General features: G+C 43.1%; 1 protein-coding gene across 1 annotated transcript; it reads right to left on the reverse strand.

Annotated features, from left to right (window-relative positions):
- Nucleotides 1-1,755: 1,755 nt before the first annotated feature.
- On the reverse strand, nt 1,756-189,895 carry ZNF804A (zinc finger protein 804A). The gene is made up of 4 exons (XM_077272572.1): nt 189,638-189,895; nt 37,470-37,613; nt 13,971-14,101; nt 1,756-6,767 (listed from the first exon to the last, which is right to left on the reverse strand). Exons 1-4 carry the CDS (start codon nt 189,740-189,742, stop codon nt 3,893-3,895), a joined length of 3,255 nt encoding a protein of 1,084 aa, XP_077128687.1. The 5' UTR covers nt 189,743-189,895; the 3' UTR covers nt 1,756-3,892.
- Nucleotides 189,896-288,358: the final 98,463 nt, after the last annotated feature.

Raw genomic sequence — 288,358 nt, forward strand, 5'->3', positions numbered from 1 at the left:
TCTGCATTGGCCAAAGTTAGTTTTGTATTCAGAGAGTTCTAATAGAAAAGTGATACTGAAATAAATATACTTTTGTGAGTGAGGGCGTATGATCATTTATAATAAATCTCCTTCTCTAACAAGTGGGGTTAGAAATAGTTAATGGGGTTTTCCACAGCTATAATATTGATGATCATTTCTTTGGATAGGTCATCAGTATCAGAATGGCTGTGGTCCAATTTCTGGAACCCCCCCACTAATCAACGGAGCTGTGGTTTTCCACTCTGTACACTGTTTATATCCAGCTGCTGCAGGAACTGGTAACAGATGATTAAAGGGGAAACTTGGTATCGGACAGCAACCAATCTGATGTTAATGCATATTGATTATCTTTCCTCATAAAAGGTCATCAATATAATAGTAATGGAAAACCCTTTTATTAAGTAAGCAAATATTACTTTTTGAAAGGTTTGGTCCAGCACCTAAACTGTAATTTCTAAATATCTATATTTACACTCTAACCACTTTTGTAATTACCTTTATTATACAATACCCTACACTTCTCCCTATGCAGCTAATACATAAGTGTGTTTTTTTGTACTTCACTTCCTGTGATGTTTTGCTTGAGTGAAGTCTCAAATGGAATGTCACAGGAGGCTCTGGCTGCACTCCCTTCCCTGCTTCTAACTGTAAAAGAAGATGTCATCGGGGTCAGAGATAGAAGCAGTGAGTGACACCAGTGCTGCCACACAGCTTCTAGCATGACCCACAAATGAATCGTCATCAGGGGCGGTGCTAGTAGCACTCAATGTTTCAATCACCTCCTGATGATAATTCATTTGAGGGCAGTGCTAGAAGCTGTGGGGCAGCACTGGTATCAGTCACTGCTTCTCAATCCACCCTCCTGACAATGTCCTGTTGCACAGTTAGAAAATGGGGTGACAAGAGATAGAATCAGAGTGCTGGAGCTGCACTCATACCTCCCACAGCTTCCATCACCCAGGATCCAGGATGTCGTAAGTGGACAGTGAAAAGCAAACTGTAGTAAGAAACTGCAGTGCCACCTCTTGATGGTGTCCTGTTGCAGAAGGGGCAATAGACACTGCAGGGAAGTGAGTGCAGCCCCAGCTTCCTGTGACATCCTGTTTGAGACTCCCTTAAAATGAAATGTAAAAAACACATTTAAGGATTAGCTAGATAGGGCAAAGTGTAGGGTATTGTGTTATAAAGATAATCACAAAAGTGGTTAGGGGGTAAAAATAAATATTTAGAAAGGACATTTTAAGTACTGGACCACCCTTTTAAGTAATATTTAATAATTATGATATTTTAGAACAGATTATTAGCAGACAATATTTCATTAAATGCAATGCAAGCAATATTATTGGAAACATTCCTATGTGAATTTTTTTAATGTATTTTATTAAAAAAAAGTTGCACTATTTGTTTTTTTGCAGGCTCGTTGTTTCTTTTTGCACATTCAACTTTAATATGGTTGTTGGTCGTAAATCAGCAGAGAACTCAAAAAGAGACAAGTAAAATAGTTAAAAACCAGACCATAGTAGCAGGCTGACTCACAACTTCCCAGTTAACTCATTCTTCAGTCAGCCACAGTATAACACAGAGGCTGTAGAAAGCAAATTATGCAAAATATTTAATAAAACCAAATTTCAAAAATGATTTTTAGCCCAAAATACCTGCAGTGAAATAAAAAAAAAACAAAGGTGGACAACCCTTTATTTTTTTTTCAATTAAATGATCATTTTTTTTAGCTTGCCATATCACTATTTATTTATTAAAATAAAATATAAAAATCTTGCAACTTTCACACTCGCTAAAGGGGCTTTTTTAAGCTCATACTTTCTGTTTTTTTGCCTCAATGAACAGACTTTCATGTGCAAAGGTCATTGTGGCAGGATTGTTGAGTCCTGCTGAAAATTCTTCCTGAAAGCGCAGAAAGTTAGAGTCTAAAAAAGCCCCATTGGCCAGTGTGAAGATTGCAAGATTCCAAATGTTATCTATTAGTAAAGATCATTATAAATATATGAAAAAGCACGAAAAATTATTAAAAACACATGTAACACATAAATGTAATATAAACAATAAGCGATTTTCGGATTTTCGCTTCCGTTTGAGATAAAAACAGTGCCACCCCTGACCAAGGGTTAGGCGTAGTATTGGAGCTCAGCTCCATTCATCTCAAAGGGGCAAGGTTGCCATAAAAGTCACAAAACAAGGTTAGACGTGACGTTTCTGAAAGAAATCAGCCATATTTCTCTAATCCTGAACAACCCCTTAGGCTACGTTTCCACAATGAGCTTTTGGTGAGTTTTTGATGTTGCAGATTTTCTGCACTGTTCTGCACCCATTAACTAAAATCAATTACTTGCATTTTTGGGAAACTATGCAGAGTAAAAAAACTCACCAAAAACTCATTGTGGGAACATAGCCATAAAGGGATTATTTAATGACAGATCTTCCTACATATGATTAATGTGCAATAAACATTAAGCAGTCCAAACTGTAAATTGCCATAAGCTTTGTGCAAACACTGAACAAATAGAGGCTTTTAGACTATAAATATAAAAGAAAACAAATACAACTGAATTGTTTGGTTTTGACTATTACACTTTTGACTCTGCAGTTATGGTGCGGTTGTATTGCTGTGTTAGTTATTAAACCTATATATTTATATATGCTCAAAATATTAGTATATTGTTTAAGTTGTTGATTTTTTTTTATTTCACCATCGGATAGGTATCAGTAATATACAGTGGATATAAAAAGTTGATACACCATTATTAAAATGCTAAGTTTTGTAAATTACTTACTGGTTGCAGTCTTCTGCTGTTCCCAGCACCACTCAAATCCTCTTCTTCTCCATGTGACCGGCGTTGTGACTGCCTGGATCACTCCAGTGTTTGCTGGACTCAATGTAAGTCTATAAGACTCAGAATGAGGATCTCATAGAGATACATTAAGAGAGATTGTAACTTTAGCATTGACTTCTGGTCAATCAGAGCAGCGGTCACAAGAGGGACTGGAGAGGCGCTAAAAACAACAAAAGACGGTCACATATAAGTACTTTACTACACACAGGGAACATATGTTACTAATACCTATCCATTGGTGAAAAGAAAAAACCTTGGATAGGTTAATTATTATTATTTATTTATACAGCACCATTAATTCCATGGTCCTGTACATGAGAAGGGGTTCCATACAGGGTTATAGATATCGTTTATAGCAAACAAATTTACAGTGACAGACTGGTACAGAGGGGAGAGGGACCCTGTCCTTGCAGACTTACATTCTACAGGTTAATGCTATTTCCACTTGTTTTCTTAAAGAGGCACAACCATCAAAGTATTTTATCATTTTAATATATTGCAATTATCATATTATATAACACTGTGTACTTACAATTTCCTTTCTTCCTACTCAATGAATTTTCCCCTTTTCTTTGCTTTATGTAGAAACAGGAAGTCTCTTTTCCCTGCATGAGTCCTCTTCCTCTCCAACTCCTGACCAGCTACTGCTCTCTTACCCCCTTCCGGTGACTTTGCAGTGATGTAGAAATGTAGTTCTAATGCTGACTCATGCAAGGAAAAGAGACATCGTTTTTCTACATAGAACTTAGAAGGATATAGCTAGTCTTTTTTTAATCACATGATGTCGTCCACCTAATGGGAAAGAGAAGGATTTACTGGATAGAAAGGCAAAATGAGCAATTGTAAATGTGTAGTGCTATATAATATGATGATTGCAATATTTTAAAAGTATAACAATTTTGATGGGAGTAGTGCTTCTTTAATATTAGCTCTGGTTTCAAAACTTGAACTCCGTGTATCCTTAATTTTGCAAGCTCTATACCCCAAAATTCTATGATTTAGCCTTTAAACATAAGATTTACTTAGAACAGAGAATGTAGAGGAATAAGAGTGGACAAATGTGAGTGCACTGGTGTAAAAACTGTTGTATGTGAAGGCTGTGGGAGAGGCACAGGAAAGTGGCAAAAAACAGTATTTGTTATAAGGGGTACTTGTGGTGAAGAACCAAATGCATCCCTAGTGCATAAACTCGGCTCCATTGTCATTTGGTAATAGGGAGTCCTTGAAATGCTTTGACTTTGTGGACACAAAAATTGCTGCTGAGGACTTATAAGTTTGACGCTGTCAACAGAAGCAGTTGGAAAGGGACCAATTAGATGCTGGGGTAAGGCAGCTAGAGAGGAGGAACACAATGGTGGCTCTAGTGGAACTGGATGCACCGTGGCACAAGTCTGAATTGCTCCAGCTGGAAATATTAATTTAAACCTAGTCGGAAATTGTAAAGGCTGAAGTGTTGTGCCATACCTGGCACACTGATGATATTTAAGTTTCTTAGAGTATGTTTCTGGAAGAAAAGTTTGTTGGTAAGGAATGGTGACATGTGACAAGAGCTGCTCTGTGATACATTTTTTGGTAGTCACAAGTGCTTCATCCATTGCCAATCCTTGACTTTCTTTATTCTCTGGTTTGTCATCACCGGCATTAGTTCTTACACCATTACAAGCTTGTATTGGCCAAGTCGATGTCTGTTCTTGGAACTGTGGTAGATCCTTACCGAAAGTAATGAAGTCTCCATTTAGTTTACTGTCTTTCACTGAAGGTTTGATACTTTTTTCAGCTCCCATACTGACTTCTTTATAGGAAGAGCAAATAGGAGGCTTATTATGTTTGAAAGCAAGCAAATTCTTACATAACTGATCCAGCTTATTTTCCACCACCTTTTTTATTTTTACTATTTTCTTGAGAAACTCCTTCGCTCTAAGGGACTCTTTTGCTAATTTGTAGTAGTTTTCATTAAGAAATTTGTCAGATTCCTGGAAACTGCATTTATGTTTAATTAGTTTGTAGTATCTGTTTCTACTTGTGTTACCTGTCCTTTTGATAATTCCTTCTGCACTTCTTATATGTATAGGTTTATACAAAATTGAAAAGTTTCTCTCGGGGAAGTAGACTTGTTGGGAAGATGAGTCAGATCTGCAAAGTCTGGGTCTCTTAAAGGACAACTGTATTTCATCTATGATAGTTCTGTGAGTTCTTTTGAAAGTATAACTATGGTTTATAAAGGTTTCATGGTTTTCATGATTAGAGAATATTTTGTTAGAACTCCAGCTACAAAATGTGTTAGAATAAGCAATATTTTGAGAGCAATGATCTAGTCGTAAGACTTTTGATTGGTAGTTGAAAGACCTTGTGTTCTTACTAAGTTCATTTTCTATTTCATTGGTGATACCTTTTTTCTGATCTACATTCCAAACCTCACATTTTTCTTTGATCTTTAGCGTTGGTCTTTTTAACAATTCTCTTTCTGTGAGATTACTCTCAGCATGTGGCAGTTGATGAGAAAATGTTAAATTTTTTAATGAGCAAATCGAATCTTTTGATCCAACATGTTGTTTTAAATTTTTAAAGCAATTCTGAGCATCTTCATTTAGATTACATTTTTGGCTATGTCTTATTGTGGGTTCGTTGAATTTACATTTTCGTTTTCTTCCTCTTCGACGTGTATGATAGAATTTTATTTTGCTCTTCCTTTTTCCGAAGTCAAAATCGTTGTCCAGAAGATACTTTGAGATATTGTGCTTTTGATCCTCTTTAATGCTGCAAATTAAACTATAACATTTCAGGTTTGCCGAAGCCTTTGAAATATGGTGACATGTCTTTATGGTATCATTGTTGCCTTCCGAGAGGACTGTTTCACAATTCAGTTTGAGCATGGTATTTGGATCATTGTCAGAGAAAGTGCTGTTGTGGCAAACTGGTTGATCTTTTTGATTTATTGCTTTAGATGAACGAAAGTCAAAATGTAGAGGGTTACAACTGTAGGAGAGCGCCGGCTGTGTGCAGGTATACTGGATCATTTCAGAAGGCCATTGAAGAACTTTTGACCCATCTTTGCTTTGCACCGGATGAAAGGCATCATTTAACCTCTTATTTGGTTTCTCATTTTTTTGTATTTTGTTTTCATCTTCGTTGACTGATACAATGTCCATGGCACATTCCTTAGTATTATTGCTAGTTTTAGTTTCTCCATTTTTTAATACCCCCTGATCATCAAAAATGTTACTGGCTATTTCTGGGCAAGGCATTTCCAATTTCAGGCATTTGATGGCCGGTTCATCAGTATTGTGGTCTCTGACTTTGTGTTTTGAGGGAATTAGAGTATCTGAATTCACACGTTGTGCTTGGACCTCAAATTCTGAAGGCACTTTTATATGACAAACATCCGAGGTTAAAAAACTTGTTAACTCCTTTCCAGGCAATTGTTTTTGATCTGTATCTTGGACAACATCTCCTCTTCTAGATGATGGTTTTTCAGAACTTGACATAGATTCTCCAGCTTCATCACATGACACTGTGTCTAATGGCAGAGATGATTGAACACTGAATGACCCCGGTAAAAACCTGCTTCTTTTCTTCAAACCAGTTGAAATGTCTTCATTGAATTCATAGAAAACTGCAGCTGAAGCCTCAAGCTTAACAGGAGTCTTTTTTGGAAAGGAAAAGGAGAAGCTTATTTTATGTTCCCTGTCTTTTTGAGCCTTGGTACCATTTTCCGAACTCTCTGAACTTGGTAAAAGAATAGAAGCCATATTTGTGCTGTTATGAATATTTGTGATAGATGCAAGCTGCGGCTTTTCTCTTTCTGCAGTGTGGACAATAGTACTTTGAAGACTTCCATGAATGTGATCGTGAACAGTCACTGTTGTTGATTTGAACATTGGACCACTTCCAGGAGCACTATGAACAAAAAAAGAGCCACAGTTATATGTAAATTATTAGTACATTTTAGATTATATCTAATCAAGAAGAATTTAAATGCATATACTGTATATAACAATTATATATTAAGTCTACCTAAACGTATAACACATTTAAACAATTTACATGTACTCAGTCAAATTTTAACTACAAATGCACTAGTTGTTGGAGTTGGTGTGAATCGATTCATACTCCCCTGTCAATCAGCTAGAACAATGGTTTGTGGCCCCTGGCCACGAACAGAGAACCGTCTCTTACCTAATGGCATCTGTGGTTAATTTTTTTAATTAGCCAGACCATCTAATCAAAATGTGAGCAGTGATTGTTAGCTAAAAGGCAAGTCTCCTGCTTCCGTCCAGCATCCACCGACCATTGTTGTATGCAATGGACTACGACGTGCAAATCGATTTGTACCAACTCTACGATTAGTCACTAATGAAAGGATAGCGCTGAAGACAGAAGAGGGTTTTCTTGACTTTGCCATGTAAGGATCACAAGAACTAACTTTTGAGACATGTCAGAACAAATTATTTTTGCAATTGTGAGTCAAAAGCTATAACTTTTAAACCGTTGGACACCAAAGGTATAAATTGCCAGAGAACACTAGACTGGAGTTTCTAAGCACTGCTGTCCACCCTGCATATCAGATCTAATAGTAGAGATACCAGGAGTGCCGAGGTAAGAAGAGGCTGCTCACACTGCCTATCTGATCTAATACTGGAGATACCAGGAGTGCCGAGGTAACAAGAGGCTGCTCACACTGCTATCCTCCCTGCCTATCTGATCTAATACTGGAAATACAAGGAGTGATGAGGTAAGAAGAGGCTGCTCACACTGCTGTCCTCCCTGCCTATCTGATCTAATACTGGAAATACAAGGAGTGATGAGGTAAGAACTAGCTTCTCACATTGCTGTCATCCCTGTCTATCTTATCTAATGCTGGAGATATCAGAGATGCTAAGGTAAGAAGTTGCTCACATTGCTGTCCACCCTGTCTATCTGATCTAATACTAGATCAGGGGTGCTGAGGTAAGAAGAGGCTGCTCATACTTCTGTCCACCCTGTCTTTCTGATATAATATTGGAGATACCAAGGGTGTTGTGGTAATAAAATCTCCCTACATATATAATAAAGGCATTGATGTGCATTTATTCCACAACTATTCTAAACCAGAATGTGGAAAGATCCACTCAACTATATAAAGAAAAATGACAGTTCATGACTACTTTCAGACATGAAGGTCAGTCAGTCTGGAAAATTGCTAGAACCTTAAAGGCATATTCAAGTGCAATCATGAAGGTCATAAATCACTGTGATGAAACTGGCTCTTATGAGGATTATTCCAACAAAGGAAGACCAAGCATTACCTTGGCCGCAGAGGATAAGTTCATTAGAATTCCAGACTCAGAAAATGCAAATTGACAGCAACTCAGATAATAGCCCTCATAAATGGTGCACAGACTTCAAGTATCAGTTTGTATATATTTCAATATTGACTCTGTTGTGTAATAACAGATTCTATCTATCTATCTATCTATCTATCTATCTATCTATCTATCTATCTATCTATCTATCTATCTATCTATCTATACAACTACTGTTTGACCTTTTTTATATATTTATTCACCACATATACTTTTGAGTAATTTTATCTTGCATCATCTCACCCCCTTCTTCTTGGTTGTTATCCAATTGTTATATATATATATATATATATATATATATATATATATATATATATATATATATATATATATATTTTGTGATTGATATGCTTTTTAAAGCATGGTCTTTTTTGATCAATAAAGTAATTAATTGTTGTACAGATATAGTATTAATTATTTACATTTTGTTTGCATTTTTAAATACATTTTTTAAAATTCATCTTAACATTAACTGTAGAAAGGAGATTGTGAGAAATAGGCATTAGTGATGAGCGCATATACTCGTTACTCGAGATTTCCCGAGCACGCTCGGGGGTCCTCCGAGTATTTTTTAGTGCTCGGAGATTTAGTTTTCATCGCCTCAGCTGAATGATTTACAGCGATTAGCCAGCATAAGTACATGTGGAGGTTGCCTGGTTGCTAGGGAATCCCCACATGTAATCAAGCTGGCTAGTAGCTGTAAATGATCCAGCTGAGGCGAAGAAAACTAAATCTCCGAGCACTGAAAAATACTCGGAGGACACCCAAGCGTGCTCGGGAAATCTCGAGTAACGAGTATATTCACTCATCTCTAATGCCTATGGATCGCCCCCAGAGTAGGGCAATGGGGTACTCGGTACCGGGTCCTTTGGTTCGGTGGATGTCACGGTGGCCTGACCCGGTCCGTGGCCCTTTTAGGGGCGTCCAATAAAGGGGAAAGTTTGTATAATGTTCATGACGCCACCTGTGGTATTCGGTCAGGGTGACCGACGCTGCTTAGGGGTCCGCTGGGGTGATGTTATGGCAGCTAGATGGTATACCTTCCCACAGGTGAAGTGTATCCCCAGGGCTTCCCAGAAGTGTAGATGATGATGGTGAGAGGCGCAGTAAAGAATGAAGACACAAGGTTGCAGTCTCTTTACCTTTTACTGAAGGCTTCAGTGTCCACAGTCCAGGGCACCGGATCACAGGGTAGGCAGAGTCCGGCCGGTCTGAAGGCAAATCCAGAGTCTCCTCATTCAGGTGGAATGCAATAGCCTTCCTATGCGCACAGTAACACAGTAGGTCCTCACTTGCTTATGCTCTAATGAAGTCCTCACTGTTATTACTCTTCTCTCTTGTTCCCCGTGGGACAAAAACCGTATGACTGATGGCCTGAGGCTTGTTTATAGGGACCCTAGAGACGCCCCGACCCCCACAATTTGCCACAGTGTCTTCTTAGGTATTTTAGGTCGGGCAGCCAATTTGGAATTGACTGTACTGCCAGTCTCTGAAGCAATGGCGTAGAGCACTTTACTCCCTCGGTATCCTGGCTACCGGAACGCGCACCAGAAGGATGCAGCTCCTCACATCTACTATCCTCTCTGGTATCCACTTGTTGCTATGCCTTCGTTTCTCACTCACTGAAACACGCTTCCTTTCAATGTCTCTTTTTTTGGATGCTGCCGCATGGGGTGCAAGGTGCAGCTCCGTGTGCCTTCGTCTTCCTCAGACCGTAGTCTGGATCTGGCTGGGCCTTGCTCCAACCAGCTCGGTCTGGAGACCTCTCTCTGTGGGTCTCCAGCCAGGAACTTCGTCTGATGCTCACTGGATCGAATCCAGCTCGCTTCTCCCCCGCTTTCTAACCAACCCACCAGTTTTACCTAACTGTGAGGAGTGGCCTACTAGATAAAACCCTTTGCTCCCCCTGGTGGACTGGAGTGTGAAGTGTGTGGTGTGGCTGTGATACCTGAACAGGAGATCTCCTTTATTACCTTCAGACATAATATCACTCCCCCTGGTGGAAGAATGACATTACTGCAACGACCAGGACTCTGGGGCGCTGCACCTACTTCTCACAACCCAATTGAGGTTGTTTAGGATTAGATGCACTGCAGATTTAATGCAAAGAGTAGAGCAAATTCATGAATGCTCAAATGCCATTTCGCGTGACTACCCAATAGATTTGCTTGACCGAATGCCAAGGGTGTATAAAGCTGTCATCACAGTATAAAGGGAGTACATTAAAGAAGCTACGATATTAACACACATTCTGGTTTGTTTCACACTTGTTTATTTGCTCCTTGTTTCCATGTGTGTTTCTTAGTAGTTTTGCTGCTTTCAGTCTAAATCTACAATATGCGCAGCCCAAAAGGTACAAGCAAAATCACTGAATAAACAGGTGTGTCCAACCTTTTCACTGGTATCATATACAGCTCTGGCAAAAATTAAGAGACCACTGCAAAATGTTCAGTTTCTCTGATTTTTCTCTTTATAGGTATATTTTTGTGTAAAATGTAAATTGCTCTTTTAGTCTATAAACTTCTGACAACGTCTCCGAATTTCCAAGCAATACATTTTGTATTCTTTTTCTGACAAAGAAAAATGGTCAAAATTTAAAAAAAACCCAGTGCTTTCAGACCTCAAATAATGGGAAGAAAACAAGTTCATAATCATTTAGGAACAACAATACTAATGTTTTAACTCAGGGAGAGTTCAGAAATCAATATTTTGTGGAATAAACATGATTTTTAATCCCAGCTTTCATGCGTCTTGGCATGCTTTCCACCAGTCTTTCACACTGCTTCTGGCGCAAAAATGTAAGCAGTTCTTCTTTGTTTCATGGCTTGTGACTATCCATCATCATCATCTTGATTACATTCCAGAGGTTTTCAATGGGGTTCAGGTCTGGAGATTGGGCTGCCCATGACAGGGTTTTGATGTGGTGGTCTCTCAACGTTTGACAGAGCTGTAGATGTTGGATTCATGTGGCTCATACATAATGGGTGGAACCTTTCCAAAAGTCTTTCACACATGCTATTATTCTTGTTCTTACTAAAACTGCATTACATGTTTAAATGTTTCTTTATTGATGACTTGTTTTATAATTAGACTGTATAAACTTGAGATTGATCTATCAAACAGCTTAAAATTTTTTGCAGTACATAGTTGTGTCCGCTAGAGGGGGCTCTGCATCTACGAATTACATTACACTTTCATTCTAGTGGTGGGTAATCAAAGTTGTTATTGGTATATAATGCATAATGTATTATGTACAGTTATGATTATTATATTTCCTTGTATGACCATAAAAGAAAAATACTGATTCTTTGCTTGACTTTTGTGTGTCATTGATATGTGGAGTCATATTAGCAACACCTATAATGAAGAACAGATCCTAAAGGCTAACAAAACTCAAATCCAACATTTAAAGGGGTGGTCAGATGTTTGGAATAATAACACCTATACTCACCTGTCATGCTGGCACTGTTCCAGTGGTGTCAGCACTTGCGTTCCATGATACGCCGTGCACCCTGTGCTTCCCACATGAGCCTTGCGCCCAATCACTGTCCCTGGCTTCAGAGAAATCGAATATCTTACGTCCGAAGGTGGGGACAGTGATGCTAGCGCTGATTGACTGCAGGGCTCATGTGACGTAACAACCTCACGTGAACCCCAGAAACGCGAGTGCCGACACCGCTGGAACAGTGTCGGCACGGGAGGTGAGTCTAATAAGTGGTATTTTTTTAACGGGGCCAAATCTAGGAATGAGAAGGGAGTTGTCCACTTCAATATCCAGGTTCTTTAAAGCACTGGATTGCAGTGTTATGTAGGAATGACATGGCAGTTTAATGGGAGCTACAGTATTTGAGAGAGTAATATTTGGATACTGCAAATTATGGGGGTTCTATAGGGCTATGTGTACATATTGAGTATTTGCAGCAGAACATTGTTCTGAAGCAAGATCCAGAGTATTGGCAGTAAAAACGCTGCGTAAAATGCGCGCTTTTGCATGCATTTATTTCCATTCATGTGAATGGGTGAAAAGCAGTGCAAAAATGCTGAAATAATTGAAATTCTGCAAATTTCAGCAAAATGCTTTGATGATTCAAATCCACAAAGAAAAAATGAGCAGAATGTCTACGAGATTTCAAAAATATTGTTGGAAGTATAATAGCTGCGTTTTGCCAGAAAAATGTGTGGAAAAACATGGCAAAAACGGCTGTTTTCTATGTCCGTATGCAGTCCGTTTAAGGACCGCAAATATGGACATGCGCACACCCATTGTATTCAATGGTAGTGCAGACATGTCAGGTTTTTCACATGGGCTGTGTGTCCATGTGAAAAACCCCGAGACATGTCCCTTTTTTAAACGTACCATGGATGAAATGCATACTGCACACAAGCCTATAATTGCTAACCAGCAAAGGCTTAACAAGACACTTGTGGACTGATATTAATAGCTTACGAAGGGGCAATGGATATTGGCCCCCTCTCAAACTAAGAACATCAGCCCTCAGCCGCCCCAGAAATTGCGCATCCATAAGCTGCACCTATTCTGGGGCTTAGCCTCGCTCTTCCCACATGCCCTGGTGTGGTGGCAACTGACCCCTTCCTAGGCTATTAGTATAAGCCTGCAGTTATCTTTCTTAGCCTTTGCTGGATAGTAATTATAGGCGATGCCCCATGTATTTTTTTTTTAAGTCTCTCCTATAATAACCAGTAAAGGCTAAGCAAACAGCTATGAGATGATATTAAAAACCTGGGAACCTTTATGGCTATTGGCTCCACCTCACAGAATACTAACATCAGCCCCCAGCCATTTGCTTTCCCTCAGCTGGCTATGAAAATCAAGGGGAACCCCAAAATGTTTTTTAACTTATAAAAAAAAAAATTAAAAGTACAGAAAAATAAGCATCTTTGACATATTTAATATATAAAACTCTGCTGTATTTCATTCCAAATGTGTCACACTGACAGCACACGGATGGCACACGGATGGCACACGGACACACGGATGTCACACATATTGCATACGGATGTCACACGGACACAGATCACGGATTTCCCCAGTACTGGTTTTTCCAGTACAGGACTCAGTAGGACGTGTGAAGGAGGCATACGGTGGTATTATATTATGGCAGCATTATTGTATTTTAGCACTACATGGCAGTATAATTTAAGGCCTACACTTCTGAGAACAATGTTCTAATTACATGTGTACTTCATGCAAATTTTCTCCAGCAATATATGTGCAGAAAATCTGCTATGTGATACATTCCCAGCTAAGTAGATTAAATTTCAACCAATCTCATCTACACTTTGGGAACGTTTCCTTCATATTTACTGACCTGCTGTGTGGAGATTTTTTAAATCTGCAGCATTGTTAGTTTTTTGTATTTATTCAGCGTTGATTTCACCACTTGCAATGGAAATGTGCACCAAATCCGCAGCAAAATCTGCATATAATGCGCTGATTTTGCTGCAGACTTCATTGCATATAAGAGTTGAAAAAGCTAGTGAAACATCCGCACCAAATATGCAACGTGTGATTTCAGCCTGAAAAGGGCGTCCACAAGGGATCCACATAGAACTGCTGCATGATTTTGCTTATAACCTCATTTTTCTGTTACATTTTTGGCACACTTAATAATAGACAACCATTATCCTTTTTCTTGTATTGGCGCGGTCACACATGTTTATTAGTAGCAAAAGGATCTTCCAATTCTGGGGTTTATCTACCAATTTATAGTTCATCGTTTCATCCTTGGTTACTCACCAACTTGATTCCCTCTTATGTTCAGCCAGCTTGTGGAGCCTTTGAAGATACTTTTTTTGTTTTCTTTCATTTCTTCTTAATTTTGATGCCACATTTCGAGAAAATTCCCTTTGTTTCAGTTCTTTAAGTCTCTGTTGAGAAAGGAACACGCCAAGACATTATATAAGGTACAGCATACATGGTTATTATGTACAGAAATATTTACTGTATATTTTTGCTAAATCAAGTGTTGGTCCAGTAGCATAAATACTTACCATGTATGTGCAGCGCCCCAGAGCCCTGGTCGTTGCAGTACTGTGGTCCCGCCGCTATGGGGAGCCATGGTACGTCTGATGGCACTGAAGGAGTTCATCTGACCAGGTATCACAGACACCAATACATTTCACAGTCGGGCCTCCAGGGGGAGCTAAGGGTGCTATTCATTAGGCCACTCCTCACATACTGGTAAAACTGGGGGTCAGGCAGGAAGTGAGAGAGAAAGCTGACTGGGTTGGAACCAGGCAACACCCTGTGGCAGGGGGTGTTGTGGGGGAAGATTCGGTAGGGTCCCTGTCAGGTTTGGGACCCTGACAGAGGCCTGGCAACGAGAGAGAACGTCACGGGACCGTGCCTGCTCAGCATAGCGGCGGTGCCCTAAGAAAGGATCAGAAGCGAGATATATTGTGCTGAGTGAGAAACGAGATCAAAGCAAGAAGGAGAATACCAGTAGGAGTCGTGCTGTAAGACCGAGGCAACATCCTACTGAGGCGCACAGCCAGCGGCCGGAACGCAAAGGAAGTATTTCTACATATAGCTTCAGGCAATACTTCAAACCAACGGCAGGACAGTCAGTCATAGGCGGGCTGTCTCACCTAAATCACCTAAGAAGACATAGGGGGCAACCTGTGGAGAGGGGCGACTCTAGGGTCCCGGAAGAGCTCCGAGCCTACCCGTCATATGGGTGCGTCCCAACCATAACACCGGGAGGGACGGATTAGCAGAACATCATCTAATCGAGTTGTGAGGGAACACGAGAAACAGACACAACAGTTGTGGGGACTATCCCGTAAGCACAGCAGGGGAGGATCACAACACATAGCGCTAGCAGGAAGGCACAGATTTCCACCTGCAAAGAGAACTCTGGAGGTGCCATCGGACCGGCCGGACTTGCGCAGCCTGGTTAACCGTATTCCGGACTGAGGACCCAGAGATCTTCAGTAAAGAGGTAAAGAGACGGAAACCTGGTGTCCTCGTTATTTACTGCGACCGGCACTTCACAACTACACCACCATTCACCACTCATTCACTGGACTCCCCCTCCGCGCAGGCAGGGCCACGGACCGGGTCTAGCCACCGTGACAACCCCCAGAACAGAGACTCAGAGGCCCGGTGCCGGGTACCCCTCGGCCCTGCGGCGGTGTGGGGCGCTCCATTTTTGGCGTCACGAACAGGATCTACTTAAGCCTGAAGAATCAGGTCATGTGTGCCTTGGAACTGTGATTTATTGTGCTTGGACTGTACTTTATTGAAAAGACTGTGTGCTGTGCCATAAACCGCCAAAACCGCCGCCATTGCAGCGCTGAGGAGAGGCGCAGGAGAAGAAGAGGGGCGTGGAGTGGGCGTAGACAAGCTGAAGAGCGCGAAGGACAATGGCCGCCCAGTCTAAGTATTTCTGTGTCCTGAGGACGTGTCCGTCAGCGGCCGAGGTCCGCCTCCTGATTCTGTTTGGAGGGTGGAGACCATGGAGACGGGGCCGCCCACGAAAGAGACCGCGGGAAGAAGACGCGGGAATAGAGAAAAAGATGGCGATGCCAGGAACACCGCATGGGGATGACCTGCCTCGGTCTAGAGCCGCATCACTGGACACAGCCTCGGAGACGCCATCGTTGAAGGGCCTGACCCTCGCGGAACCACTGATGGGTCGACCCAACTGGCTGCTGTCCGAGGAGTGTGTGGCCGCAGCCGAAGCCCGGCAGATAGCGCGCCGCCTGGAGGCGGATGCCCGGGTGCTCGCGCGGCTAGGCCAACCCACGGAGGTCCACCTGTCGGCAGTGTCCCCCGCTCCCCCCGGCCCGGCCGCGGGTGAAGCTGCGCTGCGGGCGCAGGGCCTGAAGATCATGCCAGAGGCCGAACACCTGCGGCGCTTGATGGCTGCATGGCGGAACCGACCGCAGCCAGCAACCCAGGTCGATCTGACCAGCGTCGCAGAAGTCCCGTCGTCTCACTGGGGTGTAGTGGTCTCCTTCAACCCCCGACATGGAAGGGGAGTAATACAGGAGATCGGGGAGCCATTGCAAGTCCGTGTGGACCGGGAGGAAGTGGAGCCCTGCGGAGGAAGATTCGCCCGCGACCTGGAGCCAGGCGACGCTGTGACCTACACCAGGTGGAGGAGAGAAACCGCTGAGGCGGGCTGGATAGCTCGGGGCATCCAGCGGTGCATCGCAGTCCAAGCCGCAGCCGGAGCATCAGAGGATGAACCTCCTGCTGCAAAAGTCACAGAACCCGTCCCTGCGGAGCAGCGGGGAACCCGGACCCACCATGTACCTCGGGGGCGTGCTGGTTCATCAGTGAGAAGAACATCGCGGCGAGGGATCCTGTCGTTGCTGGGGCAGGACCCGCTCCTTGGATCGGCAGCGCGACCCGTTGGTCTGGTGAGGCCCGGAAGGAAACCACCTTCTGCACCACAACAGTAAGGAAGAACACTGCGTAACTGTAAATAGTTCCTTCTTTAACTGTTTGTTTTCTGCTTTTGCTGCTAAACCCGTCCAGGGTTAATTCTTAAAAGGATCCCTTTATTGACCCGGGATCCCTATTGTTTTTGTTTGTTTTTGCTATTTTTCCCCTGTTATCAAGAACTGCCGCAATCATGAACAATGCATGATACAAACTTCTTGTATATAGTTTACACCTTCTTAAGGGTGTTTCCTACTGGTTTTATTTGGAAAAGAGACTCTTTGCGAAGATACCGCACCGGAGCCTTTGCTGAGTACAGACTGGTAGCTTGCAAGGATACGCTACCTTGTGAAGACTTGGTCCCCTTTTAAAGGGGATGTTTGTTGTTACATTTAAAGGAGTGACGTTGCTTTAAGACTGGTAGAAAGCAATAATGTCATAGGAAAGTGAAAATGATGATGGTGTTTATATGTAAAGTTATATGTATTTGACTAGTTAATTGTAAAAGAAATCCTGATAATGTTCATTGAAAGAAGATGTGAGAGCTAGAAGAAAGGTGCAGTAGGCCCGTGGGGGTAGACAGAGTGTCCTGCATAGTTGGTAGCAAGAAAGTTAAGATGAAAGTTAAAGCTCTAAGAAAATAGTTGATAATGTTGATAGAAAATGGGGATAGAAGGTGAACCCTGAGTCCTTCATAGAAAACTAGTTCATTGTAAAGAAAGAGTTAATAATGTGTTACCGAGGACAGAAAGTGAACCCGTAGGGGTTAGGTAGCGAGTCCTCCTAGGAGCCATATGAAGATGGCTCAGTAGTCCTAAACTGAAAGAATGTTATGTTCTATACTGTGTATAGTAGAGGAAAAGACAGAAGGCTCGGGCTGAAAGGAGCGGTCCTGTAGGAAAGGAGAGGCAGTAGGTCTGGTGCCGTTAGGACAGGCGGTCCTGCAGATTTAAAGAAGGAGAATGTGAAGTTAAAATTGCCTTATAATGTGATTATAAGAAGGTCTTTAACGGATGCTGAGTGTACGTCCTTAAGGGCGATGTTAAATTATTGTTCAAAGAATTGCACTAAGTAGAATACCCGGTTGGGTAACAAAAGTTGTTTATAGCATGTTGCTGTAATATTTAACCATGTTTTGTAACGTTCAAGTGTCCTCACCTCCCATAAAGGGAAGCCTGTTCAAGTATACTTATTGCTATTTGCACTCAACAAAAATTGTATGTCTTTTTACTAAACTGTATTGTCCTGGTCGTTGCAGTACTGTGGTCCCGCCGCTATGGGGAGCCATGGTACGTCTGATGGCACTGAAGGAGTTCATCTGACCAGGTATCACAGACACCAATACATTTCACAGTCGGGCCTCCAGGGGGAGCTAAGGGTGCTATTCATTAGGCCACTCCTCACATACTGGTAAAACTGGGGGTCAGGCAGGAAGTGAGAGAGAAAGCTGACTGGGTTGGAACCAGGCAACACCCTGTGGCAGTGGGTGTTGTGGGGGAAGATTCGGTAGGGTCCCTGTCAGGTTTGGGACCCTGACAGAGGCCTGGCAACGAGAGAGAACGTCACGGGACCGTGCCTGCTCAGCATAGCGGCGGTGCCCTAAGAAAGGATCAGAAGCGAGATATATTGTGCTGAGTGAGAAACGAGATCAAAGCAAGAAGGAGAATACCAGTAGGAGTCGTGCTGTAAGACCGAGGCAACATCCTACTGAGGCGCACAGCCGGCGGCCGGAACGCCGAGGAAGTATTTCTACATATAGCTTCAGGCAATACTTCAAACCAACGGCAGGACAGTCAGTCATAGGCGGGCTGTCTCACCTAAATCACCTAAGAAGACATAGGGGGCAACCTGTGGAGAGGGGCGACTCTAGGGTCCCAGAAGAGCTCCGAGCCTACCCGTCATACGGGTGCGTCCCAACCATAACACCGGGAGGGACGGATTAGCAGAACATCATCTAATCGAGTTGTGAGGGAACACGAGAAACAGACACAACAGTTGTGGGGACTATCCCGTAAGCACAGCAGGGGAGGACCACAACACATAGCGCTAGCAGGAAGGCACAGATTTCCACCTGCAAAGAGAACTCTGGAGGTGCCATCGGACCGGCCGGACTTGCGCAGCCTGGTTAACCGTATTCCGGACTGAGGACCCAGAGATCTTCAGTAAAGAGGTAAAGAGACGGAAACCTGGTGTCCTCGTTATTTACTGCGACCGGCACTTCACAACTACACCACCATTCACCACTCATTCACTGGACTCCCCCTCCGCGCAGGCAGGGCCACGGACCGGGTCTAGCCACCGTGACAACCCCCAGAACAGAGACTCAGAGGCCCGGTGCCGGGTACCCCTCGGCCCTGCGGCGGTGTGGGGCGCTCCATATGTATGTGCTATAGCGCTGTCTGTGTTTATTTGGGGTTTATTAATGGGTGAGCCTAAGGGGTAAACATTTTTTTTACCTGGAGATTCCAAAAATGTAAAGTTCCTGTAATTCTCTCTTTCTTAATAAATTTGGATTTGTGCCTTTGATGTCTGTTGTGTTCTTCCAGCAGTCAGAACTGTACATTATATCCAATATCTAGTCTGACTAGTGTTTTATATAAAAAGAAACGTATGTCTTGGCCATGAGCCTCTAGGTCCTATGTGAGGCATCACATCTTATTTGCCTTTCAAGCAGCTGCTTCATACTGCATACAAAAGTTTCAATTTCCATCTATTGGCCGGTCATTTTCCATTTTACTATATAATGATAAAGGCACAGAAAAACGGCTGTGAAAATGAAACCGAGATCGGAACGCAGCACATGGACCGGCCAGCAGCTCTCCCGACCTGAGCATGGCAGCTTCATGTATTTCAATGCAGCTGTCACGTTCAAGTCAGGAGGGCCACTGGCCAGTCCGCGCACTACTTTCCGATCTCGGTCTGATTTTACGGCCATCTGACTTGCGCCCTAGTGAATTATATTTCACTCATGCTAAACCAATACATTTATGAACAATTTTATTATATTATTTTTATAAAAATGACCGACATTAGAAGTAGTTTTTCAGTAAAGTAGAAGTTTCACACTAGTTATATTGATGGAGGGTGGAGAGCAACAAAATAAGGGTTCATTCAGAAATCTTTTTTTTTATGAATAGAATTTGTACCTATTACAGTCCATGGGAATGTTCACATCAATTTTTTTGGTCAAACTGAGTGGTCAGTGCAAAATTCCGAAGACATGTCCAATTTGATCGCTTTGGGAATATGTTTATGGGAGGAGTGCAGGCTGTTACGGACCACTTGTTGGACAGGGAGAGGTTACTTATTCCCACACAATAAGGTTCACACATGTAACTATTGTGTATATGGTATCTGAGTGGTATGATAGGTTATTTATGGAGACATTGATGTAATACATTGGGGTACGCAACCTAATCGGGCGGTTGTATTTTTGCATTTGTATCTTCATTTTTTTTTTAATTATTTTATTATTTGGTTAATCGTAAATAAAGTGATCTAAATTTTACTAGAGGCATATGCTTCCTTTTTTTCTGCTTGGATTGAATATTGGTATGGGAAGTGCCATTGTTTAAGCCTTGTGCATATAGGTGTACTTTTCTAATTAATTACCACTTCATAGCGACTCTCTCAAATGCATATCATGTATACAGGAGACTACAGTATTGCATGATTTAATTAATTTAACCTCATTAACGCCTTGTATTTCATTCTTGCCAGTCACTGTGAGCAGAGCATCAAAAAGACTTTAAAGTAGATATCCACCAATGACTACTATTTTTGCTTTTTAAGTGACAACTAATAGATCCACATTTTTGTGCCGACTCCATTGTGATATATCCTGAATACTATTTTATACATTACACAGTTTCAAATTCCCTGTGTAGATGGCGTAATATGATAAAATCTGCAGCCACCACTGCAAATGCTTCCATTCAAGTCAATGATAATTGTATATGCAGTAGAACCATCAAACGGTGATTGCAGGCAAAAATAATGTTATATTAAAGAAGGCACATTTATTTCCAAGAAGTCTTTCTCTAAAGCAGCCAAGCATACCCACATGGCTTATTCACATTTACTTTACCTTACTCGCGTGTGATTTTTCTTTGCCAGTCGCCATTAGGCAATGCTGGCAGAGATACTGGTTGGCAGGTAAACAGCGCTCTTGGCCACCTACTTAGGTTGAGGGACTCTGCCCTTTAAAGGTGTCTAGTTGAGCAGCCAATTACAGGGACAGGTCAGTAAGCCAACTAGGAGGAACGACCAATAATGGGAACTGGTAGTGTACAAATTACAGTATGAGTTGGACAACCAATCAACCCCCTTGATGCCCTATATTAGTATTTGGTTTGTTGCACTCTGTGTGAGCTATTATATTTTATTTATTATTACCTGTGTGGTAGAGGGGCTCACTGGGCTGGACACAGATGTATAACTGGAAAACTGTACCTTTAAGAAAAGGCTTGGTTTATTGTAGCAGCATAAACCACGCTGGGAAAATAAACATGGCTCTCTGGGCAAAACAGCAAAGCAAAGAAACAAAAAAAACAGTCATTATCCTAGCGGGGATCAGCACGCTCACAGGCAGCAAAGTCCATGGTTCAGATTGAGCACGCAACTTCCTGGAGTGTTCTCTCTCCAGGCAACCACTGAACACTGGAAGCCCTGGCAGTCAGCCCTTTAAGTCCAGACCATATGACTCCTCCATCCTGTGATTGATCACATGATCTCGACATCACACAGGTCCTGTCAAGACACTGCAGGTGGAGATATGGTGGACCCCCTCCCACATGCTCTATGGAGACCCACTAAATCTAGCCAATAAAATAACTCTTATTTAATCCTTGCAACAAGTAGTGTGCTGGAGGAAGCTACTCTGGTTTCACATCACTGACACCATCATGTGCAGTGACACGTATCTCCCCTCTATCACTTCACCGGTGACTCTGTGACACCTGGTACAATCAATATTCTGTACTGTTGCCTAATGATGTGATTAAGGTGATGCTGTATGTCCCTGGATGCCCACATTTTTCGCTATTTGTTCCCTCAGGTCTCTTTACCAGTGGGCAACTACTCGGATCTTCAGCAGCGAAGTCCAGATTCTTATAGAAACTTGAAAGTTGAAAAGTAGAGAGCTCCTTAGACTCTGCAAAATAGTCGCCTCTTGCCAGCGCCCAACACAGGAAACCAGGTTTGAGTTGACAGTGTCATTACACCAGACCAAAAAGTTCTACAGTCTGGAAAGTTATTTTCACCAGTCACAATAGAATTCTATAACTTTAGTATGAAGGTGGCAAGTGACTGCTTTCAGCACAAAGCCCTTATACTGCACTGTCTTTGCCGACAGCACTTTGAATTTAACATCAAGATTAGCCTTTAATATAGTGCTCATATCTGTGTGCCCCGTGGAGAGGGAATATTTTCACAGGTCATGGATTCAAAAGACTAATATGCTAGCAAATGTTGCTGGCAGGCAAAAAAGAAAGACCTGGGGTTCTACTGACAAGCATATGATTTTTTTTAATCCGAACAATAGATATTAGGAGAATAAAGTTAGATGCTCTTTTACTTTACTTTGAAGTTTAGTTTACTTTACTTAAGGTATGATTGTCAGGGGAAAAAAACAGCTCTGTAATACAGCATTAAAGAGACACAAAAACGCAATGTGCCTTTGTATAGTATCGAAGGCATATGGAGGTAATGAAAGCAGGTTATTACAAATTTTTAATACTCAAATCCATAATATGGTGTTCGGTGCCCTTTTACAGTTTATTTACCCTCAATGGATTACAATATTATGAAAGCAAAGTTAAAGCAGTAGACAAAAATGTAAATTTAATGGCGTTGACTAACAATATCCTATGGATATCCCATAAATGTCTGATAGAAGCAAGGACCTGCACCAATCTCCAAAACAAGGGTTATCTAGTATTAGGGAAAAAGGTACAGCGAGCACCACATGAGCATGCCTGGGAATCAGGAGCCAATTGGTGCCGAATACTGCTGGTGAGGAACAGCAAACATACAAAAAATTGGAGGAAAAATTTAGCCTGACCATCGGAAAAAGAAAATGTCTTTCATTCCAAATCCATTAAAAAGAGTGCATCAGGTAAAAAAATATGTTGCATTTCTGGAGTTGCAAACACCATTTATTATTAAAAAGAGAACATCCTTATGAAATCTGATGCGTTTTTGGCATTGTAAACTCCGTTAGTCGTAGTATGTTTGCATCAGTTTTTTACCTCTTTCATGTGGGTGTACTATTTTTAATGGATTTGGAGCAAAAGACATTTTATTTTTTCTATTAGACATGTCAAGTTTTTCCTCCAACGGCATCTGTCCACCAGTGAGTGGAGCGTTTGTTGTATAGATAGATGTGGGTCCAAGAAGTGGGAATTGCATTTATCAGATATTTATGGAATATCCCAATGATTTGCCATAAATACCTATCAAGAACCCTTTTTTTTATTTTTTTTATAATTAAAATTACACCACTCCAAAACAGTATTATTCATAATCCTATACAGTTTTCAATAATTGAGAAATATTCTTGATTCATCTACTGTGGAAAAAAACATGGTACCATGCATTAATACCAGCATCCCTCATCTATCCATATTACAAATTAGTTATGTAAATTTCTGACCCTACAATTGATAAAAACAATCTGGATATTTGCGATTTGAATGATATATAGTGAATTTTTCCTTACAATATCTTGTTTAACCCCTTACTGACCTCGGACGTACTCTGCCGTCCGAGGTCAGCTCCCCTTCTTTGATGCAGGGCTCCGAGGTGAGCCCGCATCAAAGCCGGGACATGTCAACTGTTTTGAACAGCTGACATGTGCCCGCAATAGCGGCGGGTGAAATCGCGATTCACCCGCCACTATTAACTAGTTAAATGCCGCTGTCAAATGCAGACAGCGGCATTTAACTACCGCATTCGGCCGGGCGGCCGGATATGAGCGCATCGCCGACCCCCGTCACATGATCGGAGGTCGGCGATGCTTCTCCATTGTAACCATAGAGGTCCTTGAGACCTCTATGGTTACCGATCACCGGTAGCTGGGAGCGCCACCCTGTGGTCGGCGCTCATAGCACACCTGATTTTCTACTACGTAGCAGCGAACAGCAGAACGCTGCTATGTAGCAGAGGCGATCGTGCTGTGCCTGCTTCTAGCCTCCCATGGAGGCTATTGAAGCATGGCAAAAGTTAAAAAAAAAAGTTACAAAAAATGTGAAAAAAATAAAAAAATATAAAAGTTTAAATCACCCCCCTTTCGCCCCAATCAAAATAAATCAATAAAAAATAATCAAACCTACACATATTTGGTATCGCCACGATCAGAATCGCCCGATCTATCAATAAAAAAAAGCATTAACCAGATCGCTAAACGGCGTAACGAGAAAAAAAATCGAAACGCCAGAATTACGTTTTTTTGGTCGCCGCGACATTGCATTAAAATGCAATAACGGGCGATCAAAAGAACATATCTGCACCCAATTGGAATAATTAAAAATGCCAGATCGACACGCAAAAAATAAGCCCTCAACCGACCCCAGATCATGAAAAATGGAGACGCTACGAGTATCGGAAAATGGCACAATTTTTTTTTTTTTTTTTTTTTAGCAAAGTTTGGAATTTTTTTTCACCACTTAGGTAAAAAATAACCTAGTCATGTTAGGTGTCTATGAACTCGTAGTGACCTGGAGAATCATAATGGCAGTTCAGTTTTAGCATTTAGTGAACCTAGCAAAAAAGCCAAGCAAAAAACTAGTGTGGGATTGCACTTTTTTTGCAATTTCACCGCACTTGGAATTTTTTTCCCGTTTTCTAGTACACAACATGGTAAAACCAATGATGTCGTTCAAAAGTACAACTTGTCCCACAAAAAATAAGCCCTCACATGGCCAAATTGACGGAAAAATAAAAAAGTTATGGCTCTGGGAAGGAGGGGAGTGAAAAACTAACACGGAAAAACGAAAAATCCCAAGGTCATGAAGGGGTTAAGAAGAATCTACTTGCGAATATATGGCACCATCATGGGTGCATTGTGAACACCGGCATACGCTAAACACTTACATGGATTTTGGGAGAGACAGTGTGAGTGCAATACATTAATGATGGAAAAAAAACTGAAGTTGAATTCTTTTAACTGTTATTATTTCTCCATAAAGCTAACATCTAATTTTGATAAAGGGAAAATTGATTTTCTAGATGTCTCTCTAATCGTAGATGAGAGGGAGTTCATTCAAACAAACGGTTTATAGAACGAGTCCTTTGGTTATGCTTTGTTATCTACAACATCAGAACATATTCTCACTGCTATCTTCACGGGTCTTTTTTTGAACGATAAAATGAACTTCTTTTTCAGAAGAAAGATTTTATTAATAAACTGAAGATTAAATCCAATGTTCAGAGATTGTGGAGACAGTGGGTGGTGTACCAAACAAGGCTATTAAAAAATCTAAAACTGCGATAAGACAAGATCTATGAAAAATAAAACTGGACAAGCACATCTGGTGAAAAGTCACAAATTATAGCTGCCTTTAACCTCTTAATGACTGGGCTATTTTTTTCCATTCCCTTCACAGAGTATTTATTTTTCTATCCACATAGCCGTATGAGGCTTTGTTTTTTGCAGGACGAGTTTTACTTTTGAATGACGCCATTGATTTTATCATGTAATGCACTAGACAGTCAAAAACAAGAATTCCAAATGCGTTAAAATCTAAAAAAAAAAGTGCAATTCCACAATTGTGTTTTTTTTATCTTTTCATTTACTATGTTTACTTTACATTAACATTGACCTGGCAATATGATTCTCCAAGTCAGTGTGATTACACAGATATCAAACGTACATCGTTTTTTTATTTAAGTGGTAAGAAAAAATAGTCAATTTGTAAAAATAATAATAATAATAATTTGCGCCCTCTTATTGCATTTTAGTGCAATGTTACAGCAGCCAAAAAAATTTAATTCTGGTGTTTGGCCATTTACTAATCACATTAATTTATTTTAGATTTTGATAGATCAGACTGTTACAGATGCAGTGATACCAAATATGTGCATTTTTTATTTTTTATTTAATTGTTTATTTTTAATGGGGCAAAAGGGGAGTGAGTTGAACTTTTATATTTTTTTGTTTTGTCATATTTAAGAAATTTTTTTTCCACTTTTTACTGTATTTAAGAGTCCCCTTACTAGGGGACTTCAAGCTGCAATCATCCGATAGCTTGTACTATACATAGCAGTGCTATGTATAGCAAAAATCATTATCTCCTATGAACGCCAGCTAAACGCTGACTTTTACAGGAGAATTGTCATGACAAGCAGGGAGGTCTTCAGCAGACCCCAGACTCCTATGTCCACCCATCGGCACCCTGAGATCACATCACTGGTATGCCGATGGGCACATGGAATGACGCTCTCCCCTTCCGGTGTGTGTTAAATGCTGCTGTCCGAGATTGATAGCGGCATTTAGCATGTTAACAGCTGTGAGCGGATGTTATATATTATATAATATTATGCGCCCTTGTTTTAAAATTACCACACCATTTGGTAGAGCAGAATCTCATCCATGTCTGTATGAAGAAAAATGGAAGTGCAAGGTGAGCTGGTGCTGTCGGGTTTCAGTCTGGATACAAGGTAGTGTTTTAAAAAATATTCTACTTCTTTTGTGCAATGTGTTGCAGGGATGGATCGCCCATCATCAGGCCCCGTATAAATAGAAGCACACACAGAAGAATAAAAATACATAAAGAATAATTTATGGTTGTTCATCTTTCATTAAGTTCCAGCTCAATATGTCCGTTACATTTGTAAGAAGTAGAATAAGAGCCGTTTTCCGATATAAATAAAAATATGCAAATTTCAAGGTATTAGGCATTATGTCAGGATTTATGTGAGCTCGAAAGGGAGATAGTCAGGGTGGCAATTTTATCAGTTTCCTCGTTATCTTAGAAAATTATAGACTTCTTGTTTTAACTGTATATTCTACAAAAAGTAGAAATGAGTGATGTACCGTTCACTGTCTGTTACAAACTTCTCTTCTTTTATGGCTAAATAGAGCTGTAAGGGGCGCAATAAGTGACAAGAAGAAAGCATTTAGAGAACTAAAGGAAGTAGGTGGTAAGGAGGCAATAAATAAATACAGAAAATTAAATATATTCTGTAAAAAGCAAATCAAGGCAGCTAAGATTGAGACAGAGAGACTCATTGCCAGAGAGAGTAAAAATAATCCCAAAATATTCTTTAACTACATAAATAGTAAGAAACTAAAAAATGTTAGTGTTGGCCCCCTTAAAAATAGTCTGGGTGAAATGGTGGATGAGGATGAGGAAAAAGCCAATATGCTAAATGACTTTTTTTTCATCAGTATTTACACAAGAAAATCCTATGGCAGACAATATGATCAGTGATAACAAAAATTCCCAATTAAATGTCACCTGCTTAACCCAGCAGGAAGTATGGCGGCGTCTAAAAAATCATTAAAATTGACAAATCTCCGGGCCCGGATGGGATACACCCCCGAGTACTGCAGGAATTAAGTACAGTCATTGATAGACCATTATTTTTAATCTCTAAAGACTCCATAATAACAGGGTCTGTACCACAGGACTGGCGTATAGCAAATGTGGTGCCAATATTCAAAAAGGGGTCAAAAACTGAACTCGGAAATTATAGGCCAGTAAGCTTAACCTCTACTGTGGGTAAAATCCTGGAGGGCATTCTAAGGGATGCTATACTGGAGTATCTGAAGAGGAAGAACCTCATGACCCAGTATCAGCACGGGTTTACTAGGGACCGTTCATGTCAGACTAATCTGATCAATTTCTATGAAGAGGTAAGTTCCGGACTGGACCAAGGGAGCCCAGTAGATGGAGTGTATATGGACTTTTCAAAAGCTTTTGATACGGTGCCACACAAAAGGTTGATACATAAAATGAGAATAATGGGGATAGGGGAAAATATGTGTAAGTGGGTTAAGAGCTGGCTCAGGAATAGGAAACAAAGGGTGGTTATTAATGGAGCACACTCGGACTGGGTCGTGGTTAGTAGTGGGGTACCACAGGGGTCAGTATTGGGCCTCTTATTTTTAACATATTTATTAATGACCTTGTAGGGGGCATACAGAGTACAATTTCAATATTTGTAGATCTCCACTTTGCACTGACGAGGGGCAGTACCCTGAAACACAGTGTCTGCAAATTGAGATTCTGGTTTGGCTATTATCCTAAGTCATATGACAAGGCTCATTAAAGGGTGGACGTTGACTGTTAGGATTGCTACTTCCAATAGGTGGCACTAGAGTTCTAGTCCTCTTCCTCTCTGAAGAGACAATTTGAATATTTCCCAGAGGAGCATTGCGGCTTTAAGTCTCCTCACTAGTGTTGAGCGATACTGTCCGATACTTGAAAGTATCGGTATCGGAAAGTATCGGCCGATACCGGCAAAGTATCGGATCCAATCCGATACCGATACCCGATACCAATACAAGTCAATGGGACTCAAGTATCGGACGGTATTCCTGATGGTTCCCAGGGTCTGAAGGAGAGGAAACTCTCCTTCAGGCCCTGGGATCCATATAAATGTGTAAAAGAAAGAATTAAAATAAAAAATATCGCTATACTCACCTGTCCGACGCAGCCTGGACCTCAGCGAGGGAACCGGCAGCGTTGTTTGTTTAAAATTCACGCTTTTACTTGGTTACGTGAAGTCCCGGCTTGTGATTGGTCAGGGCGGCCATGTTGCCGGGACGCGGACCAATCACAGCAAGCCGTGACGAAATTACGTCACGGCTTGCTGTGATTGGTCCGCGTCCCGGCAACATGGCCGCCATTAACCAATCACAAGCCGTGACGTCACGGGAGGCTGGACACGCGCGCTTTTTAAAAAGCGCGCGTGTCCAGCCTCCCGTGACGTCACGGCTTGTGATTGGTTAATGGCGGCCATGTTGCCGGGACGCGGACCAATCACAGCAAGCCGTGACGTAATTTCGTCACGGCTTGCTGTGATTGGTCCGCGTCCCGGCAACATGGCCGCCATTAACCAATCACAAGCCGTGACGTCACGGGAGGCTGGACACGCGCGCTTTTTAAAATGGGCGCGTGTCCAGCCTCCCGTGACGTCCCGGCTTGTGATTGGTTGCGCCGCGGTCAACCAATCACAAGCCGGGAGGCTTGTATAATACATCAGCTGAGAGGTGATACATGGGAATGTGAGACACATCCTGCAAATTCGACCAAACTTATTATGCAATAATTGATGTTTTGACAACATTGGCAGTTTCCCCTTGTTTGGTTTAGTTCATCCTCACTCATTTTGTGCGCCGCGGTCAACCAATCACAAGCCGGGAGGCTGGACACGCGCGCATTTTAAAATGCGCGCGTGTCCAGCCTCCCGGCTTGTGATTGGTTGATCGCGGCGCAACCAATCACAAGCCGGGACGTCACGGGAGGCTGGACACGCGCCCATTTTAAAATGCGCGCGTGTCCAGCCTCCCGTGACGTCACGGCTTGTGATTGGTTGCGTCTCCCATGTGACTGCGACACAACCAATCACAAAGCCGGGACGTAATTTTAAAATCCTTAAGGACCTGAAATTACGTCACGGCTTGTGATTGGTTGCGTCTCCCATGTGACTGCGACGCAACCAATCACAAAGCCGGGACGTAATTTTAAAATCCTTAAGGACCTGAAATTACGTCACGGCTTGCTGTGATTGGTTGCGTCGCCCATGTGACTGCGACGCAACCAATCACAACGCCGGAACGTAATTTTAAAATCCTGAAGGACCTGAAATTACGTCACGGCTTGCTGTGATTGGTTGCGTCCCGGTCACATGGGCGGCACGCAACCAATCACAAGCCGGGACTCACGTAAAGGAAAGAAAAGCGCGAATTTTAAACAAAGAACGCTGCCGCTTCCCTCGGTAAGGTGCAGGCTGCGTCGGAGAGGTGAGTATAGCAATATTTTTTATTTTAATTCTCTCTTTTACACATTTTTACATTAATGTTGTTTCGATACCGATACCCGATATCACAAAAATATCGGATCTCGGTATCGGAATTCCGATACAGCAAGTATCGGCCGATACCCGATACTTGCAGTATCGGAATGCTCAACACTACTCCTCACCTCAACATGCTTATCATGTCACTCTCCACAAGGAGAAACGATACTTCTTGGATCCCGGTCAGACGCCTCTCAATCAGCCAAACCAGATCTCCACTTTGCACTGACGAGGGGCAGTACCCCGAAACACAGTGCCTGCAAATTGAGATTCTGGTTTGGCTATTATCCTAAGTCATGTGACAAGGCTCGTTAAAGGGTCGACATTGACTGTAAGGATTGCTACTTCCAATAGGTGGCACTAGAGTTCTAGTCCTCTTCCTCTCTGAAGAGACAATTTGAATATTTGCAGATGACACTAAACTCTGCAGGGTAATCAATACAGAGGAGGACAATTTTATATTACAGGATGATTTAAGTAAACTAGAAGCTTGGGCTGATAAATGGCAAATGAGCTTTAATGGGGATAAATGTAAGGTCATGCACTTGGGTAGAAGTAATAAGATGTATAACTATGTGCTTAATGCTAAAGCTCTGGGCAAAACCGTCAATGAAAAAGACCTGGGTGTATGGGTGGATGACAAACTCACATTTAGTGGCCAGTGTCAGGCAGCTGCTACAAAGGCAAATAAAATAATGGGATGCATTAAAAGAGGCATAGATGCACATGAGGAGAACATAATTTTACCTCTATACAAGTCACTAGTGTGACCACACTTAGAATACTGTGCACAGTTCTGGTCTCCGGTGTATAAGAAAGACATAGCTGAACTGGAGCGGGTGCAGAGAAGAGCGACCAAGGTTATTAGAGGACTGGGGGGTCTGCAATACCAAGATAGGTTATTATACTTGGGGCTATTTAGTTTGGAAAAACGAAGGCTAAGGGGGGATCTTATGTTAATGTATAAATATATGAGGGGACAGTACAAAGCCCTTTCTGATGATCTTTTTAATCATAGACCTGAGACAGGGACAAGGGGGCATCCTCTACGTCTGGAGGAAAAAAGGATTAAGTATAATAACAGATGCGGATTCTTTACTGTAAGAGCAGTCAGACTATGGAACTCTCTGCCGTATGATGTTGTAATGAGTGATTCATTACTAAAATTTAAGAGGGGACTGGATACCTTTCTGGAAAAGTATAATGTTACAGGTTATATATATATATTAGATTCCTTGATAGGGCGTTGATCCAGGGAACTAATCTGATTGCCGTATGTGGAGTCGGGAAGGAATTTTTTTCCCCAATGTGGAGCTTACTCTTAGCCACATGGTTTTTTTTTGCCTTCCTCTGGATCAACATGTTAGGGCATGTTAGGTTAGGCTAATAACTATGTTTATTGGAATAAGCTGCAGAAAAGCAAAATGTAAAAGTCCAGGATGCAAGCTACATACGTGTAGGATATTTCTAATTGCATAACACTTAGATGGTCCTAAGTGTTATGTGTCATCACATTCCTTATAAGCGTGAGAATGTGTGATTGCCATGTAACCACCATTTCTACGTTTTCAATCCTCTATACAAAAAAACGCATCATACACTAATGGGTGGAGGTGGATTATTCCGACAGGGGATATGGGCCATAGTAGGGTTCAGTAATGGAACGACTTATCTCATTTTTACAAGTACTCTCTGAATTGTAAGGTGCTGGGAAATATGTTTCTGCTATAGAAATAAAAAAATATATATTATAATTTTCTCACTTGCTCCCTATGCCTGTTATATTTTTTTTTTGTAACAGATGGCAAGTGCTTCTCATTGCTACTTCTTGGCTCATATTTGCTATGGTCTATGATTGAAGGATAGGACCACTTTGCTGATGCAGCGAAAATTGGTCTCTGTCCTTTACACTAATCCAGAGAAGATGGTAATGGCGCCATAGTAGCAAGCTCCTAATGTTTTTGTTGCATTTCTTCAAAAAGTGTTCAGAGGTCATAATATTATTAGGTAGAGGGAATGCTGCTTTAAGCACCACTCCAGGGTTATTTTTACCACTGGAGTTGAGTCACTAATGTAAGTTCCCTGCCTCAGTCTCATACTTACCAGATGACATCTTCTTCTGTTATCAATGTTCCTCTTCTTTAGGTTGCGAGCTCCCCGATTGCTCCAGTGTTTGCTGGAAGAGCCAGAAGTCACACATCAATGAAAGTCTATGAGGACCAGAACGAGGCAAGAACGAGGCTCTCATAGACTTACACTGAGAGCTTGTGACCGTTACCTCTGACCTCCAGTCAGAAGCTGCAGTCACAAGATGGCGAATTATGACCAGAGTGGTGAGGACAAGAGCTGAAGACAGCTGGTAAGGATAACACTAGGGTCAGGGAATTCAGATTAGTGGCACCACTCCAGCATTGAAATTAAAAAAACAACCTGCTGGAGTGGTGCTTTACCTACAGGAATAAGTGTGCCTGTGCAGCAATGTTTAGGTAGAGGGGGTGAGGAGCACAACTGTGGGGATGCTGAGTATAAAAGGAAATTAAAGAAATTAGACTGGATGGGCTGGCAGTGCACCACTCACCGAGAAGGGTAAATGCAGCCACACTTCACTTTGTCATGTCGGGCATCTTAAAAATCCAAAACATTTCTCTCTAGTTAAAAAAAGAGTAGTTTTGGATTTCAGAATTGTCAGACTGTTTAAGAGTCCTAAATTGCAGCTTGAAAGTTTGAAGGAATAATGAAAAGGTGATGTATATATATATATATATATATATATATATATATATATATATATATTCTGTGTGTGTGTGTATATATATATATATATATATATATATATATCTCAATGTTTCACCTTTGCCGGAGAGGCTTCCGGAATCGTGTTGCCTAGGCAACCTATCCACCTACTCTTCCAGCTGCGTCTCCCACTATTTCTTTTTAACTTCTAGCAAGGGACACAACTGAATCCAAAGTTCTGGAATCAAAAAACACTAAAAAATGTATGAAAACCAGAAGCTCTTGTAGGCTCATATAGTTCTTTCTTAATATACTTATCTAAGGGGAAAGTTAGGTATTATATATTCATGAAATAATATTTTTATTACTACTTCCACTGATGTGGGAACACATAATATTAATGCTTCTCTTCCCTGTGGTACATTACAAACTACACTGCATGTTTGCCATCCATTGTATAATTAGTGACCTTTCACTTTGAGCAAAATTATTACGTGAGCCATTTTTAAAAATTTGGTACAAAAGAGACACTAATGAATACCACAAGGCAAAAAAAAAGAAGAAAAGTGACTGTAAAAAAAATGTAAATGATGAATCAGGCCCGTGTGCCTCAAACCGCAACTTAAAACATGCTCCTTACACTATTTCTCTAACACAGTGCTCTTCACACCATGCTCCTTACTATGTGTCTACACTACACTTTTTAAGCTAACCTTTTTACATTAATCTTCTTGAAAGCTCTCATTAAAAAGGGTTTTCTCATGAAGACAACCCCTGTCTGTATGCCATATAGATGTCATAGAAGAGAGTCCACCCGTAAAACCACCGTCCATGAATCAAAGTGGAAAACTGTTCTGTAGGACTCGAGCTGTCCCTTTATACATGCAAAGTAATTGTTATCAATGACCCAGGGGTGGACATATTATTTGTGCAACGTGTGCAGCCACACAGGGGCCCAAGAGGTAAGTGAGCCACCTTCACCTTCCAATTATCAAGCAAGTCTTGTCACAGACACAAAGAGGGGCACATATTGTTCTTCCACAGGGTCCTTCTTTCATCTGGAGTGACCCCTAAATAATATTGTATTACGCCAACTGCACACACTTCCCTGAACCTGTTAAAAACTGAACTCGTGTTTTCTCCCTCTACTATCCTACCTTTGCCTGACATTGCCATCTCCGTGTGTGGTTCCACCATTACTCCCAAGCAACATGCCCACTGCCTTGGGGTCATACTTGATTCCGAGCTTTCATTCACCCCCCCCACATCCGATCCCTGACTTGCTCTTGTTATCTGCACCTCAAAAACATTTCTAGAATTCGACCTTTTCTTACTTTCGACTCTGCAAAAACTCTTACTGTTTCTCTTATTCATTCTCGTCTGGACTAATGTAACTCTCTACTAATCGGCCTCCCTCTTACCAAACTCTCCCCGCTCCAATCTGTCCTGAATGCTGCAGCCAGGATCATATTCCTCACCAATTGTTATTCTGATGCCTCTACCTTGTGCCAGTCATTACACTGGTTACCCATCCACTCCAGAATCCAGTACAAACGTATTACTCTTATCCACAAAGCACACCATGGCTCAGCACCACCCTACATCTCCTCCCTGGTCTTAGTCTACCACCCTACCCGTGCCCTCCGTTCTGCTAATGACCTGAGGTTAACATGCTCAATAATTAGAACCTCCCACTCCCGTCTCCAAGACTTTACACGTGCTGCGCCGATTCTTTGGAATACACTACCCAGGTTAATATGATTAATCCCCAATCCCCACAGTTTTAAGCGTGCCCTAAAAACTCATTTGTTCAGACTTGCCTACCGCCTCAACGCATTAACCTAACAATCCCTGGGTGGCCTATTCAAAAAACTTAAACCATAATCAGGTTCCTCGTATCATGTTCTCATACACTTTATACAGTTAATAGCCCTCTGTGTCCGCTACATACTTAGGCAGTTAACTGGTTCATACAGCTTTACATGAACACCTGATTCTTACATTATGACTGGTCTGAACAACGAAAGCAATTGTTACCATCCACCTCTCGTGTCTCCCCTTTTCCTCATAGATTGTAAGCTTGCGAGCAGGGACCTCATTCCTCTTGGTATCTGTTTTGATCTGTGTTTATTGTTGATGCTGTAACGTCTATTGTCTGCACAAGTCCCCTCTATAATGTAAAGGGCTGCGGAATATGTTGGCGCTATATAAATAAAAATTATTATTATTTTTCCCTAAGCAAGATCAACTGTTTGCTGAGAATCCGCTTTTATATACAGTATATATATATATATATATATATATATATATATATATATATATATATATATATATAATTCAGCAGTATGCATGAGAAAAAGTAATACCTGCCTAATAATTCCTATAACAGCATGCTTTTGAAGAAATATTTGCAATGATAAACAGTTTAAGCTGAAGGTCATCGTTAGTGTTGAGCATTCCGATACCGCAAGTATCGGGTATCAGCCGATACTTAGCGGTATCGGAATTCCGATACCGAGATCCGATACTTTTGTGGTATCGGGTATCGGTATCGAAACAACATTAATGTGTAAAATACAACATTAATGTGTAAAATAAAGAATTAAAATAAAAAATATTGCTATACTCACCTCTCCGACGCAGCCTGGACCTCACCGAGGGAACCGGCAGCGTTCTGTGCTTAAAATGCGCGCGTTTCCTTCCTTCCGTGATGTCACGGCTTCTGATTGGTCGCGTGCCGCCCATGTGGCCGCGACGCGACCAATCACAGCAAGCCTTGACGTAATTTCAGGTCCTGAATGCAGAAATAGGCATTCAGGACCTGAAATTACGTCACGGCTTGCTGTGATTGGTCGCGTCGCGGCCACATGGGCGGCACGCAACCAATCACAAGCCGTGACGTAATTTTAAAATGCGCGCGTGTCCTGCCTCCCATGACGTCACGGCTTGTGATTGGTCGCGTCGCCCATGTGACCGCGACGCGACCAATCACAAGCCGGAACGTAATTTTAAAATCCTGAATGCCTAGAATTAGGCTTCCAGGACCTCAAAATTACGTCACGGCTTGCTGTGATTGGTCGCGTCGCGGCCACATGGGCGGCACACGACCAATCAGAAGCCGTGACGTCACGGAAGGAAGGAAACGCGCGCATTTTAAGCACAGAACGCTGCCGGTTCCCTCGGTGAGGTCCAGGCTGCGTCGGAGAGGTGAGTATAGCAATATTTTTTATTTTAATTCTTTATTTTACACATTAATATGGTTCCCAGGGCCTGAAGGAGAGTTTCCTCTCCTTCAGACCCTGGGAACCATCAGGAATACCGTCCGATACATGAGTCCCATTGACTTGTATTGGTATCGGGTATCGGTATCGGATTAGATCCGATACTTTGCCGGTATCGGCCGATACTTTCCGATACCGATACTTTCAAGTATCGGACGGTATCGCTCAACACTAGTCATCGTAAGTAATCCTGCTTCACCGGCACTCTGCGATCTCCTGAGATGTCTATTGAAAAACAGATGCTTACGCTGCAGTTGTTCACTCGTGTTGTTCTACATCTCTCTGCACTAGTTGGGAGGATGCCCTGAGCACTTGACTTCAATATTTTGATTCCAATTGTATTAGCAGTGAGCTGGTTTACTTAGCTAAAGGTAAATAAGTAAGGATTCAGCATTACTATATACATTAGGTTCTTTGCTGCCAGTATAAGAATTGTTCTTCTAGAAAAGAAAATTTGGCTTTTCTGTTCCCCACGTGGGAACCGCAAATATTTGATAGAATTAGTGATAATCCCCCACATAGCACTGTTCACAGCCAATACACTCTCAGCTCTATGACTGTCTCTAGAGGGACTTGCATTTTGATTTTCCTCGGCCACACATAGACTAGGGTTAGCGTGATATAAAACCCTGTTTACAAGTGTTTTTGGACTGTAGTCAGGACAGAAATAACCCACAATATGTACCCACTAGGATAAACAGCTGCTACAGGTGCCTGGCAGTGACTTATTTCCTTCTCTAGTCTGAAATAAACATGCATGCTTGGCAGAGCATGCATGCTAATGGTGGAGCTAAATGAAAGCGCTGTCGGCCAAATAAGCGTTTGGCCTCTAGTTATCTAATGTGTATGCTCAACTTTAGATGCATACAAATTCAATACTTTTAGAGAAGAATACCTGTGAATTACAGTATGTGGTAGAACTTGTCACAATATTTTATGAAGAATTCCAGATGATAAGTGAGAAAAAACCCTCTGTGCACCTACATAAAGAAGCACACAAACTCAATTTTTTTTTCTCTAATCCTTTCTAACTGTATATGTGATGTAACGTAGGTCCATTAAAATACTTGCTGGTCCCCACATCGCTTTAGTCCTTTTCTGGATCACGCGAGCGCTCCTCATTTTTCCTAGCTCAAGGACTGCTGTGCGAGCAGTGCTACTTCCACTAACATAAGCCTATGGAGCCTCAAAACAAGCCTCCATAGATTTACATTAGGAAAGTGATTTCCAGTCCACCCATAAATCCCTGTGTGATCTGACCAGTTTGATTTGAAGCCATGTGATCGAGACAAAGAGCGGACCAGCAACGACAACCAGGGAAGACGGAAATCGGTAAACTATTTTAATGCATCTAAACTACATCATACACATATTTAAAAAGGATTAGGCAATACAGTTTTAGCTGGTAGTGCTTCTTTAAGAAGTCAGAAACTCATAAATAGAGTTGAGCGAATTTATTCGGATTCAGTTCTGAATACGATAGGCAGTGAATATTGTTTTTGAAATATTCGTCGAACACAGTCGAACGTCGTTAGAATCAATGGGAGTAGAAATTACCAAATATGTTCGGAACCAATCAACAAACAGACATTCGGCATGAATAGGGTACAAATATGGCACAAATATGGCAAATTCAGATTCGGCAACCGAATACGAACACATTTGCTCAACTCTACTCATAAACCGACAAAATGGGTTCTGACCATTTTATGGGTTCTTTACAATACAGATCAGTAATATAGCTTAGTGCATGTGTCATAATAAAAACATTTTGACATTCTGCAATGTAAGGCAGATGACGAAATCTTACCTGTTTGTGTGCGTGATCATAAGAATTAATATGGTTATCGAATTCCTGGTGTTTATAATATTGCTTATCACATAGCTCACAATAGAAATTTGCTTTCAGCGATTCCAATGCATTTCCTCTTGAATTTTCCTTTTCGGACAAGTCCTTAAAGAAAAGAAGTGAGATAATTATTGATTTGCTTAAGTGAACATTGCAACCCGTTAAGTAATTAAGCCAATGCGCTTAGACTTGTGTTGTTTTTAGCAGCTCCAGCCTAATGGTTTTTGGCCTTTTAGTAGGACCAATCTATAAAAACACAACTTCTGTACTGGTACAAAGCATGGCTGAAAGATTGCTCTGACGTAAAACGCAATCACATTGACTTTGACTGTTTTTGACAGTTTCCTTCAACCCCTACCACCCCCCAAAAATACTACACAGATAATGTGTACACAAGAGCTAATCAAACTCTCAAGCAAATCTCTATTTTTTCTTTATCTGAGAGCTGCTTGATCTTTGCAGAACCCAATTATTTATCATGTTTACTTATATAGCGTCATCATATTCCGTAGCGCTTTACATACATTATTGTCACTGTCCCCAATGGGGTTCACAATCTAAAGGCCCCGTCTCACTAAGCGATTTACCAACGATCACGACCAGCGATACGACCTGGCCGTGATCGTTGGTAAGTCGCTGTGTGGTCGCTGGGGAGCTGTCACACAGACAGCTCTCTCCAGCGACCAACGATCAGGGGAACAACTTCGGCATCGTTGAAACTGTCTTCAACGATGCCGAAGTCCCCCTGCAGCACCCGGGTAACCAGGGTAAACATCGGGTTACTAAGCGCAGGGCCGCGCTTAGTAACCCGATGTTTACCCTGGTTACCAAAAAAAACAAACAGTACATACTCGCCTTTCGGTGTCCAGGTCCCTTGCCGTCTGCTTCCTGCTCTGACTGAGATCCGGCCGTACAGTGAGAGCAGAGCGCAGCGGTGACGTCACTGCTGTGCTCTCACTTCTCACTGTACGGCCGGCAGTCAGTGAGAGCAGGAAGCAGACGGCAAGGGACCTGACGGACATCAGAAGGCGAGTATGTATTGTTTGTTTTTTTTTACATTTACGCTGGTAACCAGGGTAAACATCGGGTTACTAAGCGCGGCCCTGCGCTTAGTAACCCGATGTTTACCCTGGTTACCAGTGAAGACATCGCTGGATCGGTGTCACACACACCGATTCAGCGATGTCAGCGGGACCTCAACGACCGAAAAAAGGTCCAGGCCATTCCGACACGACCAGCGATCTCGCAGCAGGGGCCTGATCGCTGGTACGTGTCACACATAGCGAGATCGCTATGGAGGTCGCTGTTGCGTCACAAAACTTGTGACTCAGCAGCGATCTCGCTAGCGATCTCGCTATGTGAGACGGGGCCTTAAATGACTGTACCTATCAGTATGTCTTTGGAGTGTGGGAGGAAACCGGCGAACCCAGAGGAAACCCACGCAAACACGGGGAGAACATACAAACTCTTTGCAGATGTCGTTGAACGTGGTGATACCAAATATGTGCATTTTTTGTTATTGTTCTCTTTTGAATGGGGAGAAAGAGGGATGATTTGAACATTTATTTTTTTAATTTTTTAAATATTTTTAAAAACATTTTTTCTTTACTTTTTACTTGCTTCAATAGTCTCCATGGGAGACTACTAGCTGTGATCATCCGATCGCCTGTGCTACAGCCCTGCTCTGTGCAGCAGAAATGCTCACTTGCTATGAGCCCTGACTGGTCAACTGCTGCACTAAGTTTCTTTGGCTGACCACTGCATCCATGGTCCTTGATGTGGCCTATTTTTTGCTGTTGCTTCATTAACCCCTTCATGACCTTGGGATTTTCCGTTTTTCCGTGTTCGTTTTTCGCTCCCCTCCTTCCCAGAGCCGTAACTTTTGTATTTTTCCATCAATTTGGCCATGTGAGGGCTTATTTTTTGCGGGACGAGTTGTACTTTTGAATGACATCATTGGTTTTAGCATGTCCTGTACTAGAAAACGGGAAAAAAATTCCAAGTGCGGTGAAATTGCAAAAAAAGTGCAATCCCACACTGGTTCTTTGTTTGGCTTTTTTGCTAGGTTCACTAAATGCTAAAACTGACCTGCCATTATGATTCTCCAGGTCACTATGAGTTCATAGACACCTAACATGACTAGGTTATTTTTTATCTAAGTGGTGAAAAACAATTCCAAAGTTTGCTAAAAAATAAAAAAAAAATTGTGCCATTTTCCGATACTCGTAGCGTCTCCATTTTTCATGATCTGGGGTCAGTTGAGGGCTTATTTTTTGCGTGCCGAGCTGACGTTTTTAATGATAGCATTTTGGTGCAGATACGTTCTTTTGATCGCCCGTTATTGCATTTTAATGCAATGTCGCGGCGACCAAAAAAACGTAATTCTGGCGTTTCGAATTTTTTTCTCGCTACGCCGTTTAGCGATCAGGTTAATGCTTTTTTTATTGATAGATCGGGCGATTCTGAACGCGGCGATACCAAATATGTGTAGGTTTGATTTTTTTATTATTGATTTATTTTGATTGGGGCGAAAAGGGGGTGATTTAAACTTTTATATTTTTTTATTTTTTTCACATTTTTTTTTACTTTTGCCATGCTTCAATAGCCTCCATAGGAGGCTAGAAGCAGGCACAACACGATCGGCTCTGCTACATAGCAGGATCTGATGTTCGCTGCTATGTAGCAGAAATGCAGGTGTGCTGTGAGCGCCGACCACAGGGTGGCGCTCACAGCTGCCGGGAATCAGTAACCATAGAGGTCTCAAGGACCTCTATGTTTACACTGCTGAAGCATCGCCGACCTCCCATCATGTGACGGGGGTCGGCGATGCGGTCATTTCCGGCCACCCGGCCGGAAGCGGTAGTTAAATGCCGCTGTCTGCGTTTGACAGCGGCATTTAACTAGTTAATAAGCGCGGGCACGATTCTGCCCGCGCCTATTACGGGCACATGTCAGCTGTTCAAAACAGCTGACATGTCCCGGCTTTGATGCGGGCTCTCCGCCGGATCCCACATCAAAGCAGGGCTTCTGACCTCGGACGTACTATCCCATCCGAGGTCAGAAAGGGGTTAAAAGAGCTTGAACAGCACATCTTCAAACTCCAGTCTGCTTTGATATCTTTGCTTGGAAGAGACCTTGCTGATGCAATATACGGTAACTACCTTCTGTCTTGTTGCTGTGCTCAGTCTCGCCATAATGTATGACTTGTGACATCAAAGAAGAACAGGGAGTCCTGGAAATGTTGACTTGGCCCCAACAGATCCTTGATCTCAACAACAATGAGTCTGTCCGGGATTACATGAAGAATCAGAAGACTTTGTACAAGTCTAATCCACAGATATGTAATTAGTTTTCTAAGAAGTGAAGGGGTGGTCAAACCAAATGTTGATTTGATTTAGATTTCTCTTTTGCCTGGCTTATATTCCTGACAGTAAGAAATCCTTACCAACCAAATTGAGGTCAAACCGACCTGTTTTTCCAGTGCATGCAGTAAACAAAGACTGACAATGCAATGTGAAAACAGGTTATAATAACCTATGTCAAGATCTAAATTATTATTGTCTCTATCTCCCTATCATAGCGTTTTATATATATTTTAATTATAGCTTTCTAGTATCAATATTTAAATGTACATTTTTACTTTCTCTTTAAGGGCTTGCTCACACGAGCGTATACATCGGGCGAGTGCTATCTGATGTTTTATCGGACAACATTTTGTAATCCAATTGAACACTAAGAAACAAAAAAAAATGACTTTAAAGGGAATCTGTCTCCTCATTTTTTTTGCGTATAAGCTGCGGCCACCACCATTAGGGGCTTATCTGCAGCATTCTGTAATGTAGATAAGCCCCTGATGTAACCTGAAAGATAAGAAAAACAGGTTAGATTATACTCACCCAGGGGCGGTCCGGTCCGATGGGCGTCGAAGGTCCGGGTCCGGCGCCTCCCATCTTCATGCGATGACGTCCTCTTCTTTGCTTCCTTGCTGTTGAGGACAGAGCAAAGTACTGCAGTGCGCAGGTGCCGGGAAAGGTCAGAGAGGTCCAGCGCCAGCGCACTGCAGTACTTTACGCTGCCCTCAACAGGGCAGAGCATTACACCTGCGCTGGAGCCGCGACAGGAAGCAAAGAAGAGGACGTCATCGCATGAAGATGGGAGGCGCCGGACCGCAAATCCCATCGGACCGGACCACAGCGGGACCGCCCCTGGGTGAGTATAATATAACTTGTTTTTCTTATCTTTCAGGTTACATCAAGGGCTTATCTACAGTATTACAGAATGCATAACAGAATGCTGCAGATAAGCCCCTAATGGTGGTGGCCGCAGCTTATTTACTAAAAATGAGGAGACAGATTCCCTTTAATAGTTTCTGCATTGCTGAATTCCATGGTCCTTTTATAGATGTAAAAGTAGTTGTAACTTACTTTCCAGTTTATGCAGCAATTTTCTACCTTGAAGCATGATCTAATATTGAACCTCATCTGGCTATATGCCTGAAATACACTCTGTACTACTCTAAAATTATTCTTTCTTTTTTTCATCTTACCAATTTTGATTACAGAACAGATAACTGGCACTTTGCCTTTATGCCAAAAGGTGTTTTTTTTTTTTTTTTTTTTAAGCCAAAGTCCAAAATCTTTTATTAAATATTGGCAAGTTTCTCAATAAGGTGATTAAATCTATTATTCATCCTGGATTAGTTATGCTTTAGACATTGCAAAGCCAAAGCTATCAATCTATGCATAATAATCCAATTATAAGAATGGAAAGCATAGTGTCGGTGGAATGGTTTATGATTTGACTGCACCATGCTGTGATGGGTGCGACGTTTATAATGAAAAGTGGTTTAAAAGAGACTTAGAGAAATTAGAGGACCACAAATGGTAGATCAATGAAAGCAACTGATAGGGTTAAAGGCAATGTATCATGAGAAAATGACATTCAGTGTTCTCACAAGTTTCAGTATTAATTCTAGAAAACTAATAATGGATACCAAAGCCTAAAAACGTCACGTAAAAAAAAGAAAAATGAAGATTGAAGAAAAATATGCAGATCAGTAATATAAAAAAGCAAGTCCTTACATGTAGAAAGATACAAAGAGCAGCTGGAAGCTGTAAATCACTATCTGAGTTGCGGACAGGAGTTTCTTCAATAGCGTACAAACCATACACAGTTGTAATAAGATCGGCCCTCACCTGGAGCAGCACATGTAAAATTGCAGATTTACCAATAAAATGTCTACTGTATGATGTGTGATTAAATCTTCCAGGCCATCAAACATGCTGCACATCGGGACTGTCTCTGCCATTATATAGCATATTGAAAATATTGTGACCTCTGATACTTGAGGGAGGTGTCAGTGTTTAGTGGGGATTTGTCATATACCAAAAAATTACCGCACACTCAAAATCGATATGATGCAAAAGTGTTCAACAAATTTATTGCCATAACAAAAAAGGTTGCCACAAGGTAATATGAGCAGTACGAGTAGATAGAACCCAACGTTTTGACCCACCAGGGTCTTATTCATGGGGTTACTAAGGAGATAAAGAAACAGTATCAATAACCAGTCATAGTATAGCAACAATTTAAAAAAGAAACAAGTTTACAGTGAAAAAAGGGTCAAAATATACAAGCGTCAAAGTTGAAGGAATAAATACAAATAAAATAAACACACAACAAAAAATACAAATGAAAAAATAAAAATAGTCACACATTATAAGTGCTCACTATAGGATATCTGAGAAAGGAGGATGAGAAATGTAGGAAGCGACAGGTGTAGTATAGGCCGATTACCGTGGTTTCCGGATGTATATATACAAGTGGCAAAAAAGGAGGGCAGGAGGACAATCCCTTTATTATAGATCCTGTCACTGTGATAGATAAGGTAGCATTATTGTAAAGAGTAGATGTAGTGATGGGACGTCTATAAGCGGCCTGTGTCATAGAGTCCCGGGTATAGACAACCATATTGGGATACATTATGGGAGGGCAGAAGGCAAAATCTGTCAGGCAAAGACATCCCTATTGTAAGTAGACGTGTCCCCTAGTAAAGGGTATTAGTTATCTACCTTAGTGTAAGGCGTTGAGAGGACGTAAAAATCCCAATTAGTAATAGACATCCAGGGTTGGTGGCCGTCACATCCGTGATGGGCCTGCAGGTGAATAACCATACATTGTAATGGGATAAAGGGAAACAGTGTTGACGCAGTGTAAGTAGGTGACTGGGACACCTGTAGTGTGTTGGATACCATAAAAAAGCGATGCTCCCGTGCATAGTTTGATGTAGTGTTCTGCGATGTGGGGAGATGGCGGGTTTATGTGCCGCCGGGGGTACCACTGTACCAGAAGTGCTGGGCCTGCAGGTAAATAATAATGGCACGGGAGCGCCACTTTTTTATGGTATCCAAGACACTACAGGTATCCCAGTCACCTACTTACGCAGGAAGTTAGAGTCTAAAATGTATGAAAATTTCAAGATTTCTATTTTATATTTTTAATACACATTTTTTAAAAAATGCTGCTATTTTTTATTTCCTTTTCATAACCTAATTTAAACAATGGGTCATTTTCTGATAATAGCTTTGCATTAAATATAGAGGCATTGCTTAAAATAATACAGAGAATAAAACATGACACAGTGTATTCAGTGATAAACTCCAGACGTTTAAGTTTAGAGATTAAAAGGAGCATTTTGATTTAGAGAATTATAATTTGAATAATTTCTGTGCTAAAAATCAATATGCAATTTGAGCTGAAATGATTACGCAGCATATTGAAACACAGAAGTGTCTGATATAGTGTAGTGTGACATAAACCTAATAAACCTACTGACTTTTCATAATTATTCATAAATCTAAATATCTATCCATTATGGATTGTGTCCAGGCACTTACTGCAACACTGCAGAATGGAAATTAGAGTTGAAGAGAACATTTCATTATGTTCCGACCGATCATTTATTACATCTGCAGAGGGCTTTACTTGAGAATTTTACTTTTTTTGAGCAAGGAAGGAAGACTGCATAATATGTAGTTTATTATTATATCATATATCAAAGGGGTTGTCCGCTACATAAAACGCCCTGTATAAATATATATATTTATAAGTCCCTACCACATTTGTAATCCTTCTATATTATTTCTAAACACTCTTTCCGTGATTACTTTGCATCTCCGTTCATACTGCACACACACACAAATGATACACCATTTGAAAGGTAAACTTGCCCCCTTCAGCAAGAAAATAGCCAAACAAACCACACATCCACGATGTGATCACAAAATACAGTTTAAACATTAATTTTCATAAACCTGCAGTAAGGAATAATGACCTGCAGGTGGCACCACACTACCCCAAAGCACACTACCACAAAGCTGCTTACAGACATCACAAACAAATCCTAAAATTTGTCTTGGGGGCTTTCCAGCTGGCTGAACTCCTTGCCCAGCTGATATCAGGCACATTGGAGGATAGCACAATTCACTGCAGGTGAGTCACATATGCAAACACATTTGTAAACATGCACTGCCCATTCAATTGCACACTTGCTCCATTTATACTCCACCAACACAAAAATATGATACACCATTTCAAAGGTCAAATTACCTGCAGGTGGCATTTGCCTTGGGGTCTTTCCAGCTTGCTGAAGTGCTTGCCCAGCCTATGTCAGGCAAATTTGAGGATTGCACACTTCACTGCAGATGAGTCACATATGCAAACACATTTGTAAACATGCACTGCTTTTTCGATGATTACTTCACCCCACACACACAAATAATACACAATTTGAAAGGTAAACTTGGCCCCTTCAGCAAGAAAAGACACAAACAAGCCACACATTCATGATTTGATCAATAAATACAGTTTAAACATTCATTTTCAGAAACATGCAGAAAAAAACAATTACCTGCAGGTGGCACCACAACCTCAAGACATTTTTTTAGCCTCTACTTATCAAACCAATTTATTGTATTACCAATAGTGTTGAGCATTCCGATACTGCAAGTATCGGGTATCGGCCGATACTTGCTGTATCGGAATTCCGATACCGAGATCCGATATTTTTGTGATATCGGGTATCGGTATCGAAACAACATTAATGTAAAAATGTGTAAAAGAGAGAATTAAAATAAAAAATATTGCTATACTCACCTCTCCGACGCAGCCTGCACCTTACCGAGGGAAGCGGCAGCGTTCTTTGTTTAAAATTCGCGCTTTTCTTTCCTTTACGTGAGTCCCGGCTTGTGATTGGTTGCGTGCCGCCCATGTGACCGGGACGCAACCAATCACAGCAAGCCGTGACGTAATTTCAGGTCCTTCAGGATTTTAAAATTACGTTCCGGCGTTGTGATTGGTTGCGTCGCAGTCACATGGGCGACGCAACCAATCACAGCAAGCCGTGACGTAATTTCAGGTCCTTAAGGATTTTAAAATTACGTCCCGGCTTTGTGATTGGTTGCGTCGCAGTCACATGGGAGACGCAACCAATCACAAGCCGTGACGTCACGGGAGGCTGGACACGCGCGCATTTTAAAATGGGCGCGTGTCCAGCCTCCCGTGACGTCCCGGCTTGTGATTGGTTGCGCCGCGATCAACCAATCACAAGCCGGGAGGCTGGACACGCGCGCATTTTAAAATTTTAAAATGCGCGCGTGTCCAGCCTCCCGGCTTGTGATTGGTTGACCGCGGCGCACAAAATGAGTGAGGATGAACTAAACCAAACAAGGGGAAACTGCCAATGTTGTCAAAACATCAATTATTGCATAATAAGTTTGGTCGAATTTGCAGGATGTGTCTCACATTCCCATGTATCACCTCTCAGCTGATGTATTATACAAGCCTCCCGGCTTGTGATTGGTTGACCGCGGCGCAACCAATCACAAGCCGGGACATCACGGGAGGCTGGACACGCGCCCATTTTAAAAAGCGCGCGTGTCCAGCCTCCCGTGACGTCACGGCTTGCTGTGATTGGTCCGCGTCCCGGCAACATGGCCGCCATTAACCAATCACAGCAAGCCGTGACGTAATTTCGTCACGGCTTGCTGTGATTGGTCCGCGTCCCGGCAACATGGCGCCGTGACCAATCATAAGCCGGGACGTCACTGGAGGCTGGACACGCGCGCTTTTTAAAAAGCGCGCGTGTCCAGCCTCCCGTGACGTCACGGCTTGTGATTGGTTAATGGCGGCCATGTTGCCGGGACGCGGACCAATCACAGCAAGCCGTGACGTAATTTCGTCACGGCTTGCTGTGATTGGTCCGCGTCCCGGCAACATGGCCGCCCTGACCAATCACAAGCCGGGACTTCACGTAACCAAGTAAAAGCGCGAATTTTAAACAAACAACGCTGCCGGTTCCCTCGCTGAGGTCCAGGCTGCGTCGGACAGGTGAGTATAGCGATATTTTTTATTTTAATTCTTTCTTTTACACATTTATATGGATCCCAGGGCCTGAAGGAGAGTTTCCTCTCCTTCAGACCCTGGGAACCATCAGGAATACCGTCCGATACTTGAGTCCCATTGACTTGTATTGGTATCGGGTATCGGTATCGGATTGGATCCGATACTTTGCCGGTATCGGCCGATACTTTCCGATACCGATACTTTCAAGTATCGGACGGTATCGCTCAACACTAATTACCAATCTACATATATAAATATCTCTCTGTGTTCATCATCTCATTAAATACATTAACATTTGACCAGCTTGATTTTCCTGAAATTGCCTGCGCCCCGACAACCAATGTGCGAAAATTTTGCATGGGCCAGCTAGTCTGTTTTATTTGAAAATTCCCTAATTCCTATTTCTTTAACTTTACTTTCTGTAACATTTTTTAAGAGTGGCATCTAAAACAGCATGTCAACATAAGGATAACCTTGCAGTCACATACCATAGTTTCTTTCACTGCCATCCACGGATGATGTTTGGAATCAATTGCTGTGATGGAGGCATAGTGAAGTAACCGCAGCACCACAGCTTCTGTCACTGCTGCCCTGCAGCTTCTATCACCCCCACCATCCTTTTTTTGTCACTGCTGCCCATAACCTATTATCATAGCCACCACCTTTCTTCTATCACTGCCGCCCAGAACCTTCTATCATCACCACCACCCTTCTTCGGTCACTGCCACCCATAACCTTCTATCATTGCCACCACCCTTCTTTGGTAACTGCCACCCATAACCTTCTATCAGCACCACCACCCTTCTGTCACTGCCACCCATAACCTTCTATATAGTTAAATATATTTGAAGAAATTTAAATTAATGTGTTAATGGTCCTCATCCATCATGGCATCCGGCATCTATATTGTGATACCTCCTGATGAACCGTGCTTGTCCAGGGGTGGATTAAGGGTAGCCAGGGCCCCGGGCTGTTCAGACTCTGTTTGCCCCCCGTTCATGTGACGGGGTCATGCGACGGGGTCATCATATACCTGAACCAGATTATTCCATAAAAATAGTTGCTGAGTGAAACTCCACTTCTCACCTATCACACATTAACAGTTCCAATCACCAGATCACACATATAACTGGCAGCTTTTGTTTTGGCCAAAAGATTTTTCAAGCCGCCACCATAACACGGTAGACACTTTTGGCCCGGCCCTACTCTATTGTAACCTATTAAATATTTGTTAAAATATGCAATACAATTTAGGTATATTTTTATTTATTTTTCAATTTTTAAAATGACCAATAATATCACATACAATGAACAAATACAACACCATGACCAGACCACATATTACCACCAGTGACCGAATAATATCACATTAAAAGAACAAATACCACTGCACCATGACCAGACCACATATTACCACCACAAAGTGACCAAATAGCACATACAAGGAACAAATACCACAACACCATGTCCAGACCACATATTACCACCACATAATGACCTAATACTGCAATACTGATCAGTAATAAAAAAAAAAACAATACTATCACCATAAGTGCCATTATACACAGGAGATCTGTACTTAGTATGCAGTGTCTGTGTAGAGGTTATACGGTGATCACTGGTGACATTATACACAGGAGCTCTGTATATAGTATGCAGTGTATAGTGTCAGTGTATAGGTAACACACTGACTCACCAGTGACGTCTCTAAGTGAAGTCCTTCATCTTTCATCCAGCACAGACCACCATCACTTCTTCCAGCCAGGGCTTATCTCTGCACGAAATAACACAGTTATCTCGAGCTCCGCTTGCAGAACACATTACTTAATTTTTCCCAACTTCTACATTACACCACATGAAGAAAAAGAGGCAACATAGTGTTACTCTACGCAGTAAAAGGACCACCCCCCATTTAAAACAGTATACTCAAAAAATAAAATAAAAACATCACTGCAGTAATAATATCCCTAAATTAGTCCCTATGGTAATAATATTCCCCATCCTGGCCCCATGTATCTCATTCCTGGCTTCAGCCATATGTTCTCCCATCCTGCCCTCATGAGTATCCATTCTTCCCCATATGATCTCCCCATCCTGCCCCATCTGTCTCCATCTTATCCATCCTGCCCCAGATCCAATCCTGCACGATCTGTCTCCAATCCTGCCCCCAATGTCTCCAATCCTGCCCTGTATCTCCATTCTGCCCCATATCTCCATTCTGCCCCCTATGTCTCCAGCATTCTGCCCCATGTCTCTAGCATTTCTGCCCCCGTGTCTCCAGCATTTCTGCCCCCAGTGTCTCCAGCATTTCTGCCCCCAGTGTCTCCAGCATTTCTGCCCCCAGTGTCTCCAGCATTTCTGCCCCCAGAGTGTCCAGCATTTCTGCCCTCAGTGTCTCCAGCATTCAGCCCCCAGTGTGTCCAGCATTCAGCCCCCAGTGTGTCCAGCATTTAGCCCCAAGTGTGTCCAGCATTCAGCCCCCATTGTCTCCAGCATTCTGCCCCAGTGTGTCCAGCATTCTGCCCCCAGTGTGTCCAGCATCTCTGCCCCATCTGTGTCCAGCATTCAGCACCCAGAGTGTCCAGCATCTCTGCCCCATCTGTGTCCAGCATCTCTGCCTCATCTGTGTCCAGCATCTCTGCTCCATCTGTGTCCAGCATCTCTGCCCAACTGTGTCCAGCATCTCTGCCCCCATCTGTGTCCAGCATCTCTGCCCCATCTGTGTCCAGCATCTCTGCCCCATCTGTGTCCAGCATCTCTGCCCTCAACTGTGTCCAGCATCTCTGTCCCTAGTGTCTCCAGCATCTCTGCCCTCATCTGTGTCTAGCATCTCTGTCCCCAAGTGTCTCCAGCATTCTGCCCTGGGCCCCCCAGATCGCTGCTCTCAATTAAAAAAAAAAATTCTTCTCACCTGTCCGCACTCCTGTGGTGAAGCTCCCTACACGCAGCTGAAGCGCGCACTCGCCGGCGACTGACAATCACGTCAGATGCCGGCGACGTGCGTGCTGCGGCTGACGTCAGCTGCCAGCCTCTGATTGGCTGGCGGCTGTTAACTATTGACATGCGAGCACAGGCCTGCACGTCAATAGCGTTAAACTGCCGCAGCGCCGGTAGGGGCCTGGTGAGCAGATGAGATGGGGCCTGATGCGGGCCCCCTCTGCCCACCGTGCCCCATACGCCAGTCAGGGCAGTAATGCCCTGATGGCGGCGGATGTCAATCTCTGTGGTAGCCCAGGGCCCCCCTACACCACTGGGCCCTGGGCTACCGCCAAGATGGACCTCATTATAATCCGCCACTGCATGCTACTGATGGGGAAACGCATCGGGGTGCATCTGATTCATGATAAGTATAGTCCTAGCTGTTCTATTATGTTCATTGAATAGTTTTGTGGCTTGATTTGCCAATTTCACATTAATGTTGCTGGTATTATAAATATGTTTATCTAAATTTGATTTTAAGGGAGGTTCAATTAATGTAATTATTTGTCCTCAAAATCACTTGTGATGGTCACCCATTGAGGGGAAGCATCTGAGCTCATTTGTCAAATTCATCATGTGGCAAATTACTATTGTGGAGTTTCAATCATGAAATTGGATGATTTTTTAGTATTTTTGTTGCTTGTTTAGATGCCCGCTGGTAAATTTTAGTGTATAGTCTAAAATTTATTTTCATCTCTGTTCCATTGATAAATTGTTTTCCCACCTATATCTATAGGGTTGGATTAGGGCAGTGAGGGATAGCCCACGGTGAGTGGGGGAGCCAAATCGTTCTTATACGGTGCCAACCTCCACAGTTAGGTAGGGGCAATCTAGGCCTAGTGTAGTTTATCTTGCAGGTCAGCTTATTAATATTAGGTCGCATATTTTTGGTATATACATACCTTTTTTCACTGGGTTGCTGTTTTTTATTGAATTATTAAAGGTTAATTTTTAAAGGAAATATAAGTTCGCCCATAACCTTCTATCATCACCACCACCCTTCTTCGGTCACTGCCACCCATAACCTTCTATCATCGCCACCACCCTTCTTCGGTCATTGCTGCCCATAACCTCCTATCACCACCACCCTTCTTTGGTCATTGCTGCCCAGAGCCTTCTATCATCACCACCACCCTTCTTCTGTCACTGCTGCCCATAACCTTCTATCATTGCCACCACCCTTCTTCTGTCACTGCTGCCCAGAACATTCTATCACCACCACCCTTCTTCTGTCACTGCCGCCCAGAACCTTCTATCATCGCCACCACCCTTCTTCTGTCACTGCCGCCCATAACCTTCTATCATCACCACCACTCTTCTTCTGTCACTGCCGCCCATAACCTTCTATCATCGCCACCACCCTTCTTCGGTCACTGCTGCCCAGAACATTCTATCACCACCACCCTTCTTCTGTCACTGCCGCCCATAACCTTCTATCATCACCACCACCCTTCTTCTGTCACTGCCGCCCATAACCTTCTATCATCGCCACCACCCTTCTTCGGTCACTGCTGCCCAGAAGCTTCTGTGCCACTTTTACTAGAGCGGAGATAGAAGCAGAGTGAGTGACAGCAATGCCAACCCACAGCTTCTTTTACAGCCCTGAAATGAATCGTCATCAAGGGCTTGCCCTGCTCTCACTCACACTGCTTCTATCAATGCTCATCAATCTCATCTCCTTTCAGTAAAAAATGGTGTGGGCCGACAGTGAAAGAGCTGCAGCACTGCTGTCAATTTCCTCTGCCTCTATCACTGCGAGTTGTTCTGGACATTATCAGAGGAGATAGTGGTGAACTTAAGCTGTGGTAAGTGATCATAACAGCATCCTGTTTTGGGGGGTGAAAGAAATTTCTGCATCTCTTTGCAGGAAAAAAGCAGCATAAAATAGGTGTATTTTTGCAGCATATTTTATGCTGTTTTTTTTACATGCATTTTTTTTCTGATTTTTCCCCACTCATTAGTATGGGTGGAATCTGCAGCAAAAACGCTGCAATAATTGACTGTCGTGTCGCACAGGACGCGATATGGCAGTGACCACTAGGTAGCTTGGTGGCTCCGACAGATGAGTCTAAGGAACGCGGATCTGCCGGGGAGCAGGGATGACACTGCAAGCATGCAGCGTGACCCGGCCAGTGAGGAGAGCGCCAATGTCTAGGAACTGAGTAGGAGAAGAGGGCATGCCCAACCAGAACCAAGGCGCCAGAAACCTGCAGGAGTGCATGGCAGCCGAGGGGAAGAGACGGAAGAGAGGTAAGTAACTAGCCAGGGGTCGGGAACAAGCCGGGAGCAGAGATACCAGAGGATGAGGTGGAAAGCAACGTCAAGAGCGAGCAGAGGGTCAGAAGCCGGAGAGGACAGGGAGGTACAAAGTCAGAAGACGGGAAGACAAGTCAATAAACCAAGCAGGGTCATGCATGTGGAAGCCAAGTATAAACAAAGACGTGGGACAGGGGCACAGGGGAAATGGGGCAAACACCACACAGGGAGCAGAGGGGACAGGAGAATTACACGGATAAACCTAGGTCAGCTGCTCAAGCCAAGGGACCGGAACTATCACCGACACCGGACCTAGGCAGAAACAGCACTAAATAGCCGCCCCAGAACCAAAGAGAAGCGGATAGAATTAACTCAGGCCTGACCAGGACGGTAAGGAAGCAAAACCCTGTCCTGGATCATGACACTGACATGCTCTAGATTTAAATCTGCGCCAAATCTGAGAGTAATAAGCAACATAAAAGTGACACTTCAGGATACTCATTCACTTTGCTGGCATCAGGAAACCCTTCAGGTTTTGTGAGTTGTGTGTTGTGAATTCCGCTCTTGGGCTCCCTCCTGTGGTTTTGAGTGGTATAGCTGCTTCTTGGATTTAGCATTAGCAGCTGCTTCCACTGATTGTCTTTCTGGCTCGGCTATTTTAGTCTGGCCTTGCCTTCAATCAATGCCAGTTGTCAATTGTTCCTGCTTGGAGCCACTGCTCTTTTGGATTTCCCTGACACTCTGTCCAGTTCAGCAAAGATAAGTCCTTGCTTGTCCTTTTGCAGTCCATTTGTTGTGGACTTTATTGTTCAGCACATTCTATGTTTTGCTCATTTGTCCAGCTTATCAGTATGGATCTATTTAGCTAAGCTGGAAGCTCTGGGCTGCAGATTTTGCCCTCCACACCTTTAGTCAGGTGTGGAGATTTTTGCATATCTCTGCAGTGGACTTTTTCTAGTTTTAATTACTGACCGCACAGTGTTCTTTCCTTACTATGTATATAGCTAGAAGTGGCCTCCTTTGCTAAATCTTGTTTCATACTACGTATGTCATTTCCTTCTCCTCTCACAGTCAATATTTGTGGGGGGCTATCCTATCCTTTGGGGATTTTCTCTGAGGCAAGATAGCTTTCCTGTTTCTTCCTTTAGGGGTAGCTAGTTCTCCGGCTGTGACGAGGTGTCCAGGGAGTGACAGGAACATCCCACGGCTACTTCTAGTGTTGTGTTAAGATCAGGAACTGCGGTCTGTATAGTTACCACCTGCTCAGAGCTAGTCGCATGTCGCTCCTAAATTACCAGTCCATAACAGTTGTGACAAATCAGAGCAGAACAAAACACAACAAAAATATGACAAATCTGGAGCGTGTGCACAGGCTCTATGTCTCTTGCAGTACAGCATGGTCCCATAGCACAGCAGCAATACAGTAGTGAATGCTTATAGCCTGAAGAAGGCAACAAGATTTCCTTTCTTACAATTTATTCTACGTTTACTTGGGAATAAGGATTTTTTTGTGAATGGAATGCTTTCCTCTTTAATACAGCATTCCTCTGAAGTAAAATTATTTGACAGACGGTGAGAATACCTGGTGAATTTTTGAAACTTCTTAAGGCACGACGATGCGCAAGACTTGATATTATGTATGTGCTACATGAGATAACACCAGGACACTATAAATAAAGTTAAACTGCCTTCTCCTTGGAATGACAATAGATATTAAATTGTATCCTAGCTGTTGTCATTTATCACTTCTAAAGTGATTGTAACTGCATGTTGTTTCCAAGCAGGAAGTCAGGAAAAAGATGATACAGACAACAAGCTCAGCAGGGATTTTATATTTCATTTTTTTCCTATGAATATCTTCTGTGCCTGTGTGATTGGTGTACAACGAAATGATCAAAGGGGGCCTGTGGCCTCATGTCGTGAGAGTTGAAAATACAAACATTTTAGAAATCAATAGGGTTTACGATGTCCTCCCTGTATTTTTATAAAATTGGCCAGATATTCAGAGCTGCTCTCAGATAACTTGTCACTTGTAACCTAAAACCAAAATGATATAGTACAATACATGGACTATATAGTGAACATTATCCCTATTATTGTATATGTGCTTATGATCTTTAAATATAATTTAACAGTAAATGATAGCTGAAAATAAAATTTTTGAATTTCTAGCAAAACTGGCGTAGCTGCCAATAGAGATGAGCAATTTTTTTCTGCACAAATTGATTTTTGCTAAAATTTTTGTTTTAAATCATCCAATTTAGCAAAATCTGAATAATTTGTAATTCTTTTCTGATATCATCTAAAATGGCCACTGTCACATGACAGATAGCATAAGACAGAGATGAGGGATCACATGACCTTGGGCAGCCTGGCTAACTTCCCCCTAATGCCTTGCATTTACCACAACCTTTAGCTGAGCCAATTATGAAGGACTATAGAGGTCGATGATGAAACAGAGCCACTATAAAAGCCCATGCAGGAAGTGTTGCTGGTGAACATGGATAAGAGAGAGAACCTAAGTGCTCAGTCAGAAAGACATGGACAGAATGCAGTATACAGTATATGAGGAGAAGAGAATAAATCTTTTTCCTTATAAGGATTTTCCATGGAGTGGCTGTAGAACGTGCACACTCATGCCTTTCAATTACATGGGGTTGTGAAAACAACAATGCAAATGTTTCCCTAATTTCCCTATATTTGTATGAAGAATTTGAATGCTAGATACAATTTCTTCCTCATCACAGTAAAGCTGGATGGGAAAATCTGGGAACTCCTGTTTCAGAAAATACTGGAATCCCACTTTAATTTTGTAGACCCTATTAAAGGTCATTAGTAGCGATGATCGAACGTTCTCGGATAACGTCTTATCCGATCATGCTCGGGTGTTATCCGAGCATCTGGGCGTGCTCAAATATTATGTTAGAGTCCATGTGGCTTCATGATTTGCAGGTATTAGGCAGTCTCAACATGTGCGGGGATTGCCTGTTTGTTAGGAAATCCCCACATGCGTTGCAACTGTCTGACAGTTGCAAATCATGCAGGTACTCGAAGATAATAAACAAGCATGCCCAGATGCTCAGGTAACACCCGAGCGTGCCCGGATAAGATGTTATCGAGCATGTTCGCTGATCACTAGCCTTTAGTAAACAGTATTGATTGAGCACTAAGATGCTCTACTGCTCAGTGCCATCTTGGTAGAGAAAAAAAAAAGTCTCCTCCAAGATGGTGCTGCCGGCACATGCGCAGTAGCAGCTACCAGATCACCTCTATATACACCGATAGCTGCTACTGCGCAGGCGCAGAGAGTGCCATTTTCAAATCTCAGGATAGCCTCAACCACATTAATTATACACACAGTACACATGCGATTATGCTGGTGCCTGCCTGCAGAAGCTTTTATTTTTTCAGTATGTACATATATTCATTATGTAAACTAGGGGGCAGGTCAGTGAAAGATCAGTGACCTGAAAATGTCTTCATTATGAATACCTAATCAGAGCACCACATGAAGACCCCCAACAGGCTGCCCCAAAGCACGAGCATACCATTAACTCAAAACTGAAAATAAAGATTAAACAACAACCACAAGACAGATTTCATGACCCCAGGTATCATTGTAATCAGTATAACTGTGCTGACCTGACACTGTGTGTAGGTTACTGTGTACAACCCTGCTGACAGATTCCCTTATATAATCATTACTCACCAATCACTGGTCTTAGTAGTCTCTGTGAGGCCAGTGATTGGCTGCAGTGGTCATGTGTTCTGTAAACAAATTTGGAAACAAAGACAGTCATTGAGCAGTGGAGAGGCAGGATCTTCATCAGGCAAGTAATCATTATTTTGCATTCTATAGCATTACCTCCAGATGCAAATCTTTTTATATATTACGTGTCATTTTTCTATTCTTTGTAATTTTTAAGACATTTTAAAACATGTAATAAAATGTATTACTCGCACACGGATAAACCTTCAGTTTATGAGAAAAATCATAAATGTAATGTAGTTCAGTGGAGTTCATAATGTAGTCCATCAAATTAGATGTATTTATCTCCACTGTTAAACCAAAGGAAAGAAGAGTCCCATATTCTCAAGGTAAAAACTTTCCTTCCTGACACCTAATATGGAAATCCATGAATCAGCGACCTATCTCTGCTACTGAATAAAGTTAGGTTTAGTGTTGAGCATTCTGATACTGCAAATATCGGGTATCGACCGATATTCGCTGTATCGGAATTCCGATACCGAGTTCCGATATTTTTGTGATATCGGAAATCGGAATCGGAAGTTCCCAGTGTATAGTTCCCAGGGTCTGGAGGAGAGGAAACTCTCCTTCAGGCCCTGGGATCCATATTCAAGTAAAAAATAAAGAATAAAAATAAAAAATATGGATATACTCACCCCTCCGGCAGACCCTGGACCTTAGCGGTGTAACCGGCAGCCTCCGTTCCTAAGAATGCAGTGAGTGTAGGACCTGCGATGACGTCGTAGCTTGTGATTGGCCGCGTGAGCGGTCACATGAGCGGTCACGCGACCAATCACAAGCCACGACGTCATCGAAGGTCCTTCACTCTGCATTCTTAGGAATGGAGGCTGCCGGTTACACCGCTAAGGTCCAGGGTCCGGCGGAGGGGTGAGTTTCCTCTCCTTCAGACCCTGGGAACCATCCAGGATACCTTCCGATATTTGTGTCCCATTGACTTGTATTGGTATCGGGTATCGGTATTGGCGAGATCCAATGTTTTGCCGGTATCGGCAGATCCAATCCTATACCGATACTTTCGAATATCGGAAGGTATCGCTCAACACTAGTTAGGTTCTTTTCACACCTTCCAAGCTACTTTGCATTATACAGTATTTGGTAGGGGTAAAACCACTTCTTTATCTAAAGCTCTGCTAAAAAGTTGACAGTCCCTCTGATACAGGCAGTCGAGTGTGATGCAGCATACAGTAACATTTAAATAGCAAGTGCGTCTACATTTTTATTCTGGTCCATTCTCACGTAGAGGCTTTCAAAGAGCACAAAAAGCCTCTGATAAAGAAAAAAAAAACCCAGTTCATTCAAAGTCTCCTAGAAGCAAATGAATAAACTGAAAATCGATTACATCAAGATATACTATACCATGAACAAATGTTTTTCATTTCTACAGATAAAACTATTTAGTCATTGGCAATTCATTCTAAACTTCCAGACATTAACACATTCGCCCATTCTAATGTGGATAGCAGAGTCGATGTGAAAAGAAGCTAATATTTTCTCGGAATGTGAAATAAAAAACTCAATTTTCCACTCGCACTTCTCTTAGCAGTTAGACGCCTGGCTTAGAATTTATATGGTTTAGTGGTCTGCGCAGGCAACTTTTTCCACAATTTTTTCGGACCATCTGTTTTATTAGTTGTTACACTCTCCCTATAAAATAGCAATTTTCAAGATTTACTTTCTCTAAAATAGAATTTTAGAAACTTTACTTTTGCATATTGACATGTTTATAGCTGCATGCATTTTCACCACCCAAAACAAATTAATCCAGACCAAAACGAAATAATATTTATTATTCACAGGCACCGTGCTTCAGAGAATACAAAATACAGTTCATACTTTCTTGGCAAAGGAAAAAAATATTTTCCGGTAGGACCTGGCATGACAAGTGTGATAAAGTGGCACATAAAGTAGAAGTCTAATTTGCATTTCTCTGGAAATGTTAAGTCACTGAAATCTCTTCCCTTATTAGAAATAAGTTTTAGGTTGCAGAGTAGATGTTAATGAATTGGTTTGTAAATCTTCAACTCTAGTGTCAACCATTTGTCACTTGTTTCAACAGTTTTTTTATTTTAGCAAGGGACAGAATTCCCCAAACAAACACTCTACCTCTAAATCTAGCGCGTTGTTCACAATATTGAAAATGCAATAAAACAGTCTAGCCAAATCCCAGAATGGTATATTCTACAACATACTAAGATTTGCTAGATGTAAATGGCCAACAGTGTTAGTAAGTTTTCTCTGCCCATCAGAGAATTATCATTGATTCAGCTTCAAGAAAAACCCATGTCCCCTTGATTAATTAACATTACAGAATATCATATATTTTGAACTTCGAGTTTTCCAGGGTTGACAAACTTTTCCAAAATATTTAATTCACAGTTAATTTATTCACCACTAATTGTAATACTGCAAAGCCTCCAGTAGCTGCGAACACATATGTGCCACGCTTTAAATTCTCCTATGATTATATTTAAACCCTTTAACAAAAACACAGCATTGCCAATATGAATGTGACTTCACCATAGGTTATGTTTTTAAAAAATAAATAATGTTCCAAAAATGATCACTCGATCATTTGTGATCACGCAGTCCTTTCTTTGCAGAACACTGACTCAAACTGATGGTGTCGCTGACAGAGACGAAATCACCTTGTTGTGACTGTTACTGGGACAAGTGAATTGCTATAGCTCATAACACCATCTCTTTCCACTTTGCTAATAAGCTTGCTTGAAGCAAAGGAGGACAATTGTGGCCTAGGTTCAGTAATCCTACTGCTAAGATATCAAGTGCCAGTGATAATGGTGGTGGTGCTTCTGCTGCTATTAGTGCCTTCCACATTCTTAGCTATGGCATGTTTCTTTTTTACAATACCTCTTCCAGTGTCATTGACACTTTGTTTTACCATTCATTTTGTACAAGTCTATAATTATCTATTGACAATTTTTTCAACCTGCCAAAAAGGATGTAAGAATAAATGATGGGCAGGTAGGTACATGCATAGAAATCAAAATATGGCAGCAAGCCACCATATAGGTGTGACATGTATGGCTGTCAAAAGATGTGCAAAAACCCCAATGCACAATTAAATGTTTACATTTTGTAAACTTTTTTTATTAACAAAACTAAAAAATTACACAGTAAGAAATACTAGGTGGCTACACATCCAAAAAGCCATCACTCGCAAAAGAGTGTTGTGATGATGTGAACAAATGCAACATTTGAAAAACCTATAAAAACTAGTGATGAGCGAGTGTACTCGTTACTCGAGATTTCCCCAGCACGAGTATTTTTTAGTGCTCGGAGATTTCGTTTTCTTCACCACAGCTGAATGCTTTACAGCTACTAGCCAGCATAAGTACATGTGGGGGTTACCTGGTTACCTGGTTGCTAGGGAATCCCCACCTGTAATCAAGCAGGCTATTACCGTATTTTCCGGCGTATAAGACGACTGGGAGTATAAAACGACCCCCCAACTTTTCCAGTAAAAATATAAAATCTTCTTAAAAGTCGGGGGTCTTCTTATACGCCATATGTCGTCTTATAGGGCAGGTGACTAATGTGCCTTTTGGGGGGGAGTGGTCCCAATGACGAAAAGGGAGCGTCTCACAGGAAAGTGTGAGTGGAGTATCCCCCATTACCTCATCGTAGCTGCAGCGTGGGGTCTCTTTGCTGGGAGCGGCGGCGGCTGCTCCTCTTTGTGCCGCGTGGGTGCGGTGCTGTGCTGTGGGGCGGCGGCTCCTCTTCATGCAGCATCGGGGCTCTGTGCTGTGGGGCAGCGTATCTTCGTGCAGAGTCAGTCGGGGCTCCTCCGGCTTTTCCTCAAAGCCCGGAGGCCCCGGCAGCTCCATTTCTGAGATGCGGTGGCCTCCGGGAAAATGGCCGCTGGGGGCGGTGCATAATCAGATTCAGATCTCGTCTCCCGAGATCTCGGGACGAGATCTGAATCTGAGCATGCACTGCCCCCAGTGGCCATTTTCCCAGAGGCCACCGCATCGCAGCAATGGAGCTGCCGGGGCCTCCGGGCTTTGAGGAAATGCCAGAGGAGCCCCGACTGTCTCTGCACGAAAATACGCCGCCTCACAGCACAGAGCCCTGATGCTGCACTAAGAGGAGCCGCCGCCCCACAGCACAGTACCCACGCGGCACAAAGAGGAGCAGCTGCCGCCGCTCCCAGCACAGAGACCCCACGCTGCAGCTACGATGAGGTAATGGGGGATACTCCACTCACACCTTCCTGTGAGACGCCCCCTCTTCGTCATCGGGACCACTCCCCCCATCCACCATATACACATTGGTGTCTGCACCCGGCGTACAAGACGACACCCGGCGTATAAGACGACCCCCGACTTTTAAGAAGATTTTCAGGGGTTAAAAAGTCATCTTATATGCCAGAAAATATGGTAGATGTAAATCATTCAGCTGCTGCAAGGAAAACTAAATCTCCAAGCACTTACAAATACTCGGAGGTCACCCGAGCGTGCTCAGGAAAACCCGAGCAACGAGTACACTCACTCATCACTAATAAAGACCTGGGGGTTCTGGTCCTATTCCTCCCAGATGTTATTATTGCTCCCTCATTTATTGTTATGTGCCCTATTTATGTTACTTTGTCACTATAGGACATTACTATTATGTACTGTATACTTACCTTTATCCACATTGTGGATGGACTTTCATCCACTTGGTCCTCTGATTATACATATATTTTAAACTTCCATGCATGGAATATTAATCTACCTGGTTCCTGGGCAAAAGAGATGTATGTGTCCTTTTCTCTCTTCATTAGTTTCATCTATTTTATCATGTATGTTTCTTTGTATAATAAAGGTTGTCATTTTATCTTTACCTGGGATTTTCTTGCTCCTATTTTCATTTGGATATTCTGATTATTGGAAGTGTCACCAATTTTTTGGCTCTATATAGGTTTGTATTAAAAAGAACAGTTTTAAAAGACTGTCCAGGAATTTATGGACTGTTGACAACCATGTACGGGGTCAACCCCTGCCAAGAACTGAATTGCACTGTGACTTTAAGAGACAGTGCTCCCCTCTGATTTGCTTTAGTCTTTTCCCATTGCAGCTTGCTGTTTATTGGTTTGAGCAAGAAGCAGGAAGTGTCTGATTCAGAAGAGGAGACAGTGAGAGACTCCTGCCTGTTTTAGGAAAACAGAACAATAAGGGTGTCTGAACAATGAAAAAATGTTAAACGATTTAGCGGCTTAAAGAGAGAAGATAATGCCTGGATACTGCAGGATCGGCTAGCGGAACTGTTTCAGAAGGAAAGGGTCGCATAGCACAGTCAAGACAGTTTTTCACCAAGCACCGTTAACCTTGAGAGAGAAAGCAATGCTGTGGTACCAGTGCCCTTCAGCATTGAAAGTGGGACAAGACTTGCATGAACCCGGAAGAAGATGGAACTGCTAACCTGAAGGAGTGCTTCAAAGCATAGAAGAGAGTATTCTGTAGAAATTGGTTACAGTGTTTGTATTTAACCTTGTATTGCCATAACTGGAGTGTAACATGGGGGACGCATTGCTGTTATCATTACAAAAACTGTTAGTCTCATTTTCCAGCATAAAATCCTCTGACTTTCAATAAAGACGGTATTTTGTTTCTGCTTCTACGTCTACTGCACCGTATTTGAGCCCTGCTCTGTGGTATCTTTATGGCACAGCTTCAATCATATTGTATGATGAAAGACCAATATGTTTCTGTAAATGTTCAGAAGCCTCTCCAGGCACCAAAAACATGTCTATCAAGCATTAAACTGGTAAATACCAAAATGGAAGAAAGAAGAAGCTGCTGCAGTACCTCTTTCTCAGTGTATGAATGTCTTGTTGTAGGTGGGGGAGGTAATCATATGACATTCTCTCTGTCCCAGCCTACTTTGAAAGGGGGGAAGAGGGCTAGAGATGATGGAATATGTTTGGAAAACGGTTGGCAAATTCGAATTTGCCATATTTGTGTCATATTTGTACCATATTCATGCCAGATCTATGTTTGACGATGGTTTCTGAACATATTCGCTCATCTGTACTCCCATTGACTCTAAAGACGTCCGGCTAGGTTCAGCGAATATTGCAAATACGGCAATTGTAATCCGAACTGAATAATGAAATATTCGCTCATCTCTACTCCCATTGACTCTAAAGATGGTCGGCTGGGTTTGGCGAATATCGCAAATACGATGATCCTAATCCGAACTGAATATTGAAATATTCGCTCATCTCTACTCCCATTGACTCCAAAGACTTTTGCTACGTTCGGCAAATATTGCAAATACGGCAATTGTAATCCAAATTGAATACTGAAATATTCGTTCATCTCTAAGGAGGGCTAGCAAGGGGAGACATCAGAGAACAGACGACTGCTCTCCAGCATCACCAACTTGTGGATAGGAAACAAGAAAATGAGCAGTTTGGACACCAAAAATGTAGGTTAAATCTATTACATGTTAGATGCCTTAAGGGGAATTAACACTTATTTTTGGAGCAAAAGGAAATGAATTAGCATGTTCTTGGATTTTTTTTCCTTCCATCTAAATGTATAATGTGTCTATTTTTGTGTATTTTCCACTCCAATTAACACTTTTAAATTGCTATCTTTTTTTTCCATGTTTGCACAAATAGGCAAGTGACACCAACAGATCATGGCCTACAAAATAGATACATTTAGAAAATAAATCTAGGAAGTATCAGACGAATACTTAACCTCTTGTGGTCATTATCGTAATTTTTTCGAAGCGTTTCTCTGAAAGTAGTCTTTCTTCACAGACTTCTATGTTTCTTTCTGTCCTTTCTGCTTGTCTATCATTTCATCCGTCCATCTCTGATAATAGTCCTTGTTTAAACTGTCTATGCCATAAAAAATACCATCATCCATAGTGATTTACATATAGCTACTAGTGATGAGCTCAAGTGCTCTTTACTCGAGTTTGCCCAGGGTGCTCGGGTATGCCCTAAGTACAGCGGGTGCTCAATGACATGTTCGAGTAACGAGCACTTGTGTTCCTCACTAATTGCTGCTTTTATTTTATGAGAATGTGATATTCACATATTTTTTATGAATTGTGTCTCTTTTTCTTGTTGGTTTATTTTTCAAATGAATGGATCAGGCAGAGTGAAGGATGATCTGTGTAACTTAAGGTTGATCCATCATCAGAATACACAATAAAATTTGCATATTATTAAATAGATCTCTTAGTCCCGATGAGGCTGGTATATTTACTTTAAAACTTCACATTAGTAAGTCTAAATAATCCCGATATTATCATGGTTTAATGTCAGGCAAGAAAATGTTCAACCTTACTGACATGGCTTTTCACAGTAAGTACACTAGCCTCATCAAGTCTAAGATAACTGTCTCATAATTTATACAGTTTGTACTGTGCAATCTGGTGACAGATCCACTTAAAAAATAAAGAGGAAAACCATAATAATTATGTATCGTAACAAATGTGTAATTATTTGATGCTTTAAAATAACCAAAAAACGTTCAATAGCAGGTCTGATAAGGTTTCAGAAATATGGCTGCATAAAACTGTTAATAGGAGATGACAGTTTCTAACCAAAATCAGGCTGTAATGAACACTAAACCTACAAATAACTGCACAACCCAATCTCTCCGCAGCCATTATTCCACTTCTAAAAATTCTAAAAATAAAAAAACATGGGTTTGTGTCACCTTTTCTGAGATCCATATGTTTTTCATTTCTCTATTGATGGTTCTGTTACGAGGGAATCTTTTTTGGAAGCTAAGTTGCAGTTCTTCTTGATACTATTTTGGAGCACATCTCTCTTTTTGAATGCTTTTTGGTCTAAGAGGAATGCTGAATTACAAACAAACATAAATGCTGGAGTTTTTTTTAGTTTTACGTCATATAACATATTTGATTGATTATTACTTAAAAAAAAGATTTGATCGGCACAATCTATAGTTGGCCTTAGTAAAAAGTGAAACGTAACATACATGTACATCACATTTCTAGGATGTATTAAGAGAAGCATAGAGTCTAGATCACGTGAAGTAATCATCCCCCTCTACTCCTCCTTGGTCACACTCCATCTGGAATACTGAGTTCATTTCTGGGCACCACATTTTAAAAGAGCTACCAGGATGGTGAGCAGACTGCAAAGTATGTCCTACGAGGAACGGTTAAAGTATCCGGGAATGTTTAGCTTGCAAAACATAAGGCTAAGAGAAGACTTAATAGTTGTTTCTACAAATATCTGAGAGGACGTCACAGTGTAGAGGGATCAGCCTTATTCTCATTTGTACATGCAAACACGAGAAGGAATGGAATGAAACTGAAAGGAAGAAGATACAGATTATGTATCAGAAAAAACTTTTTGACAGTGAGGGTGATCAATGAGTGGAACAAGCTGCCACGAGAGGTGGTGAGTTTTCCTTCAATGGAAGTCTTCAAATAGAGGCTGGACAGAGATCTGTCATGGTTTAGTGAATCATGTATTGAGCAGGTGGCTGGACACGATGACCCTGGAGGTCCCACCCAACTCTAACATTCTATGATTCTATGTCGCAAAAGGGATAAACTAAACAAAAAATATTCTTAGTTTATGTGTTACTTATGCTGTTTTGTTAGTGATCAACTGCAGAGTTCACATTCTGTCTGAGTCGGCTTGTTCTGCTAGAATACTTTGAGGTGAAGAAAACAACAGTGGCATTGACCAGTCAGTGGATATAAGGTGTCCAGAGATGAGATCTGCTTACCCAAAGCAGACCAGAGCTGTTGTGCCAGCCAAAAACCACACCGGTCAGAGGTGACATCCTTTAAATGTACCTGATGAAGGAGATGGATCAACTTCAAAACACGTTGTTTCAATAAAACCTCCTTTATACTCTGTCTCTGCACACCTTACACCCACTCGGAGCCCCCGGTAAATGCTGCATTCTTTTTTCTTCACTTCTAGGTTTTTCTGTTGTTACGGTACTCATGAGTCTCAGAACCGGCGGTCAGAAGTGCACAGTGTTGTGCCTGACCTGCACAACTTAAAGTGCTCACATCAAAATTTGTATCCTCTTAATATATTGCAATCACCATATTATATAGCACCGTGTACTTACAATTGCTTATTTTGCCTTTCTACCCAGATAATTCTTCTCTTTTCCATTAGGTCTATAACATCACATGACTAGCTGAATTCCTCTAAGCTCTATGTAGAAACAGGAGGTCAATATTCACTGTATAAGTCATCAGTCACTGTAAAAGTCCATGGCAAGGGGGAAGAGGGAGCATCTGGGTTAGGAGTTTAAGAGGGGGATGACTCATGCAGGGAAAAGAGACTTCCTGTCTCTACATAGACCAGAGAAAAAAGAAGAATTATCTGGGTAGAAAGGCAGAATGAGCAATTGTAAGTACACAGTGCTATATAATATCGTGATTTCAATATATTAAGAGGATAAAAACCTTGATGAGACCAGGAGGGCTTCTTTAACCAGATCAACAGTTCACTGAATACCCTCGCTTATTGAGCCACACATTGATTGCTTTCCCTTTCTTTATAATATATCTTCTGCTAGATTCTGAATGTTGCAGCCGATCAGTAGCCACCATTTGCTTTCAGCACCCTTGTAACGCCCCTGCCAAATGTTGATTCCAGGAGATCAGTAACATGGTGTTTGTCCAGGAGGTTAGTATAGGATTTTTTTTGTTTTTTACATTTTTTCACCTTTGGGTGCACAATAATAAGGGTAGTCGGGGTTGTCAGAGTCAGATATTGCTTTCTATGGCCTGAGCCGAATGAGTGTTTTCACGCTTTATTCTTTTATTGGTATCTGGTTGACAATATCAAACAGTCCTTTCTGTCGGATTCACCCATCAGATGTATACAAAGCACTAAAATGATATTTTCTCTTCCGCTTTTGTATACCCTACGAGAGCCTAAGCAGTTAACTTCTGCAAGGACTGAATTGCAGAGCCCAATACCATTGCAGCCATTCACTTTTCTAAATACCAGAGCTTTTCAGCGCTATTGTTGAAATGAAACTTGTAGTTATTTGCTATTTTCTTGTCAGTAAAAATGTTTTAAATGACTGATGAGAATTGTCGCATGCAAGACTTCTATCTTGGACATATTAACTTGCCATTTTACTTCCAAGCTTGGTAGAATGCGCTCTTAGATTTGATAGAGAGGGCGAGAACGAAGAGGGAATTGGGTAGGCATTTGGAAAAGCTTTTATATTTGCACTGTACGATAAGTGGCAAATGATGCATTGAAATGGAACTAAGACAATATGTCACAGTGTGTTACAGAATGCATCGCACTTTCATTAAATTCCAAACCTGTTTTCTATTTCCAATGCCAATGTCATTGTTGGACAGCGTTTAATGTGTCTGACAAAGATTGCATCGCATTGTTGTTTTGCTACAGATAGATTACAGTGCCGCAAAGTGTATGATTACACGGAGACAAACACCAGATGGAAAATTGGGTGCACATTCGATTTAATAGGGTTTACTGTAGATTTTGGAACCAAATGATTAAATATCAAAGTTAAATTTGCTATCATTTAGACAAAAGAAAAAAATTGAAATTCTATAACAAGGGGATAACCTATCCGTAAAAAAAAAAAGTACTCACGGGAAAATAAAATGTGTACAGTGTACGATGAGAAAATGTATTGGAATTACAATTATTTCTTTAATGATCGTGGGCTTTATTCTAGATGAGACAGCAGTGGGACCAATTTATTGAAGCTTGTTGTCTGCCATGCTTCACTACGTCGGCAGTGAGAAGCAGCTTTGCTGCATTCGCTGATGGATTTTTGTCTGGTCTGTCTGGATGGAAAATTGTCCTGAATGCGCATATATTCTCATACCAATTTATATTACAATGTATATTCAATATGTACACTGTTTGCACAAAAAGAGACATCGGGAATCCACATATTTATGATATTTTGGATCTTTTTTTAAAAAGTGCTGTTTGTTCAAACAAAATGTGGCCACTATTGACATGTGAGATGAGGAAGGACATGCCTGGACCACCCATTCTTAAATGGAACCGTTCATATATCTTTTGAGTCTCCCTCTCTAACATTTGTGGTCATCCGACTCATTCTATTCCCCATATATCGTGAGTTAGGCAGACAGTGTAAGAACCTTTATAGATCAAGTATACACCTAAGCACATGCTTTTGAGTATTGATTGGGTGGATACGTCAGGCTATGATATCTATTCAGCATGATATCTGGATGCTAGTCACATAGTTTATACTAGTCAGTTAAAATCAAGCAGCCATTGCTGTATTTTTTCTCCTTCTGACATAGCCTATATATATAAAGTATTATCTAGCTTATATACACTTCAGTGGTTTAGTGTGTTTGAATCTTACCAAATGCATCGGATCCATTTGGATCCTTTTGTATCTGTCGTTTTCTGAGTTTTCCTTATAGATTTAGGGATTCTTAGGAATTGAAGGGACAGCCGTCATGGAGTGGGGGCACCACATCGCTAAACTAAGATGCCAACCTCCGCTGGTAGGTATGCCGTCAGACTCTATGGCTACCATGGGGAGTGTTAGGTTTACTTTACCACCTCCCAGAGACCGCTGCCTTGATTCCCTTGTTTATCCCTGTAGGGGTGTTTTATAACTATTCTTTAATTTTTTTGTATTTTTTGATATTTAAATACGTTTTTTTTCGAGGGGTTGTTCTCTTTAGGTTTTAGATAAACAAATATCTTTACCTGTCCAGGGTATTCTAGGTTCCGCTTCCTTCCCCTGGGTCCGCTGCCCTCTGTTGTGCTCTATGTTGGGTTTTGAAAGTTGCCCAGAATGGAATAATGATGTCATATCCCTAGACCTATTTAAGGCTTATTGAGACAAACACATGTGTCTTGGGATTGAGACTCTAGTCCTATGTTTGGTATGCTCAACCATTACTTTTAGTGTTTGTTCTTACATTCTTCCCTGCTGGGTATAACTTCATCCATCTTGCTGCTCCTGAGATTATTGTGTGTGACAAGTCCTTGCTGCCCACGTGCCTTCCTGCATCAATACCTGGTGTCCGTGTGCCCACCTGGACCTGAGACTTAGAAAATCCAGCTCACCATTTGAGTTTACCAACTGGATTATTTTTTTGCTTTTCCATTTTCTATACATATAAACTACAGTATAACAAAATATGCAATGATAAACAGCATGGTTTTATCAGTACTTATCTTTATAAACGGAATATAATTTCAGTTTTATATCAGTTGTCGGATGATATGTTCTCTAAAAAATAAATTTCTAAATACAATATAAGCCAATTTTTCCATCCTCTCTAATCTTACTTCCAGTTTATGCTTTCACATGGGATTTACTATAATTCTATAATTACATATTTAAAAGCAAATAAGGTAATGACGGTATGCATGGCTTCTCTTCATAACCTTTCAATTTTCTAAAAACGCAAACATAACACTCCTCGATTATCTTTTACCATTGGAAATACAGACATTAATGACACGGAGCTCACTTTTAATATAAAAATTTACCATGAAAGCTAAATAGTCATTTGTTAGTATTCTCTTTGTAAGCTATGCAACATTAACCGCTGAATCAATGTGAAGAACATTCAGAAATAATATTGCGCTAACTGCTGTCGTGCCTTGTTTCAGTATAACCAGGATTCCTCTCGTTTTGGTGAACGAGGCAACATGTTAATTAATTTAAGATCTTATCAGCAAACAAGACCCTCCAGCCATTATTTCTTCCTAGGTAAACATATTTTTCGTACCAATTACTTTTTGTAACAAATCGGCTCTCCCACTGTGAATGCCACATATACTTAGGTATATATTTTCGGCATGTGCCCTCGCAACTCTAATGTCGGAATTAATATCATGTAAACATGCATTAGCCTTTTTATGTTCTCCAAGGAAGGCCCACGTGAGTTATCCCAAATGTATGAGCCGCACAAAAGGATTTATTTCTTTCTGTATCAAGTTTGGGACTTTTGTAGCAACAGATTCATTTGTATTAAGCATCTGTGTGTTGCCTAAATCCCCACAGTAATTAGTGGAAACCGCAGAGGACATTCTTCACCTTTCTTGCTCATTTAATAAATGCTTTGTTCATTTGAGCATACTGTTTGCCTGTTGTAATTAAAACAAAATGATTACTAGAGAACTATCTTTGTTTTTTTTTGTTTTTTTTACTTATGCAATTTTGTTGATTTTCGCTGCGGAGTTGGATCTCGTCACGTGGCGCATCGTTTAACGACAGCGAGGATGTAGCAGACTGTAAAATGAGATTGTGTTGGCAGATGGTGCCGAGAACATGGTAGACTGAGCATGCTTGCACGTAAGGGCTCGCACACACATAGAATGAGAGGTGGGCACATGATGGCGTAAAATGTATAGTTTGTATTAAAGTTATACGGTTTAGGGAATCGGTTCCAATATACTATCTGGATATAATTCCCTTTATGATGAGCAAAATCTATAACGTCTCAAGAGTTCTCTGCTGTTCTTATAAAACAATTAATCAGATCAGCAGCTTTACAAGACCAAATGTCTTATGCTTAGATCTGTCACCAGATTTCACATTACAAACGAAAACTATTGGACCTGATGAGGCCGGTGTGCTGACTTTGAAAATCCTTTTCAAATTTCAGAATGGCCGTATAATCCTTCATTGAACGTTTCAGCTCCATCTCCGCCCATCTATCTTGATTGACAGTGATTCTGCCCTTCTGCTGCAGAAATTTCACACTGCTCGGTACAAGCTGTAGCTGTCAGTCTGGCGAAGAAGATTGAATATACCTGGACTCATCAGTTCTCTTATTCTTTAGCTATTCTGATTTTAAGGCCGGGGTCACACAAGCGTAGATTCTCTCCTCTGAGAGAATCAGGCCGATTACGGTAATGACACTACCCTGATCCGAGTGTCGGCATATTGTGAGCCACCAGAGAATCACAGCAAAGGTGCGGAGAAGATGGAGAACAACATTTCTCCATCTTCTACATTCAGATGTCTTCCAGGTTCAGTCCGATGTTTTCCGCACACCCATAGACTTGATTGGCTGAGCGGCATCTGATTCGTGGAGCAACTCGCAGCATGCAGCAATTATGATCAGCACTTCCCCATAGAATATCCTTAGTCCGAGGGCTATCCGATAAAACTTTACATAGCCCTCGTCCGATATATACGCTCGTATGAGCGAGCCCTTATATTGAGGTTATGCAGCTATTCTGAGGTGGATTTTAAGTAACTACACCATCCTCATCAGGTATAAGAGATCTATTTAATAATAAAAGCGCTGCGGAATATGTTGGCGCTATATAAATAAAATTATTATTATTATTATAATGTATGCAGTTTGTATTTTGAAATTTGGCAACAGATCCTCTTGAATGAAAATCTCATGAAAAAATATAAGTTTCCCATTGTTTTGATTCATTAGGCAGTTTTTTAAGCATATTTGATAAGTGTGAGACCCCCTTCCTTTATTAACTTCTCTGCAACAGTCAATATGAGGCCACGGTCACACGTTCAGTATTTGGTCAGTGTTTTATATCAGTATTTGTAAGCCAAAACCAGGAGTGGGTGATAAATGCAGAAGTGGTGACGTGTTTCCATTATACTTTTCCTGTGATTGTTCCACTCCTGGTTTTGGCTTACAAATACTGATGTAAAATGCTGACCGAATACTGAGCATGTGAACGTGGCCTTATTATTGTCAAAATTGGATCTACAGCTCCAGTTTTTAGATTTATTTAGAGATTTCCTTAAAAACAGCTTAGTAGATCACTGAAACAAGATGCAATATGTTTCTCAAATTCTAAGAAAAAAGAAAAAGTTAAAAGCTTCTAAGACCTATTCCAATATTATAAAACAGACAGTGCATGGATTACACACTGCTGCTGTCCGTGTGATGTCAGTGATTTTTCATAGACCCCTAGACTTGTACAGGTCATTTTGATAAATGGCTGGGATCAAAAAAGGACATGTCCACAAGAAACACAGGCATGCGAACAGCTCCATAGATTACAACGGGTCTGTATTCTATCTGAAAAAAAAACACATGGTAGAACACATACATGAAAAATGAAGGCATAGTGAAGACTGCTGTGCAACGCAACTTTGTTAGGTGGAGATGTGTGATAAAGTAGCAATCAGGCCGCAAATATCTTTCTGAACTTCCTGTTAATAATTCCATTAAAGTTATCCAAAATCATATTCTCCTTAGCCAGAAATCAATTCTCACAAAGGACAATAGATTAAAGTGAGGATGATCAATGAGAGGAACAGGCGGCCTCGAGAGGTGGTGAGTTCTCCTTCAATGGAAGGCTGGACAGACATCAGTCTGAGATGGGTTAGTGAATCCTGCATTGAGCAGGGGGTTGGGCACGATGACCCAGGAGGTCCCTTCCAACTCTAACATTCTATGATTCTAAAGTTCTGTAGACATCATGTAGTCATAATCAGACTGCCTTTTCCTCAGATGGAAAAAGTTCCAAGCTATAATGTTTTAGGGAATTGCAATATTGTTTCTCTTCCAACTATAACATCTTGATGCTATACTTCAGTGTTATTTCAACGTTGATCTTTGCTCTCAAAACCATTATGTGGCTCCATTGATGTCAAAGGCGTTTATGGAAATCTGTTATCTGAGAGTAACATGATGTGACAGCATAGACCCTTATTCCAGTGATATATCACTTATTTTACTACTTGCTGCAGTTTTGATAAAATATCACTTTACTCTGCAGCAGATCTAGCAGTTCTCTGGATGCCGAACTCCGTATTACCCCGCCCACACCACTGATTGGTAGCTTTATGTGTACCCTGTGCATAGCCAGAAAGCTGCCAATCAGTGAGGTGGGTGTGGCCGGAATACATGGCAGCGGGTTTACTAGTCCTCTAGTGATAATCTCCTGAAAAATCTATGATCAAAACTAGAGAAAGAAGCTGAATAAGTGACAGATCACTGGAATCAAGGTCTCCAATATACTGCTCTCAGATTATTCAGCAACAACCTGGTGCCAGATTCCCTTTAAAACAGCAAGGTTTTCATATATCAGTTACAGCATGTTGGTCTAATGCACTGTATTCGGATACACGGCAATGCTGTTATAGCTGTTTGGCAATGATCCCATGTTAAGGAATATTCAGCAACTAATTTGGCAGACTCAGTGAATATAATAATGCAGTGTATTGACTCTTGCAGCATAGATTGATCTGCTAAACCTATACGAGGATAGACGGGTTATCGATACTAGTCACAATGTTATTTGTTTTCATCTAGATCCATCGATTCCATCTTCCTTTCACCATGTATTTTCATCATTTTAAATGAAACAATGTTCAACATTCTGAATGTAGAAAGGATGGAATGCTATACCCCTGGAGGCAGCTTCCACGCTGGTGAGATCACCCGGTGACTATATACTTATCATCCAAGCAGATTCTGTTATGAGGCCAGGACACTTTAGTGTTTCTGATTGTGATGTGAAAGCTTATTTTCCTCGTATTTGCTCAGTTCAGGTGTATAACCTTCTGTATACACAGCCCTTACATAAACCAATGTGCCTCTATACACAGTTTGCAGCCTGTAATCTGATTACACAGTCATATCTTACTGTATTACTTTTAGTATTATCATTATTAACGGCCTTCAGCTTGATCTCGAGCTATGGCAACTTGATGGATGAGCGATTTGTAGGAACATCGATCTTGTGCAGCCTAGATGGGTCCACCAGGGTCCTCTCTGCCGTTATCTTGATTGTATCAAGCCATCAGGTTGCTGGTCTTCCTCTTCGTCCTGTTCCTTCTATTCTTCCGACCATGATGTCCTTCTTCAGTGATTGCGCTCTTCATATGATGTGTCCAAAGTGGGCAAGTGGTAGCTTGGTGATCCATGCTACGAGTGACATGTCTGGCTTGATTTGTTCCAAAATTGATTTGTTTGTTCTTCTTGACATCCATGGTATGTAGAACCTCCTTCCCCAGAACTACATTTCAAAGGTGTTGATTCTTCTTTTGCTTGTTTCTTTATCGTCCAGGTGCCTTCACTGCCAATTAAATGTTCCTCGATTTGAAGACCTTGTCCAGTGACTTCATTGTTGATTTGCCCATAGATATTCGCCTATTGACTTCCGGTGTCGTCACTGCATCGTAAGTGATCTTTGATCTGATTAGGTTGAAGTCCACTGTCAGTTCGTCTCCATCCATCTCAAATGTGTCCCGGTCGTGCCTGGCAGTAGTCAATATCTTTGTCTTCCTTATCTTTATTATTAGTTTTGCCTCTAGAAATTACTAACCTATAAACTTTAGAAGAAGGGAGGATGTAATAAAAAAATCCATGACTGGAGGAACCGACTACACACAAGGTTTGTCTCTAATCTGTGGCCATGGACACACATAGATCTGCATAGAAGCTGCATACACAACTGTGGAGTATTTTTAATGTAAACTATTTGCAAAGTTTACTTATTTATAGAGTTACACTGAAGCAATAAAACAGTCATGCATTGCTCATGCACATAGGTCTTTTATAAAGATGCCTGCATTTTCAGTTTCCTGAGCATAAAGGGAACCTACTTTGGAAAACGCTATTTTTCTGCAGATAGAATTAACATACAGGAAACTAGATTTACCTAGCCTTGCCACCTTACTGAAAGATCAGCTACCAGGAGAGAATTAACCCTTTTCTTTCTGGGAGCATTCATAACGGTGTACCCTGAGCAGCTACCGTCAGCCCACACTGAGTGGCCCTGTAAGTACACCCTAGCACTTTGATTACTATCTGTTGTGAATTCTGTTTGTGGGCTCCCTCTGGTGGCTACTGGTGGTACTGGCTGACTTCTGTCTTTTATTCCCAGTGCACCTGTTCCCATCAGGAAATGGGAGTTTCCTATATAGTCTGGCTTCTCAGTCATTTACTTGCCGGCTATCAATGTTACCAGAGCTCCTCTGTTACTTGCTACCTGCTCCAAGTCTGCTGATTCAGATAAGTTGGATCATCTGTACTTTTTGTGAAAGTTTTGTCCAGCGTTCATTTGGATCATTTGTACCTTTTGTCCAGCGTGCATTTATATGAATCTTGCTGCTGGAAGCTCTAGCGAACTGAAATGACCACTTCGGTGTCATGAGTTGATACCGGAGTTTAAAGTCATTTCAGGATGGTATTTTGTAGGGTTTTGAGTTGACCGCGAAGTCCACTTTTGTATTTTCTGCTATCTAGTTAGTGGGCCTCTCTTTGCTAAACCTGTATTCATACTACATATGTGTTTTCTTCTTAACTAACCGTCATTATATGTTGGGGGCTACTATCATTTTGGGGTTTTCTCTGGAGGCAAGCCAGGTCTGTGTTTCCTCTACTAGGGGTAGCTAGATCTCCGGCTGGTGCGAGACGTCTAGGGATAAAACGCAGGCACGTTCCCCGGCTACTGGTAGTTGTGCGTGAGGTTCAGCATCGCGGTCAGCTTAGATTCCATCTTCCTAGAGCTAGTCCTGTTTTTGCCTATGTCCCTGCCATTGGGAACCATGACAGTATAGCCGGCCCGAAAATGTGTTAAAAGTATTGGCTGAAGAAAGAGGGAAAAGAAGTTCTGACACCTTTTTTTTTTTTTTTACTCTGAAGTCTGTCTAGCCATAATTGCAGTCTGCTGCTTTTCCCTCCTCTTAATCCCTGAATGGCTCAGATCTCAGCTGCTGACAAATGGATATCCAGAGTTTAGCTTCAAATCTGAATAATCTTGCTTCTAAGGTTCAAAATATACAAGATTTTGTCATACATGCTCCTATGTCTGAACCTAAAATTCCTATACCAGAGTTTTTTTCTGGAGATAGATCTCGTTTTTTGAATTTTAAGCACAATTGTAAATTGTATCTTTCTCTGAGATCTCACTCCGCTGGAAACCCCGCTCAGCAGGTTAAGATTGTTATTTCCTTGCTGCGGGGTGACCCCCAGAATTGGGCATTTGCATTGGCGCCAGGGGATCCTGCGCTGCTCAATGTGGATGCGTTTTTTCTGGCACTGGGGTTGCTCTATGAGGAACCTAATTTGGAGATTCAGGCTGAAAAAGCTTTGATAGCCCTCTCTCAAGGGCATGATGAAGCTGAAATATATTGTCAAAAATTTCGAAAGTGGTCTGTGCTTACTCAGTGGAATGAGTGCGCCCTGGCGGCGAATTTCAGAGAGGGCCTCTCTGACGCCGTTAAAGATGTCATGGTGGGGTTTCCTGCGCCCACAGGTCTGAATGAGTCCATGACAATGGCTATTCAGATTGACCGGCGTTTACGGGAGCGCAAACCTGTGCACCATTTGGCGGTGTCTTCTGAGCAGGCACCGGAGAATATGCAATGTGATAGAATTCTGTCCAGAAGTGAATGGCAGAATTATAGGCGTAAAAATGGGTTGTGCTTCTATTGTGGCGATTCTGCTCATGTTATATCAGCATGCTCTAAACGCACAAAAAAGGTTGATAAGTCTTTTGCAGTTAGCACTTTGCAGTCTAAGTTTATTTTGTCTGTGACTTTGATTTGTTCGTTATCATCTATTACCGTGAATGCTTATGTGGACTCTGGCGCCGCCCTGAGTCTTATGGATTGGTCCTTTGCCAGGCGCTGTGGGTTTAGTCTTGAGTCTCTGGAAGTCCCCATCCCTTTGAAGGTTATTGACTCCACACCATTGGCTAGGAATAAACCTCAATACTGGACACAAGTGACTATGTGTATGACTCCAGACCATCAGGAGGTGATTTGATTCCTTGTGTTGCATAACTTGCATGATGTGTTAGTACTTGGATTGCCATGGTTACAAACTCATAACCCAGTTCTTGACTGGAAAACAATGTCCGTATTAAGCTGGGGATGTCAGGGGGCTCATGGGGAAGTACCTTTGGTTTCCATTGCTTCATCTACTCCCTCTGAGGTTCCGGCATTTTTGTCTGACTACTGTGATGTTTTTGAGGAGCCTAAACTTAGCTCGCTCCCTCCTCACAGGGATTGCGATTGCGCTATAGATTTGATTCCTGGCAGCAAATTTCCTAAGGGTCGTTTGTTCAATCTGTCTGTGCCAGAGCATGCTGCTATGCGAGAGTATATTAAGGAGTCCTTGGAAAAGGGACATATCCGTCCATCCTCATCCCCTTTAGGAGCAGGTTTTTTTTTCGTGGGTAAAAAAGATGGTTCCCTGAGGCCTTGTATTGATTATCGGCTGTTGAATAAGATTACAGTCAAATATCAGTATCCTTTGCCACTGTTGACTGATTTGTTTGCTCGTATTAATGGGGCAAGGTGGTTCTCCAAGATTGATCTTCGGGGTGCGTATAATTTGGTGCGGATAAAGCAGGGAGATGAGTGGAAAACTGCATTTAATACGCCCGAGGGCCATTTTGAGTATTTGGTAATGCTTTTTGGTCTTTCTAATGCCCCTTCAGTCTTTCAGTCCTTTATGCACAATATTTTCCGTGAATATCTGGATAAATTTATGATTGTGTATTTGGATGATATTTTGATTTTTTCTGATGACTGGGAGTCGCATGTTCAACAGGTCAGGAAGGTTTTTCAGGTTTTGCGGGCCAATTCTTTGTTTGAAAAGGGTTCAAAGTGTATTTTTGGGGTTCAGAAGATCTCTTTTTTGGGGTACATTTTTTCCCCTTCTTCTATTGAGATGGATCCTGTCAAGGTTCGGGCTATTTGTGATTGGACGCAACCCACTTCTCTTAAGAGTCTTCAGAAGTTCTTGGGCTTTGCTAATTTCTATCGTCGATTTATAACTGTTTTTTCAAGTGTTGTTAAGCCTCTAACGGATTTGACTAAGAATGATGCTGATTTTGCCAATTGGTCCTCGGCTGCTGTGGAGGCCTTTCGGGAGCTTAAGCGCCGCTTTTCTTCTGCCCCTGTGTTGTGCCAGCCTGATGTTTCACTTCCTTTTCAGGTCGAAGTTGATGCTTCCGAGATCGGAGCGGGGGCGGTTTTGTCGCAGAGAAGTTCTGATTGCTCGGTGATGAGACCATGTGCGTTCTTTTCTCGAAAATTTTCGCCCGCCGAGCGAAATTATGATGTTGGTAATCGGGAGCTCTTGGCTATGAAGTGGGCCTTTGAGGAGTGGCATCATTGGCTTGAGGGTGCTAGGCATCAGGTGGTGGTCTTGACTGATCACAAGAATCTGATTTACCTTGAGTCTGCCAGGCATCTGAATCCTAGACAGGCGCGCTGGTCGTTGTTTTTCTCTCGGTTTAATTTTGTGGTCTCATATCTGCCAGGTTCAAAAAATGTAAAGGCAGATGCCCTTTCTAGGAGTTTTGAGCCTGACTCCCCTGGTGATTCTGAGCCTACGGGTATCCTTAAGGATGGGGTGATATTGTCTGCTGTCTCTCCAGACTTGCGACGTGCTTTGCAGGAGTTTCAGGCGGATAGGCCTGATCGTTGTCCGCCTGGGAGACTGTTTGTTCCAGATGAGTGGACCAGTAGAGTCATCTTGGAAGTTCATTCTTCTGCGTTGGCAGGCCACCCTGGAATCTTTGGTACCAGAGATTTGGTGGCCAGGTCCTTCTGGTGGCCTTCCCTGTCTCGGGATGTGTGTACTTTTGTACAGTCTTGTGATGTTTGTGCTCGGGCCAAGCCTTGCTGTTCTCGGGCTAGTGGATTGTTGTTGCCCTTGCCTATTCCGAAGAGGCCTTGGACGCACATCTCTATGGACTTTATTTCGGATCTCCCGGTTTCTCAGAAAATGTCCGTCATCTGGGTGGTGTGTGACCGTTTTTCTAAAATGGTTCATTTGGTACCCTTGCCCAAGTTGCCTTCTTCATCTGAGTTGGTCCCTCTGTTTTTTCAGAATGTGGTTCGTTTACATGGTATTCCGGAAAACATCGTTTCTGACAGGGGATCCCAATTTGTGTCTAGATTTTGGCGGGCATTCTGTGCCAGGATGGGCATTGATTTGTCTTTTTCGTCTGCATTCCACCCTCAGACGAATGGCCAGACAGAGCGAACTAATCAGACCTTGGAGACTTATTTGAGGTGTTTTGTGTCTGCTGATCAGGATGACTGGGTCGCCTTTTTGCCGTTGGCAGAGTTTGCCCTCAATAATCGGGCTAGTTCTGCCACTCTGGCTTCTCCTTTCTTTTGCAATTCGGGGTTTCACCCTCGTTTTTCATCTGGCCAGGTGGAATCTTCAGATTGCCCTGGAGTGGACACGATGGTGGATAGACTGCACTGGATTTGGAGTCATGTGGTGGAGAACTTGAAGTTGTCCCAGGAGAAGACTCAGCAGTTTGCTAATCGTCGTCATCGTGTTGGTCATCGTCTTCGTGTTGGGGACTTGGTGTGGTTATCTTCTCGTTTTGTTCCTATGAAGGTCTCTTCTCCTAAGTTTAAACCTCGGTTCATAGGTCCTTATAAGATTTTGGAGATTCTTAATCCTGTATCGTTTCGTTTGGACCTACCAGCATCTTTCACTATTCATAATGTCTTCCATCGGTCGTTGTTGCGGAGGTACGAGGTGCCGGTTGTTCCTTCTGTTGAGCCTCCTGCTCCTGTGCTGGTGCAGGGTGAATTGGAGTATGTTGTGGAGAAGATTTTGGACTCTCGCGTTTCCAGACGGAGACTTCAATATTTGGTTAAATGGAAGGGATACGGTCAGGAAGATAATTCTTGGGTGACTGCCTCTGATGTTCATGCCTCTGATTTGGTTCGCGCCTTTCATAGGGCTCATCCAGATCGCCCTGGTGGTTCTCATGAGGGTTCGGTGCCCCCTCCTCAAGGGGGGGGTACTGTTGTGAATTCTGTTTGTGGGCTCCCTCTGGTGGCTACTGGTGGTACTGGCTGACTTCTGTCTTTTATTCCCAGTGCACCTGTTCCCATCAGGAAATGGGAGTTTCCTATATAGTCTGGCTTCTCAGTCATTTACTTGCCGGCTATCAATGTTACCAGAGCTCCTCTGTTACTTGCTACCTGCTCCAAGTCTGCTGATTCAGATAAGTTGGATCATCTTTACTTTTTGTGAAAGTTTTGTCCAGCGTTCATTTGGATCATTTGTACCTTTTGTCCAGCGTGCATTTATATGAATCTTGCTGCTGGAAGCTCTAGCGAACTGAAATGACCACTTCGGTGTCATGAGTTGATACCGGAGTTTAAAGTCATTTCAGGATGGTATTTTGTAGGGTTTTGAGTTGACCGCGAAGTCCACTTTTGTATTTTCTGCTATCTAGTTAGTGGGCCTCTCTTTGCTGAACCTGTATTCATACTACGTATGTGTTTTCTTCTTAACTAACCGTCATTATATGTTGGGGGCTACTATCACTTTGGGGTTTTCTCTGGAGGCAAGCCAGGTCTGTGTTTCCTCTACTAGGGGTAGCTAGATCTCCGGCTGGTGCGAGACGTCTAGGGATAAAACGCAGGCACGTTCCCCGGCTACTGGTAGTTGTGCGTGAGGTTCAGCATCGCGGTCAGCTTAGATTCCATCTTCCTAGAGCTAGTCCTGTTTTTGCCTATGTCCCTGCCATTGGGAACCATGACACTATCTCGCTCTGCACAGACGTGCTGTAGAGCCGACTGTCAATCAATGTGCCAGGGCATGACTACAGTTACCACTCACAGTATAATAAGCGATGCTGTGAGCGGTAACTGAAGCTGCTGTGTGCATTCCCCATGACAAAAAACTGGTGGCTACTGGGAGGAAATCAATTAATTTTCTCCCTGTAGTCGCACTTTCAGTAACGCAGCATTGCAGCACTTTCTACCTGCAGATTAACCTGATGTTAGGTGTTGAGTTCCTGCCGCTGCACAGGGGGAATCTCGAGCCATGTACATGTCCTCTGCAGTCTCCCATTCTTCTTCAGCCACAGTGGAGTCTGCTCAGCGGAGACGTCGGTCCCAGCGCTTGGCCAGGACAGATACTGCACATTTGGTTACTGCTTCCCTTCCAGGTCCAGCCATTATAACCAGTACTGTTCGGCGGCGAGCAGGTGCTCCTGGGACTAAGTCCTGCTTTTCTCCTCCTGAGCATGCCCAAGGGAAGACCTCTCATTGGAGGTCGGGGGTCACACACTCATGTCCTGTACCAGCTCCTATTGGTCCACAAGGAAGGTCCTGAACTGCTACAGCTATAAAAGGTTTGCATGGCCGCACGGCCATGCGCTAGTGTCATTTGTGTTTGGCAGTTGCCAGTGGATACTCTACCACACTGTATATAAGTGGTGTGAGTCTGTTTAGCCTTGGGGCTGTACACTCAGGCAGACAGCTAGTGTCAGAGGGGGCAATTAGCCTTGGCTTAGCATCTGGTTCCTTCATGTGTGCGGTTAGCACAAAAGAGTTCCAGAGAAAGCGCAACTTTTAGTTAGGATTTTAGTCCCTGTGTACAGCGCGAGGCAGAAGAGCTTGCTTTCATTTCAGACGGGGTGAAGTTTAACCCACGTGTGAGCTCAGTGTCCATCCACCGTTACTTGCAGCAGGTATCTCTGCACGGTGGACCCCGGGCTGCGAACGCACATCGTATCTATCACCCTATTACTTGGCGCGTTCCGCTAGCCCTAACACCTTATATCTGCAGGTAAATTGCATTTTCAGAGGTGGAACTTTCTTTTTAACTGCTTCATATACAGCTCTGGCAAAAATTAACAGACCACTGCAAAATGTTCAGTTTGTCTGATTTTTCTCTTAATAGGTATATTTTTGAGTAAAATGTAAATTGTTCTTTTACTCTATAAACAACTGACAACGTCTCCAAATTTCCAAGGGATGCATTTTGTATTTTTTTCTGCCAAAGAAAAATGGTCAAAATAAAAAAAAACAACCCAGTGCTTTCAGACCTCAAATAACTCAAAGAAAACAAGTTCATAATCATTTAGAAACAACAATGCTAATGTTTTAACTCAGGAAGAGTTCAGAAATCAATATTTTGTGTAATAACCATGATTTTTAATCACAGCTTTCATGCGTCTTGTCATGCTTTCCACCAGTCTTTCACACTGCTTCTGGCGCAATAATGTAAGCAGTTCTTCTTTGTTTGATTCTTGTGACTTTCCATCATCCTCCTGATTATATTCCAGAGGTTTTCATTGGGGTTCAGGTCTGGAGATTGGGCTGCCCATGACAGGGTTTTGATGTGGTGGTCTCTTAATTTTTGACTGAGTTGTATATGAAAATTCTGCAAGCCTGAGGAAGCACAGTGAAGGTGACTTTATTAAACGTATATTAAAGGGATTATTCAATCTAAACGAATAAGGACAACAGCAAATGTTATGTATAACAATAACAAACTATATCTTCTTTCAGTCCAGTGAAGATGCTCAGGTGGACTTCTAGTCTTTGTTTAAATGCCGCTGGCACTTCTGCCATAACCACTCAATAATTGGAATAATTGGAGCTATTTGCCAAGATTATGAAATGTGATGGCAGAGGCCAGTGATTGGTGCAGAGATCATAAAAAAGAAATGTTGTAAACAAAAACCAGGAACACAGCATAACCTTCTGCATTGGAAAATATGGGATTGGAGAGATGTGTATTACTTTGGCGTTATTTTCTTTATTATTATTATTATTGTTATTATTATGAAATTTGCCATTTTTTACAATGGTTGGATAACCCTTTAGTGTCAGCGTACTCTAAGGAGGATTTAATCCACTGAAAGTTGGAGCAATTGCAGCAGTATGAAATCTTATACTGATTTGTTCTAAATGACAAATAGCAAATAGTTCCGCAGATAAACTTGGGAGAGAACACGCCAGAAGATGGGTCAGGACTCAGGAAACAACTTTGTCCTCCAACCTCAATTATTTAAAGCTAACACAGCACATAGTTCATTGAGTTTAGAAGACTTCCCTGACACCACACATTCACCCTCTTTCTATTTGTAATTTAATTCACCCATGGCCTGATATGCCAGGCCACTCTGACTCACTTTATTGCTCCAGCTCTTTGCTGTACATGACCTGCTCCTTGGATCTGACACAGCTCGTTCCCCTGATTCATTTTTTATTCGGCTACGAGGCTATTTTGCTCTCTTTGTATTTTTCTTGTAATTTGTTCTTTTGACTTTTACTTTGGGCATTTCCAATCTTGACAGCTGTTATCTTTAAGCTGATAAATAATACTATTTTAGTACTGGAGTATTTGAGTAAATATTTGGTTATATAAATGATATCAACATTTTTATCAGAATGCTTTGCTACTAAAACTTACACATTCTAAAATGTTAAAGGGGCATTCTGTTAATAAATTGCTTAAGTTAGTTTTACAACATGAAATTAAGCAAGTGTGCAGTAGACTTGCTTTTTTCTAAACCAAAACCATGGGCCAGGATCCCTGTTAGTAAAAGTGCAATATTTACAGTAGATGCAAATTCACACTGTGGCCAATAACAGACAAAACCCAGAATAAAGACAACAAATAGATATTTGTATTACTGCTACTTATTTACTTATTGTAGGGTATCTATGCATTGTTTTTATTCAAGGTTTTTACATGATTTTTTATTCTCCTGCTGTTTACAGTTCGGTGTCAATAAGATCCACCAAGAGAGTCTGGCAGAGCATGTGCAGTAGTTACGTTCCAGGAGAGGAGTAAACTCCTGAAATACCAGCCACCTCTCTCCAGTTGATTCATTTGTATACAGCAGTTAGCTGCTCATCTCCCCCTCCCTGTCTTCTCCTGACCAAGCTGCTGCTATCAGTCCTGCAAAATCACTAGTCCAATATGACCATCAATGGTAGTTTCCAGAGCAGGCTCTCATTTTCCTGAGCTATGTGCTTGATGAAAGCCCCTATTCCCTCTATATATAAATATGCAGATAAGTGCACATTTCAGAGCACTGGGGGCCTGGTGTGGGCGGGGTTAGCTTTCTCAGCTCTGCTGCATTGCTAAATCTAAAAACTTTGATTGTGTCAGAACTGCTGCACCCAGTAAACTAAGCAATATATTGCTGGATTCAGGGTCTCTTTGCCTACATCATGCTGCTCTCAGATGATGTAGCAAAAACCTACTGATAGATTCCCTTTAAGATAAAGACATGCAATTGATATCAGTACACTAAATCAGTTCTATAATTCGAACTAAATGTCAAGTTTCAAAATGCAAAATGCCTTGCAGGATGAACGTTTTGCAAACCAATCCCTGTATATTCTTGACTTGAAGGATGCCATATATCTATTGTTCTCTTGTATCAACCCCATGCATGTCACAAAATTTTTTATATATTTTAGAAAGAAACTATTTTTTTCTATTGAAAACACTAAACTTTAGACTGCCGGAGGTGCATCTCACATGTTGTAAAGAGCAAGCAATATGTTATGGAATAGTACATAACACGTGGTATTACAATCAAGGTATGAATATATTTGGAAAGACGACTGAGTGTGAATAGACATAATGGGGGCAATTCACCAAAGCTTTTCCACTAGATTTCTGTAAAAAAAAAAAGCTTTGAAAAGTCACTTTTTTTGCTCAGCCATGAGACTTTAGGCATTCTCACGCCATTCTTGCGTGGGACATGGTGTGATGAAGCGTGGCAACCCAAGCTTCTCTTAAGTAGTACCTCTCGTCGGTGGTATTTGTAAGATCATTTCTTTCATTCTTTGAGAGAGAGAATTAACAAACTTTCTCCATTTGAAGCATTGCTTCTGCACGTCTTTTTAAGGAGAGCCAATACTTAGGGGGTGGGAGGAAAGGAGATCTTCCAATTATTGGTTGTAGGCAAAGAGAAAACCTCAACATAGCTTAAGGTCCATTTACACTACCAGGTTGTCATGAACGAGCGCTTCTAGGAATACTTGCTTTGCCATAACCTTTCAGTGTAAACAGGCTGCAGATTACCTTCTCTGCTCTATGTAGAAACTGGAAGTTTCTTGTCCCTGCATTTATCCTCCCCGTCATAAACTCCTGACTCAGCTGCTCCTTCCTTCCTCCTGCCAGGGGACTTTTGCAGTGACTCATGACTCATACAAGGAAAACTGATCTCCTGTTTCTACATAAAGTTTAGAAGGATTCAGCTAGTCAGTTTGTAATCACGTGATGCCATAGACGTAATGGAAAAGAGAAGAATTATCAGGGCAGAAAGGCAATGTGAGCAATTGTAAGTACACAGTGCTGTATAATGTGATGACTGCAATATATTAAGAAGATAACAACTTTGATGGGAGGAGGAGGAGGGCGTCTTTAAAAACAACTGACGTTTGGAACACAAACAGAGGAATTTATAAGGTTAAAAAAGGCACACAGTTACATATAGTCCAGGATTTTTTGGCATGATGGTAAGTCTATACTGCTAACTAGAAATAGCTGGCCATAGCTACAACGCAGAAGATTGTGTTCTTTTGATTTAATTTCTCTTTTTCCCGTAGATATAATTGTCTGGTATTGTCGGGATGATGAGAGATGCATTGTTATTAGACTTCTATGAACAGTTCTATTGTGGATAAATGATCCTAATGCGGGGTATAGTAGTAACTCACAAGCTGTGATGTTTTGCACATGAAAACAACTGTTATTTTCACATATCAAACGAACGCTTTTCAGGCTGACACAGTAAATTGTCTTCATTAACATAAGCCATTTCATTTGCATATACCATTTCCTTTGCAATTCTCTTTAAATGTTCAAATTAAGTGCAATTTAAATAATTGAAAATAAAATGTTGTTATATCTAATAAAAGATGCATTAGAAAAGAAAAGCTTTTAACATGGAATTGATAAGCTAAAAAGTTCTTAATTACCGCTGAAGTGCCATACTTCTTGTTCTTATTAGTAGCTGACTATCCGAGTAATTTTGTTTTTAAGGTTTTTTTTTCAGACTAATTAAGCCAAAGAAAATCAGTAATTGCGAAGTACCATCATGCTTACAACCAAAGACATGGGACAAGTTTTCAAACTTTTTCAGCAGCATTAACTGATAATCCTCTGATATATCAGATTGCATTCGATCAGCCAATCATTCATTGTTACCACAGTGTATTTGGCTTTCAGAGCTTCTCATGTCTTAAACTACTCATCATAAATACTACAATAAATCCCGAATTATTGCTCCAATAACAGCCAGTGAGTTGATTGTAGAAATGCTGATAAAAATACAAAGTGCATATATTAAATAATCTTTACAAAAACTGTTTTCTAAAATTTTCCAAATTGCCCCAAACCTTGAATATCTTAATGGGAACATGATAGCACTTATGTACATATGTGGTATTCCTGAGCAGATCTCAGTTGCAAAGTAAAAATGATACCTTTATTGTAAAGGTCCGATATGTCAGTGATGAGAAATGTAGAAAAGGTGTATGCAGATCAGGCTGGATGTGCACTGGGGGTGTGTCAATGCACCTGGGCTGCTTCTTCTAAGTGCATTGACACACCCCCAGCCTGATTTGCATATTGCTTCTGTGCTACATTTCTCATCATTGTCATGTCAGATCTCTACAATAAAGGTATCATTTTTGGGGGGACCTATACAGCCCTAACATGTCATTAGCAAAAAGGTTCTGGCAGGTTCTATTTGAATCAAACAAATAATAAATGAAGTGGCAACTTAGTCTCATAAAATATACAGCTTATTGAAAATATTACACGCCCCTTGATGAACCTTGGGTGAAACGCGCGTTGAGGCTGGGGGTATCACACTATACTTTATCCAGTATGGTGCATTACTTGATGTAAGTGCTATACCTGCCCTGTGTATACTTTTTTGTTATCAGTACATACCACTCTGTTTGGTTATAGTTGAAAGCTTTAGGCCGAGACATTGCTGTCTGCGTACTTCGTATAGGTCCTTTATCATCAGTATATATTTATGTATATTGGTTACCCCCATTTTTGGCACTCTGCATTTATTTCATATCATTATTTATCGTGTATTGTTTTAATATTTTCAATAAACTGTAACTACTGAATGAGACTACGTTGGCACTTCATTCATTTCTGTTGATACTTTCTTCTATTTGAATTGATTCTCCTTCATTCTTCTGCCTTTTTCTTCCTACTTATGTATAATAACTACTGCATATTCACTGGGTAAGAGAAATTGGCTCAGTGGCACTACAGGTTTGTGATTGGAATGATCTAGTCATATGGACTAATGGCACGTTTTGGGGGTCCCCAAGCTTCAATGCAAACTCTGCACCCATCATAGATATGTCTGTTTGATAGTCCCAATGTAGAAATCTCAACTATGTCTTCATATTCATAAAAAAATATATTTCTGCTACAGTGATTTCACTACAGATGACAATGAAGTGGGCAGTGCAGCCAGTGACGCGTCAGCACGCTTCTGTGTACAACTATTACAACCATGGCATCCGTCGAGCCAGTATTTTTAAAGTATAGCTAAATTTTCTCTTTTTTTAATAGTTAGCAGGTACCTGCAGATTGGTAGGGACCAAATCCTGAGACCCGCACCAATTGCACAGAAGACCCCCGAGAAGTGCAGAGCTCAGCAGACAGGATGGCACATCTCCAGTCTGAGTACACCCGCAGAGTGCGGTATGGATTGAATAGAATGCATATCCATCATTGCTTTCTTATACAGCTATAGTCTGGGAAGTCTATGTGCTCAGACTGGAACTGTGCGCTTCTGTCTGCTGAACTCTGCATTTCTTGGGGGTCTATTGTGCGATTGGTGGCCGTTCAGCCACCACAACCTCTATAGCTCCATCTGGATGTCCCTGCTGCACTGACGTCAACTGTCCATGTTGAAAGCCACTGCTCATCCACCTACGAGGATCCACGTTGCCACCTGAGCAATAACAGTATCATGAAATATCTTTTTTTTATGCTTTGCTTTTACAAATAACTCGGTGGGTTCTGAGATCATGATGTTAAGAGCCACTAAACAGTTGATCATCGGGTTCCCTTGACAGTGGCGGCAAATATCGGTGGCGGCAACGTGTTATTTTTGCATAAGATATATTACACTTACCTTGTTCCCCAGGAAAGCCCTATAAGTATTGGGTTTTATTTCCTTTTCTTCGTTTTGCTTACTATTTAGCACTAACAGATTTTGTGTGCTAGACACAAACTGCATATTCACTTATGTAAGTCCTTTTTAAATGACTACTATAGGCATACATATACAGTGGGGCAAAAAAGTATTTAGTCAGTCAGCAATAGTGCAAGTTCCACCACTTAAAAAGATGAGAGGCGTCTGTAATTTACATCATAGGTAGACCTCAACTATGGGAGACAAACTGAGAAAAAAAAATCCAGAAAATCACATTTTCTGTTTTTTTTATCATTTTATTTGCATATTATGGTGGAAAAAAAGTATTTGGTCAGAAAAAAACAATCAAGATTTCTGGCTCTCACAGACCTGTAACTTCTTCTTTAAGAGTCTCCTCTTTCCTCCACTCATTACCTGTAGTAATGGCACCTGTTTAAACTTGTTATCAGTATAAAAAGACACCTGTGCACATCCTCAAACAGTCTGACTCCAAACTCCACTATGGTGAAGACCAAAGAGCTGTCAAAGGACACCAGAAACAAAATTGTAGCCCTGCACCAGGCTGGGAAGACTGAATCTGCAATAGCCAACCAGCTTGGAGTGAAGAAATCAACAGTGGGAGCAATAATTAGAAAATGGAAGACATTCAAGACCACTGATAATCTCCCTCGATCTGGGGCTCCACGCAAAATCCCACCCCGTGGGGTCAGAATGATCACAAGAACGGTGAGCAAAAATCCCAGAACCACGCGGGGGGACCTAGTGAATGAACTGCAGAGAGCTGGGACCAATGTAACAAGGCCTACCATAAGTAACACGCTACGCCACCATGGACTCAGATCCTGCAGTGCCAGACGTGTCCCAATGCTTAAGCCAGTACATGTTCGGGCCCGTCTGAAGTTTGCTAGAGAGCATTTGGATGATCCAGAGGAGTTTTGGGAGAATGTCCTATGGTCTGATGAAACCAAACTGGAACTGTTTGGTAGAAACACAACTTGTCGTGTTTGGAGGAAAAAGAATACTGAGTTGCATCCATCAAACACCATACCTACTGTAAAGCATGGTGGTGGAAACATCATGCTTTGGGGCTGTTTCTCTGCAAAGGGGCCAGGATGACTGATCCGGGTACATGAAAGAATGAATGGGCCCATGTATCGTGAGATTTTGAGTGCAAACCTCCTTCCATCAGCAAGGGCATTGAAGATGAAACGTGGCTCGGTCTTTCAACATGACAATGATCCAAAGCACACCGCCAGGGCAACGAAGGAGTGGCTTCGTAAGAAGCATTTCAAGGTCCTGGAGTGGCCTAGCCAGTCTCCAGATCTCAACCCTATAGAAAACCTTTGGAGGGAGTTGAAAGTCCATGTTGCCAAGCGAATAGCCAAAAACATCACTGCTCTAGAGGAAATCTGAATGGAGGAATGGGCCAACATACCAACAACAGTGTATGGCAACCTTGTGAAGACTTACAGAAAACGTTTGACCTCTGTCATTGCCAACAAAGGATATATTACAAAGTATTGAGATGAAATTTTGTTTCTGACCAAATACTTATTTTCCACCATAATATGCAAATAAAATGATAAAAAAACAGAAAATGTGATTTTCTGGATTTTTTTTTCTCAGTTTGTCTCCCATAGTTGAGGTCTACCTATGATGTAAAATACAGACGCCTCTCATCTTTTTAAGTGGTGGAACTTGCACTATTGCTGACTGACTAAATACTTTTTTGCCCCACTGTATATTATGTAGTCAAATGCAAACTCAGGACCATAGTTCTATTAGGCTAAAAGGCTTTTTTAAATCAAATAATTGCTAATTACCTTTAACAACTTCATTGTATTGATTGCTCTATTTATTTAGATCTGCCTGGATTTTCTGCTCCTTACTCAAGGCCAGAACCCATTATACTTTAGAAGGTCTAGTTATTGTCTTTTTTAACCACAGTAGGCGAAAACTCTAGAGGACTTGTAAATCCATCATCAGTCATAAGACTATTGGGCTTTTTAGCCCTTTTACAGCCTGTGTATTGCTGACAGAATTGAAGGATGCTTTCATTCAGCTCTGCTTGTAGTCTATAGAAATTTGAACTCTTTAAAGGGAATGTGTCATCAGAAAACGAGCTACTCATTAAATCAGATTTTATGTTAAATGTATTGTTTTTGAAACATTTTTGTTAATTGTTTTCTTTCATGGCACAATCTGCATTGTTAAATTAGAAACAATGCAATTTTCACACTTGTGATTACGATTATTCTAGGGCTACCTTTCACAAATCTCACATGTACATTAACAGCTATAAACTCCCTATCTTTTGTATTGAAGCATCTAATGAGCATGTGCAAAGGTCATTGTGAAGGGAGCTTTGGTATCACCTATTGTGATTGCTGGATTCTGTGTTGTCAGCCCTGTTTTAAAGTTTTACCCGTCATTGTAATCCTGCCTAGGATGATAATGAGTCGGCTGTAAAATAATCTATACAGGACAAAAATGTATAAGTTTAATATAGCTCCAATGGCAAGTGTAAAATTGTGAGATTTTTTATTTTTATTTTTTTAAATACAGATTGTGATATGAAAAGAAACTTTGCCAAAAATGTTTAAAAATACTTTCAGCACAAAACCTTGATTTAAGCTATAGGTAATTTTGTGATGATACATTTCCTTTAAGCAAACGTCAGAAAATTGTGAATTTCTCTTTAAGCAAATTCTTGATGTATTATATATCAAGTGGCTCCAAATAATAGAACTTTATGTTAAAGGAGAATTCTGGATTTTACTATTTTATGAGAAATAAGTTTAAAAATATATAAGTTGATTGCATAATATTCTGCTGTTGAGACCCCATCAATCAGATGTAGTATGGAGGGGATCCAGCAGCAAGTGCTCAATTCTTACTTAGCGCCACCACTGAGAAAAGAAGCATTGCATGTTGCCAACTGAAATCTTTGGCCACCCATGCGAGGTCCTTCAGGGAGGAAGCGATGTTCTTTGTAGTTGCTTTCTGCTCTTACTCCTAGATGAAAATCCATTTACCGTATATACTCGAGTATAAGCTGACCCAAGTATAAGCCGACCCCCTAATTTTGCAACAAAAAACTGGGAAAACTTAATGACTCGAGTATAAGCCTAGGGTGGGTAATGCAGCAGCTACCGGTAAATGTCAAAAATAAAAATAGATACCAATAAAAGTAAAATTAATTGAGACATCAGTAGGTTAAGTGTTTTTGAATATCCATATGGAATCAGGAGCCCCATATAATGCACCATAAAGGTTAATGATGGCCCCATAAGATGCCCTATAGAATATTATGCCCCATATGCTGCTGCTGCTGGGATTAAAAAAAAAATTGACATACTCACCTCTCGTCGCTGGGCGCCAGGTGCAGGAGTCGCTGCTGGCTCAGGCCCCGGCACTTGCGATATTCACCTGTCCCCATTCCACTGCCGTGCACCACTGTGTCTTATGGGTCCCTGCAGTGACTGTTCAGGAAGATGGCGCGCACTAACCACGTCATCGTGGCCTCTGCCTGAACGTCACAGCCAGAGGACGCGGAAGACAGAGCCCGGCAGTGGAACGGGGCAGGTGAATATCGCATGGCTCACCCTCCTCCATCATACTCACCCTCTCCTGGCACGGTCTGCACGTCCCTGCTTCTCCGATAGACTCCAGCGTGTGCTGCGTCGGCAGCTTATTCCTGTTTTCAGTGGTCACATGGTACCGCTCATTAAACTAATGAATATGTGCTCCACCTATAGGAGTGGAGTTGCATCCATATTCATTACTTTAATGAGCGGTACCACTTGACTGCTGAACACAGGAAGAGCTGCCAGCACCGGAGACCATCTGAGAAGCAGGGACGTGCAGAGACCGCACCGGGAAGAGGTGAGTATGATGTGACAGCCGCCACTTCTGCCGCTCCCCATCCCTGGCTGCCCCTCTGGGACAATGACTCGAGTGTGAGCCGAGAGGGGCACTTTCAGCCTAAAACAATGGGCTGCAAATCTCGGCTTATACTCCAGTATATACGGTATTTCATTAAAAATTCCCTAAATATTGAAGGTCCATTAATAAAATACTTTGCCTCTGTGACTACCTTTATTAAAATTATGCTATCTGTGACTACTAATATATTTCGTGAAGAAAATGGGAAAATCCAGCAACCGCAAAAGTCATAAAACTTCACATTTATTAGTAGATTCAAAACATGAAAGAGAAAAATTAAAAAAAACATGATAACGGTCAACGTGTTTCGAGCTACACTAGCACTTAATTATGATCATGTCATGATTAAGAGCTATTGTAGCTCGAAACGCATTGACTTTTGCGGTTGCTGGATGTTCCCATTTTCTTCACGGTTTATTTACTCAAGAAACCAGCCTGAAGTCTCCGTGCACCACACCCCTATTCCAGAAAATTCTCAACCCGATGAGCGGATGGTTGCTCCATTGTGTTTTGCTACTAGTATATGCATGAGTCATGTAGGCAAAGATACAACATGATTATGATAATTAACATAATTTATATTTGCTTGTTATAACATATTACCGCAAACATTAACCCCTTTCTGACCTCGGACGGGATAGTATGTCCGAGGTCAGAACCCCCGCTTTGATGCAGGGCTCCGGCCCTTAGCCCGCATCAAAGCCGGGACATGTTAGCTGTTTTGAACAGCTGACATGTGCCCGCAATAACGGCAGGTGAAATCGCGATTCACCCGCCGCTATTAACTAGTTAAATGCCGCTGTCAAACGCAGACAGCGGCATTTAACCGGCTCTTTCGGCCGGGCGGCCGGAAATGAGCGCATCACTGACCCGTCACATGATCGGGGGTCAGCGATGCTTCTGCAGAGTAACCGTAGAGGTCCTTGAGACCTCTATGGTTACTGATCGCAGGTAGCTGTGAGCGCCACCCTGTGGTCGGCGCTCATAGTACACCTGCATTTTTGCTACATAGCAGCGATCTGATGATGATGATGTAGCAGAGGCAATCGAGTTGTGCCAGCTTCTAGCCTCCCATGGAGGCTATTGAAGCATGGCAAAAGTAAAAAACAAGTAAAAAAAATTTGAAAAAAATAAAAAAAATATATAAATGTTTAAATCACCCCCCTTTCGCCCCATTCAAAATAAATGAATAAAAAAAAATCAAACCTACACATATTTGGTATTACCGCGTTCAGAATCGCCCGATCTATCAATAAAAAAACCCATTAACCTGATCGCTAAATGGCGTAGCAAGAAAAAAATTTGAAACGCCAGAATTATGTTTTTTTGGTTGCCACGACATTGCATTAAAATGCAATAACGGGCGATCAAAAGAACGTATCTGCACTGAAATGGTATCATTAAAAATGTCAGCTCGGCACGCAAAAAATAAGCCCTCAACCGACCCCGGATCATGGAAAATGGAGACGCTACGAGTATCAGAAAATGGCGCAATTTTTTTTTTTAGCAAAGTTTTGAATTTTTTTTCACCACTTAGATAAAAAAATAACCTACTCATGTTTGGTGTCTCGTACTGACCTGGAGAATAATAATGGCAGGTCATTTTTAGCATTTAGTGAACCTAGCAAAAAAGCCAAACAAAAAACAAGTGTGGGACTGCACTTTTTTTGCAATTTCACCGCACTTGGAATTTTTTTCCCGTTTTCTAGTACACGACATGATAAAACCAATGATGTCGTTCAAAAGTACAACTTGTTTCGCAAAAAATAAGGATTCATTGACTCATGATTAGTGCAGCGCCCCAGAGTCCTGGTCGTTGCAGTACTGTGGCTCCGCCGCTAAGGGGGGCTATGGTACGTCTGATGGCACTGAAGGAGTTCATCTGACCAGGTATCACATACACCAATACATTTCACAGTCGGGCCTCCAGGGGGAGCTAAGGGTACTATTCATTAGGCCACTCCTCACATACTGGTAAAACTGGGGGTCAGGCAGGAAGTTAGGGAGAAAGCTGACTGGGTTGGAACCAGGCAACACCTTGTGCCATTGGACCGGCCGGACTTGCGCAGCCTGGTGAACCGTATTCCGGACTGAGGACCCAGAGACCTTCAGTAAAGAGGTAAAGAGACTGCAACCTGGTGTCCTCGTTATTTACTGCGACCGGCACTTTAACATCACCACTACCTTCACCATCCTATCATTTATTTGGAGCGCCCCTCGGCAGGGTCACGGACCGGGCCTAGCCGCCATGACAATCCCAGAGCAGAGACTCAGAGGCCCGGTACCGGGTACCCCTCGGCCCTGCGGCGGTGGGGGCGCTGCAAAAACTTGGCGTCACGAACAGGATCTACTTAAGCCTGAAGAATCGGGTCATGTGTGCCTTGGAACTGTGATTTACTGTGCTTGGACTGTACTTTATTGCAAAGACTGTGTGCTGCCATTTACCGCCAAAAAGTTCCCGCCAAAAGTCGCCGCCATTGCAGCGCCACAGGGAGCGCAGAGGAAGAAGAAGGGCGTGCCATGGGAGGAGACTACCAAAGCGGCGCCAGAAGTAGCGACCGCCCCCTCCGACTCCTGCTGCGAGAGGACGACCTACCCAGCAGCAGAGGAGAACCGCCCCCTGATTTGCAACGGCGGGAACGAGGTGAAGAGGGAGCTCGACCTCAGAGAAATGGCGGAGCCAGGTGCATGCGTTGCCGCCGAATGCCAGACAGCGACAGTGAGCAGCAAGTGCCCGAGCAACGGCGAGGTGATCCCGGCTTGCCCTCACCCATCAGAGGCGGACTCGCGTCCACCGCCGGTGAAGGACCTGAACTCCTTGGAGCCGCCAGTGGAGGAGCCGAGCCTACCTATCCCAGCCACGGAGCCATGGAGGGCGGAGCCACAACAAGAGTCCACTCCGGAAGAGCCGCAGTCTGGGCTGCAGCCGATTCCAGTGTCCTCGTCAACGGAACAGATCAACATCGGTGGAATCACATCAGGCGCAGGTATGGACGGCACCCCTACTCCCCCGGCCGATTCTGCTCTCCTGACCGATCCGGCTCCTGTGACCGCTCCTCACCCCAGCAACAATAACCGCGCCTTTACGGTGGAACGGGTGGTCCTCACCCCCGATGTGATGGGGAAGCTGTTACCTCCCCTACCGACCAAGATGGGGGAACCCATAGATGTGGGCCCAGATGGGGTGATCCTCCGGTGGGACACCCCCTGGAACGAGCCATATGGAGCTCCGGGGGAGAGCCTCACCCTTGCTGTGCTCACTTGGGAACAGTATAAACAATGTCTGATCCAACACTGGAAAAACCGAGACGAAACAGAGCAATCTGATATGCCGAAGACGCAACGCAGGAAGCCTGCGCACAATAGGAACGACGTGGTAAAGTGGGGGACTGTGCTAGCCTTCCACCCGAAGAGGGGTTGGGGCTCCATACAGGAACCGGGACTACCAACTGATGTCTTCGTTACTAGTTACAACGTAAAAACTCCCTGCTGCAGTCGAGATGGTGACTCATTGCAAAGGGGGGATCAGGTGACCTACACTCGCCGCCGGAATGCACAAGGATGGTGCGCTCGAAACGTTCACCGGTGTGAGCCTGAGGGAGCGTCACCTGTTGCCGCAACCCCGATTGATCCAGATTTGACAGATCTCGTTACTATCACCACTGTCCACTTTGTAGCAGCCGCCGAGCTTGCAAGCAGGGTTAGCCTTCAAATCCAGACACCGGCTGATCTGATGGCACCGGAGAGACCAACTACCAGCACAGGTGCTGCATCGGCCAGGGACAGAAGACCACCCCCTACACTACAAGACTGAGTAAGCAAAAATGCTTTAATGACTGTAAATAAGTTAATTGTTTTCACCGTTTTGCTGCTAAAACCCATTTAGGGTTACTCTTAAAGGGATCCCTTTGTTGACCCGGGATCCCTATTGTTTTTGTTTGTTTTCTACTTTTTTTGCACAAGTTATCCAGAACTGCTGAATCATGAACAATGCATGATACAAACTCCTTGTATATAGTTTGCACCTTCTTAAAGGTGCTCCCTACTGGTTTTACATAAAAGATGGACTCTTTGCGAAGAAACTGTTCCTGGAAACAGCATTGGAGTCCTTACAGCGAACGGACTTGCAGCTTGAAAAGTTGCACTACCTCATAGAGACTTGGTCCCCTCTTAAAGGGGATGTTCACATGTTGCAATTAAGAAAAGTATTGCCTTAAGACAGTTAGATGGTGATAATGTCTTAAAAGAGAAAGTAATGATGCTAATGTGAAGAAGTTATATGTAACCAACGAGTTAATTGTGAGAAATGTTTGATAATGTTGATAGAAGAATGAGGACAGAGAAGTGAACCCGTACGGGGTTAGTTAGTGAGTCCTCCCAGGAGCCATACAGAGATGGCTCAGTGATCTCGAACTGAAAGAAAAACATGTTCTATACTGTGTATAGTAGTGGAAGGACAGTAGGCCCGGGCAGAATGGGGCGGTCCTGTAACAGAAAGGAGAGGCAGTAGGTCTGGAGCAGTTAGGACAGGCGGTCCTGCAGACGTAAAGTAGGGGAATGTAGCACAGTTGCTTATGCCTTATAATGTGTTATAAGAAGGTCTTTAGTGGATTCAGAGTGTACATCCTTAAAGGCAATGTTAAATGATTGTTCAAAAATTTTGCACTTAGTAGAATACCCGGTTGGGTAAGAAAAGTTATTTATAGTAAGTTATTTAAAAATAAGTAACCATGTTTGTAACGTTCAAGTGTCCTCACCTCCCATAAAGGGAAGCTCTGTTCAAATAAGCTTATTGTTATTGCACTCACAAAAATTGTATGTCTTTTTGCTGACATGTATTGTTGTTTTCTTTCCAGTCCAGGAGTACTGGATTTAACCGGGGGGAGTGCAGCGCCCCAGAGTCCTGGTCGTTGCAGTACTGTGGCTCCGCCGCTAAGGGGGGCTATGGTACGTCTGATGGCACTGAAGGAGTTCATCTGACCAGGTATCACATACACCAATACATTTCACAGTCGGGCCTCCAGGGGGAGCTAAGGGTACTATTCATTAGACCACTCCTCACATACTGGTAAAACTGGGGGTCAGGCAGGAAGTTAGGGAGAAAGCTGACTGGGTTGGAACCAGGCAACACCTTGTGGCAGAGGGTGTTGTGGGGGAAGATTCGGTAGGGTCCCTGTCAGGGGTGGGATCCTGACAGAGGCCTGGCAACGAGAAAGAACGTCAACGGGACCGTGCCTGCTCAGGATAGCGGCGGTGCCCCAAGAAAGGATAAGAAGCGAGATTTATTGTGCTGAGTGAGAAACGAGATCAAAGCAAGAAGGAGAATACCAGTAGGAGTCGTGCTGTAAGATCGAGGCAACGTCCTACTGAGGCGCAAACAACCGGCGGCCGGAACGGCGAGGAAGTACAGAGCTCTAAGCCATACTTCAAACCAACGGCAGGACAGTCAGTCACAGGCGGGCTGTCTCACCTAAATCACCTACGCAGACATAGGGGGCAACCTGTGGAGAGGGGCGACTCTAGGGTCCCGGAAGAGCTCCGAGCCTACCCGTCATACGGGTGCGTCCCAACCATAACATCAGGGAGGGACGGTGGATTAGCAGAACATCATCTAATCGAGTTGTGAGGGAACCCGAGAAACAGACACAACAGTTGTGGGGACTATCCCGTAAGCACAGCAGGGGAGGACCACAACACATAGCGCTAGCAGGAAGGCACAGATTTCCACCTGCAAAGAGAACTCTGGAGGTGCCATTGGACCGGCCAGACTTGCGCAGCCTGGTGAACTGTATTCCGGACTGAGGACCCAGAGACCTTCAGTAAAGAGGTAAAGAGACTGCAACCTGGTGTCCTCGTTATTTACTGCGACCGGCACTTTAACATCACCACTACCTTCACCATCCTATCATTTATTTGGAGCGCCCCTCGGCAGGGTCACGGAACGGGCCTAGCCACCATGACAATCCCAGAGCAGAGACTCAGAGGCCCGGTACCAGGTACCCCCCGGCCCTGCGGCAGTGGGGGCGCTGCAATTAGCACTACAAAGAAGCATATGTGGGATAGAGTGTTGGATGCCTATGTTTGCAGCTCTCACTCTTCTATTTCAAGGGAATTGTGAAATGCAGCCAGCTATTATAACACCCATAATGTCCAATGGAGGTAGTTACAGGTATGCAGGGTCTCCTCCTCTCTACAATCCTTACTGGGGGAAAAAAAGCATCACCTGTCTCGGGAATACCATGGCGGCGTCTGGTTTCATGAACTCCTGCACTTGTTAGAAGTACTTCACCATTTTATTAAACAGTGCAAGATTTTTTCTTGCTTTCAGAGCAATGGTCAATCTGTTCAGTTGAAGCTACTGGAACTTTCCAACATAGATTGTCTCAGCTGTTCAGTGTTGGACCCTCCCCTATGCTATGTATGCTCGCCTCTGTCACTCAGGAATTGCTAGTGTTAGTTCTTACTGCCTGGTTTGGAGTTGGAGTTGTAGTTCATGGTTGGAGTTGGCATTTGGGGTATTTGTTCAGGGGACTGTTGCTTGCAGTTTTGCCTGTGTACACATCCTCATCCTCTCCTATTTAGTATCTCATTCCTTTAACTCCCCTGTGTTCCACTCTATTGTTTGGTGAGTGTATTTTGTATGATTGTTCTTTTCGTTTATCCCTGTCTGTCTTCCCTTGTTTGTCTGGTTATAGTTAAAGGTACCTTCACACGAAGCGACGCTGCAGCGATAGCGACAACAATGCCGATCGCTGCAGCGTCGCTGTTTGATCGCTGGGGAGCTGTCACACAGACCGCTCTCCAGCGACCAACGATGCCGAGGTCCCCGGGTAACCAGGGTAAACATCGGGTTACTTAGCGCAGGGCCGCGCTTAGTAACCCGATGTTTACCCTGGTTACCAGCGTAAAAGTAAAAAAAACAAACAGTACATGCTCACCTGCGCGTCCCCCAGCGTCTGCTTCCTGACACTGACTGAGCTCCGGCCCTAACAGCACAGCGGTGACGCCACCGCTGTGCTTTCACTTTCACTTTAGGGCCGGCGCTCAGTCAGTGTCAGGAAGCAGACGCTGGGGGACGCGCAGGTGAGCATGTACTGTTTGTTTTTTTTACTTTTACGCTGGTAACCAGGGTAAACATCGGGTTACTAAGCGCGGCCCTGCGCTTGGTAACCCGATGTTTACCCTGGTTACCAGTGTAAAATATCGATGGTATCGTTGCTTTTGCTTTCAAACACAACGATACATGGCGATCGGACGACCAAATAAAGTTCTGGACTTTATTCAGCGACCAGCGACATCACAGCAGGATCCTGATCGCTGCTGCGTGTCAAATGAAACGATATCGCTAGCGAGGACGCTGCAACGTCACGGATCGCTAGCGATGTCGTTTCGTGTGAAGGTACCTTAACCTATACACATCAGCTTCCCACCCCCCTGGGTGGGGGAGGGGACAGATAAGGGTTAATATAGAACAATAGCAAGACATGTGAACCCGGCATCTCCACCTTCAAGAGTAATCTGGGGGACAGGGATAGATTAGGGCACCCCTAGTTCTAGGAACCTGGTTAGCACCCATAGTCCCAAGGCCAGGGCCGGACTGGGACTAAAATTCAGCCCTGGCATTTGAAGTTACACAGGCCCACTTGTCACATGGTGACTGTATAATATCTTTGTACACTTGTAGGCAGGGCCGGTTTTAGGCAAAGTGGGGCCCTAGGCAAAGTTTAAAATGGGTCCCCAAATGCTAACATATTGCACATCACACAGAAGCCTTTCTGTTGTATTTACGTGCGCTGAGTTCAGGCCGCTAAACGAGTTTGATCGACAATACTGAAGTTGTTCAACGCTTGTTTCCCGGCCTCTTTCCACCAGCTGAGGAATAATGATGAGACAGAACGATCACTAATAGATCACCATACAGTATCATGTTTTCAGCAGCACATCTACAGTTTACACTGGCAATGTGCTGCTGACAACAAGGCTTTTTGTTCCAGCAAAAACAATCCGAATATGCAGCATTTTACTTGTTTAGTAAAATACACCCCATAGTCCTCCATATATTATAATGTGCTCCATAGTCCTCCATATAGTATAATACACTCCCTATAGTCCTCCATATATTAAAATACACTGCTCAGTCCTCCACATAGTATAATACACTCCTCATAGTCCTCCATATAGCATAATACAATCCTCATAGTCCTCCATATAGCATAATACAATCCTCATAGTGCTCCATATAGTATAATGCACCGCCACAGTCATCCATGTAGTACAATTCACTTCCCATAGTATAATGCACCCCATAGTTCTTCATATAGTATAACGTATTCCCCATAGTCCTCGATACAGTATAATGCAGCCACCCCAGAGTATAATTCAGCCACCCCAGAGTATAATGCAGCCACCCCAGAGTATAATGCAGCCACCCCAGAGTATAATGCAGCCACCCCACAGAGTATAATGCAGCCACCCCAGAGTATGTAACCCCCATAGAATATAATACAGCCCACCTCCCCATAATATATAATGTAGCCCCCCATAGAATATAATGCAGCCCCCCATAGTATATAACGCAGCCTCCCCCATAGAATATAATATACCCCCACAATAGTATATAACACAGCCACATAGTACATAACATGGCCTCCCCCATAGAATATAATATACTCCCCATAGTATATAGCAAAGCCCGCATATTATATAGCACAAACCGCATAGTATACAGCACAGCCTGCATACTATAGCACAGCTCGCGTAGTAGATAACACAGCCCACACAGCAGTATTCAGCACAGACCACACACAGTAGTATACAGCACAGACCACACAGTAGTATACAGCACAGCCCACGTAGAAGTATACAGCACAGTCCACACAGTAGTATACAGCACAGTCCAGAGTAATATATACAGCACAGCCCACAAAGTAATATATACAGCACAGCCCACAAAGTAATATATACAGCACAGCCCACAGAGAACTATATACAGCACAGCCCACAGAGAACTATATACAGCACAGCCCACAGAGAACTATATAAAGCACAGCCCACAGAGAACTATATAAAGCACAGCCCAGAGTACTATATACAGCACAGCCCACAGAGAACTATATACAGCACAGCCCACAGAGAACTATATACAGCACAGCCCAGAGTACTATATAAAGCACAGCCCAGAGAGTACTATATACAGCACAGCCCAGAGAGTACTATATACAGCACAGCCCACAGAGTACTATATACAGCACAGCCCAGAGAGTACTATATACAGAACAGCCTACAGAGTACTATACACAGCACAGCCCACAGAGTACTATACACAGCACAGCCCACAGAGTACTATACACAGCACAGCCCACAGAGTACTATACACAGCACAGCCCACAGAGTACTATATACAGCACAGCCCAGAGTACTATATACAGCACAGCCCACAGAGTACTATATACAGCACAGCCCACAGAGAACTATATACAGCACACAGTAGTCTACAGCACAGAGCACAGCCCACAGAGAACTATATACAGCCCACAGCAGTATACAGCACAGAGCACAGCCCACAGAGAACTATATACAGCCCACAGTAGTATACAGCAGAGCACAGCCCACAGAGTACTATATATAGCACACAGCCCACGGTAGTATACAGCACAGAGCACAGCCCACAGAGTACTATATATAGCACAGAGCACACAGTAGTATACAGCACAGAGCACAGCCCACAGAGTACTATATATAGCACAGAGCACACAGTAGTATACAGCACAGAGCACAGCCCACAGAGAACTATATACAGCCCACAGCAGTATACAGCACAGAGCACAGCCCACAGAGAACTATATACAGCCCACAGCAGTATACAGCACAGAGCACAGCCCACAGAGAACTATATACAGCCCACAGTAGTATATAGCACAGAGCACAGCCCACAGAGAACTATATACAGCCCACAGCAGTATACAGCACAGCCCACAGAGAACTATATACAGCCCACAGCAGTATACAGCACAGAGCACAGCCCACAGAGAACTATATACAGCCCACAGCAGTATACAGCACAGAGCACAGCCCACAGAGAACTATATACAGCCCACAGCAGTATACAGCAGAGCACAGTCCACAGAGAACTATATACAGCCCACAGCAGTATACAGCACAGAGAACAGCCCACAGAGAACTATATACAGCCCACAGTAGTATACAGCACAGAGCACAGCCCACAGAGAACTATATACAGCACACAGTAGTATACAGCAAAGAGCACAGCCCACAGAGAGCTATATACAGCCCACAGTAGTATACAGCACAGAGCACAGCCCACAGAGAACTATATACAGCCCACAGTAGTATACAGCACAGAGCACAGCCCACAGAGAACTATATACAGCCCACAGTAGTATACAGCACAGAGCACAGCCCACAGAGAACTATATACAGCCCACAGCAGTATACAGCACAGAGCACAGCCCACAGAGAGCTATATACAGCACACAGTAGTATACAGCACAGAGCACAGCCCACAGAGAACTATATACAGCCCACAGCAGTATACAGCACAGAGCACAGCCCACAGAGAGCTATATACAGCCCACAGCAGTATACAGCACAGAGCACAGCCCACAGAGAACTATATACAGCCCACAGCAGTATACAGCACAGAGCACAGCCCACAGAGAACTATATACAGCCCACAGCAGTATACAGCACAGAGCATAGCCCACAGAGAACTATATACAGCCCACAGTAGTATACAGCACAGAGCACAGCCCACAGAGAGCTATATACAGCCCACAGTAGTATACAGCACAGAGCACAGCCCACAGAGAGCTATATACAGCCCACAGCAGTATACAGCACAGAGCACAGCCCACAGAGTACTATATATAGCACAGAGCACACAGTAGTATACAGCACAGAGCACAGCCCACAGAGTACTATATATAGCACAGAGCACACAGTAGTATACAGCACAGAGCACAGCCCACAGAGAACTATATACAGCCCACAGCAGTATACAGCACAGAGCACAGCCCACAGAGAACTATATACAGCCCACAGCAGTATACAGCACAGAGCACAGCCCACAGAGAACTATATACAGCCCACAGTAGTATATAGCACAGAGCACAGCCCACAGAGAACTATATACAGCCCACAGCAGTATACAGCACAGCCCACAGAGAACTATATACAGCCCACAGCAGTATACAGCACAGAGCACAGCCCACAGAGTACTATATACAGCCCACAGCAGTATACAGCACAGAGCACAGCCCACAGAGAACTATATACAGCCCACAGCAGTATACAGCACAGAGCACAGCCCACAGAGAACTATATACAGCCCACAGTAGTATACAGCACAGAGCACAGCCCACAGAGAACTATATACAGCACAGAGCACAGCCCACAGAGAACTATATACAGCCCACAGCAGTATACAGCACAGAGCACAGCCCACAGAGAACTATATACAGCCCACAGCAGTATACAGCAGAGCACAGTCCACAGAGAACTATATACAGCCCACAGCAGTATACAGCACAGAGAACAGCCCACAGAGAACTATATACAGCCCACAGTAGTATACAGCACAGAGCACAGCCCACAGAGAACTATATACAGCACACAGTAGTATACAGCACAGAGCACAGCCCACAGAGAGCTATATACAGCCCACAGTAGTATACAGCACAGAGCACAGCCCACAGAGAACTATATACAGCCCACAGTAGTATACAGCACAGAGCACAGCCCACAGAGAACTATATACAGCCCACAGCAGTATACAGCACAGAGCACAGCCCACAGAGAGCTATATACAGCCCACAGCAGTATACAGCACAGAGCACAGCCCACAGAGAACTATATACAGCCCACAGCAGTATACAGCACAGAGCACAGCCCACAGAGAACTATATACAGCCCACATCTCTTCTCTTCCTCCCCTCACCTCCTCCGAGAATGGCCCCACAGTCCAGAAAAAAAAAAAAACTCTCCTCACCTCTCCTCGTGCCCAGCGTTGCTTCCTGGTTCCTGCTCCTGTCTCCGCAGCTGCAGTCTGCCCGGGACACAGCAGGTGCGCGGTGATATGACGTCATCGCGCACCCGCAGTGTCAGAGGCAGAGCGGGGAATGATGGGAGAGGAGCGTCTGTAGACGCTCTCCTCCATCATTGCATTCAACTGTACCGGCGTCTATACGCCGGTATAGTTGAATGCGACGGCGGGTGCGGCGGATTGAGCGGCCCACCACTGGCACCGGCCCTTCTGGCATTTGCCAGAAGTGCCCTATGGCCAGTCCGGCCCTGCCCAAGGCAATGTTTGACATGACCATTTTCCAAATATGTCAGAGTCCTGGTAGTGGTACCTGCATCTCTTAGACATTTATGCCTTTACATTTGATATATCATGAACCTCTCAAAAGGTAATACCTGCTTAAGCTTTACTGCAGCTCTTGGTAGTCATTCAAAATATATCAATGTAGCCCTTGGAGCATAAAAGTTTGAGCACCCCTGTCCCACAGAAATGAATGGAAAAAGTTGGCACATGAGCTGCCACTTCTCCATTCACTAGTAGCGGGAGACTGGAATCAGCATTAGTCAGACATTTATAGCATGGCATGGCATAAATGTCATCATGAGAAAACCCCTTTAAGATTATACTTTTAGGCTGAGGAATTAATTTTTTATATTTTATATTGTGTTCTAACATCGGACAAAAGTGCGAATAAAAACGATTTGTGGATATTAATGAAAATATGGCTTAAGCAACAAATGCAAGTCAGTTGCTACCAAGGACACAAAAGTATAAGATTCATTAAAAGAGGCTTATATTCCAAAATGACAGTCTTGGTGAATTGGAAATAAAAATACTAAATGGGAAGAACCTTTAAAGTAATAACCAAACTGTATTTCTTTTTAAGACATTTTAAGACACAATCACATCACAGACTCTAGATATTCCACGTCTATGAAAGGGAATTTTTCTTAATATCCTTCACTAAGAACCTTAATGAGGGTCAACTTCTTTTCTATGTAGTGGTGAAACAGGGTGTAGGATACCTACAAAAGAAAAATAATACACATTCCAATATTCTCGTACAGTTTCGTCACTGCAGTTTGCTTGGTCCTTCACTCACATTGGATAAAGATTGACTTGCAGGGTTGTTTCGTATGTAATTTTTATGGATAATAAGTCATCTCATTGACATGCACAAAGAATAGAAAAACAAACACAACAGAGTCGCCTGAGAAAGGTACAAATAAAGAAAATAAAATATATTGGCAACTTTGCTATTTGACTATTGTTTGCCCCAGGAAAACCCCATAAAAGTGTATCTCCCATGGTACATAGAATTTGAAATGAATGATCGTCCTTCTTTCTTTGCTGCATAAGTTTCTTTTTCTCTTTAGTTTACATATTGTAGGGGTTTCACTCACTCAGGTGCGATGGCTGACACTTCAGGAGGCACGTTCCTTTAAAAAGTTTATAGGTTTATTACATCATAAACCATGTGGCAAAATAACAGCAAACAAATAGCCTTTAGTTCAGGTAAAGGAAAAACAAAGTGTCCAGTCCACCAGGCTCAGACCTGGAACTTTAACACACTCAGGAGGCTAGCAGCTCCACACATATCCACTGTGTTAAGTATTAGGCTTTCTTTTATAGGTCTAACCACACCCAGAACCCATCACATGATCAGGCATGTGGTTGTGACATCACCACAGGTTCTGACAGACATATAGGTAGCTATGGCTACATCACAGCGGCAAGCCATCTATGCGACACATATCTCCCGTCGATTAGACACCCTTTAGCCACGCTACATACCTCCCCCCTCTGCCTAAAGCCGTGGGGCTTGGCACTTTCCCCCACTAGACAAGGGATTCTTGACAGGGCATCAGCATTACCGTGCAGCTTTCCGGCCCTATGTTCCACATGGAAACAGAAATCCTGCAGGGCTAAGAACCAACGGGTGACCCTAGCATTTCTACCCTTCATTTCCCTCATCCACCTAAGTGGGGCATGGTCGAATATCAATCTAAATTTACGTCCCAGCAGATAGTACCGTAATGTGTCCACCGCCCATTTTATGGCCAAGCACTCCTTCTCAACGACTGAGTAGTTCTTTTCAGACGAGGACAACTTCCTACTCAGATAGAGGACAGGATGCTCCTCCCCATGTAGCTCCTGGGAAAGGACTGCTCCAACCCCGACATCTGAGGCATCTGTCTGAAGAATAAACTCTTTTTTGAAGTTTGGGGCCATCAGAACGGGTTGCTTACACAAAGCCTCTTTCATTCCTTGGAAGGCTGACTCTGTTTCTTCGGACCACTTAACCATTACTGATTTTGTCCCTTTTAGCAGGTCAGTCAGAGGCGCAGCCATCGTGGCGAAGTTTGGGATGAACCTCCTGTAATATCCCACGATACCCAGGAAGGCTTTAACTTGCTTCTTGGAAACTGGTTTTGGCCATGTTTGAATTGCCTCCACTTTACTGATTTGGGGTTTTATTTCTCCACGACCCACTATGTATCCAAGGTACTTAGCTTCTTCTTTACCCAAGGCACACTTCTTTGGGTTTATTGTAAAACCGGCCTCTCTTATAGCATCAAACACCGCTTGGACCTTTTCCAGATGACTCTCCCAATCCGGGCTAAAGATTACGATATCATCCAGGTACGCAGCAGCGTATGCCTTATGGGGTGCAAGGATTCTATCCATAGCCCTCTGGAAGGTCACCGGAGCTCCCTGTAGGCCAAACGGCATCCGGACATACTGGAAACATCCATCTGGTGTAGAAAACGCCATCTTCTCCTTGGCTTCCTGTGCCATGGGGATCTGCCAATACCCCTTCGTCAAATCCAAGGTGGTTATGTACCTGGCAGGTCCAAGCCTTTCGATGAGCTCATCAACGCGGGGCATGGGATAAGCGTCAAACTTGGAGACCTCATTCAACTTCCGATAGTCGTTGCAAAACCTCCACTCTCCATCAGGTTTTGGGACCAGGACAATTGGGCTCGACCAACCACTCTTGGATTCCTCAATGACTCCAAGCTTCAACATACGCTCCACTTCCTTGGAGATAACTTCTCGTGGAGCCTCAGGAATACGATAGGGCTTCACGTTCACCCGCACATGTGGCTCTGTTAGGACCTCGTGCGCTATGACCTTCGTGTGTCCTGGCAACTCTGAAAACAGGTCCCTGTTTTTCTGGAGTAACTCCCGGCACTGTTGTTTCTGGGTCTTCGATAGCGTCTCCGCTATAGTAACCGCTCCAACCTCACCTTCTGGGTTGCTTAACAACGATGGAGTTACTGTCGGCTCTCTATCTTGCCACGGCTTGATGAGGTTGACATGGTATACTTGGAATGGTTTCCGTCTTCCTGGTTGGTGAATTTTATAATTTACTTCACCAAGTTTCTCGACAACCTCATATGGCCCTTGCCATTTGGCCAAGAACTTGCTTTCCACCGTCGGAACTAACACAAGAACTCGGTCTCCCGGATTGAACTGCCTCACTCTTGCAGACCGGTTGTAGATTCTGGCCTGAGCTTCTTGTGCCTGGAGGAGGTGTTCTTTCATGATAGGCATCACCTTTGCAATCCTCTGCTGCATCAGGGCCACATGCTCAATGACGCTTCTGTGGGGCGTGGCTTCGGCTTCCCAGGTTTCCTTGGCTACATCCAGGAGTCCTCGCGGATGTCGGCCATATAGAAAAACGGTGAGAACCCTGTGGAGGCCTGTGGAACTTCATGAATGGAAAACATCAGATAGGGTAAGAGACAATCCCAGTCTCTACCGTCTTTCTCTATAGCCTTTCTCAGCATGCTCTTCAGTGTCTTGTTAAATCTCTCAACAAGACCATCTGACTGGGGATGGTACACCGAGGTCCTCAACTGGGAGATTTTCAGGGCTTTGCATAACTCCCTCATCACCTTGCTCATGAAAGGTGTCCCCTGGTCAGTCAGGATCTCTTTTGGCAGACCTGTCCGGGAAAAGACATGGACCAACTCGCGGGCTATACTCTTCGAGGAAGAATTTCTCAAGGGAATTGCCTCAGGATAGCGTGTGGCATAGTCCAGGATGACTAATATATACTGATGGCCCCGGGCTGATTTAACTTAGGGACCAACCAAGTCCATGGCAATTCTCTCGAACGGTACCTCAATAATGGGCAGTGGCACAAGGGGGTTCCGGAAATGAGGAGTGGGAGCAGTTTGCTGACATGTAGGGCAGGACCTGCAATAGTTCACTATTTCTCGGTGACACCCAGGCCAATAGAATCTCTGCACAACCCGTTCCTGTGTTTTTTCCACCCCTAGGTGTCCACCCAAGATGTGTGAATGGGCCATGTCCAACACCTTCCGTCTATATGGACCCGGTACTACCAACTGCTCTACCAACTCCTCCCTTATTTTCGTGACCCAGTACAACAACTCCCCACTCATCAGAAAATGGGGAAACCTTGTGTCTGCCCCCGGCTCCTGTACCACCCCGTCAATAACTGTGACATTATTAAAGGCTTCCCTCAGAGTGGGGTCCCTATGTTGGGCAGTCCCAAAATTTTCACCGGTTACCTCTAACTCCATAGTGTCAGATGCAGGGAACACTTCCTCCTCATCCCCAACCAGCACACAAAAAGGAAACCTGTCTGTCTCTGGGTGTGGTGACACCCTTCCAGGGTTCACTGGTTCCCTACTCTTGCTAGGGAGCTCAGAACCTTTTCCTCACAAATCCCAAAACAAACAGAAATCCCGGCCAATTATAGGGTGCAACAAGTCCTGCATGACGCTGACTATGTGGGACTCAGTGCCACATGCCGTTTCAATGTCCACCCTAGCCACAGGGTAGTCCTTTGCATCACCATGGATGCACCGCACTCCGACCTTCTTTCCCGGGAGTAGGTGGAGAGGAAAAGTGGCCCTCACCAGGGTCACTAGGCTCCCCGAGTCTAACAGTGCCGTTACTGCTCGACTGTTCACCTTTACGGGACACGCTTGAGGACCCTCGTTGGGCAGAGAGTTCACACTGCAGGCTGGATACGCATAGTATGTACAACGGCGTCCCATGCTGCAGTCCATCTGCTCAGTGGTCTGGGAACAACAGGCAGCTATATGTCCTGGCCCGTGGCACCTCCAACAAATAATATCACCCGTAGGGACCTTGGGCACCACCTCCCCCGCCCTTTGTGACCTTGGACGCACCACCCCTTTTTGGGACTCCGCTCTCTTCTGGGACCCCCAGTACGGCATGGGTTGTCTCCCGGAGGAGCCTTCCAACCCTTGGTATCTCTCGACCAGTCCGATCAGTTCGTCGGCATTCTGGGGATCACCCTGGGCAACCCAAGTCTGTATGGACCTCGGGAGGGAATGCACAAACCGATCCATCATCACTCGTTCTACCATCTGTGCAGACGTAGAGGACTCTGGCTGCAGCCATTTCTGGACCAGGTGCAACAGGTCAAACATTTGGGAGCGAGGCGGTTTGTCCCGGTGATAAGCCCAGGAGTGAACTCGCTGTGCCCTAACAGTCATTGTCACCCCCAAACGTGCGAGAACCTCGGCTTTCAATTTGTCTTACTCCTTGGCATCCTGCAAGGTAAAATCATAGTATGCCTTCTGAGGTTCCCCCGTCAGGTAAGGTGCCAACACCTCTGCCCACTGCTCTGGCGGAAGTTTTTCCCTCTCAGCGACCCTCTCAAACACTGTCAGGAAGGCCTCAACATCATCCCCGGGAGTCATTTTCTGTAATGCGCGTCTTACCGTCTTCCGGACGTGGGTGTCATCAGCCAAACCTGGGGTTGGGGCGCTCGTCTTGCCCTGGATGGCGGTTGCCAGAAGCTGCATCTGCTGCCGTTGCTCCTGCTGGCTCTGCCGTTGCTCCTGCTAGCTCTGTTGTATCTGCTGCATCAACAGCCTGTTGGTCTCTTGCTGCTGTGACTGCAACAGCCTGTTGGTCTCTTGCTGTACCTGCTGCCGTTGCTCCTGCTGTGACTGCAACTGGACCAAGTGTTTCAGCAGTTCCTCCATTTTCCCCGGCTGGCTTACAACAGACTTGACCCAGGACATTCAATAACAGACTTTTCGTCTCCGCTGGGAACGCTGCCCGCACGTCTACCACCAATTGTAGGGGTTTAGATGCCCTTAGAAATGCATCAGGATTCGCTTTACATACAGTTATTTCATTATAATGAACATTACTCAGAGTTTCACCAGATTGTTGGGCTGCTTTGCTTTCAAAGATCCCATTTGTTTTATCCACCGAAAATTAATACAACACAAAGCAAGATGTGAGCGGCATTAATCCAAATTTCTGTAACGCCGCTTGTAATTTCGACAGCCTTTGCTTTCAATTTTAGGTCTCCTATTTGAGCTGACATTCTTTACGTTTGAAGTTGGAGGGAGACAGAGAAACGGTAGAAGATTGCAAACCAAAAAGATTTACTGCAAATAAACTGGAAAACACTGACCAATAAGGTCAATTAGGAGACAGACTGTGCTGCAGACTGGTAATTGTTTTTTGGTCTAATGGTTAGCTTGGCCCGGGGTTCTTCAGACCAGATGTGCTACAATAATCAGGACGTTCTGTGGCAGGAAACAACTAGAATTTCTGAATTAGAAAATCTCTTTGGAGGGAGGACATCTGTAGTATAAAATATTCACAGCATGTAAAATGATCTCTAATACAGTACATATCTACTACCTGTTTCTTTTCTTTGTATCTATATATCATGAAGAATGCTTTACTCCAATATACACTACACTGACAAGCTGTAAATTTGTTATATTGAAAATATGTTTTCTTCAGTGAAAACATTTACAGGTCCTAAAAATTACATCTACTTCTAAATAAGCATTTGTAGTCCTAAAAATGTTATTATCATTTTATATTCCACCATATGTATGCCATAACACAAATATTTTCTGTAAGGGTTTGTGCCGACGATCCGGAACTGGCAGCACTTCGCACATAGAGCATGTTCACTGCGTCCAAAGTGCTGCCGTCTATTGAACGCAAGTGAATCCGCAAGTGTTCACTGAGCTGTGTGGATTCACCGCGTCCAATGCATTGTATGGATGAAATGTATTTCTCTTGCGGAGACTAGTGTTTCTGCAAGAGATATTGACATGCTGTGGTCTGAAGAGATGCGCTGAATGTCCGTCCCCGCGGGTGAGCAGCGGGCGTCTCTGGATGCATAGCGGGCATGGGATTTCTTGACATCCCACCCACTATGCTGTAACATCTGGGCACAGCACAAGTACGCAGCGTCCAACCCGCAGCGTTTACTGACCGTGTGCACCTACCCTTATAATGACCAGTTGTAAGCCATCTCTATACTTGAAAATCCATATACAGTATATGTAATTGACACTACAGTAGGTCCTGCATGACAAGCTACGGGAATCATTTCCTCTGTTCACATACCAATTTGTATCCAGGCCTTTTAAAAATGGCCTCTTTTTTGGTTTAGGCATACTCCCAATCGGATCTGAAATCAAAGGAGAGACCCAACTGTATGTTAACGCTATGTTAATAATTGCAATGTATCCATAAAACTCAAATGTTATACAGATGATCCCTATGGGATCAGATTTCTTTTGTGCACCCATAGACATATACACTTGTCTTATCCAAGATATAAAAGAGAATAGTGCACACTTTAATTTTTTCTTTTAGGCCGGGGTCACACTTGCGAGTGTGATGCGAGAAACTCACGCGAGTCTCTCTCATCAATACCCGACACAGCCGCCGGCACTTGGGACCGGAGTGTGCGGCTGCATGTATTTCTATGCAGCTTAATGCTCCGGTCCAGAGTGCCGGCGGCAGTTCCGGGTATTGAGGCGAGAGACTCACGTGAGTTTCTCACATCACACTCGCATGTGTGACCCCGGCCTTACACAGATAATCAATGCATGTGGAAAACTGTCATCTGAACAGTCCTACTGAATTATATTGGTCAGTGTGCTGTCCGATTTTTGTTTGGACAGTATACATCCATATATTACAGTCTGAATGAGCCCTACTTAGTGCTAATCAACCCCACTTAAAAGCTAGCTATATCGCAGACATTTCTTCAGTGCTGTACAGCTTCACCTCTTCTGTCTACATTGTCCTTATTGTCTGCATGTATCTATCCTCTACTGGCAGAGGCATACATATAAATCATGGGACCGCATAGAATAAGTCTGAATTGGACCCCACCCTCCAAGTAATATAATACTCAATTGAAGTATAATCGTTGAAATATAATCTAATATATAAAGCTGAATGTGTGTGTGTGTGTATGTATGTACAGTGCCTACAAGTAGTATTCAACCCTCTGCAGATTTAGCAGGTTTAATAAGATGCAAATAAGTTAGAGCCTTCAAACTTCAAACAAGAGCAGGATTTATTAACAGATGCATAAATCTTACAAACCAAAAAGTTTTGTTGCTCAGTTAAATTTTTATAAATTTTAAACATAAAAGTGTGGGTCAATTATTATTCAACCCCTAGGTTTAATATTTTGTGGAATAACCTTTGTTTGCAATTACAGCTAATAATCGTCTTTTATAAGACCTGATCAGGCCGGCACAGGTCTCTGGAGTTATCTTGGCCCACTCCTCCATGCAGATCTTCTCCAAGTTATCTAGGTTCTTTGGGTGTCTCATGTGGACTTTAATCTTGAGCTCCTTCCACAAGTTTTCAATTGGGTTAAGGTCAGGAGACTGACTAGGCCACTGCAACACCTTGATTTTTTGCCTCTTGAACCAGGCCTTGGTTTTCTTGGCTGTGTGCTTTGGGTCGTTGTCTTGTTGGAAGATGAAATGACGACCCATCTTAAGATCCTTGATGGAGGAGCGGAGGTTCTTGGCCAAAATCTCCAGGTAGGCCGTGCTATCCATCTTCCCATGGATGCGGACCAGATGGCCAGGCCCCTTGGCTGAGAAACAGCCCCACAGCATGATGCTGCCACCACCATGCTTGACTGTAGGGATGGTATTCTTGGGGTCGAATGCAGTGCCATCCAGTCTCCAAACGTCACGTGTGTGGTTGGCACCAAAGATCTCGATCTTGGTCTCATTAGACCAGAGAACCTTGAACCAGTCAGTCTCAGAGTCCTCCAAGTGATCATGAGCAAACTGTAGACAAGCCTTGACATGACGCTTTGAAAGTAAAAGTACCTTACGGGCTCGTCTGGAACGGAGACCATTGCGGTGGAGTACGTTACTTATGGTATTGACTGAAACCAATGTCCCCACTGCCATGAGATCTTCCCGGAGCTCCTTCCTTGTTGTCCTTGGGTTAGCCTTGACTCTTCGGACAAGCCTGGCCTCGGCACGGGAGGAAACTTTCAAAGGCTGTCCAGGCCGGCGAAGGCTAACAGTAGTTCCATAAGCCTTCCCCTTCCAGATGATGCTCCCAACAGTGGAGACAGGTAGGCCCAACTCCTTGGAAAGGGTTTTGTACCCCTTGCCAGCCTTGTGACCCTCCACGATCTTGTCTCTGATGGCCTTGGAATGCTCCTTTGTCTTCCCCATGTTGACCATGTATGAGTGCTGTTCACAAGTTTGGGGAGGGTCTTTAATAGTCAGAAAAGGCTGGAAAAAGAGATAATTAATCCAAACATGTGAAGCTCATTGTTCTTTGTGCCTGAACTACTTCTTAATACTTTAGGGGAACCAAACAGAATTCTGGTGGGTTGAGGGGTTGAATAATAAATGACCCTCTGAAAAAACTTTTCCCAATTTAAAAAAAAAATAAACAAAGAAATAACATTCTTTTTTGCTGCAGTGCATTGCACACTTCCAGGCTGATCTACAGTCCAAATGTCACAATGCCAAGTTAATTCCAAATGTGTAAACCTGCTAAATCTGCAGGGGGTTGAATTCTACTTGTAGGCACTGTATGTCCGGGATTGGCATCTGAACCGTCGCAGCTACAGCCACAAAATTTTGCACAGTCACACGTCTGGACCCCGAGAGCGTCATAGGCTATGTTGTGAGGTGAAATTTTAACCCCGCGCTTTCCAATTCACCAAACAATTTTGCCCCTATCGACATAATGGGGAAAAAGTGAAAGGAAAAGTGTTGGAGGCGTCGCAGCTACAGGCACAAAATTTTGCACAGTCACACGTCTGGACCCTGAGAGCATCAAAGCTATGTTGTGAGGTGAAATTTTAACCCCGCGCTTTCCAATTCACCAAACAATTTTGCCCCTATCTACATAATGGGGAAAAAATGAAAGGAAAAGTGTTGGAGGCAAATTAACAGCTGCCAGATGTGAACAAGGGGGACTTAAAGAATGACAGCGATGGCGCCAAAGAGTATATACTGTACAGTTGCTAAGGTGGGGCCCCAACATGGGATAATCACCACACCACCACGGGGATATGAACACACACACAAAATGCGCCACATACTACCACGTGCTCGAACACATATACCACCCTCAGCGCACATTTCACCACACATACACCAACCTCGCCACATAAAAGTAGAAACACAAAAGTCGCCGCTCAAAACTCGCCACGCGCAAAACTCTCTACATGCAAAACTCGCCACACGTGCAAAACTCACCTCATGGAAAACTCGCCACACGCAAAACTTGCACACGCAGAAAAATTGCCACACGCAGAAAAATTGCCACATGCACAAAAGTTGCAACACATGCAAAAGTTGCCTCACACAAAACTTGCACATACTCAAAAGGCACCACACATAAAACTCGCCACGCGCAAAACTCGCCATGCGCAAAACTTGCTGCACACAACGCTAACCTGTCACATGCAACTCGACACACAAAAAGTTGCTACACGCATGTCGCCACACAAAACTCATCTCACAAAAGTCCCTACATGCATGTCGCCACACGCAACTCAACACACACAACTTGACACACGAAACTCGCCCTAAAACACACACAAGTCTGGTATTATCCTTCAAAAATAAAAATCTGATTAATAAGCAGACAAACTACAAGAGCAACAAATGTACCATATAGGAATCCGGCAGCTGTCAGTCACATGACCAGTCTATTATGTGTATGTGTGAGCTAATATATACTGCCAGGGGGTGGGCTTACTGTTGGCTGGGGATTTATCAGGCTGCCATTTTAGCTTACAAATACTGAGGTAAAAATACTGACCAAATAACGTGTGAACGAGGTCTAATACAGGAGGAGATGACATACAGATATATACTATATACAGGAGGAGATGACACACAGGTATATACTATTTACAGGGGAGATGACACACAGGTATATACTATATACAGGAGGAGATGACACACAGATATATACTATATACAGGAGAGATGACACACAGGTATATACTATATAGAGGAGGAGATGACATACAGGTACATACTACATACAGGACGAGATGACATACAGGTATATACTATATACAGGAGGAGATGACACACAGGTATATACTATATACAGGAGCAGATTACCTACAGGTATATAGTATATACAGGAGGAGATGACATACAGGTATATGCTATGTATAGGAGGAGATGACATACAGGTATATACTATATACAGGAGGAGATGACACACAGATATATACTATATATAGGCGAGATGACACACAGGTATATACTATATACAGGAGATTACATACAGGTATATCTAATATATAAAGCTGAATGTGTGTATGTATGTATGTGTGTATGTCCGGGATTGGCATCTGCACCGTCGCAGCTACAGCCACAAAATTTTGCACAGTCACACGTCTGGACCCCGAGAGCGTCATAGGCTATGTTGTGAGGTGAAATTTTAACCCCGCGCGTTCCAATTCACCAAACAATTTTGCCCCTATCTACATAATGGGGAAAAAGTGAAGGGAAAAGTGTTGGAGGAAAATTGACAGCTGCCAGATGTGAACAATGAGGACTTAAAGAATGAGAGCGATGGCGCCAAAGGGTATATACCGTACAGTTGCTAAGGTGGGGCCCCGACATGGGATACTCACCACACACGGGGATATGAACACAAACACAAAATGCGCCACACACTACCACGTGCTTGAACACATATACGACCCTCAGCACACATTTCACCACACACACACCAACCTCGCCACATAAAAGTCGAAACACAAAAGTCACCACTCAAAACTCGCAACGCGCAAAACTCGCTACATGCAAAACTCGCCATATGCAAAACTAGGCTCACGCAAAACTCGCCACACGTGCAAAACTCACCTCATGGAAAACTCACCTCATGCAAAACTTGCACACACAGAAAAATTGCCACATGTACAAAAGTTGCACCACATGCAAAAGTTGCCTCACACAAAACTTGCACATACTCAAAACGCACCACACATAAAACTCGCCACGCGCAAAACTCGCCATGCACAAATCTTGCTGCACACAACTTGCTACACTAACCTGTCACATGCAACTCGACACACAAAATGTTGCTACACGCATGTCGCCACACAAAACTCATCTCACAAAAGTCCCTACATGCATGTCGCCACACGCAACTCAACACACACAACTTGACACATGAAACTCGCCCTAAAACACACACAAGTCTGGTATTATCCTTCAAAAATAAAAATCTGATTAATAAGCAGACAAACTACAAGAGCAACAAATGTACCATATAGGAAATACGGCAGCTGTCAGTCACATGACCTGTCTATTATGTGTATGTGTAAGCTAATATATACTGCCAGGGGGTGGGCTTCCTGTTGGCTGGGGATTTATCAGGCTGCCAATAGCAACCAATCACAGCTCAGCTTCTATTTTGCTACAGTTAATTAACCTGAGCTCTGATTGGTTAATATAGGCAACAAAGACATTCTCAGTATAACAAAGCTAATATATGTTGTGAAATGCTTCTATTAGCTTAGTTTTTGCCTTTTAATAATTACATTTCTATCTATTTGTTTTGTGGTTTTTGTGTGCAGAATACATTTTTGTTAACACATTCTATTTTGCTAACAGCAGTCATTAACCCGGGCGAAGCCGGGTAGTACAGCTAGTATAATATAACAATTGAAGTTTAATCGCTGTCGTATAGTAAATCAAAGTCCATATACACATAATGTTATAAAGTCACTGTGAAGGGAGGGCGATCAGGGTCAGAGGTTACATCACCTTTTGTGATTGGTAGATCCTGTGTCATCAGCTGTGTATAGAGATATTACCTCTCAATATAATCCTGCCTCTAGTTATAAGAAAACTCCAGTGAACATTTACTGAAAAGACAGGATGTAAGAATTGAAAAAAAAAACCCCAGTGGCTAGTGTGATTATTGACACATTACAATTTTTTTTAAATAAAGATCATAATTTTTTAAAAATATATATTGCCAAGTTTAAAAAAAATACATGCAACACAAAAACCTTATTTAAAGAATAGGGCATTCTCTGATTTTGGATTACCTATAACCCCTTTATCAGTTATGACGTATAGGTACGTTATAGGTCTTGGCTCGGCATTTGATGGAGGCGACGGTGCTGAGTTCGTATCTTTTCTGGCACATGACAGCTAACAGCCAAGGGGGAATCGCAATCCACCCGCAACTGTTACATGTTAAATGTCGTTGTCAATCTCTGACAGAGGCATTTAACTTGTGCTTACAGGAAGTGCATCACAAACCCCATCCATCGGTGCCTCTGTCACATGATCGCGGGAGCCGATGGGTTGGCATGACAATCAGAGGTCTGCAGAAGACCCCTGTGCTTGTCATTGCAGATCTCCTATAAATGCCGGACCGTGGCCATCGTTCATAGAAGTTGATGATTTTTGCTATACAAAGCTGGTATGTGTAGCACAAGCGATCAGAAGAAGAAGGAGACTACTGAAGCCAGGAAAAAGTTGAAAAATATTTTAAAAATATATAAAAGTTCAAATAACCCCCCCTTTGCCCTAATCAAACTAAAACAATAAAAAAACAAAACAACACATATTTGGCATCGTCGTGTTCAGAATCGTCCGATCGATCAAAACATAAACTAAATTAAGCCGATTGGTAAATGGCATAACGAGAAAAAAAAGCCAGGTTTACGTTTTTTTGGTAGCCACAACAACAGGCGATCAAAACATTGTATCTACCCAAAATGGTATCAATAAAAAAAGTCAGCTTGGAAAATGGTGTCATTTTTCTTCCAGTTTTCCAGTAGAGTATATGGTAAAATCAATTGTGACGTTCAAAAGTACAACTCGTCTTGCAAAAAACAAACCCTCATATGGCCAAATTGATGGAAAAATAAAAAAGTTATGGCCTTGGGAAGAAAGGGAGCAAAAAATGAATGTGCAAAAATGGAAAATCCCAGGGTCATGAAGGGGTTAAGGGCACATTTACTTACAAATAGGGACTGTCATGAACTTGTAAATCAATGAACACTAGCGGAGCACAGCCAAACTATTTATTGGACATCTTATAATAGGTACGTAACCTTAAATGAGCAGAACATGTAAAGACATGAGACTAAATTAGCAATTCCTGATATTGAGAATTCTTTTGGAGTATTTTCATTATATAGTAATGTAGGATCCAACTGTAATGAATGTGCAGTAATCTTTGCAATATACAAGAAAATCTTCTGTGTTTCTGTCTTATCTGAGGAAACTTTAAGAATCAGTAATGTCAATTTCTGGTGCGACTCTGACCACTGTAGTTGAAAGAATATAGCAATCAAGATTTCTGAATGTGTAATAACGGAGAGTGACCTTTATTATTCGTTCTTCAAATTTTATTATTGCACCTCATCTTTAGCAAAAATGAAACTTGATCTTAAAGGGGCTGTCCACTATTAGGACAACCCCTTCCTGATCAAATTGTTTGGCCCCCATAAAATAATAAAGCCTATACTCACCTCCTGTGCTGGTGCGGTTCCAGCGGTGTCGCGGTGTCGAAAGTTGCTCTCCCCAGGGCTCTCATGCGGTGTTGTGACACATGATACCGGCATCCAATCAGCGCTGGCGTCACTGTCCCACCTTCAGACAAATCGATCATGAAGAGGAAGTCCAGGCCGCAACTGATCCCGGACTTCCTCTTCATGTTCGATTTGTCTGAAGTGGGGACAGTGACGCCAGCGCTGATTGGGAGCTGGCGTCACATGTCACTCACAACACCACAGGAGAGCCTCAGGGAGAGCGAGTGCCGACACTGTGGGAACGGCTCTGGCATGAAAGGTGAGTATAAGCTTTATTATTTTATGGGGGCCAAACGAGGGTTATGAGAAGAAGTTGTCCAAGTAGTGGACAACTTCTTTAAGGTGATTCTTTTAAGGTGATGTTTTATCCATATTTGGATTTTAAGTTTAAAATGTATTAAATTTCTTAATATATCTTAAAACTGCTGGAGCTCCATTTGTCTGATCCACAACTCCAGCTCCAATGAAAGATTTTACAATACCATTAAGGGCTCGCTCACAATAGCACATAACATGGCGGAGTGATGTCCGATGTTTTATCAGGCAGCACTCAGCCCAACCAATGTTATACTATGGGGCAGTGCAGTGTTGTGAATTCTGTTTTTGGCTCCCTCTGGTGGCTACTGGTGGTACTGGTTGACTTTGGTCTTGTGTTTCCAGTGCACCTGTTTTCGTCAGGAAATTGGGAGTTTCCTATTCAGTCTGGCTTCTCAGTCACTCTGGTGCCAGCAATCAATGTTACCAGAGCATCTCTGTTGCTTGCTACCTGCTCCAAGTCTGCAATTCAGCTAAGTTGAAATCTTTGGCTTTTTGTGTTTGTTTTGTCCAGCATGCATTTATATTTCTCGTGCTGCTGGAAGCTCTAGTGATCTGAAATTACTACTCCGGTGTCATGAGTTGATAACGGAGTTAAGGTGGTTTCAGGATGGCTGCTTAGGGTTTTGAGGTAACCGCGAAGTCCTCTTTTGTATTTTCATCTATCTAGTCAGAGGGCCTCACTTTGCTGAATCTATATTCATACTGCGTTTGTGTTTTCCTCTTACCTAACCGTTATTACATGTGGGGGGCTACTATAACTTTTGGGGTTTCCCTGGAGGCAAGCCAGGTCTGTGTATTCCTCTTATAGGGGTAGTTAGCTCTCCGGCTGGCGCAAGGTGTCTAGGGATACAACGTAGGCACACCCCCTGGCTATTTTTATTTGCGTGTTAGGTTCAGCATCGCGGTTACCTGAGATACCATCTTCCTAGAGCTAGTCCGTTTTTGCCCATGTCCCTGCCATTGGGAATCATGACAGTATTGCCGGCCGTAATGTATTAAAGGTATTGGCTAAAGTAGGAGTGAAAAAAGAAGTTTCTGACACTTTTTTTTTTTTTTACTCAGAGGTTCTGTCTAGCCATAATTGCAATCTGCTGTTTTTTTTTTTTCCTCTCCTCTTAACCCCTGAATGGCTCAGATCTCTGCTGTTGAGAAATGGATATCCAGAGTTTAGCTTCTAATCTTAATACTCTTGCCTCTAAGGTTCAAAATATCCAAGACTATGTGATACATGCTCCTATGTCTGAACCCAAGATCCCTATACCTGAGTTCTTTTCTGGAGATAGATCTCGCTTTTTGAATTTTAAGCACAATTGTAAATTGTATCTTTCTCTGAGATCTCGTTCCGCTGGAGACCCCGCTCAGCAGGTTAAAATTGTTATTGCCTTGTTGCGGGGTGACCCCCAGAACTTTTGGGGTTTCCCTGGAGGCAAGCCAGGTCTGTGTATTCCTCTTATAGGGGTAGTTAGCTCTCCGGCTGGCGCGAGGTGTCTAGGGATACAACGTAGGCACACCCCCTGGCTATTTTTATTTGCGTGTTAGGTTCAGCATCGCGGTTACCTGAGATACCATCTTCCTAGAGCTAGTCCGTTTTTGCCCATGTCCCTGCCATTGGGAATCATGACAGTGCAGATCAACAATTTTTTTTCTCATGATAATTCAGCATGAGAAAACAATCGTAGCATGCTGCGAGTGGCTCTGCAATTCGGACCACATGCACCCATACAAGCCTATGGGTTCATGTAAAACATCTGAGTGCCGTCCGATGTACAAGCACAGAGACAATGGAGAATTTTGAAAAATTAAATTCCCTGTCTTCTCCACAACTGTGCTCTGATTCTCACATGGGAGAGAATTGGATCACGCTAACATGACACTCGGCTGAAACTCAGACAGAGTTTGAACTGAATGTCAATAACATAATCGGCGCCGGTTTTCTCGCATGAGAGAATATACAGCAGTGTGAGCAAGCCCTAAGGCTGTCCAGAACTACTGCTTTGGTATGAGGTTTTAGATACTTCCAATTACTGCATTTTTAAGTTAGCGTAATGCATAAGGTTACAGAGTTGTTGTCATGGTGTGAAGGGCTTCAGTGAGGAAGAGGGACCTCAAACTGTCCCTGGAGCTGGGACCCTAACTATATCTGTCCCGGGGGTATTCTTAAAGGTAGAGAGGCCCAGGTCTCTGAAAAGCACAATAGGCAGGAGGATATAGACAGGGAGGAATAAACTAAATGGGAAAAGGGACCAGGAGATAAACACACATGTACAACAACAAACCACGGACCTCCACAACTCCAACTCCAAATTTCAACTACTCAGCTTTAGCACACAGCACAGGAAGACAAATCTCCAATGGTAGCAAAGAACTCCTATTCAGCACAGCATCTCCTGAGAGCAAGGAAGCAGAGCTTTCACCGACAGGACAGAGAGAGTCTGGCCAGGTTTTATAGGAAGAGTTAACAATCAGAAGCAGCTGAAATGAAGCTGCATATTTCTGACCAGCATAGAAAGGGTCATTAACCTCTTCAGCACCAAAGGAAACCAAATTAATTTAATATGGGATCCAAATACACAGGCTAAATAGAGGATCTGGGATTCACAATACGCAGTGATGTTCTACTCCCAGATCTCCCAAGTTGGCATGACACACTCATGATAGTTGTAACCAATGGTAGAGAGTGAGGAGACTTGGTTCATAGGAAAGGTTTTGACTGATCACAGGTAGTGGGTGAGGCGACCCAGCGAGTTCCGGTCAGTGTGCCTATTCAGCAGCACAGCTATGGAAAGTGTGGTGCACGGCACCAAACACAGTTGGAAAAATTAGCCAAATGGTGAGAGATTACAGAAACATAAGTGAAACCAGTAAGTGTTTTGGGCATATCACTGCCCCTGAGCTGGGAACCCTGAGAGTAAGTCTCATCACCCTCAGATCAACCAGGTATTCAAAGTGGGTCAGAGAGCAGGAGCGTGCAAGAACAAGCAGATAGTGCTGGGAACAGCAAGGACACAGAGGAACTGTAAAAGCGACTTCCGGCTCACACATAGACCTCGGTGTGATCAGGAGGGTCGAAAAAAAAGTCACGTTAGTGAAAGGAGGAATGTATCGGTGCTGTAAATTAGCAAAGATGGCGATAGGTGAATATATTGCTGCACTTACACTACACTACTTATACATTTAGACAGGTTAGGAAATAAAAGGTTTTATGGGAGTACTTCTTTAAGAAGTAAACTGTAGATGAGCAGCACTGGTTTTATCTCCCCAACTATTGTAACTATTGTCCAATTCTATCTATGGGGAAAATTTTTCGGAGAAACCAAACTCTAGAATAAAACTAAGAAATCTACAAAAGGATTATCTACCCCCAATTCACAATATTGTTTAATGGCAAGCCAAATTAATCAAAATAAAGGTTAGGGGGTTGGACAATTGCACAGATCATCTACAAATTTGTATGAAAGCAAATAAAACGGGATCAGGTGTTGGGGGCCATAGTACGGGCAGATACATTATTTTTAAAGAATACCCAACAGGATACACATAGTAAACACATGGGACATGAATAAAAAGAAATGTAATATACGGAATTTTTGTGAATTAATTGCAATGTGGGGCAGTCCAATATTTGTTGAATTCTTAAATTTAAAAGGGTTTGAAATCTGGAAAAGAAAAGGTATAACTGTCTGTAAAGCTCTAGCATATAGTAGTGCTATACAAGCACGCAAAATAAAAAAATAATAAACACTTTATCGCACTTGATACAGGAGGATTGGTTTAACCATTACTGGAGAATATGTTAGATGTATGACATTTGCAACATTTCCAATTTTTGCAAAGAAGATCGGCTTTGGAAGTTTAGGAGATGTGGCTTCATAAAAAAAGAGAAATATAAGTTGGAGTCCTTAGACTGTATTTCGAAAACATCAAAAGTAATGAATGGAATGACCAAGAAAAAAAAAAAAAAATATATATATATATATATATATATATATATATATATATATATATATATATATATATATATATGTATTAGTAAATGAAGAATCATGAACAAATAGCATCATGGGAAAATAAATAGGCATAATAAAATAGTATGTTACAAAGCATTCATGAAGCTCATTATACACCAGTTAAGATAGAGAACATGGGATATAACCTAATGTTCTAAATGTAAGCTCATCATCATTTAAAAGGAAAAGTTGAGTAATTATGTAAATTACAGGATCGATAGATATGCTAATGATATGCAAATTATGAAAAATGGAAACAAAAGTTTCAAAACCTCTCAACTTATTGACTATTGAGTATGAGCGCTGCATGCAGAAATCCCCACACTTACTCGGCTTGACATGTTATCAATGAGGTTATTAAGAGTTGTTTAAGGAATGTTCTGCTTTGCACTTGGGCATCAAGGTCCACTGCTGGCAGCTCCCTTTGCAATTGCCAACCAATGAATCCCAGATGTGCTTGATGGGAGACAAGTTCGGAGATGTTGTAGGCCATGACAGCATATTACGCCATTATGTGGAAGGGTAAGATGATTATGTTTCTACTGAGTAATAGCTCTAAGATCCAGTGTCTGGGGACTTTTTTAATTACATTACATATTAAAATAGATATTTTTGAATTCATGGGATCTAATGAAATGGTACCTGTTATGTCCGTTATCCTTCCACTATTGGGGGCAATTTGGGATGCATATAGGTCTTGAAAGGTTCGATTTTAATAACATAGAATGGCAAAATAGGCTTATGTAGAAGTACCACTCTTGTCCGTAGGCTTACAACTCGTCATCACTATTCAAATGAATGGGACTATACTACAATATTGGCCAAAGCTTTTTCAATAAAAAAAAAATGGAGGACATTTTTTTTTCTAGCTGCAGTCAATCCCTTAAAAATATTTGTTGATCTATACTATTGATAGATGGTATGAAATGACTGCTTCCAGAATATGACACATGAGCACTAAGATGCCTAATAAACAGCATCATTTACTGGCAGGAAAGCTTTGAATACCATGGTCTCTATCTGCTTTATTTTGGCCCATTTAAATATTGCCTCCGTTGTCCCTTTCAGACATATTTAGAAATATCATTAACAGAATGTGAAGAGTCAGTAATTTTATCCATTAAATCTGGCGATTCGAAATATTTATGAGCAAAAAGTAAAAAGCTGTTGAACCAGGTCAAGCATCCTAATGATTTAAGTCAGTTTAAATGTCAAACTCTTACTTACTGTGCAGGGAATTTTTATTCCTTCCTCCATCGAATGAATTAGTTATGATGCACAGTAAAACCTAAAACTGTAAAGATGGATGTAATCTAAACATTTCTCTACATTGGTACTCATCAGTGGCAAAGAGCTGGAATAACTACAGGCTGATTTATACAGGGACGCCAACTATATACTTTGCTAAAGAAAGTTTCATTAATTGAGTTTGATTTATTTTATTATATATAATTAATATAATATACCGGTAAGTAAAATATTATAAATAGCGAAAGTATTTAACATGCTATTTAACCCCACTGCACTAATAAAATACATCTCTATGGTTACTTTTCATCCTAGGCACAATGAAAACTTCTGCAACTTGTAAGTCCCTGAAAATGCACATATACTGTAGATTTAATGCAAACTATTACACTAAAGAGATAATAAATGCATTGATGTCACACTATAGGCATAACACGTACAATGATGTCATAGTGGAGGGATATTAAACACAGTGATGTCACAATGTAGGTGTAATAAATAATATAGTGATGTAACTGTATGGGGATAGCACATAGGTAGTGACCATAGTGATGTCACAACACAAGTATAATAATAATTATTATTATTATTAATATCACATTTGTGAACAGTGATAACAAAGATAGCTGTCACAATACATAGCTAGCAAACAAACGAAGTGACAGCACATATATAACGTTCATGGTGTCACATTATAGGGTTATGGTGCATCATATTCGCACTGTATTACTGTGGAGCAAGGTAACATCTATGAGCAGGGACCATATGTGTTTCCCAATGCCATTCTGTACAGCCAACAGCCATCATTGGCACCCCCATATTTTGTATTTTTCTAGGTTCAATACTACAGAGGGGAAAACATGGTTGTGCCTAGACATTGCTCTTTCTCTCTTATAGCAGCTCTTACGTTTGTGTAACATTTGTGCCGACTTCTGCTTCGCCCGCTAGGAGGTGGTACGCTTTTGTTGCGGGTGATGCTTGATAGCATCAGTCCTGTTTTATTCCTGGGACTTTTGGTGCCATGAAATCAGGAAACTATGGGGCTAACTGTCTGTTTTTGATTACTCTTTTTTGAGAGTCCTGAGCGGAGTTCTCTGCTATTTAAACCCCTGGGTCTCTGATTTCCACTGCCAGTCAATTCGTTTCGCTACATGACTTGTGTTGCTGTCATTGCTTGGGTGTTCTCCTGATTCCTCATGTTTTCTGACCTCAGAGTAAATTTTGACAATCTTCTTGTTTTGGGATTCTGTTCTCGATGTGACTTCTTGGCTTTGACCCTGCTTGGCAACCCTTCCTGCTTCTGGTCCGCTTTTCTGGACTGTTGCCCTTGCGTTAAAGGGTGATGGTTGGGTTTTCTTTGGAATCTGCCAGACAGAGTGGCTTGTGCCAAATCTGTCTGAGGTAGCCTTTTAGAACCTGTGGCCTTTGACAGACATGACTGTATGGACATCTTGGCTCCCTCTCCCTGGAGTTTCAAATAAACAGTGGACTCCAAATATCTGGATAAATATAAGTCTCCAGAATGGACCGTTGTACTATTATGGTACAGACTGTCAGATTGGATTAACCTGTCAAGTTTCGATGCAGCTCGAGGGAGTGTTACAATATGGCTCTTGGACCAAAAGAGAATATGTACCCTTGTTATAAAGTGATAATTACATAAGTGATGTCAAAAACCATATATAACAAATGTACTGATATCATAGTACTTGAATAGTGAATACTTCAGGGAACACAATGCAATCACTTTTTGGACAAAGTTATGATTTTTAAAATAACTGGAACATATAGATAAAGGTTTTGTGGAACATTTCTGAATAAATATATTTTGGACTATTGTTAGGGACAAGTAACGCATTGCCATGTTAATTCATGTCAGTGCTCTTCTGTTAATTTCCAGCAGCAAACATATCTGGACAGATGGACGATCTAGTCAGTCAACTAATTTCACTTTGGGCACAATCCAGATTTTTTAGGTTGAGTGATGTTTAACCCTTATTACTAATCCAAACATTAAATCCGCATAATCTCTTCCAGTACTGGGAAAATTCATGCATCTGTTTCGTACAGGCTTTTTCATTAACATAATATTTGTGCCAAATGCTTCAATTCAGTAAGCACAGCTTTGCTTTTGGCTCACCCCCAAATATTTAGAACATCAATTCAAAATGTCTACATTAAAAATTCTTAAAAATATAAAGTTGACAAAACAAAAGTAAGTATTTTACGGAATATAAATTTCACCTAACTGTTTATTGTAAAGGTTCTTGAAAAAAAAATAATTATTAGCATTGTACTGAATTATTAGAACTATAAGATTATTTGCCATAATTCAAAGTTATTGTAAACTCATGATAGTTAGACTTTATATCACATGAAAATGATTTTATACTACATAATGTAATAGATATCATAGAACTCTATGCCGTAATAGAAACTGTGCAATTTGCGTCTGTCCTAAGTAACTCTAATTTTCCATTCAAGTATTGCAAACTCCTTGTTTGATGAGGATATAATAAAACCTCAAGAATTAATGTTCAATCTTAGTTACATTGCAAATTCTGCTGTTTTTGTTGCACAAAGTAGGAATTCTAAAATATTTATGAAAAAATGGAACAAAACAAAATTGCCCATCAGCAAATGACCATTTGTAAAGTGAGTTGTCTATGCTAATCCTTGTGGGTTCTTTTGTTTTACAGACTAGGTCTGCCTAACAATCCTCCTGACCTATTGTGGACTGATTCAACCAGGTGGAAAATCTTAGCCACTTCCAAATGTATTCTCTATCGTAGGCCACGTTCACACTAGCAGTATTTGGTCAGTATTTTATATCAGTATTTGTAAGCCAAAACCAGGAGTGGGTGATAAATACAGAAGTGGTGACGTGTTTCCATTATACTTTTCCTCTGATTGTTCCACTCCTGGTTTTGGCTTACTGATGTAAAATACTTGTCAAATAATGAACATGGGAACATGGCCTTAGTGTCAACTGAAAAATTTGTTGCATTTGTCATCCTAATCAGACCTTGGGTTAAGTCCCTGGACTACCTAAAAGAACACTTAATTGATAAATGAATTTGAAACTGACTTAGACCTAGTTCATCTACTGACGAGTTCTTAATTTCGAAGAGTTTTTTTCCTTGAAAAAGCGATATTTCAAGTTTTTTAGAATAAGGCTCTTACTTATATTGCACTGAATGGAGAGGTGGCCACTAGTAATGAGGTTTTATCCGAGCATGCTCGGGTGTTATCAGAGTGTCTTCGTTTTGCTCGGATAATATGTTCGAGTCCCTGCAGTTGCATGTTTTACACAGTCGCAGCACATAAGGGAATTATCCATTTGTTAGGGAATCCCCACATATGTTTAACAGCTGCAAAACATGCAACTGCAGGGACTCGAACATATTATCCGAGCACGCCCAACATACTTGGACAACACCGGAGCATGCTCGAATAACATCTTATCCAAGTACGTTCACTCATCACATGCCCATCTCACTCTATTCATTTTAAGGGGAGATGAAGAGTGTCCAAAAATAGCTTAACTTGTCCACTTTACAAAACTTAAAGACATTAATGAAGAGAGCTGAGCAGCATTGTCGCCTCTCCGCTCACGGGATGGGGTCATGCTCGGAAAAGAGATAGATGGCATTTTCATCTATGAGATATTCATGGCATATCCTGTCAGAGATGGGAATACCGCTATCAAAACTAATTACAAAATCTGCTACAAATTTCACATTACTTTGTATCAGTTTTTCAATTCTTCTGCCGCAGCTGTCCTTTGAGAAACAAGAAAAACAGATGAGGTCTGAGTCTGTGAAACACTTCTGTTGCTCTAATAAATTTATAATAAACAGGTTAAGCAAACATATCTCCGTGGTCACAGTGTATAAAAAAATGTGTGAATGCCAATCAAAATGCAACGTTGCTGACATTGCACTTTTCTGCATTTCCTTGGTACTGCCAACAATGTGCCAATATAAACTGATACAGATACAATGAAAGACCTATGGACTGCTTGATAATGTCACTACAGATGCTCGGCTTCCAATTGGTGTTAATGGGTTCTAGAGATCCATGGACACAGTCAAGATTAGCCAGTAAGAAGATGAGCATATCTGGGGTACCGGGAGCAAGACTACAAACTGAGCATGTGTGTTGTGAATTCTGCTCTTGGGCTCCCTCCGGTGGTTGTAAGTGGTAGCGCTGCTGTCTCTGAATCACAGCATTTATCAGGTGTTTTCACTTTTTGCAATTTGGACAGGGCTATTTAGTCTTGCTTCACCCTTTAGTCAGTGCCAGTTGTCCATTGTTCCTGGAGGATTCACATGCCTGCCTGGTCTCTTCTGCTTTGCAGTTCTTTTCAACAAAGATAAGTTCTGGCCTTGATTTTGCTGTCCACATGATGTGGTCTTATTGTTCAGTTACTTTCCATGTTTTGTCTTGTCCAGCTTGGTTTGTATAAGGATTTGTTTAGCCAAGCTGGTATCTCTGGAGATGCAGATATACCCTCCATGTCTTTAGTTAGCTGTGGAGTTTTTGTATTTTCTGCGGTGGATATTTTCTAGTGTTTTAATACTGACCGCATAGTACTCTGTCCAGTCCTTTCTATTTAGCTAGAAGTGGCCTCCTTTGCTAAATTCTCATTTCAGTCTGTTTATGTTTTTTCCCTCTCCTCTCACAGTCAATATTTGTGGGGGGCTGCCTGTTCTTTGGGGATTTTCTCTGAGGCAATATAGTTTTCCCTTTTCTGTCTCTAGGGGTAATTAGTCCTCCGGCTGTGTCGAGATGTCTAGGGAGCGCTAGGTACATTCCACGGCTACTTCTAGTTGCGGTGTTAGGTTCAGGGTCTGCGGTCAGTACAGGTACCACCTTCTCCAGAGTACGTCCCATGCTGCTCTTAGGCCACCAGATCATAACACATGTGCCAAGCACATGAATGGTTGTTTGTTACTTCATGTCTAAACACCCCTTCATCCCAGGACAGGTGGCCCCAGAGTAAGTAGTCACTGTTACACTCACTTTTACATAACAGAATAGGAATGAATTAGCATGCATTTTTCTCTTGAACTTGTGGTTTAGCAAGGGAGGAGCACTATGCTGGCTCACACCCTACAGAAAAAGGATGGTCCAAGAGCTGCTAAGCTGGACCGCCGTTTCTAATGTGTCTCATAGCATCTTTATGACAAATGTCATATTCAGGATCCTTGGATCCACTAGTGGATTTTATGCTGAGAATACATCCTCTAGCTATATCGAACATGTGTGCATTCATTTCTTTGTTTTTTGAATTAAGTCTAATAGATTATTTTTGAATCAAGTCATTAGAAATAGGCTTTTATGGTTTGTGATTGTTTCCAAATTTCAGTTTCAAATAAGACCATTTTCTGATGGCCTTCTTTGTGCTCTGCTGTATTAGACCACCATTGTTGTGTCATAGCTTGGGTCCACCAGAGGTTTCTCCGATACTGTGATGGCCCAGTCTAAACCCTGTTTGTGAAAAATCTACAGCTCTGGCAAAAATTAAGAGACCACCACATCAAAACCCTGTCATGGGCGGCCCGATCTCCAGACCTGAACCCCATTGAAAACCTCTGGAATGTAATCAAGAGGATGATGGACAGTCACAGGTCATCAAACAAAGAAGAACTGCTTACATTTTTGTGCCAGAAGCAGTGTGAAAGACTGGTGGAAAGCATGCCAAGACGCATGAAAGCTGTGATTAAAAATCATGGTTATTCTACAAAATATTGATTTCTGAACTCTTCCTGAGTTAAATCATTAGTATTGTTGTTTCTAAATGATTATGAACTTGTTTTCTTTGCATTATTTCAGGTCTAAAAGCACTGTTTTTTTACCATTTTGACCATTTCTCCTTTTCATAAAAAAAAATACAAAAATTATTGCTTGGAAATTCGGAGAAATGTTGTCAGAAGTTTATAGACTAAAAGAACAATTTATATTTTACTCCAAAATATACCTATAAAGAGAAAAATCAGACAAACATTTTGCCGTGGTCTCTTAATTTTTGCCAGAGCTGTACATGATATTCCCAGCTTTGACTTTTTAGAATAACTAGAAAAAAATGACAGTGAATTTGATGGTAGTTACCTTAAAAATACAGTATATGTAGGGTAATAACAATATCGCTTAATAGTTAAAATTATATTGAGAGAGATCGTATCCACATAAAAGCCACCGTCTGCATATCCATATGTATCAATAGACAGTAACTAAAAATAAGTCAGTCTAATGAATGCCACCATTCTGTGCAATGCAATACAGTAAAGAAGTAAGCTTAGTACTTTTCAGCTTGTTTCAGATCTAATTCCAATATTTTGTCTTAAAGGAATTTTCACAGGAATAAAGTATATTCTAACTAATAGAGCTTGGGATAATAATAATTTCCACTATTGGATGTGTTGGAAAAAAATGTTCCTGTGCTGAGATAATCTTATAAATGTGCCCCTGCCTGCTATGTCCTGTGTAATGGCTGTGTCTCAGCGTACAGGAACGTGGTCTGATCATACCACAGCTCCTGGGCAGGAATGGGAAGCAAAAGAGTATACAGACATTACAGCATGGGATCGCAGACCCGTCAAAGTCAGCGGGTTTCACCACTATTCATCTAGTTATTTGGCCACATTAGACATCATTTACTCCTAGGCAGATTTCCTTTAGTTTATCCTTACCTAAATCAAGTGTGGGAATGGGTTTAGCCGCCAGTGTGATACATGTTTATCTGACAATCTGACTTTAGGAACAATTTAACGCAAGTTCCTTGTAGCCCCTCTTTACTAATTGGCCACCGGTAATCGCTTGATCACCTCTGATATTTCATCAGGAAATGTAGTTTCTCCTTAAAGAGAACCTATCAGCACAATTTTGTAACGATAAGAAAATACATGACTGTGATAGCGCTGTAATGTTGATTATGGTACACTGATATGCTTTGTGATGAAATCCACTTAGTTGTTCTTCTGTAATCAAAATTTGAAGTTCTCCACTAATTAGGTTTTGTCCTCCCTGTCTGTGATCCCCCGACACCTCCGCTGCCTACAGACTTTGAGTGGCATGTCTCTGCTGAGATTTCGAACAGAGGAGGAAGTTCATTCATAGACCAGAGGTAGCGAGGATGCGGGAAATCACAGAGTGGGAGGACTCAGGGTACAGTCCGGCCCGTGCGCACCAAAATCTATTTAGCAGAAAATTTCAAATGGTGATTAAAGATCAACCACAAAGCAGCAGTCACCAAAAGTATCAATTTAATCTGTGTTATAGCACCATTACAGCTATACCTTTACTTTAAATCGCAAAATTGTTCTGACAGGTTCTCTTTAACCTCTTTATGCCCCAAGTCTGTTTTCACCTTCATGACCTGGCCAAGTTTTACAGTTCTGCTAAGTGTCACTTTATGTGGAAATAACTGGAACATTTCAGCGGATCCCACTGATTCCGAGAATGTTTTTTCATGACATATTGCACTTCATGACAGTGATGATATACCTCACATTTATTTGTGAAAAAATTAGAAATTTGCTGAACACTTGAAAAATGTAGCAATTTAGCTCAAAAGCCACCGAGGGTCACAGCGAGTTCAATCACCAGTTTAGTGGGGGTGATTCATAGGGATCCCACTAGCATCTTTCAGCGGCACCCTGTGTCTGCTAACAGGGTGCAGCGTATATTTGGCGACTCTGTGAAGCAACAGAGTTCGCTTCCATTCACTCTGGGTGAGGTCTAAACCCACGTGTGAGCAAGCGTCCATCCTCCATTACTCAGCAGCAGGTTCCATCTCTGCACGGTGGACCCCGGGCTGCGAACGCACCTCTTATCTCCCTTTATATTATTTGCTGCGTTCCGCTAGCCCTAACAATGTCTATTTAACATCAGCACAATTTTTAAAACATAATTTTTTGTTAGGAAGTTAGAGAGGTTAAAAGTTGACCAGTAATTTTTCACTTTACCAAAGTTCCTCCATCTGCCTCATTATAGGGAATCTTCCTCCAGGGGTTCCGTCTGAATCACGTATTTCAGAGATTTACACAGAAGCCCCGGTGTAAGTGCTCATCGTAGAGCACAGGAAAATGTGAGTTGAGCCTTACTGTGGTCTTTGGGAGACAGAATGAACAAATCAACAGCAGGTGAAGAATTGGTTTTATTTATTTTTTAGGTCGTCCTTTGCACAGTATAAGTGATTAGATGCCTTTATTCTTCAGGTCGGTTCAATTACAGTGATAACAGGATTATATCGGGTTTTCATGTTTGGCTACTGTCACATACTAAAAAATGCTTTTTATTGCAAAAACTAGTTTTTGAATCGCCATATTTTGAGAACTATAATTTTACCATATTTGGGCATACAGAGTCATGTGAGGGTTTGTTTTTTTCTGGGGGAGTTGATGTTTTTATTGGTATCATTTTCAGGGCCACAACATTTTTTGATCACTTTCTATTCCAATTTTGGGAGACAGAATGAACATAAAACAGCAATTTAGGATTTTTTTTTTTCCTTTTTTGCCGTTCTGCATTTGGTAAAATTGATAGGGCAGCTTTATTCTTCGGTGAGTATGATTACAGCGATAATCCCTCCTTTAACAGCAGTGAGAGCACAGTGTCCATGTCCACCCTGTGCAGCAAGGATGGTGCAGTCACACATGTTCTGCGTCACTGCACAGTAATAAGAGGATACTCGCTATAGAGCAGTATTTCCCAAACTCCAGTCCTCACGGCTCCCAACAGGTCATGTTTTCAGGATTTCCATAGTGCTGCACAAGTGAGAGAACTCCTGATACTTCCATCACCTGTGCAAAACTAAGGAAATCCTGAAAACATGACCTGTTGGGGTCCGGGAGGACTGGAGTTTGGGAAACACTGCTATAGAGGAATAGTTGGTACCTACTGAGCATGTGTGACCTGTCAGGAAAGAAATGCAGGACGTATCTATGGGCAACCAGGTAGACAAAAGCATCTAATGTGCAAGTGTTCAGGGGTCGATATCCGGAATAGCGAGCACTTTAGGAAATTTATTTAATTTGACAACTTTATTTATTTATGGTTTTTAAGCCACTAATCTATGACTGACGATGTTCATTCCTGATTATCGGCCAGTATAAATACAGCTGAAGTCACAAAACAGACACAGACAATGTAGCCAAGCTGATAACACACAACCATTTACTGTGCGTATCACTGCTACATGTGAGAAAGACGGATATCGCACGTTGAAGTGAGGCAATTAGTCATTTAATCGCCGTAGTTAATGACTGCTAAATAAAAGCCAGCAAAACAAGTTTATAGTGATGGTGTCAGACTACTTCCTATTTAAGAAGCTGAGCATCTGCTTTGATTTAATTGCTGAACTAACAAAAACAATTTACCGTACTTTGCTGTCTGGAACAGTAGACCCTAATTATTGTCGAAGGCATTTTAAGTAAATGTACAGTGATCTTTTTCATTTCCTGGAAAACTATGTGACATTTTGCTGCCCGTTAGACGACACCAAGGTCACAATAGGAGTGCTCCTTCCTGACCACTAATGTCATTTTTATATTATACATGGAGATAAGTGATGTCAATTAATTTTTGCTTAGTTCGTTAATCAACAGCCAAAAATATATTTACTTGTAAAATGTATATCCCTTTGACACCCAATCACTAATGAAATAAGCATGATTGGCCAATTCATTAAGATTAGCTATGGATGCGAATACCAGTCCTTAATGAAGGGGCTCGCTGGAATTACAGTATATTTTATTCATTAAGAGGTGCACGCTGACTAATTAGATGCATCTGTTACCCAGTGTGCACTGCTACGTGAAATGTACTCTGAGGAATGGAGTACCCTTGTAGAGTAAAGTGGCTTAATGTATCATGAATTTGACAGGCGGTTATAACCATGGCCCATTTCACCCATGTCCTACTCATGCTATGCTCATACTTCCGAACTGACCAGAAATATTGCACTTATTAAGGTGTTTTATGCCACAATTCTGGCATAAACCCCTTAATGAATAGCCCACAAAATAGTTTCTGCACACTCTTCTTCCCCTGAATTGTCATTATGGTGCCATAGTCATGAGATCATTTAGCATAGTGAAGCACTGCAGGGCATATGCCCAGGGTACTGGATTCCAACAAACCTTTGCCTTGACCAGAGTATTAAGATATAGGCTGTACATAGGAAACTGAATGTTTGCCTCAGCTTAGCAAAAGCCAATCTTCTTTACGATTCTGCACCAGTTTTCTTGTAATGGCAAAAAAAGAACTAGAGTCATACAATTGTAAAATGCCCAAGCAAGGTAGTTGTGGTCGAGCTGCTGCTCCCACTCTCTCCGACACTCTACAAACAACACGTGTCCCTGTCCCGGTGTGCTGCTGTGTGTGGGGTGCATCACACTTACTTCTTGCCCACAAGCCTTGGATGGCTCCAGGTTTTCTTCTTCTGGAACCCTGGCATTAATCAATCCAGGAGACACAGAATTCATAAAAACAATCAAACTCTTACTGGACAAAAGTCAATCTTTACAACCAGGCATAAAGTATAAGGCCCAACAGGTTGTCATCTTTCTGGTACCGGATGCAACTTCATCCCTGTTTCTCGGTATGGGCAGAGTATCCTTCCTGCTAACTTTTCTAACACTAGGAATTCTTCTCCACCACTAACAGTGCACCTGGATTGCATCACCTCCCGCCTCTTAGAGTTTGAGTCCATCTTTCAATGTAGCTTCACAGGCTGAGTGTGCCCAAGGGTCCCGACGTACATCTTGAGGTTTCCAAGCCAGCAGAAAAATTCACACGGAAAGTTTCTTTGGTAATCCACTGCTCCGAGCATTAGGCCCACGTTGTCCCTAGCAGCCTATTGCCTGCGGCTCCTGCTGTCAATTCTCACACTTTCCCCCCACTAAACACTACTTCCTGTTCATCACACTAACCAAATATTCTCCTCTCCACAATGGGCTGGCCTTAAATCTTGCACTGTCTCTGTGTCTGCTGTGTTGCTGTCAGACTTCACCTTTCACCTACATTCTAGACAGTGACATCTTGTGACCGTGAGTTAGTACTGCAGCCTCCAAGGCAATTAACAATTGTTATCTCATGGAAACATATCAGGAATAAAACATTATTCACATTCTATACCAGCATTGATGTCTTCAGTGGGAACACGGCAGCTGGTCCATCTCCCTACACACCTGCCAGGACCACCATCAGGACTGAACAGTACAGGGGCCCAGTAAACTAAGTGACCCATGAAGCCATTTGCTATCATACATGGAAGACATGTTAAATTTAACACTAAAAAGAGGAGACTTAGCTGGATGCTTTCAAGTTTGTTTGAATTGAGATAATTTAGCTTCCAAATGCTAGACTTTCACAATAGGTATAGTTATTCCTGTTCATTTTAAGTTGTGTGGATATTATTAGGGTAAATTGAATGATGGTTAATATTGAGCTGGAATGAGAGTCGTAAAAATGACCATATACATAGAAGTTAGAAGTAGATTTACAGTTGAATAACTATTGAACAGACTATCATTTGGTGAAAAATTATTTTGCCAATGCATCCATACCCATTGTAGTCCATGATGTCTGTTATAGTTATTCACACTGGCCACACATGTTTAATTAGACTGGTTAAAGAATTACAGTAAGGCTAAGTTCATACTAGGCATTTTTACAGTGCTTTTAATGTGTTTTTTAATGGAAATTTATGTTTTACAGTCCCAGCAGAGTCTATTAGAGTTCACAAATCTTTTGAAATTCAAATTTGCCAGTTTTGACGAATTTTTCCCTATACTTTGATTTGTAGCAAATAAATGAACACAAAACTCAATACTGTAAAGCTTGTAATGGGGAGAGGAGAGAGAGAACTCCACTGACCATAAGACCTTGCACTCTATAGCAGTGGGGACTGATGACCATAAGAGCTTACACTCTACCAAAGGAAGAAACAGAGAGAGAGTTGACACAGACAACCATAAGAGCTTACATTCTATTTGAGTGAAAACCATTCTGATCATAAGAGCTTACACACTACAGAAGAGAGAGAGAACTCCGCTGACCATAAGAGATTACACTTTACAGCAGAGAAAGACTTACCTAGTGACTATGGAGATGGAAAATATATCTGCAGTACAAGCTGTTCTTCACTGGAAATTGCTGATCTGTGATGGTCCAGGTACTGACCATTGATGTACAAGGCAAGATAATCCCCTAGATGTCATAGCTGTAGGACATTATAGAGAAGCCTACATGACCCCACAAAATTATGGTAGAACACTGTCTGATGCTTCAGTCGTGTAGGAAATGGTGCCAGGCTATTTTGTTTTGTTGTGGGGGAGGGGAGGAATGCCAAATAGACTCTTAAAGTGTTCGAATTTGCATGAAAACGATTAGTTTCAGGAAATGTAACGTGAACTCAATCCTTTACCGAATGATCCACTCATGTCTACCTACAATTATTCGGTATGGTTGAAATAATCCATTTTAATAAAATTTCATTTAAAGAATGACTTCCAAAATTTGAAATTTTCCCCATTCCTTCACATAATCACTAGGTGTCTGATGAGATCCTCGGTAATCTAGATAACAGGGCTTTGGAACCCAATTTACTGCAGACCCATAAACAATTAATGGAGTGGAGATTATGTGCACCACCATTCAAAACACTTTCTTCATGTTCCATCACTGCCAGGAGAATTTTAAAGATAGGTGATGAATGATGACTTCCTATTTTTGGAATAATTCTTTCATTTCTATAAGCACCTTAAGAACCTGTGTTGTAATAGAACAACAGTATATCACAGTATGCTAAAGAAATCATTATAAATGTTTTTGAGGGTAAGCTGCAGTTTTGTTTGAATAAAAAACATCATTAGAAACTAAACAAGTTTAGTCAGTAAATTAAATTCAACTTTGTAATAAAGTATGCGACAGCTTAGACCCTGAGGAGGTAAGTATTTGCAAACTGTATTATGTAACTTCTCTTTCAATGCTTAAATTAAGATTTAAGCTGATGATCTGATGATGCATAGATACATACGTAGCTATAGGTCAACTTTACCGACTCATGCTCCATATGTTACGAGATGCCATATTTGCATGTTATATTTATAAACTTATTTGCATATCAAATACCATTTCAAAGTGGATTTATTGATTTCCAAAGGTTATCCTCACAAAGGGATATTGCTGCAATAGTCCGATGTAGCTTTTCATTATACAGAGAAATTAATTTATAGTCCGTGTGCAATATCTGTGTTGCTGACAAGGTTAAAAATGGCATATGTTCACCTTTGAAAATCATTTCACACATTACATATAGGTTTAATCTACATTATAAGTTGGGGAAAGTTTGATACATTGCTTTACTCATCCTGTCCCTTCTCACCTATAACAAGTCTGCAAAAATCTCCCAGCTTCCCCAGCTGGCTGACAGTCTGTACATAGTCCAGTCTGGGTATTTTTTAATAAATTACTGTGATGATAAAAAAGTACAAGAAGAATACATCACCACTTGTAGTGATACTACGGTAAGTCTCTTTGAAGCTCAATGGGCACCAAAATAATGAAATCCAAAAAAACAATGGTGAAATTGCAGGGATATTGGGGGGTCACCGCTTAACCCACCTAGGATTTTTTTCCTCCATCTTATTTTTCAGTAAATTCTATGCTAAAATGAATGATGCCATTAAAAACTATAACTTATCCTGCAATAAACAAGCCTGACTTAGTAATCAGTACACAACTGCCATCATTTAAAGAGATTCTGATTAATTATTATGTAAAGTTTAGCTACTCTAGTAGGATTTTCCTGAAATTTTCTTAGTTGCATTTTGAAGTAAAAATCATGGCCCCTAAACAGCTTACAATGCATCAAAGGTGTCTTGTTGCTGAAAGTTATCAGTCAGGAGAAGGGTACAAAAAATGTTCCAAGCCATTAGATATACCATGGAACACAGTAGTGATTGACATCAAGAAGTGGTTTAAATCTGGCACAATAGTGACATTATTAGAACTGGATGTTAAGCTGTTCTAGAATTTTCCTGACATTTTCTTAACTGATTTTCATAACCAATGACATAGTCTTACAACACAGCAAAGGGATCTCATTCTTGGATGACGCTGCAAAAAAATTTCCAAGACATTTGATTATACCATAGAACACTGTAAAGATGGTCACCAAGAAGCGACTTAAATGTGGCACAACAGTGACTTTATCTAGAACTAGACATCTCTAAAAAATTGATGAAAGGATAAGAAAAAACTTGAAGCTGCTAAGAGACCTATAACAGCATTAAAGAAGCTGCAGGAATTTCTAGCAAGTACTGGTTGTGTACTGTATGTAACAACAATCTCTCGTATCCTTCATATGTCATAGTCTGAGACTAAGGTTTAACTTTTTTGCTATGCTTCCAAAATGTATGTTTGGTTCAAACCAACAAAAGAAAACCATACCTTCAGTGAAGCATGGTGGAGGCAGCATTATGCTTTGTGACTGTTTTTTGGCAGTTGAAACTGGGACTTTAGACAAGGTAGAAAGGATTATGAACAGTTCCAAATATCAGTCAATTTTGCATCAAACTGACTGCTAAAATGCTGAAGAAAAAAAAGGAATTTAACCTTTCAGTATAACAACATCCCTAAGCATACCTCCAAACCAACGAAAAATGGCTTTTCCAGAAGAAGATCAAAATTTTGGAATGGCCTAGCCAGATTACAGACCTACATGTAAATCCAATTGAAAATCTGTAGGTGACCTGCATATGGCGCAGTAAACAGGAGATGACCAACACAATCATAAATTCAAAGGGTACTTCTACAAAGTATTAATTTAAGGGAGTGCATATTTATGCAACCACAATATTTTAGTTCTTTATTTTTATTTTTGCACCTGAAAAGATTTTAGATTATTTTTTAACTGAATGGTACAGATTATGGGTGACATTAAAAGTGGAAATAGTTTTGAAATGATTCTCCTTAGTATTATTGCCTTACATGACACAAAAACCTGGCATTTCAACAGGGTGTGTACATTTTCTCCATCCACATATACAGCGAATAGAAACTACCTAACAAGTCAAAGAGAAATAATGAACCCAGTGTCTAAACACACTGGAGATGCCAGTTATAATACCTTGCCCCAACACTGCCAGTCAACACCAACTACAGAAAGTCCAAGGGGTTTTCTAAGAGGTTTTTGTATTTGCAACATGGAGCCTCCACATTGGTCAAATAGCGGGGAAAAGTGCAGGAAAATACCGCCATTTCTTTGGGTTATTCTTCTATTTGTATGTCATTCACCTGAGGCACAGTTCAAAATTCTTTCTCTGAATCTGGCCATAGACACGAGGTTTCTGTTCGTGTATCAGACAGGTTGTATTTCAACTCTTCTAATCCTATTGTTTTCCCCAAGCTAAGCAGCATTAGAAATGTCTGGCAGTCTTTTATCTTGACTACCATTTACCCCAGCTTCTGCCATGGAGATTTCCTGCTCAGTTTTGCATATAAAGCTCCTTCTGAACCTGTTTACAAGGTTTCACTGTTTTCTGCTTCACTTCACCTCTAGGACTCCTTCCATACTTCTTTCCTTTTCAGTTTGCAGATTTTTTGTTTGTTATTTTCTTTACTATTACTACTGATCAGTTTACATTAGTTTTTTTTTCAATCTTTATCTTGATTACGTCAATAAAACACATAAAAAACAGGTTATAATGACAGATCACTTAAAACATGGAACTCACGATGATTGACTCATCCATCAACTGATGCAGAAGAATCAGATCTTTCTCGTTCCAAACCACAAAAAGAGCAGCATCTTGATCCCAGCATTTATTTGTCAGTTTGACACTGATACCAATGTTACACTTTCTCTTTAGACAGACCTTTATGTGGAATCAGTTCACTTAATGTTGTCGGTTACAAAAATCAAATTACATTACAGAGAAAAACAACTTTTTGAACAAAGTACAATCCATTAAGAAATGGATAGTCTCCAAGCGTATAAATGTTTTCTGAAAGGGCATCTTTCCAATTAGAAAGGCTGGAGATGGTCCAAGTTCATAGCCTATTTGCAAATTGATTTACTTACTTGACCAATAGTGTTTCCATTAATGACTACACAGTGCTTTACAATGCACACAACATTAGCATAACGGAAGTTTTAATATAAACTCAGTTATGTTGTCATCTGGAATGGGGATGCAATCGGTATCATCAATAGAAAAATTGGGGTGAGAAAGAAACAAACAAAAATATTTAATCAAGGCCTTTACATCTCAATAGATTCCAATATATTTAAAATTTAAAAAAAAAATTACAGAGGATAGAAACTACCTAACCAGTCAAGGAGAAATAATGAAACCAGTGTCTAAACACAGTGAAGATGCCAGTTATAATGCCTTGTCCCAGCACTGCTAGTCAACACCGACAACAGAAAGTCTAAAGCATGGATCCTTATTATCACCAACATTAGGTTGTACATTGGCTGAATGCCTTCCATCGTGTGATGGCATCGATATGGAGTGTCCAGAAAAATTGTTTCCCTATACAGATTCTATATGCCGTAAACAATGTCGTATTTCTACTTTACCACCAGAGAGGTTTTCTACTTCCAACATGGAACCTCCATATTGGTCAAATAGCTTGTATTAAATATTACAATGGACCCATATCCAGCAACCTGCTTAGTGGGATCCTCACATTACCTCTCATTTTAAAACATAACCCACCATCACCACACGGCAATTAATTTAAATTTTATCGGATACAGAAGTTGAGGTTAATCCCAATGACCCTTTCAAAATTCATGCAAAAAAGAATCAGATAGTAGGGGAGGCAAATGACCAAAACCGACCTGATGTCCCCTTGAGGCTAGTTTCACACACATAAAGTGCTCTCCAGTGCGCACTGGGTTGGGGTTTCGGTAAGAATCCCTGAAAAAAAGTATTCCAATGAAAACTCTGACAAAGCACCAATGTAGACATTCACTATTATGAGGACAACTGAGTCACTTCAAAAACGATCTGGTTTCCGTCCTGGCAGTGTTTGTCTTTTTCATACATGAAGAAAGCATGGCAGATGAACCTTGCTGGGAAGGAGGCCAGACAATGTCCAAAATGACTATCGGTCTCATATTAGTGAATGGCTTCATTGAGGCTCTGTCGGGATTTCCATAGAGTGTGGCAGAAACGTCAACCCAGTGCTCAGTGGAGAGCAAAATAATGACCAATCTTCCCATGAAAAATGCAAAAACAACTATAAAAATATCTTTCAAACTGTCAAAACAGGATGTTCGCAGACCTCTATCTATTCAACACATGTTGACAATATGGAACTACAGATCAATGTGATTTATGTGTTACCAAGAACTGTATCTCATCAGTGTAACTATTTGCCTTTTGAAGGTGCTTAACTTTAAATTATTACACTAGTAGGCACAGGTCTTTTCTCTTTTTGTCTCCTCTGATTAAAGTCTGGACAGTTGTGACCTGCAGCTCATTGTGAATGTTAATAATTGAGACAGCACCTTCCAGCACTGGTTACCTTTCTTTGCTTATTTTATACACACAGACTTTTTTTTTAACAGATTTGCTCATGTTGGTGAGGAGTTCACGAGCTAAGATTTTTTAGTATCGCAGTATTATATATATATATATATATATATATATATATATATATATATATAAAATATATATATATATATATATACATAAAAAATAAATAAATAATGGATCTATCACTGGCTGTAGTTTATTTCACGTGTTTAAGAAGTATGCTGAAAAAGTGTGTAAATATAGTCTATAACAGACTGAAAGTGATGATATGGCCCCCAGAGAGCCCTGATCTCAACATCATTGAGTCTGTCTGGGATTACATGAAGAGACAGAATGATTTGCATAAGCCAACATTCACTGAAGATTTGGGGTTAGTTCCTCAATATGTCTGAAACAACCTCCTTGCCGAGTTCCTTTAAAAACTGTGAGTAAGTGTAACAAGAGAAATTGATGCTTTAACCCCTTAATGACAGCCAATACGTCTTTTAACTGACCTGAGATATATGAGAATAGCCTCCCCATACAGGTGACAATCTAGCAGCTGTCGGCTGTACACTATAGCTGACAACTTGCTGCATCAGCCACGATCAGTGTTTGCACCTTGCATATCTGTTTAACCCCTTAGATGCTGCTGTCAATAGTGACTACATCATTATAAATGGTTAACAGAGTGTGGGGGCTTCCTCTTTATCCCAATTGGTGCCCTCAGATCATGATCGTGTGGTCCTGATGTTTGCGATGGCTATTCATGACCAATTTGCGGCCTTAGAGTCTAACGGCTGTAGTAATCTGTTCAGAAGTTAGAGGCTTTAAGGTGGTAAAAATACACATTTTCATTCCTGTCATGCCACCTTGCATTAATTCCTGTAAAGCACCTGAAGAGTTAATAAACTACCTGACAGCAGTTTTCAATACGTCAGGGGGTGCGGTTTTTAAATTGGTATCACGTTTGGGGGTTTCCCAATATATAGGACCCCTAAAGTCACTTCAAACATGGATAAGTTCCTAAAAAAATAAATTTTGTAAATTTCCTTGAAAAAATGAAAAATTGCTGCTACATTTTAAATCCTCCTAAAATGCTAACAAACTAAAATAACATTTTATAAATGGTGCTGATGTAAAGCCGACATGTGGGAAATGTTATTTATTAATGTTTTGCTGTGGTATGACTTTCTGGATTAAAGGGATAATCATTCAAAGTTTGAAAATTGCTAATTTTTTTACATTTTTCTCAAATTCCTGATATTTTTTATAAATAAACACAAAAGATATTGACTTAAATTTACCATTATCATAAAGTATAACGTGTCACGAAAAAACAATATCAAAATCACTGGGATTTGTTGAAGCGTTCCAGAGTTATTACCACATAAAGTGACACTGGTCAGATTTCAAAAATTTGGCTCCGTCACTAAGGGGTTAAAGAGGTTGTACACTAATTTAGCATTGCAGATCTATGCTTAGAATTGGTCATTAATGTCCGATCAGTCAGAGTCTGACACCCGGCACCTCCACCGATCAGCTGTTATCAACGGCATCCACGAGTCGGAAGCACTTACTTACGGAGCTGGCCATCTTCTGATACTGGCAGCCTCAGGGTACTACACATCCGCCTTCTATTGATTTTAATAGGAGACAAAAGTGAAGTACCAAACCTCTTCCACCACCAGAAGATGGCCAGCTCCTAAGGATAGGTCATCAATGAAAAACTAGTGGACAACCTCTTTAAAGCAGTTTTGAAGTAAATGTTTGGACGCATCAAATATTGATTTTATTTAGATTTCTCTTTTGCTCATTTACATTGCAATTTGTGATATAAGTAAACTGTTAGCATTTCTATTATTGGGAGCATTCTTACTTTGCAGAGTGTATTTGTAAGGGTGTGTTGGGGACAAGTCATTCCCTGCATCACTTCCTAGTAAAATGGGTACATTTTACATGTAAGATGCTTTATTATGTGATGATGTATGTGTAATGTATAGTTATGCATCTTTATAGGACTAGGGATAGAGTTAGGGAATTATAGTACAAGTGTAGCATTTAGTTAGAGTAATAGTAATGGGTAGTATAGGGTTTAGTACAGTGGGGGGCACTGTAGATTAGGAAATTAGATAAGTTTAGTATAGAACTGGTTAAGGAAATAGAGGATTTCCAAGTTGGGAAGGGCAAAAGTAAATATAGTTGGGACACTTCCTAGTTTAGTCTGTCAGAGAGCTGAATGGAGTTTGGTGAGGTTGTTACAGAAACTAATTCAAGGAGAAACCAACAGTTCAGGGCCTTCAGGCTGGAAGTCACATGGGTATGAGGAAACAGAAGTAGCATGAGGACGGCAGTGGCTAGGTTCAGTGGGATATCCAGGAACATCCGAGTACTACAGTCTGGAAAAGGTTTGGAAGAGCCATCCATTATTTTGCCCTCGGACGGGAAAAGGGGCAGGGACCCCCAAGCAAGAACTAGTCTGGCTAGTTGAGAAGCTTCAGTACCAGATGGTATGTTTCAGGAACGAAGATTGCCAGGAGAGCAAGGGACAGCACAGCGGGAAGGATCCGTGATCAGTTAGAATTTCTGTGCGGTGTCTGTGACGGAATTAAACTTATTGAGGAAAGTTGAGTTGTTAAAAACGGTCTCCGGCTCTGTCAGTCAGTGTGTGGTGGCATCTGGAACCGGGACTGTGCAACCTGAGAAGATCTCCAATCCAAAAGTGAGTGACTTGCATTACACACAAATCACACAACAGATGGTACATTATGTTTGCTTTGCGGGGTGCCAGGGTGTGTGACGGAACAGCATCCTCTCGCCATGACTATCACCCTGGCCACCTCACATACTCCACACCTGCCTAAAACTTTTGCACAGATAGATAGATAGATAGATAGATAGATAAATAGGTAGATAGATAGATAGATAGATAGATAGATAGATAGATAGATAGATAGATAGATAGATAGATAGATTAATCTTATTTACTCCTGTTTTTAAAATGTTTCAAAATTATGATATGTTTAGTGATCTGTAAATTATAATGTAAAATGTTTGGCCTTGTTTTATTGCTGTAAAATTTAAAGTGTGCAAATATCTATGCCAAATACATTTGCAAGAATCCAAATATTCAGCGATTCTCCTGCCTCCCTTTACGGGAATAAAAGAAGATTATTTAAGAGCCTTTAAAGATTTGCCAGCATCAGCATATGCTACATTGCACTTGTTATATAATACATTTTCCACAAAGCTTAATTTCATAATTGAGAATCTGGAATGAGAAATGTGTCTATTTTCATTATTTATATTTTAATAAGGCTTTTTTTTTTCGTCCATTCATTTTATGCCATCAACAGAAACAATAATTAGCTCTCCAGTGTGCGCTATACAAATACTATTTGCAATGTTTTATGCTAATGCACTTTGCCTGTAACCATGAAAATGCATCAAACTTCAAAACAGTCTTTGGAAAAAATTTTAGCTTAATTACAAATACACACAAGAATTTTTTTTCTAATAACTGCAAATTATTTTGTAGGGTTTATGTTTTGCTTTTAATAAAGGACCTACTATTTCATTGCATCTTATTTATGGCTTTTAGCAAATTCCCCCCCCCCAAAAAAAAAAAAAAAATTGATGTCACTATCCTGGGTAATGTCCCCTTATTTTGCTACTTAGGTCATACATCGATGAACGACCCTGGACATAGACCATCCATAAAATATCCTGTAATACTTCTTCAATAATAATAACAATAACAATAATAATCTTAATTTATATAGTGCCAACATATTCGACAGTGCTTTACAATTCAACATTTCATACAATACAATAATTAGAGCAAAATAATGACAACCCTGCTCGTAAGAGTTTACAATCTACAATGAGGTGGGGGGAGACACAAAGTACAGGTCCAGCCATCTTGAGGGAATGGGGGATAGATAAAGGCTGCATGAGGTAGTCACCAGCCAGTATTTGTGGTGCTTTTGGGTGCTGTGCAATTTGTTGGAGAGTTATTCTCAGATAACTAGTGAATGACACACACTCACATACACACACACACGCTTCGATTAGGGAACATGATAGGATGCTCTGAACAGATGTGTTTTTAGGGAGTGCCTAAAACTGTGTAAGTTGTGGTTAGTTCTAATTTCCTGGGGTAGAGCATTCCAGAGTATTGGCGCAACTCGGGACAAGTCTTGGAGTCCGGAGTGGGAGGTATGAATTAGTGCAGGGATTAGTCGAAAGTCGCTTGCGGAGTTTAACGAGCGGGTAGGCTGATAAACAGAAATGAGGGAGGAGATGTAGGGGGTGCTAAACAGTGGAGAGCTTTGTGGGTGAGAGCAAGCAGTTTAAATTGGATCCTATAATGAATGAGCAGCCAGTGCAATGACTGACAAAGAGCTGACGCGTCCAAGTACAGATTAGCCAAAAAATGACCCTGGCTGCTGCATGAAGAATGGATTGGAGAGGGGAAAGTTTAGTGAGGGTGAGACCAACTAATAGAGCATTACAGTAGTCAAAGCGGGAGTAGATCAGGGCAACAGTGAGGGTTTTCGTTGCTTCCATGGTGAGAAAGGGGCAGGATTCTAGAGATGTTCTTTAGGTGCAAGTGACAAGAGCAGGCAAGAGATTATATATGGGAGGTGAAGGAAAGATTGATGTCAAACATAACACCCAGACAGACCTAGAAGCTAAACGGAGTAACAAGAGACCACTGGAGAATAAATATACACATATTTATTTTAGGTATGAGGGTGAAGAGAAGTCATAACTGGCCCTGGTCCCCCCTTCAGTAGCATAAGGCTACTTTCACACATCTGTCCCGTGCTGTCAGGCATAATCCGGTGGTGGGACGGATTGTTAGATCCGGTTCAATAAGTGTAAAAACTGATGCGCCGAATCAGCTTTTCTTACGGATCCGGGATAAAGATATAATGTAAAAAATAATAAAAAAAATTAAAAATCGTGATATTCTCACCTTTGGCGGCTCCGGCAGCCTTCCTGCTCCTCGCGATGCTCCCGCCAGCTCCCGTTCTCAGTAATGCCTTGTGGCAATGACCTGTGATGATGTAACGGTCTCGCGAGACCTCTACGTCATCTGGGATTAATGTCGCTGGGCATCACTGGGAACGGGACCATCGTGATGAGCGGGAAGGCTGCCGGGGCCGCCTGAAGGTGAGAATATCACGATTTTTAATTTTTTTATATATTTTTTTACATTATATCTTTTTACTATTGATGCTGCATAGGCAGCATCAATAGTAAAAAGAGAGAGAGAGAATGAGAGAGAGAGAACAGGGCATGCGCAGTTTGGAGGCCGGACTCCGGTGCCGGATATCATCATGTGGCGCATCCAGTGCCCATAGGCGTCCATTATAAGAAAAGCCGGACGGCGCCAATTCCGGAGCCGTCAGGTTTTTCGCCGGAACAAGAAAAGTTCCTCTTTAAGTTTTCTCTGGCCGCCGGACCAGCAAAACAGATGAAACAGAAGGCCATGAGGTGCAATCCGGCGCCAATACAAGTCTATGGGAAAAAACGGATCCGGCGGCATCATTCACCTGATCCGTTTTTTTCCCAATTCACCAGATTGCGCCTGATGGCGAAAATCGGATGTGTGAAAGTAGCCTAAGTCAAAAATGAAAAACACAAAGCTGTAGTCAATGACTATAGGGTGTGTTCTGATGTTTCTTGTATAGTTTATATAAGTTACTAATTCTGTAGATTTGTAGATGTAATGTTAAAGCAATAGGATATTACACCACTCAACATACAGATATACGACAGAATCAAATTTATGTTTCACACAAATACAGTAAATACAGCATCAAGTGCTGGAATTCATAAAATGATGTTCTACCCCCTGAACACAGGAGAATTTCATATCAGATATGTGTATTTTGCCACTGGCAATTTCTGCAATCAATTTACAGGAAAATGGGAAACTTTGCTCCAGACTGGATCATTACAGCCGAGACTCAGACAGGGCCGATGTGTATAGAGGATAATGATCAATGGTTGAATTTCAGGATTTCAACACTGGAAGTCATATAAATTTCTTTAACACCAAGAAATATACAGTGTCTACAGTACTTCAAATTCTCAGGCTCTCTGTGAACATTCCTGAACATCTTGACATTTTTCTCATCTCTTGACATTTCATAGATCATAATATTACAAGTTGCTGGGGCAGCAGATTTACCATCTGGATTTCTGGTGAGAAAATCCTAACCATATTACAGCCATAGCAAGGAGGATGAGATTTTACCAAATTTTAGTCCAAAGTTGTATAAAAGAATCATCCGCAGAATTCAAACTGGGTGAGGATTTTAACATGAATCTGTCACCAGAAAAATATAGGGTTAATCTGCAGGTTAATAGCATCATTAACCTGTCCGATGCCTGCACTTAGCCTAACGCTGCGGGGAAAATACATTTTTATTCCCCGTGCAGCGTTTTGATTTCTGTCATGGGTGAGGCGCTACCATGGGTTCAGAATACAGAGAGGCGGCTGTATCCGTTCCTCCAGCCCTGACTGGCACTTGCTCTGCATTGGGACCGGCTGTAGTCAGTGCCGGGGGCGCAGTTAGAACCACTGATCTGTATACTCAAAAAAGTGACTGAACCCGCGCCGCCCCCATGACTGATATCGGAACGCTGAGGGGGAATACAGTTCACTTTCTCCCTGCAGCATTCAGCTAAGTGCGGACATGGGGCCGGTGAATAGTGCTATTAACCTGCAGATTAACCCCTTCACCACATTGCGATTTTCCATTTTTGCACTTTTGTTTTTTGCCCCCCTTCTTCTCAGATCCATAAGTTTTTTATCTTTCTGTCAAAATAGCCGTATGAGGGCTTCTTTTTGCAGGACAAGTTGTACTTTTGAATGTCACCATTGACTTTACCATATAGCATACTGGAAAACAGGAAAAAAAATTCAAACTGCAAGGAAATTACAAATAAATGCAATTCCACAATTTTATTTTTTATTTACCATGTTCACTAAATGCTAAAACTGACCTGGCGATGTAATTCTCCAGGTTAGTATGAGTACGTAGATACCAAATTTATGTGGTGTGAGGCAGTGACAGGTGTTATATGCGAGGGTCGCTATGTGTCCCCCAGGATGTGCATAGAAGCATAATGAGGCTGCTGAAGTGCATTGCAGTCACAGGCATAGCTGTGATTGCAGTGCAAAATAAAAGTAAGTTTGGTCTTGCACAAGCTATTAGCCCAAGGCAGATTTAAGAAAACCCGGCATGGGCTTTTATTTTTGGAGCGAACTACAGGATGGTAGTTTGCTCCCTCCAGGCCGGGTCTTACAATTGGCCTATGGGCACAGATTTCATTGAAAAACCTTGCAGCAAATGGTTGGGTGTGTCAGTCTTGGTTTGCAAACTGCAGAGCAGGTGGCTCTGCAAGGTTCAGCCTGTGTGAAGCAACACGGAGCCAAGCGAAGCTGAAATGCCTTGCACCCCTCAGCATGACATGGTGGGGCAGTCACCCACAGCAACCAGTCTCAGATACAGACTGCCTTGATTCCTGGCTGAGATCCACAGGATACCATTTGTTTGCGAGTACGTTGGATATTAAAGAGACTTTGTTTTTGAACTTTCCTGTGGTCACTGCCTGTCTGTCGCACTGCACCAACCCCGCTGCATTACAGTGGTGAACAAAAAATCCGAAATTTTTAAGAAAAAAAAATTGCTTATGTTGCCATTTTCCAAGACCGGATGCGTCTGGGATCTAGAGCTGGACGATGGCTTATTTTTTGCACCCTGAGCTGACGTTTTTATTGATACCATTTTGGGGTAGTTACAATGTTTTGATTGCCTGTTATTGCAATGTTGCTGCAGCCAAAAATCTGTGACTCTGGCATTTCAATTTTTTTTCTTGTTACACCATTTACTGATCGGATTAATTTACTTTATATTTTAATAGATCAGACATTTCTGAATTCATCAATACCAAATATTTGCATTTTTTATTTATGTTTGTTTTATTTTCAATGGGCAAAAGGGGGGTGATTTGAACATTTGTGTTTTTTTATTTTTTAAATATTTTTAAAAATTTGTATTGTTTTCTTTCTACAGGTTTCAATAGTCCCCTTAGGAGACTTGAAGCAGCGATTGTTTGATTGCCTGTGCTACACATAGCAGGGCTCCAGCCCTTCTATGTATAGCATGAATCGCGATCTCCTACAAACGCCGGCCAGGGGCCGGGAAAGATGCGGGCTCAGCACCAGAGTCTGCATCAAATGTAAGGACACAACAATGGACGTACTTATTATGTAGGGGTTGACCCCATATCTGCAGGCTAATAGCATTTTTCCTAGTGACAGCTTCCCTTTAAATATGCAATATGTCAATTTATGTGGCTGATTTCTCTTTTTCTAATGCATGGTGTGAAATCCACAGCAAATCCACTTCTAAATCTCAAACAAATTCACATTCTGATTTTTTTTTTTCTACTTTAAAAAACCTAATATTTCTACTTGAAAATTGGCAAGTATGATTGTGTCAAAATACCATAGAGGAGAAGCTGTTTGGTATGAAAAAGAGAACTATGTCAGAATTCCATTTTTCGTATTGCATTTATTTACACACCAAGCTAGAGCTGATACATTACATTACACATATTGCTTGTCATAACGACTGGAACTCCAGACCCAAACCTTCTAAACAAATTTTTTGGGTGCTTCCCGAAGCTAGCTTTTTTTCATATGGCAGGCAGGACCATATGCTACGTAATAGGACAATCAAACTTGGTCACAACATGTATCATCCTAGAAAAACTTTACTCTCCCGAAATGTATCACTTTGGATTTAAAAAGTTCTTTGTGTGTTTGATATAACTTTCACAAGACTTAACAGATGGGGCAATATTGTGTCCATGTGAGATACTGATAAAAAAAGAACTTGTTGAGGAAAGTTCCAGTACATTGAACAGGTTGTGCTATCTCAGTGTAATCTACTGTATGGATTAGAGAGATTATTCTTCTATGACATACAGCAATCTGGCACCCTATGTCACTCCAATAAAGTCTTCAGATTAGTCCTGCATTAGGCAATATGTCTACTATAGACTATAAGTTATTCATTGTTTAAAGATAGATAGATAGATAGATAGATAGATAGATAGATAGATAGATAGATAGATAGATAGATAGATACTGTAGATAGATAGATAGATAGATAGATAGATAGATAGATAGATAGATAGATAGATAGATAGATAGATAGATAGATACTCTGGACAGATAGATAGATAGATAGATAGATAGATAGATAGATAGATAGATAGATAGATAGATAGATAGATAGATAGATACTGTAGATAGATAGATAGATAGATAGATAGATAGATAGATAGATAGATAGATAGATAGATAGATAGATACTGTAGATACTATAGATAGATAGATAGATAGATAGATAGATAGATAGATAGATAGATAGATAGATAGATAGATGGTTCGGTGACGTGAGCAGATAATTATTCCAATGATGAACGATGCGACCATAACTCACAGCTAGCAAGCAATGCAAGCCAAGTGTTTATAGAGAATGAGAATCGGGAATGACATTACTGGATAGCGATTGTTACATTGTGACATAGAATGTCGTGCACTGTGCTCATATAATCTGAAGCGTAGATGTGTTCAACTTTCAAATCCCATAAGTGATATCATTTATTTGGAATAAACCAAAAGAAAAAGAAAAATAGTGCTACAGAATCACAAATATATCAACTTAATTACCAGTCACCAGTTTTGTCATATAACAACTAAAACTATCGCTTATTCAGCACCTGTTCTGCATTCCATAAATGCTTTTATAACCCCCTGACTCCCCTGTATAGCCCACAAAAACCTTTTTAGGTTCTCCCAGACTGTATGGAAATTGGGTAGGTCTGGTGCAATGGGCATGGTTTTGGGCTTCTCCATCCCTACCCTTGGCTGCTGCTCACCGTCCTACTTGTTTAAGTAACATGGATGACGCCTCGCAAAATCATGCGCCTGCACACAGAAATCACGGCTCGCGCCTGCACACTATGCTTTGACCTACTGTGGGCAGAGCCGGAAAGAAAACGCTTTCAATTTGACTTTTCCTCAAAAAAATCCAAATCTGGAAAATTAGAACCTCTGCTTTACTGCAAAAGACCTTCAGAAATATTTATCAGACTCTGTAGTTGTGGTACATTGTTCTACTGTTCAGAGACACATGCACAAGTATGGCCTTCATGGAAGAGTCATCAAAAGAAAACCTCTCCTGCATCAACATAAAATTCAGAGTCAGAAGTATGCAAAAGAACATCTAAACTAGCCTGATGCATTTTGGAAACCAGTCCTTTTGACCGATGAGGTTAAAATGGAACTCTTTGGCCATAATTATCAAAGGTACTGTATATATGGAGAAAAAATGGCACAGACTTTCAGGAAAAGAACATCTTGCCAACCATTAAGCATGGGAGTGGATCAATCATGCTTTGGGGATGTGTTGCAGTCAATGTCAGGGGAACATTTCATGGGTTGAGGGAAGAAAGTTGAAAAGAGGATGGCTTCTACAAATGGACAATGATCCTAAACTCATGTCAAAATCCACAATAGACAACCTGAAAAGGCGCAAGCTGAAGGTTTAATAAATTGCCTTCATAGTCTCCCATTGATGTGAACATCATTAGAAATATGTGGTTAGACCTCAACATAGCAGAGCATGCAAGACGACCCAGGAATCTCACAGAACTGGAAGAATTTTCAGACAACCCCAATGAAAAACACCAATGAAAATTGGGCAAGAACAGTAAATGGGCCCTTTGCAGTCCAAAAGTGTGTCTATGACAGAAGCTGCTTACTGCTCTGGAGACGAAAGTGGGCACCCTTACCTCATGGGCCCCTGTATGTTCCTTCACCTGCTGCTGCGTTTCGCCTACACATAGCATTATATTACCAAAGGAGAATGGATGAAAATCCCTCAAACAAGAATTGAAAGACTCTTGTCTGGCTGCAAAAAGCGTTTACAAGCTGTGCTACTTGCAAAAGGGGGTGCTACTAGGTACTAACCATGCAGGATGCTCAAACTTTTCCATCGGCCCATTACAATATATATTTTTTTTGCCTAAAATGCAAAGTAAATGTGTCATCTTTAACTTTAACCCTTTTAGAGATCATTTCATCTTCAATTTACTTAACTGTTCACAATAATATTAATTTTGACCAGGGGTGCCCAAACTTTTACATGCCACTGTAGATGGTTCCTTCTCCTGCTGCTGCATTTCACCTATGTAAAGCATTATATTACAGAGGTATTCTCTCGTGGAAGTGTTGATATCTCAATATTATGGCATCCGGTGGAACACGGCACAATTTTGAAATCAACAGAATAAACCTTGGCATGCTTCCAGGTCAAATTAGAGGCATTTCGAGGTACAGCAGAGCCCGAATGACTGCTATGGCTTTTGTATTATTGGGCCGAAATTATTTTAAAATAATGTTTTTCCTTCTACAAGAGTGGATAATTTACGTTACTTTGATTTAATACAATTCACTCCAATACATTCTTACCTGGATGACAGCATTTCAATTCAGGCAACTTATTTCTTTGCCAACAGCAATTTATGTCTAGTATTAAACTGCAAACAAAATGTATTTGTGTCGAAAATGAAAAACAAGGTGTAACTGAATAATATTGTAACGCCAAAAGCAATTTTATAGAAAACTAATATTATCCTGACACCTGCTTTATGCTAGGACATGGAGGAGAATATGTAGCCAACCCACGACCGGTCCTTTTCATGCGCATAAGAGACAGTCGCTGGAATCGAGAATCACGGAGTTGACAATGTGTCTGACAGCAGTCTAAGGAAATGCCATGGGCACTGACATTTAGAAACTCTGAAATGTATAAATAATGGAAAGTGTGAGCTGGTATAAGACTTTCAATATTGTATCCTAGAAATAAAGGGATACGATTCACCAGGATTAAGTGTGAATTACTAAATCCTGTGTACAAGTCGGCTGAATTTTTAATAAACAATATTTCCTGTTATGATAAATTAGATTTTTTGGGGCTGTTAAGTGAGAGTAAATAATACATTATTACATATTTTATCTATATAAGATTAGATAAAAAGTAGAAATATATATGACAGTGAGCCATAGCCACTGCAATGCATACAGTTAATAAAATGAATTTGGAGATATGCAGCTTCTTCGTCTGATGTCCGAGCCGTCAAAAAAGGAAAAAGTCACAGGAAACAATTAGATGGAATGTGTGGATGAGGTCTAGGAAAATGTGCAGCAATATGTAAACCTCAGAGATTTTCACAGTCTATTACCTCTCCACTTAACTGCATCTTGATGCTTTTCAATGGATGTGATGCGTTATTGCAGAACCGCTCTTCAGCCCCACAAGTAGATGCAGATCATGCAGTATTACGACTTATTTCAAAGTACTTTTTTTTTCAGGATTTTAAGATGTTTAAAGTAACTGAAACAATTTAAAGGTTTTTAATGGTATTTAGTCACTTTTTTTTACTCTATATTTTTGTAACTTTTTAAAGTCCTGTAGAAAAAGTTTATGGGGGAAAAATGCAAGAAGAAAATTGCTATATTTAGAGCATATTGCATTTTGAAACAACACCTCTGATTCAAAATATAAAACATAAAATGGCAATCAGCAAAATGCTGGGCATGAGGACTTGAAAGTAACTTACAGGTGTGGGGTTTAACCTCCAGACAACCCCAAGAACAGTAACTGGGCCCTTTGCAGTCCAGTGAGTCTGTGACAGAAGTTGCTTGCTATTTTGGAAATGGAAGTGGGCCCTCGTACCTCTTGGACACCTGTATGGCTGCACGCACAGATTGCACCAAGGCATATGTCCACTCCTGTTGAAGGAGCCCTGAGCCCTTAGCCATGCCAAATATCCCTCATTGATGTAGTAAATTTATTTATTTAAAAAAAAAAACATAAGCAAGTTAAAAACTATGTTATAGGGATGACGTTTTAGGGGCAAAGTCACCTTTATGACTGTATAAGTTGTTTAAATTGAGTTTTGGGGTGACAGACTCCCTTTAATATACTGTTTGTATATCCCTAAACGAGCTTGGACTGGTCCACAGGAGAAGAGGGCCCCAATGAAGGAGTAAGCCACTTACCCCAATGTGACCAGTAGTTCCCTCAATACATTTGATCAATTCAACAAATTGCCAAGGTTATTATATAGATGCACAGGTAAATTTGTGAAAGAGGAGATCTGCATGGAGGAATGGGCCAATATACCACCTACCGGGTGTGCCAACCTTGTGAAGACTTAGGGTATGTGCACACGTCCGGATTTCTTGCAGAAATTTCCTGAAGAAAACCGGAAATTTTCTGCAAGAAATCCGCATTTTTTTATTGCGTTTTTTTTCCATTTTTTTCCCGTTTTTTTAGCATTCTGCAAGCGTAATTAGCTTGCAGAATGCTAAAGTTTTCCAAGCGATCTGTAGCATCGCTTGGAAAACTGACTGACAGGTTGGTCACACTTGTCAAACATACTGTTTGACAAGTGTGACCAACTTTTTACTATAGATGCTGCTTTTGCAGCATCTATAGTAAAAGATAGAATGTTTAAAAATAATAAAAAAAATAAAAAAAATGGTTATACTCACCCGCAGACAGCTGATCTCCTCACCGGCGTCCGTTCCGTATAGATGGTGTGCGCGCAGGACCTTCCATGACGTCACGGTCACGTGAGCGGTCACATGACCGGTCTCGACCAATCACAGGACCGTGACGTCATCGGCAGGTCCTTCTCCGCACACCAGCTACAGGAACCGAACGGCAGCATGCAGCGGTGAGGCGGGAACACTGCGGGGGACATCGAGGGTGAGTATAGGACTATTTTTTATTTTAATTCTTTTATTTTTGACCAATTATATGGTGCCCAGTGCGTGGAGGAGAGTCTCCTCTCCTCCACCCTGGGTACCAACCGCATATAATCTGCTTACTTCCCGCATGGTGGGCACAGCCCCGTGCGGGAAGTAAGCAGATCAATGGACTCCTAGGTGTGCGGAATCCCTGCAATTCCGCATTTTTAATGAACATGTTGCATTTTTTTCCGCGATGCGATTTTTTCGCGGAAAAAATCGCAACATTTGCACAAAAAATGCGGAATACACTGTAAATAATAGGAGGCATATGTTAGCGTTTTTTTCGCGTTTTTATTACGTTTTTATAGCGAAAAAACGCGAAAAAAACGCTAAAAATCCTGAACATGTGCACATGGCCTTACAGAAAACGTTTGACCTCTGTCATTGGCAACAAAGGATATATAACAAAATATTGAGATGAACTTTTGTTAATGACCTAATACTTATTTTCCACCATGATTTGCAAAATAAATCTTGCCAAATCAGACAAGGTGATTTTCTGGATTTGTTTTCTCATTTTGACCCTCATAGTTGTGATCTACCTATGATGTCAATTACAGGCCTCTCTCATCTTTTTAAGTGGGAGAATTTGCACAATTGGTCACTGACTAAATACCTTTTTGCCCACTGTATTTGCACGTAGCTGAACATCAGAGTCAGTGTTATTGGTGGGCTCTTGCTACCCCTGTCTGACATTATCCCTATAGGTCACTTGTAAAGTTGATGATTCCAAAGCAGATCTTGGATACATTTGCTCGCTTCATCAATTAGTCATGATTTTGGTCAGTTTATTGTTCATCATCAATTTTTTTTTATTTTGGCTAACCACCATTGTATTCTGTATTTCCCTTCCACTAGGACCTGGGAGAGATAAATTGGTTTTGCCTTTCACAGCAATTGACTAGAGGCCAGTAGTTGCTTCTGGCCAGTTGCTTATTTTTCCTAACTTCTTTTTTATTTTCAATACAATATGAAAAATAATAATCTTAAATGGCCAACTGTTTCAGTTTCAGTTACTCCAAACTTGGGTAAAAAGATTAAAAAGAGTACTGCCTGGGTAAAAAAAGCAGTCCAGGAGCTTTGGCAGCATTTTATTTTTGCTGTAGGTGTTGATGATGATCTTGGCAAAAATTTGTCACAATAATTTTGACAAGTCAAGCTGCAGATCGCTTGCCTTCATGTAAAAAATCAAAATGCAGGGTGACGGGAATGGGGATTCCTTGTCCATATGCATTATATATACCCAAAGCTGCCATCTAATCACCATGGATATTATCTGGATTAACCCCTTCACCCCCGGAGCTTTTTCTGTTTTTTCGTTTTCGTTTTTTTGCTCCCCTCCTTCCCAGAGCCATAACTTTTTTATTTTTCCGTCAATATGGCCATGTGAGGGCTTATTTTTTGCGGGACGAGTTGTACTTTTGAATGATACTATTGGTTTTACCATGCCGTGTAACAGAAAACGGGAAAAAAATTTCAAGTGCGATGAAATTGCAAAAAAAGTGCAATCTCACACTTGTTTTTTGTTTGGCTTATTTGCTAGGTTCACTAAATCCTAAAACTGACCTGCCATTATGATTCTCCAGGTCATTACGAGTTCATAGACACCAAACATGTATAGGTTCTCTTTTATCTCAGTGGTAAAAAAAAAATCCAAAGTTGGCAAAAAAACCAAATTGCGTCATTTTCCGATACCCGTAGCGTCTCCAATTTTCGTGATCTGGGGTCGGGTGAGGGATTATTTTTTGCATGCCAAGCTGACGTTTTTAATGATACCATTTTGGTGCAGATACGTTATTTTGATCGCCCGTTATTGCATTTTAATGCAATGTCGGGGCGATCAAAAAACCGTAATTTTGGCGTTTTGATTTTTTTTCTCGTTACGCCATTTAGCGATCAGGTTAATCCTTTGTTTTTATTGATAGATCAGGCTATTCTGAAAGCGGCAATACCAAATATGTGTAAGTTTGATTTTTTTTTATTGTTTTATTTTGATTGGGGCGAAAGGGGGGGGTGATTTGAACTTTAATATATTTTTTATTTTTTTTATATTTTTAAACACTTTTTTTTTTATTTTGGCATGCTTCAATAGCCTCCATAGGAGGGTAGAAGCATGCACTACACGATCGCCCTGCTACATAGAGGTGAAGCACAGATCACCTCTATGTAGCAGAAATGCTGGGTTGCTTTGAACGCCGACCACAGGGTGGCGCTCAAAGCAATCGGCCATCAACAACCATAGAGGTCTCAAGGAGACCTCTGGTTGTTATGGCAATGCACTGATGACCCCCGATCATGTGACGGGGTCAGCGGTGCGAGCACCTCCAGCTGCGCGGCTGGGAGCGCTAGTTAAATGCCGCTGTCAGCGTTTGACGGTGGCATTTAACTAGTTAATGGGCGTGGGCGGATCGCGATACCGCTCGAGCTCATTGCGCGCACATGTCAGCTGTACAAAACAGCTGACATGTCGCGGCTTTGAGGTGGGCTCACCGCCGGAGCCCACCTCAAAGCAGGGGATCTGCCAGCTGACGTACTATTCCATCAGCTGGCAGAAAGGGGTTAATCACATCATTGAAAAATTGGCATGAAACATTATAATCCCCCAAGCTACCTTCTTGTAAATTTGCTGTTTTCTTAGGTGGACTCTGGAAACCCAATTGATATGCCACTGGTAATATTACCTAAATCTGCAGATGACAATTTCTAAGCTATGCTCCGTAAAGAGCAGCGAATTTGAGCAAAATTAACCTCCCATGAGCAATGGTTTATTGTAACACAATGAAAGGCTTGCTTATACAATTTCAAAACATAATTAAAAAATAGAATTAAAACCTAATTTCATATCGCGTAAATCTTATATATCCTGTATATTAAATCATTTTCATTTCGCTCCAAATGCAACAGAATTATTTTGTTGCCCAGACAAGCAGTCTAACACATAGCAAGTCAAAGGGTCCCAGCTGAAAACTATGTTAATTTAACAAATGGAACACTACCAAGGCTTTGACAAGTGTGAAAATTATAAAAGGCTGAAGTGTGAAAATCATTGTGGAAAATATTCAGGCATATACATAGCTGAATTCTTCGAATTCCACATGTGCATCATCCTAATGTAACTTGTGCGTTAGTTTTATTTTTCTTCCATTATAGCATTATTTGATTCAATGGTGTGATTTGAGCTCATTAAAAAGTCTGGGTTTCCACAATAATTAAAATAAAATCTCATTATGAGTAAATTAATTATGCTAAAAACAGCTGGAAAATCATTTTTCTTACGAAACCACTAAAATGAATTCACATGTCTATATTTTTAGTGTTCATGCAGTAGAGGAGACAGTAAAGCCCGACACTAAGGTGTGATCCAGGAGAGTAAATTGTATGTATTGGTGCTGTCTGGGTTAAAATCGTGATTGACACATACAGCACACCAACCAATGTTATTGAGTAGGGCTGTTCAGATGATACCCGGTCCGTGTGAAAAAAATCACAGCAGGCGATATATTTCGGATGACCCGCATTGTATCCGATTGTAAGTAATTTATTTCCATTCTTAGCATTCGAAATTGTATTTGGTCTTGTAAATTTTATTCACTGCTGATGAATGTACATACAGTACAGACCAAAAGTTTGGACACACCTTCTCATTTAAAGATTTTTCTGTATTTCAATGACTATGAAAATTGTACATTCACACTGAAGGCATCAAAACTATGAATTAACACGTGGAATTATATACTTAACAAAAAAGTGTGAAACAACTGAAATTATGTCTTATATTCTAGGTTCTTCAAAGTAGCCAACTTTTGCTTTGATGACTGCTTTGCATACTCTTGGCATTCTCTTGATGAGCTTCAAGAGGTAGTCACCGGGAATGGTTTTCACTTCACAGGTGTGCCCTGTCAGGTTTAATAAGTGGGATTTATTGCCTTATAAATGGTGTTGGGACCATCAGTTGTGTTGATCAGAAGTCTGGTGGATACACAGCTGATAGTCCTACTGAATAGACTGTTAGAATTTGTATTATGGCAAGAAAAAAGCAGCTAAGTAAAGAAAAACGAGTGGCCATCATTACTTTAAGAAATGAAGGTCAGTCAGTCCGAAAAATTGGGAAAACTTTGAAAGTGTCCCCAAGTGTAGTGGCAAAAACCATCAAATGCTGCAAAGAAACTGGCTCACATGAGGACCGCCCCAGGAAAGGAAGACCAAGAGTCACCTCTGCTTCTGAGGATAAGTTTATCCAAGTCACCAGCCTCAGAAATCGCAGGTTAACAGCAGCTCAGATTAGTGACCAGGTCAATGCCACAGAGTTCTAGCAGCAGACACATCTCTACAACAACTTTTAAGAGGAGACTTTGTGCAGCAGGCCTTCATGGTAAAATAGCTGCTACGAAACCACTGCTAAGGACAGGCAACAAGCAGAAGAGACTTGTGTGGGCTAAAGAACACAAGGAATGGACATTAGACCAGTGGAAATCTGTGCTTCGGTCTGATGAGTCCAAATTTGAGATCTTTGGTTCCAACCACCGTGTCTTTGTGCGACGCAGAAAAGGTGAACGGATGGACTCTACATGCCTGGTTCCCACCGTGAAGCATGGAGGAGGAGGAGGTGTGATGGTGTGGGGGTGCTTTGCTGGTGACACTGTTGGGGATTTATTTAAAATTGAAAGCATACTGAACCAGCATGGCTACCACAGCATCTTGCAGCGGCATGCTATTCCATCCGGTTTGCGCTTAGTTGGACCATCATTTATTTTTCAACAGGACAATGACCCCACACACACCTCCAGGCTGTGTAAGGGCTATTTGACCAAAAAGGAAAGTGATGGGGTGCTACGCCAGATGACCTGGCCTCCACAGTCACCAGACCTGAACCCAGTCAAGATGGTTTGGGGTGAGCTGGACTACAGAGTGAAGGCAAAAGGGCCAACAAGTGCTAAGCATCTCTGGGAACTCCTTCAAGATTGTTGGAAGACCATTCCTGGTTACTACCTCTTGAAGCTCATCAAGAGAATGCTAAGAGTGTACAAAGCAGTCATCAAAGCAAAAGGTGGCTACTTTGAAGAACCTAGAATATAAGACATATTTTCAGTTGTTTTACACTTTTTTGTTAAGTATATAATTTCACATGTGTTAATTCATAGTTTTGATGCCTTCAGTGTGAATTTACAATTTTCATAGTCATGAAAATACAGAAAAATCTTTAAATGAGAAGGTGTGTCCAAACTTTTGGTCTGTACTGTATATATAAAAATGTATGCCATATGGAGGTCGTACAGATGTGGAAAAAGGACAATGAGGTTGAAAATATTCCATGCCCCGCTGACAAACTGCAGGTATGAGGGGCAAATTCTAAAAATGATTACTTCAGCGTTGGCAGGGACCCGAACTAAAAGAGCCACCTTGACAGAATGCAGCATTAGTGCTGCACAAGGTGGCTCTTTTAGTTAAAAACTAGAGATGAGCGAATATACTCGTTACTCGAGATTTGCAGAGCATGCTCGGGTTGTCCTCCGAGTATTTTTTAGTGCTCGGAGATTTAGTTTTCTTGGCCGCAGCTGAATGATTTACATCTGTTAGCCAGCATAAGTACATGTGGGGGTTGCCTTGTTGCTAGGGAATCCCCACATGTAATCAAGCAGGCTAGTAGCTGTAAATAATTCAGCTGCTGCAAGGAAAACGAAATCTCCGAGCACTAAAAAATACTCGGAGGACACCCGAGCGTGCTCGGGAAATCTCAAGTAACGAGTATATTCACTCATCACTATTCAAAACGCCTGGGGGGGTGACAGGTTCCCTTTAAGGGGCTTGATCTTAATGATGCATTCCCTTTAAGGAGCAAGTATTTCTTGAAAACATATGTGTATCTTACTCCAGCACACTTCCATTTGAGACTGGCATTTCATACATTGGTGTACAGATTGAAAACAGAGCTCCCAAATACATATTGTGAGAAAACGAGGTCTGGCGATGAACACGCCAAACAACCCCGGACTCACCAAATCAGCTCTAAACAAACCATACTAAGAGGAGAAAAATCCAGAGCATTGATTTTTTGACACAAATTTTTATTCCATATAAAGTACAAAAAACGTATAAATAATAAATTGCATTAATTAGTGACCGAAACACAGGATGAATGCCCGAAAAATGCTGATACAGCCCCCATCCCCACATGCCCCCAGATGTCACTGCCGATGTATGGGCATACCAAAGACCACTGCACCCACCCCCTATCCCATAAGTATAAGAACCGGGGAGAGCACAGTGGATTACTAAGTAAATGCAAAACAAAGGCCACAGTGTGCCAAGTCTGGAGAAAGACACCTATATATCCAACAGAGATCTCCCAAATGGGATTCTACAATAACGCCATTAAATCTGGTGGTTGGAGAAGGTGCTTACACTTACCAGTAAGGGAGGCAGAGTGGGGAGACTGTTGTGAGCTCTGTTTTTGGGCTCCCTCTAGTGGTCACAAGCGGTACTGTGTAGTGTTGTCTTTCTGCAGGTTGGCAGCATCAGCTGGTTCGTTATCCTTGGTTGGTTTCTTATTCAGCTCACCTGGATACTCAGTTCCTTGCCTGCTCTCAATGTATTCAGTGCTCTTCAGATTCCTTGTGACTACCTTGCTCCCAGTCTCTCCAAGACAAGCTAAGTTTTTGTTTGATCATTTTTTGATTATCAGCATTTATTATGTTTTTAGTCCAGCTCGCTAAAATGTGATTTCCTCGCTTGCTGGTTGCTCTAGGGGACTGAGTTTCTCCCCCCACACCGTTAGTTGGTGCGGGGGTTCTTGAAATCTCAGTGTGGATATTTTGTAAGGGTTTTTTACTGACCGCACAGACCCCTTTGCTATTTTCTGCTATCTAGTATTAGTGGGCCTCATTTGCTAAATCTGTTTTCACCCCTGTGTATGTGCCTTCCTCTTACCTCACCGTTATTATATGTTGGGGGCTTCTATATCTTTGGGAATTATTTCTCTGGAGGCAAGAGAGGTCTTTCTTTCTCTCTAGGGGTAGTTAGTTCCTCAGGCTGGCTCGAGACGTCTAGGATTTTTAGACACGTTCACCGGCTACTTCTAGTGTGTTTGGATAGGTTCAGATTTGCGGTCAGTCCAGTTTGCCACCTCCCTAGAGCTTGTCCTATGTATGTTACTTAGCTGGAGTAATTTGTGATCCTCAACCACTAAGGATCATAACAGGAGACAGTCGGGAGGTGATCCCCAACGCGCGTTTCATGGACACACGGTGCCACTTCCTTGGGGGGATAATCATTCACTGTCCAAAAGGACCTTGAAATAGCCCCTGGCCCCAGTCACATGGTACCCGGCAGCCAATCGCGGTAGCGCTATCGGCGCATGCGCACTGCGTCCGGCAGGTCCTGGCAGTGGAACTTGGCGTCAGGCGAAGTGCGCACGCGCAGGGTAAAGGGATGCCCGGAGCGCGCTAACAAAGCCTGGAGACGCCGATCCACACAAGGACAGGACGGACCGCAGCGCAATATGCACGGCCACCAATGACAAAAGGTATATGGTGCAAGAGGTACAAATACTCCTTCCACAACCTATAACTGCCCCCCACACAGGCAAATCAGGACCCACCAGACATAGAGCCCACAAACATCAGGATCGAAACACAGACAAATAAATATATAAAAATGAAAATAGTCCACTCTCTGTGCATCGGATCCATATTGTAGTGGGGAGGGTCCCTCACTTCCTTAAACCAATGTCCATAATGAAGATGATTTTCACATCTCATCTCATACGGATATCTTGGTGAGTCCACTTTGCCCCAACTGGGGTGGTGTCCATAATAGTTGTAAAATGAGGCCAGAGACATATTCACAAGGCAGACCTTAAGGCATCGAATCGATTGATATCACTAGTAATATAGACAAGACAAAAAAAGGAATTAAAATCACATGCGTAAACATAAAAACAAAATTTAAAAACACCATCCCGACTGATGCAGGGGATGAGGGTGCCAAAGGCGGGAAGGATCATATTATCATACTCAACTTCAAAAAGAGGCAGGAGGTGACGACTATCCTAGACACACCATAGGAACTAATGGGGCATAAAGAATATATAAAATATTCATAAATAGGGAGCAAAACTTAAAGCCTCATTTAGACCCGCTGGTGGCAAAGTGCCAAGTCGCACTATCCACCTAGTTTCTTTTTGTGCTAATAGCTTTTTATTGTCCCCACCCCGTATACCCAAATGTAAAGCATCAATTCCCCTCACCTTTAGTAAATTTGCATTGCATTTATGGTGCAGCCAAAAGTGACGTGGGATTGGTTTAAGATCAGAAATGTCGGACACTGTCCTGGCCGCACCAATGTCCCGCACATGCTCACGAACTCGGACTCTCAAGTCCCGCGTAGAGAGTCCCACATAAATCATGGGACACGGGCATGTCGCGTAATAAATCACGTTGGTTGTGCTACATGAGATCCGTTCTCTGATGTCAAATTCTTTTGTTCTGTCAGTGGAAGTAAAACTAGAGCATCGCAGGACATTGGTGTAGGCAAGACAGTGCCCGCACGGGAAGCACCCCAAATTGGGGCCCCTCGTACCAAATGGATTACTCGGGGTGGGGACATAGTGGCTACGTACCAGCAAGTCATTTAAGTTTTTACACCTCCTAGAGGTCATCTGAGGGTATGGGCCAAGAGAGGCCGCCAGGGAGGGCTCAGTCCCGAGGACTGACCAGTGTCTAGCAAGGATGGAGCGCATCCTATTCCACTCGTGGTTATAAGTAGAAATAAAACGGATGGTACCAGCCCCATCCTCACCAGTCCGCCGGCTCCGTGGGTGTAATAGAGTCTCGCGTGGGGTTTTTCTGGCACGATCATAGCCGTGTTTGACAGATCGCCGGCTATATCCCCGGGCCAGGAAACGGTCTTTAAGATCCGAGGCTTGTGCCTCGAATCTAGACTCAGAGGAACAGATTCGCCGCATCCTCAGGAACTGTCCGATCGGGATGGCCCTAACCGTGGATGGATCATGTGCCGGTGAGGCATGTAACAGTGAGTTTACAGAGGTCGACTTTCTGAAGACATCCGCCTGGATACGTCAATAGTTATCGACCTCAAGACGAATGTCCAGAAAATCGACCGCAACATCACTATAGGCATATGTAAGTCTAATGTTTAGAGCGTTGTTGTTCAAAACACCCATAAACTCCTCGAGCTGCTGGACAGTCCCGCCCCACAAAAAAAGAATATCATCAATGAAGCGATACCAGCACAGCACATGGGAAGTGGCCGGCGGGCCCTTGTCGCCAAAAAGGAATCTCTCCCAGTACCCCAGGAAGAGATTAGCGTACAAGGGCGCACAGGCCGCGCCCATGGCCGTGCCGCGCTTCTGTAAATAAAAAACGTCTTTAAGGACGAAAAAGTTGTGTGTGAGGACAAAGTCCAGCAGCTCGAGGATCAATCCACGTAAAGGGCCGTCCAGATCGGAGGTCCCCAGGAAGAAGCGAACCGCCTCTATCCCACAGGAATGTTCTATACAAGTATACAAACCCTCCACGTCAGCAGTAACGAGGAAGGTTGCATTGTCCACAAGGATGCCATCAACCTGTGCCAGGACATCCGTAGTGTCACGGATATGAGAAGGTAATGTTTGGACTAGGGGTTTCAAGTAAAAGTCAATAAATTGACACACATGATCGCATAAACCCCCAATCCCAGACACAATAGGATGTCCCGGGGGGTTGAGGGCATCCTTGTGGACTTTAGGTAACAAATAAAAAGTGGGAGTCCTGGGGGATCTGACCATCAAACCATCGAAAACCTTTTTGGGGATGATACCCCCCTCAAAAGCTCCAGAAAGGACCTGCTCCAACTCCCGCAAATAGGTAACCATTGGATTGAAAGACAACCTGATTTAAGTGTCGGAATTGCGCAACTGGCGAAATGCCTCTCCCTCATATTTCTCACTTGGCCAGACCACAATGTTCCCCCCCTTGTCCGCAGGCTTAAATACAACATCCCGCAGTGATTGAAGTTGCGAGATAGCCTGACGCTGTTTAGCGGTTAAGTTGTCATGAGTCCGCCTAGTAGACAGTTTTTTAAAATATTCACTAACCAATCTTGTGAATATTTCAACTGCCGGACTCAGGGACAGGGGGGGGGAACTTTGTGGATCTGGGCAAGATAGAGGGCGGAAATCTACTTACATTCGGACATTCCTGTTCCTCAAGTACGGTAAGTCTTCCAAGTCACGAAGTACCTGTGCTTCAACTGCACTCATAGGCTGTACTATGGAATCCTTTCCATGTAGTTTTTTCAAAATCAATTTGCGGGAGAAAAGATGCAGGTCCTTTAAAGCTGTAAAATAATCAAATGAATTCGTTGGAGAGAAAGTCAGACCCCTACTCAGGACATCCAACTGAGACTCAGTGAGTACATATGATGACAAATTTAATACCTGGAGTCCTCCCTGGCGGCCACCCTGGGTCGTAGCTCCCCCAGCTCCCTTGTTCATGGTGTGTTGCCTAGTGGTCATCCTCTTATTACTGAACTCAAAGGTTGGAACCTGTTCCGATTGAGAGGTACTGGACCTTGCATCTTCATCATAGTTAGATCTGCCTGAGAGTGCTGAGGTGGATCTAGACCGAGAATAGGACATATTCCTAGATCTAGGACGGGATGACCCCATGGGTTCCGCCATCTGTATACTCTGGAATGCTGTTTGTCCTGAATATCTCGATTGAATTTTTTAGCTTTAGTTGTTTGAATATCATTAGCCCACTTCTGTAAGTCAGCATCAATTTCTTCATTTAGCTTCTTCAATGCATCACTCGACATATCCCTCTGAAGGCACACCTGTAGGTCATCAATCTCCTTCTCAATTAATTCCAATGATTCCTGGTTCAACTGCTTTAGTAGAACCATGAACCCCTTGGAGCAAGCATTAGTCAGTTCTTCCCAGTCGTCTTTAAATTTATCATCCAAAATAGGAAATGACGGGAAGACCTGGATGCGAAGCCCACGTGGGATAAGATGTCCGACATTTCTGATCTTAAACCAATCCCACGTCACTTTTGGCTGCACCATAAATGCAATGCAAATTTACTAAAGGTGAGGGGAATTGATGCTTTACATTTGGGTATACGGGGTGGGGACAATAAAAAGCTATTAGCACAAAAAGAAACTAGGTGGATAGTGCGACTTGGCACTTTGCCACCAGCGGGTCTAAATGAGGCTTTAAGTTTTGCTCCCTATTTATGAATATTTTATATATTCGTTATGCCCCATTAGTTCCTATGGTGTGTCTAGGATAGTCGTCACCTCCTGCCTCTTTTTGAAGTTGAGTATGATAATATGATCCTTCCCGCCTTTGGCACCCTCATCCCCTGCATCAGTCGGGATGGTGTTTTTAAATTTTGTTTTTATGTTTACGCATGTGATTTTAATTCCTTTTTTTGTCTTGTCTATATTACTAGTGATATCAATCGATTCGATGCCTTAAGGTCTGCCTTGTGAATATGTCTCTGGCCTCATTTTACAACTATTATGGACACCACCCCAGTTGGGGCAAAGTGGACTCACCAAGATATCCGTATGAGATGAGATGTGAAAATTGTCTTCATTATGGACATTGGTTTAAGGAAGTGAGGGACCCTCCCCACTACAATATGGATCCGATGCACAGAGAGTGGACTATTTTCATCTTTATATATTTATTTGTCTGTGTTTCGGTCCTGATGTTTGTGGGCTCTATGTCTGGTGGGTCCTGAATTTGCCTGTGTGGGGGGCAGTTATAGGTTGTGGAAGGAGTATTTGTACCTCTTGCACCATATACCTTTTGTCATTGGTGGCCGTGCGTATCGCGCTGCGGTCCGTCCTGTCCTTGTGTGGATCGGCGTCTCCAGGCTTTGTTAGCGCGCTCCGGGTATCCCTTTACCCTGCGCGTGCGCACTTCGCCTGACGCCGAGTTCCACTGCCAGGACCTGCCGGACGCAGTGCGCATGCGCCGATAGCGCTACCGCGATTGGCTGCCGGGTACCATGTGACTGGGGCCAGGGGCTATTTCGAGGTCCTTTTGGACAGTGAATGATTATCCCCCCGAGGAAGTGGCACCGTGCGGCCACGAAACGCGCGTTGGGGATCACCTCCCGACTGTCTCCCCACTCTGCCTCCCTTACTGGTAAGTGTAAGCATCTTCTCCAACCACCAGATTTAATGGCGTTATTGTAGAATCCCATTTGGGAGATCTCTGTTGGATATATAGGTGTCTTTCTCCAGACTTGGCACACTGTGGCCTTTGTTTTGCATTTACTTAGTAATCCACTGCGCTCTCCCCGGTTCTTATACTTATGGGATAGGGGGTGGGTGCAGTGGTCTTTGGTATGCCCATACATCGGCAGTGACATCTGGGGGCATGTGGGGATGGAGGCTGTATCAGCATTTTTCGGGCATTCATCCTGTGTTTCGGTCACTAATTAATGCAATTTATGATTTATAAGTTTTTTGTACTTTATATGGAATAAAAATTTGTGTCAAAAAATCAATGCTCTGGATTTTTCTCCTCTTAGTATTGGTGTACAGATGTAGTAACTGTTAGGGTGGTGTTAGACACCCATAGGTGTCATACAACATCTGTTCTCGGGCAAGTCGCGCTACCAAAAACATCTGTGAAAAGGTGTCTGTGATCTTGTGATCTGTCGAGTCAGTAGTTTAGAGCTGCCATATGACTGGAAAAACAGTCAAATTGCAGAAATGTTGCAGTCACATGTGACTTGCATTGAAGTCCATGGCAAGCGACTTACATGCGACTTGCAACCAACAACAAAAAATTGGACCATATTTGGAAACGTTTGCAAGTTGAAAGTTGGAACGTGACAACTTTGGAAATTATTAGATGCAAAGTCACAATACAACACTACGACATTTAATGCATTACATTCCAGAATGCTGGAAACCTTAACGTGACATTTTCAATTACATGTGATATATTAAATGTCAAGTTAAGATTTGCTGCATCATGGTGTATGCAGCACATTAAATGTTAAGTGTTTGTTGAAGACCATATGTGGACTCTTGAGTGACAATACCACAGTGGGAAGCAGAACCTGGCAAAGCAATGGGTGCACAATGTTTGATGAATTGACATCAATTCAAATATTTTTTTTTACTTTTTAGTACTTTTACTTCACTTTTACTTTAGTACCTTTCTAAATTGAAATGTTGAAAAATCCTTTAAATAAGCTTTAAATGTCACACAATACTCTTCAATTGTGCAAACAAAATTCGACAGGTTTTGTACTCAGCAAGGGTACTGGTGTACAACTGGGCAAAAATTTTATTTTGCGACATTTGTAAATAGTCACTAATTATGAATTAGGTAAAAACATCTGGATAATTAATACCACACCCAAAACGTAGAACAAAAGGAGAGACAAAAATCAAAATTAACCAACCCAAAAAAAACAAGTAAAATTAATTTAAAATAGCACAAATTAAATTAAAGGGAACCTGTCAGCAGGATTGTGCACAGTAACCTACAGACAGTTTCAGGTCAGCGCTGTTATACTGATTACAATGATACCTTGGTTGATGAAATCCGTCTTGTGGTTGTTGTTTAATCTTTTTTTTTCAGTTTTCAGTTAATTAGATTCTTGGGCTCTGGGGCGGCCTGTGGGTGGAGCTTTGGGCGGGGCTTCATGTGGTTCTCTGCTTACATATGCATCTGTATGGGCTTCTGACAGGTCATTGATCCCTCAGTGACCTGCCCCCTATTTTACATACTGCATAAAATATTGTTTGAAAAAACAACAACTCACATTCATCATTGTTGGCGCCATCTTGATTTTTTTTTCTCTAGCAAAATGGCACTGGCGCAGTAGCATCTATCGGAATGCAATATTTTTTTTTTAACAAAACTATATGTCTAAATAAAATGAAAACATGCATGTTTTCCATCGTATCATGCTACAGCGCCTGTGTCTGCCTGATGAATGTGATTTTTTTTCTTCAAACAATAGTATATTCAGTAAATAAAATAGGGGGCAGGTCTGTGAGGGATCAGTGACCTGTCAAAAGCCCATAAGGATGAATATGTAAGCAGAGCACCACATAAAGCTCCGCCCACAGCCCCTCGAAGCATGAGAATCTCATTAACTGAAAACTGCAAATAAAGATTACACAACAACCACAAGACAGATTTCATCAACCCAGGTATCATTTTAATCAGTATAACGGCGCCGACCTGACACTGTATGTAGTTTGCTGAGCCCATTCCTACTGACAGGTTCCCTTTAAGAAAGAGGTGCAGCAAAATTCTCACTAAAGATCAAGGTTTGCTGAAGAAAAAAGGCAAACAAATTGTTTCATTTTTTCATACATCACTAGTACATGTGAAAATAAGAATTGCGCTAATTTATCTTATCAAACAAATTTGCTTCTTCCCCACTTGGATTAATCTTTCACTTTCAATTCAAAGAAAAATTCATTAAAATGCGTCTTCTCTGAATGCAAATTTTCACATTACTGAGACAGAAGATGGTGCTCGTAAGATTCTATGGAGAGGCAGACACAGACATTCTGCTGCAAGCCTTCCTGAAACGACTGTAGCACTTTAATTTTGAAAAATGTCTGGCAGGTCACAGCTTTCCCCACCAATATTTTTTGGAGGTGCCAACATGAGACTAACTGTTTAAATATATTTTAACACAAAGTAAAATAAATACATTCCTATTTTTAATTATTGGATCATTGAGTTTCTAATGCAAAACTAATAATGAATAGTAAATTGCCTCGAAGCCTCTGCACTGATACACCGTGGCTCAGTGTCACTACGTAGTAGCCGCTGCTGTCCTATTCTAGAAAACCGTTTTCCTGTATATAAACTAGTAAATATTCCTCTGACCTTTCAAACATAATCTATTTTGGAACATGAGGAACATGAGGAATAAAAGAAAATCCCCACAAGGGTGACTATTTTTTGCAATCTTCGCTCTTCTAATATGATCATATGTTGATTTACCTCTGATGTTTTATTTACCATGCTTTCATTGTAGGCTTTAAATCAAATACTTTGCACGGGAATAAACCATTGCTTTATGCTGAATTCCCTGGATATTGGTAAAACTGCGTTAGAGGCACAAATATATAACATGTTGCAGATTGCATTATAACTCATGAACATTCCCTTTGTTCTTAGTCAGCAAACCAAGTTGTTGCCCGTTTCTAATGGTTTGATTCATTCTTAGAATAAACCACTAAATTGGTTGAAATCGTGTTCCTGGATTGACTTTAATTGAGTGAAAGATGTTGGGGGTTGTAATTCCTTTTTGTTTGCTGTATAACATGTGATGTGCATTTAAACTGCTTTCTTTAACCCCTTACCATATACAATAATGCCCTTTTCTACATTTCAAATACTTATTTATGTAAATGAATTTGAATCTTTAAAATCACAGCTATTAAAGGCAATCTGATTTGCTACCTCATCTGAGAGCAACATGATGTTCGAAAAGAGACCCTGATTCTAGCAATGTATCACTTAGTTTACTGAGTGCAGCAGTTGTGACAAGTAGCTGAGCTCAGAAAGGTAACTCCGCCCACACCATAGCTTTATGTGTACATTGTCTATTGACAGTGAGCGGCTTATCAGAGGAGGAGGTGTGGTCGGACAAGGGCTCATGTGAGCTATAGTCCAGGAAGTGGTAATCTCTTGGTGATAAAACATTCATTGTACTGAAACAACAGCACACAGCCTAATAAGTAACAGGCCTCTCTCATCTTTTTAAGTGGGAGAATTTGCACAATTGGTGGCTGACTAAATACCTTTTTCCCCACTGTATTTGCACGCAGATGAACATCAGAGTCAGTGTTATTGGTGGGCTCTTGCTACCCCTGTCTGACATTATCCCTATATGTCACCTGTAAAGTTGATGATTCCAAAGCTGATCTTGGATACATTTGCCCGCTTCATCAATTAGTCATGATTTTGGTCAGTTTATTGTTCACCATCAATTTTTTTTATTTTGCCTAACCACCATTGTATTCTGTATTTCCCTTCCACTAGGACCTGGGAGAGATAAATTGGTTTTACCTTTAACAGCAATTGACTCACTCATGTGAGCTGTAGTCCAGGAAGTGATAATCTCTTGGTGATAAAACATTCATTGTACTGAAACAACAGCACACAGCCTAATAAGTAACACATCTCTGAAATCTGTGTATCAGCCCCTACGTCATGCTGCACTCAGATTATATAGCAAAATCCTGCTGACAAATTCCCTTTCATATATACTTTGAGACTTTTTCTTAAATTTAAAAGTATTATTGACAACTCAGGTCATTAATAGGACTGTTAGCTGTAACTGCGATTCAGGGGTTAGCCTTGTTGCTTTGCAGCATTGGGGTCCTGTGTTGAAGCCCCATAATGACAACATCTGCAAAGAGTTTGTGTGTTTCCCATGGGTTATCTTCCACATCCAAAGACATACTGATAGGAAAATTAGATTGTGATCCACCCTAATGATTACAATGTCAGTAAAGCGCTGCAGAATGTGTTGGTGTTAAATTAATTAAGAAGAGAAGTGAATAAGGCTTTGGGATATTTGCCTAAAACTTGAATGTAATATTTTTGATTAAAAATTGATTAATAATAATGGATAAGGCTACTTTCACACTAGCGTTAACTGCATTCCGTCACAATGCATCGTTTTGCCGAAAAAACGCATCCTGCAAAAGTGTTTGCAGGATGCGTTTTTTCACCATTGATTAACATTAAGCGATGCATTGTGACGGATTGCCACACGTCGCACCCGTCGTGCAACGGATGCGTCGTGCAGTGGCGGACCGTCGGGAGCAAAAAACGCTACATGTAACGTTTTTTGCTCCCGACGGTCCGCTTTTTCCGACCGCGCATGCGCGGCCGGAACTCCGCCCCCACCTCCCCGCACTTCCCCGCACCTCACAATGGGGCAGCGGATGCGCTGGAAAAATGCATCCGCTGCACCCGTTGTGCGGCGGAGACAACGCTAGCGTCGGGGACCTCGGCCCGACGCACTGCGACGGACCGAGCCCGACGCTAGTGTGAAAGAAGCCTAAGTGGTCACTTGTTGTATGCACAAGTATAACATACAAGAAACAGAAAAATGGATGGAAATAGACTACTCAACTTTGAAACTGCAACAATAAGAAGGAAAAGATGTTGAATTATTGAAGTCACTGGATGGATAGTTATGTTAATGATATGAAAATGATGGAAAAATGTAAACACATTTTTCAGAACATCTCGATTTAATCTTTATTAAAGGGAACCTGTCACCCCCCCAGGCGTTTGTAACTAAAAGAGCCATATTGTGCAGCACTAATGCTGCATTCTGACAAGGTGGCTCTTTTAGTTATTGTTCCGTTGCACTGCAGAAATAATCACTTTTGAATTTGGTCCCTCATACCTGTGAAATCGCCAGGGAGGCAGGTCTTTCCCCCCTCATCCCAACGCCTCTCAGATATCACTCTGCGAGAAGGGCACTGCCTCCTCGGCGTTATTCAGTTGTCCAGGCGCCTGCTCGGTCATATTCTGCCTTGGGCATGCGCAGTTCACGCTGCCCGACAACTGACATCACTTGATGTCTTGTTTACTGCGCCTGTATGCACCCGCAGGATCTCGGGCCGCACGTGCACACAGGAACAGTAAACAAGACATCAAGTGATGTCAGTTGTCGGGCAGCGCGAACTGCGCATGCCCAAGGCAGAATATAACTGCGCAGGCGCCTGGACAACTGAATAGCGCCGAGGAGGCGGCACCCTTCTCGCAGAGTGACGGCTGTGTTGTGTCTGGATGAGGGGGGGAAACACCTGCCTCCCTGGTGATTTCAAAGGTATGAGGGACCAAATTCAAAAGCAATTATTTCTGCAGTGCAACGGAACAATAACTAAAAGAGCCACCTTGTCAGAATGCAGCATTAGTGCTGCACAATATGGCTCTTATAGTTACAAATGCCTGCGGGGGTGGGGGGTGGGGTGACAGGTTCTCTTTAAGTATAAACCCCACACGCAGTAATCCCCGCACTTACACGCCTTGGCTGCTATCAATTAAATTATTAATGGTTGTTTGAGGAATGTTCTGCCACAATGAATGCGCTTTCGCACACAGATCATCAAGATTTAAGACAGCCCCCTTTTTCAATAATCACTCACTCAATTTTAAATCAGTGAGGGTCCGACAACTGACACCCCCACCTATCTCACATTGATACCCTGCTCCCATGAAAAGTGATCAATTAGGTTTTGGACAAGCCTCTTAACCTTCACTATTGTGATAGCAATGCAAATGAAGCTGAATCTAAATAATTTGAAAATATGTTGTGACTACAGAAACATAGAGTTCATATATATATATGCAGCGCCCCAGAGTCCTGGTTGTTGCAGTACTATGGCTCCGCCACTAAGGGGGGCTATGGTACGTCTGATGGCACTGAAGGAGTTCATCTGACCAGGTATCACAGACACCAATATATTTCACCGTCGGGCCACCAGGGGGAGCTAAGGGTTCTATTCACTAGGCCACTCCTCACATACTGGTAAAACTGGGGGTCAGGCAGGAAGTTAGGGAGAAAGCCGACTGGATGGGAACCAGGCAACACCTTGTGGCAGAGGGTGTTGCAGGGGAAGATTCGGTAGGGTCCCTGTCAGGGGTGGGATCCTGACAGAGACTTGGCAACTTGAGCGAACGTAACAGGGCCGTGCCTGCTCAGCATAGCGGCGGTGCCCAAGGAGGGATTGGAAGCGAGATAGATTGTGCTGAGTGAGAAACGAGATCAAAGCAAGAAGGAGAATACCAGTAGGAGTCGTGCTGTAAGACCGAGGCAACATCCTACTGAGGCGCATAACCGGCGGCCGGAACGCCGAGGGAGTATTACAATATTCAGCTTCAAGCAATACTCTAAACCAACGGCAGGACAGTCAGTCAAAGGCGGGCTGTCTCATCTAAATCACCTATGCAGTCTTGGGGGGCAACTTGTGGAGAGGGGCGACTCTAGGGTCCCGGAAGAGCTCCGAGCCTACCCGTCAAACGGGTGCCGTCCTAACCGTAACATCAGGGAGGGACGGAGGATTAGCAGAACATCATCTAATCGAGTTGTGAGGGAACTTAAGAAACAGACACAACAGTTGTGGGGACTTTCCGTAAGCACAGCAGGGAAGGACCGCAACACATAGCGCAAGAAGGAAGGCACAGATTTCCACCTGTTAAGAGAACTCTGGAGGTGCCATTGGACTGGCCGGACTTGCGAAGCCTGGTTATCCGGACTCCGGACTGAGGACCCAGAGATCTTCAGTAAAGAGGTAAAGAGACTGTAACCTGGTGTCCTCGTTATTTACTGCACCGCAACACGCACTACCACCATCCACTTCTATCATTCACTGTACGTCGCCTCCCCACCAGCAGGGTCACGGACCGGGCCTAGCCACCGTGACAACCCCAGAGCAGAGACTCAGAGGCCCGGTACTGGGTACCCCTCGGCCCTGCGGCAGTGGGGGGCACTACAAATTTTTGGCATCAAGAACAGGATCTACTTAAGCCTGAAGAATCAGGTCATGTGTGCCTTGGAACTGTGATTTACTGTGCTTGGACTGTACTTTATTGCACGGACTGTGCTGCGCCATTTACCGCCAAAATCCGCCGCCATTACAGTGCTGAGGAGAGCGCAGGAGAAGAAGAGGGGCGTGGAGTGGGCGTAGACAAGCTGAAGAGCGCGAAGGACAATGGCCGCCCAGTCTAAATATTTCTGTGTCCTGAGGACGTGTCCGTCAACAGCCGAGGTCTGCCTCCTGATCCTGTTTGGAGGGTGGAGACCATGGAGACGGGGCCGCCCACGAAAGAGACCGTGGGAAGAAGACGCTGGGGAGGAGATAAAGATGGCGACGCCGGGAGCACCGCGTGGGGATGACCTGACTCCGCATGGAGCCGCATCACCGGACACAGCCTCGGAGACGCCATCGTTGCGGGGACTGGCCCTCATGGAACCACCGATGGGTCGACCTAACTGGCAGATGTCCGAGGAGTGTGTGGCCGCAGCCGAGGCCCGACAAATAGCACGCCGCTTGGAGGCTGATGCCCGCGTGCTCGCTCGGCTGGGCCAGCCCACGGAGGTCCGTCTATCTCCGGTGTCCCCGACTCCTCCCAACCCGGCTGCGGCTGAAGGTACGCTGCAAACACAGGGCATGAGGATCTTGCCGGAGGCCGAACACCTGCGGCGCTTGATGACGGCGTGGCGGAGCCGGCCCCAGCCTGCAGCCCAGATTGACTTGACCAGCGTAGAAGAAACCCCGCCGTCACACTGGGGTGTAGTCGTATCCTTTAACTCCCGACACGGAAGGGGAGTTATACAGGAGATTGGGGAGCCGCTACAGGTCCGTGTGGACCGGGAGGAAGTGGAGCCCTGTGGAGGAAGGTTCGCTCACGACCTGGAGCCAGGTGACGCTGTGACCTACACCAGGTGGAGGAGGGAAACCGGTGAAGCTGGCTGGGTAGCTCGGGGCGTCCAGCGGTGCGTCGCACTCCAGGCTGTTGCCAGAACATCAGAAGACGAACCTCCTGCTGAAAAGGCAACGGAACCTGTCCCTGCGGAGCAGCGGGGAACCCGGACCCACCATGTACCTTGGGGGCGTGCTGGTCCATCAGTGAGAAGGGCATCACGGCGAGGGATCCTGTCATTGCTGGGGCAGGAACCGCTCCTTGGATCGGCAGCGCGACCCGTTGGTCTGGTGAGGCCCGGAAGGAAACCACCTTCTGCACCACAAGAGTAAGATCTTAAAACTCTGAACATGTACATAGTTCTTTAAACTGTTTGTTTCCTGATTTTGCTGCTAAACCCGTCCAGGGTTAACTCCTAAAGGGATCCCTTTGTTGACCCGGGATCCCTATTGTTTTGTTTACTTCTTCTAAGTTTTGCACTAGTTTCCAGAACTGCCGCAATCATGGACAGTGCATGATACAAACTTCTTGTACATAGTTTGCACCTTCTTAAAGGTGCTCCCTACTGGTTTTACTTAAAGAAGGACTCTTTGCGAAGATACCGCACCGGAGCCTTTGCTGAGTACGGACTGGTAGCCTGAGAAGATATGCTACCTCATAAAGACTTGGTCCCCTCTTAAAGGGGATGTTCACGTGTTGCATTTAAAGAATGGTATTGCTTTAAGACTGAGAGATAGCAATAATGTCTTAAAAGAGAAAGTGATGATGATGCTTACTTGAAAGAGAGTAATAATGTAGGCATGAAGAAGTTAGATGTAGAAAACTGGTCTATTGTAAAGAAAGTGTTTAATAATGTGTTACAAATAGAGGACAGAAAGTGAACCCGTAGGGGTTAGTGGTGAGTCCTCCTAGGAGCCATATAAAGATGGCTCAGTGCGATTAAACTGAAAGTATGTTATGTTCTATACTATGTATAGTAGTTGAAAAGACAGAAGGCTCGGGCTGAAATGAGCGGTCCTGTAAGAAAGGAGAGGCAGTAGGTCTGGTGCCGTTAGGACAGGCGGTCCTGCAGATATAACGAAGGAGAATGTAGCACAGTTGCTCAAGCCTTATAATGTGTTATAAGAAGGTCTTTAGTGGATTCAGAGTGTACGTACTTAAAGGCGATGTTAAATTATTGTTCAAGAATTTGCACTAAGTAGAATACCCGGTTGGGTAACAGGAGTTGTTTATAGCCTGTAATTTATAATATTTAACTATGTTTGTAACGTTCAAGTGTCCTCACCTTCCATAAAGGGAAGCTCTGTTCAAGTATACTTATTGTTATTGCACTCAACAAAATTGTATGTCTTTTTGCTAACCTGTATTGTTGTTTTCTTCCCAGTCCCGGAGTACTGGATTTAACCGGGGGGGAGTGCAGCGCCCCAGAGTCCTGGTCGTTGCAGTACTATGGCTCCGCCACTAAGGGAGGCTATGGTATGTCTGATGGCACTGAAGGAGTTCATCTGACCAGGTATCACAGACACCAATATATTTCACCGTCGGGCCACCAGGGGGAGCTAAGGGTTCTATTCACTAGGCCACTCCTCACATACTGGTAAAACTGGGGGTCAGGCAGGAAGTTAGAGAGAAAGCCGACTGGATGGGAACCAGGCAACACCTTGTGGCAGAGGGTGTTGCAGGGGAAGATTCGGTAGGGTCCCTGTCAGGGGTGGGATCCTGACAGAGACTTGGCAACTTGAGCGAACGTAACAGGGCCGTGCCTGCTCAGCATAGCGGCGGTGCCCAAGGAGGGATTGGAAGCGAGATAGATTGTGCTGAGTGAGAAACGAGATCAAAGCAAGAAGGAGAATACCAGTAGGAGTCGTGCTGTAAGACCGAGGCAACATCCTACTGAGGCGCATAACCGGTGGCTGGAACGCCGAGGGAGTATTACAATATTCAGCTTCAAGCAATACTCTAAACCAACGGCAGGACAGTCAGTCAAAGGCGGGCTGTCTCATCTAAATCACCTATGCAGTCTTGGGGGGCAACTTGTGGAGAGGGGCGACTCTAGGGTCCCGGAAGAGCTCCGAGCCTACCCGTCAAACGGGTGCCGTCCTAACCGTAACATCAGGGAGGGACGGAGGATTAGCAGAACATCATCTAATCGAGTTGTGAGGGAACTTAAGAAACAGACACAACAGTTGTGGGGACTTTCCGTAAGCACAGCAGGGAAGGACCGCAACACATAGCGCAAGAAGGAAGGCACAGATTTCCACCTGTTAAGAGAACTCTGGAGGTGCCATTGGACCGGCCGGATTTGCGAAGCCTTGTTATCCGGACTCTGGACTGAGGACCCAGAGATCTTCAGTAAAGAGGTAAAGAGACTGCAACCTGGTGTCCTCGTTATTTACTGCACCGCAACACGCACTACCACCATCCACTTCTATCATTCACTGTACGTCGCCTCCCCACCAGCAGGGTCACGGACCGGGCCTAGCCACCGTGACAACCCCAGAGCAGAGACTCAGAGGCCCGGTACCGGGTACCCCTCGGCCCTGCGGCAGTGGGGGGCGCTACATATATATATATATATATATATATATATATATATACCCAGAGGTATATGCATCTGTCATGTATGGTCCAGCATTAATGTATTTCTATATTCCTTTTAACCATCTTAGCAGCACTATACCACCCCTCTATACCATGGTGTTACAGCGAAGTGACTTTACCACCTAGCATGCACAAAGACCTTAATCACAGTGTTTAAGCATAAAGCACTTTGAAAAGTGGCAAAACTTTTTCGTAATGCAAAGTTGAACAAAAAAACTGTGACTTTTGGCATTTCCACATAATTTTCGGCCAGCCGTGCCAAAGTGCGTGGAGCTGAGAAGTCAGGCGGAACAGGCACGGCAACGCCCCAAACAAATTAATCAAAAATAGCAGCACACATTCATGTTTCTCATGACTAAAGTAACATTTCTAGAGAGGCACAAGGAGGCGCACACCACTGATAAGATGTGGCGATTTACTTAAGCGACGTGCGGGAATGCAAAAATGAGATGCACAAAATGCATTAAGACTAGCATACAAAATGCTAGTCTTAATGAATCAGGGTCAAAGTATCACTTTTGTGGTCACTGACTTACCTCAAATAAAAGAATTGACCATTGGCACCACATTACAGTGTCAGATCTACAAAACTGACATATCTAGACTTGACTGTATTAATTCATGTACATAAAGTAATGAGCACAAATGTAAATAAATAAAATGATCAAATCTACAATTTACTTATTTTCAGAAATTGTTTCACAATTTGAGCAGTCAATCAAAATCTGAAAATCAATTACAAGAGGTTAAAATCCTATCGTCAGAAAGAAAATTCACATTTTTATAGCAATTCAACAAAACAACTGAACGGCCACATCCCCTCTCCCTGCTTTATGAATAAATCAAATGGATAATTAACCACAATATCCCACTGACCAACTGCACAGCACTTTTGACAAACATTTGCCTGAAACTAATGCACCACAGCAAGTAATATTTCACAAGGCAAATAGCACCCGCTACTTCTAATGGTGACATTGTTTAGAGTTTAGTGTTAAATGAATGCACAGAACACTTCAGCCCTCGGAGAGCAACCCCAAGACACAGCAAATACATTATTTAACAGCCATTGGGAGAACAAAGCCAAGAAAGAAAAAGTAAAATGTTAACTCAAAAGGGATATTTCTGTATAGCAGGTGTGTAACGGGTAATCACCGGGCTGGTAGCCAGATTTAGAATGGCACCTGTCTGACTCTTGTGACCCATTGTACCACTAGAATAAAGTAGCAGAGGCTCTAAGAAAACAGCCATTATGTATAAAATACTCCCCATGTGGCTTTCTGAAAGGACCAAGCAGAGTCGGCAGGAGACTAACTCAGAGTGGTCTTCGCAGGGGCAGGCTTACCACATTCTCAACTGCACATGGTCCCGTGGGTGAAGGGTGGTCCCGCTGTCTCCCATCAGAGAACACAGGGGACCTCCTCTCCGCATATGACTGTGCTCAGTAGACACCTTTATAAGTTTAATTATTTGCTATTTCGACAAGTTGGTCTTACTCAGGATCTTTAGCATGGAAATCAGAGATTTTAAAGGCGTTGTCCACTACTTGGCCAGCCCTTTTTCAATGCTTATGTTTCCCCCCGTGTAGAGTAATAACACCTATACTCACCTTCAGTGACGGCCCCGTTCTAGCGGTGTCAGCACTGTCTCTCAGGAGGATTCCGTGACATTATTATAGGGTGAAGGGTGGTCCTGATGTCTCTCATCAGAGAAAACAGGGGCCCTCCTAATTGCTATTTGCTATTTCTACTAACTGGTCTTTCCCAGGATATTTAGCATGAAAAGCAGAGACTTTAAAAGGATTGTCGACTACTCGAACAACTCTTTCACTATACCTATGTTTCCCCCTTATAAAATAATAACACCTATACTCACCTTCAGTGCCGACCCTGTTCCAGCAGTGTTGGCACGGGCTCTCCCGAGGATAGCGTGACATTATTATGGGTGAAGGGTGGTCCTGCTGTCTCCCATCAGAGAACACAGGGGACCTCCTCTCCGCATCTGACTGTGTTCAGTAGATGCCTCTATTAGTTTAATTATTTTTTATTTCTGCAAGCTGGTCTTACCCAGGATCTTTCACATGGAAGGCAGAGACTTTAAAGGGGTTTTACACTACTCAAACAACCCTTTCTCTATACATATGTTTCCCCCTTGTAATCTAATAACACCTATACTCACGTTCAGTGCCGTCCCCAATCCAGGGGAACAGGGTCGGCACTCCTCTTGTGTTGTGTGACATTATTATGTCATGCGATCCTCACTGCCAATCAGTGCTGGCTTCACTCTCCCTGCTTTTGGATGAATCACTAACATCCAGAGGAAGTGAGCGCTGCACATACTTCATTTGGATGTATGTGATTTGTTTTAAGGTGGAGAGAGTGAAGCCAGCGCTGATTGGTTGCAAGGACATAATAATGTCACACAATCCTTGAGTGAGCAAGTGCCGACTCTGCTGAAAAGGGGCTGGCACTGGAGGTGAGTATCAGGGTTATTATTTTACAAGGGAGATACATATGGATTGAAAAGGGGTTCTCTGAATAGTGGAGAATAGTGGAAACCCCTTAAACAGTGAACAGGCTGTACTGATATGTATAAGAGAAATGTATTGACCTAGAGGGTATTCTTCTTCTTTACAGAAACATTGTACTGGTAGTTTTAGGTACAAAGATACATATTTATTTATTAGTACTTCCCTATATATACAGTACATACATATTATGAGCAAACAGCAGAAAAGTTAAAGGTAGATTTTTTTCTGTAAAGATAGTAAATCATACTGCTGCAAAAAAAAAACATTTTTGTAATACACTTTCTAAAAAAAATGTCATAAACAGGTAAATAGCATGGACTTAAGTGGTATTCCTGTAACTGCAATAAACCATATAGAAAATACGATTATTTGTGGTAACTGATAAAGGATCTCCCCATGTTGTGTGGGTTTCCTCCTGGTCCTCCAGTTTCCTCCCACATTCCAAAGACATACTGATAGGGAATGTAGATTGTGAGCCCCAACGGGCGCTGCAGAATTAATGGCGCTATATGAGTGACTAAAATAAATAAATATGATGTAAGAAAGCGAACCATTTTTTTTAATAATTACCGAATAACAAAAAATTTCATAAATATAAAGCTTACTAGATGGAGGCGGTAATGTCACGAATCGGGAGGGCGGTAATGTCACGGTGGGGGCAGGCTGTGCAGCCTTGAGAATCTACCCCCATGTGCTCACCCACCTATCCACTCTCTCTCTTTCCCCATGTGCTGACTTCTCCCGCCTGTGCTCTCTTCTTTGACCAGTCTACCCCATGTGCTATCCCCCCTGTCTCTCTCCTTCCTGTGCTGTGTTCTCCCCTCAAAGACAATACTGACATTACAGCAGGAGATCGCAGAGGATACATTTTGTGAGGTAAAATATTGTTTTAGAACAGTCAGTGAAATATTTTACCTGACAAAGAAATCCTCTGCGATCCCCTGCTGTAATGTCAGTATTATCTTTTGCTTCCTCCCCTGCCCAGGAGATGTGGTATGTTCCGTACACGGTCAGACACAGACAATTTTTAACCCCTTCATGACCTTGGGATTTATTGTTTTTCCGTGTTCGTTTTTCACTCCCCTCCTTCCCAGAGCCATAACTTTTTTATTTTTCCGTCAATTTGGCCATGTGAGGGCTTATTTTTTGCCGGACGAGTTGTACTTTTGAACGACATCATTGCTTTCAGCATGTTGTGTATTAGAAAACGTAGAAAACGGGAAAAAATTCCAAGTGCAGTGAAATTGCAAAAAAAGTGCAGTCCCACATTTGTTTTTTGTTTGGCGGCGATACCAAATATGTGTAGGTTTGATTTTTTTTTTATTGATTTATTTTGATTGGGGTGAAAGGGGGTGATTTAAACTTTTATATTTTATTCACATCTTTTAAAAAAATTTTTTTTTACTTTTGCCATGCTTCAATAGCCTCCATGGGAGGCTAGAAGCAGGCACAGCACGATCGGCTCTCGTACATAGCAGCAATCTGCTGTTCGCTGCTATGTAGCAGAAAATCAGGTGTGCTGTGAGCGCCGACCACAGGGTGGCGCTCACAGCTGCCGGGGATCTGTAACCATAGAGGTTTCAAGGACCTCTATGGTTACAATATTGAAGCATCGCTGACCTCCGATCATGTGACGGGAGTCGGCGATGCGATCATTACCGGCCGCCCGGCTGGATGCGGTAGTTAAATGCCGCTGTCTGCGTTTCACAGGGGCATTTAACTAGTTAATAGGCGCGGGTAGATCGCGATTCTGCCCGCGCCTATTGCGGGCACATGTCAGCTGTTAAAAACAGCTGACATGTCCTGGCTTTGATGCGGGCTCACCGCCGGAGCCCACATCAAAGAGGGGCTTCTGACCTCGGACGTACTATCCCGTCTGAGGCCAGAAAGGGGTTAAAATGAACTTTAATTTTTAGGAAAACCCCTTTAATGTGACCGGCTTCCTCTGCCTGTAGACACGTCGCGCATCTGCCACCGTGATCAGCCGAATGATTTACTGTGCCTGCACGGAATTCGCTCAGACCGCAGCCATCTTTGTGCAGACAGATAGCGGCGGTCACATTAAAACTGCGCTCCTCCTGTACAAAGATGGCGGCGGTAAGTAAATCATTCGGCTGATCCCGGCAGCGGCGTGTTCGTGATGGTGTTCCGCTGGTGGTACCACGAACGGGCTGCGTATGACGTATACAGTGTGTGTGTGTGTGTGTGTGGTGCATACGGCATATACAGTGTGTGTGTTTGTGTGCGTGGTGCGACGGTGTTCCGCTGGTGGCACCGCGCAAGAGGCTGGTACCACCAGCAGTTTCCATAGTGAGACACCCATCACTTGGGTGTCCCAATATGGAGGTCGGTGAACTTCCACCGCTTGGAATCCTGGGATCCGGACACATCTGGATGGAACAGGATGTGAAAACATTATAAGGTAAATATATAATTAGATATGTGTGTATTGCAAAATGATGTCTAAAAAAACTGTAGAGTGCCTTGCAAAAAAAAAGTTTCATGTAGTGAAGTTTATGTAAAAAGAAAAAGCTTATGGCCGTTATGACCATGAAAGGGGGAAGTTGAAAACAAAAAAATATTTTGAAAGACTGAACAAGTGCATCACAAAAATGTCAATGTGTATATGATATATGTATGTGCATATTTTATATATGCTTGTGTGCGTATGTGTCTGATGTATATGCATGCGTTTAGTGTTATGTGTAAATTCATGTGCAATTTATTTATATATGCATATTTGTGTATAATTGGGTGGGGGTCCAGACACGTCCCGCACATAAGCCCTTCACTGTCAGCCTCCGCCCCATTTCCATGTGACATAAATATCATCAATGTTTATTTTCAAGCCACCCATTGAAAGGGCTTATCCAGTCTTCTAATAAAAGTCTATCTAAATCCTGACAGTGTGCAGTGTGCACACTGTCAGGATTCATTGGTATTGCTGGTGAGAGTTGCTGTGTATGGACCGCATGCTGTCAAGATACAACAGAAGTCGGCAGTCACATACAGTGACTTCAGGCTTTCACCAGAATGGACAGGTTTCAATAGATTCTAAGCTGATGGTGCCCAGATTATAAAATAAACCTTTTATACTATATATCACCCCAGTTTTCCAGCACTCATCTCCCTTTATTTTACTGTGTCAGCAAATGACACATCTGGCTCAGGTATCACATAGTACTCGCCAATAAGAAGCACTCCACTAAATTACATTAAAGGTCCTCTAAGGCTAAAACACAAGTTGGCATCTTATGTTAATACTGTTTAGAAAGCTTTTATTATCTGAGCTAATACGGTGAATGGGAAAAGAATTGCCAGTGTCCATTACAGCATGGAAGCTGAATTCAACAAGTTCTATCCTGACTTTAAAGGTAGAGTGTGCAACAATTAGATTTGGGACTGATCACCTTGAGCCTATATAGTAACTTGCCCCAATGTACAAAAACATAGGACTGGTCTTGTATTTGTGGATCAAGACTCCCATAAAGTATACCATACACTGGTGTTTGTCAGTTTCTCTTAGCTGTTATAGAACTACAACTCCCAGTCAAAGGCTGTTGGTCTGGAAGTTTTAGCTCCGTGACAGCAGAAACTTCCTATGTAAAAAATTAGGGTTGTAGCTTATCTAATTCTTTCCAGTGTTTTTCAGTACCATTGATACACAGGAGACGACTATTTCATAGAGTGGCGGGCGGACTAAAAATGTGTTACGGGTCAATAATTTTTCAGCAATGAACGCTGTACAATCTGCAACACTTGACTCTAGGGATGCAGTGAAAGAATAACTAACATTGTATTCCCAAAATGCATGGGAAACATAGAAAAGCAACTGCGCGATGGCCAAAAAGTGGAAAGAAAATGACATTTTTACTAATTCATCAGATTCAGTTCTCTAAGATTCTTCTCTCACACACTGGGAAAATGTAATAATATGTGAAAGCCTAGAACAGGCATAACGGGGGTTGTACAGGGCAGTTAGGGTGAAGTTGCGTCATGCGGTTTCATCTGGTCAAAACTAGAAGTAGGTGTTAAAAAATGAAAGGAAAGCTTTATGCTTCTTTTTTTAAAAAACTAGTATGAAGACAGCCTTAGCACAGAATAAAAAGCCTAAATCTTAATGATTGATGGTTTATTGCTTGAGTTGACATCACTTACTGATCGATCAAAATCAAACAGCAAAGATTCCCAGTAATCACAAGAAGGATGGGTAAGAGAGCTGTTCTGCATTATCACTGCACAGTACTTCTTTCCTTAAGATGATGTGCAGAGAGCAAAAACTTGGTCCCATTAATGCGAGTTACAAAGCCCGTTTCGGGAAGCTCTGCACAGTGAACATTCCTGAAAGTCCCTCGGTGAGAGTTCCAGCTGTCAGACTCCCACCAACCATCAAGTGATGGCATAATATATCACGGTTGATGAGGTGGACCCCTTGGTGATGTTATAGACGTCACCTGTTCCGTCCTATCTGAAAATTGTTGAAGATAATATGCTCCATCTTGAACTAACATATTTTTGGAGGTGGACTATTGATATATAAATCAGTCTTATAAACATAAATGAAACCTGTTACCAGGTTTGGCCAATATGAGATACAGACAGCACCTTTCAGGCCTGATGTACAGGGTTCTATAATGCTGTATATCTGCACCCAACCCGACCTGTAAGAGAAGAAAAATGTTTATTATACTCACCTGCGGAGCGGTCCGGTTAAAGGGGTGTTGATGTTTTTGGTCCGGCGCCTCCCTTCTTCTTACGATCACCGTGCTCGTTCTTGCTTCATGTGGATGACTTCCCTGCATCATCCACACAGTCTCCTCGGCATCATACTCCTGTTGAGGGCAGAGCAAAGTACTGCAGTGCACAGGCCCCCCGGGAAAGGTCAAAGAGCCCCAGTGCATGCACACTGCAGTACTTTGCTCTGCCTGAACAGGGCAGAGAAGTACGCCTGCGCATCATCCACACGAAGCAAGAATGAGGACAGCGATTGTAAGAAAAAGGGAGGTGCCAGACCAAGAACATCAATACCCCTCAGTCCGGACCGCCCCGCAGGTGAGTACAATAAAAGTTATTTTTCTACTCTTACAGGTCGGGCTGGGGACAGATATACAGCCTTATAGAATGCTGCATGGTGGTGGCCGAATCTAATATCGGCCAAAGCTGGTGACAGGTTCGCTATAAGCATTAATCAGACTAATATTAGGGTCCGTCTGGTTCCATTATGGTGTCCTTCTATCTATGTAAGGGCAGGTGCAGATGAGCGTGTATTCTCTAATCCAAGAGAATTGGGCCAATTTTGCAAATCATACTCTAATCATACTGTGGTCAGAGTTTGATCAGAGTGTGATCTGATTCTCTCGGATAAGAAGATAGATTTAAAAAAATCTTCATTATCTCCATTATGTCATTATGTCATCCAAGTGCATTCCAATGTTTTCCACGCACTCATTGACTTGCATGACCAAGCGCAATCCAAATATCGGATCAAACTCGGGCATGCAGCGATTTTTTTCCTTGGACATTCTCTGACTGAGCAAGAAATCGGAAATGTGCACGATCCTATAGAATAACATCGGTCTGAGTGAGATTCAATGGTTTGGTGGATCACGCTCGGACAGCAAATACGCTCATCTGCACCTGCCCTAATGTTATGAATAGCAATGCATGTTTAGACATGTTCCCATCAAATCTTATAGGATATAAGATGGAGCTTCAGATGCAGATGTGAACACGCCATTAAGTGGAGCATATGACTGTTAGGACCAGATATACAACTGGTACTCTTATTTTTATAGCTGTGTTATTACAGACATTAATTATGAACTATGAGACTCTCTACAGAATGTATGACAATAATCGCTCAAGCTGATGCATTTCACTGTGCTTAATTGGGCTGGACGACAGCACTGGAAACTTTCCTGACATACTAGAACGTCTCTAGTACTAGAGGATTGTATGGATTTTCTTCAAGTACAAAATCATATTATTTATGAATCGTCCATCAATGTAGAGTAGTCGTCTCTATTGTACATGTCTCTGCTCTTTATAGCACAAGTGAATGGACAACAGCATTACTATCATCTTAGAATGCCCAACACCTTATGTAAGCACTTGCATCATATATGAGGATTGTCCCCACAATTTCTAAAACTTAAACGTACGTAAATTGTTCTTTTATTCTATAAACTACTGACAACATGTCTCCGAAGTTCCATGCAATAAATTTTTTATTTATTTTCTGAAAATGAGAAATGGTCAAAATTACAAAAAAATGCATTGCTTGCAGACCTTAAATAATGCAAAAAAAAACAAGTTCATAATCATTTAGAAACAACAGTACTAATGTTTTAACTCAGGAAGAGTTCAGAAATCAATATTTTGTGGAATATCCATGATTTTTAATCACAGCTTTCATGCGTCTTGGCATGATTTCCACCAGTCTTTCACACTGCTTTTGGGCGACCTTATGTCACTCCTGGTACAATAATTTAAGCAGTTCTTCTTTGTTTGATAGCTTGTGAATATCCATCTTCCCCTTGTTTTCATTCCAGAGGTTTTCAATGGGATTCAGGTCTGGAGATTGGGCTGGCCATGACAAGGATTTGATGTGGTGGTCCTTCATCCACACCTTGATTGACCTAGCTATGTGGCATGGCGCAATGTCCGGCTGGAAAAAACAGTCCTCAGAGTTGGGGAACACTGCCTGAGCAGAAGGAATCAACTATTTTTCCAGGATAACCTTGTATGCGGCTTGATTCATAAGTCCTTCCCAAAGAACAACCTGCCCAATTCCAGCCTTGCTGAAGCATCCCGAGATCATCACCGATCCTCCACCAAATTTCATAGTGGGTGCAAGACACTGTGGCTTGTACTCCATTCCAGGTTTAACCATTAGATGACCAGGTGTTGATCTGGGGACGCTTCAGCAAGGCTGGAATTGGGCAGCTTAATCTTTGCGAAGGACATATGAATCAAGCCGCATACAAGGTTATCCTGGAAAAACAGTTGATTCCTTCTGCTCAGGCAATGTTCTCCAACTCTAAGGACTGATTTTTCCAGCAGTACAATGCGCCATGCCACACAGCTAGGTCAATCAAGGTGTGGATGAAGGACCACCACATCAAATCCCTGCAATGGCCAGCACAATCTCCAGACCTGAACCCCATTGAAAACCTCTGGAATGTAATCAAGAGGAAGATGGATAGTCACAAGTCATCAAACAAAGAAGAACTGCTTAAATGTTTGTACCAGGAGTTGCATAAGGTCACCCAAAAGCAGCGTGAAAGATTGTTGGAAAGCATGCCAAGACGCATGAAAGCTGGGATTAAAAATCATGGTTATTCCACAAAATATTGATTTCTGAACTTTTCCTGAGTTAAAACATTAGTAAGTATTGTTGTTTCTAAATGATTATGAACTTGTTTTTTTTTCTTTTTTGCATTATTTGAGGTCTGCAAGCAATGCATTTTTTTGCTATTTTGACCATTTCTCATTTTCAGAAAATAAATACAAACTTTATTGCTTGGAACTTTGGAGACATGATGTCAGTAGTTTACAGAATAAAAGAACAATTTACATTTTACTCAAAAATATACCTGTAAAGAGAAAAATCAGACAAACTGAAAATTTTGCAATGGCCTCTTAATCTTTGCCAGAGCTGTATGTTCACATAGAGTTTTTAGATGTGGATATTTTTGTCTGAAAAATCCAAGTGAAAAAAATGCTTAAAAAATATATTTTTAGCACGTTTTCTTAAGTTTTTTTTTGTTCATGAATCAATTGATTCAGAAGTATAAGTGCTCATTTTAACATGTGTTTTTGGGACAAATTTTGAGCATTTTTTCCAACCAAAAAAACTAAAAATTTGTCATGTCCATATTACCTTTGAAATGAATAGAAAGCTTCTTCAAAGAGTATTTGAAGAGATTTTTCATGTGGATTTAAGAGCAGAATCTGCTCCAAAAAATGCATAAATCAATTAAATGTGAACATACCCTTATATTTCTTAAAACTGATACAGTATTATCATGGAACGATTATCATTTTTTCCATTGGCGTATACTACTAACTACAGCTAGAACTCTATTTTATTCATGACAGCAGTGGTGTGGCCAGTAGTCTCACTTTTAGACCAACCTGTAGAAGAAAAGTTTGTGTGACTGTCACAAGAATTCCAACATTCTGGATTCCACCTATGTTTCCCTCCGCCCATGGTGAAACTTTGAAGCTAGATGATGGTATTGTACTATTTTCCCTTGACTGTCATGTTACCAGACGTCTCTGAGAAACCCTAGGCTCACTTTGACTTTTAAGGTCAACTGTTGAAGGAGAAACTTCTTCTGTGGAGATGTCATAACAAATGTCATCACTTCAAGCAGTTTCACCTGCATTCTGCCAAACTTCATGTTACACATTCACACACTTCATTTTACGTGGACGTAGGGACATTTTAACAGAACTTTAAAATAAAACAAACCTGACATACATTCCATAATGAAACTGGAATTGCACTCCGTTACCACGTAAAGATGACCTGATGAAATACTGATGGAATATAAAGCATGTGTTGTATATCAGCAGTTATTTACAGAATATTAAAAATCTGCAAACTTCTCAAAACACTTAAAAAAGATCATTTCCCAGAATAGCGTAGATTGGTGATTAAACCATGAATACCACATGAGTTGTGAAAAACTCAGTTGTCATGGATCTGACAGACTCCCATCTACTACTGTGTACATAAACATGAGATGCCATCATGGTGGCTCAGTGGTTAGCAGCACTGTTGCTTTGCAGTATTGGGGTCCTGCGTTCAAATCCCACCAAGGACAACATCTGCAAGGAGTTTGTATGTTCTCCCCGTGTTTGCGTGGGTTTCCTCCGGGGTCCCCGGTTTCCTCCCACACTCCAAAGACATACTGATAGGGAATCTAGATTGTGAGCCCCAATGGGGACAGCGATGATAATGTCTGTAAAGCGCTGCAGAATATGATGGCGCTATACAAGCAAAGCATAATAATAAGATACATCCCATACAATATTGTATATTACATAACACTGATCCCCCAAGTTCCACCTTTCTGAATCAATTATACATCATTCATTGCTTTATTAATTCTAACCCCCAGCGCTGTTAGTTACTAGATAGCTCGTTTCATCAATTCTTTACTTTTAACTATGTAAAGATGTTTAAGTATAAAATCCAATTATTGATTATAAAAAATAAGACAGAACCCCCCCATAACATCTGTAACTTAAGACATTATAGCAAGCAGTAAATACACCTACCTAATAAAACCTAAACTACAAAATCTGAAGAACATTTGGCTTATTGGGAAATCAACTAAATCACTACTGGGGACACAATGAGAATCTAAAAGACGCAGACAACGCAAAGACGAGAATCATGCTCCTCACCAGAGTTGTGCTGCTAGTGAGGGGTCTTCTGAAAACTCCTTTGACGTTACGGAAGTGTCCGTTGCTCAGGTGCGAGGAGCTGATGACAATGTAGTAGCACTCCATCCCTCCATTACATGCGATACGACGTTCAGTGCGAGCTCGAGCTGCCGGCCAGCGGTGTCCTGACTAATAACGCACAGTGAGATGATCTGCTCTGGTGTCTACAGGGAGAGCGGAGGAAAGTGTGTGCAGCTGCCTGAGGATCTCTCGTAGCTCTCTGTTGGGCTGCGAGCTCCAGTATTACTGCTGCCTGACAAGCACGGTTATTATTATACGGGAGGGTTATGTCGCTCCATTAAACTGAGCCAATAGAAGGGAGGCGCCTCAGCTACAACACACAGAGCTGTCAGGAGAGAGCTTATGTCACACGCTACTCGGATCTGCTGGATGGAAGGCCCTTCATATTGTCACTGCACTTAGTATATGTTCATCAGGCTGCTCAGCTATTGCTATACATGGCGGGATCCTGTGCTGAAGCTTTATATCTGTAGCAGGAGTGGATTAATTAACTATAAAATGATATTTCGGACATTCAATAAACTTTTTTTTCTTAATATGCAAAAGACAAAACTGTTATCACTTACCAGAATTTTACGCGTCGATATGCATAGTATTCAGCAGTATGAAATCTGCACAGGTCTTGCGCCTATAGGGCCTTTCTGGGCCAGGAATAGAGCACAAGGATAGATGAAAAAACGTGTCATCGGAGTCAGATTGGGGCACCAAGCATCCACCAGTAATATTGACGCTTGGTGAACACTGTTCAGCTACATGTAAAAAATATTTTATATCTTACCCTCATTCATAAATGTACCAGTGCTTCTATAGAATAATAAACTGGGTAGTTTGTGCCAAATACTGCTCACATAGGGAGGGTGGGGGGCCACCTCCTGTACAGGGGTCCACAAGGGGAATCACCTATTCTCCTGGGGGTCAGTCCAACCCTGAGTCAAATGGTTACATTACTGTAATGTAGATATGGGACGGAGAATGTGTGGAGTTATTCCTCGCTGCTGAAGATCGAAGACATCAGATGCCAGGAAATAACCAGATGTGGTTGTTCCTGAAGAAGACATGTGTTATACTTCGAAACGTGTCAAATAAAACTGCATGATGTTAATTCCTGGCAATCTCCCGCAGCACGGAATAACTCCACTAATTCTCCATCCCGTATCTATAACCGTCCGATGACCCGTGGTTCCGCAACAGCTAAAGAACATTTCCAAATGCATATTTTAATGGATCAGGTTAGCATAATTTGTTTTTAACCTAAATCCAGCTCATGAAATAAGACTCTATTTGCACTACTTTCTCTCCAGCTTTCTCTATTACTGTAATGTAGTTATTAAAAACTGGACCTATCTGAAAACTATACTAAATTCTTAGCTGTGGTATGGTTTGGGGTTTATTTTTTTTTACACTAAGCCATCCAAAGCCCCTTTTTTCTTAGACCAGACAATTTGTACAACAGTTTAATTAACTTTTGACAATCATTTCAATCCCATTTATTCAGCCCTTACCAAAAATGACATAACAAGAAAGGCCAGGTAGGTAGATGACCAAAAAGTCAGTCCCTGTAAAAGCGCACTGTGTTGGTGTGGTTTTTAGGGAACTTTACATTCTATTTAAAAAAAAAACAAAACATTATCCTCCCCTCCTCCCTTGACAAAAACAATTGCACATGAAATTCAAAAATCGCTTGTGAGCAGCAAGCACACATCTGACACTGATTTTATTTTTTCTGTTAAAAGCATTGTGCTGTCTTGCTCCTGATTTCTAGTGCATTAAAAATGAACAAAAAATGTGTAATTGTAATTTAACCCCTTCATGACCCAGCCTATTTTGGCCTTAATGACCTTGCCGTTTTTTGCAATTCTGACCAGTGTCCCTTTATGAGGTAATAACTCAGGAACGCTTCAACGGATCCTAGCGATTCTGAGATTGTTTTTTCGTGACATATTGGGCTTCATGTTAGTGGTAAATTTAGGTCGATAATTTCTGAGTTTATTTGTGAAAAAAACGGAAATTTGGCGAAAATTTTGAAAATTTTGCAATTTTCACATTTTGAATTTTTATTCTGTTAAACCAGAGAGTTATGTGACACAAAATAGTTAATAAATAACATTTCCCACATGTCTACTTTACATCAGCACAATTTTGGAAACAAATTTTTTTTTTGCTAGGAAGTTATAAGGGTTAAAATTTGACCAGTGATTTCTCATTTTTACAACAAAATTTACAAAACCATTTTTTTTAGGGACCACCTCACATTTGAAGTCAGTTTGAGGGTTCTATATGGCTGAAAATACCCAAAAGTGACACCATTCTAAAAACTGCACCCCTCAAGGTGCTCAAAACCACATTCAAGAAGTTTATTAACCCTTCAGGTGTTTCACAGCAGCAGAAGCAACATGGAAGGAAAAAATGAACATTTAACTTTTTAGTCACAAAAATGATCTTTTAGCAACAATTTTTTTATTTTCCCAAGGGTAAAAGGAAAAACTGGACCACGAACGATGTTGTCCAATTTGTCCTGAGTACGCTGATACCTCATATGTGGGGGTAAACCACTGTTTGGGCATACGGCAGGGCTTGGAAGGAAAGGAGCGCCATTTGACTTTTTGAATGAAAAATTGGCTCCAATCTTTAGCTGACACCATGTCGCGTTTGGAGAGCCCCCGTGTGCCTAAACATTGGAGCTCCCCCACAAGTGACCCCATTTTGGAAACTAGACCCCCCAAGGAACTTATCTAGAAGCATAGTGAGCACTTTAAACCCCCAGGTGCTTCACAAATTGATCCGTAAAAATTAAACAGTACTTTTTTTTCACAAAAAAATTATTTTAGCCTCAATTTTTTCATTTTCACATGGGCAACAGGATAAAATGGATCCTAAAATTTGTTGGACAATTTCTCCTGAGTACACTGATACCTCACATGTGGGGGTAAACCACTGTTTGGGCACATGGTAAGGCTCGGAAGGGAAGGAGCGCCATTTGACTTTTTGAATGAAAAATGATCTCCATCGCTAGCAGAGACCATGTCACGTTTGGAGAGCCCCCGTGTGCCTAAACATTGGAGCGCTCCCACAAGTGACCCCATTTTGGAAAGTAGACCCCCCAAGGAACTTATCTAGATGTGTGATGAGCACGTTCAACCTCCAAGTGCTTCACAGAAGTTTACAACGCAGAGCCGTGAAAATAAAAAATAATTCTTCTTTCCTCAAAAATTATGTCTTAGCAAGTAATTTTTTATTTTTGCAAGGGTAACAGGAGAAATTGGACCCCAACAGTTGTTGCCCAGTTTGTCCTGAGTACGCTGGTACCCCAAATGTGGGGGTAAACCACTGTTTGGGCACACGTCGGGGCTTGGAAGGGAGGGAGCACCATTTGACTTTTTGAATGCAAGATTGGCTGGAATCAATGGTGGCGCCATGTTGCGTTTGGAGACCCCTGATGTGCCCTAACAGTGGAAACCCCTCATTTCTAACTTCAACACTAACCCCAACACACCCCTAATCCTAATCCCAACTGTAGCCATAACCCTAATCCCAACCCTAACCCCAACACACCCCTAACCACAACCCTAACCTCAACACACCCGTAACCCTAATTCCAACCCTAGCCCTAATTCCAACCCTAACCCTAAGGGTATGTGCCCACGTAGCGGATTCGTGTGAGATTTTTCCGCACGACTTTTGAAAAATCTGCAAGTAAAAGGCACTGCGTTTTACCTGCGGATTTACAGCAGATTTCCAGTGTTTTTTTGTGCGGATTTCACCTGCGGATTCCTATTGAGGAACAGGTGTAAAACGCTGCGGAATCCGCACAAAGAATTGACATGCTGTGGAAAATACAACGCAGCGTTTCTGCACGGAATTTTCCGCACCATGGGCACAGCGGATTTGGTTTTCCATAGGTGTACACGGTACTGTAAACCTGATGGAAAACTGCTACGAATTCGCAGCGGCCAATCCGCTGCGGATCCGCGGCCGATCCGCTGCGGATCCGCGGCCGATCCGCTGCGGATCCGCCGCGGATCCGCCGCGGATCCACGGCCGATCCGCTGCGGATCCGCGGCCGATCCGCTGCGGATCCGCTGCCAAATCCGCACATGCCATAACCCTAACCCTACCCGTAACCCTAACCCTAGTTCTAACCCTAACCCTAGTTCTAACCCTAACCACAGTGGGAAAAAAAAAAAAAAAAAAATTCTTTATTTTATTATTGTCCCTATCTATGGGGGTGATAAAGGGGGGGGTTTATTTATTATTTTTTTTATTTTGATCGCTGTGGTAGAACCTACCACAGCGATCAAAATGTACCTGTAAGGAATCTGCCGGCCGGCGGGCGTACTGAGCATGCGCCCGCCATTTTGGAAGATGGCGGCGCCCAGCGAGGAGACGGCCGGACACCGGGAGGATCGGTAAGTATGAAGGGGTGGTGGGGGGGTGGATCTGAGCACAGGGGGGGTGATCGGAGGACGGGGGGAGCGGACAGCAGGACGGGGGAGCGGGCAGGAGCACGGGGCAGTGGAGCACAGGACGGAGGGGACCGGACCCCATAACGGAGCGGTGGGGGGGCGATCGGTGGGGTGGGGGGTGGTCACTTCAGGTTTTCCAGCCATGGCCGATGATATTGCAGCATCGGCCATGGCTGGATTGTAATATTTCACCTGTTTTTTAGGTGAAATATTACAAATCGCTCTGATTGGCAGTTTCACTTTCAACAGCCAATCAGAGCGATCGTAGCCACGGGGGGGTGAAGCCACCCCCCCTGGGCTGAAGTACCACTCCCCCTCTCCCTGCAGATCGGGTAAAATAGGAGTTAACCCCTTCACCCGATCTGCAGGGACGCGATCATTCCATGACGCCACATAGGCGTCATGGGTCGGATTGGCACGGGTTTTCATGACGCCTATGTGGCGTCATGGGTCGGGAAGGGGTTAAATGCAGCAGAACAGATACTGCACTTAATCACTGACCAATCACACTATGTCTGACACGGTGCTGAAACCTCTCCTACCTTCCTCTCTGCTATCAATTGAATGTGTATTATTCCCAGACAAGTACTCTCATCTTCTTCAGTGCTGCACGTATACAACACATTACTGTCAGGAGTGTTACTCCAATGTTTTAAGGCATTATTTTCCTTTTTGTATGGCTGAAGGTCAGCTTTGATGTCCTCTCACTGTCCTATACTCAGCCTATAATGGCTACTGCATTCCCTACCTAGGCTTTTACACAGTCTCTCTTGCTTGGCTGCTCTATACTATGTGCTGTGCAAGCTGCGAGGTCATGTCAGTGTCAGCCTACTGTGACTGAAACAATCTTGTGCAATGTGCAAAAAAGTGGCAAGCTTTTTTGTCGATTCTCACAAATTGAAATGCCAATTGCTTGAATCTGGAGGTCCTGCAAATGTCATAAAATTAGACTCAAATTCAGTTAGCATCAAATCAATTCTATCATCTCTTCTTAGCAGACACTTGCCTTAACTACCCTGTAGCTCCAGTGTAGTTCATTGTAGCTGATTTATAACCTTTCAGTACAGAACTTCCATCAATAATGAACACGTTTTTATGTGGATTTTTTTTCCAAATCATGTAAATACCCTATTCACATGCATTGTGTGCAGATCTGCCATGGAATCTGCAACTAAATAATGACAAAGCCTAACTTTCTTATGATATCAAAAAATAGAAAACTAGAAATTACTCCTTGCGTAAATTATAGTTACATTTCTTAAAACAGGTAATTGGTATTTTAACCTACTGATAAGTGAACAACAAGGTCCAACTCACACTCACAGTTTATTCCTGCTTTATGGCCAGAAGAAGGATCCAGCGTAAGCCCGCTCAGTGAACAAATATTAATGCAATTCATACAGCTCATAACCAGGTATAGTTAAAAACTTGCAGCTTTATGTCATGGATAAAAATTAAAATACATAAGACATTTCTGGAGAGTCGGTACATCACTCTCATATTGAACATATGGGATTCATTATAGCTGGGAAAGGGAGAAAGAACACTTCAATCACCATTGCTGTAGAACTATACATTGAACAATGGGGTTCAATTATAGTTGGGGAAGTGGGAGGGAGCGGAAACTTCAACCTCCATTTAAGTTGGGGCCTCTTGCAGTGAACAGTTAATGACAGCAGGAGATTTGTTCCGGGAAAACAACACCAAGGCTGAGTTTCTTTTTCTCCAGAGACGGGGGAACTACACTTCTTAGGGAGTCCTGAGACATTTTTGGAGACATTTTGGAGCCAGTGGTCAGTGATGAATATTGGGGTTTGCATCTATCCGATTTATGGGAGATATATATTCAGCGTTGTAGCAAAGAAACAAACAAAACGCATTCACTCACATCACCGTAAGGCCATTCTTACCCCTCCAACTTAATATTGATGCAATAGATGGTGTTATCCATGCCATATTTCATCTCTATGGATGGGTAAAATTGCAATAACAGGCAAGAAACTTCCTATAGGTAGCGCTAGAGTTCTAGTCCTCTTCCTCTCTGAAGAGACAAATTTGTATATCCATGTAGCCTATTTAGTATACATATTTCACTGCTACTTACTAGGACATTTCACACAGCTTACCACTGTGATTATGAGGCTGGCTACTTAGCCATTAAATGTTATATATTAAATTTTATATATATTTTATACATTCTATATACACTGTTTACTTCTCAGTGCCTAAAAACCTCTAGCCACATTTTTTGAGGGGTTTTGCTACTGTAATTGTTGCACTTACTTCGTCTACCCCTTTATTTATTTTTTTGTTAGGCAAGTGGTGTAATATGTATGGCTTTACAGTTATTATCTACCAAACTAGGTGATAACAATTTTTGCACTGTTCTATGGTGACATCCCCTGTTTTTTTTACTGTGTCTTCCATTCTTATATGTGATGTGTTGTTATTGTATTTTGATTTATTAATAAAGATTGAATTGATTTTATTGGTTTGCATTATTCTATATATTGCTGTTTTATGTATTTGTATGCATAAAAGAGTCTTACTACATATGGATTGTGTCTATAGATGTTCATTTGTCAGTCCTGGAAGGTACAGCTTGCTGTGGGGTCTGTCAGATTTCCTAAGGGGTACCTTCCTCCACTAAGTTCTTAGCCACTTCTGTGACATCAGGTTTACTAATCTTCTTTTGTAATCCCTTTTATTTTATGTAATAGCATACAATATATTGATTTATTCCCATTTTGTAACATCTTTGTATATTTTTACAACACTACCTATCTTTTCGGATTAAATATATAAAATGTAATAACTCTGTTCCTCTTGCTCTGTAAACCGCACCCCTAAAGCCATATGATACCTGTAACTGGTGTCCAATCGAACCTGTATAAACAATTGGTGGTGGTAGCTAGTAGTTCATTTTGTTATTACAGAGTTGGCAGTGACTGGGGTATATATATATATATATATATATATATATATATATATATATATATATATATATTGGATTCAGAAGTGTTACTCTCCAATAACCAACCTAGTAGTGGAGGCACCCCACGGCCTCATCCATCACTTCTCAGTCGATTGTGTAATGGTTCTGACAATTGGTGGCAGTGGAGTTGCATCTGCCTTACTTGTGATGGCGGTGGGATCTGTGCATCCTTCCCCCTGGCTGTTATTCTTGACACTTTATTTAAAATATACAAGTAAAACATCACTTTCACACACTGACCAATGCATTTCGAGCTAGTCATTCTTATTCTTGACAATGTACTTTTTTCAACTCACAGCCCATTCCGGTAAATAACCTGAAACTTTATTTAGAACATACAAGTAAAGCTCCAATTTTACATACTATTCAACACTTTTCGAATTAATCGTTTTTATTCATGCCAACATAGAGATGATTTTCCTGCATGTTCTAAATGAAGCTGCAAGTTTTAAATAGAATTCATGCCATGAATATGAACGATTAGGTCGAAAAACACGTTGACCAGTTTATGTAATTTTTTATCTGGAATGGGCTGTGAGCTGGATAAACTACATTAATACTTCAATACTAAGCTACACTAAATAATAGTGACATGTACAGCGAGCCTGCTATAAATAAATTAAATTAAGTGTATTTTCAAAATTATCAATAAATCAAAGAGCAAAACTGACCCTTTCAGTACTGCTCAGGACTATAGAGTGAGAAACCAAAGACCAAAAATGGGTGAACATGATTTTCAAAGCAGAAATCTAGGCACATTTTCATCATCAAAATCTTATTATTTCCAGTGTGCATGCACTCTCTCAGTAAGATTACAGTTCACATTGAACTTCCAGGTGAAACTCCCAAAAATGTGTCCCCAAAAAAGACACAGATGGGTGCAAAGTGCTGCAGGACTGGATTTGTAGAAGATAGCAGGGAGAATGGTCTTTAAAGGGTTATTAGAGTTGTAAAGGGAGGGTAATGGGATTATAGTATAAAAGGGAGGGGGAGGCAGGAACAAAAATGCTTGAGTCAGTTCTTTTACATGCAATGGAAAATGATGCACTGACAATGTTTAGGCAAGGCTGGCCATGAAGGTGAAGCGTGAGGGAGTGATATCTAGGAAAATGTGGTCTGCTTTGTTTTGTTTACCAGAAATTTTAGGACAATAGGACAGGTCAGCTGACCAATTACACTTCAGAAGCCACTTTACGGGACAAAATAATGTGTTTTTGTTCTTGTCTAATCATAAAGATTGTTCACAATAAATTAGGTTTAGTTTACAGTAGGTATAGTATATACACAGGGCCGGCGTCACCACCCAGCGCACCTGAGAAATTACCGGGGCCTTTGATGAAAAGATGGGCCAATTTGCCGTCGGGGACACCGGCACGCTATGGTGCCCATGAGACAGGGAGCCCGTTGCTAGCGCTAGCACAGCCCCCTCCTCAAAAAATCATCTCTCCTCGTTCACCGCAGCTCCAGTGTCTTCAGTGTCTTCTGAATCCCTGTGACATCTCAGGGCAGAGGGCACAATGACGTCACTACAGCGTGCACTCTGTGCTGAGCAGTGCAGAGAGTCAAAAGACGATGAGGATACTGGACCTGCAGGGAACAGCAGAGGTGAGTATTTTTTTTTTTTTTACGTATGCAGCATTATACGGAGCCCATTATACTGTATGGAGCAATATATTGTTATTATTGTTATTATACATTTTTATAGCGCCATTTATTCCATGGTGCTTTACATGTGAAAAGGGGCATATATAGACAAATACATTAAACATGAGCAAAAAACAAGGCACACAGGGAGGACCCTGCCCGCGGGGGCTCACAGTCTGCAGCGTTATTCTGTATGGAGAAATATAGGGAGCCACTATACTGTATAGAGCACTGTGTGGGGCCATTATGGTGTTTAGAACAATATATGTGACCTATTATACTGTATGGAGCAATATATGGGCCCATTATATTGTATGGAGCAATATATTGGGCCCATTATATTGTATGGATCAATATATGGGGCCTGTATACTGCATGGAGCAATATTTGGGGGCATTATACTGTATGGATTACTATATGGAGCAGGAAGAAAAGGCAATTGAGAACAGAACGATAGGATTAAATTGGTACGAACGCGATCAGACAGGAAAAAAATGGCAGCATGATCACAGAAAGAATTAAAACAAGTAGTTGGGAAGGTGCACTGAGCACCTGTTCTTGGTTTAAATAGTCATTTTGTGCTGACACACTCCCCTCAAATCAGTTGGGTATTATAAAACAGTTGTGGAACCATACCCAAAGGTGAGTTTGTATGCCTAGTTAGGTGATCTAAGGGGGAATTTTTCACCTTGTGGAGAGTGCCAAACTGGCATAAGGAGACTTATACACCATGGAATGCGCCTCAAGGAATTTAAATATACAAATAGCCTCTTAAGAGAGGAAGAGTACTTGATCTCTAGTGTCACATTTTGGATAACGTCAACACCAACTCTTTAATGAGCCATCAACATGACTTAGGGCAAAAAGACGAGCCAGAAACTCCATTTGCAAACATGTGTTCCAGGGTGCTTGCCCCTCTTTAGTGCAGAGCAGGAGACCTGATTTGACTAAATAAGAAGCCTCTGAATGGTGGTCTTATTGGGAATGCTTCTAATTGTGAAGAGTGCCAAGCCATAAGGAGACTTATAGTATTTATGTAGAGTGCCAAGCGTAAGGCGTCTTATAAGCCATGCCATGCTCCTCTGGAAATTTAAATATGTAACTAGCTCTATGCCTAGTTAGGGATCAAAGCTACAGCAGGTCAAAGAGTCTGATTTCTTGTTCATACACAGACATAAAAAATGCCATAATGCTTTCTTTTCTTACAGATATTTTGGGGAAAAAGCCAGCAGATTTCATTTTTCACCTATAGATACGCTTTCCATGTACGCTTGGGTTTGGTCAACCAGTACATTGCTGACCCCAGAGCAAACATAAGATATAAGATGCTATAGGTGAATTGCACCAAAGAGCAAGATAACAAATATCCCATAGTAATAAGAGTGGTGTTCATTAGAGATGGGCGGACCCATGGATGTTTGGGTTCGGTCGAACAGTTTAAAGAAGTTTGAGTTTTGGGTACCAGAACAGTTCCCGGACCCGAACACGAACACCATTCACTGGAATGGGGGACCCCAACATCCAGTGTTTGCCACGCATGTCATATCCCAATTTTACCGCCAATCAGAAGCAATGTTTGTCGCACTGTCATGCACATGACAGTGCAACAAACAACTGGTGTTCATGGGGCCGAACCCAAACAGTAACACAGACTTCCTGGTGAAGTCCGTGTTCGGTGTCTGTGTTTGTTACGGACTCTGAACTTTACTGTTTGGGTTCGCCCATCTCTAGTGTTCATACTAATCAAACAACTGTATATAATCATGGTACCAAATGAATTAAGCAGCAGGGCTCCACATGTAATCAGTTCACAATACTGAGACAGAATTCAGAAAGCAGGAGGTACACGGTCAGCAAAAGTAAAAAAATTATTGGCACCATGGTCTTCTAAATTTCACCACCTCCAAACCAAAATAGGTAGTGAGTTAGTTGTTCTTGCCACTCTGCATTTGAACCGTGTAGTCTTGTGATCCTGCCACAGGCAAATAGCACCAAACAGGAGAGTTGGAGGCCTGAAGTCATCTGTTGCATCAAATAACAAGATAAAGCTAACAAAATGAAAAAAAATGCAGCTTGCATCAATGAAGGGTTGTCCTTGCCCCATGGCTATGTTAACATTCCCATCTGCTGATGTTGCAGAAGCGAGACTGCTGCTAGGGCTACATCTGGCTAAGTCAGCTAAGAAGGCTTATACCAGATACAACTCTAAAGGTGGCTCTGTCTTTCAATTATGTAAAAAATAAAAATATTACAAAATGTGAACAATAATTTTAAATATTAGGTAGTGCTGATCTAATAATGTCAGTGGCCTGATTTTTGCTAAAACCAAATAATCCTCCCCATGGAAAATCACAATGCATTTGACATCTGTTATCTGTCTTTTCTGATTTTTAAATCTCTCTGTTGCCTTGGCTCAGTGTAATCCCCTGAACCTCGCAATCTGATCATAATACAGCCTTAACAGGCTAACACATTACAAGAGCTGCTGAAACTACAGAAATGGCTACATAAAAGATGAAAACCACAGGCAAATAATGCTGACTTATTAACTATTTATTACCCAGGGGTATGTTACATTTCTTATAAACTGTTGTTTTGCTAAATCGCATAAAACAAAATTATTTATTTAAAATGTACAGAAATTAGAAATGGCCTACTTTATGCAAATATACGTATTGCCAACTGTGGACACTATTATTGACAATTTTAAAATGAATCTGTGAGTGTGATCAGTCCTCCTAAGCCATCTGTATATACATGTAGGTCATAGAAAGTTGAATAAAATGATACCTTGATATTTGTGATTTGATGTTTTAATCCAGAAAAATCCACATTTTTCTTATATGTAAATGAGCTTTTCAGGGCTAAGGGCTGGATACAGATCTCCCTAAGAATCTGCTTATTTTAAATAAAAGGAGAGTTAACAGTGTGACGTGTGATGGCCGCTCTCTGCCCTCCTGAGCTCACTGCAGAGCTGTGTGTGATTATAACTGACACATCTGCAGACTCCTCTCAGCTTCAGCTTCCATCTCACAGACAGACAGTGTTGCAATACAGCAGAGCTGTGAGAACTGCAGCAAATGTGTTTGTAAGAAGACAAAGTTCAGTTCTACTGTTCTGTTTTAGTTACATGTCTCACACTTGGAATGCCTCCTTTTACAAAAAATAAACCCTAAGGGCAGATCAGACTGAAGCTGTATCATATACATACTTTCCCCAATAGCCCATTCATGACCGAATACAGCATGATGCCTCCACACTCAATATATTGAACCCAGGATGCTCCACTATACAATATGATACTCTAAAGAAGCTCTCTACACAAACACAGTATGATGCCCCACAGTGGCACACATAGACAGTCTGAAGCTCTCACAGTGCATCCCCAAAGGTATGATGCCCCATCATGTTCCCTTATATAGTATAATGCCTATAATGTTCCCAAATGCACAGTATTATGACCCCTCCTGTACCGCTCTTTGCTGCGTGAGGATATAGGTACAGTTGAAACCGGGACATATCACCAACCTCCTGGGACAGAAGTGCAACTTCCCAAATCCTAGAATCCCTTATTGGATCTGTAACAGTTACAAGATGATCCTGTAGGCTAAATTTTGTCTCCAGAGAATACATCACATGAAGACTGCAGCAAATACTAGGGGATCGCAGCTTTGTGTCACTGATCTATCACTAGCTGCCATTAGGTAGGAACAAGAGCATTGTGATGAGAATCAGCCACCTCTGATAGCCACCTCATTCGGGGAAATCTTGTCTGCCTTAGAGGAGTCATTTTAGAGGGGAAGAAAGAATCTAGATAGCAAACAACCCTGACATTGAACATAAACTAATACAGGTATACACCAGCCATACACGAAAACCTCTACATTGTTCTTTAATAAATGGCCATGCTGCACTAAGCAAAAATATATATATAGTGGGAGTGCTTACTTTTTACCATTATACCACTTTAACTTCTATACAGGGATCAGGACTTATGCAGGGCGGAGGGTGGGGGGCTTAGTGGAGTCGACAGAGAGGTTGCTGGCTGGTGAAGTAGAGAAGTCAAAACCAGAGTGAAGGAGTGAACCAGGGTCAGGCTAACCTTCATAGCTGGAAAGTGGAAGCAGGGAGCTAAGGGTTTATGTAGATTTATAGGTCCCACATTTCAGCACATGCGCTTCCCAAGATCAGTGACCCAAGAATAATTCCATGAGTGCTTCCATAACATTGCCAGCCATAGCCAGGCCCTTTATAACACCCATCCAGATGCTACACATACATAAATCTGCCAGTATCATAGGAAACAACAGCCCCAATACAGTGCTAGTAACAATTTAAGACAAACCTAATGATTTTGGTTGGCTGGACCAATGATCTAATTTGTATGGTGGCTGCCCAACAGTTCCCTAAGGTCTGTTTTTGGAGGAGAAAAATTAGCAGACAAAATTGAATTTCATTCTACATGCTTGATCCTTTGTTCCTTTAGGAAATGAGCCTTCGCCAGAGAAATGTTATAGCAACTTATAGTAGAATGAGTTAAGCATGTTTTCAGCCAAGTCAAGTGTGTATGCTTATGAGATGGTAGAAGTTGACCAAGACATAATTTCAACAGAACCCAGAAAATACATAGAGCGGTTAAGTGGACATTGTTATGAAGACAAATAAAGATGAATACTGCTGCTATTTTTTATTTATTTTATTTTAACAGCCTTTGGCTTGATCTCAAGGCATGGTGACTTGATTGATGAACTATCTGTAGGAAGATCAATTTTTGTGCAAGTCTACATAGCTCCACCAACGTCTTTGTTGCCTTTATTTTGATTGTATCAAGCCATCAAGTTGGTGGTCTTCCTCTTCGACTTGTTCCTTCTCCAGCGATTGCCCTTTGTGTATGATGTTTCAATAGTTGGCAAGATGTAGCTGGTGATTCTTACTCCGAGTGACATGTCTGACTTGATTTGTGCTGACAAACACATTTATATACATTATAATTGATATTTGTATTATATTAAAGCCAAAAATTATACTAGGTTCATCATACCTAGATAAAAAGTTTGGAGCATCAAGAAAAGTTTTTTGTTTTTTTGGTACTCCATCTGTGCAAGAGTGGGGTGTTAGAGTGGATCCCAAAAGTGACAACAGGAGGAAAGATCACAGATTGTTACTGACATCTCCTTCTTGTAAAGTTTCTAGCTATCCAAGGGAATGATATTGGAACTTCTCCTAATGTTAGCAACCCAGACACACACATCACACCACCACCGATAAAAGAAGATACTGTATGTGACCTCTGATTGTCAGATTTAGGAAAAGTTCAATTTTATCTACTAAAGAAAATCATTCCTAAAACTGAAATCTCAAAATTTTAGCTTTAGGATGTGTTGTGTGTCTCAGACTCTAATTATTTAAAGCTTTTAGCCATAAACATGCTTTTTATACATTTATTGCAAAAAAAAGGCTTTGATTCAAAATTGTATGAAAGCTTCCATGATTGCAAAATACTGTCAAGTGTCTATTTTCAAAAAGATATGGTTTTGGGGGATAATTAGAGTGCCTGACAGCAAAAAGATTGCAGAGACTCACAGAAATTATTTTGACATAATTAAAATGACAAAAAGTCTAGAAATAATGCAAACACTTCAGATATTATCACAATAAAGCACAGCCCTTGAAAAGACCAATGCTATTGTGACATCATCAAAATATACTGCATACTAGAAAAAGAACCTTTATGATATCATCACACTTAAAGTCTTCCTAGATTAGATAAAAAACAAACACTATTGTGGCAGAATCACAAAAGAGCATAACTTCTGTCACACAGAAGCTTCAACGACGTCATCACAATTAAACATAATTTAGAAATAAAAGCATGAGATATCATAACAAAACAAATCAGCTTTAGAAAGTGAACATGTATTTAAAATCATCATACTACGCAAAAAGATAAAAAGCAGAGGCGCACCAATGGTGGCAGACCATGTGCTCAGTAACCAGGGGGTGAGACTGATGACGAATTACTCTGCCCTTTTGTTCGCTGCCCCAACTTCAACAGTATCTGCATCCATGGGATGCAGATAGAGTTGACTACTATGGATGAGTAGGGAGTTGTCAGCTTTTCGTTCCATAATTCAGAATGTACATCTGAATTCTGGTACAGCAGGCATAATGATGTCACTGGATCGCGTCTTAGGGGGGCAACGTGGCTGCATCATGCTGTAATTGGGGGACGGTAGAGGCCTCAAGCTGTATTGGAGCAAAGTAGGAAGAACAGACTATGGTGGAGTCACAATATAAGGACATCGCACTGTGTTATGTGTGTTATGGGTGCACAATGTGAAAATCATATGCGTAGAGGACACACTGCGGAGGGGCATTATACTGTATTGGGGCACTGTTGAGACATAATGCTGTATTGGGGGAAAAGTAGGGGCAGCATACTTTGGTGGTGCGTACTGTAAGGGCATCATACTGTGTTGTGGGGACACAGTGAGAAGAATCATACTGTATTGGAGGCACTGTAGATGTATTATATTGTATTGAAAGTGCACTATGATAGTATCATATTGTATTGTGGCCACATTTATTGGGGCATCATGCTGTGCATGTGGGGGTAGAAGGTGGGGGCATTATACTGTGTTGGGAGTGCACTATGGGGCATCATACTGAATTGGGGACACACTCTTGGGAAATCATAATCTACTGGATGGTAGCCCGATTCTAACGCATCTGGTATTCTAGAATATGTATGTAGTTTATTTATCAAGATTTTAGAATAATACATTGAATACACAGGATTCGGCCAACCGCGACCAATTAGCGAAGCGTGGTTGAAATCCAGCGCCAATTCATGGCCAGACTGCGCCTGTCGCTGATTGTTCGCGGCCGGCCGTGTAGTATATAACAGCCCACGTAGTAAATAGCACAGCCAAGTAGTATATTGCACAGCCACGTAGTATATAGCACAGCCACATAGTATATAGCACAGCCACGTAGTATATAGCACAGCCACATAGTATATAGCACAGCCATGTAGTATATAACACAGCCCATGGAGTATATAGCACAGCCACATAGTATATAGCACAGCCCAAGGAGTGTATAACAGCCCACGTAGCATATAACACAGCTCACGTAGTATATAACAGCCCACGCACGCAGTATATAACACAGCCCATATAGTGTATAACACAGGCCACGTAGTGTATAAAACAGGCCACGTAGTGTATAACACAGGCCACGTAGTGTACTGCACAGCCCACGTAGTATATTGCACAGCCCACATAGTATATTGCATAGCCCACGTAGTACATTGCACAGCCCACCTAGTACATTGCACAGCCCACGTAGTACATTGCACAGCCCACATAGTATATAGCACAGCCTACATAGTATATAGCACAGCCCATGGAGTGTATAACAGCCCAGGTAGCATATAACACCGCTCACGTAGTATATAACAGCCCACTGTTGTGAATTTGGATTCTGGGCTCCCCCGGTGGCTACTGGTGGAATTGAACTTGTGACATCATCTTCCCTGTTCACCTGTTCTGATTAGATCTGGGTGTCGCTATATAGCCTGGCTTCTCTGTTAGATGCTTGCCGGTCAACAATGTTATCAGAAGCCTCTCTGTGCTTGTTCCTGCTCCCAGACATCTACTAGATAAGTTGGACATTCGTCCATGTTTTGTTTTTGTATTTTGGTTCCAGTTCACAGCTGCAGTTTCGTTACTGTGTCTGGAAAGCTCTTGTTGATCAGGAATTGCCACTCTGGTATTATGAGTTAATGCCAGAGTCCTAAAGTAATTTCTGGATGTGTTTTGTTAGGGTTTTCTACTGACCATGAAAGTATGCTTTCTGTCTTCTGCTATCTAGAAAGCGGACCTCAAATTTGCTAAAACTATTTTCCTGCTGCGTTTGTTGTTTCATCTCATATCACCGCCAATATATGTGGGGGGCTTCTGTCTCCTTTTGGGCATTTCTCTAGAGGTGAGTCAGGTCTTATATTTCCCTCTGCTAGCATTATTTAGTTCTCCGGCCGGCGCTGGGCATATAGGGATAAAAAGTAGGACATGCTACCTGGCTACTTCTAGATGATGCGGTAGGTTTAGTTCATGGTCAGTACAGCTACATCTTCCAAGAGCTTGTTCCTATAGAGGCTTATGCTAGTTCTCTGGCCATGGAGATCATGACAGTTTGACCGGCCCACTAAAGGGTTAAAATCCTTGGCTGAGAAAGGAGAGAAATAAGAAGTCTGCTGAGAGTTTTTTTTTTTTTTTTTTTTTTTTTTCCTCTGTGCTCTTAATTGGATCACTTGCCAGTCTGTCTATGCTGCAGTCTTTCTTTTTTTTTTTCTCTCTCCTTATAATCTTTGAATGGCTTTGTGTTCACCTGTTAATAATGGATCTTCAGAGTGTAACTGCAGGTTTGAATAATCTCACCACGAAAGTACAAAATTTGCAAGATTTTATTATTCATGCTCCGGTATCTGAGCCGAGAATTCCTTTGCCGGAATTCTTCTCAGGGAATAGATCTAGCTTTCAGAATTTTAGAAATAATTGTAAGCTATTTTTGTCCCTGAAATCTCGTTCTGCTGGAGACTCTGCACAGCAGGTTGGGATTGTGATTTCCTTGCTCCGCGGCGACCCTCAAGACTGGGCTTTTGCATTGGCACCAGGGGATCCTGCGTTGCGCAATGTGGATGCGTTTTTTTTGGCCTTGGGCTTGCTGTATGAGGAACCTCATTTGGAACTTCAGGCAGAAAAAACTTTGATGTCCCTATCGCAGGGGCAAGATGAAGCTGAAATTTACTGCCAAAGATTCCGTAAATGGTCTGTGCTTACTCAGTGGAATGAGTGTGCCTTGGCGGCTACTTTCAGAGAGGGTCTCTCTGATGCCATTAAGGATATTATGGTGGGGTTCCCTGTGCCTGCGGGTCTGAATGAGTCCATGACAATGGCCATTCAGATCGATAGGCGTCTGCGGGAGCGCAAACCTGTGCACCATCTGGCGGTGTCCACTGAGAAGACGCCAGAAAGCATGCAGTGTGATAGAATTCTGTCCAGAAGCGAGCGGCAGAATTTTAGACGGAAAAATGGGTTGTGTTTCTATTGTGGGGATTCTACTCATGTTATATCAGCGTGCTCTAAGCGTACTAAAAAGCTTGATAAATCCGTTTCCATTGGCACTTTACAGTCTAAATTTATTTTGTCTGTGACCCTGATTTGCTCTTTGTCATCTATTACTACTGACGCCTATATCGACTCTGGCGCCGCTTTGAGTCTTATGGATTGGTCCTTTGCCAATCGTTGTGGGTATGATTTAGAGCCTTTGGAAACTCTTATTCCTCTGAAGGGGATTGACTCCACCCCATTGGCTAATAATAAACCACAATACTGGACACAAGTGACTATGTGTATTAATCCGGATCACCAGGAGACTATTCGTTTTCTAGTGCTGTATAATCTACATGAGGATTTGGTGCTGGGATTGCCATGGCTGCAGTCTCACAACCCAGTCCTTGACTGGAGAGCTATGTCTGTGTTGAGCTGGGGATGTAAGGGGACTCATGGGGACGTACCTTTGGTGTCCATTTCATCATCTATTCCCTCTGAAATCCCTGAGTTCCTGTCTGATTATCGTGACGTCTTTGAAGAACCCAAGCTGGGTTCACTACCTCCGCACCGTGAGTGCGATTGTGCTATAGATTTAATTCCGGGTAGTAAATACCCAAAGGGTCGTTTATTTAATCTGTCTGTGCCTGAACATACTGCTATGCGAGAATATATAAAGGAGTCCTTGGAAAAGGGACATATTCGTCCATCGTCATCTCCCTTAGGAGCCGGTTTTTTCTTTGTGTCAAAAAAAGACGGCTCTTTGAGACCATGTATTGATTATCGGCTTTTGAATAAAATCACGGTTAAATATCAATACCCATTGCCGTTGCTGACTGATTTGTTTGCTCGCATAAAGGGGGCCAAGTGGTTCTCTAAGATTGATCTCCGTGGGGCGTATAATTTGGTGCGGATCAGGCAGGGGGATGAGTGGAAAACCGCATTTAATACGCCCGAGGGCCACTTTGAGTATTTGGTGATGCCTTTTGGTCTTTCTAATGCCCCTTCAGTCTTCCAGTCCTTTATGCATGATATTTTCCGCGATTTTTTGGATAAATTTATGATAGTGTATCTGGATGATATTCTGATTTTTTCGGATGACTGGGACTCTCATGTCCGGCAAGTTAAGAGGGTTTTTCAGGTTTTGCGGTCTAATTCTCTGTGTGTCAAGGGTTCTAAGTGCGTTTTTGGGGTTCAGAGAATTTCCTTTTTGGGATATATTTTTTCTCCCTCTTCCATTGAGATGGATCCTGTCAAGGTTCAAGCTATTTGTGATTGGACGCAGCCCTCTTCTCTTAAAAGTCTTCAGAAATTTTTGGGCTTTGCCAACTTTTATCGTCGATTTATTCCTGGTTTTTCGGATGTCGTTAAGCCATTGACCGATTTGACTAGACAGGGTGCTGATGTTGCTAATTGGTCCCCTGATGCTGTGGAGGCCTTTCAGGAGCTTAAGCGCCGTTTTTCTTCTGCCCCTGTGTTGCGTCAGCCTGATGTGACTCTTCCTTTTCAGGTTGAGGTCGACGCTTCTGAGATCGGAGCTGGGGCAGTGTTGTCGCAGAAAAGTTCTGACTGCGCCGTGATGAGGCCTTGTGCCTTCTTTTCCCGTAAATTTTCGCCCGCTGAGCGGAATTATGATGTTGGGAATCGGGAGCTTTTGGCCATGAAGTGGGCGTTTGAGGAGTGGCGCCATTGGCTCGAGGGGGCCAGACATCAGGTGGTGGTATTGACTGACCACAAAAATTTGATTTATCTTGAGACCGCCAGGCGCCTGAATCCTAGACAGGCGCGCTGGTCATTATTTTTTTCTCGGTTTAATTTTGTGGTATCGTACCTACCAGGTTCTAAGAATGTTAAGGCGGATGCCCTTTCTAGGAGTTTTGAGCCTGATTCACCTGGCAACTCTGACCCCACAGGTATTCTTAAGGAGGGAGTTATCTTGTCAGCTGTTTCTCCAGACCTGCGGCGGGCCTTGCAGGAGTTTCAGGCGGATAGACCGGATCGTTGTCCGCCTGATAGGCTGTTTGTTCCTGATGATTGGACCAGTAAAGTCATCTCTGAGGTGCATTCTTCTGCGTTGGCAGGTCATCCTGGAATTTTTGGTACCAGGGATTTGGTGGCAAGATCCTTCTGGTGGCCTTCCCTGTCACGAGATGTGCGAGGCTTTGTGCAGTCTTGTGACGTTTGTGCTCGGGCCAAGCCTTGTTGTTCTCGGGCTAGTGGATTATTGTTGCCCTTGCCTATTCCTAAGAGGCCTTGGACACACATCTCGATGGATTTTATTTCAGATCTGCCTGTTTCTCAGAAGATGTCTGTCATCTGGGTGGTGTGTGACCGTTTTTCTAAGATGGTTCATTTGGTTCCCCTGCCCAAATTGCCTTCTTCTTCCGAGTTGGTGCCCCTGTTTTTTCAAAATGTTGTTCGTTTGCATGGTATTCCTGAGAATATCGTTTCTGACAGAGGAACCCAATTTGTGTCTAGATTTTGGCGGGCATTTTGTGCTAGGATGGGCATAGATTTGTCTTTTTCGTCTGCTTTTCACCCTCAGACTAATGGCCAGACCGAGCGGACTAATCAGACCCTGGAGACATATCTGAGGTGTTTTGTGTCTGCTGACCAGGATGATTGGGTTGCTTTTTTGCCATTGGCGGAGTTCGCCCTCAATAATCGGGCCAGCTCTGCCACCTTGGTTTCCCCGTTTTTCTGTAATTCGGGGTTCCATCCTCGATTTTCCTCCGGTCAGATGGAATCCTCGGATTGTCCTGGAGTGGATGCGGTGGTGGAGAGATTGCATCATATCTGGGGGCAGGTGATGGACAATTTAAAGTTGTCCCAGGAGAAGACTCAGCTTTTTGCCAACCGTCACCGTCGTGTTGGTCCTCGGCTTTGTGTTGGAGATTTGGTGTGGTTGTCTTCTCGTTTTGTCCCTATGAGGGTCTCATCTCCTAAGTTTAAGCCTCGGTTCATCGGTCCGTATAAAATATTGGAGATTCTTAACCCTGTTTCCTTCCGTTTGGACCTCCCTGCATCCTTTTCTATTCATAACGTTTTTCATCGGTCGTTATTGCGCAGGTATGAGGCACCGGTTGTGCCTTCCGTTGAGCCTCCTGCTCCGGTGTTGGTTGAGGGTGAGTTGGAGTACGTTGTGGAAAAAATCCTAGACTCCCGTGTTTCCAGACGGAGACTCCAGTATCTGGTCAAGTGGAAGGGATACGGCCAGGAGGATAATTCTTGGGTCACTGCATCTGATGTTCATGCCTCTGATCTGGTTCGTGCCTTTCATAGGGCCCATCCTGATCGCCCTGGTGGTTCTGGTGAGGGTTCGGTGCCCCCTCCTTGAGGGGGGGGTACTGTTGTGAATTTGGATTCTGGGCTCCCCCGGTGGCTACTGGTGGAATTGAACTTGTGACATCATCTTCCCTGTTCACCTGTTCTGATTAGATCTGGGTGTCGCTATATAGCCTGGCTTCTCTGTTAGATGCTTGCCGGTCAACAATGTTATCAGAAGCCTCTCTGTGCTTGTTCCTGCTCCCAGACATCTACTAGATAAGTTGGACATTCGTCCATGTTTTGTTTTTGTATTTTGGTTCCAGTTCACAGCTGCAGTTTCGTTACTGTGTCTGGAAAGCTCTTGTTGATCAGGAATTGCCACTCTGGTATTATGAGTTAATGCCAGAGTCCTAAAGTAATTTCTGGATGTGTTTTGTTAGGGTTTTCTACTGACCATGAAAGTATGCTTTCTGTCTTCTGCTATCTAGAAAGCGGACCTCAAATTTGCTAAAACTATTTTCCTGCTGCGTTTGTTGTTTCATCTCATATCACCGCCAATATATGTGGGGGGCTTCTGTCTCCTTTTGGGCATTTCTCTAGAGGTGAGTCAGGTCTTATATTTCCCTCTGCTAGCATTATTTAGTTCTCCGGCCGGCGCTGGGCATATAGGGATAAAAAGTAGGACATGCTACCTGGCTACTTCTAGATGATGCGGTAGGTTTAGTTCATGGTCAGTACAGCTACATCTTCCAAGAGCTTGTTCCTATAGAGGCTTATGCTAGTTCTCTGGCCATGGAGATCATGACAGCCCACGTACGAAGTATATAACACAGGCCACGTAGCGTATAACACAGGCCACATAGTGTATAACACAGACCATGTAGTGTATAACACAGGCCACATAGTGTATAACACAGGCCACATAGTGTATAACACAGGCCACGTAGTGTATAACACAGGCCACGTAGTGTATTGCACAGCCTATGTAGTATATTGCACAGCCCTCATAGTATATAGCACAGCCCATGCAGTATATTGCACAGCCCACCCAGTATATTGCACAGCCCACGTAGTACATTGTACAGCCCACGTAGTACATTGTACAGCCCACGTAGTATATTGCACAGCCCTCGTAGTATATTGCACAGCCCACGTAGTATATTGCACAGCCCACACAATACATTGCACAGCCCACGTAGTATATTGCACAGCCCACGTATTATATTGCACAGCCCATGTAGCATATTGCACAGCCCACCCCATGTAGTATATTGCACAACTCACGCAGTATATTGCACAGCCCACATAGTACATAGCACAGCCCACGTAGTACATTGCACAGCCCACGTAGTACATTGTACAGCCCACGTAGTATATTGCACAGCCCACGTAGTATATTGCACAGCCCACGTAGTATATTGCACAGCCCATGCAGTACATTGCACAGCCCACGTAGTATATTGCACAGCCCACGTATTATATTGCACAGCCCACGCAGTATATAGCAATGTGGGCATCATATCCCTGTTAAAAAAAATAATTAAAATAAAAAATTGTTATATACTCACCTTCTGTTGGCCCCGGATCCAGGAAAAGCGGTTACCGGCGCTCCTCGAACGCTCCGGTCCCAAGAGTGCATTGCGGTCTCGCGAGATGATGACGTAGCGGTCTCGCGATGCAGGGAGCGGTCACCGGAGCATCGCGAGGAGCGGGAAAGGCCAGTTCTGGATCCGAGGGGCCAACAGACGGTGAGTATATAACGATTTTTTATTTTTTTTATTATTTTTAACATTAGATCTTTTAACTATTGATGCCGCATAGGCAGCATCAATAGTAAAAAGTTGGTCACACAGGGTTAATAGCAGCGGTAACGAAGTGGGTTACCCGTGGCATAACGCGGTCCCTTACCGCTGCCATTAACCCTGTGTGAGCGCTGACTGGAGGGGATTATGGAGCGGGCTCTGACTGCGGGGAGTAAGGAGCGGCCATTTTGCCGCCGGACTGTGCCCGTCGCTGATTGGTCGTGGCCGTTTTGCTGCGACCAATCAGCGACTTGGATTTCCATGACAGACAAAGGCAGCGACCAATGAATATCTGTGACAGACAGACAGACAGAAAGACAGAAGAACAGAAGAACAGACAGAAGACGGAAGTGACCCTTAGACAATTATATAGTAGATTGAGGGCTCTCTGTGTGAGCATCATACAGTGCATGTTTAAGTGCATTGTCTGGGCATCATATTGTGCTGTGGGATGCAATGTGGCGGAATCATACTGTGCACATGGGTAAGCACGGATGGCACATTGTACTGTGTAGGTAGGGGAGCACTGTAGGAGCATCATACTGTGTTGAGGGTGCACCCTTGGGACATTCTATTATGTTAGAGAATGCCGTATGGAAAAATTATAATGTATTGAGGTTACACTATGGGGACATCTTGCTGTGCGTGTGGGGTTGGACTGTGGAGTCAACATATTGCTCGTGTTGGGGGCTCACTGTGAGAGTATCAAACTGTACATGTGGGTCCACACTGAAGAGTAATCATATTATGTATGTGGATAGTCCATAATGTATTGGGAACATACTCTGGGGGCATCTTACTGTATATGTGGGGGCACACTGTGGGACCATCATACTGTGTAGGTGTACTACAGGGGCATCATACTGTTGCCATTTGGATACACTGTCATGGCATCATAATGTGCATGTTCGGTGGAATGTTGAGGCATCACAAAGTACATGTGAGGGTGCACTGATGGACATCATACTGTGCTGAGGGCATACCCTGGGGGCATTATAAAGTGCATATGGCATGACAGCACACTGTGTGAGTATCGTACTTTGTTGGGGGCATACATTTTGAGACATTATACTGTATTGGGGGTGCACTGTGGAGGCATAATGCTGTGCAAGTGAAGGCAGACTGGAGGAATTATACTGTGTATGTTTAGATGTATTGTGAGGGCATCATATTGAGCCTGTATGATGCTAGCAGGTGCGTAGGATACAGTGACACACAGGAGGCAGAGCAAGGGTTAACAGGTTCTTTATATATAGGAACACTAATGGTACAAGTAGGGGGTAAAAGATGTGACTGGAGGATAGGGGAAAGTCAGATGCAATAGAATATAATGGAATAACTTATCAGTCTCTGTGCGCTGGAGGAAGGTGGCTGGAAGATCCCTGGCGGCGCCGCAGACAGCGTGAGATGTCTCCGATCCAGTCCCACAGATGAGCGATGCACTTTCGCCTTGCGACGACGAATCCTCCTGGTTCTTCGGCACGTGATCTCCTGATCCGTGCACACGGTGGAGTAGAGGTGATGGTCGGTGGCACAGAAAGAGAAGCAGAAAGTTCAGTAGGCAAGGCCGCAGTAGAAACACACAGTCCAGTGGACACAGCCACAGGCACGGGTCTGTCCTTAGCAGGCACCGCAAGGATGGAACCAAGCTTTGCCTCCACAGTGGTGAGCAGCACCAAGGTAAGTACGTATTCAATCTGTGTGCGGAACAAATGGCACTTCTGGGGCTTCACCTTTAGTCCGTGCTTCTGAAGGCGGGCCAACACTTGTTCCGGGCATTGCAGATGTTCCTCGAATGAAGCCACAAAGACTATAATGTCATCCAGGTAGATAAGCATCGACTCAAAGTTCAAGTCCCCTAGACATCTCTCCATGAGATGTTGGAAAGTTCCGGGAGCGTTGGCTAGGCCAAACGGCATGCGGTTGAACTCGCACAGACCCATGGGGAGAAAGAAAGCAGTCTTTGCTCAATCTTGTTCAGACATGAGGACTTGCCAGTAGCCGCTGGCAAGGTTCAGTGTAGAGAAGAACCTGGCTTTCCCCAGAGCAGACAGGGACTCCTCAATCCGGGGTAGTGGGTACGAGTCCCTCACCCATACCGGCCTGCAACATCTGATACAACTTATTTTTCACTGCCGGTAATGCTCCCGTATGGGTGCTTCCAGTTGGTATTTCGTGCGTAATGGCCGTGGTGCAGACAAAATCATCCTCATGGAGGGCGAAGACTTCCCTATACTTCCCCAGCAGAGCTTCTACCTGTTGCACCTGAGCAGGTTCGAGCTCGATCAGTTCAGCCCGCATTTGTTCCAATATGGGTCGGCACTCCTTGATGTAACAAGGTTCTGACACTGAAATGGAATTACTGACACAGTGCAGGGGTCTCAAGGTTGTACCTCCAATTGCACTGTTTGAGGGGGCATTACTTCTTCAGGTAGGTTCATGGTTCGGGCTACCACACTTCTGGGAATGACAGTAATGTCCTGATCTCCTAAGTTAATGCACCGCACCTGAACAGTTCCTTCCCTTACAATGGTCAATGTATGCGCCACTAGGAGTCCCGTGTGTGGTTGTTCAGAAGGGGATGGTTCAATTTGGACCTCAACCCCCCCAAGGGGACCCAAGCAGGAACAGGCAGGGACAGCACTGTTTGTCCTGGTGGAAGAACAATTTTGGTGGAGGCCAGAACAATTACTTTTCCTAACACTCCTCCCTCACAGTTAGACTCCTGTACTTGTGCCACTTGTGCCAGTTGGAAAATTCTTCTCTGTGGTGTGAGTGGGCCCATTGTTTCAGAGTCTCGTTAGAGGGGTCTCTGAGGAGAAGGCTTCCAAACTCCTTCAGCACATTCATCCCCATGGTGACAACAGGTCCATAATTCACCTCTCCCTGTGTCAGTACCACAGGTCTTTCCCACAGATAGACAATTGCATCCATACCACCCCTGCGACCGGGATGGGTAGTTGGTTGTCCGCCATTAACTTTATCTCAGAGCCCCATTCGGGCCGGTTTGCCCAGAGAAAATGATGCCAGTAATAAGCCTCTGTCATCGTTGTCACCTGTGAGCCCGTGTCCACCAGGCATCGCACTGCACTTGCGTCCATTTCTGCCCATATCAGGGGGCATGTTGACACTAAACTTGCAGGACTTTCACTAATCTTCCTCACCTGTTCTGGCTCCGGGCAGCATCCCCCTGGCTCGGAGCCCTCTAGTTTAAGGGGTGGCGAGATGTCACTCTTCCATGGCGAGTGCACTCCCTTGCAATGTGTCCATTCTCTCCGCAGTTGTAACAAGTGATGAGCCTTGGCTGGCGAAATATTCTGGAGTCATGGCAGGGCTCTGGGCCTTCCCTGTCCTCTGGAGGGATACTGGTAGCCTCTGTCTTTCTCCTGATGTCAGCCAGTTCTACTTTCACGTTCAGAAGTTCTCTCCTCAGTTCTTCCACCCATTGGGGTTCAGCAATAACATTTACAGACACCCCCAGGATCTTGACCTTTCCCACTGGGACTGTCACCCCTGCTCCTGTTCACGCGTGGGTGCCTCACTCCCTACTTCAGGAAAAGTCATTTGGAGGTTCACCCGTACACGTTCTTGTAGGGCTTGCTTTGTCAGCACGTCTCACAAACCTGTCACTAGGAGGTCTCGTAACATTATGCCTGTGGGTCCCACTCCCCTGCTGTCTTTCCTAATAATTGCAGTGTGTAGCTCTTGCAATGCATTCATATATTGGGTCACGGTTTCCCCCTCCTTCTGTATTCTACTAAAAAAAGTGCGTTCTCAGTCCCCCTACGCCTGTGGGGTCCCCGTGAGTCTCCTCCAAGATCTGCAGCACCTTATTAAAGGTTTCCCTGTCTCGTGGGGTCCGTAACTTTACTGAATCCCTGGCTTCCCCATCCAGGGCCATAAATACCACCTCAGCCTCCAGTGCAGGGGTCATGGGGTGTTATGACCCCAGTGGACAGGGTCTCAGAGGAACGTGTAAGTCTGCGAGATTCAAAAATCCAGCTCATAGGGCTGTGGTAACTGGGTTGACAAAATAGCTACTCCTAACGCCAACACTAGAAGTAGCCGGGGATCATGCCTACTGATCGCTAGATGACTCGCGCCAGCCGGAGAATCTAACTACCCCTAGGAGAAGAAAACAAAGACCTCTCTTGCCTCCAGAGAAAGGGACCCCAAAGCAAGATACAAGCCCCCCACAAATAATAACGGTGAGGTAAGAGGAAATGACAAACACAGAAATGAACCAGGTTCAGCAAAGAGAGGCCAGCTTACTAATAGCAGAATATAGCAAGATAACTTATCTGGTCAACAAAAACCCTATAAAAATCCACGCTGGAGATTCAAGAACCCCCGAACCGTCTAACGGTCCGGGGGGAGAACACCAGCCCCCTAGAGCTTCAGCAAAGGTCAGGATACAGATTGGAACAAGCTGGACAAAAATACCAAACAAAACAAAAGCAAAAAGCAAAGAAGCAGACTTAGCTTGAAATACAGGAACCAGGATCATAGGACAAGAGCACAACAGATTAGCTCTGATTTCAACGATGCCAGGCATTGAACTGAAGGTCCAGGGAGCTTATATAGCAATGCCCCTGAACTAACGGCCCAGGTGAGGATATAGGAAAAGACAGAAGCTCCAGAGTCAAATCACTAATGACCACTAGAGGGAGCAAAAAGCAAAATCACAACAGTACCCCCCCCTTAGTGAGGGGTCACCGAACCCTCACCACGACCACCAGGGCGATCAGGACGAGCGGCGTGAAAGGCACGAACTAAATCGGCCGCATGAACATCAGAGGCGACCACCCAGGAATTATCTTCCTGACCATAGCCCTTCCACTTGACCAGGTACTGAAGCCTCCGCCTGGAGAGACGAGAATCCAAGATCTTCTCCACCACGTACTCCAACTCGCCCTCAACCAACACCGGAGCAGGAGGCTCAGCAGAAGGAACCACAGGCACAACGTACCGCCGCAACAAGGACCTATGAAACACGTTGTGGATAGCAAATGACACAGGAAGATCCAGGCGAAAGGATACAGGATTAAGGATTTCCAATATCTTGTAAGGACCAATAAAACGAGGTTTAAATTTGGGAGAGGAAACCTTCATAGGAACAAAGCGGGAAGAAAGCCACACCAAATCCCCAACACGTAGTCGGGGACCCACACCGCGGCGGCGGTTGGCAAAGCGCTGAGCCCTCTCCTGTGACAACTTCAAGTTGTCCACCACAAGATTCCAGATCCGCTGCAACCTATCCACCACAGAATCCACCCCAGGGCAGTCAGAAGGTTCCACATGACCCGAAGAAAAACGAGGGTGGAAACCAGAGTTGCAGAAAAACGGCGAAACCAAGGTGGCGGAACTAGCCCGATTATTAAGGGCAAACTCAGCCAACGGCAAGAAGGTCACCCAATCGTCCTGATCAGCAGAGACAAAACACCTCAAATAAGCCTCCAAAGTCTGATTAGTTCGCTCCGTCTGTCCATTAGTCTGAGGATGGAAAGCAGACGAAAACGACAAGTCAATGCCCATCCTACTACAAAAGGATCGCCAGAATCTGGAAACGAACTGGGATCCTCTGTCTGACACAATATTCTCAGGGATGCCGTGCAAACGAACCACGTTCTGGAAAAACACAGGAACCAGATCGGAAGAGGAAGGCAGCTTAGGCAAAGGAACCAAATGGACCATCTTGGAGAAGCGATCACATATCACCCAGATAACAGACATGCCTTGAGACACCGGAAGATCAGAAATGAAATCCATGGAGATATGTGTCCAAGGTCTCTTAACAGAGCAACCAGGGCCTCTCTGCGACAAAACGGCCCCTGCTCCAATCTCTGAAGCATCCACCTCAACCTGAAAGGGAAGCGAGACATCAGGCTGGCACAAAACAGGCGCCGAAGTAAACCGACGTTTGAACTCCTGGAAAGCCTCCACGGCAGCAGGAGCCCAATTAACCACATCGGAGCCCTTCTTGGTCATATCCGTCAAAGGTTTCACAATGCTAGAAAAGTTAGCGATAAAACAACGGTAGAAGTTAGCGAAACCCAAGAACTTCTGAAGACTCTTAACTGACGAGGGCTGAGTCCAATCAAGAATAGCTCGGACCTTGACTGGGTCCATCTCCACAGCAGAAGGGGAAAAAATGAACCCCAAAAAGGGAACCTTCTGTACACCAAAAAGACACTTTGAGCCCTTGACAAACAAAGAATTTTCACGCAAAATTTTAAAGACCATCCTGACCTGCTCCACATGCGAGTCCCAATTATCAGAAAAAAACAGAATATCATCCAGATAAACGATCAAAAATTTATCCAGATAGTTCCGGAAAATGTCATGCATAAAGGACTGAAAAACTGAAGGGGCATTAGAGAGCCCAAAAGGCATCACCAAGTACTCAAAATGACCTTCGGGCGTATTGAATGCGGTTTTCCATTCATCCCCTTGCTTAATGCGCACAAGGTTGTACGCACCACGAAGGTCTATCTTGGTAAACCACTTGGCACCTTTAATCCGGGCAAACAAGTCAGACAACAGCGGCAAAGGATACTGAAATTTGACAGTGATCTTATTTAAAAGCCGATAGTCAATACAAGGCCTCAAAGATCCGTCCTTTTTAGCCACAAAAAAGAATCCCGCACCAAGAGGGGAAGAAGACGGACGGATGTGTCCTTTCTCCAGAGACTCCTTGATATATGAACGCATAGCGGTATGTTCAGGTATCGACAGATTAAACAGTCTTCCCTTAGGAAATTTACTGCCTGGAATCAAATCTATTGCACAGTCACATTCCCTATGAGGAGGCAATGCACTGGACCTGGACTCGCTAAAGACATCCTGATAGTCAGACAAATACTCCGGAACCTCCGAAGGCGTAGAAGAAGCAATAGACACAGGCAGGGAATCCTCATGAATACCACGACAGCCCCAACTAGACACTGACATAGCCTTCCAGTCAAGGACTGGATTATGGGTCTGTAACCATGGCAGCCCCAAAACAACCAAATCATGCATTTTATATAGAACGAGAAAACGTATCACCTCGCGGTGTTCAGGAGTCATGCACATGGTAACCTGTGTCCAATACTGCGGTTTATTTTCTGCTAATGGCGTAGCATCAATACCCCTAAGAGGGATAGGATTTTCTAATGGTTCAAGAATAAAACCACAGCGCTTAGCAAATGAGAGATCCATAAGACTCAGGGCAGCACCTGAATCTACAAACGCCATGACAGGATAAGATGACAGTGAGCAAATCAAAGTTACAGACAGAATAAACTTAGGATGCAAATTACCAACGGTGACAGGACTAACAACCTTAGATATACGTTTAGAGCATGCTGAGATAACATGTGTAGAATCACCACAGTAGTAGCACAAGCCATTCCGGCGTCTATGAATTTTCCTCTCATTTCTAGTCAAGATTCTATCACATTGCATCAAATCAGGTGTCCGTTCAGACAACACCATGAGGGAATTTGCGGTTTTTCTATCACATTGCATCACATCAGGTGTCTGTTCAGACAACAACATGAGGGAATTTGCGGTTTTGCGCTCCCGCAACCGCCGGTCAATTTGAATAGCCAGGGACATGGTATCATTCAGACCTGTGGGAATGGGAAAACCCACCATAACATTCTTAATGGCCTCAGAAAGGCCATTTCTAAAATTAGTGGCCAGTGCACACTCGTTCCAATGTGTCAGCACGGACCATTTCCGAAATTTTTGGCAATACACCTCAGCCTCGTCCTGGCCCTGAGACATAGCCAGCAAGGCTTTCTCTGCCTGAATCTCAAGATTGGGTTCCTCATAAAGTAAACCGAGCGCCAGAAAAAACGCATCAATATCAGCCAATGCCGGATCTCCTGGCGCCAACGAAAAAGCCCAATCTTGAGGGTCACCCCGTAAGAATGAAATAACAATTTTTACTTGTTGAGCAGAGTCTCCAGATGAACAAGGTTTCAGGGACAAAAACAATTTACAATTATTCCTGAAATTCCTAAACTTAAATCGGTCTCCTGAAAACAGTTCAGGAATCGGAATCTTGGGTTCAGACCTAGGATTTCTGGTAACATAATCTTGTATACCCTGCACACGAGCGGCAAGCTGGTCCACACTTGTAATCAAGGTCTGGACATTCATGTCTGCAGCAAGCTTAAGCCACTCTGAGGTAAAGGGGAAAAGAAGAAAAGAAAAAAAAAAAAAAAAATGAGAGAGGGAAAAAAACCCTCAAAATTTTCTTTCTTATAATCCCACTTCTGCAATGCATTAAACATTTAATACTGGCCTGGCATACTGTTATGACCCCAGTGGACAGGGTCTCAGAGGAACGTGTAAGTCTGCGAGATTCAAAAATCCAGCTCATAGGGCTGTGGTAACTGGGTTGACCAAATAGCTACTCCTAACGCCAACACTAGAAGTAGCCGGGGATCATGCCTACTGATCGCTAGATGACTCGCGCCAGCCGGAGAATCTAACTACCCCTAGGAGAAGAAAACAAAGACCTCTCTTGCCTCCAGAGAAAGGGACCCCAAAGCAAGATACAAGCCCCCCACAAATAATAACGGTGAGGTAAGAGGAAATGACAAACACAGAAATGAACCAGGTTCAGCAAAGAGAGGCCAGCTTACTAATAGCAGAATATAGCAAGATAACTTATCTGGTCAACAAAAACCCTATAAAAATCCACGCTGGAGATTCAAGAACCCCTGAACCGTCTAACGGTCCGGGGGGAGAACACCAGCCCCCTAGAGCTTCAGCAAAGGTCAGGATACAGATTGGAACAAGCTGGACAAAAATACCAAACAAAACAAAAGCAAAAAGCAAAGAAGCAGACTTAGCTTGAAATACAGGAACCAGGATCATAGGACAATAACACAACAGATTAGCTCTGATTTCAACGATGCCAGGCATTGAACTGAAGGTCCAGGGAGCTTATATAGCAACGCCCCTGAACTAACGGCCCAGGTGAGGATATAGGAAAAGACAGAAGCTCCAGAGTCAAATCACTAATGACCACTAGAGGGAGCAAAAAGCAAAATCACAACAATGGGGTGCATTGTCATCATGCCTCTAAGGCACCCAGTCCAGCTCCAATGCATAGTATTGCTCCCTGTGAACTTGGGCAAATTGCTCAGCGCAGCCGCCAGAGAAAGGCTAGTCCTGGGGCCACCCCCAACTGCTTGGTCTGCCGCTATTGGACTGCATCCTGCCAACAACGCCAAGTGTAGGATGCTAGCAGGTGCGTAGGATGCAGTGACACAAGGGAGGCAGGGAAAGAGTTAACAGGTTCTTTATATATAGGAACAGTAATGGTACAAGCAGGGGGGTAAAAGATGTGATTGGAGGATGGGGAAAGTCAGATGCAATAGAATATAACGGATTAACTTATCAGTCTCTGTGCGCTGGAGGAAGGTGGCTGGAAGATCCCTTGGCGGTGCCGCAGACGGCGCGAGATGTCTCCGATCCGCTCCAGCAGATGAGTGATGCAATTTCTCCTTGCGACAAGGAATCCTTCTGGTTCTTCGGCATGTGATCTCTGATCTGTGCACACGGTGGAGTAGAGGTGATGCTCGGTGGCACAGAAGAAGAAGCAGAAAGTTCAGTAGGCAAGGCCGCAGTAGAAGAACAAAGTCCAGCAGATGGGACTAAGTGGTGCCTCCGCAGTGGTGAGCGGCGCCTAGGTACGTACTCTATCCTGGTCACTACCCGGTGCGGAAGTCTCTCTGGGCTGAGGGTAGGATGTGTCGGCAATCTGGCTAGCTGGGGGTATAGGCGCAGCTAGCTGGCATGGGTCCATTGAGAGGGAGCTAACCGTCTCTCTACTCACAAGCTCGTTCCCCACCAAGTGTCCCGTCTTCCCGTTCAAACTGCTGTTTATGTCGGACCCATCCCCATCAGTCAGATGCCCTGAACTGCTACGGTCCACAATCTCTTCCCCCTGAAACTCTGGTGACAACCCTGATGGTTTTGGCCCAGATACGCAGGAGAGACCATTAGCTTGGCTCTCCACCCTACATGCCTATGGAAGCTCACCTTTGGGGAATATTACTGGGCATGTGCGGGATTCTAAACATGTGGTGGAGTTCACTGTGGGGACATTATACATGTTGGGGGGGACATGCTGTGTCGGAAGGCGTGTGAGAAGGTTACTGGTAAAATACTGTAAGGAAGATATGTGTCACTCAGGATTTTAGCCTCAGTGATTTGAACCTGGAAAAATGCTCCAGCATACTTAGTCGGCCATGTTAAGGGCTAGGTCTTTTGTGAACAGCTAAAGAGTGGGTCGTAGCCTGTTCACCATACATCTACCTCAGGATTTGGTCCAGAAGATAAATGTGAAGCTTTTGGACTCATTCAGTGTTCGGTGTCTCTGGAGATCAGACCTCCAGAGCTGTGCTCATGTTAAAGAGAGCTAAACCTTATGTTTTTCCCTGAGTGGGTGGATCCCCGCAGCCGCACAGACTCTACTGTATTTTATTTTGTTTTCTCGTTATGCCACAAGGACCGTGTATGTGTACTTAATTTTGAACTGGCTTTTGAAGCACGTTTTTTAATAAACCAGTGGAAGATGGTAACAGAAAGTGCTCCTGTGTCTACCTCTGTGAGCAGCTGAGTGAGCCGATCTACCACAGGTGGTGGCTAGAAGTGCAGGCAAGATCCCCAAGAAGCATGTGTGGCGGCTGTGGACAAACTGCATGTCATGGGTGAAGGCAGCTATAAGGATGGAGCAGCAGTCAGACAAAATGGAGGAGCTGATCAAGCACCTGATCCAAAGTCAGTGGCAACAGCAGCAGCAAGCCCACCAGGAGACAAAGTACTGATGCAACAGATCGAACAGCAGCAATGGCAGATGGAACTCCTCTCAGGGGAGGAGCACAGCAGAGAACCCACCCCAAAGTTCAGATGATGACTCCCACGTCCAGAAGGCAGTAAAACATGCTATGCAAAAGATGACCCAGGGGGATGATGTTGAGGCATTTTTGGTGGTATTTGAAAGGCTCCCAGAGTGAGAGAAGCTGCCGCCACAGCTGTGGGCAGAGGAGCTGGTGCCCTATTTAGCTGGCAAGCCCTAAAAAGATTATTATGACCTCGCCTTACAGGATGCAAAGGAATATGCCAAAATAAAGACAGAAATATTCTTGGGAGTGACTTTATCTGTCAGTGCAATCAGTGATGGTTTAGGGGAGCCATGTCATCTGCTGGTGTGGGTACAAGAAATTTTAGAGCACTTCATGCTTCCCTTTGCCAACAAGCTTTTTGGAGATGGAAATTTCATTCTCCAGCAGGACATGGCAATGCCTTGCGCAGGCCTGTACTCCGGAGGACAGAGAATGAACTTCAATCCAATATTGAGGCCTGCATGCAGCCAGCGGGTAAGGAAAGGGTGAATCAAACACCCGAAAACCCCGCCCATATGACCCAAAACTGGTCCCGCCAAATTCAGGTGACAGGTTCCCTTTAATATATGAGTTTCACTTTTTGTATGGAAGAACTGAAATAAATTAACTTTTTGATGATATTCTAATTTAGTGTGAAGCACCTGTATTTGTACACCATAAGGGTGCACTGAGTGTCTGTGCTTTGCTTGAACAGTCATTTTGTGCTAACAGATTTCTTTCAATAGAACTTTGTCTAGAGCACTGAATGAAATATTTCCTGAGAATGAAAGTTCCAAAAAGCTCTAAAAACATTTAGCTGCTCTATAGAAAGCATTTACATCATCATTTTCACATATTATCTGGAGTCTAGGACTCAGTCAGGAGCATTGGCCCTGCAAGGTTTTCTGATGGGAAGAGTACAATCAAAGTATGTTTAAAAGAGAGGAACATTCATATTTTAAGGATTTTATTAAAAGGGACATTATACATTTTGTTTCCCTGCAGTGCCTTGAATACCACACTCAAATAGACAAAAAGGCATAGTAATGTAAGAATATGTGCACACCATTATAGCAATAAAATATATAATTTTATTTTAAATCATAGAAAAATAATGACAAACTCCACAAAATATATATAAAAAAAAAATAAAATTGCAAAATATATACCGCCTGCATCATATGAGTAAACAAGGTTGGCTTCTAAATACAATATTCAACCTAAACTTATCTCTATACAAGGGTTGTTAGAACAAATATACTGGTAATCTCAAAAATTCACTAGACCATACATGGTTAGTAGATGCAAGCTAGAATACAAATAATGTGATATTCAATATTTCAGTGAAGTAAGAGAAATCAGGGAGAGAATACTATGGGGGAGTCAGGCTTATGCCATGTGATCAATCCCACGTGTACTGCTTCATCAGAGAAAGTAAAAACAAGGAGAAAAATTATGCATTATGTTTTTTGTCCGTATGGTTATTAATTTCGTGTAGCAAGTGCATATTTTGACTGTATCCGTCCTTTTTTGTTCTTTTTCTTGAATCCAACATTCCTGATTACAGATAGGCCAATTACTTATACTCGGTTTACAAAGGACAGGCATCAGCAGTGTACCTACTCAAAGTGTCAGATCCTTGAGGGTCCCACCACTGTGAACCCCATGAATTACAAAAATATGGGTTCAATGTCCCTCCCTCGTTTCAATGAACTGGTAGTTTCTTCTATGTTCGACTAAGATAGCTGAGTGCTATATCCATCAGTCTCACAGTCTTTAAATGCCTCCTCAGAGCACATTTGAGACCATCGTGCCATTCAAATAGAGGGCACGGTTTACCTATTCTCATGATTGATTGGAGTCTCAGCAATAGGACACTAACAATAGACACTTGATCATGAGAAAACCAGTTCTCACAATTGATGGAGTTCCGTCCATGAGAAAACCATTTTAAGATTGATATAAATTTGAGAATCTGAATCTGTCCTGACATGTCTGTTTTAGTAAAAGGACTTTCCACCCCTTTCTTTAATAAATAAGGCAAAACATATACTCATCCTGCGTTTCCAAGCTACTCCTTCATCCCACTCAATGTGACGCTGCTTCCTAGTCTTCTTTCCTCTTCCAGCGTGGTCAGCATGTGATCACTACTGTAAAGCCAATCAGTGATTGTAGTGACTGGCCGGAATTGTCAAGCACAGACCGTGCTGAGGAGAAGAGAAGAAAAGCAGGGGATGTGATCAGAGAAAAGGAGGAGCAGTGAGGGATCAGAAGGTAAATATATACTATTTCTTTTTTTTTTACTATACTGTGACCATATGTAAAGTTAAAGAAAAGGTAAAACCCTTTAATACGACCATTCCTTGTGAAATGACAATAATGAAGCATGGCAAGCAGTTGCTATCAGAGGCAACTACCTGCCTTTTTAATCAGGTGCTGGCTCAGGGCGGTCACCAACCACTTCTGCCGGCGATTCAGCTGTTCCACATCAACAGAGCACCTCTTCTTCTGGGCTGCTCAGTCAATGGGGCATGACTGCTGATATCATTGTGATTGACTGCTGGCTCCCCGAAACTAGGCAGCAGGGAGCTGACTATCAGTCAGCATGATGTCAGCAGTCATGCCCTGTCAACAGAGCAAAGCGGATGAAAAGCCACTGCTCTGTCGATGTGAATCACCAGCAGGAGTGGTTTGTGATCACTTTGTGCCAGCAGAGATTGGTGTCGGGCACAACAGGCAGGTAGTTATCAATTACCTTCCTGTTAGTTCTTTGGCCCATAGTGAATAAATGTGATAGTCCTGGATAACCCCTTTAATGGGATTATTCCATCCACACATAGCATCATGTTTCTGCCAACACAACTCTCATTTATGTGGAGCGATTAGATATTAGAAAAAACTTTTTGACAGTGAGGGTGATCAATGAGTGGAACAGTCTGCCACGAAAGGTAGTGAGTTCTCCTTCAATGCAAGTCTTCAAACAGAGGCTGGACAGACATCTGTCTGATATGGTTTAGTAAATCTTGCACTGAGCAGAGGGTTGGACATGATGACACTGAGGGTCCCTTACAACTCTAATATTCTATGATTCTATGATGTTTTCCACCAGGACCATCGACTTCGCTTTTGCGTCCGCCTTAAAAAGGAGGAGAAAGAAGAAATGGAGGCCAGACAGAGTACAAAGAGGCTCTGTCTGCTTTATTAAATACAATGGTCTCATCAGGGCCACTGACGTGTGGCAAAAGCTATATGAGAGCATAGCCTCATCTACAGACATGGTTTGATGACTGACTCAGTTTTCTCTCGTGAGTAAGCAGATTTCTAACACCATAGCTCAGGAGTGAAGAGCGATGAGCCACTTGAGTGGATTCCCTATAGAGTATTTCCTACTATTCATGCAACATGCAACATAAGATTTTTGAAAATGAGTAATCTACATCCTTTATTATTAATTTAGTATTATATCTTAGGATTTTACATTTATATTTTCCATTTAGTTGACATAAGTTATTTTAATTTTACAATGCCTTACTTAGTCATGAGCATATTTTATTCATTTATAGACTAATCCATCCACAGAGATATAGCCAAAGCAACAGTTCATGTCATTGATTGTAGTGAATCTCCACGAAGTGAACAGCGCAACAAATGACAAAATAAATCTAGAAGGAGAAAAAAAAGAAAACAACAGCTCTGGCATGTGAGGCGATTAAATCCTCTGGATGCTCATTCCATTAGTGACAGTGGGTATTCTCCGCTGCAATCCTCCAGAATGGAAAAGCAGTGTGGTGTAAAGTGAAAGACAAAGAAACATTCAAGGAAGCTCCAAGAATAGATTTTGTTTTAAAACTGAACCATTCCAATGTCGACAAAATTGCCTTTCTTCTTTCGGATCATTATGTATCTTTTTTTTTGTCTTTTATTGCTTAGTTACTTTACTTTTTTTTGTTTCCTTATTTTACCCAATACAAATTATTTTAGATATGGCATCAAATGGATTAAATGTACATGCATTTGTGATAAAAAATCTGCCATACTACCAAGTACAATATGTTGAAAGGCTCTAAAGAATAGCAAATCAATAAGCTTTTTGCCAAGTCATTGGGTTCACAGTTACTATTATTTTCATTGCTTGCCAAGTAAAAGCCTTTCAGTCTGCTACAAACTTAACCCCTTTGCTGCTTTTGCTAAAACTTCCTAGAAATGATCCTGCAGTGAATACGCGCTGACTATAGCAAATAAACATAAAAGCACAATGATTCTTAAAGAGCTGAGTTAATATGGCGCTGCTTGTCAAATATGTATTTCTGGTTACCTGCGGCTCTTGAGCCCTAGTTAGGAGGCTTTACCCAGGTCCATCATCTAACAGGTGACACCACTGCATTCCCATGTTTGTGATTACATTATATAGCAGAAAATTAATTAATATAGACATAGCATGGTATCAGAAAATTACATTGCAGGAAGCATCAAGAAGACACAATCATCTCCCAGTGTATCAGCTACTATTCTCTGATCAAGACCAACAAAATATTTAAACTAACACTGGAAGCAAAAGCTGAAAAATCAAAATTTTGGCCAGAATTTACGCACTCACCCTAACCTAATTTTTACTTATTTTCTCCACACCAGAGTACATGTTGTACGTTTTGCCTGCTTCTTGGCAGAAGATCAGTTAAATTAATCTATGAACGTGTACATTTCTCCACTTTTGCAAAGTAAATCAACAAGGATGAAAACTTAAAGGGGTTGATGGGTTAAGTTTAGATAATAGAGAGGTCCATTCTTAGCATCCACACAAATTACATACTGTAAAGCTGGAACCAGCTGCTTCCAGATAAGCTTTTTGCTCTAAAGGATTAAAACTTCATCCACCGTAAAGTTTAGCTTTATTATGTAAATCTATTTTCCTGTGGTCTCATCAGTAGCTCAACATCTGGAAATGTTCCATCGGCCATCTGATTGGGTAGATGGATTTTTAAAGGTACATGAATGCAATGAAGCCACTGCTTTGTAACTTAAAGTGAACCTGTCACCATCAAAAATGTTATTTACCAGCTGATACTATATAGTGGTGACCTCTGAGTAAAATGTGGCTAAATCATGTCTGGCCAACATACTGGAAGAGTGGCTACAAGGAAAAAATTAAGTTTTATTCTCCCTGCAGCTACTGCTCGCTTCCAATTATTGGAGCAGTGCACAGTGCTGTTATAGTCACTGCTAACAACACAGAGAATGCAGTTGTAATCACTCCCTGACTAGTGATGGGCAAATCCGTGGATGTTCAGGTCTGGCGGGTTTGGCAGAACAGTTAAAAAACAGTTTTGTTCGGGTACCAGAACAGTAGCCGAACCCAAACCCAGATCGCAATCACGTGAATGAGGGGCCCGAACAACCATTGTTTGCCGTGCTGTCATCTGCATGACAGCATGGCAAACACTGCCTCTGATCGGCGGTAAGATAATTACCACCGGTCAAAGAGCACCAGCTCCCACACTGTCAGATGACAGCATTAGCCAGCAGCTGTTACTGGAGGTAAAAAGTTTACCTCCAGTCACAGGCGTCCGCTGATGGGACTACTACTCCCATAAGCCTACGTCTGCTGCCACTAATAACAGCGAGAACAAATGCTGGCTGATGGGAGAATTCATGAGCCGACACCTCTCGCTATAAATACATTTAAAAAAATTAGATGGGTTCCTCTGTATTTTTGATAACCAGCCAGGCAAAACTGACAGCTCCGGGCTGCAACCTTCAGCTGTCAGCTTTATCAAGGCTGGTTATCAAGAATAGAGGGGTCCCCATGCCATTATTTTAAATTATTTCAATAGATTATTTTAAGAAAAAGTGTGGGGTCCCCCCTCATTTTTGACAACCAGTTAAGCTAAAGCAGACAGCTGGGGACCGGTATTCTCAGGCTGGTAAGGGGCCATGGATATTGCCCCCCACAGCCTAAAAATATCAGCCCGCAGCTGCTCCTGAAAAGGTTATTAGATGCTCCAATTTTGGCGCGTTGCACGGCTCTTCCACCTTGCACTGTGGTGATGGCAAGTGGAGTAATATTTTTGGGGTTGATGTCACCTTTGTATTGTTAGGTCACATCAAGCCCATGGGTTAGCAATGGAGAGGTGTCTATAAGATGCCTATCCATTACTAATCCTATGGTCATACTGTAAATAAACACACAGCAAGAATAAAGGACTTTATTTGAAATAAACAGACACACCGTTTTACTTTATTTAAAAATAACAAACACCGTTATACTCACCTAACGCCCATTCCATTGAAGCCCTAGTCTCCTGTAAAAAAATAAAAAACAGTCATATTCCTCACCTGTCCGACGTTCTGTCCCACGGCATTATCCATGTCTGCAATAGTTTTCAACCTGGACGGTGCCAAGATGCCACCGTCCAGGTTGAAAACCACTGGAGAAAGAGTTGCTGCAAGCACAGCATACTTGATTAGCAGTGATGTTATCGAGGTTACCACAGGTAATTGATGCTGTGTTTCCAGCTGGACCAGTGAACTGTGGTGACTTCAGGGAGATCACCGCTAGCACCCTGATAAAAAGTATCACGGTGCAGCTCTGAGCTCAGTGAGTTCACTGCAGTTCACCATGATAAATTTCTGCGGTGAACTCACTGAGCTCAGCGCTGCACCATGAGACACCATGAGAACTTTTTCACGGTGAACTCACTGAGCCAAGACATCCAGACATCCAAACATCCAAACGATCAGAGACTCTTTATTGGACAGCAGCAAAGACATCATGGCTCCATCAAGAGGGACACAGATTTGTCATTCTACAGGATGCAAACTTAAGGGATCTCTGCCCTGGCTGGAAGAATGCAGATCTGCATCCATTGTGAATCCATGGATATGTTTGGAGAAAGCCAGGTTTCGGACTTGCCGGTCGCCTGGCTCCTTGGAGAAGTTTGGAGAAGCCAGGGTGTGACCCTCCGGTCATCTGGCCTTGTACCTGAATGGTCTGTCATCTTCATAAGCTTGTCATTACCTTCTCTCTGTGCATGCCACAGGTGAGGTAGTTGTCCCTGGAAGCAGAAACCAGGTTGTGACCCACCGGTCAACTGGCCTTGTACCTGAATGGACTGTCATCTTCCTAAGCTTGTCATTAACTCCTCTATGTGTGCTTGCCATAGGTGGTAGTAGTCAGCCCTGGAAGCTCTGAAGTAATAGCTACTCTTATCCCAGCGAGTCAGCAGACGGGTTAGACTCTAATGTGCACCATCTTGGGGTATTTTGCTGGGACTGTTCTACGTGTTATCTGCCTGTTTTATGATTCAGTAAAATATTGCCACACTGTTTTACCCTCACCCTGTGTTGTCTGAGTAGCGTTACCCCCACATTAATAGGAGAACAATTGTAAGGCGGTATGATCCCTGGTCCATGAGGATTTGGCTAGTGGGCCAGAGCATCCAGTGACCCCCGTTTCTCCACAGGGATATTGATAAATGTACCCTACCAGTACAAACTGTCCTCAGCAGTGTACCATTTACAAAAGTCAATTTTCTCCTATAGAGTCCTCCATATAGTATAATGGGCCCCATATATTGCTCCATACAGTATAATGAGCCAAATACACTCACTGGCCACTTTATTAGGTACACCTGTCCAACTTCTTGTTAACACTTAATTTCTAATCAGCCAATCACATGGCGGCAACTCAGTGCATTTAGGCATGTAGACATGGTCAAGACAATCTCCTGCAGTTCAAACTGAGCATCAGTATGGGGAAGAAAGGTGATTTGAGTGCCTTTGAACGTGGCATGGTTGTTGGTGCCAGAAGGGCTGGTCTGAGTATTTCAGAAACTGCTGATCTACTGGGATTTTCACGCACAACCATCTCTAGGGTTTACAGAGAATGGTCCGAAAAAGAAAAAAAATCCAGTGAGCGGCAGTTCTGTGGGCGGAAATGCCTTGTTGATGCCAGAGGTCAGAGGAGAATGGGCAGACTGGTTCGAGCTGATAGAAAGGCAACAGTGACTCAAATCGCCACCCGTTACAACCAAGGTAGGCCTAAGAGCATCTCTGAACGCACAGTGCGTCGAACTTTGAGGCAGATGGGCTACAGCAGCAGAAGACCACACCGGGTACCACTCCTTTCAGCTAAGAACAGGAAACTGAGGCTACAATTTGTACAAGCTCATCGAAATTGGACAGTAGAAGATTGGAAAAACGTTGCTTGGTCTGATGAGTCTCGATTTCTGCTGCGACATTCGGATGGTAGGGTCAGAATTTGGCGTAAACAACATGAAAGCATGGATCCATCCTGCCTTGTATGGAGCATCTTTGGGATGTGCAGCCGACAAATCTGCGGCAACTGTGTGATGCCATCATGTCAATATGGACCAAAATCTCTGAGGACTGCTTCCAGCACCTTGTTGAATCTATGCCACAAAGAATTGAGGCAGTTCTGAAGGCAAAAGGGGGTCCAACCCGTTACTAGCATGGTGTACCTAATAAAGTGGCCGGTGAGTGTATATTGCTCCATACAGTATAATGAGCCACATATAATGCTCCATACAGAATAATGGGCACCATATATTAATTCACACAGTATAATGAACCCATTTAATGCTCCATACAGAATAATGGACCCATATAATGCTCCATACATAATGAGCCCCATATAATGCTCCATACAGAATGGCCCCCATATAATGCTCTGCACTCAATGAACCCCTTATATTGCTCCATACAGAACGGGCCCCATATAATGCTCCATACTGAATGAACCCCTTATATTGCTCCATACAGAATGGGCCCCATATAATGCCCATTCTGCAAATTATATGGGGCCCATAATTATCACAACTGGCTTTTATTTTAGTTCCTTAGCATTTTAAAGGTGGACTTTTATGTAATAGTAGGAGCAATCAATTGTAAAATATACAGTTAAATTATAGCATGTGCTGTATATAAATTATTTTACAAAAGTCATGGAGGTGGAACAACTCAACAGCTTGATTGATGTTCCTGAGGATAAGATTCATTATCACAAGTGTGACTGTAAAACCATACATTCACCATTCTGCACTGTTGTCTTCTGGTTCCTGCACATGACCAGGGAAGATGGAGTGGGTGGTTTTTATTTGTTGGTGGCCTTTGGCACATGTGCTGGTCACAAATGAAGCCAAAGCAAATACAACACATTAACAGGCTTTTAGTTTGGATTTAGATGACATGCTCTATCTTCTGCACATCAATCAAGCCAGATTGGGTGTGCTGTAAGCATGGCCACTGTCTGAAACTCTTCTGCATGTGGCTCCTTTAGGGTAATTCACAAAAAGTAAAAATATATATAAATATATGCTGTATATAAAATAGATTGGAAGCAGCACTCCACTGGAAATCAGTGAAGAAAGTGGACTTTATTCACATGGATACATGCAACGTTTCAGCTCCCCATTTTAAACCTTTCTCAAGCGGGAGCTGAAACATTGCATGTAGCTGTGTGAATAAAGTACACCTTTTTCACTGTTATATACACTGCTCAAAAAAATAAAGGGAACACTTAAACAACAGTATATAACTCCAAGTAAATCAAATTTCTGTGAAATCAAACTGTCCACTCAGGAAGCAACACTGTTTGACAATCAATTTCACATGCTGTTGTGCAAATGGAATAGACAACAGATGGAATGTATTGGCAATTATCAAGACACTCAATAAAGGAGTGGTTCTGTAGGTGGGGACCACAGACCACATCTCAGTACCAATGCTTTCTGGCTGATGTTTTGGTCACTTTTGAATGTTGGTTGTGCTTTCACACTCGTGGTAGCATGAGACGAACTCTACATCCCACACAAGTGGCTCAGGTAGTGCAGTTCATCCAGGATGGCACATCAATGTGAGCTGTGGCAAGAAGGTTTGATGTGTCTGTCAGCGCAGTGTCCAGAAGCTGGAGCGCTACCAGGAGACAGGCCAGTACACCAGGAGACATGGAGGGGGCCGTAGGAGGGCAACAACCGAGCAGCAGGACTGTTACCTCAGCCTTTGTGCAAGGAAGAACAGGAGGAGCACTGCCAGAGCCCTGCAAAATGACCTCCAGCAGGCCACAAATGTGCATGTGTCTGCACAAACGGTTAGAAACCGACTCCATGAGGATAGTCTGAGTGCCCGATGTCCACAGATGGGGGTTGTGCTCACAGCCCAACACCATGCAGGATGCTTGGCATTTGCCACAGTACTGAGATGAGATCCACAGACCCCTTGTGAGTCCATTTGCTGGGGCGGTTGGCCCTGGGTTCCTCCTAATGCAGGACAATGCCAGACCGCCTGTAGCTGGAGTGTGTCAGCAGTTCCTGCAAGATGAAGGCATTGAAGCTATGGACTGGCCCTTCTGTTCCCTAGACCAGAATTCGATTGTACACATCTGGAACATCATGTCTCGCACTATCCACCAACGTCACATTGCACCACAGACTGTCCAGGAGTTACCGGGTGCTTTAGTCCAGGTCTGGGAGGAGATCCCTCAGGAGACCATCTGCGGCATCATCAGGAGCATGCCCAGGCATTGTAGGGAGATCATACAGGCACGTGCAGGCCACACACACTACTGAGCATCATTTCCTTGTCTTGAGGCATTTCCACTGAAGTTGGATCAACCTGTAACTTCATTTTCCACTTTGACTTTAAGCATCATTCAAACTCCAGACCTCCGTGGGATATTAGTTGTGATTTACCGTACATTGATCATTTTTAGGTTTTATTGTTCTCAACACATTCCACTATGTAATGAATAAAGTTTTACAACTGGAATATTTCATTCAGTGATATCTAGGATGTGGGAATTTAGTGTTTCCTTTATTTTTTTGAGCAGTGTACATAGTATGTATAGTAGGTGAAATAAGTATTGAATACGTCACCAATTTTCTAAGTAAATATATTTCTGTAGGTGCTATTGACATGAAATTCTCACCAGATGTCGGAAACAACCATTCCAATTCACGCAGGCAAAGAAATTAAACCATAGATGTTCATAAATTAAGTTATGTGTAATAATGAGAAATAACACAGGGTAAAAGTATGAACACACGAAGAAAGAGAGTTGTAAAAAGCCATGAAATCTGTTAGTAATTAGAAAACAATCCTGCCACTTATTGAAAAATAATATCAACTGGCTTGAATGATGGCCTATAAAAAGGTGTCTTATTACCAGAATGCCACACAAGAAACATCTCATGATGGGTAAAACCAGTGAGCTGTCTCAATACCTTTGCAACCTTATTGTTGAAAAATATACTGATGGCATTGATTGCAGATGAATTTCTAAACTACTGAAGGTTCCAATGAGCATCCAATGAGCATTGTTGGGGCCAAAATCCAGAAGTGGAAAGAATATCATTTCACATTAAATCAGCCATGACCAGGTGCTCCATGCTAGATTTCAGACAGAGAAGTGAAAAGAATTATCAGAAGAGTTGTCCAAGAGCCCATGACAACCTGTGGAGCACTTCAGAAAGACCTGGAATCAGCAGGTACAATTGTTTCAAAGAAAACAATAATGCACTTCACCTCTATGACCTGTGTGCACGCTCACCACACAAGACTCTATTGCTGAAGAAAAAGCATGTTCAAGTGCGTTTAAAGTTTGCTTAAATAACAACATTTAAACAAGCCTGTGAAATACTGGTAGAATATAGTCTGGTCAGATGATACCAAAATTTAACTTTTTGGATGCCATAATACACACCATGTTTGAAGACCAAGAAGCACTGCACATGACCCTAAAAACACCATACCAACAGTGAAGTTTGAAAAACTTCATATAACTGAAGGAAGGATGAATGGACAAATATACCGACATTATTGATAAAAATCTGCTGACATTTACCAGGATGATGAAGATGAAGCAAGGGTGAACATTTCAGCAAGCCAATGATCCCAAACACACAGCCAAGGAAACTCTCAATTGGTTTCAGAGAAAGAAAATAAAGCTGCTAGAATGGCCCAGCCAATGACCGGACCTGATTCCAATAGAAAATTTATGAAAGGAACTAAAGCTCAGAGTTCATAGAGGGAGCCCATGGGATCTTCAGGATTGGAACAGTGTTTGTATGGAAGAATGGGACAAAAGCACACCTGAATAATGCATTCGACTAGTTTCTCCATACTGGAGGCATCTTGAAGCTGTTATCACCAACAAAGACTTTTGTAAAAGGTATTAAAAAAATTTCAGTAAGCAAGTTCAATACTTTTTCCTTATTTCATTTCTTATGCCTGTGTGGATTAGATGGGTTGTTACCAACATCTGGTGAGAATTTCATGCCAAGAGCACCTTTAGAAATATATTTACTTAGGAAATTGGTGACATGTTCAAGACTCATAATGATGTCTGGAGAAAATAATAATACCTTATTTACTCTCCTAAATAAAAACTTTAAAATTATTTTCAGTCTTTTTTAAGTTATTAAACAATCGGCAGTTTAAAATCACTAATATAATTTTAAAGGACTCTTGGAATAGCAGAGAAATGACTTGAAGCTACTGCGCCCCGATGCAAAATCTGCTAAGGTGCTTGCTCCCAAACTTCAATGTACCCATCACCTATTTTGGAGTAAAGGAAAAACACCACTAGTAAAGTACTGGTCATGTAATGTATGTCTAGCTCACCTAATATTTCATTTATACAATGTTACTGAACTTATCTTAGAAATTGCAGCATCATTTAATGAATTACAACATCTATTCTTAACAGAAGCCAAAACTTACTAAGCAGTTTATTCCAGTGTCCAGAGTAAAATTTGCTAAAACAAGATGCAAATGATGACATGTAAAAAAGAGAGTTATTTTTGGTCTAATTTATTAAACAGAAAGCATGTAAATGAAGCATATATTAAAATATTACTTATAGTAGTTGTACTTGAGTCGCCCGCCAGGGCAGTGGGATACTCGGCACCGAGTCCGGTCACTATTAAAGGGGATGTCACAGTGGCTGCAACCCGGCCGTGGCCCTGGGTGCTGACTTAAAGGGAAACAGTCTTTATAGGGAATTGTGATAAAGTCTGTCGTGACGCCACCTGTGGTTCTCGGTCAGTAGGGACCAACGCCACTTAAAAGGGTCCTCTGGGGTGATGATATGGCGGCTAGATGGTGACGCTTCTCACAGGTGAAGCGGGGTCCCCAGGGCTCCCAAGGTGTGTGGCAAGATGGTGTATGCCGACAAATAAGTGGAGGACGCAAGTTGTAAAGTCTTTACCTGGTTTACTGTCATTAGCAGGCCACAGTCCAGGGTACCAGGCACAAGTGGTGATGTGGTCCGGCCGGCTTGGAGGCAAAGGGGATCCCTATCCCAGGTGAGGTCTGTAAGCCTTTCCTACTTGCGCTAAGATGGTGAGGTCCCTGCTGCTTGTAGCTTGCTAGCAAGGTATCCTCTCTCCCCTGTCCTGGGACAGTTGCCTGCATGGTAGGCAGTTTGAGCCTTTTTATAGGGTCTCTACCACAACCCAGGCTCTGAGAGTACTGCCGTACCTCAGGCTTGGTGCGGGTAGTTAATGTGTTGTCTAGTGCCCTCCAGTTCTGCTTTGTGTCTTAGAGTGCCACAAAAGCCTCGGGCTCCCGGTACCCGGTTTCTGCTCTCTGGCTCTGAGGGTGCCCGGTCACAGTTCCCCTCTGAGCCCTGTTCCACTCCTGCGCTCCTTTCCTCAATGCTCCACTGCTTGCATCAATCTTTCAGGTTCTCCTCTTCCCAGGAGCTGCAGCACAGTCCTGGCTGCACGGCTCCACTGTCTGCTCTCTCAGACTTTCTTCTCCTAGGTCTCCCTGGACCAACTGTCCTTGTCCACTGTCTGTGAATGACTGGCTCACTCCACTCTCTCCCTCCAACTTACTAACTCCTCCTCCAGACCAGGATACCTAAAGCTGATGGAAGCTCTCCTGAATCTGGGTCCTGAGCTCCCCCTCCTGGCCTGGATTCAGAATGTGTTGCATGTCTGTGCTTACCCGGTAAAGAGAATCCTCCTTGCCTCCACGCATGATATCACTCTCCCCAAAAGGAAGGCAACATCACTGTAAAAACCGGTTACCTGGGGTGTTACATACTCGATGCACAGTTCTATGTAGCAGCAAAGAAAAATCTAGTTATTTCTCTACTTTGTCCAGCATATATACCATCCATTCAATAAACTCCAATAATGGAGCTGCTAGGCTTAGACTATGGAGTAGGACTAGATGGAAACATTGAGTTTGTGGCTTATACAAAAACAGAATGCCCAAGATATCTGTAGGATAGGCAATACATGTACGATCACTAAGCTGCTAAGGAACTGCTTTGAACTAGTAATCTTAGGAGTACGATCCCCATCTAGCTTCTCAAAGTATGTTTTCTTGGAAATACAGCAACATTTCAGAGTAAAACATACACAGCTACAGTAACCCAGCCAGTGTCTAATTCCTGCTGTCCGTGGTTCAGGCAGAATGAATCAGATGACTGGTTCACTTTAATTAAAAAAAATATATATCTGTAATGCAGTGGGGTTGGTGCAGTGTGACAGACAAGGACCACAAGAAAGTTCACAGCAAACGTGTTTAATGTCCAAACAACTCACACAGTTCACAGCACACGGTATCCTCTGGATCAAAGGGGGGCATCACAGTCCGTACACGAGGGCGACTGCGCCACCGTATCATGCTGCAGGGTGCCAGGTGTTCACTGCTCTTGGCTCTGTGTTAGCTCACACAAGCTGGATGCTGCAGAGCCACCTGCTCTACTACTTACAAACAAACACTGACACACCCAAACCTTATACTGCAGGTTATTTAACTGGAATCTGTTGCCATGGGCCACCTGTAAGACCCGGCTTGGAGGAAGTGGACCGCCCCACTACCATCCTGTAGTCTGCTTAAAAAAAAAATGCCCTTACAGGTTTTCCTGAACATTGCCTTGGTCAAATAGCTTGACCAGGTCCACACTTACTTTTAATTTACCTTGTGACTCACAGGGGTCTTGCTGTGAATACAAGGCAATCCAGTGGGTCTAATAGGACTCGGTCCACATCCTGGACATATATATTGACCCTCGCATATGATCCTCTTCACAGCCTCACAATATCCCTTTAAAAACAATATGTCTACTGACAGCTATTTGGCATTTACTACAGGTAACACAATCTACCCATAAAATAGTCAATGTATGTGAAATCTGTAAAAATGTCACCTATATACAGCATCACTCTGCTCATGTCAAAAGGCAAAATTTCAATTTCATGCTCAACAAGGTGTCGGCATTGTAGCGAGAAACAAACAATGATGTTACATTTGCTTCAGATGTTTCTGAAATCAAACATCACGGCTGGGTGTATATATGAAATCTAAGCATGACCATATCTATCCACAATGTTATCACTAGACTCGTCTGCGCACGTGGCTTGACTATATTCAAGTGCTAATTGAAATATTCCTATTTCTTTTAACTGTTCACTGTTTCAGAAAAAAAAGATGTCTGGAAAGTGGTCCACACTAGTCAAATATGCCAAATGTGAGTTGCCATGGGAGAGAGTCTAGAATCCTTGCATGGGACATCACTGCACAGGGTGGCAATCAGGTCGCTACAGAGAGGTAATTCCTTTACTATAGTAGTGAGGACATGTACCCATAAGGTGAGTTTCAAGCATCCATGAAACACCAGTGCAGCGCCCCAGAGTCCTGGTCGTGCAGTATTGTTGCTCTCCCACCAGGGGGAGTGATGGTACGTCTGATTGTACTAAAAGAGTTCACCTGACCAGGTATCACAGTCACACACTACACTTCACACTCCAGCCACCAGGGGAAGCAAAAGCTTCTATCTATTAGGCCACTCCTCACACTCTGGTAAAACTGGGGGTTGGATAGGAAGTTAGAGAGAAAGGAAAGACCTGTCAGGCAGACAGGGAGAGAAGGAGGAACACCGGAGCTGCAGACAGAGGTCCCTGTCAGGGGTGGGATCCTGGCAGAGACTTAGCAAGAGATAGAACGTTACGGAGCTGCACCTGCACCTCATTGCGGCAGCATCCTAAGAAAGGACAAGAAGCAAAGTATATTGTGGAGAAGTGAGAAACGAGATCACAGCACAAGGAGATAACACCAGGAGGAGTCCTGCCTTAAGATCGGCAACATCCTTCTGAGGCGCGTAGCCAGTGGCCGGAACACCGAGGGAGTAATAGGCTCTACGCATTACTTCAGAGACCGGCAGGACAGTCGATTCCAAGTTGGCTGCCCGACCTTAATACCTATGAAGACACGGAGGCAAATTGTGGGAGAGGGGCGTCTCTAGGGTCCCTATAAAATAGCTCCAGGTCTACCCCGTCATACGGGTTGTCCTATCCATATCATCTGGGGGACAGAGAGAGAGAGAACATCGGAAAACATACACGACAGTTGTGAGAACTATCCCGTGGTGCTCAGCAGGGAGGTACTACAACACACAGGCGCTAGTAGGAAGGCTACTGATTTCCACCTGCAAAGGGAACTCTGGATGTGCCTTCGGACCGGCCGGACTCAGCCAGCCCTGTTAGCAGTGCTTTGGATTGTGGACGCTGAAGTCTACAGTAAAAGGTAAAGAGACTGCAACTTTGTGTTCTCGTTATTCATCGTGCCTTATAACATCCATCATTACCACCTACTCATTAAGGGAAGCCCTGGGGACATACTTCACCTGTGGGAAGGTATAACATCTAGCTGCCATTCCATCACCCCAGCGGACCCCTAGCAGCGTTGGTCACCCTGACTGAACACCACAGGTGGCGTCACGAACACTTGACAAACTACATCCTTTAATTGGGCGCCCCTTAGCAGGGCCACGGACCGGATCGGGCCACCGTGACTGTTGTGAATTCTGCTCTTGGGTTCCCTCCGGTGGTTGTAAGTGGTAGCGCTGCTGTCTCTGAATTGCAGCAGTTATCAGGTGTGTTCACTTTTTGCAATTTTGACTGGGCTATTTCATCTTGCTTCACCCTTTAGTCAGTGCCAGTTGTCCATGGTTCCTGGAGGATTCACATGCCTGCCTGGTCTCTTCTGCTTTGCAGTTCATTTCAACAAAGATAAGTTCTGGCCTTGATTTTTGCTGTCCACATGCTGTGGACTTATTGTTCAGTTCTTTTCCATGTTTTTGTCTTGTCCAGCTTGGTCTGTATAAGGATTTGTTTAGCCAAGCTGGTATCTCTGGAGATGCAGATATACCCTCCATATTTTTAGTTAGCTGTGGAGATTTTGTATTTTCTGTGGTGGATATTTTCTAGTGTTTTAATACTGACCGCATAGTACTCTGTCCTATCTTTTCTATTTAGCTAGAAGTGCCTCCTTTGCTAAATTCTCATTTCCGTCTGTGTATGTTTTTTCCCTCTCCTCTCACAGTCAATATTTGTGGGGGGCTGCCTATCTTTTGGGGATTTTCTCTGAGGCAAGATAGTTTTCCCTTTTCTATCTCTAGGGGTAATTAGTCCTCCGGCTGTGTCGAGATGTCTAGGGAGCGCTAGGTACATTCCACGGCTACATCTAGTTGTGGTGTTAAGTTCAGGGTCTGCGGTCAGTACAGGTACCACCTTCTCCAGAGTACGTCTCATGCTGCTCTTAGGCCACCAGATCATAACAGTACAACTGGCCCACAATGAGTTAAGCGCATCTCAGAAGAAGGGAAGGAAAGTGCTGATCCATTTTTTTTTCTGTAGTCTGTTGTGTTTTTTTTTTCTTCTTCCCTCTTTACCTCTGGGTGGCTCAGGAGTTCAGCGATGATATGGATGTTCAGGGATTGGCTTCTCGTGTGGATCAACTTGCTGCTAGAGTACAGGGTATTTCCGATTATATCATTCAGACTCCGGTTTTAGAGCCAAGAATTCCTACTCCTGATTTGTTTTTTGGGGATAGGTCCAAATTTCTGAGCTTTAAAAATAACTGTAAACTGTTTTTTGCTCTGAAACCCCGTTCCTCTGGTGATCCCATCCAGCAGGTTAAAATTGTTATATCTCTGCTGCGTGGTGACCCCCAGGATTGGGCATTTGCCCTGGAACCTGGGAATCTGGCGTTGCTTAATGTAGACACCTTTTTTCAGGCGCTTGGGTTATTGTATGATGAACCTAATTCAGTGGATCATACTGAGAAGACCTTGTTGGCCCTGTCTCAGGGTCAAGAAGCGGCAGAATCATATTGCCAGAAGTTTAGAAAATGGTCTGTACTAACTAAATGGAATGAGGATGCCTTGGCGGCCATCCTCAGAAAGGGTCTTTCTGATTCCGTTAAAGATGTTATGGTGGGGTTCTCCACGCCTGCTGGTCTGAGTGATTCTATGTCTCTGGCCATTCCGATTGATCGGCACTTGCGCGAGCGCAGAGTTGTGCACACTATGGCATTGTCTTCCGAGCGGAGTCCTGAGCCTATGCAGTGTGATAGGATTGTGTCTAGAGCTGAACGACAAGGATTCAGACGTCAGAATAGGTTGTGTTTTTACTGCGGCGATTCTGCTCATGTTATTTCTGAGTGCCTTAAGCGTACCAAGAGAATCGCTAGCTCTGTTACCATCAGTACTGTACAAAATAAATTTCTGTTATCTGTGACCCTGATCTGCTCATTATCGTCTTTTTCTGTCATGGCATTTGTGGATTCAGGCGCCGCTATAAATTTAATGGACTTAGAATTTGCCAGGCGTTGTGGTTTCCCCTTGCAGCCTTTGCAGAGTCCTATTCCTTTGAGGGGTATTGATGCTACACCGTTGGCTAAAAATAAACCTCAGTTTTGGACACAGCTGACCATGTGCATGGCACCAGCCCATCAGGAAGACTGTCGTTTTCTGGTGTTGCATAATTTGCATGATGCTATTGTGCTGGGTTTCCCATGGTTACAGGTGCATAATCCGGTATTAGATTGGAAATCTATGTCTGTGACTAGTTGGGGTTGTCAGGGGGTTCATGGTGACGTTCCTCTGATGTCAATTGCCTCCTCCCCCTCTTCTGAAATTCCTGAGTTTTTGTCAGATTTCCAGGATGTATTCAATGAGCCCAAGTCCAGTTCCCTTCCACCGCATAGGGACTGTGATTGTGCTATTGACTTGATTCCAGGCTGTAAGTTCCCTAAGGGCCAACTTTTCCACCTGTCTGTGCCAGAACATACCGCCATGCGGAGTTATGTTAAGGAGTCCTTGGAGAAGGGGCATATTCGGCCATCTTCTTCACCATTGGGAGCAGGGGTTTTTTTTGTTGCCAAGAAAGATGGCTCCTTGAGACCCTGTATTGATTATTGCCTCTTGAATAAGATCACGGTCAAATTCCAATACCCTTTGCCTTTGCTTTCTGATCTGTTTGCTAGGATTAAGGGGGCTAGTTGGTTTACTAAGATTGACCTTCGAGGGGCATATAATCTTGTTCGTATTAAGCAGGGTGACGAATGGAAAACTGCATTTAATACGCCCGAAGGCCATTTTGAATACCTTGTGATGCCATTCGGACTCTCTAATGCTCCATCTGTGTTTCAGTCCTTCATGCATGATATATTTCGGAAGTATCTTGATAAATTCATGATTGTATATCTGGATGATATTTTGATTTTTTCAGATGATTGGGAGTCTCATGTGAAACAAGTCAGGATGGTATTTCAGATCCTTCGTGATAATGCCTTGTTCGTGAACGGGTCTAAGTGCCTCTTTGGAGTACAGAAGATTTCTTTTTTGGGCTTCATTTTTTCTCCCTCATCTATAGAAATGGATCCGGCTAAGGTTCAGGCCATCCATGATTGGATTCAGCCCACATCCGTGAAGAGCCTTCAGAAATTTTTGGGCTTTGCTAATTTTTATCGCCGTTTCATTGCCAACTTCTCCAGTGTGGTTAAACCCCTGACCGATTTGACGAAGAAAGGCGCTGATGTGACAAATTGGTCCTCTGCGGCTGTTTCTGCCTTTCGGGAGCTTAAACACCGATTTACTTCTGCCCCTGTGTTGCGTCAGCCGGATGTTTCTCTTCCTTTTCAGGTTGAGGTTGACACTTCTGAGATTGGGGCAGGGGCCGTTTTGTCTCAGAGGAATTCTGATGGTTCCTTGATGAAACCGTGTGCCTTCTTTTCTCGAAAGTTTTTGCCTGCCGAACGCAATTATGATGTCGGCAATCGTGAGTTGTTGGCTATGAAGTGGGCATTTGAGGAGTGGCGACATTGGCTTGAGGGGGCCAAGCACCATATTGTCGTCTTGACCGATCATAAGAATCTGATTTATCTTGAGTCTGCCAAACGGCTGAATCCTAGACAGGCCCGATGGTCCCTGTTTTTCTCCCGTTTTGATTTTGTGGTCTCGTATCTTCCAGGTTCTAAGAATGTTAAGGCTGATGCCCTCTCTAGGAGCTTTTTGCCTGATTCTCCTGGGGTCCTTGAGCCGGTCGGTATTCTGAAGGAAGGGGTGATTCTTTCTGCCATCTCCCCTGATTTACGACGGGTTCTTCAGGAATTTCAGGCTGATAAACCTGACCGCTGTCCAGTGGGGAAATTGTTTGTTCCCGACAGATGGACTAGTAAAAAGTGATTTTGGAGGTTCATTGTTCTGTGTTAGCTGGTCATCCTGGGATTTTTGGTACCAGAGATTTGGTTGGTAGGTCCTTTTGGTGGCCTTCTTTGTCACGGGATGTGCGTTCTTTTGTGCAGTCCTGTGGGACTTGTGCGCAGGCCAAGCCTTGCTGTTCCCGCGCTAGTGGGTTGCTTTTGCCTTTGCCGGTCCCTGAGAGGCCTTGGACGCATATTTCTATGGATTTTATTTCGGATCTTCCGGTTTTCCAGAGGATGTCAGTTATCTGGGTGGTTTGTGACCGGTTTTCTAAGATGGTTCATTTGGTACCTTTGCCTAATTTGCCTTCCTCTTCTGATTTGGTTCCTTTGTTTTTTCAGCATGTGGTTCGTTTGCATGGTATTCCGGAGAATATTGTGTCCGACAGAGGTTCCCAGTTTGTCTCTAGGTTTTGGCGTGCCTTTTGTACTAAGCTGGGCATTGATTTGTCTTTTTCTTCCGCATTTCATCCTCAGACAAATGGCCAAACCGAGCGAACTAATCAAACTTTGGAAACTTATTTGAGATGCTTTGTGTCTGCTAATCAGGATGATTGGGTGGCTTTCTTGCCATTGGCTGAGTTTGCCCTTAATAATCGGGCTAGTTCTGCTACATTGGTTTCACCCTTCTTTTGTAACTCTGGTTTTCATCCTCGTTTTTCTTCGGGGCAGGTTGAGCCTTCTGATTGTCCTGGGGTGGACTCTGTGGTTGACAGGTTGCAGCAAATTTGGGCTCATGTTGTTGACAATTTGGTGTTGTCTCAGGAGGGGGCTCAACGTTTTGCTAACCGTCGTCGGTGTGTTGGTTCCCGGCTTCAGGTTGGGAATTTGGTCTGGTTGTCTTCCCGTCATGTCCCTATGAAGGTTTCCTCCCCTAAGTTTAAGCCTCGGTTTATTGGCCCTTATAGGATTTCTGAGATTATCAATCCAGTGTCTTTTCGTTTGGTCCTTCCTGCCTCTTTTTCCATTCATAATGTTTTTCATAGATCTTTGTTGCGGAAATATGTGGTGTTCGTTGTTCCCTCTGTTGATCCTCCTGCCTCGGTGTTGATTGATGGGGAGTTGGAGTACGTGGTTGAGAAGATTTTGGATTCTCGTTTTTCGAGGCGGAAGCTTCAGTATCTTGTCAAATGGAAGGGTTATGGCCAGGAGGATAATTCTTGGGTTGTTGCCTCCGATATTCATGCTGATGATTTGGTTCGTTCCTTTCATTTGGCTCGTCCGGATCGGCCTGGGGGCTCTGGTGAGGGTTCGGTGACCCCTCCTCAAGGGGGGGTGCTGTTGTGAATTCTGCTCTTGGGTTCTCTCCGGTGGTTGTAAGTGGTAGCGCTGCTGTCTCTGAATCGCAGCAGTTATCAGGTGTGTTCACTTTTTGCAATTTTGACTGGGCTATTTCATCTTGCTGCACCCTTTAGTCAGTGCCAGTTGTCCATGGTTCCTGGAGGATTCACATGCCTGCCTGGTCTCTTCTGCTTTGCAGTTCATTTCAACAAAGATAAGTTCTGGCCTTGATTTTTGCTGTCCACATGCTGTGGACTTATTGTTCAGTTCTTTTCCATGTTTTTGTCTTGTCCAGCTTGGTCTGTATAAGGATTTGTTTAGCCAAGCTGGTATCTCTGGAGATGCAGATATACCCTCCATATCTTTAGTTAGCTGTGGAGATTTTGTATTTTCTGTGGTGGATATTTTCTAGTGTTTTAATACTGACCGCATAGTACTCTGTCCTATCTTTTCTATTTAGCTAGAAGTGCCTCCTTTGCTAAATTCTCATTTCCGTCTGTGTATGTTTTTTCCCTCTCCTCTCACAGTCAATATTTGTGGGGGGCTGCCTATCTTTTGGGGATTTTCTCTGAGGCAAGATAGTTTTCCCTTTTCTATCTCTAGGGGTAATTAGTCCTCCGGCTATGTCGAGATGTCTAGGGAGCGCTAGGTACATTCCACGGCTACTTCTAGTTGTGGTGTTAATTTCAGGGTCTGCGGTCAGTACAGGTACCACCTTCTCCAGAGTACGTCTCATGCTGCTTTTTGGCCACCAGATCATAACACGTGACATCCTCAGAACCGAGACAGAAGGACCCGGTACCGAGTACCCCACTGCCCTGCGCTTGGGGGCGCTCAACAAACCATTGTTGCATAAAAAGACCCAGCAAAACCATCTATGTGGGCTCCAGACCTAAGTTAACTGCTTCATAGGTATGTACTGTATAAAGCAGTTAGCTCATGTTGCAAAATCCAGGCATCAGGCCAGGTCTTCCAATGCAACAACGGCCCATGTTACAAGGATGTGTGAAAACAGCCTTACTTGTCGGTTGGACATAAGAATGTCTCCTACTGCAACCTTTCTATTCTCCATTACCACCTAATGCAGAGATGTATCTAGGTTTTCTGGCATCCAAAGCAAGAATTCAGTTGGCGCCCCCCAAGCACATATGCGATTTGCACACTTAGTCATGTACCGACAAGCTGCTCTTCCTAATTCTCTCAATGCTCAGTGAGAAACTAAGAGAAGCAGGAAGAGAAGCTCGTTGTTACAGGACAATAATTATGAAAATCACATATAAGTGATGTGGCCATGTGATGACTGATGTAACCTGAGAACAGAGCTGAATCCTTACAGTGAGTATGTTACACATTGTTAGGAATGACAGCAGGGTTTCATTTTATCATTAAAGGGCTTGTTCAGGTTTGATATGAAAGTCTGCAGTCACTCTCTGTGAATGCAAGCTTCTGAATTATCACAGCGCATACACTGCACACTTTTAGGATTCTCCCTTTTCCAGTGGCAAGAGTGGACAGTCAGGTCAGCACAAGTATGCGATTTGTATACTTCTGGCAACATTCCAACCAGACCTGTTCGGTATCGCTCAGTTCATTTTCAATTAGCGAAGCCACACATGTCTAGTCAGCATGTATAGAAATCACACATTAAATATCCAATTCACACACCAAATCTCCCCCCACACATTAAATACCCCTGTCCCCACACCAAATCTTCCCACACACATTAAATACCCCCATCTCCACACTAAATTTTCCTACACACATTAAATAACCCTATCCCCACACCAAATCTTCCTACACACATTAAATACCCCCATCCCCACACCAAATCTTCCTACAAACATTAAATACCCCATCACCACTCCAAAAGTCCCCATACACATTAAATACCCCCACAGCAAATCTTTACACACACCTTAAATACCCCTATCACCACACAATACCCCTATCCCCACATCAAATCGTCCCACACACATTAAATACCCCATCCCCACACCAAATCTTCCCATGCATATCAAATACCCCCATTCCCACACCAAACCTCCCAACACACATTAAATACCCCCATCCCCACACCAAACCTCCCAGCACACATTAAATACCCCCATCCTGACACCAAATCCTCCCACACACATGAAATACTCCCATCCCCACGGGAAATCTTCCCACACACATTAGATACCCCCATCCCCACACCAAATCTCCCTCCATGCACTTAATCTTCGGTGTCTTCAGTTCCACTGGAGCACTTACCACCAGTGTGCACCACTGCCATGCCGGCGAGTGACGTCAGCAGCGTGATCACATGACCTGATGACGCTGCTGGCGTCACTCTGACCCGGCGGTCAGAGCTTCAATAGTACTCACATCTGTAAGATGCGAGTACAGTTGATCTCTGGGAGCCGGCATGCTGCAGTTTCTCTGAGCCGGCTTGTCAGCTTGACAGCCAGCTCAGAGAACGCCTAACTCCCAGTCCAGGGGAGACAGAATGCCACCACCAGGGGAGACACTTCAGACTGCCGCATTAGGATGTCTGACTGCGCCCCCTGCCAGCTGCACCCGGGGCACATGTCCGGCTTCCCCCCTACATATACCTTTGACCTTGCATTATACATCACAGTGTCATTACTGGTCTCAATGGTTTATTCCGACCAACATTCCCAATTAATCATATTTTAATAGTTGTTGTCCAATTCACATAAGTGTAAAGGGATTGCACCCAGAAAACATTATAACGGAACCATTGGACTTAGCTTAGCAAGAACTGACAACCTTTTTGCCTTATTAGCCTGGGATCCTAATGGTAGTAAGTCCTAATAGAGGAGCTATACCAGGCTGTCATACAGGTGACCGATACGTCTACAGTAAAGAAAGAGAGTTGGCCAGGATTTCCATTGTTAGTCTGGATTTGTAGTCACAATTCAAGTTCAAGCTGGTAATTAGTGTTGAGCATTCCGATACCGCAAGTATCGGGTATCGGCCGATACTTGCGGGTATCCGAATTCCGATACCGAGATCCGATACTTTTGTGGTATCGGGTATCGGTATCGAAACAACATTAATGTGTAAAATAAAGAATTAAAATAAAAAATATTGCTATACTCACCTCTCCGACGCAGCCTGGACCTCACCGAGGGAACCGGCAGCGTTCTGTGCTTAAAATGCGCGCGTTTCCTTCCTTCCGTGACGTCACGGCTTGTGATTGGTCGCGTGCCGCCCATGTGGCCGTGACGCGACCAATCACAGCAAGCCGTGATGTAATTTTCAGGTCCTGGATGCCTAATTCTAGGCATTCAGGATTTTAAAATTACGTTCCGGCTTGTGATTGGTCGCATCGCGGTCACATGGGCGACGCGACCAATCACAAGCCGTGACGTCACGGGAGGCAGGAAACGTGCGCATTTTAAAATTACGTCACGGCTTGTGATTGGTTGCGTGCCGCCCATGTGACCGCGACGCAACCAATCACAGCAAGCCGTGACGTAATTTCAGGTCCTGATGCCTATTTCTGCATTCAGGACCTGAAATTACGTCACGGCTTGCTGTGATTGGTCGCGTCGCGGTCACATGGGTGGCACGCAACCAATCACAAGCCGTGACGTCACGGAAGGAAGGAAACGCGCGCATTTTAAGCACAGAACGCTGCCGGTTCCCTCGGTGAGGCCCAGGCTGCGTCGGAGAGGTGAGTATAGCAATATTTTTTATTTTAATTCTTTATTTTACACATTAATATGGATCCCAGGGCCTGAAGGAGAGTTTCCTCTCCTTCAGACCCTGGGAACCATCAGGAATACCGTCCGATACTTGAGTCCCATTGACTTGTATTGGTATCGGGTATCGGTATCGGATTATATCCGATACTTTGCCGGTAACGGCCGATACTTTCCGATACCGATACTTTCAAGTATCGGACGGTATCGCTCAACACTACTGGTAATCCCTAAATGTAAACAGGAAGTATATAGAAATATAAAAATATAAAACCAAGCAACTGGACAAAAAAACAACAATATTTACAACAGGAAAAACGTGTTACTGTATTAACACCATCAGCAGAATAAGCAAGAATAAAAGTAATAATTATCTGTTATTTTTGGATTTTCCATCAATAAGTATTAAATGGGTATTAATTGAACTACAAATCTTTTAATAAATTACAAAAAAAATAAATAGAAGAAAATAGGTCACATTGTGTTTAGCAAAAAACACAGGTGGTAACAATGTTTACCTTGATCCCCTTCAATTTTAATGTGTAGGACAGATTTTGGGGGACTTAGCTTAATTAGTAAGTAAAAGATAAAAGTTTGGTTTCTGGGGGAGGGCTCCTGCTGAAGACAGTTGCCTTACAGCCAGACTTTGATCCGATCAAAGATTTGTATAATGAAAGGGCATTGGATGATGTCCCCAGACTCATATAGAAGAAATGTTTATTATTTTTACAGGTTACAATCTTGAGCATTGGTTTCAATAAGAGGATGGGAGAGAAAAAACTTAAAGGGGGTTATTTTGGTTAAAAATGTTTTGTAGCCACCTAAATTGTTGTGTTTTTTGAACATGTTTTTTGTGAAAAAGTACCTTTTTCTAAGTGTAATCTGTCAGCAGGTTTTTGTACCCCAAACTAATGTCATTTATGGTAAGTCGCTGTAATACTGAATAAACCAATACCTTCATATAATCAATCATTGTTTCTGTATCAAAGAAATTCCTTGTCCAACTTTTATGTTAATGATCTGCAAGTGCATGGAGCTTGGCTTTGCACTTACCGCTCTCCAGCCTCTCTCCTTCTTTCCAAGCCTGCTGCTGACCTCCTGTCACAGACTGACAAGTCATTTGTCTCTGTGACTTGCTCCGCCACCAACATTTTGAACAAGCACAGTAATTCCCCCAGCGCATGTCCTGAGGATGTTGTGAGGACTGCACTATCAATCTTTGGAGGGCTGCCACTTTCGCGAGATCTTGCCAGTCAGTGATGAGAGGTCAGCAGCAGGCGGGGAAGGGGAAAAAGAGGTCAGAAAGCTGTAAATTCAGAGCTAAGCCCAATGAACTTGGATGTCATTAGCATAAAAATTGGACAAGGGATTTCTCTGAATCGGAAACATGGATTGCTGAAACAAATGTATTGATTTATTAAATATCATTGCAACTTCACATAGATGAGATCGGTTTGGGGTACAAAAACCAGGTTCCCTTTAATCTTGACAGGTTCACTTTAATCTTGTCACCATTTTTTCTGCGCCGCTGCAGGATCTTTTTGATTACCAAAACGCCTAGTGCTTGTTTGTTGATCAGAAAAAAAAACAATGACAGTTTCTCAGCCTCCGTCCTCACCGGCAGGGATCCCTCCTCTGCAGACACAATGCATGTCCACCACTACGGAATATAGAAGGTGGACATACTGAAAGGACAGAAGATAAAGCGCAAAGGAAACTATAAGAATAAAGTAGAATATCTTACCATAGAACATTTTTAATTGGTTGTAAAATTATAAAATATACAAGTTGGTGTTTTGACATCTAAAAACTAAATTTACAACAATACCCCTAGAAAGAGGTAAATTGCTTTGTATTTATCTTTTTGTATTTTATACAACTTCCCAAAGTCACTATACATTTATATACTCATTTTAAAGCAACTATAAATTTAGTATGACAAGCTGTGGGCGCATGCAGAATAAACATGCAGCGTGGGCACAACAATGAGGGAAATTAATTTATGTACTCAGTGATAAGATGATATCGAAATAAAAAGTGCCGTTTGCAATATTACTTCTATTAACTGCTCTACTGATTTGGAGAATTAAGAAGAAAACATCATCAGTATATCAAAAGTTATGTACCAATGTGGTATTGTAAATCAAATGTTGCACCCGCGTGCCCTGTCTTCTTTATTAACCCTATGTTTCGTCTCATCACTTTTCCATTGGTCACATTTCCTATATTATTTTACTTTGATTATTATGCAATTAATTGATCATTTGGTGAAAATATAAAATTATTAAAATAACTTTACCACATTAAATAAAAGTAGCAGGGAGAAAATTGATTCTTTCATTCTCCTTCCGAGCATTTACATGTAACTATACAGGTTAAAATTCATCACTGCTCCCATTTTTGGCCTTCATTTATGGCATTCCTGTGATGCATTTTTTTAAAACTTTTAAAACTTTTCAACTATAGATTTATAATATCATAAAAATGGTAACTTTATAAATATAATTTGAATTTTAATTCAAATTATATTTTGCAAGTTACCATTTTTATGATATTATAAATCTATAGTTAAAAAGTTTTAAAAGTAAAAAAAAATATTAATATATTATATTTTATAAATATAAAAGTGTTGTCTTCACAAATACCCATGACAGAGAATGATCAGTGAATCAGGAAAGTTGATAAGTTACTACAGGATAAGTGATAGAACATCATTTTTCCACATAGCCAGTTGAATTAATAAAAAGGGCCCTAATTGTAACCCATTAACTCAAAACACTTCAATGGACCCAGTGGGTCACATCGCGTAGCAAGCCTGGTGTTGACTTATTCAGCCCCTATAGAGTGATCAGTCTTTCAATGCAAAGGTCTAGGGTTGCGTCCACAGAGTAGCTGCTGGCCGGAGTAGCAAGTTGAAAGAAAAATATTAATTAAACAAACTGGAGAGATAGGAGCAATAACCAAAGTCAGATCCAATAGCAAAGTCAAGCTCAAATCCAGAACGTCTGGCATTCCAGGTGTCAAATACAGAAGAGCAAGAGAGTCAGTGTGCCATAAAAAATATGGCTATTTGAAAAAGCAGAAGAAAAAATGAAAGTGCAAGAAAAGAAAATTTGTTGTGTCATTAAAGGGTTTATCAACAAATATCTGTCCTACATTCCTAATTATTATACATTCCATGTTATCTATTCACACTACTCCTATTTCATAATTAATTGATATTTTTTCAAAATTATTATTTTGCAAGTAAAGTTACTCGTTTCTAAATTTAGTGGTATTGTCTGAATTTCGGTATAATTCATTAATATGTGAGAGCACAAATGTCGAATATATCGCCTTTCCACAAATCTAAGCCTGATAATATTCATAAGGAGGATCCAGGCTTAAAAGATTATTAATAGTAAGTGATGTGATTATCAGATTCTTTGGGGTGAAATGAGCAAGGAGAGTGACATTAGGAAAAATGAACACATCCTAAACAACACACGTGCAGAACATAGTTCCTTATTATATATGATACTACTATGATATAAACTTGGAAATAGAGCTGCTTAAAGCGTATAAAGAAAAGAAGAAAAACGTACACTTTTCAATCCAATTCTTGTCATATGGATGCAAACAGTACAGCGTACCTGCTATATAAACTCTAGGGATGAAGATGAAGTGCTGCAGATTTATTTTCTCCTTTTGCATGTACAATATCGCACAAAAGTGAGTACACCCTTTACATTTTCGTAAATATTTTGTTATAACTTTTTATGGGACAGCACTAAAGATCTGACACTTTGTTCCAATGTAAAGTAGTCAGTGTACAGCTTGTATAACAGGATAAATGTGGTGCCCTCTAAATAACAACACACAGCCATTAATGTCTAAACCACTGACAACTAAAGTGAGTACACCCCTAATGGAAATTGGCCAAATTGTGCCCAATTAGCCATTTTCCCTCCCTTGTGTCATGTGACTCATTAGTGTTACAAGGTGTCAGGTGTGAATGAGGAGCAGGTGTGTTACATTTGGTGTTCTCGCTCTTACACTCTCATACTGGTCACTGGAAGTTCAACATGGCTCCTCATGGCAAAGAACTCTCTGAGGAACTGAAGAAAAGAATTGTTGCTCTACGTAAAGATGGCCGAGACTATAAAAAGATTGCCGACACCCTGACATTGAGCTGCAGCACAGTGGCCAAGATCATACAACAGCTTAATAAGACAGGTTCCACTCAGAACTGGCCTCGCCATGATCGACCAAAGAAGTTGAGTGCATGTGCTCAGCGTCAGAGGATATTTTTTTAAAAATAGACATATGACTCGAGTACTGCCAGCATTGCTGCAGAAGTTACAGGGGTGGTGGTCAGCCTCCAAGTGTTCAGACCATACGCCGTACACTGCATCAAATTGGTCTGCATGGTTGTTGTCCCAGAAGGAGTTTCTTCTAAAGAGTATGCATAAGAAAGCCCACAAACAGCTTGCTGAAGACAAGACTAAGCACATGGGCTTCTGAAACCATGTCCTGTGGTCTGATGAGATCTAAATAAACTTATTTGGTTCAGATGTGGTCAAATGTGTATGGCGCCAGCCAGGTGAGGAGCACAAAGACAAGTGTGTCTTGTCTACAGTCAAGCATGGTGGTGGGAGTGTCTCAGACCGAGGTTCATCAGGAACCACACTATCTGGAGGGGACCTGCCCTATGTGCTGATGACTAATGCTATGGATATCTAATATCATGGAGCTAAGTAGCAGTCATTAATAATCTTTAATAATAATAATCTTTATTTTTATATAGCGCTAACATATTCCGCAGCGCTTTTCAGGTTGCACAGTCATTGCACAGTCCTTAATGAGACGTGTATATACTCCTGATGAACCTTGGTCTGAGAGGGGAAACGCGTTGAGTTCTGTTTATATATACATATATTGTGGCATATTGGGCTATGACACTTTGGGCATGTTTAATGCATGGTTGATAATTGATATGGAGCATTGCCTCTAGAGAATTGCATTTGGCTGGGTCGCCTTTGGGGTGGGGGGCTTTATGTATGAATTGCTAATAGTGCCCTCATTATGGGTTCTCTTAAGAATTATCACAATATTGCACTTTAAAGTGATATTTATAACTTTAACAATCAGAAGCCCAATCTTTGTTGCCACTGTGGGCCTTTTTTGGCTACCTTTCCCTGCACTATAGCACCTTTTACATCCCTTTGTTAGGGTCAGCCTTGAGATAGCCGTCGAGGAGTGGGGGCGCCACATGTCGTGATTATTTTAGGGTGCCAACCCCGGCTGTGAGGCTGGGTCTGGATATAGGGTCATTGTTACCTTCCTTGGCCCCTAGCATTCTACACTTACCACATGTAATACATGGCTATTTCTATCCCTTTCTTTTCCACCCTCTCTCCCATAAGGACTTTAAGAATAGAAGGGACAGCCCATGGTGAGCGGGGTCGCCACAGTGCAGGTTGTAGGATGCCAACCTCCGCTGTCAGGTAGCGTGACAGTGAGTATCAGGCTACAGGGCCAGGCACCTCCTAAGGCCTTTCCTATCAGGTTTTTCATTAAGTTTTCTTGTTTTGTTGATAGGTTTGTGTGCACCAGTCTTTTATATAAATTATGAATAAAAGATAATTTTTAAATATTGTTTTTTTTCTGTGAATACGCATCTTAAATGAAACCTACAAAAAATGTGAAGTTTCTGTCATCCTAGGAAAACCCTATCACAAATGTCTCTCAGTTTCAGACTCTAAATGAGCAGCAGCATATATGTGTGCCGCACCATCTATCCAGACTCCTCACTGCACAAGACCCACGTTCTAGTGACTGGTGAGAGCCCACTGCTGGAAAAAAAACACTTCAATTTAAAACCTCTATCTATAATGAAATAATGATAAATGGAAATTTAGTTTTACATTCATGTCATGGTATTCCTTGCGGAGAGTGACATGTCAAGCCTGCCATGTCAAGATGAGGAGACTTTTAAGCCTTGCAATGCTCCCCTGGGAAATTAAACATGCAAATTGTCTCTTCAGAAAGGAAGAAGGCTATAACTGTAGTGCAACCTGTTGGAAATAGCAATCCTAAAAGTCTCTATCACCCAGTCTCTCACCCAGCCAAACCAGATTTCAAACTTTTCACTGATGAGGGGCAGTACTCCGAAACACAGTGTCTGCAAATTGAGATTGTGCTTTGGCTTTTATCCTAAGTCATGTGACAAGGCTCATTTTAGAGTCGATATTGACTGTGATTTTTGAAATCCTAAATAAAAGGTATTTCATTTAAATTACCCGTCCTCACTAACGCCACTGGCAGCGCGCCAACATGACCTCATATGTTTTATCTCTCCCGGTTCAATTGTAATATGGATATGGCCCTGTGCTGCACCTCACTGCCTCTATTCCAAGTGCTACATCCCGCATCATTGGATTATGTAGCGATTTCAGTGCCACTATCCTCAACAATTTTTTTGGTTCCCTTTAAGTGAACTCATAAAACAAGACAAAAATACTGAAGTCCCTATTTCATCCATATGATCGGAGGTACAATTAGACATTACCATATTCAGACCATACCTCTGGATGTTATAAAGATCCAATATTCATGCCTTATGAAACATACACTAGATTCCATTCTGCATCTCTCCATGTTAGAACGAGGAGTGTGTCCGCGTAACTAATGTACCACGGCAATTTCTGAATAAATTCAGAAAAGTGGAGAATTCTAATAAAATGAATAGATTAGGGGTTAAAAATAAAAGATACTTTTTATTGCATTAAAAATAATCCAAGAATCACAAGTGCATAAGTTTTTCTCTCTTCTACATGTGGAAAGAGCATAATTGTATTTGGCTTATTATGCCGTATATCACATATTCAGTGCCTTGATATGGTTTGAAAGGTGAACAGATGGCATTTTATTTTTAGCTCACATTAACACAGACCATCGAATGCTCACTTGACTGATATACTATAGTAATATACTGAAACAAAAAGCAGATTTCCGACTGTGGCTTGCAATATTGTGTAGTGTTGTAATGATTTAATACAACAAGGTTATGTCCTCTCGGAACCCTACAGTGTCCGATGTATTGTAACTGTTATTTTGTCTTAAATAACACCAACACAAGAAAACAGAAATAAAAATGTTTCACATTCACATTAAACTTCTTTATTCCTTTTTATGTTCTCTTTTTATCTAAATAGGTTATAAATTCTACTTCTAACACATCTTCATACTGGTAGAAACTTTGTCCCCTACATACAGTATGAGGTCCCCTACACACATTATGGTGTTCCCACAGCCACCCCACTACACAGTATGATGCCCTTTGCAGATAGTATGATGTTCCTACCCAATACATTCCCCCACACAGTATGATACCCCAGCAATACATTTCTCTACACTAAGCATGATTTCCCCACACACAGTATAATACCCCAGCAATAAATTCCCTACACAAGGTATGATTCCCCCACACACAGTATCATGCCTCCCACAATAACCCCTACAGCACAGTATGAGTCTTCCAGTACCCTAACACAGTATGATGTTCCCACAGTCCCTTCCCCATCACACATACACAGTTCATTGCCCCCCACACAGTATTATGGCCCCACACAAGCATTATGCAGCACCCCAGGTGACCGGCTGCTGCAGTGATGTTGCCTTCCATTCAGGAAGGGAAATATCATGCTTGGAGGCAATGGAATTGCTCTTCACTAGGTAAGGCACTCTCATGCAACACATGCAACACATTCCAAGTCCAGGCCAGGAGGGGGAGCTCAGGACCCGGATTCAGGGGAGCTTCCCTAAGCTATATGTATCCTGACCTGGAGGAGGAGATAGAACAGTTGGAGAGAGACACAGAAGGAGAAGGAAGTCTGAGAGCAGACAGAGAGGCCTGGCAGCCACAAGGGAGCTGCAGCCTCTGGGAAAGGAGAAACAACCTGGAGGATTGTATGTGGAGGAGCCGGAAGGGAAGGAGCAAAGGAGAGGAACAGGGCTCAGAGGGGAACTGTGACCGGGCACCCTCAGAGCCGAAGTGCAGTGCCAGGAACCGGGAGCCCGAGGCTTTTGTTGGAGTCTAGGACACAGAGCAGAACCGAAGGGCACAAAACTACACGTTAACTGCCCGCACCATGCCTGAGACGCAGTAGCAACTAAGGAGCCCGGGGCATGATAGAGTCCCTGTAAAAAGGCTCAAGCTGCCTGTCATGCAGGTACCTGTCTCAAGACAGGGGGAATAGAGGACTCTGCAGGAAGCTTCAGGCAGTATGGACCTCACATCTTGCAAGGGCAAGATGGAAAGGCTCACGGACCTCTACTGGGACAAGGGAACCCTCGATTGCCTCTGAGCCGGCCGGACCACCTTCACCTGTGCCTAGTACCCTGGACAGTGGCCTGCCAACTGCAGTAAACCAGGTAAAGACTTACAACTTATTCATCGGCATATACCATCATCTTGGCCACACACCATAGGACCCCTGGGGACCCCGCTTCACCTTTGGGAAGTGTAACACCCACACTGCCACAACATCCCCCAGAAGATCCATTTCAAAGCAGCGTCGGTCCCACTACTGACCGAACACTACAGGCGGCATCACGACAGACTTATAAACATTTTCCCCTTTAAAGACCGTTCCCCTTTAACGTTGAGCCCCAGGGCCACGGACCGAGTCACAGGCACCGTGACATCCCCCCCTGCAGACCGGACCTGGTACCGAGTACCCCACTGCCCTGGCCGAGCGACTCAATTACATCAGCCTTTGCTGATGATATATTATATAGGAAAAGGAGGAGGAGATCCAGCACAACCATCCAATGATAAAATATAAATTTATTTAGGAACCATTAAAAAAAATGTTTTTACTGCACTTGAGTAAGTACTATTGTTCTTCTGAATATTAGTAATATTAGTCCACTTTTTTCACAACAACAATAGTACTTACTCAGGCGCAGTAAAACATTTCACCAAAACGAATTTTACATTCTATGGTGTAGAGAAGGTATTGTGTCTGCCCAGGGAAGACAACTGGCAGAAACAACTCGCCCTGCGGGAAGAATACTGGATCTTGGGTTCAAACACTAGGTTTCCTTATGGAATGAATGACAAAAATGATTTACTTTACATGAATGTTTATTTCTTAATTAAAGGGAATCTTTCACCCCCAAAATCGAAGGTGAGCTAAGCTCACCAGCATCAGTGGCTTATCTACAGCATTCTGGAATGCTGTAGATAAGCCCCTGATGTATCCTAAAAGATGAGAAAAAGAGGTTAGATTATACTAACCCAGGGGCGGTCCCGGTCCGGCACCTCCTATCTTCATCAGATGACGTCCTCTTCTTGTCTTCACGCTGCAGCTCCGGCGCAGGTGTACTTTGTCTGTCCTGTTGAGGGCAAAAGTACTGCAGTGCGCAGGCGTTGGGCCTCTCTGACCTTTCCCGGCGCCTGCGCACTGCAGTACTTTGCTCTGCCCTCAAAAAGGCAGACAAAGTATGCCGGAGCCGGACCTGCAGCATGAAGACAAGAAGAGGATGTCATCATAAGAAGATGGGAGGCCCCGGACCGGGACCGCCCCTGGGTGAGTATAATCTAACCTCTTTTTCTCATCTTTCAGGATACATCAGGGGCTTATCTACAGTATTCCAGAATGCTGTAGATAAGCCCCTGATGCTGGTGGGCTTACCTCACCTTCGATTTTGGGGGTGACAGGTTCCCTTTAATAGACATTTATTAGTATACTATTTCTCAAAATAATTATAAGTATGTATTTGTCTTATGGATAGCATCACCATTGTCTGTGGTTCAATCAAATATGTTAAATCGTTGCAGCACAAAGCTTTTGTTTTTCCAATGTTATTATGTTTCCATGCATATGATTGGTATATGCTTACTTAACTAGTTCTCCCGTGATTCTATTTCATATCCTATGACTAAGGGCGCATGTGTGCACCAGAAATGCGTCAAGTTTTAATATCAAATAATGCCCATGAAGATGAATGGCATTGCTTCTTTGAGAGAGCATATAATATTTTCTAACATCATACTACTATTTTAAACTGGTTTTCTTGGTTTTAAACCCCAATTGTCCAAAGCAGTGGTCCCCAACTTTCCTTACCTTGAAAGCCACGTTCAGCTCTGAGAGAGGGTTGTGAGCCACATCCAGACCCCAAACTAGTGGCATTCAGTACCTGTCCACCGCACAGTAGTAACACCCAAAGCCCTCATTACAGGTTTAATGACAGCCAAAACTGTGTCAGTGAAAGCACACTTAGACAATATACTGATACACTGGGATTCCAACCTTACCCCCATTCAGTGTTCTCACATCAAGAACACATACCACTTTATATATCACTAAACCCCCCCAAGGCCAGTATATTCACATCCAAATCTGCTCTTCTGTGCAGGGCTTCTCACAAAAGTCACCATCTGGAGACCTTCTCTTCATTACTTTTTGCTAAGACATCTAGATGGCAGACACTCGTGAGTCACACATCTGGGGCCCGTAAACCACATGTCGAACCACAGGTTGGGTTTCCCTGATCTAAAGGCTTGATCTGTATGTAAAGAGCTAAATCTTCATTACTTACCCACTGCAGCTCTAGCGCCACCTCTCTGGGGGTACTCCAGGTTTTGCAGACATTTATACAACATGTGATCTCTGCAGCCAATCACTGGTCTCTGCATTAGAAAATTGCATTATAATCAATTCTTCAAATAAATATAATAATTAATAGTACAGTATTACCTCCACAATTTAGGAATAATTTCTATAAAGTCTGTAGGACTTGAGGAGTTGTCCAACTATTAAAACTAGATACTATGATACAGTGGCATGTGAATGTTTGGGCTTCCCTGGTCAAAATGACTGTTATTGTGAACAGTTAAGCAAGTTGAAGATGAAATGAGCTCTAAAAGGGCTAAATTTAAAGATGACACATTTCCTTTGTATTTTAGGAAAAAAAAATATATTGTTTTTTTTTACATTTTTTTGCAAGCATTACTGCTTCTAAATGCTTTTTGCAGCCAGCCAAGAGTCCTTAAATTCTTGTTTGATGGATTTTCATCCATTCTTTCTTGGAAAATCTTTGTCAAAGAGTTAAATTTTAACCTCATTGGTTCACAGGATTTGTTTCCAAAATGCATCAGGCTTGTTTAGATGTTCTTTTGCATATTTCTGATGCTGCATTTTATGGTGAGGAGGCAGGAGAGGTTTTTTTCTGATGACTCTTCCAAGAAGGCCATTTTTGTGCAGGTGTCTCTGAACAGTAGAACAATGTACCACAAATGGGGGTTCTGATTTGCCTCTCTAACAATTCTATGAGCAACTGTCATTGAAATTTAGCTTCATCTTCCAGACCTTCTCTTGACCTCCACTGTTGTGCCATTTTTTATTTACATTTCGAACTGAGTAAAGGGCAGCTTGAAAATGCTTTGCTCTCTTCTTATAGCCTTGTCCTTCTTTGTGGGCCTCCATCATTTTCATCTTCAGACTACTAGGCAGCTGCTTAGAAGAACTGATGGCTGCTATTTTTGGCACAAGGTTAGAGGAGGCTGGGTTTTTTATAAAGCTGGGAAATTTGCATCACTCAGCCTTTCCTAATGATGATAGTGAATAAGCCATAACCCTAGCAGGCTAATTCAAAGTTATTTGAGCACACAAATCTCCAAGGGTGCCCAAACTTTAGCATCATCCCATTTTCCTTTTTGTAATTTTTAAAATGTGAAAAATGCCAGAATATGCACATATATATTGTTTTGCCTCAAATACAAGGGAGAAATGTCTACTTTAGCCTGTTTTAGAGATCTTTTCATGCAAAAATATACAAATATACAAGTGCTTCTAACAAAATTAGAATATCATCAAAAAGTTAATTTATTTCAGTTCTTCAATACAAAAAGTGAAACTCACATATTATATAGACTCATTACAAACAGAGGGATCTATTTCAGGTGTTTATTTCTGATAATGTTGATGATTATGGCTTATCTGTGGAGGAAGTTTGATGATATGGGGCTGTTTCACAGCCAAAAGCATTGGATACTTTACCAGGATCAATGGTGGTCTCAGTGCTGAGCTATATGTGAGTATCCTATAAGATGAGTTGATTCGTACACTCGAGTACTATGGGTATGAAAAGGACGACATAGTGATCCAGCAGGACAATGACCCAAAGCATACATCGAGATTGGCTAAGAAATGGTTCAATGAAAATGAAATAGAGGTCCTGGATTGGCCCCCACAGTCCCCAGATCTCAACCCAATTGAATATGTGTGGGTAGAGTTGAAGAAAAAGTTGTACACATACCCAAGTGAGTCGACCAGTATGTACTAACTTTGGGAACGTTTAGAAGAGACTGGAGATCAGATTTTGGTTGATACACGCTTGAATCTGATCGAGAGCATGGCCAGAAGGATTCATGCAGTGCTGAAAGCCAAAGGTGGTTTGAGGAAAACGAGAGCCTGGGGGATAAGGATATCCCACCGCCGTCACCGATCTGTGACGGAGCTTATACAGTTACAGCTCTTGGGTGCCCCCTTACCCTCAGGTCAGTCAGGGAACTGCACCTAGGATAACTAGTGCCCGAAGAGGCTGCCCTTTTACATACTGGTTATCGAGGCACTCTGCAGTGAGGGTAGTATATATATCACAAGTCCCGGGCCAGGAATATATATATAAACCTCCAGTGTGTCACTGCTAGAATCCCCCAATAACACCAGAATGGTATGCTGCCACCAGTTCCTAGTTAAATATTAGCCCTGTCCATTATCAGGCTTATATCGGGTCAGAAACCAACCCCAGGTAGCGTATAAGTACTAGCCGGACTCACGGACATGGGAAATCAGGTTTTGAGATAAAAGAGCAGCCCAAAACAAATTGATATTTTAATTGCAAAAAAGGCGCACTAGATAATACAAATATATACAGAGTAATATACAAATATTACAGCCAGGAGTACAGATAAAGGTAGGGTACAGGTATGGCATTGCAGTTAACTGTATGTATCACGTTACTGTTTCTTATAGATTGTGGATGAAGGTAAGCTCTCAAATTGACAGGTTCTTTCTTAGTTTCTGGTCCGTCTCCATACGTGACGTGGCATGGCTTCCATGGCAGAACAATGACACTGGCTAAATGTGTGTAGCTAGCTTTTAACCCCTAGCTCGCCCTTCCCATATTTACCACCGCCCCGCTGGGTTGGACTGAACTTTCCTCCCTTGACCTCCTAGCTAAAATAATTCCCAATATCTAGGATGGGTCATAACTTCCTAGTGGGAGGTCCAAATTGGACGACCGATGTCTCAACGGGTTTTTGGGAGCTGGACTGATATGGAGAGTCCAAACTTGGGTCAGCTAAGTATTTCTGGAGAGCCTGTCTCGATAGCTTGGTATCCGGGACAGCTAGAGAAAGATGAGACACAGGGGTGTGTGTGGAGGGCTCCCCGGATTTTGGTGGTATATTGGACATAACCCTGAGATGCATGGTACTCGCATCATTCATCTCTAGGTGTCGGTGCCCAAGTGTCTACACTTTCCCTTGATAGTTGATTGATGTTGGCCACCTTGCACAAAAGACAGCAGGGGGTCCCAGCTCTGTTCCTCCTCACCTTAAATAACATGTGGCCTCTATTTTGCTGGCCATATGGCATGTTCCTGTTCTTTTGGGAAGTTGTGTACTTATCCCAAGGGTGGCGGCCACAAGTCAAGGGTTAAGAGAGATCTCTGGATAATCTTTTGGGCCTGAATTAATAAATCCAATATGGAGTCTCCCAATTTAGATTTTTAGGAGCAAAACAGTAAAAATGCAGTGACATGACAATAATATGCATAACTAATCATATGCTAAATAATTGCAAGTCAAATTTATGTATGAGATAGCCAAGCTGATTGTCTTTAAAATGATGGTAGTCTCAGGTTCGAAGCAGTAGTGGATGATGAGATATGGAGCCTAAAAATCAAAAGTTGAAAACATTGTTACCCTTTTGCAAGTCAGTGTAAATTAAAATAAAAAAGGCAGGGGTAAGTTTTGGTGATATGTGGGTGATATGATAAGAGGTAAGCAAGAGCATCTCACCCTTTCAGGCTGGAAAAAAAAAAGAATGGAACTAATGGCATATATAATGTATAATTTTTAGGTGTGTGAACCATGGCTGTTTTGTACTCTTTAGTATATTTCTTACTGTCCCCTCTCTTTGATTTTTGTCTTACTTAACACCATCATACGGTTGTTTTTAATTTAGCAGGATACTGCAAGCGGGGTAGCGCCTATTTTACTCTCAACTTTATGTCTGACATCATGATGAAGGTGATTTTTTTAGCTCATTTAATTGGGTGTTGGCGCTGTGTGGCAACAATTGCTGCTGTGCCTGGGGGGTAATATGACCTGGAGCGTGGGGGCTTTGCCTTGCAGCATGGGTGTTGTAGGGTTTCTCGGTCGCTCTCCCTCCTGATGCGTTATCACTTTGCTTCTGGTCGCTTCACCTTTAAGAATCAGGATGTAGCAGTGAGCTTCATACACTGTGACCAGAATGTTAACTGAACACCTCATATTCAGTTTTTTAATATTTTGCTTAGATGTAATAGATGAATGTATGAGTTTTGGATTTGCAGCCCATGTCTTTTTTCTACAGCTTACAAATGCTGGATTAAGTGCTCTTAGTTTTCTTTTCTCCTCAGTTCTTCTGCAACCTACGTAATGTTGAAGAACCTTTATGTGGCGCCCCTGAGGGTCCAGTCGCCACAGAGGTACTGCATCTCAGCCAGAGGTGTGGTGCCCCAACTCTCTGGTAAGGAGGGGACACTTCACAGAACCCAAACACTTGCACCCATCAGTAGACCACCCCAGGTCATAGAGGGATTAGGTAGAAGGTGTGGGTGGAGAGTGAGGAGTTGTCAGGGGAGACAGGAGGGAGGAGTCAAAGAGTTGATGAGGAGAAGTGGAGCAGAGCAGACGTGTGGGTGTGAAGCTCCTAACAGTCTGAGGAGAGAGAGAAAGGAAAGAAGCTCCCAGAAGGAACAAAGGGGTCCTAGGGGCAAGGGAAGTGTGGAAACCACCCGTGGGGCCCGTATCCACACTGACCATCACCAGGTGGAGGGACAAGGTTACAGTAGGGGAACCGGCCCCTGATCTAGTGAGGAACTACAAGTCCCAGCTAGGAACCCGGAGGCTATCATATCTGCAAGTGTGACAGCCACAAACACATCTATTCGCCGAAAAGGTGGACACAGAGGGTAAAGGGGACAGAGAGTACATCTCCCGACAGGACCCGTGACCACTGGCTTGGGATACTGGGTGTGAAGCGCAGGGCAGGAGAGGTGAGAGCCAGCGCAGTGAGACAGCCAGGAAAGGCACATACAAAGGGGGTTCTGGACAAGTGCTCCAAGCTATCGGAGAGTTTGCTGGATCACTGACCTGGAGGATACAGCACCCCGGCTGGGGAATAGCATCCGAACAGTGAGTAAAAGTGTGGAAACTGCACCCTGCTGTGTCCTCTCAATTCTTTCCTGCATCACTCGCCTTGCACCACTACCACCCATCAATAACTTTATCATAAACTTCTTTAACTGCCCTGGGGGCTAAGCTCTACCTGTGGGGAGCTATACCAACTCTGCTGCAACACCATTAGCCCCAGCGGTCCCTTTAAGCAGTGTCGGCCATCCCTGGCTGAGTACCACAGGTGGCGCCACAAACAATTCCCCTTATCCTATACAAACTTTATTCCCATTTCTACCATCATCCATTTTCTATTCTTAATCCCTTTCATTGATCGCCCAGGGCCACGGACCGGGTCACTGTTGTCGTGACCACCCCTTTAAGAACCGTCCGGCCCAGTTCCGAGTACCCCAAGGCCCTAGCGGGTATTGCATTTCTCCTTGTGACTATGATACCATGTTACCAAAAGTCATTCTTCCCTTCTAACCTTGTAAACAGCACTGAAAAAGCAATACAGGCAATATCAGTACAATTTTTGCTATTCCAAAAAGTCAGTTCACAGACTGACTAGCCCACAAAGATTCTTCTTGCCTGGGTATGTCACCAGTCTTGGCCTGCAGTTATGTCTTACTTTATTGAAATTGCAAGAAATGCAGGAAACTCATATTGACCGCAGGTCAAAAATACAGTATTGAAGTTCACTGTACAATTTTATTTTTATTATAAACTCTGCTGTAATGTTATCATTGCTCACAGGCCATGCCATTTACAAGGAATGATTGCATATTTATGGAGTAGCTAGCTCCCCAAAAAGATGACAGTGTCAAGGGATCATCCCAAGATTTATAGGGAATATTTTTTGCTGCACCCAACTGACCCAGATTCAGAAGTAAAGTCCTGAAGTTGGAGAGCTGTCTCACTGCCCATGGAGGTCAGCGGGGTATGTCCCGACTTCAACTGCATTTGTGTCCTCAGAATACAGCTACAGTTGAATATAATGGTGGAGCAAGGAGTGGACAGATTCTTGCTTCACCATTCCCTCTTCCAATGGAAGTTTTCAAAAAGAGGCTGGACAGACATCTATCTGTGATGGTTTAGTGAATCCTACATTGAGCAGGTAGTTGGACTTGATGACCCTTGAGGTCCCTTCCGACTCTAACATTCTAGTATTCTATGATATAGATAGAGCCTGAAGGTCTTGTAAGAAATGTCACATGACCTAAAGGTCTTGGAGGGTTTTTAATCACTACCTATACTATAGATATAGATAGGAGCACTAGAGAGAGGGAGAGGGTTAGAGCTCATCATGTTGTGTAGCTCATATTTCCATATTTTTTAAATCTGGCCGGAGGGAGCCGCTCCTGTTGGTGTACCACAGCCACTAACCAGGAAAATGAGGAGATTTGGCATAACCATCCAATGATAAAATCAGAATTTATTTAGAAACCCTTTGTCATGGATCCCTCTCCATGCTGTCACTAATTCATCACGTATCCGCTCTCAGCACCTGACTTGGGGTTGTGCCTGCAAGCATTAATCTGTCTCTCCGCTCTCAGTGCAGCATTCAACCTCTGTCCTATGCTGTAATGGGAGCATAAATCACACACCCTGCTCATACATGCTGCCAACACTCACCGAATACACGGGCAATGAGTCCTGGAAATATTACTAATACTGTCTTCCACTCATAAGGCTCACATACCTTAGGCTATGGATTCTTTAGAACATGCAAGGTTAAACTGTAGTGTTGAGCGATACCTTCCGATATCGGAAAGTATCGGTATCGGAAAGTATCGGCCGATACCGTCAAAGTATCGGATCTAATCCGATACCGATACCCGATCCCAATGCAAGTCAATGGGACGAAAATATCGGAATTAAAATAAACCCTTTCTTTCCTTGTAGGTTAATTCTACATGAAGGAAAACAACTAAGAATAATGTAGGATGTATTGGGGGAGGTGGCGGAGACATTAAAGGCACAGAGGTTTAGCCCAAACAAATAGAATAGCAGTTTTTTTTGTTTTTTTTTATGACGTTCGGCGTTAGAAAGATTTTGACTATTTTTTTTTTTTATTTTGTCAGATATTGATGTTTCACTACTTCCACGTCCTTCACCTTCTTTTTTACTTCTCCCACACTTTCTTCTTCATTATCCTCATCATCAGCTTCTTTGACATCAACTATCTTCACTAGAGTTGAGCGACTTTCATTTTTTTAAGATCGAGTCGGGTTTTGTGAAACCCGATTTTGTCCAGAGTCGAGTCGAGTGCAGTCGGCCGATTATCGCTAAAAGTCGGGGATCGACCGAAACACGAAACCCAATGCAAGTCAATGGGGAAGCATAGTCGGCAGTGAGTGGAGGCCAGGAAAACACCTACAGTGCCCATTTTAATGCCAAAAACATCCATTCTTGTTTCTGAAGCTTGTCAATCTTAATTAACTTTATAATAATAGTTGGGCATAGGGAATTGGGGGTCATTTGGCAAAAGTTGTGGGGGGAGTAGGGCCGGCTCAAGTTTTTCGTGGGCCCAGGAAATGCGGACTACGTCACGGCGGTGTTGTAGGGAAAGGTAAGTATTTCAACGTTGCAAGTGCTGTGATCCTGAGCAAGCAGCGGGGGCCCACTCGTTCGCATTGGCACTGGCACAGGGCCCCTCAAAGTACAGCGATGTGTGTTTGCATGGCGGGGGCGCCTCCCACCAGCAGCGACACTTTTGCGTACTCTGAGGGGCCCTGTGCCAGTGACGTCGCCAACGAGTATGCCCCCCCACCTGATGAAGGAACCTGCACTTTCATCTGCACCTTCCTCTCTGTCCCTGTGTAAGGTGGTATAACATGCGGGAAGGGGAACCTTACTTTCAGCAGGGTCAGATTCTGGCTGTGTAGAGTATAAGGGGAATGTAGTGGTCTAGGTCAATGTACCAGCAGACTCATCTAGCAGTGGCTGGGCAATGGGCAGGATGAGGAGGAAACAGATATAGGGCCAAAGAACAAAGTAGGCTAAATGCAGTTCAAAATTGGTAACAGGACTAAACAGGCGGCATTGCTTTGTTCAGTGGAGTAGCAAACCCAAGAGCAGCAGACACTGTTTCAAGGGCATAACCACACTAGTAGGCCAAATGCAGTTTAATATCTGATAGTATAGGGCGAAAGCCAGAATGTGGAAGCTCAGCTTTGTTCAGTTGAGGACAACACCAGGCAGGGGCAGACAGACACCTTTAGTAGGCCGGAACAGCCAATTGCATTTTTAAAAATGGTAATTTGGAACTGAAGGTTGAAGCTCAGCTTTATTCAGTTGAGGACAACACCAGGCAGGGGCAGACAGACACCTTTAGTAGGCCGGAACAGCCAATTGCATTTTTAAAAATGGTAATTTGGAACTGAAGGTTGAAGCTCAGCTTTATTCAGTTGAGGACAACACCAGGCAGGGGCAGACAGACACCTTTAGTAGGCCGGAACAGCCAATTGCATTTTTAAAAATGGTAATTTGGAACTGAAGGTTGAAGCTCAGCTTTATTCAGTTGAGGACAACACCAGGCAGGGGCAGACAGACACCTTTAGTAGGCCGGAACAGCCAATTGCTTTTTTAAAAATGGTAATTTGGAACAGAAGGTAGAAGCTCAGCTTTATTCAGTTGAGGACAACACCAGGCAGGGGCAGACAGACACCTTTAGTAGGCCGGAACAGCCAATTGCTTTTTTAAAAATGGTAATTTGGAACAGAAGGTTGAAGCTCAGCTTTATTCAGTTGAGGACAACACCAGGCAGGGGCAGACAGACACCTTTAGTAGGCCGGAACAGCCAATTGCTTTTTTAAAAATGGTAATTTGGAACAGAAGGTTGAAGCTCAGCTTTATTCAGTTGAGGACAACACCAGGCAGGGGCAGACATTCACCTTTAGTAGGCCGGAACAGCCAATTGCATTTTTAAAAATGGTAATTTGGAACAGAAGGTTGAAGCTCAGCTTTATTCAGTTGAGGACAACACCAGGCAGGGGCAGACAGACACCTTTAGTAGGCCGGAACAGCCAATTTTTTAAAAAAACAGCAGTTAGTAAGAGGCAGAAGGTAGAAGCTCAGCTTTATTCAGTTGAGGACAACACCAGGCAGGGGCAGACAGACACCTTTAGTAGGCCGGAACAGCCAATTGCATTTTTAAAAATGGTAATTTGGAACAGAAGGTAGAAGCTCAGCTTTATTCAGTTGAGGACAACACCAGGCAGGGGCAGACAGACACCTTTAGTAGGCCGGAACAGCCAATTGCTTTTTTAAAAATGGTAATTTGGAACAGAAGGTTGAAGCTCAGCTTTATTCAGTTGAGGACAACACCAGGCAGGGGCAGACAGACACCTTTAGTAGGCCGGAACAGCCAATTGCTTTTTTAAAAATGGTAATTTGGAACAGAAGGTTGAAGCTCAGCTTTATTCAGTTGAGGACAACACCAGGCAGGGGCAGACAGACACCTTTAGTAGGCCGGAACAGCCAATTGCATTTTTAAAAATGGTAATTTGGAACAGAAGGTTGAAGCTCAGCTTTATTCAGTTGAGGACAACACCAGGCAGGGGCAGACAGACACCTTTAGTAGGCCGGAACAGCCAATTTTTTAAAAAAACAGCAGTTAGTAAGAGGCAGAAGGTAGAAGCTCAGCTTTATTCAGTTGAGGACAACACCAGGCAGGGGCAGACAGACACCTTTAGTAGGCCGGAACAGCCAATTGCATTTTTAAAAATGGTAATTTGGAACAGAAGGTTGAAGCTCAGCTTTATTCAGTTGAGGACAACACCAGGCAGGGGCAGACAGACACCTTTAGTAGGCCGGAACAGCCAATTGCATTTTTAAAAATGGTAATTTGGAACAGAAGGTTGAAGCTCAGCTTTATTCAGTTGAGGACAACACCAGGCAGGGGCAGACAGACACCTTTAGTAGGCCGGAACAGCCAATTTTTTAAAAAAACAGCAGTTAGTAAGAGGCAGAAGGTAGAAGCTCAGCTTTATTCAGTTGAGGACAACACCAGGCAGGGGCAGACAGACACCTTTAGTAGGCCGGAACAGCCAATTGCTTTTTTAAAAATGGTAATTTGGAACAGAAGGTTGAAGCTCAGCTTTATTCAGTTGAGGACAACACCAGGCAGGGGCAGACAGACACCTTTAGTAGGCCGGAACAGCCAATTTTTAAAAAAAACAGCAGTTAGTAAGAGGCAGAAGGTAGAAGCTCAGCTTTATTCAGTTGAGGACAACACCAGGCAGGGGCAGACAGACACCTTTAGTAGGCCGGAACAGCCAATTGCATTTTTAAAAATGGTAATTTGGAACAGAAGGTTGAAGCTCAGCTTTATTCAGTTGAGGACAACACCAGGCAGGGGCAGACAGACACCTTTAGTAGGCCGGAACAGCCAATTTTTTAAAAAAACAGCAGTTAGTAAGAGGCAGAAGGTAGAAGCTCAGCTTTATTCAGTTGAGGACAACACCAGGCAGGGGCAGACAGACACCTTTAGTAGGCCGGAACAGCCAATTGCATTTTTAAAAATGGTAATGGCTGTAGGCACTTTAAAATTGGTTCCAGGGGTACACGGGCAGCAGTGGTCTGGTCAGTGGAGGCCTAGTGGAAGGAGGGACCGCAGACAGGCTTCGAAGGCCTAACACAATAAAATGGGCTGGCTGTAGGCACTTTAAAATTGGTTCCAGGGGTACACGGGCAGCAGTGGTCTGGTCAGTGGAGGCCTAGTGGAAGGAGGGACCGCAGACAGGCTTCGAAGGCCTAAAATAACAAACAATAGGCTCATGGCAGTTTTACAGCGGTTACATGGATACACGGGCAGCTTGGTGGTGAGTGGAGGAGTATTTAAAGTAGGGACCGCAGACAGGCTATCAAAGGCCTAAAATAACAAACAATAGGCTCATGGCAGTTTTACAGCGGTTACATGGATACACGGGCAGCTTGGTGGTGAGTGGAGGAGTATTTGAAGTAGGGACCGCAGACAGGCTATCAAAGGCCTAAAATAACAAACAATAGGCTCATGGCAGCTTTACAGCGGTTACATGGATACACAGGCAGCTTGGTGGTGAGTGGAGGAGTATTTAAAGTAGGGACCGCAGACAGGCTATCAAAGGCCTAAAATAACAAACAATAGGCTCATGGCAGTTTTACAGCGGTTACATGGATACACGGGCAGGCAGCTTGGTGGTCAGTGGAGGAGTATTTAAAGTAGGGACCGCAGACAGGCTATCAAAGGCCTAAAATAACAAACAATAGGCTCATGGCAGCTTTACAGCGGTTACATGGATACACGGGCAGGCAGCTTGGTGGTCAGTGGAGGAGTATTTAAAGTAGGGACCGCAGACAGGCTATCAAAGGCCTAAAATAACAAACAATAGGCTCATGGCAGTTTTACAGCGGTTACATGGATACACGGGCAGGCAGCTTGGTGGTCAGTGGAGGAGTATTTAAAGTAGGGACCGCAGACAGGCTATCAAAGGCCTAAAATAACAAACAATAGGCTCATGGCAGCTTTACAGCGGTTACATGGATACACAGGCAGCTTGGTGGTCAGTGGAGGAGTATTTAAAGTAGGGACCGCAGACAGGCTATCAAAGGCCTAAAATAACAAACAATAGGCTTATGGCAGTTTTACAGCGGTTACATGGATACACGGGCAGGCAGCTTGGTGGTCAGTGGAGGAGTATTTAAAGTAGGGACCGCAGACAGGCTATCAAAGGCCTAAAATAACAAACAATAGGCTCATGGCAGTTTTACAGCGGTTACATGGATACACGGGCAGGCAGCTTGGTGGTCAGTGGAGGAGTATTTAAAGTAGGGACCGCAGACAGGCTATCAAAGGCCTAAAATAACAAACAATAGGCTCATGGCAGCTTTACAGCGGTTACATGGATACACAGGCAGCTTGGTGGTCAGTGGAGGAGTATTTAAAGTAGGGACCGCAGACAGGCTATCAAAGGCCTAAAATAACAAACAATAGGCTCATGGCAGTTTTACAGCGGTTACATGGATACACGGGCAGCTTGGTGGTGAGTGGAGGAGTATTTAAAGTAGGGACCGCAGACAGGCTATCAAAGGCCTAAAATAACAAACAATAGGCTCATGGCAGCTTTACAGCGGTTACATGGATACACAGGCAGCTTGGTGGTGAGTGGAGGAGTATTTAAAGTAGGGACCGCAGACAGGCTATCAAAGGCCTAAAATAACAAACAATAGGCTCATGGCAGTTTTACAGCGGTTACATGGATACACGGGCAGGCAGCTTGGTGGTCAGTGGAGGAGTATTTAAAGTAGGGACCGCAGACAGGCTATCAAAGGCCTAAAATAACAAACAATAGGCTCATGGCAGCTTTACAGCGGTTACATGGATACACGGGCAGGCAGCTTGGTGGTCAGTGGAGGAGTATTTAAAGTAGGGACCGCAGACAGGCTATCAAAGGCCTAAAATAACAAACAATAGGCTTATGGCAGTTTTACAGCGGTTACATGGATACACGGGCAGGCAGCTTGGTGGTCAGTGGAGGAGTATTTAAAGTAGGGACCGCAGACAGGCTATCAAAGGCCTAAAATAACAAACAATAGGCTCATGGCAGCTTTACAGCGGTTACATGGATACACAGGCAGCTTGGTGGTGAGTGGAGGAGTAGTGCAAGGAGTGTCTGTCCCAGTACTCCCAAAATATAAATAGATGTTAATGTCTCGCAAAACAACCAAAACAAAAAAAAAGGTGGCATACTTAGGTACAGGGGTGGGCTCATCTACTGAGTTTCTGACATAGTAATTTGGCAGTAACTATTTAATGGTGCCAATATAGGACACAGACACAGACTACTTTAAGTTGCATCATAGATGTCTACAAATTTGTATTGTCAGTGCCAGACATTGAATGATGTCAGCGAATAGACTAAAGATTGGTGGAGCTGTGCGACATAATTTTGCACGTGGTAGAGCACATTTTGAGCTGGGGTAGGGGGGAACTCTCTTGAGGCCGGCGGGACCGCCCCAGGGCCCCTCATGTTACAACGGTGTGTCTGACGTTGGGTGCACACCACCACCGCCAGAGACACTACATTGTACTATGAGGGACCCAGTAGCAATGCCGTCAACCAAAAGCGAGCACACCCACCTCTTCAGACAAACAGCAGTCTCACGGGTGCTTGCGCCAAGTCGCGATACCACGGCCCCGTGTGGGGAGTTTTGCCATTTAGGGAGGTGTAAACATGTCGTATGCTGTACAATCAGCTGCAGCAAATTAGACATTAGAAAAGTAATTCACAGGCAAGAGCTTTTCATAGGAAAGCTAGGTGTCGGCCGGGCAAGGTGGGGCAAAAGATTTCGAAATCCAGTTGTGGTTCATTTTAATGAATGTTAGATCGTCAACATTTTGGGTAGCCAGACGAGTCCTTTTTTCGGTTAATATTGAACCTGCAGCACTGAATACTCTTTCTGATAGGACACTTGCTGCCGGGCAAGCAAGCTCCTGCAATGCATATTCTGCCAATTCTGGCCAGGTGTCTAATTTGGAGGCCCAGTAATCAAATGGGAATGACGGTTGAGGGAGAACATCGATAAGGGATGAAAAATAGTTAGTAACCATACTGGACAAATGTTGTCTCCTGTCACTTTCAATTGATGCAGCAGTACCTGTCCTGTCTGCGGTCATAGCAAAATCACTCCACAACCTGGTCAGAAAACCCCTCTGTCCAACGCCACTTCTGATGTGTGCACCCCTAACACTCCTAGTCTGCTGCCCCCTGGAGCTCGTGTGAGAACGATCACGTGCGCTGTGTGCTGGGAATGCCTGAAGCAAACGGTCAACAAGAGTTGATTGTTTGGTTGCTAATATTAGTTCCAAGTTCTCATGTGGCATAATATTTTGCAATTTGCCTTTATAGCGTGGATCAAGGAGGCAGGCCAACCAGTAATCGTCATCGTTCATCATTTTCGTAATGCGTGTGTCCCTTTTTAGGATACGTAAGGCATAATCCGCCATGTGGGCCAAAGTTCCAGTTGTCAAATCTCCGGTTGTGATTGGTTGAGGGGCAGTTGCAGGCAAATCTACGTCACTTGTGTCCCTCAAAAAACCAGAACCCGGCCGTGACACGCAACCAATTTCCTGTGCCCCCGGGAAAGGTTCGGCATTAAAAATATACTCATCCCCATCATCCTCCTCGTCCTCCACCTCCTCTTCGCCCGCTACCTCGTCCTGTACACTGCCCTGACCAGACAATGGCTGACTGTCATCAAGGCTTTCCTCTTCCTCTGGTGCAGACGCCTGCTCCTTTATGTGCGTCAAACTTTGCATCAGCAGACGCATTAGGGGGATGCTCATGCTTATTACGGCGTTGTCTGCACTAACCAGCCGTGTGCATTCCTCAAAACACTGAAGGACTTGACACATGTCTTGTATCTTAGACCACTGCACACCTGACAACTCCATGTCTGCCATCCTACTGCCTGCCCGTGTATCCTCCCACAAATAAATAACAGCACGCCTCTGTTCGCACAGTCTCTGAAGCATGTGCAGTGTTGAGTTCCACCTTGTTGCAACGTCTATGATTAGGCGATGCTGGGGAAGGTTCAAAGACCGCTGATAGGTCTGCATACGGCTGGCGTGTACAGGCGAACGTCGGATATGTGAGCAAAGTGCACGCACTTTGAGGAGCAGGTCGGAGAACCCAGGATAAGTTTTCAATAAGCACTGCACCACCAGGTTTAAGGTGTGAGCCAGGCAAGGAATGTGTTTCAGTTGGGAAAGGGAGATGGCAGCCATGAAATTCCTTCTGTTATCACTCACTACCTTGCCTGCCTCAAGATCTACTGTGCCCAGCCACGACTGCGTTTCTTGTTGCAAGAACTCGGATAGAACTTCCGCGGTGTGTCTGTTGTCGCCCAAACACTTCATAGCCAATACAGCCTGCTGACGCTTGGCAGTAGCTGGCCCATAATGGGACAACTGGTGTGCAACAGTGTCATCTGCCGATGGAGTGGTTGGCAGACTGCGTTCTGTGGAAGAGCTGTAGCTTCTGCAGGAGGACGAGGAGGAGGAGGGGGTGCGAACGCCTACAGCCAACTGTTTCCTAGACCGTGGGCTAGGCACAACTGTCCCTAAATTGATGTCGCCTGTGGACCCTGCATCCACCACATTCACCCAGTGTGCCGTGATGGACACATAACGTCCCTGGCCATGCCTACTGGTCCATGCATCTGTAGTCAGGTGCACCTTTGTACTCACAGATTGCCTGAGTGCATGGACGATGCGCTGTTTAACATGCTGGTGCAGGGCTGGGATGGCTTTTCTGGAAAAAAAGTGTCGACTGGGTAGCTCGTATCATGGTTCAGCGTACTCCATCAGGGCTTTGAAAGCTTCGCTTTCAACTAACCGGTAGGGCATCATCTCTAACGAGATTAGTCTAGCTATGTGGGCGTTAAAACCCTGTGTACGCGGATGCGAGGATAAGTACTTCCTTTTTCTAACCAGAGTCTCATGTAGGGTGAGCTGGACTGGAGAGCTGGAGATCGTGGAACTTTCGGGTGTGCCGGTGTACATGGCAGACTGAGAGACGGTTGGAGACGGTATTGTTTCCGCCGGTGCCCTAGATGCAATATTTCCTCCTACAAAACTGGTGGTTCCCTGACCCTGACTGCTTTTGGCTGGCAAAGAAACCTGCACAGATACTGCCGGTGGTGCGGAAAATGGTGGCCTTACAGTGACGGAAGGGATGTTGCGTTGCTGACTAGCTTCATTGGCCGAGGGTGCTACAACCTTAAGGGACGTTTGGTAGTTAGTCCAGGCTTGAAAATGCATGGTGGTTAAGTGTCTATGCATGCAACTAGTATTTAGACTTTTCAGATTCTGACCTCTGCTTAAGCTAGTTGAACATTTTTGACAGATGACTTTGCGCTGATCAGTTGGATGTTGTTTAAAAAAATGCCAGACTGCACTCTTCCTAGACTCGGATCCCTTTTCAGGGATTGCAGACTGAGCTTTAACCGGATGGCCACGCTGTCCTCCAACAGGTTTTGGCTTTGACACGCGTTTTGGGCCAGATACGGGCCCGGCAGATGGAACCTGTTGCGATGTTGATGCCTGCTGCGGCCCCTCCTCCACCTCCGCTTCTGAACTACTGCCGCCTGCACCCTGTTCCCCCAATGGCTGCCAATCGGGGTCAATAACTGGGTCATCTATTACCTCCTCTTCGAGCTCGTGTGCAACTTCGTCTGTGTCACTGTGTCGGTCGGTGGTATAGCGTTCGTGGCGGGGCAACATAGTCTCATCAGGGTCTGATTGTGGATCTGTACCCTGAGAGGGCAATGTGGTGGTCTGAGTCAAAGGAGCAGCATAGTACTCTGGCTGTGGCTGTGCATCAGTGCACTCCATGTCAGAATATACTTGTAATGGGCATGGCCTGTTAAATGTTTCACTTTCTAAGCCAGGGACGGTATGTGTAAAGAGCTCCATGGAGTGACCCGTTGTGTCGCCTGCTGCATCCTTCTCTCTTGTTGTAGTTTTTGCTGAGGAGGACAAGGAAGCGACTTGTCCCTGACCGTGAACATCCACAAGCGACGCGCTGCTTTTACATTTACCAGTTTCGGAAGAGGAGGCAAAAGAGCTAGAGGCTGAGTCTGCAATGTAAGCCAAAACTTGCTGTTGCTGCTCCGCCTTTAAAAGCGGTTTTCCTACTCCCAGAAAAGAGAGCGTTCGAGGCCTTGTGTAGCCTGACGACGAAACTGGCTCCACAGCTCCAGACTTAGGTGGAATATTTTTATCCCCACGACCACCTGATGCTCCACTACCACTACCATCATTACCAGCTGACAATGAACGCCCACGACGACCTCTTGCACCAGACTTCCTCATTGTTTTAAAATCTTAACCAAAGTAACTTTATTTGTTGCTGTCAAACAACTTACACGGTGAGCTATAACTTCAGTATGATTTCAATATCCCTTAACAGGTTGGTGAGACCACAAGGAAAATCAGGCACAATGTTACACACTCTGTTTTCTGTGGCACAAAATCACAGAGATGACACACACGCAGGACTGTCACTCAAGCACTAATGTCAATATTAATCTCCCACCTAATTTATTTTTTTTTTTTTTTCAGGGAGACTTTAGAAACCAAATAATATTAAAAAAACCAAAAAAATAAATAGGCTTTCTATGGCCCACTGAATGAGAGAGAGGTGGCACACCCAGGAGTCAAGACTGGCACACAAGCTGAAAGGGCAATATTACTCTCCCACTGTTTTTTTTTTTTTTTTTTTTTCAGGGAGACTTTAGAAACCAAATAATAAGAAAAAAAATAAATAAATAAATAGGCTTTCTATAGCCCACTGAATGAGAGATAGCACACACAGCAGTGGCACACAAGCCCTGACTGAGGCCAATATTTTTCTCCCACTGATTGATGTAGTGTTTTTGTGTTGAGGTAGATTTTAGAACACAAATCAAGGAAAAAAAAAAATGCTTTCTATGGCCCACTGAATGAGAGAGGTGGCACACCCAGGAGTCAAGACTGGCACACAAGCTGAAAGGGCAATATTACTCTCCCACTGTTTTTTTATGTATTTTTTGTTTTTTAAGGGAGACTTTAGAATCCCAATAATATTTAAAAAAATAAATAAATAGACTTTCTATGGCCCACTGAATGAGAGAGGTGGCACACCCAGGAGTCAAGACTGGCACACAAGCTGAAAGGGCAATATTACTCTCCCACTGTTTTTTTATGTATTTTTTGTTTTTTAAGGGAGACTTTAGAAACCCAATAATATTTAAAAAAATAAATAAATAGGCTTTCTATGGCCCACTGAATGAGAGAGGTGGCACACCCAGGAGTCAAGACTGGCACACAAGCTGAAAGGGCAATATTACTCTCCCACTGTTTTTTTAAGTTTTTTTTTTTTTATTTTCAGGGAGACTTTAGAAACCAAATAATATTAAAAAAAACAAAAAAATAAATAGGCTTTCTATGGCCCACTGAATGAGAGAGAGGTGGCACACCCAGGAGTCAAGACTGGCACACAAGCTGAAAGGGCAATATTACTCTCCCACTGTTTTTTTTTTTTCTTTTTTTTTTTCAGGGAGACTTTAGAAACCAAATAATAAGAAAAAAAATAAATAAATAAATAGGCTTTCTATAGCCCACTGAATGAGAGATAGCACACACAGCAGTGGCACACAAGCCCTGACTGAGGCCAATATTTTTCTCCCACTGATTGATGTAGTGTTTTTGTGTTGAGGTAGATTTTAGAACACAAATCAAGGAAAAAAAAAAAATGCTTTCTATGGCCCACTGAATGAGAGAGGTGGCACACCCAGGAGTCAAGACTGGCACACAAGCTGAAAGGGCAATATTACTCTCCCACTGTTTTTTTATGTATTTTTTGTTTTTTAAGGGAGACTTTAGAATCCCAATAATATTTAAAAAAATAAATAAATAGACTTTCTATGGCCCACTGAATGAGAGAGGTGGCACACCCAGGAGTCAAGACTGGCACACAAGCTGAAAGGGCAATATTACTCTCCCACTGTTTTTTTAAGTTTTTTTTTATTATTTTCAGGGAGACTTTAGAAACCAAATAATATTAAAAAAACCAAAAAAATAAATAGGCTTTCTATGGCCCACTGAATGAGAGAGAGGTGGCACACCCAGGAGTCAAGACTGGCACACAAGCTGAAAGGGCAATATTACTCTCCCACTGTTTTTTTTTTTTTGTTTTTTTTTTCAGGGAGACTTTAGAAACCAAATAATAAGAAAAAAAATAAATAAATAAATAGGCTTTCTATAGCCCACTGAATGAGAGATAGCACACACAGCAGTGGCACACAAGCCCTGACTGAGGCCAATATTTTTCTCCCACTGATTGATGTAGTGTTTTTGTGTTGAGGTAGATTTTAGAACACAAATCAAGGAAAAAAAAAAATGCTTTCTATGGCCCACTGAATGAGAGAGGTGGCACACCCAGGAGTCAAGACTGGCACACAAGCTGAAAGGGCAATATTACTCTCCCACTGTTTTTTTATGTATTTTTTGTTTTTTAAGGGAGACTTTAGAATCCCAATAATATTTTAAAAAATAAATAAATAGACTTTCTATGGCCCACTGAATGAGAGAGGTGGCACACCCAGGAGTCAAGACTGGCACACAAGCTGAAAGGGCAATATTACTCTCCCACTGTTTTTTTAAGTTTTTTTTTTTTTATTTTCAGGGAGACTTTAGAAACCAAATAATATTAAAAAAAACAAAAAAATAAATAGGCTTTCTATGGCCCACTGAATGAGAGAGAGGTGGCACACCCAGGAGTCAAGACTGGCACACAAGCTGAAAGGGCAATATTACTCTCCCACTGTTTTTTTAGGTATTTTTTTTTTTTCAGGGAGACTTTAGAAACCAAATAATAAGAAAAAAAATAAATAAATAAATAGCCTTTCTATGGCCCACTGAATGAGAGATAGCACACACAGCAGTGGCACACAAGCCCTGACTGAGGCCAATATTTTTCTACCACTGATTGATGTAGTGTTTTTGTGTTGAGGTAGAATTTAGAACACAAATCACGGAAAAAATAAATAGGCTTTCTATGGCCCACTCAGTGAGAGATGGCACACACAGGGATGGCACTGTAGCAGAAATGCCAATCTTAATCTCCCACAAAAAAAAAAAAAAAACAGGGACTGTCCTACAATTACTATCTCCCTGCAGTAATCTAAGCCAGGTATGGCAGGCAGCAATAGGAGTGGACTGATGCACAAATTAAATAAAAAGTGTGGACAAACAAAAAAGATAGCTGTGCAGAAAGGAACAAGAGGATATGTGCTTTGAAAAAAGCAGTTGGTTTCCACAGTGGCGTACACACAGCAATACAGCTATCACGGAGCCTTCTAGGGCAGCCCAATGAGCTACAGCGCTGAGGAAAAAAAAAAAAAAAAAAGCTTCCACTGTTCCTGCACACCGAAGGTGGTGTTGGACAGTGGAAATCGCTACAGCACAAGCGGTTTGGTGGTTAGTGGACCCTGCCTAACGCTCTCCCTGCTTCTGACGAAGCGGCAGCAACCTCTCCCTAAGCTCAGATCAGCAGCAGTAAGATGGCGGTCGGCGGGAACGCCCCTTTATAGCCCCTGTGACGCCGCAGACAGCAAGCCAATCACTGCAATGCCCTTCTCTAAGATGGTGGGGACCAGGATCTATGTCATCACGCTGCCCACACTCTGCGTTCACCTTCATTGGCTGAGAAATGGCGCTTTTCGCGTCATTGAAACGCGACTTTGGCGCGAAAGTCGCGTACCGCATGGCCGACAAGCACAGGGGTCGGATCGGGTTTCATGAGACGCCGACTTAGCCAAAAGTCGGCGACTTTTGAAAATGATCGACCCGTTTCGCTCAACCCTAATCTTCACCTTATTCATCTTATTCTACCTCTAATTTTTTTTTTTTACATTGTTCATATTCTTTTTATTTAACTATTGTCTTTTTCATATTCAACTTCTTCATCATATTCTTATTTGTGACAGGCATTCCCGTAGTTGTTATCTATAAAAGTTTGAAGATTACACCTTCCGTTCTGCCTGTCACAAAAGAGTTACATTTGTCCGCGTTCAGTTTGGCCTGCAGCATCAGGCTTTATCCAGGGGCACCACGAGGAGGAACGGACTCACCCCCATACACTGCTTAGTCTTCTTCTGCTTATAATTTAGATAATATCTTTTGCTCTGATATTTAGTCTTATGCTTAATGTTCTTCTGCTCTTTGTTCTGCAGCCTCTTGTTCTTCTGCTTCTCGGTCTCCCATGTCGTCGTCGTCTCCAGGGTCGTCGTCTCCGGGGTCGTCGTCATCGGGGTCGTCGTCATCGGGGTCGTCTTCAGGGTCATCGTCTCCAGGGTCGTCGTCATCTCGGTGGTTGTCGTCTCTGGTGTCGTCATCATCTTAGGGGTGGTCTTCCAGGTCATCGTCTTTAGGGTCTTGAACTTGGAAATGTAGCAGAAGGTACAAGAAGGCTGAGAAAATGCCGAGAAACAGCTGATGGAACTGGAACTCGGATGGCTACCCGAAGGTCCAAGAGCCAATGGAACTACCGTGGACCAGCTGACGTTACTGGAACCCGGTTACTAAGCAGGAGGTACCCGTGCCTGAAAGCACTATCAAGGACCACCTGACGTTGGTGGAACTCGGATACCCAGAGGGAGGCACCTAAGCCAAAGGCTCTGCCCGGAACCAGCTGACGGTACTGGAACCAGGATGGGGAGCAGAAGGTACAAGAGAAAAAGACACTGCCGAGAACCAGCTGACGGTACTGGAACCCGGATGGGTAGCCGAAGGTCCAAGAGCCAATGGAACTACCGAGGACCAGCTGACGTTACTGGAACCCGGTTACTAAGCAGGAGGTACCCGTGCCTGAAAGCACTACCAAGGACCACCTGACGTTGGTGGAACTCGGATACCCAGAGGGAGGCACCTAAGCCAAAGGCTCTGCCCGGAACCAGCTGACGGTACTGGAACCAGGATGGGGAGCAGAAGGTACAAGAGCAAAAGACACTGCCGAGAACCAGCTGACGGTACTGGAACCCGGATGGGTAGCCGAAGGTCCAAGAGCCAATGGAACTACCGAGGACCAGCTGACGTTACTGGAACCCGGTTACTAAGCAGGAGGTACCCATGCCTGAAAGCACTACCAAGGACCACCTGACGTTGGTGGAACTCGGATACCCAGAGGGAGGCACCTAAGCCAAAGGCTCTGCCCGGAACCAGCTGACGGTACTGGAACCAGGATGGGGACCTATTCAAGCTTGTCTTCCTAGAGCCCCAACTGGCGGTGTTAGAGCCCAGGGTCAGCAGAAGGAGGAGCAGGGGGAGGGGAGTGTTAATCCCACTGGGGGCCTGAGATCCGTGGCCATGCGCAGTGCATATCCTCGCCTCTCACTCCCCTCCCTACGGCTTCTTCAGACTGTGCGGTGTCACGGCCGTGGCATGCTATTAGGGACCAGCTGACACCGCACAGTTTGAAGAAGCCGTAGGGAGATGAGTGAGAGGTGGAGGTTCAGATATGCACTGCACATGTCCATGGATCTCAGGCCCCCAGTGGGATGAAATCAGAAGACAGTACGAGGCGGGATCTCGGCCAGCGCGGCCGCACAGGCGCAGCCAGCCTGACACCAAATGATGTCAGAAGACGGGCAGCGCAAAATGTGTGCATGGCCAAGGGCTAACCTAACAGCGCAGGCTCCGGGACTGATTCAAACAACGCTGAGGAGGCGGCGCACGGCGCAAAGGGGGTAAGAATGACGGCTGTGCTGCGTCACATCACAAAGGAAAGTTCCACCAACCGGACGGTATCACGGTAGGAGGGGACACTTTTCATAAGTGTTAGGTTCAGCATGTGCAAGGAGCACCACGAAAAGAGGCACTTTTTCCCTTTGCATCATTACTGCTGCACAAGGTGGCTCCTTCAGTAACAAACGCCTGGGGGGGGGGGACAGGTTCCCTTAAATTTAACTTGTTGTGCCTGCGTGGCGGTCGCAGTACACGTTGCCGTATACACAGCAGGGGAACAGCTGACGTTACTGAACCCCACTAACACATTGGCGAGGTGTTTGGCTCTGTGCGGACAGCACTTCTGGATGGCAACTAGCGGTGTTGGAGCCCAGGGACAGGTGGAGGAGGAGGAGGTGGAGGAGGTAGGAGGAGGTAGGAGGGATTGCCACACACACAGCAGGGGAACAACTGACGTTACTGAACCCCAATAACAGAGGAGGGACTGTTGACTGTGCGTACAGCACTACCGGACGGCAACTAGCGGTGTTGGAGCCCAGGGACAGGAGGGGGAGGTGGAGGTGGAGGAGATAGGAGGGATTGCCACACACACAGCAGGGGAACAGCTGACGTTACTAAACCCCAATAACAGAGGAGGGACTGTTGGGACTGTGCGGACAGCACTTCTGGACGGCAACTAGCAGTGTTGGAGCCCAGGGACAGGTGGAGGAGGAGGAGGTGGAGGAGGTAGGAGGAGGTAGGAGGGATTGCCACACACACAGCAGGGGAACAGCTGACGTTACTGAACCCCAATAACAGAGGAGGGACTGTTGGGACTGTGCGGACAGCACTTCTGGAAGGCAACTAGCGGTGTTGGAGCCCAGGGACAGGTGGAGGAGGAGGAGGTGGAGGAGGTAGGAGGAGGTAGGAGGGATTGCCACACACACAGCAGGGGAACAGCTGACGTTACTGAACCCCAATAACAGAGGAGGGACTGTTGACTGTGCGGACAGCACTTCTGGACGGCAACTAGCGGTGTTGGAGCCCAGGGACAGGTGGAGGAGGAGGTGGAGGAGGTAGGAGGAGGTAGGAGGGATTGCCACACACACAGCAGGGGAACAGCTGACATTACTGAACCCCAATAACAGAGGAGGGACTGTTGACTGTGCGGACAGCACTTCTGGACGGCAACTAGCGGTGTTGGAACCCAGGGACAGGTGGAGGAGGAGGTGGAGGAGGTAGGAGGAGGTAGGAGGGATTGCCACACACACAGCAGGGGAACAGCTGACGTTACTGAACCCCAATAACAGAGGAGGGACTGTTGGGACTGTGCGGACAGCACTTCTGGATGGCAACTAGTGGTGTTGGAGCCCAGGGACAGGTGGAGGAGGAGGAGGTGGAGGAGGTAGGAGGAGGTAGGAGGGATTGCCACACACACAGCAGGGGAACAGCTGACGTTACTGAACCCCAATAACAGAGGAGGGACTGTTGGGACTGTGCGGACAGCACTTCTGGACGGCAACTAGCGGTGTTGGAGCCCAGGGACAGGTGGAGGAGGAGGAGGTGGAGGAGGTAGGAGGAGGTAGGAGGGATTGCCACACACACAGCAGGGGAACAGCTGACGTTACTGAACCCCAATAACAGAGGAGGGACTGTTGACTGTGCGGACAGCACTTCTGGACGGCAACTAGCGGTGTTGGAGCCCAGGGACAGGTGGAGGAGGAGGAGGTGGAGGAGGTAGGAGGGATTGCCACACACACAGCAGGGGAACAGCTGACGTTACTGAACCCCAATAACAGAGGAGGGACTGTTGACTGTGCGTACAGCACTACCGGACGGCAACTAGCGGTGTTGGAGCCCAGGGACAGGAGGGGGAGGTGGAGGTGGAGGAGATAGGAGGGATTGCCACACACACAGCAGGGGAACAGCTGACGTTACTGAACCCCAATAACAGAGGAGGGACTGTTGACTGTGCGTACAGCACTACCAGGCAACAACTAGCGGTGTTGGAGCCCAGGGACAGGAGGAGAAGCAGAGGAACACAATGTAGGCCGAAGCCTGATTGGAGAAAGTCGAAAGGGAACCTTTAACCCCCCCCCCAAGGCATTTGTAGCTGAAAGAGCCAGCTTGTGCAGCAAAAAAGATGCAAAAGGAAAAGGTGGCTCTTTTCATGATGCTCCTTGCAAACACAGAACTAAACACTTATAAAATGTGTCCCCTGATACCGTGTGACCGTCCTGGAGGTGAGACTTTCCTTCGTAATATGACGCAGCACAGCCGTCATTCCTACCCCCTTGGCGCCATGCCCCGGCTCCTCAGCGTTGTTTGATTCCGTCCCGGAGCCTGCACTGTTATGTTATCCCTTGGCCAGGCACACTTAGCGCTGCCCATCTTCTGACATCATTTGGTGTCAGGCTGGCTGCGCCTGTGCGGCCGCGCTGGCCGAGAGCCCGCCTCGCAGTGTCTTCTGATTTCATCCCACTGGGGGCCTGAGATCCATGGACATGCGCAGTGCATATCTGAACAAAAATAGCTACCTTTTCCTTGTGCAGCATTACTGCTGCACAAGGTGGCTCTTTCAGTAACAAACGCCTTGGGGGGGGGGACAGGTTCCCTTACATTTCAGTTGTTGTGTCAGCGTGGCGGTCGCAGGACACATTGCCGGCTACACAGCTGGGGATCAGCTGACGTTACTGAAACCCAATAACACTGGGTCGTATGTTTTGACTGTGCAGACGGCACTTCTGAGCCTCAACTGGCGGTGTTGGAGCCCAGGAATTTAAGTTCGGGTGGTAGAAAGATGAACACAACAGGAGACCTGGATACTGTAGACAGTCACCTAATTATTTAATCAGGAAGAGGAGTGGCAAATTCCTGCGAGATCCAGGCCTTGTTCATTTTCAGGAAAGTAAGCCGGTCAACGTTATCGGAGGATAGTCGCATGCGACGGTCAGTTAGTACACCACCTGCAGCACTAAAGACACGTTCCGATAATACACTGGCCGCAGGGCAAGACAGCACCTCCAATGCATACTGGCTTAGCTCTGGCCATGTATCCAGCTTTGAGACCCAAAACTTGAAAGGGGAAGAGCCGTCTGGGAGTACAGCAAGAGGGCAAGACATGTAGTCTGTCACCATCTGACGGAACCGTTGCCTCCTGCTGACTGGAGCCGTCTGTGATGGTGTAGACTTTTGTGGCTGGCACAGAAAACTGTGCCACAGTTGGGCCATACTGGTCTTGCCTTGGGCAGAGGCACTGCTTCTGCTCCCTCTTTGTGCAGAGCCTCCACCACTGCCTGGACGCACTGAGCTGCTTTGGAATGCACTAGCAGCACTTCTCTCAGTTGGAATGGAGAAGATGATGGAATTCACCAGTGTGTCTTGGTACTCCCGCATTTTTCGCTCCCGGTTCAACGGTGTGATGAGGCTTTCTACGTTGTCCCGGTAGCGAGGATCGAGGAGGGTGAACACCCAATAATCAGACATGTTGAGAATGTGGGCGATGCGGCGGTCGTTTCTCAGGCACTGCAGCATGTAATCCACCATGTGCTGCAGACTGCCAACTGCCCAAGAAACGCTGTCCCCTGCTGGAGGCGTGATCTCTGCCCGCTCGTCATCACCCCACCCTCGCTGTGCACACTGACTACTGGACAATTGTGTAACTCCCTCCTCTGGACGGATGTCTTCCTCCTCCATTGACTCCTCCTCATCCTCCTCACAAACTGTCCCCTGCCTACGCGTTTGTGAGGAACCATGTGGCGCTGACTGTCCAGAAGATGATGGAAATGCTGAATCCTCATCCTCCACCTCTTCCACAACATCATCCCTTAGCGCTTGCAGTGATTTTTCCAGCAGGCAGATAAGGGGGACAGTCATGCTGACTAGTGCATCATCTGCACTCGCCATCCGCGTGGAATAATCAAAGGGATGCAAAACCTGGCAGACGTCATTCATAGTGGCCCACTCTGTGGTTGTGAAGTCTGTACGGCGCTGACTGCGACTTCTTTGCGCCTGAAGCAGCTGGTACTCCATTACAGCTTGCTGCTGCTCACACAACCGCTCCAACATATGTAACGTGGAATTCCACCTGGTAGGTAGGTCACATATGATGCGATGTTCCGGCAGGCGGTGTCGGCGCTGCAGAGCCGCAATGCGCGCTTTTGCCGTGCTGGAACGCCGCAAGTGAGCACACTCTAGGCGGACCTTGTGCAGCAGTGCATCAAGATCCGGATAGTCCCTCAGAAAACTCTGCACGACCAAATTGAGCACATGTGCCAGACATGGGATGTGAGTGAGGTTGCCGAGGCCCAGAGCTGCCACCAGATTTCGGCCATTATCACACACTACCATGCCTGGCTGGAGATTCGCTGGCACAAACCACACATCGCTCTCCTGCTTGATGGCATTCCAGAGCTCCTGCGCTGTGTGGCTTCGATTCCCCAAATAAATTAATTTCAAGACGGCCTGTTGACGTTTGGCCACGGCTGTGCTCATGTCGGTCGTAACAGGTACACGTTCATCACGGGTCCATGTGGAGGTGGACTGTGACGGCTCCTGCAGCGATGATTCTGAGGAACTGGTGTAGGAGGAGGAGTCAATGCGTACAGAATGGATTCCTGCAATCCTTGGAGTGGGCAGGACACGTCCTGCGCCACTCGCACGGTCTGTACCCGGCTCAACGACATTAACCCAATGGGCAGTGAGGGAAAGGTATCGCCCCTGTCCATGTTGACTGGTCCACGCATCGGTGGTGAGGTGGACCTTGCTACTGACGGCGTTCAGTAGCGCGTGTTTTATGTGTCCCTCCACATGCTTGTGCAGGGCAGGGATGGCTTGCCTGCTGAAGTAAAAGCGGCTGGGCACATTGTACTGTGGGACTGCCAATGACATCAAGTCACGGAAGCTGTCAGTCTCCACCAGCCTGAATGACAGCATTTCCAGTGACAGAAGTTTGGCAATGCCTGCAGTCAGAGCCTGTGCTCATGGGTGGTTTGACGAGAAAGGCCGCCTTTTCTCCCATGCCTGTACTACCGATGGCTGTAGACTGGGCTGGGAGTGTGTGGATGACTGGGAAAGTGGTGCTGCGGGTGGAATTACAGCGGGTCTCTGGACAACAGGGCCAGAGGTTCTTCCACGGCGATCCTGGGAGGAAGCCGAACCAGCTGCGTGTGAGCTGGAGGAAGAGGCAACACGAGCTGAAGAGGTGGTAGCTGCCGCTGTTGGTTGGCCTAGCTCTTCAGTGTGTTTTTCTAACTCCGCCGGGTGCCTGGTGCGCACATGTTTCCACATGTTGGAGGTATTGAGGTTGCTGACATTTCGACCTCTTTTGACTTTGTGATGACACACCTTGCATTTGACATAGCAAATGTCAGCTGCAACTGTGTCAAAAAAGGACCAGGCACTGCAAGTCTTGGGAGCGCCCTTTTTGGCTTTTGGAAGAGACATGCTCCTAACGGCTGCCAAAGCGGAGGCTGCAGGATCTGCAGTCTTCCCCCTCCCTCTCCCTCTTTGGGCCCTACGGGGAATCTCTTCCTCAGAGCTGCTCCCACCACCTTCCTGTCCCTCACGCCAAGATGGGTCAAGGACCTCATCATCTACACTACCCTCTGCCCCCAACTGCTCCTCCTGGGTAGTCTCAGCAGCAGAGCACGCACCAGTAAGTGGCACCTGAGTGTCATCATCAGCTGATGCGGCCTGCGATGTGGTGACCGGAGCCACTGGCCCACCCGCCTCTTCAGAAGAAGAGAGAAAAAGCTGTTGGGCATCACTGCACCCTGCCTCTTCTTCCATTTCTCCAATGCTGCTTGGCTGGCCCCCTGTTTCCAAGCCAAGAGATTCAGAGAACAGAAGTAGAGACGGCTCCTGTCCTGGGCTCTCTGTCTGCCTGGGCAATTTGGCAGGTGGTGAAGAGACAGATGGCTGCTCTCCAGTGCTCTGTGTCTGAGAGGATGTGGCACTAATTGAAGTTGATGCATTAGCTGCCATCCATCCGACAACGGCTTCAATTTGGTCTTCACGCAGCAGCGGTGTACGGCGCTCTGCGACAAAGCTGCGCATGAATGACTGTTCCCTTGTGAAAGTGGGTGCTGATGAGTCACCGGTGCCCGCAGCGGGCACAGAATCCCCACGTCCCCTCCCTGCTCCGCGCCCACGCCCACGCCCACGTGCCTTACTCACTGCCTTCTTCATCTTGGGTGACTGATAAAGATAAGCAGAAAAGTACTAACGGCTTTGTGTGCTTATTCCTGAACAACTCCTCCTAACAGGTATAAGAAACACTAATTTTCTAAAGTGTGGACTAGACT

This window comes from Ranitomeya variabilis, chromosome 7 (assembly GCF_051348905.1).
Source record: "Ranitomeya variabilis isolate aRanVar5 chromosome 7, aRanVar5.hap1, whole genome shotgun sequence".
Taxonomy (NCBI): Eukaryota; Metazoa; Chordata; class Amphibia; order Anura; family Dendrobatidae; genus Ranitomeya; species Ranitomeya variabilis.

What these genes read in the sequence shown, in the direction of transcription:
- ZNF804A (XM_077272572.1), bottom strand. Translation starts at nt 189,742, where the DNA reads ATGGAGTGCTACTACATTGTCATCAGCTCCTCGCACCTGAGCAACGGA. An exon ending in TCACTAGCAGCACAACTCTG is followed by an intron (nt 37,614 to 189,637) that starts GTGAGGAGCATG and finishes CTTTTCTTTAAG; the next exon opens with GACTTGTCCGAAAAGGAAAA. An exon ending in CATAAGAGGGAATCAAGTTG is followed by an intron (nt 6,768 to 13,970) that starts GTGAGTAACCAA and finishes TTTTGTTCATAG; the next exon opens with TGCTCCTGGAAGTGGTCCAA.